The sequence below is a fragment of the Thamnophis elegans genome, chromosome 5 (assembly GCF_009769535.1).
Source record: "Thamnophis elegans isolate rThaEle1 chromosome 5, rThaEle1.pri, whole genome shotgun sequence".
In the NCBI taxonomy this organism is placed as follows: Eukaryota; Metazoa; Chordata; class Lepidosauria; order Squamata; family Colubridae; genus Thamnophis; species Thamnophis elegans.
The window spans coordinates 27,257,925-27,541,462 of NC_045545.1; the positions used below are offsets into that span (position 1 = coordinate 27,257,925).

The window sequence follows — 283,538 nt, forward strand, 5'->3', positions numbered from 1 at the left end:
CAAGTTGCTTCTTTTAATTTTCTTTTTGGGGTTTTAAAAAAGGTCCTTAGAGGATGGTCCCTGCAGTTGTTTTAAAAAGATTTCATAAGTGGGGACTGAGAGAGAGTAACTGACCTAAGGTCACCCCACTGGCTTTGTGCCTAAGGCAAAACCAGAACTCACACTCTCCCAATTTCTAACCTGGTGCCTTAACCAGTACAGTACATCTAACTGGCTCTAGTAAGACTCTCTTATTCTACCCTCTTAATAAAAGGAGAATTCTCACTAATGAGAATTTCACTAACCAATTTCGTTGTGTTTAAGTACAATGACAATAAAGATTATACTTTAACGGCTTTGGCCTACTAATATTGCCTATTTGGGTAGGATGATAGGCATAATCATTTTTGGCATTTAAATCCAAAGGTACTGACTTTTTAGCATCTCATGCCCTATTAACTACAAGAGAGCAGCAGGATATACAGGTAGTCCTCAACTTATGACTTGTTGCTTAGCAACTGTTCAAAGTTATGATGGACCCTAAAAAGGGGACTCAGATCAGAAGTTCCTACTGCTTTGAACCAGTAGTAGCTTGGCGGCCTGTGTTGCTAGAACTGGCAGCGACCCAGGCCTGCCATGCCCCCAAACTGGTTCTCCCAGTGGAGCTGTAGGTGCCACCATCTTGTTTTTTGCTGCTGCGCATGCACAGAGCAATTTTTGTTGTACTGCGCATGCATACACGACGCATCCTGAGTAAAACGGCAGTAGAGGCTACCAGCACCCCTGCCCCTCCCCCCATATTTTGAGTGCTTGGCCATCAGCCTGAATTTACATGCCCTGTGGTCATGTGACCGGGATTTACATTTTTTTCTGTTTAATTCTGGTCTCCGTCATAAAAACATCGCAGAGTGAACAATAATAATGCTTAACAACTACAGCATTTGCTTAATGACCATAGTGTTCACTTTACAGTCGCAGTTTTCAGTTAACGACCCCTGCAAAACAAAGACATAAAATTGGGTCCAGTCCAGAGGTGGTATTCAGTCAGTTCGGACCAGTGGACCCGAACTGATAGCGGAAATCCCGGTTGGGCCTAGGCACCCGCCTCGGCTCTATGCCGTCCTATTTAGGCACGTTTTGGAGGCCAGGCTCATGCTCGGAAGCAAGAGAGTGCAGGTAGGCAGCAAACCAGTGGTAACAAAATGTGAAACCCACCACTGGTCCATTCACATGGAGACCTGCTTTCCAAATAACATGACATGCTGAATTTGCGGGCTCAATTATAGTTATAAGTCGAAGCCTACCTGTAAACAGAGTGTTCAGGCTTCATTTTGTGTCTCAGTGTGTCACTGGGCCTATTTGTCCAAAATTGCTCTATGTGGAGCCACTTTTCTTACAGCTACTTCCACTTTTTGATGGAAGGAGCTGTATTTTTTTATAAAGAAAACACCTTCCTGTGATAGTTATAATTCTCTGATGTTTGCTCAGGTTAAATATCCAAATCATGATTGCATGGACACACAGCATGCTCTAACCTCCAGTTATTTTACTGAAATTACAGAATAATGTATAGAAGGAAAAAATTGTTATGAAGCCTGCATTGGTCATCGCTTGTACTCTTCTGTGACAGAAGAGTAACAGTAATTCAATTAATTAATCAAAATGGAACGGTTACAGGTGGTTCGTGACTTACAACCATTCATTTAGTTACAATGGCACTAAAAAAAGTAACTTATGATCATTTTTTACTCTTATGATCATTGTAGCATCCCTGTGATCATGTGGTCTGTTGAATATTGAATATGCAAATACCAGCTGCGACCTGATTGGCTGGTCATTTTGACAGTTGGTCTGAGTGCTAGTATAAATACCCTGACCGTTCAGGGAAAGTTCGAATCGCTGTCATCTCTGTATTAATAAAGGTCTGTCTTGCATCCATGGCTCCTGCGTGTCTTTCCCTCACAAACACAAGTTACAATACTGGCGACGAGGATGGGATATGCGATTCCCACAGAGCCTAAGACAGAAGCGAGGGAACAACATCAGCCAACGTGAACGCAGGAAAAAAAATTTCTGTTCTTTACTCCATTGAGGGCCTGTCAGAGCCGCCGCCTTGGCCAGCAAGCGTCAGCAGCAGTAACCACCGCCGTGGGCCTCCGGTTTTAGCCAACCTGAGTAAGCAATCAGGCGCGGCCTCCATCCGTCCGAGGGACGGGCTTCCTACGCTTAACCTCGACTGGAGCCGCCTCCGCTACTCAGGGACGAGCTATGGACCGCGATGGCTAAACCGCGCATGGGGCTGCTGCCTGCCTGCCAGCTGTTCCTACGGCACTCTCAGCATTACATGGCCGTCGAGAGGCCCAAGGAACCAACCGACGCGTTCAGAAAACCGCCTCGTTCTCCAAGCTGCCACCTAGCATGCACCGGCTACGCTCTCTCAGCCTGTCTAAATTTGAAGGGGCTCAGCCTGCATAAATTTGAAGAGCCGAAGCTTTCATCAGTAACTGAAGTTTCCACCAGTAACCGCTTTTAGCGCCTCGGAAGTCTGCCCTCTGGTAGCAGCCGCTCGACCGATCCCTGCTAACAATCACACAGCCTCTCCAACACTAGCACACTCACTACATACACCAGACTGTCCTACTCCTCTGGCCACTCCTCGTTACACTATCAGACCTGAGTTATTCTCTGGATTCGGCCGCCTTAACTTTAAAGCCGCTCGCACGCCTCTACACCATGAGCACGCCCTACACCTGTGCAAGCCTCTTCAAAAGCCTAGTTCCGCGCCGCTTATTCAAAAGAGCACTCGAGGAGCCCAGGACGACTGAAGCTCTCTCTACGCGGCCACCGCTTGCCTCTCGACCCAGCAAGAGCCGTCCGAGACTCTAAAAACCAACGAGAGCCTTCCTAAAACTAAAAAAAAAAAAAAAAAAACAACGACAAACCAACGAGAGCCTTCCTAAAACACAACGAGAGCCTTCCCCGCCGCAAAGACCCCAAAGGACCTGCTTTCTATCCTGGTTCCAAATTTTCGCTACGAAGGACTCACCAGCATCTTGCAACAGCGAGGCCGAGTATGCGCAGAACTGGGGGGAAGGAGAGAGTCTGAGTTTGAATATGCAAATAGTCTTTAGAACTGGGGGGAAGGAGTGTTGAATATTGAATATGCAAATACCAGCTGCGACCTGATTGGCTGGTCATTTTGACAGTTGGTCTGAGTGCTAGTATAAATACCCTGACCGTTCAGGGAAAGTTCGAATCACTTGTCACCTACTAATAAACATCTTACCCTCTGATCCATGGCTCCTGCTTCTATCCCTCACACAACACAAACATATACAAAACTGCAGCATCCCTGTGATCATGTGGTCAAAATTCAGATGCTTAGCAACTGGCATCTGTTTAAGATGGTGGCAGTATCCCGGGGTCATGTGATCATCTTTTGTGACTTTCTGTCAAGCAAAATCAATGGGTAAGCCAATTTCACTTAACAGTCATGTGATTAACAATGCAGTGATCCATTTAACAATTGTGGCAACAAAGGTCATAAAATGAGGCAACAATTAGCAATGGAAATTTGGGGCTCAATTGTGGTTTTAAGTCGAGGATTACCTGTATTTATCAGGCCAAGTTAAGCACACAATTTGACTGGAGATAGGGGAGAGTGTAATGTAGTGGGCCCCAATCTTATGGGCACCAGGAGCCAGTTCTGTAGAGAGAGCTTCCTGCATTCTGTGGATGGGGGTTCGCTTGTTTGCATGGCCCTGTTTCTGGCATGGCCAGTCCAGAAACTGGGCTGACACTGATCCACAGACCAGGGGTTGTGTTCCTGTTTAGAAAATAAAACAATACTTCCCCCCACCAAAAAAAATTCTAACAGATCATTGTGTAGGTGTATTTTAATCTCTTCATTACACTGCCTACACTTGAGATATCATTTGCCAAGTAGTAAATATTGAACTCGGAAATGTTTCATTGCTAGCACAGCCCACTTCCAACTACTCTTTTCCAGAGCAAGCAGCAGGCAATAGGTATCAATAGCATCTGGGTTTAATTTCCATTTGTGTGATTGGTTTGCATATTATGAAACCACCCATCTGATCTATAATGGCAGGGCTGCTGACACCGACTGACCCAGTTTGACAATCTGGATAGAAATGGTGGGGCTGTCTGTTCAATGCCTGTGACTTTAACAGCGCGGCTTTGGGCCTGGAATCAATTCTCTCTGTTTACAGACCATTTCACAGCCCTTTACTTGCAACATCATTTGTGTCAGTCCCATAAATACTTCAGTGTATATAATGCTTGAATTAGCATAATGGTTTAGGCACAGGGCTTTAAGCACCAAAAAGGACATGTCAACATGTGCTCTTCACTTAAGCAATTAAGAGTCATTATGCTGCTTCAGTGGAATATCATCAAGGTTAAAGACAATCCTGAGCCCCTGCTAACCTTTTTATTCTAAGTCTAATAAATGAGGCATAGAAATTGAAATGTTAGTAAACAGTGCTACCTGCAAGCTCTTTTTGGATCATGTTTAATCAGACTTATCATTCTGCTGCTTCCAAAGTATAAGGAAAGGGGTAGGTTGCAAATGGTCCCCTGCATTGTCAAGGATTGAAGTCATTTCTTAGACCACAAATGAATTTCTGGGTGGATTTTTTTTTCTTCCTTAACAAAGCAAATTATTCATATTTGTGAACCTTGTCCCTGTTTCTGCTTTGATTTGTTTTTTATGCCTTCTAAGTCAAGGCAAGGCAAGGTGGCTAAGACACTGAGCTTGTCAATCAGAAAGCTCAGCAGTTCAGGGGTTCAAATCTGTAGCGTCGCGTAACAGAGTGAGCTCCCATTACTTGTCCCAGCTTCTGCCAACCTAGCAGTTTGAAAGCATGCAAAAATACAAGTAGAAAAAATAGAAACCACCTTTGGTGGGAAGGTAACAGCGTTCTGTGCGGCTTTGGTATCACGAAACATCACGTGATGGCAACGTGATGCCACACGTTTGACACATGTGGCCTAGTGGGTAAGAGACCAGGCTAGATACCAAGTCTTCAGTTATAGCCCTAAGTTAGCTGAGTGACTTTAGGCCAGTCAATCTCTTTCAGCCCAACCCACCTCACGGGGTTGTTCTACATATACATACAATATACATACATATATATATAAACCTTGTGAGGATATATAAATAAAATAAATGCATGGAATAACCAATACCCACCAGGTGAGGCAGCCATTGTATGTATTTTAAAAGTGACTCTGCCTACCTGCCTGCCTGCCTGCCTGCCTATCTACCTACCTACCTACCTATCTATCTACCTACCTACCTACCTACCTACCTATCTATCTATCTATCTTCTATCTATCTATCTATCCATCCATCCATCCATCCATCCATCCATCCATCCATCCATCCATTCAACCAACCAACCATCCAACCATCCATCCTATCTATGAGTAGCACCAAGTTATAACTAATTAAAATGTCTGCAATTATGTGTACACACTGGTGGGATTCAAATTTTTTTCCTACTGGTTCTGTGGGCATGGCTTGGTGAGCATGGCGTGGCTTGGTGGGAATGGCATGGCTTGCTGGGCGTGGCTTGGTGGGCATGGCAGGAGAAGGATACTGTAAAATCTCCATTCCCACCACACTCCAGGGAAGGTGTCTGAAAAATCCCCATTTCCTCCAGATCATCTGGGACTCGGGACAGAGAATAGATGGGGGCGGGCCAGTCAGCAGTGGTATTTACCGGTTCTCCAAACTACTCAAAATTTCCACTACAGGTTCTCCAGAACTGGTCAGAACCTGCTGAATACCACCTCTGGTGTATGTACATGCATAAACAAATATATCTATTCTGAAACTCCTTGTCCAAAGGAAAAAAATATGATTGTCCATAGCTTTATTGGATAATCCAGTTTCCTAATTTCTTCATTAAATTAAATTAGATTCCTAATTTTTCCTAGCAAGGATCATGCAGCAAGGCCCCAACGAACCTTCTCCTCTTCACTGGACTTCCACAGTATGTATTTACTGTAAATTTGAGATGGTCGAAATTGAGACAATCCCTTATTCAGCATTATAGCATTATTAAGAGATGGCAACTGAGGGAGAGGAAAAGAATAAACGGAAAACTCAGATGAATATAAATTTTGTGTTTGAAAATAAATAAATTTGGGACAGATTTGGGCAGGAGGCCTAAAAGGTGAAATACTCATCCTAACAGTGGTGGGTTGCTGCATGTAAGGCCATACCAGTAGTGGCCGGGAGCAGCTAAGAGCATAGGTGGGTGGGTGACTCGTTTGGCCCACCGGCGCTCTATAGGCTGTTTTTATGGCAAAAAGCACACTGCGCACCTGCGCACAGCATGCCTACGCACTCCCCAACAAGCAGCTGGGTCTTGCGCAGGCATGCGCAGCACACGTCACAGAGCACGTCAGGCTTGTGCCCGGACAGACTGCGATCAGCGAACTAGTAGCAACGGTAAGAGCAACCCACCACTGCACCATAAGTATATAATCTAAGCACTGCACTGTATTGCACTACACTAACATTGCACATCTTGCTCCCCGGTTTTGTGATCTTTTCCAAAATAGGCTTATGAAAAAAATCCAGTTTGAAATGGTTGCCGAAAGCCCCCATTCCCAATGCCTCAGGTGCCTAGTTTCTTGAGGATTGGCTTAAATAATTATTTAATTACACTTCTGAACTGTTCTTCAGCTATTCTTAGCTGACATTTTGTATGGCCATTATTCAGCTAGGGTTACTTCATCCAGAAAGCATTATTTGGATCCAGATGAAAGGCAAAAAACAGCCCATGATGCAGTAGATTACAAACTTAAAAAATGAATGTTGGTGTGATTGCATATGATTACAACTGAATAGTGATCTTGAATTGTCTTTCGAAATACCCTCAATTACTTTTGGGCCATAACATGAAACTTGCTATATCTTAAATTTTATAACCCTGGCATCAGATGTCTGTTCAACAGTTTCTCTTGGCAGCCCAAGAGACTATACCACATTTATAGGGTGAACAAAGACATGGACTACTTATTATCAAGAACCAGGACACCCAATTTATATTTCATAAAAGTTTGATCATTTAACATTCAAGAGATAAAGAGCTAGAGAAAACTCCTGCCCATCATAGTTTATCCACTTCATATACGTCTATAAAATGGTGTCCTTGCTGTTGATTGGGTGGGAAGGGCAATGTTTACCTAAGTAGGAAAAGAAAGATGTAATTCAGTTCATATAGACAGTTTTGAACATCACTATACAAAATAGAAGATCTCCTTCTTCTATATCCGTGATGGCGAACCTATGGCATTGGTGCCATAGCTGGCACGCAGAGCCATTTGTTAGGGGACGTGAGGCATTGCCCTGTCAGCTCCAGCATGCATGCGCTGGCCAGCTGGCTTCGGCCTTCATTTTCGGCTGTTTTTTTTGCCCTCAGGGAAGCTTTCGGAGGGCGAAAAACAACATAAAGCGCAAACCAGAAATTCAGGAATGGAACATTTGCACATTGGGCAGTTTTTTGCCCTCCGGAGATTTCAGGAGGCTTCCCTGAAGTCTCCTGGGGGAGAAAAATGTCCCTATGGGCAACCCGGAAGTTCAGGGACATCTTTCCGGGTTTCCCGTAGGGCTGTTTTTCTACACACATAGAATTATGGATGTGGGCAGGCCCACGCACGACACCCCCCCTGTGCTCCCCTTGCTTTTGGCATGTGGTGGGAAAAAGGTTATCCATCACTGTTCTATACAATTACATTTTATTCTAAAATGAAATTAATTTTCAAGATCATCATTTTATTGACAAATATCATGCATATTCAAGTAAAAGGACATTATGTCATGGTAGTTATACCAAAAATTGTGTAGTTTGGCTAAAAAGGCTGTTCATATAGCTACTAAGATTTAGAATCGAAAAACTGGCATTGGAACATCTATCTTTAAAGACAATATATTGGGTGATGTCATACTGACTATCAGTGGCATGATTCCATTTTTTTTACTACCAGTTCTGTGGGGGTGTCTTGGTGGGGGTGGCGTGTCTTGGTGGGGGTGTGGTGTCTTGGTGGGTGTGCCTTGGTGGGCGTGGCAGGGGAAGGATACTGTAAAATCCACATTCCCTCTTGATCAGCTGGGAGGCAGAGAATAGATGGGGGCGGGGCCAGTCAGAGGAAGTATTTACCAGTTCTCTGAACTACTCAAAATTTCCACTACCGGTTCTCCAGAACTGGTCAGAACCTGCTGAATTCCACCTCTGCTCACTACCCTAAGAACTATGAGTGGGCTACAAATTGCATAATTAAGTAAGGAACGAAGACTAAGTTCGTTGGTTGTTGAGGTATCTATGTCAATTAAGTAGTCTCTGTTTTCAAAGAAACACAAACTCAACTGAAATTGAGATAATTGTTACAGTCACATATTTATAAATCCTAGAATGTGGTTCAAAGTCTTAAAATCTTTTTACTGCTTATTATCCTAAATTGCCCCAAAGCTTTGGAGTTGGGGAAAAAGGAAAGAGGGGGGGAGGACAAGGGAGGGAGGGAGAGGGAGGGAGGGAGGGAAGGAAGGAAGGAAGGAAGGAAGGAGGAAGGAAAGAAATTATGGAACTCTAATCCATTAAAACAATCTCTAAAGGCATGAAATATAATGTATTGAAATAAGAGGCCATGCTCTAAGAAAATGCTGAATTGACTTTATAAAATGAGAAAATTATTAATGAAGAATGGTAAAATCTTTTCCCTAAATAGGCAAAATTATAAGTTCTGTTTGTTTGTTTGTTTTTCAGAGTATCTGCTGATGATAGACATAAAAAATAACTGAGACAACCTAAAGTATTATAGATGGGTACAGAGTATTTTAGGTCTGAAGGAAAAGACTCAAAGATATACGTTTTGAAAAGCAGAAAAACAGAAAAATACTAAATTGGATTTAACTCACATCAAATAACATCAATATGACTGTTTCATGTATATATTTCATATCCAAATAAACAGTATAACAAATGTTGTTCCTACTGTTATGAATGATGGATCTGTTGTTACAATTGGTTAGGGAAAAACATGGGTAGTAAATGCTGGGGGGAAATAAAATTAAAAACATGTTATTGAACTTAAAGGATTGTAAAAACTGATCCACTTCATTCCCTCCCTCTTGCTATCCGTTTGTTAAATGTTAATGTTGAAAATCTAGAAGATTTAATCACCTGGCTGTACTACTCGTATAAAAGAGAGTGGCAGGACTTTCTGGAGAACGTAACAATTTATATTTTTAAGTTTTATATCTGAAACCTGCCTATTTCCATAGACAAAGGAACCTTAACCCATTGAATAGAAAACCACCAATAAATTTAAAGTAGCTTGTACATGTTTGGCCCTAATGAAAATCATCTTCTGTTTTGTCATGAAAAAAAGATCTTTCTGCTGCTAAAAGAGACTGATTTAGATTATGAATAGCAGTCGTGATTTGCAAAAATGGCTCCAGAGAGAGAGTCAGCGGTTCCATAGGCTTGTGGCACTTGAGGTTTCTGCCCTTTTTGTTGAAAATTAATTCGTCCTGTGGGTTATTGGATTTCAGCTCAGCCAATGTGGATTGCTCAGTCATCACAAATTTACTTAAAATTTAGTGTAGTTGAAATTCATTCAACAAGACAAAAGTCGGTACCTGAAAATGTCTAAAAGAATTCCTACTAAGTATATACAGAAAAGTGCCGAGTGCCTGACCAGATTAATTTTACTGCTCATCCTCTCCATCCAATCAGCATTTGACATAAATAGGCTTTAATATGGCCCATGAAAGTGCACAATAAACATTGGTATAAGATATTTATGGACTGACATCCTTCTTGTGTGTATTCTTCAAATCTCAAGATTGCAATTTCTATTGCATAGTGCCCCAAATTCAATCCCAAACATACATGCTACAGGTAAAGATAAAACTAATATTTATCTGACTAGATATACAGCAATAGCAATACAATTAGATTTATATACCACTTTGTGATGCTTTACAGCCCTCTCTAAGCAGTTTACAGTCAGCTTATTGCCCCCAACAATCTTGAGTCTTTATTTTATCGACCTCGAGAAGATGGAAGGCTGAGTCAACCTTGAGCCTGGTGAGATTCGAACTGCCAAATTGCAGGCAGCAGGCAGGCAGTCATAATCCAGTGGGCGGAACCAAATCCTATAACAAAGAGGATCTATGAATAACAATAGATTGAGAAAGGTTCCTCCTTTATATACTCTCTGTGTGAAGAATTAAATACATTTGGTTGAATTCCCTCCTTCTGCCACCCAGCAAGGTTCTCTGACTTATGGAAAGAGTTGCAAAGATGACCTCGGAGAGACTAGACAAAGGTTGGACAAACAGGGAAAGCTTGACAAAGAAGGTCTGAGTAACTGGTGGGACAGAGGACAAACCTCAGGCTTTCAAAATTATACCAATATAGCTATAACGTCTATCAATGTGGTACAGTTCCAGTCCAATTTGTGGCATGTTATTATTTTCAGAGCTGACATCAGTCTTAAAATCCTTAAACCACACTGAGGTTTCCCCTCCCTTCATTAATGGCCCTTGAACCTAATGTTTCTCCATGTCTACTTTCTTCATTCCACAAATGATTTGATCCCATTACTTGCTAAGCTTATTTCCCAGACTAAAGAATCCCAAATGTTCAAACCTTTTCTCATAAGGGTAATATTCAAGTTCCCTCTTCTGCAGCTCTCTTCTTCTATTTTCATAAATATTACACATTCCAGACATGGACATAGACATTGAGTTGTATAAGTCTTGAATGCCAAGCAATAAGAGTTAGGAAAATAGCTTATATAGTAAACAACAAAAAAATTATTTCTAGCTGGTCATTTGCAGTAATCTATGGGTTCTGTTTCTAGGAGAGATTTTAGTCAGCTTTCAAGTTAATATCCCACAGTCAGTCAAGAAGACTGAATCCCCCCAAAAAGGTTAAGTATTGCATGAGACAATGATCTCAAACCTTCTCCCAAAGTGACCATTGAAGAACTTGGTAACTTTGGAGATAAAAGTATTGAAATAATCTTTATAGTTGCTAGAATTCAGTACAGGTAGTCCTCAACAGTGGTGGGGTTCAAATTTTTTTACTACCGGTTCTGTGGGTGTGGTTTTGTAGGCGTGGCAGGGGAAGTATACTGCAAAATCCCCATTCCCTCCCAACCCACTAACCTGCTTTCCAGCTCCGTTCTCCTGTTCAGGGCAACAAAAGATCATCAGCTGGCAGGCTGGGAGGAAGCGGTGGCGGGGCCACCCTATTTGCCAATTCTCCGAACTACTCAAAATTTCCGCTACACGTTCTCCAGAACCTGTCAGAACTGGCTGAATACCACCTCTGGTCCTCAACTTACAACAGTTTGTTTAAGTGATTGTTCAAAGTTATGATGACACTGAAAGAAGTGACTTATTAACGTTTTTCACACTTATGACCTTTGCAGCATCCCCATGATCACATGATCTAAATTCAGATGCTTGGTAACTGGCATGTATTTCTGACAGTTGCAATGTCCCGGGGTCATGAAATGACCTTTAACAAACTTCTGACAAAGTCAGTACAGAAGCTAGATGGACTTAACCACTGTATGACGAACTTAACAACTGCAATGACTCCAGTGGTGAGATATGACCGGTGCCTGCTGGGAGCACCAGGTACATTCTGGTACGGTGTTCTGGAGGGCCCACCTGCCTGCCCGCCCTCCTTACCTGTATTTGAGCCGATCGGTGCTTTCGCGCATGTGCATGGAGTGTACGGTGCCTGCGCAACACTTTGCCGAACAACTGGAGCATCGCAGGCAGTAAGAGTGCATGCACTTGCTGTGCATGCAGAGCGCGTACAGCGTGCATGCATGTGGTGGATGCCATGCTCTGTTGCAGTGTACTGGTTGCAACAGGATCCAGAACTCACCACTGAGTGACTCACTTAACAAATGCGACAAGAAAAGTCATAAAATGGGGCAAAACTCACTTAACAATTGTCTCTCAGCAACAGAAATTTTTGGGCTCAATTGCGGTCGTAAGCCAAGGACTATCTGTGTTACTGAAAGTCTGCAAGGCGATCTGAAAGATGCAGTCCTGAATGCAAGGGGACGTAAGAATATTTCTGAGCATGAAGAGTTCTTCAATAAAGTGGGGGGGGGGAATCCCTGGAGATAAAACAGACTCTTAACTAACTACAATTGTACACAAATGTTTAGGCAAACTGGTCAAATTGAAACATACGATATGACTAGGATCGCCTAAACATTTGCATAGAAACATATGTTGCTGCAGAGGTACCATAATGCTCTTTATACAGTGAATTTGATTCAGCATTCAATAGCTAATTTAAAATAATAGAACTGTGAAATTGTAACCTTTTAAAATACCATACACAGCTCAGATAAGGTGAAACGGGAAAACCTAAACCAGTTCTTGTAACACTGGCATGGTATTATTTTTGGGTCAAAACATTACATTTAAAACTGTGTTTGGCAATTGTAACAACAATGATTCAAAACTAGCATTAGATGCCACAACTTTTTAAATGATGTCATTTGAAAGGTGAGAATTAATACATTTCCCACCCTTGCTTCTGTGGTGCTTCGGTCTCAGCTTTGAGGCTATTCCCTTTGTGCTTAAGGTACAACCTTTACCGCAATTGTAAGAAATGAAATATTGTATGAAAACCAAATCATGGCACGATGGACTGGAAATTTTAGATTAATAAACCTCTTCCTGTGGAGAACTAAATAACTTTTACAGTTATCTGGGGCTATCTGCTTCTCTGAAGATTTATGGCTCTCTCTACAAATATGCATCTTATGTCTCACTTCTTTAGGTTAGAGAAAGATGGTTTTAAACATGTTTCTGAATGACATAATCTGGAATCAGCCGTGATAGAGAGAGGGGGGGAGAGGATGAGGGGGAGGGAGCGGAAGAGGGAGGGAGAGGGAGGGAGAATCCAACTTGTAATTTAAATAGGATCTTGAAGGCTCACATCATAATGACCTGAAGAAAATCTGAATAAGTCTAGTAAAACACTATGCCCATTGCTTTTATTCACCCAGTTGCAGGAAGGTATCCTTTAGAAAGAATTAAAGGTCGTTTCCCTTTAAGGCTGCTTTAATTGATTGATCCTCAAAGTTTGGAAACTTAAAAACCCATCTAGCCATTACAGAGCTGCTTTAACCAAGCCTTTTCCTCTGAAAGCAGGAGGCTCAATTGAAACTGGCAGCCCACAATGTTAGGTTTCAGGCAGCTCTGTCATTCTGCAAGGAATGTACCTGCCACTTCACACGATAGGTTGAACTGAAAGACAAGGACTTTGAATCAAGGAATCAATAGAACACTTAATGGACAATTAGGGGAACAGCTGTAGGACTGTCAGAGTCCCATCTGTACATTGCTCAAACAGACTCAGCCTGGACAGGCCACTGCAAACAAAGTACGCCGCTGCAGGGCATTCACTTCCATTACCAAACCTCCTTTCCCTTCCCCGTTGAATCTTAGTATAGTGCTCCCCGTCCCTCCCCTTTCCCCCCCCATTACAAATTTTAACACGTGTCGAAAATTATGGAAATTGCTCGGGCCCTTTGTCAACTTATATCATGTGAATTGATCAATAAATTTTACCGTTTTGTTGTTAATGTAGATAAATTTTGGCATTTAATTAAGCAATCGCAAAAAAGTGGCCACTTTCAATTTCGGCAGATGCTGCCTCTTGCTCTCGAAGGCAGGCGCAGCTCAGACAAATGTACGCCATTGCTAAATATTTATAGACAACATGACAATAAGAAAAGAGTTATTGGAGATGTTTTTTTTTCTGAGACAATTAATATGAGCATAGCGAAAAGCCATGCGTGATAATGAAGTGAAATTATTTTTCTAAGGAATATATGATTGGGAGATCTGTTCACAAAAAATGAAATGCATATGTAAAGGCACTTTACATATAAAGGTGAAGTCTTTAATTTCTTACTGCCTCAAGATTTCAGAAAATAAAATGGATGGAAAGAAATTGAAGTTCCTGTCTTTCTATGGCACATAAAAAGCTATAATTGTTGTCCCATTTTGATAAATAAGAATTTTAAATTAAAAAATATATGTTAATTGGGTGCATTGAAAAAGCTTGTCCGGGGGCACTGATGACATTTTGGATCTTTTCCTAATGGTTCAGTCAAGCAATCTCCATGCCATATTTCAGTCTATTTTTTATAATTTATTATTTATCTGTCTCTATCTGTCTGGGGGTTAATCTAATAGGGATGTATAGGGAAAGCGGCAAAAGATTGTTCAAATAATGTTCTAACATTCCCTTTGGGTGGAAATGATTGTTCTGCTCTTTGAAGTCAAAATAGTCAATCTATATGGGGATCAAGATTGCAGTCAGTATTACTTTCTTTTCTACAGGGTTTTATAATTTCTCTTCCTTGATAAGGAAAACACTATCTTATTATGAAACTTTTAAAAATCTTTTCTTATTTAAATAAAACTTGACGTTTCTTATGAAAAACATGCCAACAAAAAAAGCTGGGATCTAAAGGGTAGCAACTTTAATATGGCCAGAGAGATTTTGGTACATACTTGTGATGCACAGTTCTCAATAGGATATGACTATTGTCTTTAGAAATCAATCAGTTTCTAAGACTGGTTTGAAACAAGTCTGGGTAAGCTGATGAAAGAAAAAAAAATCTGCTGGTCAACTCCAAGCTATAGGTAGTCCTTGACATATGACCACAATTGAGCCCAACATTTCTGTTGTTAAGTGAGACATTTGCAAAGTGAGTTTTTATCCATTTTAATATGTTTCTTGCCACAGTTGTTAAGTAAATCACTGCAGTTGATATGTTAGTAATTTGGTTGTTAAGTGAATCTGACTTCCACATTGACTTGGCTTGTCAGAAGGTGGTAAAAGGTGATCACGTGACCCTGGGACACAACAAAGGTCATAAATATGAACCAGTCGCTAAATGAAAAATAGTCACTTTTTTCAGTGCCGTTGTAACTTTGAACAGTCACTAAATGAACTAAATGAACAGTCAAGGACTGACTGCACTGAGCCTGAAAGAGCAGAGTCATTCTGTGATTTCACACATATCAAAGTGGAATATTATTTTTACTACTAAATTTATTTGCCATCTATCTCACTACAGGGCTACTGTAGGCAGCTTACAACAATATGTAAAGAAACTAGTTACTTTCCAAATTGTGATGAGGGTTTGCCTTCTATGGAATAGTGCAAATAAATCATGGATCAGATTTGAGCACATAGGTACATAAAAATACACCCAACTGCACACATCAATATGCTATACTATTACGGTAGAAATATCTGTTTCACAATGAGATATTTTGATAGTCGATCTTTAAAATTATCTCACAACATTGTAATATTTATAACAGCTTTGAGAACCAGAGGCTAAACCGAAAACTAAAGACTCCGTTGCCCCAATTCTGTATCATTTGGAGAAGTCACAATTACTGTAAAAGAAATAAATAAGGGATTAACTAAAAGCAACAATTAAAACAACTCCTTTGTGATTAAATGCTGCTTGAACTTCATGGGTGGGGGTGGGGTGATGGATATATGTGCGTGCAATTGTCCACGTATTGAAGGTCAACTTTGGAAACTTAAAAGTATGCACAGATGTGGTCTGACAATAGGCAGCATAACTGAACATGTTCAGTTTCCAAGATGGCCTTAGGGACTACAAAATGAAATCCTGCCTTTGACAGCCAGAGGCTCCAAACACAGCATTCAGCAGCCGGGCTTGACATGATTAACTGCTGTAACTCATTGGAGTGAGTAGGAGGTTGACTGCCTTGTGGTGCTATTGCTGCTGCCTTGAGATTAGGAAAGAGTTTGAAATCACACTGTTGTTTTAATCATAATTACCCAGAACAAGCAGATTCTACACTGGATCTTTATTCTTCCCAAATAGCTTTTGCCAGGTAGAGGGGTAAGAAAATAGAAAGAATCGGTGCCTGAGGGAAGAGCAGAAATATTCTCAGTCAAAGAAATCCTGCTGATCTTCATTCATAAATTCATCCAGGATCTCTCCATATCTTAGGCTGCTGTAATCTGATATTCTTAGATGTGCTGTGACTACACCCAAAGCAATTAGAAATTATCTTACCAAATAATATGCAATGGTTTTTGGAGAATACAGATCCTCCTTGGCTAAAGCATATCAAGCAAAGCTAGAATCACTTCTTCTCAAACCAATTCAATTCTTCAAAGGCATAGACAAATTTAATATATCCCCATATTCTTTCCATTAAATTAGCATGATAGCCCTTGATAAAATTGAAACATATAATGCTGCCTTATGTCAGTTGGACCAGAGGTCCACTCCATGCCATTCAGCACAAGACTTGTGCTTAGCAGCTGCTCTCTAAGGTCTCCAGTGGGGCTGTTTCTAATACTTGTTATTTCACAGCCTCAGTGACAAGTGACAAGAAGGAGCAACCAATTTAGCATCCGTTGAATGATGGCTGTTGAATAGATACACACAGTTCTGCTCTGATCATTCCTACTGAGAAAAATAGTGGGGGAGAAATGGATGGCACCATAATGAGATTATGAGATTGCACAATTATGGGGAAAATTGATAGGAGGAAACAACAATATTATGATATCTGGAGATAAAATAATACAATAACTATTTTGGAAGCTTTTTGAAAGGTATTTTAGAAAGCTGCAATTCAAATTTTAATCTGTTAAATCAAGATCACCAGGTATGGTAAAAAGAAAAGAAAAAAAATCCTGATCTGCTTAGATGAATTTTTTGTTCAGTCCAGAAACTAGTCACTCTATATCAAGGGTGTCAAACTCAAGGCCCACAAGCCAGATCCAGACTGCGGAGTGCTTAGATCTAGCCCACGGTGCTGCCCTGGAAACAGTGAAGGACTGGCCCACTTTATCTCTGTCAGAGAAAACAGAGCTCAGGAGGGCCGCGGGTGACCCTCCGAGCCCAGTTTTCGCTAGCAGAGGGTTGCAGAAGGTTGAGAGTTCATTTTTGCTGACAGAGCATTCGGGCCACCACAGGCGCCCCTGACACAAGTGATGTCAGCTGGCCAGGCCCACCCTGGCCATTCCCCCTCCCCAAGGACAAACACAACTCTGATGTGGCCCTCAATGAAATAAAGTTTTACACCCCTGCTCTATACCAACAAATGGCCGCCAAGAAATTGTGGCTTGCTATCTCCTAGCAAATATAACATCATGTGAAGGATGCTATATTTTTTTCCCTTGGACTGGGCCTGTGAAGTCGAGGTGCAGCCTCGACCAGGGAGCATGGGGCATTTCCAATTTCCTAGGAGGCACTGCAGGCGGAACCAGACAAGAAGCCTGGCAGATTTCACATTTTCCTACCCAGTGGCTTATGGCTTCATCTAACTTGGGCCACCAAACTGTGCTGCGTCCCAAAGCCTTCATATGCCCAATGCCTGGGTGATTTTCATGCAGTCTAGCTAATATTTTGGTTCTGAGATTGAAGGTACTATCACGTGGCAACCCCGTAAAAGATCGCTCAAACTGCTATTTTTTATACGGTAAGAACTCCTCCCCCACCAGTCCTGCTGGCCAACCCCATATTACCCACTCCAAAACCTGGACTAGGATTTTATCTGATTTTGTACAGTGCGCTCCCCTGTGCAGGCACCTGGGCTGAAGCGGCACTGCTGGCAGCGCTCACTTTGGACATCTGTCAGAGCCAAGGCTGATCTGCCACCCAGAAGAACCTGTCTCTCCCCCTTCAGTGCCTCAGCCTCAGCGTGAAGATCGGGTGGGGTGGCGTCTGGGTTGCGCCTGGATCAGGGAGGAGGCTGCTTCGCCACCTGGCGCTCTTCATGCACCTGCCGCTTCAAGACACGCTCCTGAGCATGGGCGATGCTGGTGGAGGTGGATGGTCTTAGGCAACCCCTATGAAAGGGTCATTCGATCCACAAAGGGGTTGCAACCCACAAGTTGAGAACCACTGTTTTAGATGAATGGGACCGATATTGGGGTCTAAACTGAGAGAAATGGGAGTTCCTTTATATTTACCCAATGAATTGTCGAATATATCGGGGAATTCCAAGGCTAGGTTTTCTTGGATGTCAGACTCGGAACAGGCATTGATACCAGCAATGGAAAGCCCAAACGCCTCGAACCAATCAATGCCCAATAGACTGGCTAAAGGCTTGGCCACAACAATTAAAGGCAAATGTCCCGAAAATGAGTTGTACTCGATGAGGACTGGCGCCTTGCCCAAGATTTGAATCTGGTTGCCTTGATAATCTCTTAATAGGCTTTTGAAACTTGACAACTGACTTGGTGAGAGTAGGAACTAATTTCTTCAGGGTAGACCAGGAAACAATCGATTTGGCAGAGCCAGTATCGATCTCCATTCTACATGGAGGATCTTCAATTAGAATTGTCAGAATTTTTTTTTAATTTCTTTGTTGAGAATGATGCATTACTGACTTCCTCTGCCTCGCATTGATCATTTTCAACTTCAAAACATGTATTTCTGTGCCACCCAGCAGGGCTGCCAAACTTTTTATTTGGTTTTTTATCTTTGGGGTATTAGCAGGCAATATGCCTGACTGGCAATATGCCCCTTTTTTCCACAATGCCGACAGGTGGCTTTTTTAAAATGGCAGTTGGACCTGAGGTGATTTCCCCCACATCCTATGCAGCCATTTTGGGGCAATCTAGCCTGCCAGTCACTATGAGGCAACTTGGCTACTTGTTGTCCTCTATTAATTAAATTTGATTTGAGGTGGCTAATGTCCTCATCTTCCTCATTTTCCCCCTCATCAAATTCAAATTGCTAATTTACTATCCCATGTTTAGGGCCAGTTTAAACCCCAATTATATATTGCTGAATTTCAGCAGTTGAATTTTCAGCTAATTTTGTCTCCCTTGCCTCATCAACAGCCTCTTGTAATGTTAATTCTTGTCAAGCTAGCAACCTGCGTTGGAGTTGCAGATCTCCGACTCCACACACTAACTGTTCTAGCAGGGCTTCCTCCAAATTACCAAATTCACATTGTATAGCGGAGGACCTGAGAGAAACCATATATTGGTTTATAGTCTCTCCTTCTTTTTGAGTACATTTTCGGAAGGCATGCCTCCTTGCAATCTTGGAAGGAGCTGGAGAATAATGGATTTTTAATTTGGACAAAAGTGTTTCCCATGGCAGCTCATAAACTGGCATTGGGGCAGAAAGGGCTCTAACAGGGCCAAACATATCAGGCCCACAGGCATTCAAAAAAAAAATCCTCTTTCTGTCATCTGACACCTCAGCCAAATCATTGGCAATTAAGAAACATTGAAGTCTGATGAGGAAAGACTCCCAAGATTCCTTATCAGCATTGAATGCAGCAAAGGAAGACACAGCTGCCATTATTAAGCTTGTTTTCTTAATAGCAACTCTGAGGTACATCTGACAGCACTTAAGTAGTGGGATTATGGTGTAGCTAGTATTGTTCCCTAAGATCTTCTGAGAGGATAATCACAGGAGTCAAGATCCCACCTTTGTCGCCAATTTTGTAGTGGATTCTGCGAGTAATAATGACTGAGGCGACTGGTGCAAGCAACTAACTTTATTGTTAACAACTCCAAAAGAGAACAGGCAAAATGGAACAACGCGACCCCTTTTGACAGCTATTTATACCATAGCTGTCAGGGAACCAATCAACAAACACTGTTTTTCCCACCGGGGCTTGCTGCATCTTGACCAATCAGGAATCTCTTGCTGCAAGCTGACATTCCGCGGCCGTAGCAGCCGTGGGGATGTAACACAAATGGTGATCACATGACCCTGGAAAAGTGCAACCATCATAAATACATGCTAATTGCGAAATGCCTGAATTATGACACACCTGAGGTGGGACGTGGAGATGCTGCAATGGTTGTAAGTGTGAAAGCTGCTCATAAATCACTTTTGTAACTTTGAACAGACACTAAACAAATGGTTGTAAGTCAAGGACTTACTTGTGTTGCATTGTATTGGTAATTCTAGAACTTACAACCATTTGAAAACTGGCTTATGACTGATACTTGCACTTACGACCATGGCAGCATTCCCACAGTAATGTGAAGTTTGGGCACTTGGCATCTGCAGGCATTTATGAAAGATGCAGCACAAGTAGCCGACTTCCAACAAGTAGAGTCAATGAGAGAATCCAGATTTCCTACACGACCATTTGATTCACTTAAGAACTTCACTGGCTCACTTAACAACCTTGGCAGAAAAGGTCATAACATCAGGAATGACTTAATTAAGAACTGCCTTGCTTAGCAATGCAAATTCTGGTCCCAATTATAGCTGCATATTGACGACTATTTGTAATGAGATATGAATGCCACTGTCAAGTCATAAACACCTCTGTAGGAAACGAAAGGTACATCAGATTAATAAAATACACACACTCATCTGAACTAATTATAGGTTTAAGCCTGTAACATTTCTCATTTTAATTCTCATCTCAAAGAGTTATCTGAAAGGGGCTTTGTGTCTCTGAATTTGAAGAATGAGAAGGTTGTAAAAATATCTATTAAGAAATTGGTCTAATCATAAACCAGACAGATTGCGTTTGGAGATTCTAAATAACTGTTCATTGGCTGCCAAAAATGAGGCATATGACTTTGACTACTGGATATATAAAGTGCCTTTATACCCATTTCTATTGAACAGCATCTTTAAAAAAGAATCCATATAAAATACGTTGGTCAATAACCATTGGAAACCTATTTTTCTGAAGGGCAATAAAAATACCCATTTGGTAAGGTTCAAATGTGTTATCAAAAAGGTTCACTAACATAGAGAACCCTAATGGGCACTTTCAAGCATGCAAACCTTATACCTGAAAATAATTTTTTTTAAAGAAAAATGAGCTTGGGGTCCTCATCTAAAATCTGGTCCCTTAACAATTAACAGGATTGGAGAATTAAACACACAGTTGCTTAAACAAAGGTTACTAGGCTGAAAATACTTAAAAGATATATTCAGAAGGTTAACCATTATAGATAGAAAGATTTATCTTCAAAACCACAAGCATCTGCGTATCATTAAAATGTAATCTTAAAAAAAATTACTGCTTATCAGGCCTCGGGGAGATTCCTTATAAACACAGGCTTAGCATTCTTTTGAAAGAGCACTAGAGATATACTACAAAGATTTATTTAAACAGGGGGAAAGAGCTAGATTCAGTAAGGGGATATTGATAGTTTTGTGACTACAGAGTGCTTTTCAAACTTTCCATGTGACGCAAGATTTTATGTTATCAAGGAAAATGCAAAAATGAGTTTAGTCACACATGGACCTTGGGTTATTGCATAGGTGTCTTTAATAAATACAGAACAATGTTTAAAACAATTCCATAATGGGAAAAAAGAAAAGGAAAAACAAAAATAGGGATCAGGATGAATGGTTAATTTCAGAGGTGGGTTGCTCCTGGTTTTACTACTGGTTCGCTCCGCGCGCATGTGCACATTTCAATGCAAATTGTTCTTAGTGCAGGCGCAGAACAATTTACAGAGAACTGCACATGTGCACGCACTACTAAACAACATGCCAGCAATGGCAGCGGCGACCGGGGAACTGGTTCAGGGGCATGGCCAGCCTGGGTCGCTGCCAGTTCTGCGACTCAGGCCAAACTACCACTATTGGGAGCAACCTACCTCTGGTTAATTTGAAATTTTAGAAAAGATCATGAAGTATTTGTAAACAGTTTGAACCAATGCAGTAATTATAGGGATCATGAAGTGTTTGTCAGGAATAAATCCATCAAGCTGGACTTATCTCACTGTGAAATACATTTTCTTATTAGATCATGGAAATGCTTTGTATATGATAAAGTTTGACTTCAACAAAGTGCTGCATAATTTGCTGATTAGTAAAGTAGATCACTGTGATGGCGCTATTATTTGATGACCTCACAATTGACCCCTGAACAGCATTCAGAAGCGCTTGTCAATGTTTAGACAACCAATTAGAAAAAGGTGTCAAGAAGAAGGCACAGAAACTGGAGACAATGCAGATTATAAATCTGCAGGTGACACAAAATTGAACTGAGTGGGAATAATTGCATAGAGAATGATAAAAAGAAACTGAACCAAACTAAATAGTAATAGAAGCTATTCCGGATGCTTTTTCCATTTCTCGTCACCACATTTAACATACATTGGTAATTTGGTACTTATCGTTAACTGGGTCTGGGAGGCAATTGGAGTACCAAAAATGATGAGTACCGAACAAATTTTTCTTGTAAGAAACAATCTAGTGAGTCACAAGGCAGCTGACACGAACAGGTTCTAGTTGTTCATTGTGTACCAAATCAACAAAGAGTAATGGGTCACAATTTTCTTGTCAAAATGCATTGAGTGCCAAATTTGATGAGTTTCAAAGCAAACGAGTACCACGTTATCACTGTAAATGCAAATGCCTTAAGGAAAAGTTGTCTTTCCCTCCCCCCAAAAAACTCTTCAGGACATTAGTAAATGAATCCTTCAGGAATGACATATAAAAGAAAACTACGGTGGTCCTTTTATCACCTAGGTGTAGTAACGGGTTTAAGTTACAGGGAGGCACATTTCATTTGAGCATCATGAAAAAAATTCTAGGAACAAGACTGGCTTGATAAATTAATCAATTAATCAGGACAAGTGTTGATTTTTCAATCATACAATACATTAAAGCAGAAGCTGAACACACCCTTGCTGTACAGGTAGTCTTCAACTTACAACAGTTCATTTAGTGACCGTACAAAGTTACAAGTGACTTATAACCATTTTTCATACTTACGGCCATTGCAGCATCCCCATGGTCAGGAGATCAAAATTCAAATGCTTGCTTTGTATTTAGGATGGTTGCAGTGCCCTGGGACCATGTGATGCCCTTTTGCAACTTTCTGACAAACAAAGTCAACAGTGAAGCCAGATTCGTCTCACAACAGTGTTGCTAACTTAATAACTCAATGATTCATTTAACAACTATCTCAGTTAGGAATGGAAATTTTGGACTCAATTATGGTCAGAGGTCAAGGACTACCTGTATTGAGGATTCTTCCATTGAAGAGTTGATTGCATGCCTCGACCTATGTCATCCCTTCTAGTTTGGATTCTGTGCACGTACATTTGTTGAAAACAGAACTAACAACGCTTATTATTTCCCTATAACCCAATAACACAGTTCTCTGAGAAGAGTTTGGACAGCCATTTGCTCAAACAGGTGGCATGCAGAGCCCTCTCTCCAGGCAAGCGAACCATCACCTCAGTTCAGCTCCATTGCGCATGCATGCGTTCCTCCCGTTGGCCAGCTGATTTTTGAGTCTCTGCAGGGAGCAGGGACATGTGGAAGACACATATGCATGTGGAGGGGTCCATGTGTGCAGGGGTGTGGGGTCACGTGCACATGTACACGGGGCGGGGGAGAGCATGGGGGTGCAGTGTGCCCCCTGAGCCTGTTTCTGGTTCCAGGAGGTTTCATGGAGGCCTGCTAGGCCCAAAACGGGGCATGACAACAAAAAGGTTAAGCTATCACTGATATAGGTTCTTCTGTTTGAGCAGGGAGTTGAACTAGAAGACCTCCAAGGTTCCTTCCAACTTATTCTGTTATTGCCACTGAACTTTTCCACTCTGTTTCCCATTGGTTAAACATTGAGAGGGTTTACTTATACCGTTACATAGCACATTATGTGATATGATAACTCATCATGTAACCCACAGTTAATTTCATTGCTAGCTTTGCATATCACAAAGAAATTGAATTGCAGCAAGACAAAAGTGCTGCTTATCTAGAAACCGTCTGGACCTCATAAGTTCCAGTTATCATGATGGAGGGGCATGTTCCCCATGAAAGACCAGGTCCATAACTTGGGGAGGGGGTCACTCTAGGACTGTTCCTACATAGGCAGTGGAAACCATGTCTGCATCTGAAATGGAAACGTCTGGCAACAATTGCCACCACAGGGCTGGATGATTGCAGTACATTCTATGTGGGTTGCTTGTAGAAATACTCAGAATTTGCAAATGGTAGAGATTTTATTCTGGTATGATGAGTCACTAAACTTAAATGAGGTTGCATTGCATTTGTTGTGACGAGGCTTCTTAATAGAGTACTCAGAGAGCAGTTCCCTAAGGATGGGCTCCAGCACGAGTCCAAAAGTTCGGAAGACAAAACCTCTTGTCCCAGTGACCAACCCTGATTGGATCCTGCAACATTATCCTGGGACATGTATGTTCACTTTCATTCATAATTCAAAGTATCGAACATTGTAAAACCCTAGATGACTTTGATGCTCAATACCTGCAGGACCACTTTCTCCATCCAGAATGAACCCATCCAGTTTCGGTTTTCCAGGTGAGATTCAAGGAAGAGAACAAAGAAGCAACTGTATGGGTTTTTTTCCAGTTTAAGACTCATCCTATAGAATACTTTATCTCGCAAAATTTGAATCACCCTCCATAATGGCTATTAGCAGGACTCGCTAGTTGCCTAATTATTCTAGAGCAGGGGTGTCAAACTCAAGGCCCGAGGGCCAGATCTGGCCCACGGGGTACTTAGATCTGGCCCACGGGGCTGCACTGGAAACAGCCAAGGAGAGGCCTGGCAGAGTGTTCGGGCCATCACAGGCGCCCTGACAGGAGTTATGCTGAGCTGGCCATCCCTGCCCCACCCCCGAGGTCAAACACAACCCTGATAACTGATGTCGTTGAATGTACACAGTTTTATTGTTATTAGTTATATGTGTGATAGATTTCATATATAAAATGTGGACTTTTGCATAAACTGTCAAAGGGTCCATATAAAGTTAGTGATATACAGCAGAGGTTCCCAACCTTTGTAGCTTGGCAGCCCAGCTGGGGGTGAGGAGAGGGGAATTGGGCCATGTGAGTCGACTTTTGTAACTGGCAGGCCGGGCTGCACAGCTGCGAGTGCCCGCCAGCCTGCCTCTTGCACAAATTTAGCTGCCCATGTGCACATGCGTGCTTCAGTCAGCCACTCCCATGGTCCAATTTCGAATACGCCATGGCCTGGTAGTGGGCCAAGACCTGGTGGTTGGGGACCTCTGGTATACAAGTACTCCTCGACTTACAATAGTTTGTTTAGTGACCATTCAGTGTTACAACACAATTGAAAAATGTGACTTATGACTGTTTTTCACACTTACAACTGTTGTGACATTTCCATGGCCATGGATGCTTGCCATCTGACTCATATTTATGACCATTGCAGTGTCCTGGAGTCATGTGATCAACTGTTGTGGTTTTTTGACAAGAAACGTCAATGGGCAAGTCAGATTCAGTTAACAACTGTGTTACTAATGTAACAACTGCAGTGATTCCCTTAACAACTGTGGCAAAAAGTCATAAAACAAGAAATGTGGGGCTTGAGTGTGGTCTTAAGTTGAGGACTACCTATAATGATATGTTGGAGAAAGAAACACAGAGAGAGAGATTTTGCATGGTTTCTTTAAACAGGTCAAGAAATTCGTGTTCTTTATCAAGCTACTAAATTACATTTCTCTTCCTAGGGACTGAATCCTGCTCATTTCAGGAGCATTTACTTCTGAGAATATCTAAAATAGTAATACAAGAAAATTAGAATGAGGCCAGATGCATAATTTTATGGCTGCAAGCTTTACATGCATTCTTCTGATAGTAGCCAAGGAAAGGATTTGCATCACAGATCTAAAGTTGAAAAAATCCACTTAATATAGGAACAAATTGTCTATGTTTCAGTGCTAGGTTGAAAAATAACTGTTATTGAAATCATCTGTGTATATGCAATATATGCTTGCAAGTGTGTCTGTGTGTTTGCGTGTGTAAAAGCACATGAATTGCATTCCATCTCAACCGATTTAATTCTTAAATGTTACATATACTTGCTTAAACTCCCAATTTATAAAATAGAAAAGGTTAGATTATAACATTGGTTTAGCTCTCTTTGAAGCTGGTAATAATTAAGTTGATTCACTGTTACAATTACTGTCAAATCCCCCTTAATTACCAGAGATTTTATAGCAGCTTCATTACACGGCTGCTGTAATGCAGTGTGGCCCTAAGGAAAAGGTTGCAAGAAATTCTGCAGAGCAGCCGTAATTCTAAATTGCACTTAAAGCTGCTGCACTGGATTTTATTCTTTCTCTCTTTTCAAAAAGCAGCCTTCCCATTGCTTCAAGTAGTTTCACTGAAGCAATACCCCTAAACTCTCTAATAAATATTCGAAGGAAGAATTGATCTTTTTATAGATGTGAGAAATAAAAATGGAAAAGGAACAAATGGGTAGGAAATTGTTTCCTGTGTGAAGCTTAATAGCAAATAGCAGGGCAACAGTAATTTGAAAATACAAAGTTGGCAGATAGTAGCTTTGATCACAGCTATAGGACATTTTTGAGTTTTCTTGTCCTAAACATTATTTACTATTCTAAAATAGAAAGGTATTAACATACAAATATATGCTTAAAGAATGACTTATGTGTAACTATTAAAATGGAAAATAAAATGAGGAAAAGGAAATTTAAAATTGTGATGTAAACATAAAACCGGGTTTGCTCGAACGCCATCCTGAAAAAGAGGGAATGGAGAGAGGAGTAGAGAGAAAGGTAGGAAGAAGAGAATAGAGGAAAGGAGAAGGAAAGAAGAAAGGGAAAAAGAGAGGAAGAAAAGGGAAGAAGATGTAGGGTTGTTGTAAAACAAGATGGATGTATGGGATGGCAGGAAAGCAATCTCGATTATATTTTTAATTTTAGGAGGAGAAATGAATTGTTATAAATGTTAAAAGTTAACACATACTATTAATAATAGCTATGAGACTATATATTTGTGAATGTATGTATGAGAAATAAAAATAAAAAACTTTGGAAAAACAACTTTTTTTACTATTCTGCCAATGAATGAGAATTGCCTCCAGTTTGCACATGAAACATACTGGAACCTAAATATAAATATTGATTTCTTCATAGTTGAAGACATATTAGAGCTCATATTTATGATGGTTGCAGTGTCCCGGAGTCATGTGATCACCTTTTACGACCTTCTGACAAACAAAGTTGATGGGGAAACCAGATTCACTTAACAACTGTGTTATCAACTGAACAACTGCAGTGATTCAGTTAACAACTGTGGCAAAAAAGGTCATAAAATGGGGCAAAAGTCATTTAACTCACTTAGCAACATAAATTTTGGGCTCAATTGTGGTTGCAAGTCGAGAACTACCTGCATTTCAAACATACTGTATTGTCACTGCATATCACCAAGAAGCAAACTTTCTCTCTTTCTCTCTCTCTCTCTCTCTCTCATACACCAGAGGTGGGTTCCTACCAGTTCGCACCTATTCAGTAGAACCGGTTCGTCAAATCTACCGAACCGGTTAGAAGAGGTTCCACCAGTGGACCCGGAAAGCAGGCCACACCTACAGAAGAGGTTCCAAATTTTTTTGAAACCCACCATTGGTCCTTGGATATGATTATTCTACAAATATCATGCTCATATTTATAAAACTCAGTGCCTCTGTGAAAGGTAAGGATGACTACTGCATTTGTGGTGCAATCAGAACATTGCATGTGTTGAATTTGTTTTAACGCAAACCAAAGATGCCTTTTAAAAAACAAGTTTACATCATATTCTTATGCATGCCAGTGCTGTGTGTGAGGTAATTTAAGGTGGTTCTGACAAGTGTCGTTGGCATCTTCATATCCGGTTACATGAGCGGCAAGCCACTCCCATCCGGTCACATGGGTGGCAAGCCACTCCCACAAAGGAGGCCACACCCACAGAGTAGGTTCAAACAATTTTTGAAACCCACCACTGTCATACACACACGTTACACAAAACCAAAGGGCAAATCTGATCATCTCAACTGAATGCAACTCAACTCAATATTTCACTCAATCTGAGTGAAAGATTGAAAATAAGAGCAAATAAGACCAAAGGATACAGGAAAATAGCTTCACCTTTATAAGAAATAAAGTAGCAGAAAGGATAATCTTCAAAATTATACATTTATTAAAATGTAAACAAAAAATCCAGCAGATTTGAGACTTTCAAAAGGGGAATTAGTCGCTATCCAAAGAAAGAGAAGTTCTAATACTTCTTAGCAAGTGTATGTAAAAATACATTGGGACTAAAAGAGGGAAATGAATGACTAGGCTTTGGTGTCTAAGGGAAAACTTGAAACTGGGTCTTCCCCAGGTGTGGGTTCCGGTTGCTGCTACTGGCGGTTTGCTCAGGGACGCGCTTGATGTGCACTATGCGCGCATGCACAGTACTAAAAAATGCTTTTGCACATGCGTAGAAGCAAAAAACAAGATGGCGGTGCCTATGTCGGCGTCAAGAGAACTGGTTTGGGGGCATGGCAGGCTAAGTTACTATCTACTCTGTTGAACTGGTCCAAATCAGTAGGAACCCATCTCTGGTCTTCCCCTTCTTAGACCAGTGCCTTCTTAACCACCATACCACAAAGCTTATTTAACCTAGGATGAAGCTAAATTCAGCTTAATGGGATTCAATGTTTAGCAAACATGTGGATTTTTTTCCCCTCAGATGTTACCAAATCCAAAGGATGGAAAGAAGAATGGGATGTAGTCTAAAAGCCAGCTTCATCTTACCTCAAGAGGGTCTTACCTCTTACTACAGTGCTCTATGCAGTCAGGAATCCGTGATAATCGTTTTATCTTAAACTGTCTTGTGAACATAGGGAAATTAGATTTGCAAGGGAAGGATCATAGTACTTATATTTGCCCCTTGGCATTTTAAGAAACATGATGAAGGCTACAGATAGACCATTGCAACTTGAGTGCTGCAGATGTTACTCAGTGAGGCAAGCAAATAGCCAAGGTGAAGACCAACAATACCCTAGATGAAGACCAACAATTCCACAGACTTCTCCAATTTGGCCATACTCAAAAGGTGTTTGTGTCAATTCTCAGAATTCTCAGTAAAGCTCTAATAGCCGGAGAATTGGGGGAATAGAAATCTGCCACTTAGAAGATGCCCAAAATGGAGAAAAGTGTATCAAGCTACATTATAAATACATTATTCTACTGAACTCCTATACATTAAAAGACCTAGTTTTAGACTATTCTATATGCTGCATCGGATAAGAGTCATCTCTTTTTACACTATGCATTCATCTAAAAGATTAGTCATTTATGACATAATTATTAAAAGGAGTGGACTGGAAGGAGCTTCTTTTTCCCTCTAAGTTGTTGAAGGAAAAGATGTTGATTTCCTGGCATTCCTATCAAATGCATGCAAACACAGAGGCTTTTTACAGCTTGCATGTCCAAGATGGTTTCCACAGGAAAAATCTTTACAAATTAGAGCCAGCAAAGTGAGCTTGCAAAAGTTCAAAATTGGGGAGTGTATCACAATCTTCTCTTGTGTTGAAAGGAATTCACTTCCTAGCATACATTTAGATTCAGAAAGGGCTTCAGTGTCACAAACACCCTTAGCAGCTGTGTTAACAGTGAAGGAGCTTGCTTTGTAAAGCAGTACAGTTATTAAATTTCTCCAGAGACTATGACTCATTAATCAAATATTCATACATCTTTGTAAATACACACAAAACAGAGAACGGCTTCAGAGTGGACCATCTCAACACAAGGTCTCTTTCTTGTAGGACTGACAAAAATCCTGAGAACAAGAGGTCATGTTGTCCATTTCTGATGCCCTATGTACCCCAATTCCTAAAACAGAACAGAAGAAATCTTACCACTGGCAAAGGCTATGGAGTTACAATTAAAATTACTTTGCTATTGCTTCATACTATCTTGCTTGCTGGAAAAAAAATAGAGTCATTCTACTGTTCTTTGTTTTCCACGCGGCGACTCACTTTCCCCCTTAGGAGGATGGAAAAAACCAAAGATGAGTTTGTATGATTTGTCCCCATGCATTTGTATTAGCCTGCACAAAAACAACTTTACCACTTGGGAGTACGGATCCTAGAGAAAGCAGTCCTTTGAACTGAAGCTTAGCTACTTTGACAGCCCAGCTTTACAATCTGCAAAGGGATTAAACTTGCTGTCTTTTATAAACCATTTGTCTTGCTTTTTATCCATAGATATAAGTTGCAGTTTACTTGCTAATATTTTGAGACTGGGTCCTGAACTAACTAGAATGTATTTTTCCTACCAAAGTTTTTCAAGTGAAGCAACAAAAGTCCAACATGCAGACTCACTTAAAACAAGCTGTTAGGTTTTGCTTGTACTGAGAAAGAGAGTAGGCTGCTCAGAAAATGACCAGCACCTGTGCTGCTATTCTGCCTCTTTAAGCCTTCCCCAGCTAGCAAGCAAGGTTGGTTATAAAAGCTGAGCTGAGAGGTATCTGGGTGTGGTTGATAGGGAATGAATCATGTGTGTTTGTGTAGGGAAACGCAGCAGTCTAAAGCAGCTAGAAAGCATTTTCTCTAGTAGTTGGTGTATCAGGAGTAGTAGTAACAGTGGGGAAAAGTGGAGTGGTGATTAGCTCATGAGTGTGTGTGTTTTCTAGGGACTTATGCTACTGTTGGCTCCTTTGTGTCTTCAGTCCACCAAATTGAGTGTAGTAAAGAGAACCTATGACACTAACCCATCAGAATGCTTCTTTAGAGAGTATCTAACTTGTTCCCTTAATTTTTTTTTGGGGGGGGGGATTCTGAGTATACCCATAGTTGTTTTGCAACACAGATAACTGAGATTTGCTCACTCAGATTCAAAATAGGTATTTCTGCAGCTTTCTCCAAATCTAATCCCTGCAGTTTAGAGAGTTGTAGAAGGTCACCATTACACAAAGCAGAACATATTCCACAATGTAATATTTAGAGCTTATCTTCAGAACAAACCATGGAAGGGCATTGATATCTAGTCTTTAGCAAGTTCATACTTTCAAGATACAGGAAACCTTTAAGACAACTTGAGTCCAGCAGAACTAGTTTATTAGAATTTCTAAAATGAGAATATGGATGAATGGATACCATTACAATCAATAGATAAATGGCATTTGTAGGCAACTTCTTTGTGACACCACAAAATTTATCTGTTGCTATTGTGTTACTGTATGAGTATATATTACAACTAAAAACTAGAGGAGCAGTTATTTTTAGCTCAAAGAACTGGTTTAGGACCACACATATATTGGTTTGATATTCTTAGCATGCTATAAGAGCAGCTGCCTTCTCAGTGGCAAAGAAAAGCAGGGGAGAAAGTAAATCTGCATGGTGAAATTAATGAATTCCACAAGACTGGAAGGCTGACATTGATTGGCAAGTTTTTGCAGGATGTAACGGATTACAAGGTATTTCCTCAGGCTTAAATTATATAAAAGGTGTGCCTTTATCTATCTGAAGATAATTCAAAGCATGATCTTTTTTTCATGCAAATCATGGATGGGGAATCAAATGTTTGCAAAAATTAGCAGATGGTAAAATTACTTACTCTAAAAGTTGTTCTTTTTGCCTCAAATGCATGGCAAAAATGAAAGGGATGTCATTACAAGATCTGGCACATTTTTTAATTGGATACATAGTAGACCAAACAAAACTGGCCAGTTCTAAAGATAGAACTGCAGACTGGGTTTATAATCTAGCAATAGTTTTTCCCATCCTAGTTGTTTAAAGCACATCTTAAACCTTCACTCTATGTGTCTTAAGTAACTAAAGCCAGGTTTGGATTTACAAAGATATCTTAAAGATACCAGCTGGGTATGTGATAACGAATTCTAGTATGGTTTGTTTGAAAGCAGCAGCAACAATAATGACACAAATTAATTGCAGAGATTTGAGAGAGAGAATGCAAGAGAGGTAACAAGAAATCCCCATGTAATTAACATGGTTTCAAATTAAAGACCCCTGTAGTTACTAAAAAACAATTTATGGTAACTTGGTAATTTAACTTTTCACCACTGCACCACAGACCTCTAGGGATGAGTTTAGGAATGAATCTAACATGAAATTGGTCCCCAATGCAGATGAAACTACTAATTTTATATATTAGCTTTTGCTAATGAAATGATGCTTTCAAGCTTCAAAACTGAATTGATAAAGTGTTATTTTGCAAAGTAACTTATGATGGTAACAGTGCCTGAAGTAGTTGAGTTCAGGGTAATGTCATCTTCTGGGCTGCTATGGAATTGTTACAATAATCCAATAGTTTTAAACCTCCCATAAGCAAAATGGAAAGGATGTGTATTAATTCCTTATCTCATGTTTGATTGGAATCGTTCTGTGGATGTAATTATATAATTTAAAAAGTGAAGGTTTGAAATGGCCCTTATAACAGGGACTAAACATTTGTCACTGGTTGAAATACTCTAAAATGTCTGTATGGGCCCTGCCTTTGAAGAGTTTGCCATTCAGAAACTATAGTTTGTCCAAAATGCAAATGACAAATCATCACTACAGCATCATAATCCCTGTTTTAAAGAGACTAGACTGATTAGTAGTACGTAGGTTTCCAGGAACAGTTTGAACCAGTATTTTAATCTATAAAACATGTGTGATTTAGGACCTAGAGAATTAAAGGACTTCTTTTTTCTTTCTTCTTGTAACTAGCATTGGTTACAAGAGCATTTTGCAATGCTTATTTCTTTAGAAAGTGGAGTGAAATAATCTTTAAAAAAATCTGAATTTTAAATCCTTAAATTTAAATGAAATGAAACCTTGTTTATATAAGGGATCAGTTCTTCCAGAGATGCAAAGATCTATAAAATTTCATAAAATCATATTGTAATATACCTGTATGTCCGCTGCTGGTGTCTCACTCTACCATTTTAGATTTATATTTAAGACTTTTGATGTTAAGAGCATTGTTTGTATCCAATATCATAGGCTGTAGTTTAACAGTAACAAAATGAGAGGAGGGAGCCAATATTATATTAAAATTTCTTGTTAGATTTCAATTACAACTATGAGTAGTTATTATAAGATCATATTGTTAAATAATAACCTTTACTCATTCTTTAGTTTGCATCACTGGTAAAAAGTAAAAATACATTAGACCACAATACTCTGCCTGAAATTTCATTACACCATTAAACATTATAGGGATTGACACAAAATAACACTAATATTTTGATTCCCTGGTTCTTTATGCACATTAAGCCTAGGTTTTTAACAATATATTCTAAGTATTGGTTTCTAACAAACTCTACGCTCTTGCAAACTAGCCAATTTCTTGGTCTTAAATTAGGTAAGTGAGGATCAGTTGAAGCATGTCATGGTCCTTGGAATACTTCAATCCTAGGGTGTCTTATCAAGTTATCAAAATATTTTTAAAATACGCAGTGTACCTTAGTAGAAAGATAATCACATTGCCACGAATCCTTTTACAGTCAAGAATTGATTTGAATTCAAAATAGAAATTGTTGAAAAGCTAAAAATATGAGAAAACTAGCCTAACGCATCACTATTTAACCATATATCAATAAGCTTCCTTTTATCGCCTGCCATTACATTCATCTATTAATAAAATAAGTTGTTATATACATTTTAAAATGTTTTAAAAGACCTACTCTTGATTCTGTGAGAACATAAATATTCAATAGATTTGACGGATACTGAAGGAGACATCACTTCTCTTCAAATGCTACCATTTCCCTGAATTTGTTGGGAGCCAGGTGGATACAGTACCACAGTGATCAATACATTTAAATGCTACCTGTTAGCTAATATGATCATCCTAGAAGGTTTTTTTTCCTTTGTTTTTTTTGTTTTTTGTTTTTTTTTACAAAAGTGCATTTTTAGGACAGATGGTCCCCAAAATGTCACCTGCCGGTATAGTGCTTTAAGGAAGTTTGTGCAGCTCAATGCAGTTCTGCAAAGCAACACTATATAATGGTTATATCAGTGTATTTACCAATAATTGCAGACTATAGGATTAGAGATATACTACAATAGGTCAGGCAGTTTAGAACTGACAACTAGTCCTAAGCCACTTGGCCTAATAGGTGTCAGAAGCTCTTGACACCCTTCTTGACTTTCTAATACCCATGGGCCAGGAGGCATACTTGTTGCTATACACATAAGGTATATCTTTTTCCCCCGGCTAAGTGATGGATCTGGTCAAGGGCTTCTCTATAGAAGCCTAATGTACGGAAGGTGCTCTACAATTTATGAAGTGCGTTTAGAATGGGCCAAACTTGACTATTATGATGAGCAAATTGTTAAGATGTTCCTGAGCACATCTTCAACACTGAGCATTGTAGGCCTTCAACATAGATGGTCTTTTATCATCTTTCACAAGTTTAATTAGCCTTTCACAGTACAGGTTCTGGGTTCCCTTTAGTTTATTTCTTTAAACCATCAGGAAAAGAACTACTGATTCCTAAGCTTTTTGACATATTAACTACAAGTCTGTTTTTACTAATTTTATGCCAACAGATACTTTGTTTGGTAAACCTTATATTTTTATCAATTAAAGTGAATATTTAAACATTCCATATGATATTGCTTTATGTTGTTCATATGAGGAATTTCTCCTTTTCTTTTTTACCTAAACTAACAGACTTCAGATCGTTTGGGCTTAATATCTCCTGCACTTGGAATTCACTGCTGGAAAGATTGATGATTCTAATCTTGTAGGCTGGACTTGAGTCACCACTGAGTGTCCATTCTGTCACTTCGCAATTGAAGTGTTGTGCATGGTTATGCAAAGCAAAAATTACTGGGCAGTGGTGCCTAGTCTAGGATCTCCTTGGCTGGAAGTCAAACAAGTTTTCGACAACTGATTAGTGATGACAATTCTTGGTAGTCTACTGCTTATTGCCACAAGTTTTTATTACTTTTAATTTATGTTGCTTGCAGCTTTTAGTTAAGCCATTTTGTAGCATCTGTGAAGACTGAGCATAAAAATACTTAAATGAATAAATAAAAATGTCCTCATAGCAAGACAAAGTCTTCATTATTAAAACACGCCAACTTTTTGTGTTCATCTTCAGAGAACATTGTCTTCTCTTCCTGGACTGGACTCGCCACAAAATCATAGTCTCTGGAATGTCCGCTTACAAAAGTAAACAAAGGATATTTCTCTTTAGATGAGGATTTTAGAATCTACAGTGAAATGTATTGGGAAAAAAGAACATGAATTAGAAGATCAATGCCAAGAGTATAAGCATACTCAGTTTGAAGCAAAATGCACAATCATTTAAATCATCCCCCTTTCATTTTTTTTGTTTCTTCTCATATTCTTTCTTAGCAAAGCGCACGCTGTAAACCATATTTATAATGACAACACAGTCAACAAATATTTACCATTAAAGGTAACATTTAATCACTTCTTGGGCAAGGCAAAATTGAACTAACAATATTCTGACTTCTATTTAGTATTCTGCATCGGCTTTGGGGGCTTTTACAATTTGAATCATTTAAATTGCATAAATGGTTTTAATACCATGTTATGAAACTGTACTGGTCTACAGATAAAGTGCGTAAGGGACTGGCCAAATCTATATCTGAAAAATATGCATAGCAATATTAATCTGACCTATTGAGGGGAAAAAGTAAACTATTCAAATGGGATAGTGTTTTAGAAGCTCCTGGAAAATTGTCTGAAGTAAAATCGGATTCTATGAATTTTATCGTGCTCTGTAGTTTTAGACTTTATTCTACTCTTCTTGAATTGTATCCTCCAGATAATCCAGAAAAGAAGTACGAATGAGAATCAGAAAGGGACATTTTTAAGGTGGCAGTTCATGACAAAGCATCTCAAGGGACATGATAATTAGGTAGATACTTTTTATTGTTTGGCTACTAGATCAATTCAGCTCCCATCAATAACAAAAGTTCATGGCATTCTGATGCCTGCTTGGTAGCCTGTGAAATTAGCTGGCGAGCTAACCCCTCCTATTAATTGACAGGTGTCTTATAACCTGACAGCCACCACCAAGTAAGAATCTCACTACTACTTTGCTCTTTGATCAGGATAGCTGCCACATTACAGATCACTTAGCCAGACAATGTAAATTGAGCTTAATCTAGCAATACAGTATTACATGCTGTCTGAGTCACAAGACGAGGCTTCTACTTTCTGCAGTTAATTACTCCATCCCATAAATTAAAGTTTAAAGAAAATGTGTGGCAACTTACCACAGCGCAATATTACAGTAGCTATTTTTATGGAAATAATTTTAGTAATATTTTGTTCTCCCTATACTGATGACTCTTTATGATATGTGACAGCTGTATAAACCACCGTTGATCTGAAATCATTTACCCAACAAAAACCACCTTAATGGCCTCTTTTTGACATTCTCCAAACATTTGGTATATACTTTTCTCTTGATTAAAAATATCCCGGCTAGAACTTGGCTTTCAACAATGAAGCAAAGAATGTGTCCCCAGAAGATGACCACGGCACTAACTCTGGCTTTTAAAATAAACCCAAATCTGATATTTTTCCCCACATGTAGAATGGTTTTCCTTTTATTAAGGCAACTCCTTAATAAAATTGGAGCTTTCTATATTCCTGATCAACGGCTGATTTCTAATACAAGTGTTTTTCTCACACAGAGATGATTTTGGAATGAATTGTATGTAAAATGTTACCCTCCAACCAGAAAATTAGAAATAACAGGAAGATTTTTTTCCCCGAGGAAAAGTAATTTTAAAAGTTGCTCCCTTCCAGAGAGAGATGGAGAGACAGAGAGAAATCTCATATCTGAAAGCTACTGGGAATTTGACTGCCAGTGCAAACTATAAGGTTTAAAGTCTCTAATTCAAATGTCATCTCACTCGTGAACTTTCCAGCCGTTTCCAGAGAAAGAAGTGCCCTTTCTCTACCTTCCTACACACCAAGAAGTTATTTTACATAAAGTTAAAAATAACACAAGATAAAGCATACATTTTACTTCCCCCCCCGATTTGACAAAAGATTAATCTGAATTATCAAATAATTTTAAAAAGCAAGTCTGAATCAGCCTGCGATACTAAAAAGTATTTGTGGTATATTATTTTGACCTACGCAGTTTAGCTTCCTAATCCTTACATCTAATAAATAAGTAAAGATAATAGCTCTGAATTTTATAGAGGGGATACCATATAAGCTGAAAGAAGAAAATAAAAGTACAATATAAAAGTCCATTTAATCATCCCAATAAAGTGACATATAAAAGTATCTAATTGGACAAAATCATATATGAAAGCTTGAGGAAAATGAAGGGATTAGTAGATAGGAGCAAGCATGGATAAATTGAAAATGAAATATTTTATTGCAAGGATATAGTAGCTTTCTTTTCATGTCTTAATAAGCATAACTATTTTAATTTTTTTCAAATGCACTAAAACAAATGCTCTGGGAAATACTTACCTTTGTTTAACGTGGTGCTAAAACACCATAATATTTAAAGTATAAATGTAACGAACATACTTCAGCTAATGAAGAAATAATCTACAATTTATTTGATTTAATATTTCCATTTAAAATCCTCCCCTAGAAATTGATTGTCACAATATACTTCCTCAGGCTAATGACTGGAAAAGGGATTTTCTGTAGATATATTTTTGTTTAAATGCTGCCACCTGGTGGAATAAACCTCTACTTGACTGGAGAAGGATTGAATTACACCAGTTTTACTCTATTTGGAAATTGCTAATTTGCTAGAACCAGAACATTCAGAATTCAGAGATTTGCAGCCCCAGGACATTTAGAGGGTTACCATGTTAGGAAAGACTGTCTTACAGTATCAGAAATAATTTAACTTGGATAGAACCCTTATGTCCATATCTTCTACATTCATATTCTGTCACTTCAAAATGCACTTTAAAATGCAGTGAAATCTCAATAAGAAAAAGAGATAATGTTCTGCAAATATATTAAATCTTGCTACAATTACTCTGCTTGTTACTGAATCCTTTCTTTGAGACGTTTCTAAATCTTTTGCAGGTTTTAATGGCATAGATTAAATAGGATCACAACAAGCCATTGAGACAGGGTTATTTTGGGGAATGGTTTGGCCAAACTATGACAGTAATTTAAATTCTATTGGTAATACTGGTAATTAAAATGATAGCATAAAATAGAACCAAGCAAATGGGAATTACATTTGGTTTCTTCATCTAAAAATTTACCTTAGTTATTTCTTCAGCAGTCCTTTCAAAACCCTGCACGTCACGACAATACAGTCCTATGGTGCAACTTGGATCCATTTTTTTAAACGACATCTTCTTTGGAGAAGAACAGTGGAAAGACTGCAAGTGATATATAATATTTTTAAATGGTTAATAAGCATCAGAGAAAAGACCTATGATGCAAATGTCCCTGGGTAGTTACCAGCTGTGGGATTCCAAATCTTTTCCTTCCTGCCTAAGGCTTTGCGTGCCTAACGTGCACTTTGCATGTGCAGCACTCAAAGACCGCCCTTGGTGTCAGCGTTGGTGAGCTGAGCTGTTATTTAGCTCAGCTGAGGTGCAGCAATCCACTCTGCCACGCTAATCAGCTGAGCTAAAAAAACAAGGGAATATAGGACAGGGAGGGCGGGGCCAACCAGAAGTGGTATTTGCCAGCTCTCCGAACTACTCAAAATTTCTGCTACCAGTTTGCCAGAACCGGGCTGAACTGGCTGAATACCACCTCTGGTAGTTAGCAAATAGGTATATGCAACAGATGAAGGTTAGACTTTCAACAGAAACAAAAATTTATGCTATCCTAACTCTCTGTTCACTTATATTTCGGCCGCCTATAATGTAGCATAACATTGAGGTGGGGGAGCAGATATGTTGGCAGAATTATTCAGAGAGTGTATCTTGCTTCCTTTTTTCCATTTTTCTTCTATTATTCAATCCCCATTTGAATGTGCAAACTTTATTTTAATGCTCACTATGAATGATGTTTCTAGTACAAGATACCCACCCACCCCATATTCTCTCTATAGAAAGAGGGAATGGACTTTGGAGATCTTTCTGCCTTCTGAATGAAACCAACAAGCAAAAAGCTGATAGCTAGTGGTGGTAGATGTGGAAGACTTCTATCTGAAATCCCAGAGAGATTCAGCCAATCAGTAAAGGCAGCATTGAATTAGAATACTAAACTTTGAACTAGAATACTAAACAGCAGCCAGCAAAGATTTCCTAACCGAGTGGCAGACTTCCTAATGGATATTTTGGGATATATTTTTTTTGGAAGATATTAATTACCTTGAATTGGAAAATAGAAGTTCAAGAAACAAAGTCATACAATAAGAGAAATGCTGTACATACAGACATAAATTTAGTTTCTCAATGTGCATTTATTAATATGTAATAATAATTGATAGTAATTGATAAGCTTTTTGGATCAACCACTTAACATAGTGGGTAAACAACTAAAAATTATATTAACCTATACTTTCTGCACAATCTTCAGTTGCACAAAGTACTACAAGTCGGCAATACAGAAAACTAAAAAAACATAGCAAATTAGAAAGATATTTGAATATTTTAGCTGCTTTATAATTTGCTTCACCATGTCATAAAATGTCTTTTTCTGAGAAACCTTTTGCACTGAAAAACAAATTAAATTATCATTTTGTTTTCATATCTCAAAAGTTCAGATAGATTAATAACTGGGGCATAGAAAAAACTGAGATGATTGCAAAAAGATCTGAACAACTCAACAATAAGCAAATTGGATACATCTGATTATTACATTCAAGTTAAAAGGTAATTGTGCAATTTAATTCAATGAAGTTTTCTAGGAGAAATATGTAAGCTTGAAAAGCTACCAATAACTGAAGAACAAACTTCAGTTGATCAAATGAGATGGGTGTCCCTGTCTAAGTTTCAAAGAGGGAAGCAGGATTGCCCTAGAACTTCACTGCAAATTCACTGCAAAGAGTATTTAGAACAGCTGGCAACATAATCAGGGACAATTCTCTGAGGAATAGTATCAACGAGATACATCAGCAACACCAGTAAGTCTAAATGAAGTTCCATGCTGGATCTGAAAAAGTAGCATTAAAAGCCGACCAGAGTCAATTGTTCTCTATGCAAACACTGCGAATTGAAATCAGGAGTCATATATTTTCCTGTACAATCTTCCCTGTACAAATACACGCACACACACACATTTTTCGAAGAACACACTATATATACAAGACACTGAGTTTCATCTGTTCATGGTCTGCTCCCATAAGTCAAAGATCTCCACATAACAGAGGCCTGAAAATTTAATGTATAATAGATAACCTCAACAATTTAGATTAGCCTGGGGGCAATGAATGGAAGCAACATATAAAATCTAGCAATTAATTAATCAATGCATATCTATAGGTTTGACTGGAGACTGAGAGAAAGAAATAGCTTTTCTATTAGAGTAGTGTCAGCACCTGAAGCATTTGACTTTGGGTTAAACATTTATGAACATAATTGTGGCAAACAACCTCTGGAAGACTCTCCTTCCTACAGCAGTGAAATTGGATACCCAACATTTGAAACTCTTCTAACTGCAGCACAGGACAAACTAGCCTGAGGGAGAAAAGTCACAGGACAGAGATCGTGCTAACACAACGGAGTCCTTTTAAGAAATGGAATTCTCTCAAGTTAAAAATGTGATCCAGGCAACCTCCCAAAAACCACGGCAGTGAATTTGATATTATATATAAAAGATCAACATTTGACAGAAGGTTTTTTTGTTTACTCTAGATCTAAAAGAAAGAGAAGAATGAAGGGATGATTTAATAATTAGTGTTTGATTCATCCACGAAGCAAACAGTGCTGTTCTTTATCCATCCTACCTCAAGGGGGAAATCCTTTACGCTGACATCTACGAAAGACTGGCAATAATGAGGATCCATGTAAATCAAGCTGTCATCTACAAGGACAAAACAAAAGACAAGTAATTCAAAAAACACCATATTATTACACTGCTTACAATCCAATTTCTATGCAGAACAGGAGGGGTGGGGAGGGAGTAAGAGTCCCCTCAGCAAGTCACTGTCTGCCAGCATATATTCATTGAGGTTTTTGCAGGACGGATTAACTTCTGCATAATCAAAGATGCTTGTAGAAGCAGAATTTTGATAAAGCGATAAGACTGTCATTTAATTTTTGGAGATAAAATTACTTTTACAAACACACAATTATATACCTTGAGTTTGCATATGAAAAATGCATCGTATTTCCTCATTGTGACAGGAAGAACATATTTGCTTGTCATTTGATCATCAACTTGCACCATTTAAACTACTAAAGCATACGTACATAACTAGGATCTGCCAGGTAGTAGGCAAGGAAAGGCTCAGGGAGTTTGATGCAAGAGATAAATTATGCCTTGTTTGTGCAACAAGGAAATCAAATATACGTTTTTACAGAATCTAATTAGAAGATGGAGCAAGTGACAAATGACTGGACTTTTGTGGGTCTGATAAATTAATAAATAAATCTCTGCTGTTTTAATCATTTTTTCTTTCCGTGGGTCTTATAATAACTCCAAAGCTCTTGGAATTGAGATCGAGGGGGAGAGACATGCCATGTTAAAAAGAAAAAGAAAAAAAAGGATATATTATGTTAAAACACTAACCTTGAAAACCAGCGAAGTAATATGACTGCTTAGGTTTGCCACCAATAATGCCAATGCAGTAGTCGAGACTCAAAATTCCCTGTTTTATAAGAGTAGATAAACTGAAATTTAGATTTGTATGACAGGAGGTTGCAATGTAAAAGTTTAGACCTGTGGCCGTTGATTTTAGAACAATGCAAGCTATTTGCAAATCCCTCAGTGTGCAAACATGAACTCTTTTATTTTTAGCTGATAAAAAATAATAAAGCATTCAATATGCAAATGCTTATGTATAAATAGAATATTTTACAAATGGGAACAGTAAAATCCTACATGCACAAGCTCTGGATTGCAGCTTTTCAAATGCAACAGGAAATCATAGAAAACATCCTAAGGTAAGACCATAAAATAGAGATTTGTTAGCCCAAGAATCAGTGGAGTTCTGGCCCTTGTACCAGCTATTAATCAAAAAAGGAGGAAGTTACGGTCCATTTTATCTTTGTAGGCTATAGATGAGAAAAAACTAGCAGCTGTTAAATCTGTCTCCACCCTGTCCTCCCATTCTCCTCTTCACCATCTTCATTTCCTTGACTGTTACCCTACGGAATACTAATAAAAAAGACTATGGCATTGTTGTAACATCTGTCTGCCTTATCCTTCTTTTCATTCCAGAAACCAGGAATGAACCAGACTTCTGGTTCCTAAAGAGCCAAAAGATTCTTTAGATACGTGCTGTCTGTCTTTCCTTTAACAGAATACGTCCACATTTTATTTATTTTTAAAAAAGACTTAAAATCCAAATATTTCAGCTGGCAATTGATTTCTTTCAACTAACTTGACCCTTTGGAACATGATTTATTAGAATATTAGATTTTGCTGGTGCTTATACCTATCAAGCAAAATATCAGCATATGCAAAATATGCTGTAATTGTGTAAGTGTCACAGCTCTCCTTGTCTTACATGATAATTACAGAATGATAGAAAATACTATAATTTCTTAGATTCATCCAAATGGCTCCTTTTGTATTTTTCCTGTTGCGTCTTCAAACAACATATAAGGCCCTCAATAATGACATGGCTTCGTCTTATAGGAGAACGAAAGTGAAGACTGGGCTTTTTTCTTTCTTCTCTGTTTATTTGTTTATTCACAATATTTAAAGCACATCCAAGGATTTCAGACAATGTACAAAAGTCATTTCCCAATATTAAACGCTTCCAAGGAGATTCAAAAACCAAATGCCTGCTAGAAATTCATTTTTAGATGTCTTTTTTCAAAGGATATTGGGGTGCGGCGGGAGGGTTTTCAGGAGAAATAGGAAAGTCTGGCAAATAAATTGACAGAAGGATGTGAACTAATAAAGGACAATTTTTGTAGCTCAGGGTTGAAAAGGGTCCTTGGGTGCTCTCTGTGCTTGCTTTTTTCTTACAGACATTTTACTACCCTATCTAGGTAATATCAGTGCTGGTAAGGAGTGCTGGTTGCTGTCAGTTTATATTCTTGTGTCTTGCCTATCTCTGTGGGTGGGGGGCGGTCTTAGAGATTCTTTGGTTGGGCTATTTACTGATGGCTCTTTGGCAGTTTCTTGATTGGGATATTGCTTACTTGATTGTTGGGCTGAAGTTAACTTTAGAGTTAAGCTATGCTGACCTGACTGCTGATTACTAGTGGAGAGGAGCTAGAGCAGGGTTCCTCAAACGTTTTAAACGGGGCCGATTCATAGTACTGGTTGGGGGCCCAGAGCAGTTGGGTGGGCGTGGCTAGATGGTCATGTGACTGGGTGGGCATGGCCAATTTAGCAATCCATTTTGCTTTTGTCCTTGCTGTTCTTGCTCCTCCCCTACTCACCCACTGGCCCTGGATCAAATGGCTGTGAAAAACATCCTGAAAGAATGTTTTTAAAGACCTTTAAAGCACTACTTTACAGCTGGCAGCAGAGCTGCTTTTCAAACCAGCAGTAGCCCCTCTCATCCCACTGGCCTGGATCACGTGGCTGTACTGGGGAGATCACCCCTCAGTCAGCTAGTCCTCCCCTGCAGCCTTCGACCGGAGCGGTGTGATCAGAACTGCAGCTCAACCGGTGAAATAACCTACCAGAAGTGCAGCTGGAGTGGATGCTCACTGGAAGATAAGGCCTATGGTGAGGGGCGGAGTGAGGGGCGGGGCTGAATCCCACCACTCTGTGGGCCAGATACTTTGCATTGGCAGGTTGTATCCAGGCCGTAGTTTGAGGATTGGTGTGCTAGAGTCTTTTTCTCTTTTGGGCTTGAAACTATTGAAACCATTGAACTATGGTTAAATCGGTCTCTATATTGTGAAATTAAAGAATTTTCATCAGTCTTCTGACTGGCCAGTTTGGTGTTCATGGATGCGTTCTACCAGTTTTTGTGCCTGTTTGTCCTACATAGTGGTAGTTCAGCTCTTACATTGTATGTTGCAGAGGCTCATGTTTTTTTTCCTTCTGGTGCGTACTAGGGTCTTTTGGTTTGCTTAGGATGCTTATGATGTGTTTGGGCTTTAGTTGGCTTGTCTGCTACACAGGATATGAACTACCTGCATCGTAAAGAACTAGACTTCTAGTTAGCCTAAGGCAAATAATTAAGAAGACCAGATGCACTGGAAGAAGGGTACAAGCCCATATTATTTTTTCACTACCAATAGTTTCTAACCTAATTTTGCCTCTCTATTCCCAAATCAAAGAAGCAAAATACTTTGCGGAACCCCTAATAAGAATCTGTGTACCTACTAAATCAACACAGTGGTCCTTATCCTTCAATAGGAAAACCAATTTCAGAGATGGCCTTACTGGGATTAATAATCTTTACATTTATGGAAAAAAAGTTGAAGCTCCCTGAAGGAATCGCCAAAAGTGTGAAACAAGTTCAGTCCTTCATACAGGTAGCAGGAAGATAAGCTATTTAGAGTCTGGAATAGCTGTACTAGATTACTTTTAATACTTAGGATTTTCAATCACAGCTGCATACTGAAATTTCAATTATTAATAGGTTAATTACCATTTTCAACCTTCATGCCATTGAGTGTCCCATTCTGAAAAGTGATTGACTCATTTCATACCTTCACAAACTCAAAGTATTCCATATTAGTGCGTTCACCACCAAGCCTGACAGGAATTAATATAATCACAGATTTGGCACCTGTCTTTTCAGAATCCGTGAAAGGGCAGAGAGCATCAATAACATCGGACTTGTAAACTTGGAAGAGAAACAGAAAGAAAGCTTTGTTTAAATGCATTTTAAACACAAACTGTCAAGTACATCAAAACATTTATAAGGATAAGCATAAAAACCATCTTGTCATTTCATTTTATTGGGGTGCATTGATGTATGAAAATTCAACAAATGCCACCAACCAACAACGGCTGTACCATGCATACGTGTGTGAAAACTGACAAAATTGCAAATGAATGTTGCTATACAAGCCCATCCCTTTTGTACTTACAACACCAACCCACAAATAAGAGACGGGGTTGTTTGGACTACAACAAAATATCGTGTTGACTTGGACCCCCAACCCACATTCTTTGCAGATACTGCTGGGATTCTGCATTAAACATTTCTCCTCCAAGACCAGTAGCGCAATTATTGTATGTAGGCAAGGGACAAGAGGTGGGGAAGAAAACCACCTATCCTATTACAAGAAAAAAGAATGAGTCCAAAACACAGACAATGAGTTCAGAAGACCATTTTATGGCAGGTTTTACAGGAATTGGGGACATGCACAGCCTGCTAGGCAAGTCAGAATATGCATTCACATTCTTTCAGTCACATTTAAATATTACTTAAACATTTTGAAGTCCATGCAGCAATTATCAAGGTTTAGGACTCTTAAGCCTTGCAACATGCTGTCTTTTTCCAGATGCTGGGCTAACCCAATGGTCTGCTCCCACTCCAGAAGGCAAAAAAGAAATTAAATTCCAGAAATGCAGATCCTGAATTTATCCCCATGCATTTCTACCCCCTTTCATAGATATCATAAAGCAGTGTTTTTCAACCTTGGCAACTTGAAGATGTCCGGACTTCAACTCCCAGAATTCCCCAGCCAGCATTTGCTGGCTGGGAAATTCTGGGAGTTGAAGTCCGGACATCTTCAAGTTGCCAAGGTTGAAAAACACTGTCATAAAGGATAGTTAATACTCCATAAGGAGTGTAGGTGGCATGGGGGAAGTTTGTTCATTAGGAGAAATTCAGGCATAGCTATGTTTTGAGTCCACGTTAGTGCCCTCAGGGTTTAGTGGATTAATAAACTCACTGTTGGTGTTCAGACAACACCCCACATTCCACCCAGTGCCCCAGTTAAGTGGCTCATGTGATCCTAATGCACTTTACTTTCCTAAGTAAAATACCAACATTTGCTTGCTTTTTCAGTCAAACATTGAATCAACCATACATTCCTGCTATACTTATTTAAAACGTGTTAATATGTTTTGAATAGAAAATTCTGTCAGATGTACTTTCTAATGGCTTTATATCTAAAATTGTAAATAATTTAATAACACATTTTTTCCTTTTGTAGGTTAGGCATATATAAGTCTTCAAGACTATGAGTCTGTAAATGCAAGAATATAATTCTTTAAGAATTATATAAGATGGAACACTCCCGGTCTGATTTTAAAAGACAACCTTACACTATGAGAAACTATTCATCTAAGAACCTTTTACTCTAATATTACACTTTCAGGCTGTCAATAAATGTTGGGAAATATTTTGAAGGATAATCAAGCATATAATACACTTCCTCATACCTGTACAGTCTTGAGCAACATAGATGGTTATTCCTTGTAACTCAGGGTCTCTTGCTTTTTCAACTGCTTTCCTAAAAGTATACACGACAGACACATTTCAAGTAAGCCAAAAAAAGAATTAAAGCTACACAGTCCTCAGGAAATGTTTTCTAGAAAAAGTCATAAAAATTTGAAAAACCAGCTTTAAAAGATTACAAATGTAAATACATGCAATTTATACTGTAAAATATGATATTTGCTTTTTTTAAAGGCCAATACATTATTAGATTTATCATACTGTATCCACATAGGTACAAAGAAACAAAAAGTGGACAGGGTCATAAGATTCACAACTAGTATTAGACTGTTTGAATGAAATGCACAAGAATAGGTACTGCTTAGAGTTCCATCTCAAGTGAGATGACTTAAAAGCTTGCTTTCCCATGATAATCCTGATGCTTTGGAGCATCCTTCTTGGCCTTCTTTGAGGCCATCAAAATTATTTGGGGGGGCATGTGATCTAAGCTGCCATTGAGGGAGAGTGGCATTTTGGTTAGTAGTGTGACTGGAGAAGTGTATGTATACTATAGACATAAGAGCAAAGGTAGTCAATCAATGAAACAATTCCAAGACAAAAATCTAAACATTCCACCTGTTTCTGTAAATGGATTTATGATTTTAATGGCTTTCATGTCACAATGCCTAGATTTGTTATACTATTTGATATAACAAACAATTCCAAACAAGCACAATTTTTTACTTTTAACTCTACTCCTGAAGAGGGAAATTTTTAACTCTCAACTTGAACAGACCTTCAATGAAAAAATGGCCAATGAAATTGTTTTCAGAAATGCCAAGTGAGTATGTAAGAGTTCAACTAAAACTATGAGGAAAACGTTAACAAATTTCTGTGCTAATTTAATTAGTTACTTTTACAAATATAATAGGCTACCTAAATAACTTCAACTCTTAGACAACTACATTATTTTAAGTTTCATTCAAGGAGACTGTTCTTGCTACAAAAACCATGTGCACCCTGAATTTTCAGAGATATATTACACCTTGATTTTAGATTCTTCTCATTAGAAGACTGTGTAAAATTGCAAAACATAAAACTATAAAAATAGTTTCAATCAATGGCATATAATCATAATCTATATTTAGAAATTTGACTTTCATATAAAAAGACTAGGCTGAATGTCAGACACTTTACTTTTATTTAGATGTAATTATTACTAAACTTATACATTGAACATCTCACAAAAATTTGATATATTTAAAAAAACACTGAAAGCATCAGTTTTAATCTCTGACAGCTCATTACATCATCAGTATAGTAAAACAGGAATTCTATGGTTCTAGTTTTTATAACACATCATTAAAGATATTGTAGTTAAAGGCTAAATTTGTAATGCATCTGGCCTCTTGTCTCGAGGCCCCATGAGAACATTTCAGAAATCAGAAATTGGACAGAAGTTCTTCAATATTGTTTTCATGATTCTGCAACATTTTTTCGTACCTGAATTATAAATAATCAGGACCCATTTTTAAATGTATACCATTTTTAACCAAGTTTGCTGTTAAGAATTTTGTTTTTACCTCAAAAGGTGTGCTACCACTGCTGGCCCATACCAATCTCCAGCTGTTTTCCCAGATTTACTTCCATATTCTATCAGCCGATGCAAGCCAAAATTGGCAAGGGGTGAATCACCAAACCAAGATATAATTCTTCGGTGATACTGCTCCTCCACGCTTTCTTCGCTTTCTCGGATGTGCATTGGACTTTTAGGATGATTTGACTGGTTCCTGAATTCTCTTTCTCCTATAAGGGATGTTTCAAGAGATGCTGTGAGCTTTTTTACTGTCTGAGTTGTCCATGATTCAGACTCTGGATTCTCGAAAACAAAGGCATTGGCCCAAGTCCAATCTGTGATAGGGTTAAAAACATATTATATTAGAGGTTACTGAAGGTTCCAATATGACAGGAACTTGTTTAAGAAGATTTCTACTCTCTGTTATCCTATTTCATATTAAAGTTAGATATTCCATAAGAAAATGCTGCAATTTATCAACTTTACAATAAGTGTTTCAATTAAACTAAATGCATAAATGTACAATAATATGGAGCTTAAGTCAGCAATGTAAGAACAGCCACAAAACACCCATTCAAGAGAGAAAAAAGTATGGCAATTATTGTAAAATATTTTGTCCTTATAATTTCACATTAACTAAAAAAGTTAGCATATCTATGAGATTGTACTAAGATTTAACTGAAATTAAATGGTTTATATTTAAATTCTTTCAGAGTAAACTGTCTGTGCTGGTTAGAAACTCTTGATATGAGAAGCCTCCTCAAATTTAGGATTTCTCAAGCATAAAAACTTTCGTCCACACAACTCTTGATAGCTTACCTCTACCAAGAAAGTGGAGAATAAGTCCTTGAGCCAGAAGCATTTGTCCAGTCCTCAAGGTACAGCCCCAGCCACAGTCTGTGGTTAAAACTGAACCCTTGATTTGGGGAAATTCTTCTCTGTAAGTCAACCATATCCTAGAAATAAAGTCTTTACGGAACTCTTCAATGTTTCTGGAAAACCTTTCTTCTGTCATGTCATCACAGGAACCATTTGGTGACTGGTCACTGGGTTCTGTAAGAGACATATCACGCGTACATGTTGTAAAAGAAGTAAAAACATGAACACATTATCCCCAGTTTATTAATATCGTACATCCTATTGTAAGAAAAGGTCATTTTGTACAGCTATAAATAGCATTTACAGATGCAGCCACTGGAAGAAAGATAAAACTAAAGGCAAACAGCAAGTAAACAGCAAGGACATGTTCTCTTAGTAGAGTTCAAGGACCTTGTTAAAAGTTTCTATACTCTTCTCTTCAGAAGGTAAATCCAAACAAAAGCTCTGCTTTGAGTTGATTATAAAAGCAGTCTTAACCCTAAAATCCTTTCATGGGAAAGAGCTGTCAAAACAGAAACAGTCTTTTTCTCCAGCTCAGAGATCACCTTAAGGACTTGTGTATGTTTCCAACTTCTTTTGCAGTACTTTTTTATCCTTCAGGAGGTGAGCCCATATATCTGAACTGATCTAATACTCAAGTATTTTCAGAAGCTCCCGCAAAAGTAAAATTCAAGGTTTTGTTACGTAAATATAAGAGAAAAAAAACCAATAGCCACTCTGATGTAAAATTAGGTACACATACCATCGCTCTTGAAATGGTAGCATTTTCCCAGCAAAAAGACAGGAGAATTTCTGCTAAAGTAAGTTTTGGTTTTCAGTACCCAGCCTACAAACAAAGACAAACATAGATTTTTTAAAAAAAAGCTGCTCCATCTAGATTGGGTAAAAAAAACTAATCAAGGAAATTAAAATAGTAACTTTCCATTTTAATCTGAAACACATTCTAGCGTCTTTTAAAGATGGGAGCAAAATGAAGGTGTGGCTTAGTTTTCAAAATATCACAAACCAACTTAATCCTCTAAACAAGCATTTTTCTTTCATTCCTTAAATCATTGTTTCTCTTTTTTTTAAAAAATTAAGTTTTAAAAAGTTACAATTAACATTTCTTAAAATGCATTATATATCAAAGCAACATTACACAAAAATCCATACAAGTATCTAATAAAAAGACAACCCCCTATGCTCACTGTCAAAATAATAGCCACAGAATTAAAACTCAGCCCGTTTTTACATGCTATCATCGAAGTAGGGTGTTGACTGCATGAGTACAGGCACCATCGTGATTTTTTGACCCTGTGCCCATCTCACTTACCCGAAAGGTGGTTAAAGCACCAGGGTAGAAACTAGGTATTGTTTATTATTAGATAGGTCAAGGATATAGGAGAAGAATCAGGAGTTTGTAACAAACCACCCCTCCCTCCACAAGTCAACCCTCTAAGGCAGAGATGGCGAACCTTTTTTGCCTCGGGTGCCAAAAGCACACGTGTGTATGCTATTGCATGCGTTCACATGTCCACCCCCATAATTTAATGCCTCTCAGTGACCGCTGTGAATGCACACGTGACCACCACCACCACCACCCCTGCTGCCCCATGCATGCACACATGGCTTTCTTGGAGCCTGGGGAGGGAGAAAAAGCACATTTTCCAACTTCTGGTGGACCCAGTAAGTCTGTTTTTCACCTTCCCCAGGCTCCAGAGGCTTCCCTGAAGCCTGGGAGGGCGAAAAAACGGCCCAACACGCAAAGCAGAATTTTGGGGGCAGACTTCTGGATTGCCCAATGGGCCACTTCTCTCTCTCTGGAGGCTTCAGGAAAGCCTCCGGGGGATGAAAAACTGCCGAAAATCAAGGCCGAAAATCAGCTGGCCAGTGCACAGTGCTGGAGCTGACAGGGCAACGCCTCGCGTGCCTTCAGAAATGGCTTTGCGTGCCACCTGTGGCACACGTGCCATAGGTTCGCCATCATGGCTCTAAGGTGACAAATTGCTATTTTAGAGTCCGGCAACAAGAATTGCTGCACAGCAGGTCGTAATCTTACCAGTTTGAGATTGTTCATAAAAATATCAAATACAGCCAATATATACATTGTAGCATTTGATGTTACAATGGTTAGTAAATAAAGATCCATGATATCCCCAATGCCCAAAGACAATCCCGATGGATCAATCCCTGGTTAGAAATGATGCCTGGCAGGTGGTACACCTGAGCAGAAGAGCCCGCCCAGCTCAGAAGATCTTTATCATGATTAGCATGACCGTACTTAGCAATGTTAAAGTCCCAGGATTCCATCCATCTATAACCAGAAACTTCAGAAACATTCGAAACCCACAGTAGTTGACACCTCTCCACGACTAAATCTGATTTGATGAATGAGGCACTAGATGGTATAATAGGTTCACAACCCAGGAGCAGACGCTGTCCTGTCGCAAAAGTTGTTCTGAGTGACAGAAAACATGATTGTGATGCGCGCATCTTGCATCATGGGTAGTTTCACAGATTTGCAGTATGTGGCTCCAAGTTTCAGGAGCACCGCAGGTAATTCTGCAGCACTTAATCGACCACCTGATGTCAGGTGCCATGCACATTCCTTGGCCTGATGGCGAGTAGACTGCCCCTCATTTGGATGCCCCGTAAATATAAGTGAGGGAACGCTCAGGAGCATTCAGGGGCGCAACAACCACTTGTGACTGGCTCTGTAAATGTCAGTGATGCCCAACTCTTGGTCGTCAATAGGACTGGGCAACAGCATTTCTCCACTCAGTCCACATTTTTGCTTTAGAGGTGTTGGCGACAGAGTCACCTTCTCCTTCCACCTTACTTGGATTTATTTGGCTCTCAAGGGAGCAGAATGCATCTTGTCACTAGACAACTCGAGTAGTGTGGTGGAACTTGATGCAATTTTCTCAAGCTGGGCCTACTGTAGAAGGAAGATAGAGGTGCAGAAACAGGGAACCACTTAACTGTGTCCTTGACATTGGAACTGAGGTATCCCAAGTGAATGGCCTTCAGTACTCGCAGCCAGTGTCTCACAGCGGAATGGACCAAACAGTCCAGCTTCTTTGACATGCTATGGTGTGCTTGATCAAGAAAAAACCTCGTGAATACATTTTGGCACCAAATAAGATTGCAGCAGCCTAAATTGTTAGTGCAGCTTAAGGGATGCCTCAAAAATTTCTTGCAACATGGTATGTTGGATGTTGGTATGTTTGGGGATGATACATCCCTTCTAGTTAAACTGGAGGCCTAGGTATCACATCAAGTGAACGGGGGCCTAGGAGGCAAATGGTGGTGCCGCAAAGTAGGAGGAGGTTGGTGTAATAGGGGCATTATATTTCCACTTCCTGCCTTTGGTGATGATGAGGCCAAAGGACGTCTTCTCATTCAATGACATACTGGCTGAGTGGATACCTTTAGATACACAGTCAAACTTTTTCTGCAGTCTGGTGGATGTCTCCTGCCAGAAGAAGCAGGTCATTGGCCTAAGATAGAGAGTTGATCCTCTAGTTATCAAAGTTGAACCCAATATAAGACAATGAAGCTCGAAAGATACCATTGATTACCATCATGAGTAGGAGCACCCAAACAGGAAGTCAAAATCCACAAATCCAGTGCCGAGTTGCAAAACAAGATCCATAAGTCACAATCCAGAGTCAGTCTGCAAAGCAGGGTATGCAAATCCAGAGGCTGAAAACAGGAGTCAAGGTTTCCAAAAGTCAGAGGAGTGTGTGCCACGACAAATTGTTCCTAATGAATGCACCCTCCCCCAGCACTTGAGCCAATTGTTTCTTGTGAAGAGGGATGGAACAGCCTCCTTGTGAGCAGCCTTGCAGGCCTCCTCTGAGATTCCCTTTGCTCCACTCTCAGCATCCGCTTATCGGGTGGGGGAGGCTGCAAGGATTTGGCATCACAGCTGCCTGTCTGCAGCCAAACCTCCCCTGCATTCATGAAGACAGGCAACTCCCCATCTGATTAACCACTTTCTTGGACCCTCCAGAAGTTCTAGAGGATATGTGCAATCCCTGTTGGATGGTCCCAGTTCCGATTCTTCCTCTTCCTCTGAACCGGGATCTGATAGGGCCATGACAGTGATACAAAAGTGCGTCTGATGGCACATGGTGTTAAACGCCTTGGTGACATCCAAAAATAACATTGCACAAAGAACCTGGTTGGTATGGACCCTCCAAAAACATAGAATGAAGCAAGGTCATTGCCTTGAGGCAGCTGTCCCTCTTTAAGAAAGCAGATGGGAAAGAGGAGAACTGAAGCTTGTCACAGCTTGTAATCAAGAATCTTGTGAAGAGCGCAAAGAAAGATGGAAGCCATCAAGAGGAGTTGATAATCTCCTGGAGTTAATGGGTTTTACGTTTTTGGCAGAAAAACCACCTGAGAGCAAGCCAAATGAGCAGGCAGACCACCAACTGCCAATATCAAGTTGAAATAAACTGCTAGTAAAGGCTGGTGTGTTGTCAGATCAGAAGCAGAAATACAGTTCAGGCTGGGTGTACTGGACTTCCTAGACTGCAAGGCCATTATGACTTCCAACAGAGAAATAACTTCCAGGAGGGACCACAAAAATGCAGATGGTTGTGCTGATTGTATATCATTGATTGTTCTAGGCAACTCGAAAACTGCTGATCAATGTTTGTTCATCTCGGATGGTAGAAATGAAGGACTGCAACTATGCAATAATGTTCTTCCAGCTATCTGGAGAACATAGCAGCAGCATCTTTTCTTTGGAGCTTGTAGATGTGCTGGAGGATAGCATAATTTTCCCTACAGGCATCATCTTGATTTTTTTTTACCCCTATCTACTCCTGCTTCAATTACAGTAAAGAAGTGACTAAGGCATCAGACTAGAAACTAGGAGACTGAATTCTATTCCTGCCTTAGGTATGAAAAACTGGGTGACTTTGGGCCATCAGCCTCTCTCAGCCCAACTCACCTCACATTGTTGTTGTGGGGAAAATAGAAGGAAGGAGCATAAGATATGTTTGCTGCCTTGAGTCCTTTACAAAAATAATAAAAGCAGGATAAAAAGAGATAAATAACATGCAACATGGGGGGGAACCACGGGGCGGGGGCACTTTAAAAAGCTAAAAAGAGAGAGAGAAGGAGAAAAAAGTGAATAGATTCACAAAGCCTGTTGGAGGAAAACCTTTTAAGTAAGCAACTAAACAAAAACAATCAACCCACACAAAAACGCCATTAACAAATACATCAAACAGTTGGAGAATCAAGGTTAGGTTTCATTGTTTTTATTTTGTTGTTACGATTCAATTTTTAAACAATGTAGTCAAACTAAAACATAGAGAATTATACTGTCTGGTCTCATCTGTTCTTCAATACAAAGCTAATTCAAAGGCCAAATTTCATTACAACACCATTTATAGTTTGGCACACAATATTTATTTCAGGAGTAAATGGTCACCTTTTTCTAATAGTCCAATATATCAAAAGTTCTTTCTGAATCAAGATGTTCCACATTTCTAGTGCATAATTTACTATTTTACTAATACTTTTGTCTTGTAAATGCCTGCCAAGTTCCTGGTTCATTATAATAACATCTAGTAAAGAATTCCAAATAGACACACCTATAACATGGCTAGCAAACTTCCTTGAAATTTATTGCATCTTTGGTATAGAAAACATGACAGTTATCCTTTAAAAACATTCTTGGATAACATTCTTGGATTAGTTATTTATTAAATTTGTATGTTGCCCATCTCACCATCAAGCAGCTTTTAATGTCCAATAAACCCAGAAATATATATATTGCTAAAGTCATTCATTACCCAAAGTAGGATTATTTTTGTAATATTTTAAATTTATGCCACTAATAAATTGTTGGTTTAATCCAAATAAAGAAATTCTCTACTACCTTCGTGCCTTTAGAATTTCAGAAACTAACTCCTAGCATTAATTTCAATGCAATACTAAACTGTAATTCCTTTTTCTTCTCTTATTACTTGAACCAGCAATAATAACAAGAGTTAGCATATTTCAGTCATTTGAGTAAATATATTAATAGTCAGCAAGAGCTAGCTTGCATTATTTTGCTAGCTTAAAGTAAGGCTTAAAAATTCTTGGGGACATGGTGGCTCAGTGGCTAAGATGCTGAGCTTGTCAATCAGAAGGTCAGTAGTTCAGCAATTCAAATCCCTAGTGCCGCATTACAGAGTGAGCTCCCGTTATCTGTCCCAGCTTCTGCCAACCTAGCAGTTCAAAAGCATGTAAAAATGCAAGTAGAAAAATGGGAACCAAATTTGGTGGGAAGGTTACTAGCTTCTGCCAACCTAGCAGTTCGAAAGCATGTAAAAATGCAAGTAGAAAAATGGGAACCACATTTGGTGGGAAGGTAACAACGTTCCATGCACCTTCCGCATTTAGTCATGCCGGCCACATGACCACAGAGACGTCTTAGGGCAGCACTGGCTCTTCGGCTTTGAAACAGAAATGAGCACCGCCCCCTAAAGTCAGGAACGACTAGCACATATATGCAAGGGGAACCTTTACCTTAAAAAGTCTATTACATTTCACTTACTATATTTCATATTATTCCATGCAGATACAAACTTTGATTTTATTTTCTCTACTTCATCTGTCCCACTGGCCTCCATATTCAGATTCATGAGGAATAGCCATCACTATCTCAAGGACCTTGATGACTTTGTTCCTGCAAAAGGAAAGGAGTAAGCACAGCCATTGTTACTCAGGACAGAACTCGATGCTTGTATTACTAGGTACTTACATCCTTTATGACCAGGAAGAGAAATAAAATCTCTAGAACATCCATTTGCATAGAGAAAAGCAATTGTAAGTTCTATGAATAAATAATAAAAAACATTTGATTCCAAATATACAACGGTAAAATTATCCTGCAAAGCTAAATAAAACATAATGTCCTCCAACTGCTTTCTACTTCTCAATAAACTATCCGGCAAGCATGTATGTGAGGTTGTGCAACTGAGATCACCGAAAGGCTAATTGGAAGGCAGAGAAAAATATATGAATTGCTGTACAAGGGACACCGTTTTATATTATGCCTATTCAGTTCGCAGCAAAACTCAAGGCTTATCAATATTAATGCTCTATTTTAAAAAGCTGGGTTCTTTCCTAATCCAAATTCCCCAAAGCAGAAGAGGTTGAGATAGAAATAAAAAGAAGAACGTGCTTAAAGGAAGTAAGAAATACAAAGAGAAAGAGACAGAAACATAAATTTTGTTGGGCAAGACTAACCCAAAACAGCTATAAGAGAATGAATAAATAATAAAAAAAACATTTGATTCCAAATATCCAACGGTAAAATTACCCTGCAAAGTTAAATAAAACATAACAGCTTTAAGAGAATGAAAATTACCACACATCCAGATATGTTATTTAATGTATCAGGATTATCCTTTCTACTTTGCTAAATTATCTTTCATTCCAAATATTTATCCAACTGATATGACTTTTTCTAAAGACTGGTCCACTTGCTAAGGCACAGGAATTGTCTCTTTCTCAAACCATGCTGCATGAAAACTGAAGCACATCAGCACCTTTTAAAAAACACCGTATCACAAGTTGTGTTTACATAGCTGGGGGGGGGGGGGATTGACTTTTGCATACACAGTATCAGATTCCACAGCCAAGTGGTTTTGTTGTGCTAGTAGCAGACAAACACTTATCTCTCTGCTGAAGTTCTTTTATTGCCTTTCTCAGATCTGTGAAGGACATCTCGCTGGTCAGCAACCTGGTCAGCAACCTGGGAAACTTCCTGTTTATTTTCAGGAATGTCACGTAGCCTTAAGTGATCTTGTGTAGAAACTTTCCTTTTCCCTACCAATTTAAATATGTTTTCTGTTCCATTAACTTTATTGTAGAAAATGTTGCAAAATGAATACCTGATTTCACCATTCCTTAGATGGGTTCAAGCCTAATGTCTCCAGTTGTCCAAAACATGTCTGGAGAACTGTTAATAAGCCTTGATTAATATGCCAAACAAAACTCCTCAATTCTGGTATTTGCAGGAGCAGATTCCTCAGCTAAACTGTCCAATATTCAAACCTGGAATTGGAGAAAGTAATCTAAGATGACCTTTCATCATGTTTTACTTATTTGATTACTAGATTTTTATCCTGATTTGCTAATAAATGGTATTTGCCATTTATAAAATAACAATCCAATTAAAATTAGAAATAGAATAATTAACATGCTTTAATAGTACATAATGCAGTATTAAAATCAGGTGATCCAAACCATAATTCAAGTAATTCAAAGATTATGTTAAAAAGAAAGGAAATGAATTCTGCAATTTTGGAATGAAACACAAAAAGACCATTTCTAGCATGCCCCAGTAACCCATATCTTTAGAAAAATCTTATCTGCAAAATTGTATATCTAGACTTGTTCACAATGATCTAGATGGTCTATTAAGTAATCTGGCAAGCATTTAGGACTGTAAAAATTCAAAGTGAAAATCATGAGTTGATTCAAAGGGCATTGAAGACCTGTCCCTCCCCACCCCCCACCCCCAGGCATTGAGTCTAGTAGGGATACAACCCTCTGGATGAACCTATGTTTTGTATGCTGCTCCTTTGGATTTTTGAGTATTTTGTGGTTTTTACTGATTATTTTGTTATTAATGATATACAATGCCCTGAGTAATTTACTGAAGAGGGCAGCTATATACTGCAGATTAGATAACAGAAAGCATTTGTAACTCTTTAATTTAAACAAACAGTTTACTCATTGTGATTAGTTCTTATATACTCTTTAAGTATAATTTGCTTTATGTCTCACAGAATTCTGCAACCAACAATTTTAGACTTGGCTATTAAGAGCAACAAAAATTCCATATAACCAAACTGATGGTAAAAATCCAGTGATTAAAAAAAACTAGCTAGTGTGTGTAACCCGCATTGCTTTATTCAGGAACTTATCAACTGATAATGCCTTCCAATTTTCCACTTAAAGCAATATGCATTATGTATGTGATCTGTAATATACAAGCAATAGTTTGGGAGTTAAGCAGTTCATAAATAAGGTTGATCTATATGGAAACTCAACAGAAGTGTGTTTGAAAGTGACTCTGTATTTTGACACCAAATGTAATTAATTCAATTTGATTTTGATGGAGGGCTGCATCCTTTTTATTAAAAAAAAATTAAGATGGGCATCTTCAAAAAGTAGAAAGAGCACTTAGTATAAAAGAAGACAAGACTTGAATTATAACTTATTAGCCTATAATCTTATATACATTTCCTTGGAAATTAAGTACTGTTGGATTCAGTAAAGTTATCTTGGAAAAAACAAGCATACAGCGTTTATCATTACCTTAATCACTGCAGTGCATCTTTTTATCTTAAGAGTAGCCATTACTAATGCTCTGAAGTTTCATAATTAATTTTAACATTCTCTTGGCATGTTAGACTCATAATAAGCACATTTTGTCCAATGAATATAATAATCATCACATTTAAGACAATATATGAATGTAGAGTGTAATACAGAAAACAATTTGAAATGTTCATTCACTTTTGGGTTCAAATAATGGAAGGATTTAAGGGAAATATATAGTAGGGACTGAATCTGGACTTGTCCGACCTGTTTCGTTTTCTTTCAAAATGCTGCAATGAAAGTCAATAGAGCAAGGACAAACACATCTAATACATAATCAACAGGAATTAATGTTGAAAAACTCAACCAATCTTATATTCATTGCCCTTTGTTTTGTTCCTATTAATATAAGTTCTTGTTAATTCACTGTGAAGGTCCAGAGAAGATGAAAATTGCAAACTATTATAAAATATGTCTCGTTGGCTTCACTTTTCCAAAACATTGTAGGAAAGTTTATGGGGATATTTTTTACACATTCAAACATACACACGCTGAGCTTTTACAACTAAACCGTTCTGTGTAAATCCATTTATCAGGGAAGAAAGAAGACAGTACAAGGCATATATAGATCCAAAAATTGGGAGGTTTATCCAATGCCAGGATTTAAAAAAACCAAAGTAATCTCCTATTTCAATTTCAACTGAATTCAATTTCAATCAAATTTAATTCATACACACAAACACCTCCAAGTTAAACCCACGCCACTTCTGTCCATATTTATAGAATGCTGTCAAAAAGATTTTAGAAGATGAAGGATTCATGGGAACCATTGCATTAAAACAGCACTTGCTTTTTGCTGTTGCTTTGATTTCTTTGAGGGCTAGATGTTCATGCCTAAAGGCAATAAATTCATAGCATTTAACAGAATATGAAGGGGGAAAAAACTACTGTACCCTACTAGAGTCTTGCCAAACAATCATTCTAAATGAGATTGAGACACTTCCCATTTTCAAAACGCATTTCAAAACAAACCCACACCAAATGGATTTTTCCCCACTTTCAGATTGAAATTCATTCATGGAATTGTTGCTCTGTAATTTCCAAATCCTATCATCTTTTGCAGCAAAATCAGAGTAATCTCCTATTTCAATTCCAACTGAATTCAATTTCAATTGAATTTAATTCATACACACAAACACCTCTGAGTTCAGCCCGTTCACACACGCACTCCTTCGCCTTTGCTCCATTGCTACACGTTGTCCCCAAACCAAGTCTCCAGATGATCAAAACTTCTATTTCTAACCCCTTTATAAAATAAAAGCGGGTGGCTTTTTACTATTTTAAACGACTCTCGGCATCCTTTTTAAAAAGCCAATCTTTCAGACCTTTCCTAATTAAGGAAAACTTTTCCCCTGCTTTTTTTCCCCTGCAGAAATTTCAGAGATCCACTCTCTCCCGCGCTCCATCCGATCTCAGATTAGTATTATTATTCACCCTTTGCAAAAGAGTCTTCCACGCACCGGTGCCTCGCTCGGGGTTCGGAATCGATTGTTTCCTCTCCGAAGAGAACTCAGAAGAATCGAAGGGTTCGAATCCCGCCCCGGTCGCCTTCATCCAAGACACCAGAGCTAGATTAAAGCGAAAAAGATACCTCCCGCCCACCAAAAGGGGGGAAAAAAATCTTGTTTCGACTTACCAACGATTCTTTTGACCCACTCCAGTTCCCGTCACTTTTCCCACCAGAGGCGTCGCTTCCGGAAGGGGAAACGAAATTTGCATGCCCAAATAGTACAGTACACTGTTACCATCATCTGGGGGAATCCGACATTGCGGCCGTCTCATTTGATACCGAGGCAAGGACTGCATGTCCCAGAAAGCATTGCTCTTTAGGCGGAAGTGGATCCTCGGGGAAGAACTGCTGTTTGGGAAATGTAGGCTTCCAGTTTAGAAAGGTTGTCATGTTGGAAATTCGAAGAAATGGCAGTTGAGAAATCTAATTTTTCATAGTTTAGGCAACCCGCTGGGTTTTACGGATTAGGGGTTTCTAGTCAATTATGCATTGCTATCAATTAAACAAATTCTAACCTTCTCTTTTAATAGGTTGAAGATGAGCATTTTCATGATAAATCAAAGAACATTTCTATGCAGCATTAGTTTGTATAATTAGTTACAATATAAGTATGGATGATTTAGTTGAACAGATATACACACTTGGCTAGAAATTATGTTCTTGATCTTACAATTAAACTTAATAAAGCATGCAAAAAACCTGCAGTGGTAGTTTATAACTTATCAGTAGCACGATTTAGCGGACAATATACAATATCTTAAACACAGGTGAGTGTGGTTTCTCTGCATTGACTTAAATAATCTTGAATATAAACTTTTCAGAGTAATACATTTAGCACATTTTTAATAGTTGCCAGTACATGGCTCTGTTAATGTAATGGCTGTATAATTTACTTATGGCTGTATTTCTTTCTTGCCATAATGTATTATTTACCTTTTACCTTTTTCTGTACAGCATTCAAGGTGACATATGCAGTACTTCTTTCTACTATTTTTTGTCACAACAATTATCCTATGAGGTACTTTCTAAAGTAAAAGTAATGTCAGCTTCATCTGCATTATTTGAAAACCATGGCCCAGATATAGTGCACATAACCTATAATGTACATAGTTATTGTTACTACCAGCCTATTTACATGCATATAAATGCCCTAATGTAGTCCCAGGATAAGCCACGTCTATTTTTACTGTTGTCCAAATTGTCATTCTGTTATTCTCTTAATGTATGTATTAATTTTGTGTTACTGTCTCTGCATTCCATTTTGTATTGTGAGCTGTCCAAGGTTATTTTGGAGTCGAGTGCAGTCAAAATCAAATTAAATAAATAAAGTAATGATGAACGGAGCTTTACATCCACTATTTATCTTGTATTAGTTGCACATTAAATAAATATTGTTAATCTGCTCTAAACTAAAAAATTCATATGCACACAGAGCCAGTATATCAACCAAATTCTAATAGGAATTCTTTGATTTTGATTTATCATGTTACCATTAAATGGCTTATTGGTGAACTTAATCAGAACATAATGCATACTGATTTCATGTTTGAGTTTATGTAAATAATTGTATAAAATCATAAGGGATCACTTAGTTTAGTTTAGTTTATCACTTTGCACCATACAATAACCAAAAATAAAGTATCCTCAGCTGGTTCAATACAGCCAGTGAAGGGGATGCATTATTCTTTTGTTAGATTTTTTTCATATCATTTGACTAAATATGATGTCCTATAATTTGCATTCATTGTTTTTTGTTCTGTAAATATGGGCAACAGACTTGTAATTGTCTGTTCAGGTATTTGAAGAGTGGCATTGTGTATCTTCTCTTTTTAGACTAGCCATGCCTAATTCTATGAATATCTTTTATAGCATTGCATTTAGTTCCTAGTTACTGGTCATCATTTATCTTCTCTAAATCTGATATAATTTGTCTAAATTATTAAAGTATGTCCTTGAAACTGAACATATAATATTCAATATGGAGTCTAACAGTGGTGGGTTGCAAATATTTTTACTACCAGTTCAGGTGCGCTTGCTCGCTCGCTCGCTCGCACATGTGTACAACATTTCTGCATAGAAGCATCAGGGTGGGTGGGCGGGGCATCCCGCCACCGCTACTACCAATTTGGCCGAACCGAGAGTAACCTACCACTGGAGTCTACTATCCATCACACAATGAAATGGAATTATGTCCTGTAATGTGAAAAACATACCTCTATTAATAAACCTAAATACTACTCTTAGCAAAGCTAGTATCCCTCATTCCATTTTGTGTCTATTCATTTGATTTCTGTATCCCAAATAAATGGCTTTGGATTTGTTCCTCTTAAATGTAATATATTCTTTTCAGCCCATTCTACCACCTCAAAGAGTCTTTTGAAGTTTTTATTCTTGCCTCTCAAATATTACAAATTCATTTTTGTGACCTTTGCATATTGGCTATGTATTTCTTCTATATCTTCATCCAAGTCATCATTTTCAAGGAAAAGAAAAGTGGGGCAGCATTCAAGCCCAGCACTGAAACTAGTTTGCACTCCACTTGATACCACTGTCTGGTTTAACGTTCTTTGATTATAATGGTCAAGCCAATTTGTTTCAGTTCTCTAGGCAACCTACTTCAGAGTCATATATTTCCCAACCTATTTACTACATTAAAGAGATACCAAACACTGAAGAACATTGTGCTATATATTCTTAATTCCTTACAGTAAGTCACTTCATTTTTCATAGTGGGCAAGATTTTTATTTCTGACACACCAAAAGTACTTAACGTGCCTCCAATATTCTCATGTAGCTACTGTTGTGAAGAATTCAGTCTTATTTTGAGAACTGAAGTTTCTTGGATGAGAAACGAAACATTTTCAAGGGGAAAAAAATGAAGTCCAGTTGCCCTTTTGAACAATACCTTTGAGACACACTTATTTTGAAGAATGAAATGCCTGAGTTTTTAAATTCAGCGCATTTTACTCGGTTGCCATTTATTCTGAGCTAAGAATTACATTTTTAATGTGTCCTATAATGCCTCCATGCCAATTATGCATAGCCTAGTAATTTGTTTAAATAGCTTTGTTACAGCCATCTACCAAAAGGCACCTTAGGGAGACATCCAATCACACATATATTTAAAATGCAGTAATAACAGTAGCATGACCAGAAGAAAAACACTCCAGAGCTATAACAGAACAAGGAAATTTATCCACCAGAAGAAGATCTACATCTCATGCACTTACTGTATAAATTAATATTAGCATTGACATACACTGCATGCATAAGTGCTGTGTATATAAGATGCATCTGATTGAGTCAACAATTTAGATGTTGAAATAAGTATTTGTTCCTACTGATGTGCAGTTACAAAATATTTTCATGGGTCAGACAAATAAATATTTGCATATTATTTCCCAACCAGTCACAACCTAAATTTCCTCTTTCTGAAATATAGTCTACTACAGCTGCTTTCATATGTATTTTATTGGAAAGTCTATCAGGGCTTGCTGTATCTAATAAAAATTTGCATGCTTTCACCTCCACGCATGACCACATACCCCCCATCCCCTTGGTATTATGTCATGTGATACCGGTAGTAACGTCGTCTCAAGGGAAGTACACAAATGTTGATCATTAGCTGCAAGCCATTTCCTCAATCTCTGGACAATGACAGATGAAAGGTGTTAATACTAATAACTGTAGTCATAGGAAATGAATGGCTAGGAGTCGATTGTTCAGAAACTTCCTGTACATGAGGTAAAATAGCTCAGAGTAACCATCTGTTATCTTCTGCACAAAATAGTTATACTGTACACAAGAGCCATAGTGGCATAGTGATTAGAACACAGTATTGCAGGTTACCTCTGCCAGCTGCCACAGTTTGATTCTGACCAGCTCAATGTTGGCTCGGCCTTCTATCCTTCCGAGGTCAGTAAAATGAGGACTCAGATTGTTGGGGGCAATATGCTAACTCTGTAAATTGGTTAGAAAGGGCTGTAAAGCACTTTATCAAGCGGTATATAAAGCTAAGTGGTATTGCTATGGCTGTACACATAGTTAAGCACAATTCTTTTTAACTAACCTTCCCTTCATATAAACCAGTTACCCATCCTATACTACAAGATTGTTAGATTGAACAGCCCTGGCATAATCAATAAATTATTATTTATTAGAAATATGTTGATTCATATAGCAGAAGAAATCTCCCATCAGGACATGTGAATTTTGGCAGAAGACTGACCTTTGATTCCACATCTACACTCTCACAAGTCTTTCCTTGTGTTAATCGGCTTAGCGTTCCTTGGAACATGTCCAGGTTCTCTTTATATCATAAATCTTTTGTAAGTTTCAGGAAATTTAATTTACAAACAACACAGTGTTCTATTAGAGACTTCATTGTTGCTGTTATTTCCTTCTTGACAGCTTATAGTCTTATTATCAGCTCTATTTTCAGCTTCCCATCCCATTTATCCTGCACACAGTTCTTTTGTTTGCAATGTTGTGACATCACCATTGCCCATACTTCTGCCTGCTGTAAATTTTCCCACTTATGTCCCATAATGCTTACACGCCATTAAATTAGAATAGGTGAATATGGACATTATGGTAATAGCAATCAGTGGCTCTGATACAAAACTAGCAATACAAATACAAGTATATATTATGCAGATGATTCGTGCCATTATTTCAATATTACTCATAGTCTTTGGCCAAAATGCAACTCGCATATCCTTGAACTATCTGCAGCAGTGAGTTTTATTATGACTATACTCAGGTCTGTTGGATATACCTTTGGCTATTTTATCATGTACACAGCAAAATAATTGGTGCATTGTCACACACAAACCTAAAATATCCACTTCTTATTCATTCCCAAAGTCAAAAGATTCTCCCTTGTTTCACTTCAGGACCAATCCATTGCTCTTATGATCATCAACATTGTTTGGGGAGCCTGCCAGTTCCCACTTCATATACTCAAATGCGTATATTTAGTTACTATTTATTTATTTTTTATGCCTGCCATTCCCCTACAAGGTGACTCTGGGTGGCTTTATGAATCATAAAACAAGTTTTTTAAAAGTAAATAAATAAATAAAATATGAAAACATTAAAACTGCACATATTAAAACATTAATAAAATATTTATTAAAAATGGTACTAAGCTAACGCCTGGAGCCAAAACTCTATTCACGTTATAGCTAAACAGAATCTGTCTGAGTAAGTCTGAGTAAGCTTACAAAAAAATCATTTGAACCATTCATTTGAAGGTGAATGCAATGCAACTAAAAGAGAAACCTAGATTAATTTAGGCCTAAACAGGGGTTTGGACTAGAAGACCTCCAAGGTCCCTTCCAACTCTGTTATTCTGTTCTGTTCTGTTCTGTTCTATTAACATGACATACAAGAATTCTGTGATAAATTTAATAAGTCTATACATGTGTAGGGATTTGTTTTTACAGTGAAGAGAGAATACAATCTCATGCAAAGGAACCTGAAAGCAAGACAGCATAATTAACAAGGGATAGCACTGAGATTCTGCAATCTTATATAACATAGAACTAGTGTTCATATGAATATTTTATTTCAGAAGGAGAGGCAGAGACTGCATTGCATCTTTTTAGACTTGATCAGTTTTTCCTTCAGTTGGTTTGGTTAATGTTCCATGCATTGAGAAAATTTGAGTCAGACTTCAATAGTTGGTTTGCCTTACAAGGTCATGCATACTGTTAGCTATTTCCTATCTGTTCTGATTTAAGGTCACTGGCACTAGTAGAGTTGCTTATAACACAGCTGTATGGGTCATAGAAAAAGCATTCCTTTCCACAGTGTGTAAAATAATTAAATAAAACTATGCAAAAAAGTGTCGTATAACTTTCTTCGATAAAATCCTAAAAATCAATTACTGTTTGAACTAGAATAAACCATACTGAACACTATATATAATACTATATATATAAACCATGCTGAACACTATATAACCACACTGAACAGAATTTTGCTTTTTCCTTATCTCTCTTTCTGGTTAATTCTTTTTTATTTGATTTTCTAGGGTTTTTTTGGGGGAAGTTAAAAATGTTTTGAAAAAAGACTCTTTCCTTAATTAACTTCTTGAAAGTTACTAAAGTGAAAGTACTCTGCATTGATTTTATAGACAAAATGTAGTGAATCTGTAATGTGTAACTTTGCAGAAATAAGTGGTATAATTGTATAATACCTTGCAAACTTTTATTACTGAAGACGCTTGTGGGTGGCTAATTTATAGGTTTACAGTTAGACCTTATGCAAAAAAAATAACATTGGGACTCTAAATGAGTCAGAATTTATCCTATTAAATAGTAACAAAGAATAGTAAGGTGGGCGGTACATTTTGATTATATACCAGTACTTCATATAATATATACTACATACTTTACTTTGTGTTTTCATTTTTATTAAGTTTATCAGGATATAAAATACAAAAGAAAATAAAAAGGAGGAAAAGGTGGAGGAAAAAGGGAAGAGAAAGAAGTATAGGGTAAAGGGGAAGAAAGAAAGAAAAGCATTGACCTGATTCTTTTTAGTGCAGTAGAATAAGAAAATAACATTATAGACTCAACCTTTTACTTTTACATGCTACTATATACTACTATATACTGTACTAGCAATTTCTATAACAGTTCTTCAATTTTTCCAACCGATCATCCATTGTGAGAATGAAGGTATCCTTCCATATTTGTGCAAAAAAACATTTTTGCTGCTGTGAACATATATAATAATGTTTCAATTATTTTTCAAGTTCTTTTTCCATTAAACCTAAAAAAAATCTGGTTTTATTTTTATATTCACTTTGAGAATCTGCTTTAAATATGAAACTTATCCAAGGTTTTGTTCTTGTTGAGCTTGATTGCTTTGAAGGGTCTTCTCCACAATGGGAAGGTCTGCACATTGTTCTACTGGTGTTGGAATTTCGTCTCTTTTGAAAAAAGCTTAGACACAACTCCCCCCCCCCCCTTTTTAATTTGGATGTTCCCTCATGTTTTGCTGATACTATACTAATTTGACATTTGGCAAATTGTAGTATTTCTTATAGTTTTCAAAGGAGCTCTTACTGGCTATAATCTTGCTAGAGACTCTGTGTTGTCCCGCTCTCTCACACATGCATACAAATAAACACACACCACAGGGAGTCTTTATTAAGGCTTCCAAGTCTGAATTAATATTGCCCAGCAATTCCATTTGCAAGTCCAAGGCAAGTCCACAAGGCAAATCCAGAGTTCAAGAGGCATGATCTGAAGGCAAGAATCACAATGGCTGAAGAACAAGTAAGGAAACACATATGTTGTTCCCAGCATCGTTTTACTCTCCTTGCTGAGCTAAATAACTGCTTCCTGGTACAGCCCATTAAGAGGGATGAGAGTGCCACTTCCGCAAGTAGCCTGGATGACCTTCATTGTGCCTGTCTCCTTTCAGCTCTATGTGCTCTCGGACTGGGATGAGGAAACAGTTCTTCAGCTCCACTGACCAGGTTCAGCTGTGTGCTCTCTCCACCCAAAGCCTCTAGGCTTCCCAGCTGCAGCTGTGCCTCTCCAGTCTCTAGCTCAGCCGGTTGCTCCCCTGTGCTGGGCACCCCCATTCCTGGCTCATAGGCCTCAGCTGCTCCTCACCTGCCAGGGACCAGCTCATCCTCCTCCAAACTAGAGAGGGAGAGGTATATGGGGAAGTGTCCAGAGGAATCATCACAATTATCCTTTCCTGCAATGGCCAGAAAACATTCATAGAGCTTTTTAGTTTTATTCATTTTAAAAAAAATCATGCTCATAGGAATTTTATTTATTTTTTTATTAAATCAGGATGCTGAGAGTTCGATCCTAGGCAGAGGCAGTTATTTCTCTCTCTGGGCACACTGAGAATATATATGCTGAACAAAACTCCACATTGGCAACAAGAAGGACATCCAACCATTAAAACTCTCTCTGCTAGGTCCATTCAGTTGCCCAAACTCCAACCTGCAAGGGATTATGGGATCATTATCAGGAGAAGATGATGATTTGTTTATTACATTTCTTTGCCACCTATCTCACCATGAGACTATTATGGCTCTGATCCTCCATCCACACAGTAATGCCTGCTCCATCTTCTCTTCTTTCGGAAATGCCAAGAGTGATTGCCAGCATTCTGAAGAAGCTGGAGAGGGGTAGGGAGCTCCAGCCCTTTAAAGCAGCTGGGAGGCAGAGGCTTGTATTGCTGGCTTAGCCTTAACATAGACTCACTTTGTGCCAAGATTCTGTGCTTGAATAAAGGTGTTGACAATCTGTGGAATGTGTGGTATCCTACTTCATTGGCTCGGAGCTCGAAATGTGACCAGAAGCTAATGATCCCAAACCTCTTTTACAGCTACATTTCTATGGTGCTCCCTGGGGACAGCTGGAAGGGGAGTGTCATGATTATGGCAGAAGGGATAGCGAAAGAGACCGACCCTGGAGCATCAGTGAAACCCATCCCCACAGCAGTCCTCATGCCGGAGCAGGTTGGGGGAGATGCCCAGCCGGACATGCTCCCCAAGGAGTGCGAGGGGGCAGCTGATGGGAGCAGGGCAGAAGTTGGGACCTGAAGGGGACTGGTGGTGCAGCTGGTCAGTGGAGGCTAGATATGAGGCCCCACTACCGACCCCAAGCTTCTCTGTTGCTCATTTGACATGGTGGTGGGAAAGGAGACTTGACTTCCTTGAGGAAGGGAGTGGAGCTGCTCAATTACTCCAGGCACCCAGACAATGGAACAGTTGTGGGACCATTTTGGAGAGGCCAGCTTCTGCAATGCTGGCTCCTGGCAGTTTTGGAAGCTGGGGGAGGGGAAGCAGCCATCTGACAAGTGAGCCAGCAGTTTAGCCAACTGATGGTGGTCCCGCCCACCTGGTTCTGTTTCACCAGCCTGGATGTAGGCTATAGCTGGTCACAAGAGCCTTAGCTGGTAAGGGGAGCAGTACAGGGGTCCTTTCTAATGGAGCAAGGAGACAAAACAGGACCGGTTCCAGAAGAGACCATAAGGTTGGTGGACAGTAGGACCCTGTGGCCAAGACTGAGAAGCGGGCTTGCAAGTAGAACCCTGTTGGGTCCTGGTTGGCCTATGGGGTTTTGGCAACCCTACCCTATGCTCTTGGAGCCACTAATTTTGAGAGCCATCTTCGATGGGAACCCTGACAGATTGGTTCTATTCCTGAGCCAGGTGATCAATCATCTGGACTACTACTTCCATCTTTATCCCACCCAATGGGCCATAGTTTGGCGGTGACAGCAGCATTGGAGGGAGAGGCTGCCGACTGGGTGGTGGACCTCTACACTGAGCATGCCCAAGAGTTTGGGGATGTCGTCCTGTTCCTAGAGGCACTGCGGGGCCATTTCAAGGATGTGACCCGAACTCAGTTGGTCGAAAGGGAGATCCTGGCACTAAAAAAGAGGGGCAGATTGGTGGTAGATTATGTGCAAGAGTTTTGCCGCATCACCAGTAAGTTGCGGCCATGGCTGGAATGGCTCCTGATCCACCATTTAAAGGCAGCTCTGGACCATACGTTACACCAGGCCTGTGCCTACCGAGGCTTCCTCCACCAGCTCAATGAGCGGTAACAGGTGGCTAGTGAGATGGATGCTGAATTGTGGGAGTGCCTCCCCAAGACGAGGTGGGTCCCAGGTTGTGGAGACTCCTTGAGTGACAACTGATTATCAACCAGATGGACCCTCCTCCATGTTGGTCCCACTGGAGACACTTGTGAGGCCACCTATCCATTGTTTCTGATGTGGCCAACTGGGTCACCATGTAGCCGAGTGCCTGGCCCCTAGCTTGCAATTTAAAGTTGGGTTTCCTGGGACAGGGAAGCCTAGGAAGTCATCCAGGAAATCCCCCAAGAAATCCAGGGTGGCACACAGATGGTGGAGGTCCCAGCATCACCGGCAGATGAAGGGAGAGCAACAGCAGAAAGGGAATACCACCTGACCCCTTATGACAGTGAGGACGAGGGGGGAAGGAGATCCAACGGTGAGTGAGTCATCCATCAGAGTGAGACTGCAAAGAATATAATTCCTTCCATTTCCTACTATTCACTTAGAACTGAAGTTCAGTTGGCGCTGGGACTTCGGTCAGGTCAGACGGACTTGTTGACTCTCTGGCTTTGCTTGATGGAAGCTCATGGAAACTTTCCCGGGGTGTGGCTGCAGTTCTGGCTGCTAGTTGTGACACTTGGTGTGATGTGTTGGACAAGGAGGAATTGGTCTACCAGGTTTGCCAATCTTCCGACCCCATCCTGGATAGAGCTTCTTTTGCAGATCGCACAATTCCCTCTGCCTGACCATGGATTGGATGGAATGGGGTGACCAGGGCATGTCTGATTCCCTGCTCTGCTAAATAGGTCACAAATTGGATGGCCGAAAATTGGGGTCCATTGTCTGAGACCAGAACATCGGGCAAGCCGTGTGTGGAGAAAAGTCTTCGTACCACCTTAATGACTGCCTCTGCCGTGGTAGTGGTCATTAAGACTACCTCTAACCACTTTGAATAGGCATCCACAACTACAAGGAAAGTTTGCCGGTGCACGGCCCTGCAAAGTCAATGTGCACCCTTTCCCATTTGTGTGCGGGTGCCTCTGGAGGAGCTGGTCGAGATTCCTGGTATGGTGTGCAGGTTGCTACCCACTCTGCAATTTCCCCATCCATGTTAGGCCACCACACATAACTCCTTGCCAAAGTTTACATCGGGACAATCCCCGGATGCCCTACATGCAAGGCCTCTAAACTGCAATTCGCAGTTTGGGTGGAACAATTACCCGGTCCCCCCCACAGGAGACATCCCCATTTGGGCCTCAATATAGTAAATGCTGTATAATGGGCACCGGGTAAGCACTCTGTTGGAGATCCTTATTTAGGGTGCAGAAAGACCCATCAGGTTTGACAGCGGTCACAATAGGGGTTTCCCAACGTGCATGGTCGACCGGCTCCAGAATCCCCTGGCCAATTAGTTTGTCCAATTCTTGGTCAATTTTAGGTCAGAGGGCAAAAGGCACCCTCCAGGGCTTTAACCAAATGCGGGCGATGTTGGAGTCAAGGTTAAATGCTATAGGAGTCCCCACATACTTGCCAAGGTATGTGAAGATGTCCTCGAACTCCCGCAGTTCTTCAGTGCTGTCATCTTGGATAGCGTTGATGCCGGTTACCCCATGCCCAGAGATTCGAACCAGTCCAAGCTGGTGAGGAAGGGAGCTACTGACTACTGTCAATGGGAGTAGTTCATTCTTGAATTGGATACGGAATGTGCCCCTACCGAGGACGGTAATGCGATTCCCCTGATAGTTGCTGAGCCCCAATTCTTGGTGCTTCAGCTTGTGTTTCTTTATACTTGAGATGGCCTTTTTGAGAGTGGCTCAGGATACGATGGTCAGGGATGATCCAGTATCGATCTCCATACTGCATAGTGACCCATTGATGTGTATGGTGACTCACAGCTTCTTGTTCCTTGGTATGCTGGGCTTGCCAGATTTTTGGAACGTGTCGGTGGATTTTTGGAACGTGTCGGTGGATTCTGCTCTCTCTTGCTTCCCCCAGGGCTTCCAAAACTCTCATCTGGGTGGTCTTGATTTTCCTGGCTGGCTGGGAGAGCTTTTTGGTTGTTGAGTGAATGGGAACTCTCATCTGCAGACTCGGGCAAGATGTCTTCTGCGGTCACAACAATGACAGATTGTGTCTCTGAAATGGCAAGCAGATCTCTGATGGGTTTCCCTGCAGCTGGTACAAGGCAGGAAATGACTTTCAAAATCACACGCCATTTTTTTCTTCTCAAATCGTATGTGGCAGACCTCGTCCTGGCTGTCAGACGAGAGTTCTCGGTCAATGTTCTCGTGATGGACTTCTGCAGCTCTGTGCGTGCTTTTGGTACTGCTGTGTTTCTGTAGCATCTTGTGGATTCTGTTGAGGATTCTGTAGCTCTTGCTTCATCTAAAGTGATTTGCAGGGTGTGGTTTGTTTTGGCTAATAGCCTCTGCTGCAGGTTAATGTCTCTTACCCCACTAATTATTATGTCAAGCAGCAGTTCATCTAGGTCACGAAATTCACAATACGCTGCAGCTTTACAGAGCATGGCAACATATTGATTGATGCTCTCCCCTTCTCTCTGGTTGCGGAGATTGAATTTGTACTGCCACACGAATTTTGAAGGCTTCGACTCATTGTGCGTTTTAAGTGTATTTGGTAATGCTGACCAAATCATTACAGCATTGTAATATCTGGACCAGTGTTGGTTTGAAGACCTCTGGCCCACAGTAGCTCAGAAACATAGCTCTTTTCCGGTTGTCCGAGAGCCCGAGAAGTTCATTGGCTTCCATGAAGTACTCGAACCTCATCATATAGGAATCCCAGTGCTCAGTAGCTGGGTCAAAAGGAGCTGGAGGGGCGTGCGTCGTCATTTTGTTCAGTTGAGGCAATTTTGAAATTTCCACTCAAAATGGCTGCTTGATGCCCACGATCGCTGGATTGTCCTGCTGGATTGTATTGTCAGCTCTTTCTGCCCAGTTGTCTTCCGATACCACCTTCGTCGCCAGTGTTAGATTGAGTGAATGGATGAGACAGACTCAGGCTTCAGTGACAAGCAACAGTTCTTTATTAGACAACTATTTACAAATCCAGCACTGGTCCGTTTGACACCTAGCTCTTTTATAGGGAGCTGTCAAACGGCTCGGCCAATCAGCTTGGAGTATTTTCCCACTGGATTGGGATTGGAGGACCTTGGTGGAGCCTACCATTTGATGTCAGTATGTAACAGAGTATGGTTTTGCCCCATAAAACAGTGCTGCATTAGTGATGACCTATTCTGCTCAGCAAATTAGAAATCAGTTTTCTTAAGAATTCTTGGAATAATGGGGAGAGCAATATGCTTTTCTTTATACCTTTTTAATCTTGTGCAAATGAGTTTACCTTAATTTTAGTGGGACAATTTGGGGAAACAAATGTTGAAGACCACCTACTTAGGCCTGTCAGCAAGAGAGGTCAATATATCCAGATACTTTCGGATCTGTTGTGTTATGGTAATATTAAGAGGTTTCACACTAGGGCCTCATACCGGGACTGTGGTATTCACATCTTGTCTATGATGGTTTATGACTGTAATAAAGATTTGATTTGATCTGATTCACCTTATATGATTGAATCTTGCTTGTGGTCGATCTGGGACGAAGAAACAATACCTGACATTTGCCTAGATTCTAGCATTCTTGAATTAAGAATGAATTAAGAACTGAATATTCTAAGCCTTGGTGTGATTTGATTAGCCTCCCTTTGAGAAAGATGGAGAGTTTAGAAGTATAAAATTTAAATTATTTGACTAGTCAAGTAGAACATGATGTAAGTCTGTCCACTTTAAAAAGGGAATGCCATTTACTTAGTGTCAATGGGAAAAATGAATGCATTTAGATTAAAACACAGAACTAGAAGGTCTTTTTTAAAAAAAAAAAAAAAAAACAAAACAGAAGGAGCTAAATTAATTAATAGTGGTTATTCTGAATACTTCCCACTTTACTAATAATAGCTTCCTTTTAGGAAAACAATTGTTTGCAGGGTGTTTGTTAAGCTTGGTTTTATGATTATATTGCACATAATTAATTTTGTAATTATATGTTTCTGACTACACCAAAAGGGACTACGTATGTATTCTTATTTAATTATGAATTTACAATAGAGGAGTTATATAGCAACTTAGATATAAAGACAGATTACAATTCTGGCTTGTAGTCTTACATACATTTACTTCAGATCTATAGCTCTTAAATCTTACATGCATTACATGTTAGTCCTTTGAGATAGTCCATGTAAAAAGCACAAGAGAAATGTTAGCTCTATCTTTATTTCAAGTTTGCATTAATAGAATATTTCAAGACTGACTGTGTTTCCTCTCTTCTTTCCTTTTACTTCCTGGAAAAATAGAGAGGTTTCCTCTGAAATGTTTGCCACACCTTCCCTGCCTGATTAGCCTAACTAAATATAATAAAAACAGAAATACGTTCCCTTGTCAATGTTCTTGACTATTTGATCATGTTGTACAGTGAGATGTAGACTGTCTTCCAACAGAGTTAGCATAGGAAAACAAGCTTTCAAATATAACGTTTGTTTTACTTTAAAACTATTTTATTGTGGTCTCTTTTAGCCTTTATTTTTAATTTGGATGCAATGATTGGCATAAAATTGTGACAGGCCCAAGAGAGGCCATAACTTGCCTCAACTGCTTGAGCAATGCTATCTATTTGTGCATGAGGACAGATAAGAGAAATGAAAGCTATTTTTGATTACAATAACGGGAGGGCTACTATCTTGCCCAAGCAGAAAAATATCTTGGAGTTTTGGCCTTCCTCATAGGCTATAATTTGAAGTGTCTGTAATTATACTTCTTCATGTGTAGGTGCATCATTTGCTATGATACACTTACTTGAAGTTAAGGTAGCTATAGTGAAACTCTGAAGTGAGTTGCATGGTTCATTCAACATGCTAGTTTGTGCCTCATGTTCAGGATGAACAGAGAAAGTGTAATTAGATTTTGTACTAAACATCTGTGTTTTTTTCAAACATACTCGAACAGTTTAAGATAGAACTTAATATTAGAACATAGATTAACATATAAAGTTTGATCTCCTATCGTCACTTTTGGATCTGAATCCATATGGTTATTGATAGTCTTTATGCCAATTACTGTGTGTTTAAAATTCACTTTTTTGTAGTTGCATCAGTATTTGGAATCCCATCAAGATCACCAAGAGTAGAATTCTACTTAAGGAAGCGTATATATAGCCCATGAGAAGGAAGGAAGGAAGGAAGGAAGGAAGGTAGGAAGGAAGGAAGGAAGGCAGGCAATAGCACGTTCCTACTTATGCTTCACAGCAATTGGATTTGAGGCATATTAATAAGTAATAGTAGCATTGATAGTCTAGTTTTTCATGAAATGACAGACTCAGAAATCCCTTCCAGTTGCTACAGTACAGATAGCAGGGTGTTGGTTTTTAGTACCATTCTCCTAAATCCTTCTGAATGGGGCCTGAAATAGTACCATGCCCCCAACTTTCTCTTTTTGTTATACATTATGGGATCTCAGAACTGTTTCTTGTCCCTTTCTTCTGCATCGTGTGAAGTATCTATTTTGGAATGAACATAATCCAAAGGCACATCAAACAGCACATTCTGTAACAGTATTGGTCTGAGTTTGATTTTTTCTGAATTTTCCAGTCAGAATGTCAGTTGATTTTACCTGAACTGCATGTCTTGAAGATGGCGTGGGAGTAGTCACAAATGGTATTAACACAGCCCTTTTGCCCTGGAGACTGAGGTAAATCTTGAGGTCACACCTCCGTTCCTCCTTCTGACCTCCCAGATTAACCAATGGGTCGTTGCAGAGAAACCTGGGAAGGAAGGGACAGAGAAATCGCACACACACATCCTTCCTGCTCGGTCCCTGACTGACCATAACTGAACTAGCTCAGGCCCCTAGCATGGGGCGCCCTAACGGGTGGGAAGTGACTACTCCCACGCCATCTTTGAGACATGTAGTTCAGGTAAGACCAACTGACAGTCTCCGAAGTGAGGCATGGGAGGAGTCACGAATGGGACATACCAAAGCTAGATGTCCTTGGGAGGGAATCACTGGGCCTGAGCCTCCCGAGAGTCCAGGACTCCCTGAAGAACCCTCCTCCCGAAGGCCACCTCCGCGGAGGTGTATGCATCCAGCCGGTAGTGTCTGATGAAAGGCGAGGGAGAGGACCAGGTGGCGACCCTGCAGATCTCCTTGATGGGAGCCTGGGTGGCCCAAGCCACTGAGGTGGCAGCTCTTCTGGTGGAATGCGCGGTGATGCCCTCTTGGATCTGGAGTCCTCATGCCTTGTAGGCCTTGGAAATGTCCAATCTGATCCACCTGCTGATGGTGGCCAGGGAGACCTTGGCACCCAGGGTGGAAGTCTGAAAAAAGACGAAGAGTGCCTCTGAGCGCCTGAAGGGCACCGTGCGCTTCAGATAGATGCGCACGGCTCTTCTGATGTCCAGATGATGCCAGGACCTTTCTCTATCCCTGGAGGGCTTCGGACAGAAATCCAGAAGAACTATTTCTAGTGCCCTGTGGAAGGGAGAGTTGATCTTGGGCATGAAAGTGGGGTCCAGTCTGAGGACAACCCGATTGTCTAGGAAAGTGCAGAGATCCTCACTGCTGGAGAGAGCGTTAAGCTTGGATCCCTCCTGGCTGGGGTGATGGCAACCAGGAATACCACCTTGAGAATCAGGAATTGGAGAGACACCACCTTCAAGGGTTCGAAGGGGACCTCCGTCAGGGACTGGAGTACCGTGGGCAGGTCCCAAGTTGGGAAAGGATGGACCACGGGGGGGGGGGTATAAGATTCATCGCCCCATTGAGGAAACGCCTTAGAACCGGATGCTGGAATAAGGGCGGGGAGTCCACCCCCCTCAGGACCGTGGAAAGGACAGAGATCTGTCTTCTGAGGGTGCTGGGGGGGGACAAACCTTTTTCCAGACCTTCCTGTAGGAAGTCCAGGGCACGGATGCCGAGGATGGGTCGAGGCCCCTTGCTCGGCACCAATCCGCGAAGGCGACCCAGGAGGCATTATAGATGCGTGTGGTGAATGCCTCCTGGAAGCCTCAATGGTCCCAATGACCTTCGTGGAGAATGGGCCCACCTTAGTTGTTCCCGCTCAAGGGCCAGGCAGTCAGATGGAGCCACTCCGGGTCTGGATGATCCAGAGACCCATGGAGTCACCTCCCCCTGCAGCATTCTCCAATGGGGAGCTGTGGACAGGTCCACCAGGTCTGCCAGCCAGGGGCGACGTGGCCAGAAGGGGGCCACTAGAACCATCTCTGCTCTCTCTGTCACTAGCTTCCTCAGAACCCCGGGGATGAGGGGAAGGGGAGGAAAGGCATAGAGAAGACCGGACGGCCATCTGCAGCAAATCGCATCTGTATCCATGGCTCCTCTGGACGGGAACCTCGATATGAAGCTTGGCAGCTGGGTGTTCCCTGGAGTTGCGAAGAGATCCATTGTCGGGCAGCCGAACCTCCTGCAGATCTGCTGGAAGATGCTGGGATGGAGTTGCCACTCTTTGTTGTCGACTGTCTCCCTGCTGAGCCAGTCCGCCTGCTAGTTCTCTATCCCGGAGATGTGCTCCACTCTGATCGATCGGACATTACTTTCCACCCAGTTCCCCAGCCTGAGGGCCTCATTGCGCAGGGCCTTGGAATACGTGCCCCCCTGCTTGTTCAAATAAGCCTTGGCTGCCACGTTGTCTGTCAGGACCAGGACATGGTGGTCAGACATTGTAGTCTTGAAGTGACGCTGAGCCAGGTGGATGGCTCTGAGCTCCAGCCAGTTGATGTTGTTGCGCAGGTCTGTTGGAGTCCAGCAGCCCTGGGCTATTTGGGACTCCAGGTGCGCTCCCAAGCCGAACAGGCTTGCGTCTGTCGTGAGCACCCTCCTTGCTGGCTCCCTGAACAGTGATCCCTTGCCTAGAGCCAGAGACAGCCACCAAGGGAGCAAGAGGAGCACCTGGGGTGTCACGAGAACCTTGAAGCTTGCGTCGCTCATCCTGCCTCTCTAATGCGGGAACAGGAACCACTGGACTTCTCTGGCATGGAGACGAGCCCAGGGCACGATCCCTATGCATGAGATGAATTTCCTGAGAAGCCTGGAAAGAAGAACTACAGGGGCAGAACGTGACTTACGGATCTCCTGAACCAGCTGAACAATGCTTTCCCTACGCTCCCGGGAGAGGAAAACCTCTCCAAACACGGAATCTATGATGGTCCCTAGGTGTTGGAGCCTGGTAGAAGGGACTAGGTGGCTCTTCTCGAGGTTAATCAAGCACCCCAGGGACCTCTGAGTGTTGATGGTGAGGCCCAGGTCCTGCTCAGCACTAGCTGGGGACCTGGCTAGTACGAGAATGTCATAAAGGTAACAATGAAGCCGGACCGGGATAGAACGAAGGTAACCCACGGCCGCAGCCAGTACCTTGGTAAAGGTTCTGGGAGCTGATGCCAGCCCGAAGGGAAGGGCCCTATACTGGAAGTGGCTGCCTTCGTGGGAAAACCTGAGGAACCTACGATGCTCAGGGGCGATTCTGATGTGTAAATAGGTCTCCGTGAGATCAATAGAGGCCAGGAAATACCCTTGTCAGATACCCTCTAGGATGGACTTAAGAGAGGCCATCTTAAACCTATGGTAAACCAATCTGGAATTGAGTAATTTAAGGTCCAAGATGGGTCTCCACCCCCCTGAATTCTTGGGAACTAGGAACAGGTTAGAATAAAATCCTGAACCCCTCTCCCCCTCAGGTACTATCTCTACTGCCCTGATGGCCAGCAGGTGTTGGATGGCCTTGCCCAGGAGGGCCCGCTTGGCCAGGTTCCTAGAGGAGGCGAAGGTTCAGAACCTATTCGGGGGCTGCGAGCGGAACTCCAGCTGAAGCCCGAGACTACGCCCTCTGCCCGAGCCCCTTGGGGAACCTGGGGATTCAACCTGGGCCTCCTCCAGTGTGGGAAGCCTGCGGGGAAGCGAGATCTGGAGTGGATGGGCTGATGGTGTCCCTGATCCTCCTCTTGGAGGCCCTGGTCACTGCACCTCTTTGCCGGAGGTCTCCTTCCACTCGGGCCTGGGGGTGCTTCTCTTGGTGGGGGACCTCCATCTGGTGACTGGGGGAACTCCCCTAGAGGTCACCTCGCCCGGGTCTGAATTGCTTGGGGATCTAGGCCCCGCTGCACCCCCATTCCTCACCGCCTCCGCCATACTACTCACGGTTACGCTGTTCACCACCTCCTCCTTCCTGCCAGCTTCGGCTCGGCTGCGCGTCCTGCCTCTTTAAGGCTCCGCACCCTTCTGAGCTTGCCGCCGACCCGCGGCCCGAATGCCGGCCCACCGCCAAACTCTGGGCCCTCCCCAGATTGCTGGCGGAGTTTAGGCCCCTGCAGCCTTCTTCTGGTTCTGGCGGTGCCTTCTGAGCGCTTGCGGCATCCGTAGTCAGACATGCCGACCATGCCCTCCACTCACATGCTCCAAAATGGCCACGATCCAAGATGGCGACTGCCAAGCCTGCAGACCGATCTCTCCTCTCGGAACCTCGGGAACAATGGAAGATGACCTCTGCTGGGCTCCTTGTTCCCTCGATGCCTGGATCTCCTGCAGCCATCTCAAGCGGAGCTTGTGGGGAGGTGAGCCTCCTCCCCCTTTTTGTGGCCATCCAGCTGCCTGGGGCTTGCGCTAGCAAAGCGGCAAGGCTTTAGTGCTAGTAGCAATTGAGCACGAGTGAGGAGGGGTGATCCAATCCGGAAAGAAAAAACTTAGAAAAACTTAGAAAAAATCTTCGAAGTGAAGGAGAGTCAGGAAAACACTCCTTCTGGGCCAAAGACTGAAGTTAATCTGGGAGGTCAGAAGGAGGAACGGAGGTGTGGCTTCAAGATTTATCTCAGTCTCCAGGGCAAAAGGGCTGTGTTAATACCATTCGTGACTCCTCCCATGCCTCACTTCGGAGAATCAAACAGACTGTGCTCTTTCATGGAAAGAAAATCAAACCTCACTATAATTCCTATAACCAGTAATTGTTTCTACCAAAGATTCAGTTTTACATAGGTAAAAAGCCAGTTAGATGCTCCTGGACAAAAACAAGGTGGTTTATGCAACCGTTCAACCACAGTGAAAGTAATCAACCTATCAAGTGATTCTGGGTGACGTGAAAGGCATAATTTAACTATAAATAATTTAAATAATTTATTTAAAGTTGTACATAGTTCGGAGATGCTTATATGAGATATACTTTAAATGAATATACATTAAATGCTAAATCATTGTTATAAATATTGTGTCTGTTACAGCTAGGCAAGGGGGGGGATGTCTGGAATTTGAATTGTCTTGTGCTAAAATAGTTTGGCAGCTGGCCCTGGGTTATGCTTATGAAGGGTATTAATGGATGCTCTGCTTTAGATGATCAAATAAGTTCTGTGGAACAAAACACAGGTATTTGTTTTCCAAATTGTTACCTGTGTTTGCTCCTGGCTGGTGAGGGATCTGGTGATCCCCCACAAAGTTTGTGTTTGTGTGCTTTTGAGTCAGTTTTTAACTCTGCTGACTTCCTGCACAACTCCTTGCAGTTTTTTTGGCCAGGTTTTTCCAGAAGTGGCTTAACATAGTCTCCTTCCTAGAGGTGAGAGCCAGTGAATGGCCCAAGGTCGGCCAGCTGATTTTGTGGCAACAGTGGGCCAATAATTCATAATCTCTGAATTTCTAAAAAGATGCCTTGGCTTAACCATTACGTTACTTTCTCTCTCTCTCAGCCCTGAGAAGTTCATGCTCTCAAAAAACACTCCACCAGGAAACAATCTGATCATTCAAATACATGGTGAAAGTAGCAAAATTCGATAGAACTGGTAGGAATCAATTCTATCCAGGAGACTCAGGGAGGACAGAAACGAATCTCTCTTTTCGCCTCGAGAGCTTTTTCGGTTTTGGCGTGATCCCCGCCCCCCCTTAGAAGAAGAGATCTTCTGGATCTCTTGCACTTGTTCTCAATGGAAACCTCCGCCAAGGATTCCAGGAAAACAGACTTGCATCCTTGCATTTTTAAGCGAAATCGGTGCCATTCTCTTTCGGGGCAGGGGTATTGGAGGGACTTGGGAAGGACGTTCCTGCTTTCTCCATAGTTCCGCGGTTAGCCAGAGCCGCCAACTCAACTCCGGGTGCAGCTCCAACGCAGCCACACATCCCTTAAAAAAATTGGAGGCAAATGCTCCGCTCCCTCCTCCGTAGCCCACACCCACCGATTCCCGTGTAGCGAGCCCGTGACGGAGCATATGTCTGCTAGGAGAGGCGCATAAGCTTTCTCCTCCACTTCTCACTGGAAACGGGAATGGATAAACGCCACGACTTTGGGATGCGCGTCGTTCAGGTGCATTACGGCACCCATTCCTGGTTCCTTTGACTGCTCTCCAGCAGCGGCGGCGGCGAAGAGCCGAGGAGCGTTTTGGGTCGCTGGAAGCCGAAGCGGCCATGGCCGAGCGCCGCGCCTTTGCTCAGAAGATCAGCAGGTAAAAGAGCCGGTGCGCGGTGAGGAGGGAGAGCAAGGGAGCCGCATCCTAAGCTCCTGGGAGATCGCATGGGGACTGCGCGAGGGGCCTAACAGGGAGATGCATTCCCGTCCCCCCCACTAGGGGAGATGATCTTGCTGGCGTGGGGGATTCCGGGGACTTGGCTGGGGGAAGAAGGGAAGGGGAGGGCCGGGAATTGCGCCTATTGTGTGGATTGCTTTGTGTGGTCGGCCGTGCAAAAGGCCGTCGCTTGCGCGCGCGGGGGGGCGGCGTCGTTTTCCGGGGCGCGTGGCGTTGCGACCGGACGGTCGCTACCCCGGGGTGTTTTTTTTTTCCTGCTCCGGAGCCCGATCCGGTAGGCGTGGATATGATTTATGCAGCAGCAGCAGCAGCAGCAAAAGGCAGGCCGTCGTGTGGGCGGCCGGATGCATTTTGCGCGCAGCCTGATGCCGAAGCACGCCTCCCTTCCTAGGGTTAATTGTAGCGAGCTTGCTTGCTTTGCCTATATGTACGTGTGTATGTGCTCTCCAGGGCTCTTCTCATTGAAGGGGCGCTAGCTTTGGGATTTGCAGGATTGCGTGTTGATGTGCTCCCCCCCCCCCCCCCGCCACCTCCTTCCTCCCCCTTTGTCCTTTTGCTTTATACGTAGATGTTCCTCCCTGGGATTTGCGTCTGTTTCGCTGCCCACAAGTCAGTTCTGTTAGGACGGTCCTTTAAGGACAGGGTGAGCTGTGGTTTTGCATTGATGGATGGATGGATGTGGGTGGGGTGGTCTTTGGCCTTGAAATTAGAGAAGCTGCCTATCTTGGGTTATAAGGAGGAATTGGAAACAGATTTCTTGTTAATTTTTAAAAGACACAATCACGGGGTTTTTTATAGCAAGCAGCTCCCTCTAATTGTGTTAGACATCCCCTTCACAATTTTTTTTTTGCTGCCTTGCTTGATGCTGGACTTGTCTTGCCCTCTCTAGTCTGGTTGCATTATCCATTCCCTGAAGTTCTTTCTCTGCAGCGTTTTTTCAGTGAAAAATTTCACCCATGCACATCAGTGGGGTGGGGGAAATCCAGACTTTTAAGTTTCAGATTCTGTGGTATGTATAATCTGGCTTCCAAACTTAGATAGATAGATAGATAGATAGATAGATAGATAGATAGAGAGATAGATGATAGAGAGATAGATAGAGAGATAGAGATAGATGATAGGCGGGCGGTTTCAAAGTATTATTTTATCCATATTTTCTTTTATTTTAGTTTGACTTTTTTCACTTTTATTTCTATTCGATCCTTCAGAGTTTATTTTATATTCCATTCTTAAATGTGAATGTTGATGGAAAGAAATTGTGCTGTCTTTCAATATACCCTCTGTAAATAGCCACCGACACATTAATAAAGTACCTTCAAAGGTACTGCCTTTGAAACTCTATAGAGTTTTTCATCTGCTTTTTAGAAAGTTTTGGTATAAGAATAAGAACTTAAGTGTGTATTCATACTGTAGATATTGTTGGAAAAGAACCCTACTAGTCTGTAGATATTGTAGATACTGTAGATATTGTTGGGAAAAAACCCGGAAAAGAACCCAGAAATCCGGTAGCTCCTCTTCAAAACAACAACATCCTTTATCAGTTTAGCTACTTCATCAGTCGGATGAAAGCTTAATGCCTTTAAACTGAAATGGGGCTAATAGATTCTTACTGTAGAGGTAATCCTTGACTTATGCCATAATTGAGCCCAAAGTTTCTGTTGTTAAGCAAGACAATTGATAAGTGAGTTTTGCTCCATTTTATGACCACAGTTGTTAAGTGAATCACTGCAGTCGTTCAGTTAGTAACACACTTGTTAGGTGAATCATTGACTTTCCTGCCAAAAGGACAGAGAAAGTGATCAACTGTCATAAATACATCCCAGTTTTCAAGAGTTGAATTTTAAACACATGGCAGTGGGGATGCTACAATGGTCATAAGTGTGAAAGATGGTCATAAGCCAATTTTTTCATTGTTGATCTAACTTTGAATGATCATTAAACAAATGGTTGCAAGTCAAGGATTACTTGTAGTCTATGTCAGTTTATTCCTGCTGTGTTCTGTAAAACTTGTTATTTAGCTAGTAAATGTGTTAGGTTTAAGGAGATTGGTTAGCAACTAGCAAATATTCCAGCTTTGCTTACATGAAGAAATCTGCCTATAACTTTACATCCATGAGTCTGGTTTTAAGATTGTGATCATATAAAATAATTCAAAATTAAATTTTTATTTATAAAATGCTGTCTCATCTCTCTTCATCTTGGCCCATCTTGATATTGCATATGGGATCTGCAGCAAAAAGAAGGCTGGGGAATCTTGGAGGTTGAAGTCCATTCAGATAGTCCTCAATTTAATTACCATTTCTTCCACCCTCTGTTCCCAATCTCCATTTCATTAGGTCAATAACTTTATTCTGGAAATTACATATTCAGAAGAAAGCCAAATCCAGTAAGCCCCTTGAAATTAACAGGATTAACGTCTGTATATACAGGTAGTCCTCAATTTACAACAGTTCATTTAGCAACTGTTCAAAGTTACAAGAGCCGTGGTGGTGCAATGGTTAGAATACAGTATTGCAGGCTAATTCTGCTGATTGCCAGCAATTTGGCAGTTTGATCCTGACCAGTTCAAGGCTGACTCAGCCTTCAATCTTTCTGAGGTCAGTAAAATGAGGACTCAGATTGTGAATGTTTTTCACATTTATGATAGTTGCGGCACCCCTAAGGTCACATGATTAGAATTCAGATGCTTGGCAGCTGACTCGTGTGCGACATTTGCAGTGACGGGGTCATGTGATCCCCTTTTATGACAGTCAAGCAAAGTCAATGGGGAAAACAGATCCACTTAACATCTGTGGCAAGAAATGTGGTAAACTGAGACAAAACTCTCTTAACAAATGTCCCATTTAGAAATGTTGGGCTCAATTGTGGTTGTAAGTCGAGGACTACCTGTATTTAAAAAAGATATGGGGATGGTTTTTCCACTCTCTGCCAATCAACAGTGGTATTGAAACAGATTCAACACAAACTTTTCTACATTTTGTCAGAGTAGTGTCTGATCAAGACATTTTATTTATACACTTCCTGCTTCTCTCAGCTACTGGCTTCTCCAGATTGGTCAAATATTGCTTTAATTATAGCTGTTCAAAAGAAAGAATGTTATTTTGCTTCTCCTGAATGACAAGTGCTAATAGCATTGACAGAATCTATTTACAGCAAATGAAAAATGAGGAAATCTTTCCTAAGAAGTGTTGTGAAATAAGAGAAGGGATGTATTTAATTACTATTATTTATTTTCTTTTTTTTAAATTGCTCTAGCACCAAATATAGCAATTAAATAAGACAAATATTCATCACAATAGAGATGTGAATTCAGGAAGAGATCCTCCAGTCATTTTCCGACCTTACAACTATGTTTACCAAGTGAATGATTTTCATAAGATATAGCAGATTAGAATGATATTTCTTTGGTAAATCAAAGTGAATGTTATTGGATGTGATTTTATCTATGAAGCAGATTTCTTTTTGTCATGTGATATATACATTTTGAAAGTAGTATTCAATTTTTTCAAATTGAATTCCATAGAATCTTAAAGTTCCTCAAGAATCTCAGAGATTTAAATAGAGAAAAGAGAAAAAGATATAGGTTACTCAAATAAAAACAAAGTTTGAAAAGTCCTGATTTAGTAAATTCTTTATTGTCATTGTAGGAAAGATACTTTTCAGAAATTGAAAGTTAACCAAATTACCATGGAAAAGGCTTAGCAGATAACTTACACGATTGCCAGTAGGTTTTGCTTTAATTTTAAACCAGGTATAATGATCAGAAAGCCTTGGTTTGTTTAGGAATAAAGAGAGAATTGAAATAATGACTTTATCCTGGTTTAAGTTAATAGGGGATAAACTAAGGATAGGCAACTTTTTGTTCTGATAAGCACATTTGCAATTATAGCATTATAAATTATTATTTATGTATGCATGCATTTAATATAGCTATGAATAAAATCTAAGAAACAAGAAAATAAAATATAGCTATGAATAAAAGCAAATAAACAAAAAAATAAAAACCCAGCTACTTTTTCCACGCCAATCCTTTCAGAAATGTTTCCATTGCATGGATTTATCTGTGTCTCTTTTTCTGGATTATATAGGCACATTTACTAAAGAAGCACTGGATTGGAGCCATGTATCATTTATGTTTCCAAAATGTTGTCAAGATGCATTCTTGATATTAAAAATTGTGGTGGCTATAATAACAATGGTTGCTTGTAACATGTTACCATGGTAGTATTATTAGTTTTAATTAAAAGGATTTAAAACAAATGGAGTCTGATGAAGTAAGAGTCAGCCACCGAGGGAGGCACCTATGTTCCTTTGCTACCAATCATCACCATCAGTATCATTTTGTCTACCACTAATCAGGGTGGATAAAAAGCGATGATTTTATTTTAAAAAAATAAAATCAGATATTTAAAATTTAAATCTGATTTTTTTTATCAGTGATCCAGTGACAACCATTTGAATTCTGGGTTTTTAATTAGACCTTTTGAAATAATTGTGTTAATAATTTTATAATCATATTTCCTTACAATAAGATGGCTCTCTTCATGGAATTCTGAGAATCTTAAATAGTAAAATGGCTTACAATAGACTACAGTTGCAAAGTTCTTTAGAAACAATAATTACATTCTCATGCATCTTATTTATTATGATTTCAGAGGAACACTACAAAGATGGTTTACACATACAGGTAGTCTTTGACTTATAGTGACCATTTGAAGTTACAATGGCATTGTGATGGCTCTTTTTCAACTTACAGTCATCGCAGCATCTTCATGGTCAGGGGTCTCCAACCGTGGCAACTTTAAGCCTGGAGGACTTCAACTCCCAGCATTCCCCAGCCAGCAAAGGTTGGAGATCCCTGCTCATGGTCACATGATCAAAATTCAGATGCTTGGCAACTGGTTCATATTTATGACAGTTGCACTGTCTTGGGGTCATGTGATCCTTTTGCAACCTTCTGACAAGCAGAGACAAAGGGGAAGCCAGTTTCACTTAACAACTGTGTTATTAACCTTAACAACTGCAGTGATTCACATACCAACTGTGGCAGAAAACTGTTACAATTGTGATTGTAAGTCAAGGTCTACCTCTATTGGGGAGGGAAAAAAAGATCAGAAGATGATCTTTGTAATTCTCCTTTCTCTGAAGTTAAAAAAGGTTGCTCTGCTAATTGGGAAATCTTTCAGAACAGGCTGTATTATGACACAGGGGCTTTAATAGTAAATGGAAGATTAGTTTGGAATTTGGTATTTAACTTTTATGAACAGAAAAACAAATATAGTGTCCCAGTTTGATCCAACCCCGTGAGTTTCTTTTCAGTCGTTCCTTAGAATTATACTCTGTCAGCACTATTCTTACGTTTTTATAACAAAATGGTTAAATTTGGCAATGAGTATTTTCTTTTGCCTTAATTGTAGGTATGGCACACATTCTGGAAAGTTTTATGTGAGCTTATGTTTAAATGTAATTATGATTCAGTGCATTTTTTCCCCTTCAGAAGACTAGATTGACCATGAGGTTTGTAAACCTTGTTTAGGAATCACATGCAAAATCCACAGAGGGAATTAGATTAGTTTCCACCCAACCATGTTGGTGGAACATTTTGAAAGCTATAATCTTCTGCACTTGGAGTGCACCATTTGAGCTGTTCTAGAATAATATTTTCTATATTATTGCTGTAGTTGATACAAGTCTGTATCTAAGTATGCAAACACAATTCAAATTAGCATATTTATTCCAATATACATGTAGTCTACACACAGGTAATTGGCAACATTACTTGATGTGAAAAAAAATTACGACTACCTTTTTATCAAGTTTAAACTCTGCATTCAAGAAAAAAGCTTTGATATGTGGAGAAAAATTATTATATTGTAAACAATGTTGGGCAACAGAGAGAATAGATTAAAAGATATGAAATTGCCAAAATTGCCTGAAGTAGAATATTGTCTGTGGAAAATTTTGATCTCAAAATTTTTTCCAGCCCACATCTGTGTCAAGTCATAAACATCAGCATTTTTTCAGTGCTGTTTTACCTTCAAATTGTCACTAAATGAACTGTTGTAAGTCAAAGATTACCTGTAATGGGCTGAAGTGAATGGCATGGAATATGAAAAAAAAATTAACATTATGCATATGGAAAGGTTAAATGAAAGGTGTAAATTGGGAATGAGCTGTCTTGGTTTTAATACAAGCAAAAGAGATTAAATTTCCTTTCAGCCAGTTCAGTTAAATATGAGTTAGCAGTGGAATTAAGCTGTTTAAAAAAGAAAAGGCTATCTCGGGAGTATATTAAGAGGAACACAAAGTCAATATTGTAAGAAATTACAATATTACTCCATTCTACTCCAAGATTACTCCATTCTACTCCATTCTACTTTTCTCTGGTCAGACTGTTTGAAATACTGCCATCAATTCTGGGCCTCACAGTTCAGGAGTCGGCCAGTTTTCTTTTATATTTTTAAATATTTATTTCTGTAGTTTAACTCATTTTTTCTCAACATCATTCAATAATAAGTAGAATTCTGCAACAAAATGTTGCAACGCGGCTCCTTGAGGGTTACAGACACTTTTCTATTTCCTGACTCAGCTATTTTCCCCCTTCTCAAACCAGATTCCTTTCTCATCCCATCCCACTCCCTCTTTAGAGCATTTTTTTCTAGAGCATTTTTTCCAGAGCATTTTTGTTTTGCTTGCTTTTGTTTTGTAGTTTGCAAATGTTGAGCTGCCCTGAAATCTGCTAGTATGCCCTTCTTGTACATGGGTGGTACTTTTTTGAGCTCCTTAAGGAATGTTCCTCAGAAATTTTTATGTTGTTATGTAAGCATACATTCTCTTGATTATTGTGTGGTTCAGTGCAAACTGGAACTAAATGCAGTCTTTTGGAATATTCCTGTTCACTTTATCATTCAACGGAGCCATGCGTATTCTCAACTTCTTTATTCCATTCTAACTCTTCCCTTTTTTGTTTTTATTTTTCCTTTGTGCATTTACAGAAGCATTGTAATCAGAATTTACAGAATACAAGAAGCAATACTTCCATTATTCTTCATGTTAAATAAAGCATACTTGGTTTCTTGGGTCCTGTTCTTGACATTAGAACTGAGAGGGGTCATGGTGAAGATGGAGCAGGTTCAGAGAAGGGCTGTCAAAATGATGAGGTGTCTAGAAACTGAATCCTGAAAAGAAGTAGGATCTTGATATATTTAGCCTATAAAAGACATTTATGGTAGCAGTCTTTAAATATCTGAAGGTTATCATATGGAAAAGAACTAAAATGACAAAGCGGTAGGTTCAGGCTAGTTAACAGGAGAAATTATTAATATCTAAAGACAGTATGAACTGTTAGCTCATGTGACGTAGCATGGCATTTTTTGCCTTTGCGGAGCCATGACATGAGCGTGGCATGCGCATGACACATCTGGCCTGTGGGCTGCCAATTTGGCAGGCCTGAGATAGATGATGGTGATCATCTCTTGGACATGCTGAAGTAGATCATGTAATGAGCTCAATGTTGGAGTCCTTTTGAACTGTAGAATTATTTTATTTGTGAGCGTAGCCACTTTTGCTAATTTGACAATTCATGACTAACAAACCATGACTTGGTTTGACATTTGAACCAACGGAACATATTATTCAAGTACTCCTTGACTTACAACCATAATTGAGCCCAGCCTAATTAAGTCATGATGGTTGTTAAGCGGCCCACTATGTGAATGTGCCGAGTTTTATGACATTTTTAGCAGCTGTCGTTAAGTAGTCATTGGCCATCAGAACTTTGAAACTGCATGGTAAGTAGCTCGGGGGTGGATAGGTTCCATCATAACTTTGAATGATTGCTAAACAACCAGTTGTAAATCAGGGATTGTATGTATTCATAGACCTGAGATTAGAACTACTATTTTCTGATTCTGAGTTAATTCTCATAACTATTCTACAGCAGTTGTAATTTATAAAATCATCCCTTAATACCATAGACAGTAAATTAAAAGCCATCAACCTCTCTTGTGGAAGTGATGTTCGTAAGGGTATATATTGTGTGGTATGAGGAAGTATTTTTATCTTTTGAATCTTCTGTCAATCAGTTTTAAGGGGAGACATCACGCTTTAGGACAGTGATGGCGACCTTTTTGGGCTCCCGTGCCAAAAGCGGGGGGAGTGCAAGGGGATCATACATGGGCGTGTCATACCGATAATGCTATGAGCGCGACCCCCTTGTGCATGTGCGCATGCACACCTTGCGCATGCACGCATGACCCCTCCCTTTTGGCCTGCGATAGACCGGTTCGCTGACATGGGAGCAACTGCGGTGACTTCCTGGTTGCTCCTGCCCTTCTCCCTGTGGCTGCAACTGCTGCTCTTCTGGGGCTCCCAAGCCAGCCAGGCACTCCAGACCATGGATCTTCATCAGAGCCATGGGCTGGAGCTGTGCAAGTAGCCCGCTCAGGTGGGGAGGGAGGAAAGCCCGTCCTTGCCGCTGCCGCCCCCTCACCCCCGGCGGCTGTCACAGTGCTGCTTTTGGCTGGTGTGGGAGTGGCTTCAGGGGCCAGCCAGCCGCTCCTGCCTTTCACCTTGTGGCTGTCGCAGCTTTTCTGGGGCGCCCAAGCCAGCCAGGCACTTCGGACCACAGATAAGCCATAGGCTGGAGGGCTGGGGCTATGCAAGAAGGCCGCTCAGGCGGGGAGGGAGGGAAGTCCCGATCACAGCTCTACTAAAAAGCGATGGCCGGGAACCCCTCTCCGCGTCTTTTGCTACACGCGGCTGTTGCTCCTCCTGTTGCTGTTTTTTGTGTGTGCATGCGCGCCAGGTACCAGATCTCCAAATGGCTGATGTGCATGTGCACCCTGGAAACAAAAAGACCATTTTCCTAGCGTGCACGTGCACACCGGGCGGATCCACTTCTGCTTTCTGGCATGCCAATGCGCGTCAAGACCAGCTGGCTGCTGTGCCTGAACCCAGAAGAGGAACTGGTGATGGGTCCGCATGCCAGAGAAATGGCTCTGCGTGCCACTTCTGGCACGTGTGCCATAGGTTCACCATCACGGTTCTAGGGTTATGAATATATTTCTTCCTCTTATAGTTTGTCTTCTAAATTCATTATTCTTGGCAATTAGTCATCTTCATTGCTAGCTATTTGTCCTCTCCCTAGCTTGATTATTTCAATGATGAAAAGTATTGCCAATTTCATGTTTTAATGCAGGGATTCCCAACCTTTTTTTCTACCCCGCAGCCCTAGAATGCTTCTGATATATTCTCACACCCCTTTCAAAAGTAAATAATTTTATACATGTAATTATGCATACTACACTATAATTTAGAAACTTTTAAACCCAAGTTTTTGCACCCTGGTAGAACAGGGGTCGGCAATCTTATACACTCAAAGGGCCACAAATGTCCTAACTGGAAGCCCCCATTCAATTATGGACCCGACTGAAAGTCCAGTTCCCCCATCATAGTTTCCTCTTAGTGTGACATCCTTTTTCCTCTACCTGTCCTAACAGAAAGCCCTATCAATTGTGGAGCCAACCAGCGATAGGGAGCCACAGCAAAGGGATGAAAGAGCTATGGGTTGCTGACCCCTGCCCTAGAATATCATCTCATACCCCCAGGGAGTGCGAGCACTCTCAGTTGGGAACCCCTGTTTTAAAGGCTTTAAAATCTCCTTTCAAAGGAGATTTTAGACTCTGAAAAGGCTACTCACTTCTGGCGCTCTGAATATTGATTATTAAGATATAAAAGAATTAGTTTTAAAATGCATTACTTGAATTTTTGGCTGATGCATTGTACATTATTTTTTAACACTATTTTAATTATCTTTATGACCTTGTATTTATATTTGCATATTGAATTTTAGGACTTTGTCCTGGTTCATATATAACACCGACCAAGAGTTTTTAAATCGTAGCATGCTAACCAACTTATTTAGGATGTTACTAAGTTACAGTAGTTAAATTTGCATGAAATAAAAAATGGCAATTTGTGTGAGTTCTAATTCAACCTTAGGTATGAAAGCTGACTGGGTCACTCTCCCTCAGCCTAACCCACCTCATAGGATAGTTGTTATGGGAAATTAGAGGCAGGAATATTAAGTATGTTCACCACCATGAGTTATTTATAAAACTAATGGATAAAAAATCTAAGGAATAATAAAAATAAATATATTGTAGCTTAGAACTAGCTGGAATGAAAATCAAGAAATTTTGGCAAATTTACCCTAGAACCCATGTAATATTTTGGCCCTCTAACTTAGAAGCATTAAGGTGGATTGGACTTCAACACATGCCTTAGTGACAATGGATATCTGCTGAATTGCTGATCCTTTAATACAAAAGTTTGAATAATATACTAATCCATTAATCACATACATTCAAAGAGAAGATGTGGAGGATTTGTTTCATATTACCCTGGGTAAGATGAAACCCATTGCCACTGTTGTAAGTTTTATAGGTATTAATCATTATGTGGTATATACAAAATTAGTGATAAAAATACATGTTAAGTAAGTTAAAATAACATATGACCACTCTTTCATTTATTATGAAATGAAACCCTAATTTTATAAATATAAATGCAGAATTTTAGAATAGGTCTCTTTTAAGTGTCATTATTTTATCAGCTTTCTTTTGTTTCTAATAGTTGACTTTTATATAATGTTTAGAGTGTATGATTGTAGCATCACTAACTTTAACAATGCCACAGAGTTTGTTCTGCATGTTGGATTAGTTGATCCAGTTGTGGATCAATAGAATTAAATGCTTTAATGGACTAATTACAGGTTGGGGTGCCCATTAGTAACAAAGGTCAATAAACTGAAGAGCATATCCCTCTTACAATTTGATATCATTTGTATAATGACATTATCCAATGTGACACAATTTATATTATTTACATCCTTTATATTGTTAAGGTAATGATTCAGTAAAAGATATTTGCAAAATTACATCATCATATAAATAATATAATACAGATGGTGTCATGTGATATGGATGCAATGACATTATACAAAGGGTGTTATTTTCACAGTGGGGAAATTGTGTAAAATAATGAATCTAATGGTGGAATTTGGTTCCTTGCATGCAAAGTCTGTTGTTTCAAGGTTTCACTATATTGTTATAACTTTCTAATATACTGAATATGCTATTGTTTCCTGTAAAGTTTGTATATTTTATTTCCTTGATGAAAGTAATGAATTCTATAGTTTTAAGTACCATCGCTTCTCTTGTTCTAGAACTGTGGCAGCTGAAGTACGGAAACAGATTTCAGGGCAATATGGAGGATCCCCACAACTTCTCAAGAACCTTAATATTGGGGGCACAATTTCTCACCATACAAGTGTAAGTAATTTCTTAGCTTTATAAGCAGCAAGCCCACTGTATATTATCATCAGATCAAGTTTATCTTTTCAAATTTAAGAATAATTATGTTTTTGTGGTTCATGAATTTCACTGGAATTTGTAGGATTCCAAGTACAAAAGGTATTTTAATCTATTATTTGCGTAACAGCAAAAGTTGAAGCCGGCGGGAAATTTTCTGGATTCATTTAGTCTATTTACTGATTCTTGGAATGTGCAAGATTACACAGCATTGTTTGTTGTTTGAGTTTGGGTTTTTTATCTCTGTCCTGTAATTTGCAATTTGTTTATTGTTAACAATAGGCTTGTTGAGCAAGGGGGGCATACCAATGCATATTAGAACTTTGATTTGGTGTGTGGGTTCTTATGTCCAAATTTTCCCTAATCAAGTTAGATAGTGAATCTAATTCCTAAACCCTAAAAATCAGGGGGGTTACATTGAATGTGGGTATAGGAATGTTACCTATCTAATCTCTATTCTAATTTAATATAAGTTGGTATGCTTATGGAGTCACTTAGCAGACATGAAGACTTCTAGGCAGTGGTGGGATTCAACCGGTGTAACAACTGGTTTGCTTCACGTGCACTTTGCACATGTGCACATTGCATTAAAATCGGTTCTAAATCTTACCTTTTCCTGCAGCCCCGGTGAGTAAAACAACTGAAACGAGGAAATCCACTTAGCTGCGCTGATCAGCTGGGCTTCAAACAAAGGAAATATAGAACGGAATAGAGCAGGGGCTGGTGGGTGGGGCCAACTGATTGCCGGAACAACTGGTTCGCCCGAACCAGTGTGTACCAGCTTAATCCCACTCCTGCTTCTAGGATACAATGTTAGCCAGTTATTTAGAATTTTATTTAGGAAGATGCTTAAAGTTAAATTAGTGACATTTGAATGTAGCCCCCTAGAAAGAAAAAGGTAGCAGTGTGTGTTTGTGTGTGTACAGTGACTACAGTACTACTTTCTACAATAAAATCTTCTACAGGTTTGCCACTTTATTGGAATCCTAAATCATTTGTACAGTTTCTATACATTTCCAGCAAATGAATAGAGGGAGCTAGCAATCCTGACTTTGCTTGCTAATAAACTTAGCAGTTCCCGTTGTTATAAATCAGGTTTTATATTCCGAATGTTCCTTTTTAAAAGAATTCCTACTCAGAATGAGAATAAGGATATGCATAGCCAGTTTCTTAATCCCACTGAATTCTTTAATTGCTAGCAGTTGGGTTATGTGTGTTCATGCTTAGTTCATGCAATCTGTGACAGGACAGTAAATTTAATGAATGGCCTACTCATATACTATTATATGGTAGACCACAAATCACCTGACAGATAATGTAAAAGTCAGATTGAAATTAAATAAAAGGCAGTGCATTTGTTAAATCTTGTTTTATTGAAATATGAAAAGGTCAACGACTCTTACTCTTTTCTTTCATTTCTGAGACATTTCTTTGAACATTTGCCATTGCCCAGTGGGGTACTAGAATTAGAGCAAGATTTATCAAGAGGACTGAAATCTTTGGCATCCCTGTTGTGAGTCTACCAACCAGAAAGTTAACTTAATTTTTCTAAAGTAGGAGATTACTCCCTTGTTTTAGTAACTATGGTTACCAAAAGTATGGTTTAATATGCTGTTTTGGCTTCAGTGTGGTAATCATAGTTTCCAGATTTTGATGGAATCAGAAACAAAGGTTAATTAAAGGTTTCCTCATTGAATTGGAGCTTGCACAAAAGAATTAGATTTCTAGCAGAAGGCTTTTTCTAAGAAGCAAACTAACAAATCTCTTCAGCTATGAGGCTTAACTTTTTGTGAAGTATTTAAGTACCTCCTATGTTCGGAATGCTCCTGATGAGTTGGAACTACGGCACCAAAAAAGGGAAAAATGTATACTAAGAGGAAATGCTTTCTGAAATGTTAGTTTTTCCATATATTGATTAAGATTTTTTTGGAGGTTGGCATTCCATCCTATGAGTTTGTAGCCTGTATGTCTACAGATAGTCCTCGACTTACAACCATTCATTTAATGACCGTTCAAAGTTACAATGCCACTGAAAAAGTGACTTATTTTTCACACAACCATTGCAGCATCCCCATAGTCACATGATCAAAATCTGGATACTTGACAATTGGCCTGCATTTATGATGGTGTCCCAGGGTCATGTGATCACCTTTTGTGACTTTCTGACAAGCAAAGTCATTGGGGAAGCTAGATTCACTTAACAAACACATTACTAACATAATAGCTGCAGTGATTCACTTAACAACTGTGACAAGAAAAGTCCTAAAGTGGGGCAAAACTCAATTTACAACTGTCTTACTTTGCAATGGAAATTTTGGGCTCAATTGTGGTTGTAATTTAAGACTACCTATATTAAAAGAGGTTTATTAGATTTCCATATGCCTCCACCTGTCTATGCACAAAACATTTAGCTATTTAGTTCAGTTCAAATAATACCTTGTTAATGTAATGGCATCCTTGGCAACTTTCTGGCCAGGAATAGCAATAGAAATAGCACTTAGACTTATATAATGTTTCATAGTGCTTTACAGCCCTCTCTAAACAGTTTACAGATTCAGCATATTGCCCCCAACAATTTGGGTCCTCATTTTACCCACCACAGAAGGATGGAAGGCTGAGTCAACCTTGAGCCGATGAGATTTGAACTGCTGAACTGCAGCTAGCAGTCAGCTAAAATAGCCTGCACACTCTAACCACTGCGCCACCTTGGCTATATGATTGGGTGATGGGAGCAATACCACAAAATATCTGGAAGACTTTAGCCACTGTGCACATTCAGTTAAATAGAAAGATGGGCTATAAAGCGAGGAAGCGTGTAAATAAATAATGCATTGGGGAAAGATTATAAAAGCTCAATGGACCTCTGGTCTATTCAGTGCTAAAGTCCCCCTTGAGTAAAACTTGACTCCCAATAATTCCTGCATCTTGTATGACTTCCTTCTGAGTTGTACTGTGATATTGCTTTTAAGTACAAATTAGATTTAACCTGTTTTAGATTTTTTTATTTTTAAGTTTAACTTTAAAATTAATTTAATGTTTTTTAAAACTTAGCCAAGGTAGCTATAATGCAGTTCCAAATATTTGATGATATATACCAGCGGTTCCCAACCTTTCTGGCTTGGTGGCCCAGCTGGGGGTGGGGAGGGGATGGTTCTGTGCAAGTGGTAGGTGTACGCTTTCACATGCACAGCTCAGGCAAATGGAGTTGCACACGTGAGCAAACACTGCTTGCGCTAGTGGATCTGCACACATGCACTTTCCCATAACATGGTTTCAAAAAGGCCGCAGCACACTAGTGGGCCGCAGTCTGGGAGTTGTGGACCCCTGATATATATAATTTATTAACATGAGATTATATGAGGTATTTTAATTTTGTAATTCTTGGAAAATAAATTCCAGTATAAAAATGTTATTTAGACTTCACAACATCTTTATAAATACTTATATTTGGGAGAATCAAACGTTTGGTTGGGGAATATAACAACAGTAACAATTATAATGATGTGTACATGTGAATTTGAATTGAATTTAAAGAATTCAAAGATGGGCTTCCATCCTTCCAAGGTCAGTAAAATGAGGACACAGATTGTTGGTGACAATTTGTTGACATTTGTAAACTGCTCAGAGAGTGATGCAAAGTAGTATGGAGTGGTATATAAGTCTAAGTGCTATTGCTATGTGATTGCTTTATGTTATAAAATTGTATTTTGTTGGACTTACACTTGGTTTCATTAACTTCTTACAAATTAATAACCATTACACAAGTATTCCTTAATCTTAACAATTAGTTAAAATTATATTAAAAGAAGAGAAGAACATTTACATCATACTAAGATAAGGGCAACTGAGATTCTCTCATACAGGCTATATAGATTATGCTAGCGACGTTGATCCATCTGCAACACTGTGAGCTTGTTTTGACAAAACAGCTTATGTATCAAATTCCTTGACAGTTTTAAAAATGAAAACAGCTGTAGGAAATATAACAGTGCTGTATAGGTGGAATAATGGATAGATACGCTTAGCTAACACATTCCTCATGTGATATTATAGGCAGGCAGGTAAGAGACCAAACAGAAACAAGTAATGGCTGATTGGGAAAAGCATTAAAATACATCAAAATACTGTGTTTGACATCCAGGGAAGGACAAAGTTGATAAGCAGAGTTTTATTTTCAATCTTGCAAGGTACTATAGCAGTGAAGACTAACAGAGCCTTAAAGGCAAAAAGCTTCAACGTCCTTGTAATCGTCCAGTAATAAACATTTGAGACAGGATTTTGTAATGTAAGCATTGGCAGCGGTAACTCTTCCTCCGCATTCTCAAAGAATAGGCTAGGAAGATGATAGTGTATATAAACCTTATCTAATAAACTTGTATCTCATTTTTTGTGAAAGGCCATTTGCACATTTATACTGATTTAAGATTGCTTTAAAATGACTTTCAATGTAGTATTGGGAGTTTTTCATGCATACATTTACATATGAAATCAAGTCTTTGCAGGCCTGTAAAGGGAAGAAATAGTTGTAGTGCCTACTAAGAACACAACATTCTCTATGTGCCAGATTCTACTGCACATAATGTAGCATATGAAACAGCACAATGGATAAGCCTTGACGCCAGAAAAGGAGAAATATAACACATTGAATCAATTTGACTTTCCATGAAAAACCGTGAAAGAAAATTAACTTGGAATATCCTTGCCAGTTGCAAGTTAGTTTTCATTTTCTGGATTGTGTGAACTACTTATCTTTAAAACTAAAGAAATGACCTTTTCTGTGGAATTCTATTGAACAAAGAATAAGAGAGATTCTCACCAAACGACAATCAGTTATGAAAGAAAAGGTCTGACTATTATTTTTAATAGAATCTGGATATCAACAAATCTCTTATAACAGTAGTTCTTAAACTGGAGGGGGGCTTAATTATTTTTAAGGAGCATCTGTGGGTATATACTGGCACTAATTTGTACTTGTATGTAAGTAGAAGTTTCAGTTTGGGACAGTCACTGCAAAGGTGCTTGCGTAAGATAAAATCTTGGTGTGTGTATGTGTAATTATTGTACATGCATTATTCAAGACCTGGAAAATTACCATTGGGTGAAACAATTTCAAAACCACCTCCCTTTACCGTTGGTTTCAGCCAGAAAAGAGATAGGCTGTTTTCCAAATCTCTCTCTACCTTTCTTCCAATAAGCTAATACAAACTACCAGTAAATCCTCTTTGGTGCTATGACTTTGTGTTATACAGTTAATTCATCTGATTGCCAGGTTGGTGAGATTAATATTGGTTTCTTAGTTTGATATTTATGTTGTTTTATGTCTTCAAGCTATGTTTGTCATTTGAAGAAACACAGGAGCAAAAATGAGACATTTTACAAAATTCTGAGCTTTGCTGTCTCAGGATGGAGTTTTTGTTCTGGGGCAAAAACGGTTTATGGCAGAGTGTTGAACTAGATGACCCTGAACCCTGCTTCCTACCCTACAATTCAATGATTCAGTGACCGGCACCCTCTTCCTAGTCAGTAAAGGTTATACAGTCCTTGAAGAGAATATTGGCACATTGTCTGAATCTAAAATAAAAATCTTATTGTCCTGTGTACATTTCATACTTCCCTGTTGGAAAAGATTTTGTACATATTATCTTTACATCCTTTTACCGTAGTCTATGATTCATTCATCCTTCCTCTGAACAGGCACACAAATCTGAAAGGAATTCAAAGCTGCGGGATTAATTGAATACAATATTTACATGCATAGCTGATTCATGTAGTCCTCTGTTAAAAATCTACATGCTTAACCATCAGCTATTTTTATGAATGTGTAAATAGAATGTGTGCAATGCTGCCTTTGGATCATTTGTCTGATCAGCCCAATAACCTGCAGATAAGTATATGTGCACAATATATATATTGGGATTAATCTTTCTTTCATTACACAGTTGTACTAATGGGTAATATATTGATTTATATAAAGAGAAAAATAATTTATCTTTTTCCAGCATCTTTCACATTAGGTTCGAATAAATAAAACAGAGCTACACATAGGGATAATCATGCCATTTAGGCCTTGGTTTAAGCCCTGATTCAATACAGCAAGCTTTATATATTATTCCATTTCTGCTTTCTAATTCTCCTTAGCAGTCTGAGCTTAAGGACACTCATCTGCCACCTTGCAGCTTTTATGTAATGTAATGGTCTGTATTCTTCATACAAAAGTCCTCCCTTGGGTTATGTTTTCCCAAACTTGTATAAAGCGAAGTTGCATATAGTAAGACACAGACCCATTGGGGGGGGGGGGGGGGAGATGGTGCCAAATGTACTGATGAATATATTCATAATTTTTTATTCTTACGCACCCTTGTCACGCAGGCCCGAATTCCAAGCTCACAATGGGTAACTGATTGTCCAGGAAAGCAGTCCAGGAGTTGAACAGGCCAGGATACACTGCAAGAGCACACAAGGCACAGATCTAGGCATGTTGCTCCAGCAACACTCAAGTTCTCAGGGTTAAGAAGGCAACGCTGGTGCAGCACTTTAGGAGAAGCAAGATTGTCTCCTCATGCGTAATCTAGCTGACTAGCATTGAGCCAATCAGTCTCCTCTCTGCTCTAAGTGTCCCTTGGATGAGAAGGAGGTATGGACTCCACCGCCTCCTCGTTGCTAATGGGCTGCAGGTGTCCCCTGTCCTTGCCTGGAGCCGGTTTCTGGTCAGATTGACCTACCTGAGGCTGCTCCATCAGCTAGCGTTCTCTGAGTCTTGATCCTGACCAATACCTGGCTCCACAGTTTTCCTTTGCAGATTCAAACTCACTCTCCTCCTCTGAACTCCCATCTAGAAAGAGGTTCCAGGAGCAGATCTATGACAGTTTTGTGTACAATGAAGATAGTTTTCTCCATTTTTTTCTCCAGCTGCATTTCTAACACACATGGTTATCGAGGCAGGCAAAGAGGAGTGTGCATCATGGCACTACGAATTATAATATCTGGCATGATATAGCAAGCATTTAGGATTATATACCACTTCATAGTACTTTACAACACTTTCTGGGCGGTTTACAATGTAAGTATTATGTGCCCCCAACAATCTAGGTTCTTTTTTTACCGACCTTGGAAAGATGCAAGGCTGAGTCAACTATGAGCTCAGTCAGGATCGAACTCCAGGCTATGGTTAAGAGTTTGCCTACAATACTGCACTTTACCTACTGCACAATCAGGGCTCTTAATATGTCCAACTTTATTTCTCTATTTGAACAGTCCTTTTTCTTTTGGGAAAAGGGTTGGGCAAGTCTTTGAAGGCTCTTTTGGAGCAACAATAATAGTAGGAAAGGGAACGAGAGAGTGCAAACACACAATTACACAACGGGATGCTAAATGTGTGAATGAAGGCCAAGAAGGGGTTTGGTGGGAAAATGTTCAGGTGGTTTTGATGGGAAACATTTTAGACCTCTGGTGCAAAGTGACTGTGCTGATATAAATTGCATAAAAGCAGATTCCCCCCCCCCCCCACTTAAAACAAATTCTAGGATGAAAATATTCATTAGCACAAATACAAATTTGCATAAGGTTGGGGGGGGGATCTGAAATATGACAGGCCAGACAAGACTTTTTGGAGCTTTGCAGTAACTGTTCATACTTCCCTTGTTGATCTGAAAAAAAACTTGCTTGAAGGTTTTTCACCAGAAGAAAAGTCAGATCTGAGGCTTTGTTTTGCATCTGTAATTAGTTTTAAATAGTAGAGGGGCTGCCTCAGAGGCCTGTCTTTAACCTGACATTGCAGCTAAGCACTTCTCAGATTTCATGACTTGGTTTGCTTCAGGGTGGAAACATCTGTCTTCAGAGTCACCTTGATGCCTAAGCTTGTAGTGTAATAGAAAGTGATATAGCTCAGGAATAAGAGCATCCATATAAATCATCTTATACTACTCTGCTACCTTCCAGATGTATTGGACTTCTGCACCTTAAAAATCTTCAACTAAATGATGTGAGGGATTTGGGGAGTTCATGCTGGATGCATTGATTGAGCACCAGGTTGGGAAACCTGAACTAGCATTATGTTGGCACTTTGGCATGAAACTTCATATGGTTGACATGGAATTGTTAAGAGACTTTCCATCCAGATATTGAGACATTTTCAACAAGGTTTCTGCATTATGTCTCTTCAGAATAGGTTGTTAACAATTTGATCGGATCTATTGATCATGCCTTTAAAATAGTATTTAATTTTATTTCTCTTCCTGCAGGCAGTTCTCGACTTACAACCACAATTGAGATCACAATTTATATTGTTAAGTGAGACATTTGTTAAGTGAGTTTTGCCCCACTTTATGATTTTTCTTGCCACAGTTGTTAAGAGAATCACTGTGGTCGATAAGTTAGTTAACCTGGTTAAGTGAATTTGGCTTCCCCATTGACTGCTTGTCAAAAGGTTGAAAATGTGATCATATGGCCTTGAAACACACAATGGTCATAATATGAATCCGTTGCCAAGCAACTGAATTTTGATCATATGAGCTTCAAAGCTCATAACTCTGAAAAAGGGTCATAAATCACTTTTTTTCAATGCCATTGTAACTTTGAATGGTCACTAAGTGAACTCTTATATGTTGAGGACTACCAGTACTTAAAGAACATTCCAACCCAATATCTGGGAGACAACGACTAAAGTTTGCAAGGATTAAGTTTTCTGGAAGTGTGGGGTGTTAAATGTGCTACATTACAAATTTGTTTTTTTTCTGTCTCCCAATAATCTAGCAGGTTCAAATATAGTATAAAAATATTCATATTTAATGGCCATTCTGCATCATGCTTAGATGCAGGAAAAGACCCAATAAGCAATAGGGGAAAAACGAATGTGTATTTAAAACCTGGACATTTACTTTTCTTTTCCCCCCCATCTCTTTCATTTTTAATAGGTACCTCTTACTGAGCCTGTGGATCCAGTGGATTTGGAAGATTACCTTCTTACACATCCACTTGCAGTGGATTCTGGCCCTATGAGAGACTTGTTTGAATTTCCTTCTGATGATATTGAAGTCATCTACAGCCCTCGAGAATGCAGAACATTGGTGTCAGCTGTACCAGAGGAAAGGTAAGAAACAGAGAGGAAAATGTACCCAGATCGCACACGGATACCCATGTACTGTATGTATATTTGAGATTTATGTATACAATAGTACCCTAGTATTAGAACTTGTTGATGTCAATTCCCTTGTGACTTACTACATTATTCCTTATGGGAAAAAATTGCTTGGTACTCATTGCTTTTGGAACTCATCACGCCTCCCAGAACCAATTAATGATGAGTACCAAAGTACCACTGTATTATGCACTTCCTTCCTTCTTTCTTCCTCATTGGATTTTTTTTGGGAAAATTCTCTTTCAATGTCAAGTTCTTGAAGAATTCATGACATGTCAATGTCAGTTTTATTGACAATCATTTACCATTACTTTGCCCTTCTTTTCTGTTGTTATACTTTAGTAAATTTCAAATTAAGGAAAGGGAGGCATTGAAATTAATAGTAGTATTTTGTTTATTTAAATTTATTTTGGTTAACTATCCTGAATATTCAATGTATTTGGGGGGGAACATGAATTGAAAAGAAAAGATAAATATTTGTATGGTGGAGACTACTTAGATTTGTTTTTGTTAGCTGCAAAGTTTTGTCCAACCCATTGCGACACCGATGGACAATGTTTCTCCAGGCCTACCCATCCTCTACCATCCTCTGGAGTCCATTTAAGCTCACGGCTACTGCTTCGGTGACTTCACCCAGCCACCTCATTCTCTGTCGTCTCCTTTTACCCTCAATCCTTCCCAGCATTAGGCTCTACTTCATTGAGTCCTTCCTTCTCATTAGGTGGCCAAAGTAGATTTGTTGGCCAATAAGAAATAAGATTTTTGGAATCTTTGTGGTCTAAAAAAAATAGTGATACCTCTTTCTTGTTTCATCTCTTTCATTTGCAGTGAAATGGACCCACATGTGAGAGACTGTGTAAGAAGTTATACAGAAGACTGGGCTATTGTGAATAGAAAGTAAGTGTTTATATTTAAATAAACACAATTGTGCAAGGGGACATAAACAGTGGCCATTATCTATAAAAATGGAGTGCTGCTTTCTGAACACTGTCAAGCAGCCATCACTAACTTTCACTAATAAAAATGAACTCTTTGTAAGTATTGGTTTGCTCCTAGGCAGCAGTTTGGTTTTGCAGGAAGAGTGGGCCATTGCCCTCATGGGAAGCTTCTTTCAAGCCTTGATGCAGTATTAGAAAAAGAAGCCTGGATTTGATTTGATTTCTAGCTTGCATGAAATACACCACACACCTCTGTGTGCTATAGAGGAGGTTCATAAAAACTTAACTTTGACATCTCAAACAGTATTCCCGTTGTTCTGGTTGCTCATTTTGGACTAGGTATGCAGCATAGTGTAGATAACTTGACACCAGCAGGTCTATTCAAATGCCATTTATGCCTGAGTCAAAAATATATATTAGTAACATAACTCCTGTTTTTCCTGTTGTCTTTGGAATTTTTAAAAATAGAAATTGAAAGAAAGAGTGGATAAAAGACATATGGAAGGGAAAAGATGACCCAAAGAAAGAAGTGGGAGAAAAATAAATGGGAGGACGCTTTTAGTTTATGCTCAATGGCAGTCTGTCTGAAGTTGCCAAAGATTGCCCCCTTTGAAGTATGGCTGCTAATATTTCAAATTACATGAAATAAATTCTATTTCTAAATAGCAATTTTAATCTCTTGGGGGATTGATGGAAACACTCTTCCATAGAGAGATACTTTTGGGGTGAAATTAGAAATGAACAATGGTGTTTCTTTCAAAACAATTCAGCAAATTACAAGCTGAATTCTGTCTCCCTTCATCCTGAAGCAATTACTGTATTTTTTTGGAGTATAAGACACCCCCCCCCTAGAAGAGGCTAAAAATTTTGCTGCGTCTTATACTCTGAATGTAGCCCTGCCCACCTGCCGGCCCCCATCCTTCGGTCTCCATGAGTCCTTTTCCTGGCTGCAGAGATTGCCACAGACAATGGCTTGCGCTTTTGGGCTCTGTGCTTTGCGTTTTCAGCCTCCAAACACTCCGTTTGAGACCCGTTCAAGGCTGTTGGGATCACCAGAACACATCACCACCAATTGCTGCCTCCTTGCAGCGTGTTTTCAGCCTCTGCACATTATGTTTTAGGCCTCCACACGCACCGTTTTTGGCCTCTGCACATCATGTTTTTGGGCACTCACATGCTCACAACCAGTGAAATGTGCTGAAGCTGATCAGGCTGAGGACACTAGCCAGATGAATACCTAGTAGGCAGAATTCCCCCCCCCCCCCTATTTTCCTCCTTAGTTTTTTCCCAAAAACTAAGATGTGTCTTAAGCTCTGGAGCGTCGTATACTCTGAAAAATACGCTAAACTGGGCATTTCAGATTTTTTGACCCTGGCAGTAATAAACCTTGCCTGATGGTCATGTTTACCATGCTCAGAGGAACAGGAATTCAGAACTGTGGGAAAACTTCAAGGTACACCCCCCCCCCCCAACCGTACAATACAGAACTACATTTTATGTTATGAGATTATTTCTACTGATCAGTAGTCATGAAGGCTCATGATAGAATAGAAATAAATGTATAGGATCATGTTGCCATGTTACATGTTTCCTAACAACACTTTATAGCCAGTAAAGAGTCCTGAGTTATTTGGGATGTAGTTCTGTTTCTCCTTTATATAGAATGTGAATTCTTTTTATTGTATACCTTCAGTGTTCCCCAGAGAGAGTGGCCAGAATGAACTCTTAAGAGCTTAAAATGTAAAAGTAAAATGATCAAATACAATCTTAATCATGTGGATATATTGGCATTTTCAACCTATCTATTCCATTTGACAGTTCTCCTTGTTAAGGGTGTTGCGTTTGATTTCACCTTCAATATATTTAGTGTTCTTTATGCATTCGCATTTAGAATGGAGATGCTAGGGATATTTTTTTCTTTTTTTTTCTTTAAAAAAAAAAAGGAATTTTAGGCATTGAAATACCAAGACAGATGGAGGAAGATAAATAGAACCAAAAAAGAAACAGTAAAAAGTATGCGTTTGGAACTAAAACAGCAAAATGGAATTTTTTATGAGCATATATTATTTCTTCAGCTGAATTGTGCTGAAGAAATTTGTATTTTTATGATAATTGCACTCTAGCTGAATATACTCGATATGACCCTTAAGGACATATTTCCAATATTTCAAGGGAAATATTAACTTCTAGATTCTGTATTACGATGGAAGTATCATCTGCTTGTAGAAGAGAATATGAGAGGCTATCTTTCTATTAAAATCAGAATGTACAATGTAAAACAATTCAGAATATCAAATTGCTATAGCAGTCAAAAACACCTAAAAGCTGCAATAAATTACTTGTCCCCTCCTCTCAGCTTATTTTTGTATCATAATTTATTGGAACTAATTGGTGAGCATTCATATATATTATGTAATACAGATGTGATTATACTTGTTAGCAGTGACTGCTTATTGGAACAAAGGAACTATACAAATTGAGGATTATAATAGAACTGAGATGGCACAGTGGTTAGAGTGCAATACTGCAGGCTACTTCAGCTGACTGTTAGCTGCAGTTCGGTAGTTCAAATGTCACCAAGCTCAAGGTTGACTCAACCTTCCGAGGTGGTAAAATGAGAACCCAGATTGTTGGGGGCAATATGCTGACTCTGTAAACTGCTTAGAGAGGCTGTGACAGCACTATGAAGTGGTATATAAGTCTAAGTGCTATTCTTAAATGTACTTTAGCGAAAACAGTTGAACTTTCTTAGACCCAAAACAGCTTCTTCTAGAATATCCTACTATGAATATTATTTTGACTATTAAAAATTATTTTTGATGATTGATGATTTGAAGCTTTTAAGAGTCAATAACTTGGGCGTTTTTTTTACTTTTTGAAGCGAGGCAGAGCTGCAATTTAATTTGCTTTTCTTTGCTTTTGAATAGGTATCACAAACTGGGGACAGGATTCAATCCCAACACCTTGGACAAGCAAAAAGAAAGGCAAAAGGGCTTGCCCAAACAGATGTTTGAGTCTGATGAAGCTCCAGATGGCAACAGTTACCAGGATGAACAAGTAATATTGCTCGGTTTACTTCATTAAAATTATTTGCTATGGTTTTTATGGCTGTGATTCCTTTACAAATTGTGTTGGATTTGTGGTTCTTTCTGAATTTGGTCATTTTCTTGTAAAGGACAACCAAGCTCAGAGAGCACCAAGAACTCAAGAATTCAATATTCATATACATTCTCTTCTATTTGATTTATCATTAGGATGATCTGAAAAGACGGTCCATGTCAATAGATGATACTCCACGAGGTAGCTGGGCCTGCAGTATTTTTGACTTGAAAAATTCCCTTCCCGATGCTTTGCTCTCTAATCTTCTGGATCGGACCCCAAATGAAGAAATTGATCACCAAAATGATGAACAAAGGAAATCCAACAGACACAAGGAGCTTTTTGCCTTGCATCCAGCACCTGACGAGGTACTGGTTTGGATACTTGATGTTTGGCTTTAATTTATGTTTTAATTCTATATGTATAGACATATTTTTATGACTGTAAACCACCCAGGGTTACCCTATTGTAAGATGGACAGCCAATAAATTAAAACAATAAAACAAACAAATAAATAATAACTAATAAACTAAACTAAACTAAGTGAAAAAATATTTTGTGTTAATTCATACCAGGGTGGATTTGATTTAAATCAAGTTGATTTAAATCACGATATAAATCATGATTTAAGTCTCTAGTAAAAAGGCTTGATTTAAATTAATTCGATTTAAATCATAATTTAAGGTGAGCCAAGGTGGCACAGTGGTTAGAGTGCAGTACTGCAGTCTATTTCAGCTGATTGCTAGCTGTAGTTCGACAGTTCAGATTTCACCGGCTCAAGGTTGACTCAGCCTTCCATCCTTCTGAGGTGGGTAAAATGAGACCCAGATTGTTGGGGGCAATATGTTAACTTTATAAACTGATTAGAGAGGACTGTAAAAGCACTATGAAGTGGTATATAAGTCTTAAGTGCTATTGCTATAATTTTTAAAGAGCAACTATCATCTGTGTCCTGCAGCAGCTCCTCCTCTGACCCGCTGTTGACTCAATGACAGGCCCAATATTGCAGAATATACAGCCTCATGCTACATAACTAAGCTCCATTTCATACTGAATAAACTAAATTATTAATGTATCTTAAATAGAAAACCATCTTTAGATAGATTTTTACTCCAAAAGCATTTTATTAAAATAAATGTAATTAAAAAAATGATTTAAATCAAAAAAATTGATTGAAATTTTAAAAAATGTTTTTTTTTTCCTAAAAGAAATCATCGATTTTTATCCACCCTGATTCATACTAGTTCATGCTATGGACACAATTCCTGTTTATATGTTTGGCATTTTCGTAGAAAGATAGTGTTGTGGTCCCAGCGGCTGGCTGAGCTGTTACTGGAATCTGACAGCAATGAACACTATGGGACTGCCCTGGCAGCTGAGGAAGACTGGGGGGTGTTTGGAGTCAGAGCAGGGACTAGAGAGGCCTGTTGGCCACCAGATGGCGTCTGAGTCAGGAAGCAGTGAGGAAGAACAGAGGGAGGCTGTCCCTGACATACGTATGCGTAGGGCTGAGAGGAGGAGGGAGCAGCTTTGGGAAAAGGCTCACAGAAGGAAATAGGAACAGGTGGCTACTGATTGGCCCCTCCCAGAGAGCTTATAGGTGAGGTGACAGGAGGGAAATTTTGCAGGAAACAACAGTTTACTAATCCAAGCGTAGTGAAAGAATTTCGTGGGTTCAAGCCTTGTTTTCATAGAGATAATTTTCTGGGCTCCTAGCCAAGGGGTTGCTTATTTTCCTCCTTAGTTGTGGCAGATAGCCAAGTCTGCATCAGTATATATTAGAGGCTTGGGACAGAACAGATACTAAGCGTTTGCTTTTTACTAGTAGATATATGCACAGCTGTGAATTTCATAAATAACTAAAAAAATAATAATAATTAAAAATCTACCCAAGGGAAAGATGTCATATAAAGATATTAATATGACTTTTCCTGTCTGAGAATAAATTCTCTATAAATAAGTCAGATGGAGTTATTTCTAAGTTGACAAACATAGTCCTATAGTGTGAATTGCCCATATGTTCCTTTCCCCTCTTCCACAGCCCTGAAGCTCTGACCTGTGCTCTAAAACAAATGCTAATGTTTGCTTGTTCAACCACATTCCATCACAATGCAGGTTTTGGTGTGGTAGTTCTTGGCCAATAATCAGCAACCTTTGCCAAGTATAAAAGAACAAGTGTTTAGCCACATACCATCTTGATTTGTTTTATGGGATTATTACCAATTTTGCTTGAAGAAACAGTAATGAAAATATAATCCTTTTAGATATTGCTTCCCAGGGCACTTTTAAAGGTTTTTAGGTTGACCATGTTCCTATTGAAGGTCCTAAGTAGAGCAAAGCAACTCTTGCTTGGCAGAGAGGTGAAGCAGCCATGTTGCTTTAATCATACTGCTTCACTTTCCTCCTCTGCAATTTCATCTGGCATGAAAAGTACCCGGAGCAGGATTTTCCAGTGGTGCTCCACTCATGCCAACTTCTCTGCTACCTTCTGTGTGCATGATGCAGAGAAGACCCAAAGATGGTGGTGGTGGTAGTGGGGGAATGACATTCCTGTTTGGCTTAAGGAGACAGATAGTGGTACTTTCACAGCGTGAAGGCTTTCATTAAGGTTAAGCCAGATTGCCTTGTATACATAGGCAGATCTACAGAGAACTGAAGAAGCTTCTTGGATTAGAAGCAAAATGTCTCCAAGGAAAAACAAAGTCCAGTTGCCTTTTGAAAAAACACCTTTGGGACAATCATGACCTGGATAAGTGAGAATTTCCATAGACGGGCAGATCTACATTTACAGTCCTCCGAGCTGTAATCCGAAATTAAGCCCTTCTATGTACTATTAGTTTTTAGTTGCTAGCAGTTGATCAATTTTTAATGCATTCCTTCCTTACTGGGTTTGCACCCAATTTTAGGAGGAGCCCATAGAAAGGCTTGGCATTCCAGAAATCCCCAAAGAACACTTTGGTCAAAGGCTTCTTGTCAAGTGTTTGTCTCTAAAGTAAGTATTAACTTAGCCAGTTTGATTTTTCATTTTTGGAAATGCTGTTGTATTTTCTTCTCTATCAGAAGTGATTCGGAATTTAAGATAATTGCAGAGTCGGGAGGGGAGAAAGGACAGTCACATGGACACACATATACACAGACACACACATACATGTACATAATACTTATCTTGTCAAACTAAGGTTGCCAACTCCAGTGTTTTCCCACAAACATACGATTTCCACATTCTCCAAATAGCATTTAAATAGTGGAGGCACTATTAAATAGCAATTGAGTGTAGCTGAAGCGAATGACCTGTCTGAATGTTTCATATTCACAACTATGAATAATATGCCCCTTAGTTGCAAATTACTTCTATCTCTTCCCGCCTCTTCCCAAAAAAGAGTAGCTGAGGTAAATTTCTTCTGAATAAAATGTAAACTGAAATATAAAGGCTTTTTAATTTGATGGAATGTAAGAATACAAGATGGAGATTTATAATGCCATGCGCGGAGAAAATAGAAAAAGAGAACTTTCATTTCATTTTCATTTCATTTTATTTTTATTTGGTTTGTATGCTGCCCTATTCCCGAGAGACTCAGGGTGGCTAACAATAAAAAGGGGAGGGGATACAAAAATAAAATAAAAAACAGCAATTTAAAATTCAACAACATTATTTTCCCATAACGTTAAACTCAAACCGTGCAATGAAGATTCAGTTTTTTGGCCTAGTGGTGAAGGCACCAGGCTAGAAAGCTGGAGGCCATGAGTTCAAATTGTCTCACCTTAGCTAGGAAAGCCAGCTTAGTGATTTTGGTCCAATCACTCTCTCTCAGTCCAACCCACCTCACAGGATGGTTGTTGTGGAGAAAATAGGAGGAGGAAGGTGTGTTGGGTATATTCGCCACCTTGAGTTATTTGTAAAAATAATAAAGGCAGGATACAAATTAAATGAATAAAAATAAGGAAAAAACCCAAGAAAGAGATTAGGAATAGTGAACAGAATCCTAGAATATGTAACTAATGCATAGAATTTGCTGGTTGGGGTAGAACACCTTCTCCAATACAATAGTGACCCAATGGATTAAACATGAGCTAACCTAATACTCATGCAACAACACTAATTTCCATGCTGGTTGGGAATTCTGCAAGTTGCAATCCATTGCTTCTAAAAGGCACCACTTTAAGGCAAACCGAGGCTCAGAAATCCAAGATCTCTTTAAACCTTGAGGCAGCCAGCAAAGCATTTGCAGGGGAGCCAGGAAACTTGTTAAACAAGTTTAATGAAGTGGAGCTCCAGAATAGAGGGTTACCTGTAGTTGGTTCATTGCCTATAACTCTTCTCTAATAACAGGAGGTAAAAATTTTACTGCTATTCCCTTAGAGAAATAAAGCACAAAACTGATTTTCCACATGACTTTATTCATCTTGTCTGTCCTTAGTTCTGTCAACATTTCTTGTCGGAGCGCCAGTTACTAGAGCTTTTGAAACTGAGATGTAAGTGGGACTTACCGTAACTCCTAGTGCAGGGTTGCACATCTCTGCCCCCTTTACGAGCTGTGGACTTCAACTCCAAGAATTCCTGAGTCAGCTGGGAGTTTAAGGCCACAAGTCATAAAGGGGCCAGAGTTGCCCACCCCATTCTAGAGGGAAACAAAAGTCCTGGCATTAATTCAGCTAATTCTGAGCATTTTTCTGTTACAGTGTTCCATAAGACCCTACAACATAAAGTCGTACACATGCAACAAAGTAGTATATCAATAGGCCCTTTACTGAGCACTACCGTATATACTCGAGTATAGGCCGACCCGAATATAAGCCGAGGCACCTAATTTTACCACAAAAAACTGGAAAAGTTATTGACTTGAGTATAAGCCTAGGGTGGGAAATGCAGCAGCTACCGATAAATTTCAAAAATAAAAATAGATACCAATAATGCCATTGCCCATTGAATAACATATACAGCCTGCCTGTGCCCATTAAATATACAGTAGCCATTGTAAAAATTTGCTCTGCATAACAAATTATTATCACACAATACCGGTGTATTCAATGAAATACTTCACTCACCTCATGATGCTGATGTCCCGCTGTGATGATGATGTCCCACCTCCTATGACACACGGCACAGTGATTCCTATCATTGGATCACTGTACCAGAGGAGGTGGGACATCGCTATGTGGCTGCTTGCCATAACAAGGAGGAGGTGGGACATCGTTGCAGAGCGGCAGGAGGGGGAGGAAGGGGAGTCGTAAGATAGCCCTGCATTACATTAGAACGTGAGGAGGGGGGATGGTGCGGTGCACGCTGCGTGGCAAACTGACACAGAGGGAGGGGAAACTCAGGGGCGCTGGGCCATTCACGAGCGTCACCCAGCGGCATGGCCCCGCCCCTTTTTCTCCTCCATTTCGGGCAAATTTTTCACTGACTCGAGTATAAGCCGAGGCGGCTTTTTCAGCTCAAAAAGTGGGCTGAAAAACTAGGCTTATACTTGAGTATATACAGTATTTCTGTTAGATCCCAGAAAGGATATTTAACATAAAGAGATCCTGAGTATTTTGTACGGATGTTCAGAAGCAGTCAGAACTTTGTCAAGTTTCCCAAAAGGAGACTTGTGCTTTGGTGGACTGAATGATGGGAGTTAAGATATGGAAGGCCGAGATCCACTAGGTTGGAGCTCTGTGTGCCAAGAATAAAAACTTCAAAATTGACTCCGTCAGCCCAGTACAAATGCAAAGAGAAAAATCTATAAATCTATTTTGCTAAATGTGTGGATAGCTGGGGAACTTCCACTTTAAATATATTAATTCTGCAGATAATGAAAGTCTGGAAGTTTTTAACATATATGTCAGCCTGGTGTATTGTTGTTAGGTTGCGCAAAGTCAGAAGAAATCTCAATTTATCATTTACAAGAATGGGGGACACAGATGATGAGCAGAATCACTAATACGTTTTGTTTTGTAAATGAATACGGCTGTTGTCAAGTATCTACTTAGATTCATGGTCTGGGAAACCAATAGCGCTTTTCATCTCTGTTAAGTGGACTGTAGGATAAATAGAATCAGGAAATAAGAAAGAAAATATTCAAGAAAACAAAGGCTTAAAACACTGCTAGTAATTTAGAACAGTAGGGTATTCTCATGTTGCGACTGAGCTGTGTGCTGAAATAGATGCCTTTGTTCCTTCTACAAGTGCTCAGTTTCCTCCTCTGAGTTTCTTGGGTCACAAATGTTGCCCCCCTCCCGCCCAGTTTCAATAACTGCCATTGAGCTTTATCATGGCTAAAGGGAGAAATTATTAAATATATGGGGAAATGATGCCAATTGCAGTTATATTGATCATATGTTTTTCTCAGTATGGGCCTGGGCATGCTATATGAGTGTTGAACAAAATCACCACGTTAATAAAAAAATTAAATTTTAACATGATGTCCTGAGCTGTGGAGCCTTGTTATTTTTCCAAGTTATAATTGCAAACCATTTTTTTAATGATTCCTGGTTTATTTTGTAGAAATCAGAGAAGGGCTTCAGTTCCACTTAGTTTAATCCTTAGTTAAAAGTATTTCTGAAGAAGATGGCTATATGCAAGCACACAGTTTATACTATCTACACAAAAGTAACAATATCAAAAAGCTTTACTTTTTGTTTTGGTCAAAAATCTTTACAGTAGAACCTTTCTATGCCAACTTGGGTAGGCAAATTATTATGCTTTTTTTGAAACTTCAGAAGATGAAGCTTTGGTTTTGTACATGTGAAAATGTTTTTGGAATTTATAGAGATCAGTCATTTATGTTTGTAACATTTATAGGCTGTGTTAGGTAAATGTAAAGGTTCCCCCCGCATAGTTGTTTCTGGCTCTAGGGACGGTGTTCATCTCCATTTCTAAGTCGAGGAGCCATCTCTGTCCAAAGACATCTCCGTGGTCATGTGGCTGGCATGACTAATGCTGAAGGTGCATGGAGCACTGTTACCTTCCCATCAAAGTGATCCCTATTTTTCTACTTTCATTTTTTACGTGCTTTGGAACAGCTAGGTTGGCAGAAGCTGGGACAAGTAATGGAAGCTCAGTCTGTTACGTGGCTCTAGGGATTCGAATCGCTGAACTGCCAACCTTCTGATCAACAAGCTCAGTGTCTTAGCCTGAGCCACCGCGTCCCTTAGCCTGTGTTAGGATTATATAAATGGATAGAAAGTTTATTAATTTGTTAGTAATTCAACCATATAAAAAACAAACTAAAATATACAGGCTCTAATCATAGATAACAGAAAATACAATATGAAAGATCTATTCTTTCTCAGCCTTTTAGCTGAGATTAAATGAAGTATGTAGAAGTTGGTTGAATCCAATGTTAAAAACAGTGTGGAAAAATGTGCAGTTGCACAACCAGTGGAATATTTTGCCCTTGCACACCTCATTCTTTTTATTGAGTTGACATATTGAGGTAACTTTATGTATATAAAACAGCATTCAGAGAGACTTGATTTTTTAATACCTGTATTATAATATCTTACTATCCTTGCAGTTGTGCTCAAAGCTTTTATTTGGTTGCTATTGTATGCATCTTGGTGAAATAACTTGAGGTACTTGAATGCTTAAACCAATGGCCCCCAACCTTTTGGGCACCAGGGACTGGTTCCATGGAGAGAGATTTTTCCATGCACCAGCGGGGGCCTGGTTTTACTTGTTGACTGCATCCCGTGGATGGGGCTTCACTTGTTTGTGCGGCTCAGTTTCTGTCATGCCGTGGCCCAGTGCTGGTCCCTGGACTGGGGATTGGGGACCCCTGGCTTAAGCAATGCTTATTAGTGTTAGATTCTTAAAGTCATAGAATAGAATCATTGTAGTCAGTCATAATCCTAATTAAATATCTCTCTGTGTGCCTGTGGAGTACATATAGTTGAAGTGAAATGAAGGTGGTTGTGTGTAATGATGGTTGTAATTAATCTTTTTCTTTTCTCGGAAGATTTGAAATTGAAATAGAGCCCATTTTTGCAAGTTTGGCATTATACGATGTTAAAGAAAAGAAGAAGGTGAGTTGAGGCTTTCTTGCTCCGGATGGAACTTGAATGCAGTATACTATATGAGATATTAGTGCTTCTATGCTCAGCACTTGTAATGTTGCCTTTATTTTGTTTACCATTGTGATATAAGAATTACATCAACAAATTCAAAATGGAAAGGCAGTCCATTTGAGGAATAACAGAAAAGTCACTGTACTGTAGGCCAAACTGTGTCACAAGTGACTCTAGCAAATGTATGAACAGCAGGTGTTCAGACACAATTATAGCTTTAATCCAAAAGACCATGTTTGCCCAGCCTCAATTAATCCATGCTTGGTTTAAAGTGTGCTTGACAGGTATGCATACATATGCACATTCCAAATCACATTTTGCCCTCCTAATCTGAGCCTTGTGCAGTCCTAAATGGCATAAAACTATGTTAAAATATAAAAAGTATCTTAAGTTATCTCTAGTGGTTATAAGAGTAGCTATATTATGAACTGGTATGAAATTTTAAAATTCTGTATTTGGTGAAGAATATTTATTTATTTGTCTGTATGACTAGTTAATAACCTGTAATTAGCTAGCTTCTTGTTTTAGATTTCAGAGAACTTTTTCTTTGATTTAAACTCCGAACAAATGAAAAGCATGCTGCGACCTCATGTTCCCCCTGCGGCCATAACCACTTTGGCTCGTTCAGCCATCTTTTCTATTACATACCCTTCCCAAGATGTCTTTCTGGTAATAAAGGTAAGATTTTTCTTCTCTTGTTCAAAAAGTGAATATTTTATGTGATGATAAAGGTTGGGAATGTAGCTGTCCAATATATGAGTATTTAAAAATTAGAGATGAAAGTCATTTAAAAGTCTGCTGGAATATATAATTTCATAAGACTTGAATATTGTTCGTAGGTAATCATCTCTCTTTATATAGGTAGGGAGAAATATACAAGGTGTAGATGAAGAAATTGTTTTTAAGAGAAATAGCAGAGGCAAATAACAAAGCACTAAATGCATACATATACACACCATTCTTAAAGGAATGCATACATATACACACCATTCTTAAAGGAAATAAATCCTGACTGTTCTTTGGAAGGACAGCTACTGAAGCTGAAGTTCAAATAGTTTGGTCACCTAAAGAGAAGTGAGGATTCATTGGAAAAGCCCTCATGTTGGAAAAGATGGAAGGCAAAAGAAGAAGGGGATAGCAGAGTATGAGATGGTTAGATAGTGTTAACAACGCAATGAACATGAACTTGGGCAAACCCTATGAGACAATGGAGGACAGGGAGGAACCTGACATTCTGTGATGTGTGAAGAGTTGGACATGACTTAGTGACTGAACAACCACAAAATACACAACATAAAATGCATTATCAAGAAATGAAAGAAGTTTGGCAGAGGTCAATTCCTTCCCCTTTCTCAAAAAATGTAAGTGATGGCACAGGTGATAGCCCTGACCCTGTGTTTAGATGTTGTGTTCCATTATTGGAAATTACACATGCTTTCTTGGACATATTTTTATATACAACAGGGAGTATGCCTGCAGATTATACATGTATAGCTACTACCTAAATGCTGCTTTTTGTCCTTCCTCTCCTCCTGTGGTTACCCTACATTTGTAAGTGTTCCTTGATCATTCCAGGCCTTACATACGTAAGAAACACCTGTTAATGGGCAAGGGCATAAGCTTTGCTAAATGAACAAATGAAAACAAGATGTATAATTAGGCTGGTCTCCCAGTAGGGAATTTTAGAGAATTTTCATATTGATGAAGACTTGAGTCCATAACAAGCAAATCTAAAAAGATGGGACTTCTTATTCTCTTAGTCAGAAATTTCAAATTGGCAATTGGGAGATAAGGAATTGGCCTGTTCTCCTTTGTACAGATGTGACTGCACCTGCTTTTTACCTTTATGACTGTGGCTTATATAACTAGTCACAAAAAAATTATCTCTCTTCCTAACTGTAGAATTGAGTAATTGATTGGAAAGTTCAACTTCAATCACATATTGTATATACGAAACATGTTTCCTAAATCATACCAATCCTCCTTTCTGCCTCCTTTTCTTTGAGTAGTTGGAAAAGGTACTACAACAAGGAGACATTGGGGAATGTGCTGAGCCATATATGATTATGAAAGAAGCAGATGCTGCAAAGGTAAGCACTTTTTAAATTTTTCATCCAAAAGTAGATTGTGCCCTGCACTTAACAGTAGATTGTTATATTCATTAAAGAAAGGGGAGCAGTTCACATATAAGAGATACAAATCATGAATTGCAAGTCATTCTACTGACAAATAGTGCAAAATGAAGCAATTTGCAGTAATTCCCATTCCCCTTGTATTTTAGCCTTTTGGAGATGCCAAAGTTGCTAAAGTTTCTATCTATTCTGTTCTGCTTCTGAAACCCATTCTCATAAGTAATTTGCTTGAGTAAATTTTGGGGAGGATTTAGACATATTGCTCAATTAGATTTGCCACTATGTGACTAAGCCAAAATCTTGTATCTTGACTCTTGCCTCTTTGCATCATGTCCCCATTCTTCCTCTTTAAATGAAAATTTGTGGTTTACTGTTGCCCCATAACATAATTATGTGCTATAATAAATGGAAAGCTACCAAGATAATGGTTTGAAATTCTGCTCTGTAAAAAAATAGAAGAAGCCCTCCACAATTGAGCCCAAAATTTCTTTTTCTCAGTGACACGGTTGTTAAATGAGTTTTGTCCCATTTTATGACTTTTCTTGCCACAATGTTGTTGTTAAGTGCAGTTGTTCAGTTAGTATCACGGTTGTTCAAGTGAATATGGCTTCCCCATCGACTTTGTTTGTCAAAAGGTCACAAAAGATAATCACATGACCCCAAGACACCGCAGCTGATATAACTATGATTCAGTTGCCAAGCATCCAAATCCAAATTTCACACTTATAACCACTGTAGCATCCCCATGGTTGTAAGTGTGAAAAACAGCCATAGGTCACTATTTTCAGTGCTGTTGTAACTTCAAAAAGTCACTAACTGAATGGTTTTAAATCGAGGACTACCCATATTTAACTATAAAATATTGTTAATACTTTAGAGGTATTGGCATAAATCTAGAAAGAATTCTGAATAAATAATAGCTCTGTTTGAGCTGCTTTTTTATAATCTTGCATCAGTCTCCTTTTGTTTGGTTGCAACAGATATTTCCTCTTGTAAATACAGTGTAACTTGTAATTGTTTAGAGATATATTGTGAGAATTCTTTTGGGTTCTATTAGTGACTTAATTGTAAATTCTGTGATTTTCACTTTCAACTAGAGGCAAGTCCTTTCATTTGACCATGCATATTTAAACCACATTTAAAGGTTAATTGCATTACTTAACATAATATTAGGAAAAAATCTTTAATTCATGTGAGGAATATATACAATCAAATGCTTCAATTAAACAAATCCTTATTTCCAACAGTATATTAAAAATAATTCTTAGAAATATGCCAAGTTTCAGCTTTTAAACATGAACTGACATGTTATAATTAGCAGAGAACTATTAATGTTTTAGAAATATTTCAGTTGTGTGAACAGGTTTATTTGCTTGTTTTTATTTTTGCAGAACAAGGAAAAACTAGACAAACTGAAAAGCCAATCAGAACAATTTTGCCAAAGACTTGGCAAATATCGCATGCCTTTTGCGTGGACTGCTATTCATTTAATGAATATAGTCAGTAGTGCTGGAAGTTTGGAAAGAGATTCTGCAGAAGTAGAAATTGCCACTGGAGGTAGATATCTAAACATTACAAAAATTGAAAATAAGTCTTAGCAAAAAAACAATATGTGAAATTGTTTGCTTTTTTAAAACTACTTACTTACTAGCCGCAATATTTGTTTTGAGTTATGTACTATCTATTACTTTAAAAAACAGCATTTCATTACTAGTGGAAATAAATGCACATATAGTATATATTTAGAATATAGAATATGCTGCTGAAAACAAGCAAATGGATTAGAGATGTAAAGGACTGCAGATTTTGCTGCCAAAAAGCTAGGTTACCTAGTGGGTTTTAGTGTCTGGTGAATTTTAATATTTTTGGAATGTGGAGTCCTTGGTGCTCTCTGAGCTTGGTTGCTTTCTTGCAGATGTTTCATTACCCAAGTAGGTAACATCTTCAAGGCTAGAAGGGAATGTGGTTTGTAATGCCTGAACAGAACTTACCTTCCCTTTTTTTCTTTTCATCTGGTTCAGATAATTCTTCCCCTTACCTTATCTTAATCCAAGTTTATTCTATTTTGTTGCCTCTTTCTTTCTTTCTTTCTTTCTTTCTTTCTTTCTTTCTTTCTTTCTTTCTTTCTTTCTCTCTCTCTCTCTCTCCCTCCTTCCCTCCATTTCTGCAGCTGCCCATTTCAGTCAATGATACTGGTGTCAACTCATAAAGCTAAGTTAGCTGAGTTAATTAGGCCATCTTACGGAAACCTGACAACCGGATGGCTTACAATTCAAAAAGGAAAAAAAACATAATTATTAAAAATACTAAAAACATTTTAAACCAATAAAAAACATAAAGCATTCAGATTAAATATACATAGGAGCAAGCTACTTGGCCAGATAGCAATATAGCCAATTGGGTCCTTAATATATTCAGCATCAGAGGCACGGGAACACAGCCAAGTTTTTAAGCCTTTATGAAAGGCTTAGAGATTTAGAGCGAAGTACAAACAACTGTTGGGGGAGACTTAAAGGGGAAGTTGACAAAAAGGGCAAATATTGCTGGATATCAACCTCTTCCAGAAATAGATTAGTTCTTCCTTTCATAAAACAGAGAGCTAAGTTTGGTAGTGGTTAAGGTGCTGACCTAGAAACCGGAAATGGTTAGTTCCAGTCCTGCCTTAGGCAAGAAAGCTGGCTGGGTGACTTTGAGCTAGTCATACTTTCTCATCTCATCTCATCTCACTGGTTTCTTGTTGTAGAGAAAATAGACAGAAGTATTAGGTATGTTGCTATACATACACATATAATAAAAATATAATGTAGAACTGTCCAGGCCTGCTCTAATTATTTTTCTGCAAAATGTAGGTTACTGCTGTATTTCTTTTGACCATCACAGAGTTTGGATTGAGTCAGTGGTGGGTTCCGGATCTCATCACAACCGGTACACTGTGACGAGGCCGGGCATCCACCACATGCATGTGCGCTGTGCACACATGCACACCCACTGCCCAGCGATGCTCCAGCTGCTCGGTGGAGCGTTGAGCAGGCGCAGTATGCTGCGTGCGCATGCGCAAATGGCCCAGTTGGCTCAAATACAGGTAAGGAACGCGGGTGGGCCCTCCAAAGCACCATTCCAGTACAGTGCCCCTTACTGGGGCGTACCTGCCATGCCAGAACCCACCACTGGATTGAGTATGCTACACAATACATATTTATTAACTTCCATTTCATTTTTTTCATTTTTACTAAATCCGTCCGTCCTCCCTCCCTCCCTCCCATAAAGCTGCCTCAACTCAGAGGCAAACTGGCTGGATAGTATTTTATTTATTTATTCAGTTTATATTGCCTTCCATCTCACATACGTACATGGTATTGGATGGCTTATGAAGTTAAAAACACACCAAAAGTACAAAAATAATCAGATACATGAAATCATTCAGCATTACAAACAATAAAAAACTGTAATAACCATAAAAAACATAATCAGCATGCAATTAAAATCAACACAAGCCAGACATTTCAAATATTCATACCACCAACTTATCTTATGGGAATCAATGGGAAAAGCCAGTTTGTAAAGAAATGCTTAAACGCTTGAAGCCACTCCCAAAGGGCAGGAACAGAGAAGACTCCATGATGCTGCCCAGTGAATGAGATTTGAAGTTCAGGATGAGCAGAAGTAATGAATGAGAGGCAGTCTCTGAGCCACATTCAATGTCATAAAGGAGTTTACAGTTGGTGACCGCCATTTTGTGACTGGAAGCTCAGTTGCAAAGTTCACATAGCAGAGATATTTCAAGGACTTACCAAGATGTATCCATAGCTTTTTCCGCTGCTCATTCTGCATGAGCTGTAGATCTAAAGTGGTCTTCAGAGGTAGCTTTATGTAGAGCACATTGCAGTAATCCATATTTGAAGTGACCAAATATGAGTGACCATGAGGAGAGATGAGCAATTGGTCATTAGATGATTCTGTGCAAAGAACCAACCACTGCTATTTGTTCCTTGAACAGGCAGATCGTGTGAGTTCTGGATAAGTACACATCAGCTCTGTGTAACTCCATTCAGAGCCAAAGATCAAAAATCAACAGGACCAGACAATTTATGCACCCATAAGTATTTGGTCTTTTCAGGAGTAAACTTTAGCTTGTTACTCCCATCCAGGCCCAGGAAACTTCCAGACACAGACATGAATTGACATAGCATAACTAGTACACTGGAGATACTTGATCTCATGTTGCTGAATAGCAGCCAGTAATTTCATGTAAATGATTAATAAGAGAGATGAGAATATCAAGCCCTGAGGTACTCTGCAAACCATGTGGTTGGATAGACCTCCCTCCACTTGGCAACATAAACTGGAACTGGTCACAGAGAAGAAAAACTACTTCAATAACATGCTTACTACTTCATGGATCCAAGTTCACATTCTTTTCCAGGAAGACTCTAGCCACTAGGAATTGGCATTAAGAGAAGAATTGCTATGTTTTCCTGCTCTTAGCACCAAGTGTAATTTCTTATACGGTTTCTTACATATGCTTGGTCTGATTCTACTCTTGTCTTTTTTTCAGTAGCATCTAGGCATTCCTTCTACTAGGCATTCCTTCTACTATTCCACCTCTCACAACCCTTTGGAATACCAAGGAGTACTGCAGGACTCACACACAGAAAAGTGCATTGATATAATTGGACACAAGATCCTCAGTGCACATCTATTTCAGATGGAGACCAAGACCATCAGATCCCCAGGAAAAGAAATCCCAACCTTTCTAAAATCCGTCTGGGTCTATTAGTCACTTGGGACAGACTAATTACATAGCTTCTGACTTTTCTGTGGACAGAGGGCAGCACTAGGAAGCCAAAAGCAAAGTGATTTGTCCTTGGTAAAGAAATGATGGTAATGTAATCCATCTTCAGTTCACAACTGCCCAGAGACAAAAAAATAGTAGATCCAGTATGTGATCCTTGATACATATTGGACCAGTGGTGGGATATGCCCGGTTCATGCTGGGAGCACCAGGTACCGTTTTGATATGGTGCTCCGGAGGGACCACCCGCCCGCCAGTCCTTCTTACTTGTATTTGAGCCGATCGGGGCTTTGGCACACAGGCATGGAGCATATGGCACCTGTGCAATGCTCCGCCAAAAAGCTGGAGCATCGCGGGCAGTAAGTATGCATGTGCACATTGTGCATGTGCTGGACTCCTGGACCCATTGCAGTGTACCGGTTGCAATGGGATCCAGAACCCACCACTGTATTGGACCCTCAAAAATTTGATTCCGATCACAATGGCCATAATTACTGTGGCACACCAGCTTTATGACACACAAGGGCAAGTTAATGTTTCCACAAATTAACAGTTTTGCAGAGTCTGCTGCAGACTTGATAATCAAAGCAAGCTTTAGTGGCCAGTACAACATTTGCAAATCAACCTGCTTCCTAGGGACCGCCTAGGACAGTGATGGTGAACCTTTTCAGCACCAAGTGTCCAAACCGGAACGCGTGTGCATGTGCGCGCATGCATGTGCCGGAGTGCCAAAAATCCGAAGGCCTGCTGGCCAGCATGTGCACACCTGTTTTTGGCCATTTGTCCAGCTGTTTAGGGCCGTTTTCCAGGCCATTTTCCAGGCTGTTTTCAGGCCGTTTTCCAGCACTCCAGCCCCCACAGAGACCAGCTGGCCGGCACGCATGAAACCAGAAGAGCAACTGGCAACGGCACGTGTGTCCACAGAGAAGGCTCTGTGTGCCACCTCTGGCACGCGTGCCACACAGGTTCACCCTCACAGACCTAGGATCTCACAACATGTTATCTATGGCATAAATCCTCCAAATTTGTTAAGGCATTTGGATGATTGCTGTTACTCCAAACTTCGGGGTTGCAATTGCTGCCAAAGCCAAAACTCAGATGAGTCTATCTGCAAGAGGTGATCACCCAGTCTGAGTGATTCATATCAAATTAGTTGTCTCATCCATTATAAGATCATGGGTCTTGTCACTGCTTTATTATATATCTTCCTGGCATTTACCAGGCCCTCTGAGAATCCTTGTGTACAGCTCATGAAATAAAATGGATAATCCTGCAATAAAAAATAGAATGATCTTTTAGAGATTTCATTCCTAGTCCATCTGCTGTTTTCTAAAACTATTCTGCTAAATCTTATGAAAATGTTACTGACTGGTGAACTCACAAGAGTGATTTTATTATTGCAAAGCATCATGGAGTATTTTATTGTTGGATACTAGTATTCAGTGTATTCAGAATTTTGCTTATTTATATTTCCTGTTTCTAAACCACCCATATTTTTCATAATGACTAACTTCATCATTTTTTTGAGAAATAAAGACATAAATTGCCATGTGATTTATAATAAGCAGAAGCCACTTGGTATGGTTGTTGTGAAGGAAGTAAGTAAGGATAATGACTGCTTTGTGCATTTTTGATGCCTCAGGAGTAAAATTGTGTTAGCATAACTGTCTCTTTATCTTGTTTTTCCCACAGTTCATACAGCTAACTTTCAAAAGTAATTATGAAAGTTTTATTTCTCTTACTTTTTTTTTTAAAGAACGCAAAGGATCTTGGTCTGAAAGAAGAAATTCTAGCATTGTTGGTAGGCGTTCTCTAGAAAGAACCACTAGTGGGGATGAGGCCTGTAACCTGACTAATTTTAGACCAGCTACTTTGACAGTGACAAACTTCTTTAAACAGGTATTCCACCAATCTTGATATATTTACTCTTGCCGCAACTAGTCATATGTTGTTATTGTTATTATTTTAGAATATGTTATCCTAACTAGTTAAAGTTTCATTAGGCCTTCAAGAACTTCCCCATTGACTTTGCTTGTCAGAAGGTAGCAAAAGGTGATCCCATGACCCCAGGACACTGCAACTGTTATAAATATGAGCCAATTGCTAAGCATCCAAATTTTGATCATGTGACTATAGGGAAGCTGCAACAGTCATAAGTGTGAAAAATGGTCAAGTAACTTTTTTCAGTGCTGTTGTACATTCAAATGGTCACTAAATGAATGGTTGTAAGTCAAGGGCTACTGTATAGAGGAGGACAACGTGAAATAGTGGTGGAGACTTGTTATATGGCTGGAAATGATTGCTTCCTTTATTTATCAATTATAGGAAGGTGACCGGTTGAGTGATGAAGATTTATACAAATTCCTTGCGGATATGAAGAGGCCTTCTTCTGTTCTAAGACGCCTGAGACCTATCACAGGTAACATATCACTGCTGAAAAACATTGAAGGTCAGTTTTTGTTTTCTAGGCAAATGGTTATTTTAAAGTTTGATTATACTATAATTTGTCATTCCATAGCTCAGTTGAAGATTGATATTTCTCCAGCCCCAGAGAACCCACACTATTGTCTAACTCCAGAGCTGTTGCAAGTAAAACTTTACCCAGATAGTAGAGTTCGACCAACAAGAGAGATCTTGGAATTTCCTGCAAGAGATGTTTATATTCCAAATACAACTTATAGGTAAGAAAAAAATAATAATTTTAGCACATTCAAGTTTTGCAAACTTATTTTATATTCTGTTATTCTTCATGCAAACATAATTGGCTGAGGCAAATTGTATAGAGGTTGTGGAACACATTGAGACAAATTACTTTTTCAGTAATTGACTAATTATTGCTATAGATGATAGATTTTACGTTCCTCATTGAACCTAAACCACATTCACCTTATGCTGTTGTTTTTGAATTGTATCAGTTAATTTGTATCACTGGTTTTCAGTTTAACTTATATTCAGAAGATCACTTATGACACCAAAAGGTTAATTACCAGAATTTATTTTTTGTGTTCATTTAATTTGAATAGTTGAAAGTTGAGTAGAAAAGAATCTTTTCTCTTTGGTCTTTACGAGATATAACCTAAATGTTGAATTAACCTTGTTTTGCTTGAATTCCCTCTATTCTTTACCCGTGTAATATCACCACTAGATCAAAACAAAAAATATCATTGCTAAGGGAATATGTGTGAATAGAATGGAATATTTAAATATGATTATAATTTAAATATTCTATTTAAATTATAATAAAGGTACTAGGACTGCTACATACTTTAGTGTGCTACTCCACTAAGATCTGGATAAAGGAAATACAACAATGGGGGAAATTGTGTGCTCCTATTGTTAATGAAACTAGTTCAAGAATGGATTACATTTTTCATGGTATTTTAATTAAAAAAATGTAGGGTCACCTTACCTAAAGAAAGCATATATAGTACAGTACTATATTGGGTCTAGAAAAATGCAGACAAACCTTTAGATAAGTGGTTCCCAACCTTTTTTTGGCCATGCCCCACCTAAGCATTTCTAAAATCCTGACCCCCCCCCCCAGGTGACATATAATTCTTACTTTACTCAAAAAGTGAACTCTAGTCATGTGGAGGAAGCCTAAAAGGCCATTAACTTGGTTTAAGCAAGGTTCAGATTTCCCCCATTAAAAATCAAATTGCCCCACATTGGGAACCACTGCTCTAGATGGTGCAAAGATATAATAAATGAACTCTCTTTCATCTGTTGGTCATCCAGGTGTTTGCTACCAACTTTGATAGCTATAACTGTCCTTTAGTTCTTTTCCACTGCAAATAATATGGACATTTATCATGCTTAAGTAACCTAGTTCTATATTATGAAAGTGGCAGCTAGAGAGGCATACTGCCTGTCTCACAATGCTGAAAACAGGGTCATTTAAACAAAGACGAAGAGCATTATTTTGTAAACAGAAGGTATTGGGCTCTGGTTGCTGGTGTAGGTATTGGCTGCTTGCTAGATGTTTTGTCACCACTTGCTTAGCACAGCTTCCTGCAGCCTCAGCTAACTTCTGTTTTAGGGAAGTAAAAGAGCTTTCCCATCTCTTTTCTTTGCTCCCACAGCAACCAACCAATTCCTTTGATATTAATCAATTGATATTCAAAAACTGTCAACCTGGTCTCTGAGGTGGGGTGTGGGAGGAGTCACTGAATGGGTATTGTTACGGCCCAATTGCCTGGAGACTGAGGTAAATCTGAGGACACGCCCTCTGTTCCTCCTGGTGACTCCCCAGATTAACCTCAGTCTTCAGCCTAACAGGAGCTATTCAGTGACTCTCCAGTAATTAGCATTTAGTTTAGTATTTTTTTGTAGTATTTTTCCCTTTTTTTGCTAGATCTGCAGGAATTGTTTGCAGCTTTTTATTTTTTGCCTCTCCTACCTCGGTTTGCGTGCCCTTTTCCTGCCTGCCTAAGCGCAATCTGCGTTCGTTGCAGTTTTGCAGGCCCCGCAACACTGGCACCTGGTGGAAGGGGGGGGGGGGGGCAAAAGCCGAGCCTCAAATGCCGCTGCCGTCCGGAGAAGAGGAAGCCAACCGAATCCACGAAGACTCCGGAGGCAGCGAGATGAGGAAGGAGCGGTTCACCCGGAACCGCTCTAGGCATCGGACTGCGTGGTCGGCGGTCGCCATTTTGGAAAGCAGGGCGCACGCGCAGAGCACCAAGGTGACTGTTCTCAGTTGCTGCAGCTCCCCAGCATCTCAGGACACAGGATCGTCGGGCCCAAGCTCCGTCCGGCCATCCGGGGAGGGCCAGCGCAAGGCGGCGCAGCATTCTCTGTTCGACCCACAGGTCGGTGGGTGGCTAGGAAGACTGCAGATCTGAAGGAGCACCGGATCCATGAAGTCCAGGAGACCAGGCCTAGTGGAGGGAGAGAGAGAGAAGGAGAGAGAAGGATTCACAACACTGAATACTGCGATGGTGGATGCCATGAGGAGCAAGGGAGCAGTGGCTCCCAGCTCTCCAGGGCCTTCTGACCCGGGTGAGGGAACCTCTAGGGGGGTAGGCCCAAGGCCCAGGGGGAGATCACTTCCTAGGAAGTGTTCCGCCAAATCTTCCAGAAGGGAAGGAGGCCCCTTCTACCAGGGTGACCAGTAGGAGGGCTAGGGATTGCATCAGCCCCTCCCCAGCTAGGTCATGCTCTTCCTGCAGGCCCCCTTCTCTATTACAGGAACTTGGCTCTCCAGGTCCAGAGAGGCGTTCGAGGGAATGTAGTCCCCTGTCCCCCCCCTCTATCTCCCTCTCATTCACCGGGGGCGAGGGGGGACCTCTTTGGACGTAGGGCAGTGGGTTCTCCCAGGCAGCGCTTGGTCCCTCAGGCCCCTGAACTCAGAGACAGGACAACAGGGGACCTCCTATCCTTTCCCCTGCCTACCCAGAACTGCCTGAAAGTTTCCAGAAAGTGCTGGCCAGGGCCATTGCAGATGGCATCGCCTCGGGCATGCAGCACCAGTTTCAGGGAGCCAGGCCCCGGTCTACCCATGGTGCTCCACGGGATCACACAGCAGGCCAGAATCTCCAGCCCCCAGGGACTCCCAAGCCTCATCACCTTCCACTGCCAGCGAGGGCTCGGAGTCGGGGGGGGGGGGGAAACAGAAGGATTTGGGGTTTTCAGAGGATGAGGACCCCTCAGCTCCAGAGACCCCCTCCATTGCAGGGTTATTCCCCCCCGCATTGTTCAGTTCCCTTCTGCGCAAGGCCAAGGCCACAGCAGATCTGGATCCTCTTCTGGCTCCTAGCCAGAACCCCACCCCTAGCACTAGTGGTGGGAAGAAGAAGCAGGGCGCCTTTCATAGGCCCCAGGTTGAGAAGGAGGAGATCCCCACCCCGGACCTCTTCCTGGAGGTTCTCAAGTCCCAGTGAACCAAGCCGGTTCTTTCCCCACTCCTGGGAGTAATGATCGTAGGTTCTAAACCTAAATGCATCCTTTACCCAAGCATTGCAGGTGCCTTCCGTGGACGCTCCAGTGGCAGCCTTGGCCTCCGCTTCCTCCGTAGTAACAGGAGATATCTCCAGCTGTCTAAAGGCAGAGGACAGGAGAGCGGAGCTGGTCATGCGTAAGACCTTCCAGGCTGTCTCATGGGCTATCAAGGCGGCGGCCGCCACATCTTTCTTTAATAGATCCACCATCTTGTGGCTGGAGCAGATTTGGGATAGGACACCCGCTTCAGATGTAAGGCTCCAACAGGACATCACAAAGCTGCTGACAGCGACCCAGTTCTCGGCCGACGCAACCCTGGATGTGGTAAAGTATTCCTCCAGGGACCTATCATCTTCGGTGGCATCCAGATGCCTTTTATGGCTTCGTCACTGGCAGGCTGAGGTCCAGGCAAAGTGGCCCCTGGCAGAGGTGGAGTACACAGGAGACAAGCTCTTTGGACCTGCTTTGGACCCCATCCTCGTCGAGAATAAAAACAAAAGGAAGGTCTTCCCATCCACCACCAGACGCGCAGATCACCGAGCGGCGCCCTACGCCAGGAGAGCCTCATACCGACCACCGGAGCAGGACAACCAGACACAAAGATACTCTGCTCCCAGGTACTCCAGACAGGGGGACAGGCAGTTCTCCAGGGAGAGGTTTAGACCCCAGCAGGCCGGCAAGCAGCCCTTTCAAGGGGAGGGTGCTCTTTCCGCAGGGGTAAGTGATTCGGGATCGAATCTACCCATCAGCAGTCGCCTCTCTTTCTTCACAGACCACTGGGAGGGCATCACCTTGGATGCCTGGGTCCTCCAAACCATCAGAATGGGGACTCCATCTGGAGTTCCATTCCCATCCAACCAGTAGATTCCGCACCTTTCCCTCCTCCAAGAACCCGGCTGAGTGCGCCCTCATGCATGAAGCTATTTGCCATCTTCTGGACATTAGTGCCATAGAACCGGTTACGGAGGAGGAGAAGGGATCAGGGTTCTATTCGCACCTTTTCCTAGTCCCCAAGAGTTCAGTGGGGTAGAGGCCATCCTAGATCTCAAACTCCAGAATAGTCTACCAGAAGTTCAAGATGGCTTCCCTCAAGTCCCTCTTAGAAGGGGTCAGGCAGGGGGATTTCCTAGCCTCCATCGACCTCACAGAGGCCTACCTTCACATTATGATCGCCCCTGACCATTGCAGGTTCCTCAGGTTCTCATACCGGGGAGACCATTACCAGTATAGGGCCCTTCCCTTCAGTCTGGCCTCTGCCCCCAGGACCTTCACCAAGGTAATGGCCCACCTCCGTTCCTTCCTGGTTCGCCTCCACTGTTATTTAGATGACATCCTCGTCCTAGGCCCCTCAGCTCCCCACGCAGAGAGGGATCTCAGTATGACCATCAGTACTTTGTCCTCCCTGGGGTTCTCGATTAACTTCGAGAAGAGCCACCTGACTCCCTTCACCAGGCTCCAACATCTGGGAACCATTATCAATTCAGTGGAGGGTAGGGTCTTCCTATCCCAGGAGCGCAGGGACAGCATTGTGGAATTGGTTCAGGAGATTCGCAGGCTTCGATCTGTTCCCATAGATCTTCTCTCCAGGCTCCTCGGGAAGCTCATATCCTGCATCGGGATCATCCCCTGGGCTGGCCTTTCTGCCAGAGATCTGCAGTGGTTCCTCCTCCCCCACCAGAGGAATGGGACAACCGACACAAGCTTCAAGGTCCTAGTGACCCCTCAGGTACTGCTCTCCCTCCGCTGGTGGAGGTCCCCCTCCCTGGCGAAGGGGTCTCTTTTCAGGGAACCGGACAGGCTGGTCCTCACCACGGATGAAGTCTGTTCGGCTGAGGGGCCCACCTGCAGTCCCAGTTGGCCCAGGGCCGGTGGACGCCCACAGACCTGCGGAAGAACATCAATTGGATGCTCAGGGCAATCCACTTAGCCCTTCGCTGGTTCAAACAGATGGTCGCCAGGAATCACATCTTGGTCCTGACGGACAATGTGGTGGCAAAGGCTCACGTAAACAAGCAGGGAGGCACTCACTCCGTGGCTCTTCGCGACGAGGCAAAGCGCCTGGGGTGCTGGGCGGAGCAGAACCTCCTGTCGATTCGAGCGGAGCACATCTCTGGAGTGGAGAACCAACAGGCGGACTGGCTCAGCAGGGAGACGGTGGACCACGGAGAGTGGCAACTTCATTCCAGCATCTTCGCACAGATCAGCCAGAGGTTTGGTCATCCGACGGTGGACCTCTTCGCCTCTCCATCGAACACTCAGGTTCTGAATTTCATATCCCGGTTCCCCACCCGGGGGGCTATGGACACCGACTCCCTATGCTGCAGGTGGCCGGCAGGCCTTCTGTACGCCTTCCCTCTACTTCCTCTTATTCCAGGGGTTGTGAGGAAGCTAGTGGCAGAGAGGGCAGAGATCATTCTAGTAACCCCTCACTGGCCACGACAACCCTGGTTCGCGGACCTGGTGGAATTGTTGGTCCGCCCTCCCTGGCATATTCCACAGGGGAGGGTGGAGCTGCGCCAGGGGAATCTGATCCACCCAGACCTGGAGTGGCTCAATCTGACTCGCCTGGCACTTGAGCGGGAGCAATTGAGGGTGTCCCAGATCTCTTCCAGATCATCAGCACCTTAGAAGCTTCTAGAAGGAGATCCACCACCCGCATTTACGACGCAACATGGACTGCCTTCGCCAACTGGTGCCAACCCAGGCAGGTAGAGCCTTCATCAGCCTCCGTCTCTCAGGTACTGGACTTCCCCCAGGAGGGCCTGGACAAAGGTTTTGCTCACAACACCCTACGCAGACAGGTATTGGCTCTAGCCACTATCCTTCAAGGGGGAGGGCTCCAAGTCCCTCTCCCAGGTCCCAGTCATCAAAAGATTCATCAAGGGGGCGGCCAACCTCCAGCTTCTGGTGGTCCACCAGTTCCCCTCCTGCGATTTGCCCACAGTCCTCCAGGCACTCCTGGAGCCGCCCTTCAAACCCCTTAGAGAGGTTAGCCTTCAACTCCTCACCCTCAAGGTGATCTTCCTCGTGGCAGTCACCTCGGCCAGGAGGATTTCCCAGCTTAACGCTTTGTCCTCTAGGGCCGACCTCTCCACCTTTCACAACAACAGAGTCGTACTCAGGCTTGACCCAGCCTTCATGCCCAAGGTCAATTCCCCCTTTCACAGGGGGCAGGAGGTCATTCTCCCGGACTTCTGCCCTCATCCTTCTTCTGAGAAGGAAAGGTCCTGGCATCACTTAGACGTGAGAAGGGCCCTGCGCATTTATCTCAAGTGCACAGCCCCCTTCAGACGGTCGGAGGCCCTCTTTGTCTCCTTCCACACCTCTTCCAAGGGCGCCAAGGTCTCGCCTACCACCGTCAGCAGGTGGATTAGATTGGCCATTCTCCAAGGCCTACGAGGCCTGAGGGCTGCCCATGCCACAGGACATTACTGCGCACTCCATGAGGAGCGTGGCCACCTCAGCGGCCAGGGCCACCCAGGCTCCCATCGAGGACATCTGCAGAGCTGCAGCCTGGTCCTCTCCTTCACCCTTCATCAGGTATTACCGGTTAGATATGTATGCCTCAGCCGAGGCATCCTTCGGGAGGCAGGTTCTTCAGGGTGTCCTGGACACTCGGGGGACTCAGGCCCAATAATCCCTCTCATGGACATCTAGCTTTGGTAAGTCCCATTCAGTGACTCCTTCCACAGCCCACCTCGGAGACTGTCAGTTGGTCCTACCTGAACTGCATGTGTCGAGGGTGGTGTGGGAGCAGTCACTTCTCACCCTTCAAGGGCCAGCGCCAGGCCTGAGTAGGCAACCACAGACCACCCAGGGTTCAGGAAGGGAAGCTGCCGTTGGTTTTTTCTTCTCTTCCCTTCCAGGTTCTTCTTCCGAATCATCGGTTAATCTGGGGAGTCACCAGGAGGAACAGAGGTAGTGTCCTCAGATTTACCTCAGTCTCCAGGCACTTGGGCCGTAACAATACCCATTCAATGACTGCTCCCACACCACCCTCGAGACATGCAGTTCAGATAAGACCAACTGACAATCTTTCTTCTAAAAACTGTGGGCCCAAAAAGAATAGTTTTTCTAATGAACTTTCTAGTTTATCTGAATTTGTTGAACTCTTAGCTAATCAAATTTGTGCATTGTTATTACCATTTTTGATGCGCCTTTTACCCAAAGGAAGAACAATATCATGTGCCTAGAATGGTATGTCAAAATTAAATCTTTGGTCTTCTCATTATAATCTTACTGAAAAACCACTTCAGTTTCGGTGTATCTATGTGTTGTGTATGCGTAAATACATGCACGCATGCCCCTTTGAGCAGCAGTGGGATGGTTCAAGGTCACCCACCTGGCTTTGCGCTTATGTTAAGACTAGAACTCACATTTTCCCAATTGCTAGCTCGAAGTCCTCACCACTACATCAAACTGTTTTTTTCCCTCTAGCTTAGCGCCTTGTCCATTAACATACAAATTATCAAAAAATGCAATAGTTCTTCAAGAAACATTTTGCTAGGGAAGCTTGTGGAACAACCTTCTTGAAAACTTGAGAGTTCTTGGAGGGAGCAAGCCAAATTTCTAATTTCTGAAGGAGAAATTTAATCATCTTCAATGCCATATCAGGAAGAACGTTTGGGAGGCAATTTTATCTCTTACAACTATATATGTTTTAGAGATTAGGGAAGAGGGATAATAGTTGCAGTCAACCAACCATTAGGTAGTGTGTAATAAATCAATGCTAGTAAAAGTCCTAGCAAGGACAGAATGGTACCGAATAATATATCTATAATAAAATCATGAAAACTTTATGCCAGATTTTTTTTCTATTGAGGTTAAGGTTTACAACTGAATTATCTGTCACCTTTCAAAGAGAAGGAATAAACCACCAGTTACTTCGCGTACTGTATTCATTTAGTTGCAGATTAAAACTTCCTTCTCCTTTATATTTTCCAGATTGTTGCATAGTAATATAATGTGTTTACTCAAATAAGATTCTGGGGAGTAGACTTATATAGGAAAATATCCTATCCTCCAGATAAAGTTCCCCAATACCTGATATTTTAGGATACAACATTTGAATCAGAAAACCTAATTGCTAAAAGACGTTTCCTTGATTTAAAAGCACTGATTTCTAAATTTAAAACTGTTACATATTTTTGATTTAGGATTCTGCATTGTATGGGCATTTCATGTTGACTTTTAAAATCCTTCATTATAGATATAATATTTTAGTATCATATTGTGATGTAATTACCACCAAAGTTAGTTATTATTGTAAACTGAAAGATGGTATAAATGAAATATAGCTCTATAGTCTTTTTATTGAACTATTAAAATGATTCAGATGGGTACAGATTTTTAATTAGATAATACACACTTTTATAATGTAATTGCCCAGATAGAACGCTAATAATTCAGCCTAAAAAATAAAATTCACATTCAAAAGGCACTTCTGTGAAGATCTGAACTGCAAGCATGAAACATATTTTCTATGCATTGTCTATTAACATACCATAGTTTTTCTTTTAGCAATGTGCATATTATCATAGCATATAATCTATGTTGTTGGCATGTATTAGAAAAAATATTTAGATGGGATGTATTGTTTACATCTATCTGAAATCCCTCTGAAAGCCCACTGATTAAAATAAAATTGCTGATGTAAATCTAAAGGTTGTTTTCCCACTTTAGCAAGTAATTTTCATGGTTTTATAAACCATCAGTTTGTTTTCAAAATACATTGCAGTTTATTTGTTCATCAAAAACACCAGTAATATTTTTTGCTTGATAGCTTTTTTTGCTTGATGTCATGAGACAATTTCTTACAGAACTATTTAAATTCAATTTGTCACAGGCCTAAATGTTTAACACTATTGTCGATATGAATTAGATACCGGTACATTGATAAGGTTATGCCTATTTTATAGGAATATATATAGATAATGACATCAAAATACTGTAATTTATGATACTCTGATTCAAATTTGTATACTTCCAGTGATGTATAATTGGATTTGTTCTCACATTCAGGAGGAACTTTAGAAATGTATATATTTTTTAATTTAACAGCAAGCCTGCTTATTTATTCCTTCATTCACTCCACTTGTTTACCTCCAATTCATTTACAGATTTGTGGTGGTTTACCAAACAATCAACAAAAAAATTCATAAAGCAAGTTAACCATTTTCCGGTAGACTCGAGGGAGGGGAGACTCTTGGGATATTCTCACAGCCTGATTGATCCAAAGACTGAGGAAAATTTCTTTTAACTTCCTCCTTTCCCTGTTGGCTCCCAGTTCCTTTCAGTCTTTTGGTCCAAGCACTGCTTTTCGTTCCCAGAGAGAGTGAGTAAATTCTACTATTTAATTTGATTCGGTCTATTGGCTACTTTAAATTCCAAACCATTGAGCCGCGATCTTGCTGAGACAAGGTCCTCCGTCTCACAGCAAGCCGAGGGAGAGCTAATTGACGTTCCGCTCTCTCATTGTGGATACCGGGAGCTCTGACCAGTCCCTGGAACTGCGGGGGTGTCAGACTCCGTTACGGCAGCTCTGCGGGAAGGGCTGCAGGCTAGAGGCGCCAATTGGACTGTGGGCGGCTTTAATTAAAACAAGAAGCTGCGCCTGAACGCCATGGCATGCAAATTCAAGCTGTGGCTGAAGAAACAAAGCCCTTTTTGGCGCGCAGAGACCTCTGGTGGCCATTTTGAAAGCACGCACGTGGAGACGGCCATTTTCTGGCCCTGGGCCATCTGCTTGCATCGCGGTTGGAGTCGGGCCGGCAAGGTTCAGCCTCGGCAGCCCAATACTTCCCGCAAGGCCCTTGCACCAGCTGGTGGCTTCTGGGCAGAATAGCCTTTCCGGACACGTGAGTGGCACCAATGGCAGATAGCAGGCTGGCCACTTCACAGGCCCCGGGGAGTGCCCTCAACAAGGCCGAGGAGAGAGAGATAGTTGGGCCCAGAATCAGGGCAGCAGCAGCTAAGCCTTCAGCATTCCAGCGCCCCTCTTGAGCAACCCAGAGGGATGAAAACCAGCATCAGCAGGCCCTGGAAAGGAGGATTGCTAGGGCAGAACACCAAACCCAAGCCAACAAGCCCTCTTCTCCTATCAGATCCAGATCTCCCTTAATGCCGGGATCTAATCATTCGGCCTCTCCTCCCAGGAGGTTTAGCTCTTCTTCCCCTTCTGTCTCTCCCACTGGGGCACGCAGACAATCTGGTCTGGAAATTTCTCCATCCCCTCCTGTCTCTCCTCAAGGGCCCAGGGAGGTGGTTAGGGACCCCTTGGAGGGTTCATTTTGGGATTTCCTCCCTCCCTACACCCTAGCTCTGCAGGGTCCTGCCCCAGGACACTCTGAGGATGAGTTTGAGGATCTGGAGTTGCTCCTTGAGAGCATTAAGAGACTTATTTCCTCTGCCTCTGCAGTTTCCTTAAGGGAACAACAGTCTTCTAGGGAGCCTAGGCCCCAGGTTTCTCAACAGGCCAGGAGCTCTTCTGAACATAGATATCAATCTGCAAGACCCCCTTCTCTCTCAGTGGTTAGTGAGGGCTCAGTGTTAGGGGATGACCCTCGCCAGGACATGGGGCTTTCGGAAGACGAAGAGACGATTCTCCCGGACCCTCCAGCCTTTCCCAATCTCTTTGCTCCCCCCATGTTTAAACCTTTGTTACACAAAGCTAGGAAGACCATTAAGGTCGGAACAGGGGACCCTGCCATTCCTCCACCCAGAGACCCTAACATGGTCATGTTCTCTAATACAGCGACCAATAAGGTTCCTGCTCCTCTCCTTTTTCTAGAGGTGGTAAAGAATCAGTGGTCTCGCCCTTCCACCTTTCCCAATCCGTTTCTTCAACATGGAGCAGGCTTTTCCCCAGGCACTTCAATTGCCTAATGTGGACACCCCAGTAGCCACCCTTGCTAATCCCTTGTCTGTAGTGACAGGAGATGTGGCTGATAAGTTGAAACTGGAGGACAAATGGGCAGAACTTACGTTACGTAAGAATTTCAATGCCTCTGCGTGGGCCATAAAATCCGCTGCAGCTGCCTCCTATTTCAACCGATCAGCTGTCATGTGGCTTCACCAGTTCCAAGATCGCATTCCGGTTCAGGATGAGGGACTTCACCAAGATATTACAAAAATCATTGCTGCCACGCAGTTTTCTGCCGATGCCACCCTAGATGTCGTAAATACTCGTTCTGAGCCTCAGTGACCTCTAGGCGGTTATTATGATTACACAATTGGCAAATGGACAATAAGTCCAAGTGGAGCTTGGCAGCTGCCCCTCCCTCTCGTCTACCAAAAAGAAATGTTCAGGTAAGGACCAACGTTCTTTCTGTACTATAATGTAGTAATCTATATTGTGATCTCAATAATTTATAATTTACAATTTTGAAATAACAAGGAACTACTTGAAGTTATCTTCTTAGTCGAAGCCAATTTTAAGAAGCCATTATGATACAAAGGCATTTATATTATTAGAAAAGTGAGGAGGAATATTAGGTACACAGTGAGAGGTTTCACTTACCTCAGAACTAGATAGTTACGTGCGCCACGGTGATATTTTTGACATTTCTCCTAAAGGGTGAATGTTGGGAGTGTCAGAGCAATACTCCAGGATTCCTAACTAGTTGGTTTATGTAAATACATGAACCCAATATATATAGACACCACAGAGAGGGAACACAAAGCTAGGAAAGGCTGCTGTATATAGAAAAAAATGAATAAAGGGGTTCACTTTGCAGTGTTGTACAATCCCAATGGGATGGAATCAGTGTTCAGGTTCCAGCTGAACATTTTGAACATGAGGGCCATTTGTTTTATGTAATTCATTACAGTGGAAGGTCTTGCTTGGATTGGGGGGGATATAGGCATATTATGAATAGAGCTGTATAGCTCGGAGCAACATAACTTGCACATTCCCCCTTAAATCACTTCTGCTTTTACGTGTCTCCATTGTTTCCTAATTAAGAGCTGGAAAATCCGGGGTCTATATTCCATATATAGTCAACCTCAGTCTCGGTAATCCTTTAATAGTTTCATTTAAAAAAAAAAATAAGAGAAGAAAATAGGTATGTTAAGCCTCTATTAAACTTCACAGTCCTATTTTCTTTTGTTAAACAACTCAAAGGATACATTCCCTCTGTGGCTCCCAGATACAAAAAAGTTGCCCACATTTTGCTTTAGAGAACTGAAATAAAGCATTAAACTAAATAGAGGAGAAAAACAGCTTCCCCTGTGCCTAAAGCATTAAGATTGCTGCTGGCAATTCATTCCCCCCCCCCCCCAACAACTTCTGTTTGAAAATACACTGCTTGATCTCTGCCAAAGAAGTGAATAGAGACCGCTTCTATCCTTGGCAAAAATGAAAATAGTGACTCCTTGTCTGATTATTAGACTTTCTGTCTAATCCTGTGAGATAAAATATTTTTTTCCTATCACACACTTCACAGAAATGAAGCAGTGGCGATTCCCCTTCCCTTCCTAAGGCAAAATCTTGTGCCAAGGAAGGTGTGAGACATTTCAATTTGTCTTGCATTTCTTGAGGTAGCATTGATATTAAGAAATATTCTACTAAAATGGCCCTCAAAGAAAATAGTCCTTGTCTAACAACCTCTGCTTATTTTTTGAGCATATGGAGCAGGACAAACCACACTGAGGTATATAAGGAATAATATTATTATGGTTTGATTACATCCTTTATATGATTTTCTTTGAACACCAAAAAGGGCTGTCGCTGGATCCTGACTGAAGTAGTTTGCAGTTTCTTAGGTAAACTTTGATAAAGTTCAGTCAAATGTTTCAAAGTCTGTAGTATATATCATCAGTTTGGTTGACTTGAGGAGATAAGGTTTTCCTTTCTGAGGCTTCCAATACAATCCTTGTTTCCTCCTCTCTAATTTTCCTTTTGAGCTCGACCTGATGTATCTTCCATTCAGGTTTGTTTCTTCACATACATTGTACCACCAACCACCTGAAGGTGATAATAGAAACATCATTGAATTGATATACCAATATATTAATCACATGGTTAATAAATGAAACCTTTTAAGATAACTAGAAGTTGTTCCTGTAGGTCTGGGATTCCCACAAATGTCCTGCTTTAATAGTAGTTTATTTAACATGGTTTGGGATGAGTTCGGGGTTACAATTCTCATAGACCCAACTAATATGGCCTTTGGTCATAGTGGTGGCAGTGATGACAACAACTGTATTTTGAAGAAAACCTTTTCTAACCAGGTTATCTGGAGACAATGACATGTTCAGGAGAACTTCAGGATAATGCTTTCTGTGCTGATAGAGAGTGTAACGTAATATAATTGGATATTTTTTTAAAAATTATCTCAATTTGTGGAAAGCTATAATGTGAAACAGAGGATATAACATTGGGTTGTCTATTATGTACTAGATTTTTGCATGCAATAAACTTTTTTTTAATTGAAGGGACATTTAGTCCTCTTTCATATATACTCTTTGATTTTTTTCCTTCATTTGTTTCCTGTCTCCTTCCTTCTTTCCTTCCTCTCTCTCTCTCTCTTTCTATTTTATAATACTATATTAGTATTTTATTCTTAGCATAGTAAATTTATGAAAATCTTACCCTTTGCCATTTTTTCACAGATTATAAGAAAACTTAAAACACTGGCATATACAGAAAATATCTACCTGAGTCACTTTCTGTGCAGTTAAGCTTTCTTTCAGTGCTGTTGCTATGATCTTTAGTAGAAAATTTAATTTCTTTCTGTTCAGGTAGAGCATTTGGAATATTCCCAGTAATCCTAGAGAGAAAGAGCGCGTAATCTCTGTCTGGACCTCCCATTTTGAATGTATACTCAATATAACGTTTGTTAGCTCTCCAATCTTCAAGCTCAATACGCAAAATGTAGTCAGCTTGATCTACAATGGAATAGATCTTTTGAAGGCCCAGCCAAAATTCTCCTGAAAATACAAGTGGACAAACAGAATGATTAAGGCAGATCTGAGAGGAAGATGCAAACTTTAGTGCTATATTTGAGAATTTGATGAATTCAGTGGTGGGTTTCAAAATTTTTTAGAACCTCTTCTGTAAATGTGGCCTGCTTTGTGGGAGTGGCTTGCTGGCCATGTGATTGGGTGGGAGTGGCTTGCCAGCCATGTGACTGAGTGGGAGTGGCTTGCCAGCCATGTGACTGGGTGGGTATGGCCAACTTGTAAAATGTGGTGAAACTCACTTAGCAACACTCTTGCTTAGCAACCAAAATGTTGGCTCAGAAACTCATTTGAAGCACACAAGTCTTAAAGCTGTCAAGTTACAAGACCCTTGCATCCCTAACCCTTTAGAAAAAAAACCCCAGGGGTGTTCAAACTTGACAGCTTTAAGACTTGTGGACTTCAACTCCCAGAATTCCTCCTCCAGTCACGTTGGCTCAGGAACTGTGGCATTGAAATGTGCAAGTCTTAAAGTTGTCGTTACAAGACCCTTGCACCCCTAATCCTTTAGAAAAAAAACCAAACTTGACAGCTTTAAGACTTGTGGACTTCAACTCCCAGAATTCCTCTTCTTGCTCTTCATCTTGATGATGTGCGGATGGGCGGGGGCAGGCAGCTGGAACCAGTTCTAAACGGCACTGTAGATTTGTGGAACCTCTTCTATAGAAGAGGTTAGAACTGGCCGGAACCCACCCCTGGATGAATTGTATATATGAATATATACTATAATCCTTGAGGGGAGGAAATACCTTTAATGGATATTGGGTAGTTTCATTTATAACATTACGCCACACATAAATTTAGCATTTTAAGTGGACGGAGAATAGCATAAACTTGAGGAGTAAATCTCCTTGAACAAGCATGTTTAAGAGAAACAGAGAAAAACATTTCTTAACAAAATAGTTTTGAACCGAATAGCTGCATGAATCTGCTACAGCAAAAACAACAGTTTTGCAACTTTTAAAAACCATATAAGGAATTTCAGTGAATCAAGTTATTCTTCATTAATTTATTGTTATATGTTGCAAATTAGCCATTAATATTATAATGTATGGCTTTGATCTTGCTCATGTAGGCGTTGCAGACCTTTCTAATTTGAAATTTGTTTTTGATTACTCAGGTTCCAGAATCGTTTTCCTTATTTCTGTTCTATACTATTTCCATGAAAAGAAAATTTAAACCTTAACATTCCATTTCTTTCTCACTAAAAATCTTAGAAAGTACGGTAACTGAACATATTGCACGGATGCCTCTTTCAGAAATCTTTGTAGCATATGCATTAATAGAATCCATTCAAATCTACATTTGTGACTAACTAGATCTGGTCTTGTTTAAATCAAAATTATTTAAATGTGCTTGTAATAATTTATATGACTGCTGCCCTAGGCTTAGAAATTTAAATAGACAAGGTTGAAGGGAGGAAAAACAGTAAACAATTCTAACCACTGCGACCAAATAAGGAATCTCATTTACCAATGTCCAAGGTTTTTCTCCCCCTCTCAAAATCTATAGTCAACAAACATGTTACTTTGAGTAAACTGGAAAATATATTTACCATCAAGATTACCAAACCCATCTATGTAGCTCTCCCAAGTTTGGTTGAAATCTACTGATCCATCGGATCGCTTCTGAATAATTGTCCATGGGTTTTCTGTGGATGAAGATGATAAATTATTAATACAACCATTTGGTTGTTTAAAATCATTTTTAGAGCTTGCAAAGTATATATTATATCTCTGTATGAATGCTGTACATCAGATCATATGCAGAAGAGAACTGGAATACACTTTAACAAAACAATATTGGCACAATGTTGACTGACTTTGCATTTCTGCATAAACGTCAATCTATCCAATTTAGTCTCTATTCAGAGACAATTATAATATGCATTCGTCTAAACCAATTAAACGATGACAGTGATTTACCTATTTTCTAAAATAAACAGCAACCAAGGGTAGTTAAAAATCCAAATACCTCATTGCTAACTATTATTTGATTAAAATTGCATTCTCAGCAAATAAGAATAGTGACAGCAAGTTTGTTTAATAAATATATGAAGAAGTCAGCAGTTTGCAAAAGGTAAGAATTAGTTTTTTAAAAAGAATACTGCTAATGTAATGGGCCATACCTCCTTCCATTTCACAATAAACATTAAATGCTTTGGATCCATTGGGCTTAATAGAATAAATGCCATTAGATCTTTCCCCTGTGTTGTAAATCCAAGTACAATCAGTAGCATTACCTATAAGAGACAGAAATTTAGGGAAATCTATGCAATTTTTCAGAATGTATATTACTTTTTTGAGCTGTCATTTAAACAAAAATTGAATTTATTTAAGATTTTTTAAATTTGGAAATATAGGCTTATGAAAACAACATTTACATATACTCTTGAGATAGAAATTTCAAAGGTGGAAGTGATGGAAGAATATAAATACTAAAGTCTTGGGTAGAATATTTGTATCCATTCTTTTTAACATCAGGTTTGGTTAATTAGTTCTTTATTAAGGTCACTGACCAAAATTCTGCAAATTAACCAAGGAAATAAACATTTTTTTCCAGTTAATAAAATCTAAGCATAAAATTTTAACAAGTTCATTAAGGTAATCAACATAAGTTGAGTTTTATATAGTGTAAAAATTTGCTACATTTAAGGAAATTGAATTATACTGTTCTGTACCTAAAATAAATCAGAATTATCTGGGTTCTTTGTCAGATAAGGGAGTTATGAAAGAGGTTCTTGCATCCATATAAAGGGAGCTATGAGAATATGGGCAATGTATTCTGTAGAGTATTCTTCACAAAGGCACCGTCTTACCTTTCCATGGGAACAATTATTAGGAAATATTACACATGCTAATATTAGCCCTCTGGAGTTTGGGAACAGTTACATGATTGAAATATCTTGTGGAATAAAAAAAGGACAACAAGTGGTCCTCACTGAATGTTCATTCAGTGACCATTCAAAGGTATGACAGTGTTGAAAAATGAGATTACAACTAGTCCTCAAACTTTCAGTATCTTCAAAGTCATTCACATGGTCCTAATTTGGAAATTTGGCAATCAGTATGGATTCACTGTAGTCACAGTGTCTCATGGTCATTATTTGTGATCTTCTCCACCGGCTTCCAACAAGCAAAGTAAATGGGGAAGCCGACAGGAAGTTGCTTGTCATGACCACATAACACTGCACTTAATTTCCCACAGTGAGTTGCTTAATGACTGCAGCCAAAACTAATGGCTTAAGTTGGGTGCAGTCATGTGATATATAGCAGTGATTAAAAACATAATAATTACAAGCAATTTTGATAAAAGCAGCATCAGGAAATCACAGGATGGCTATTCTAAAGCAAAGAGAACTCTCCCCCCCCACCTACCGCCCTAACTTCCAAAAGGTTTTAGTGAGGAAGTAAGACAGGTCTGTCTGATAGCATGAAGGAGATCAAGGTTCTCTGGAATTGTAGAGACAAACAAGGAGTCCTCTGATTTTAGTGGATTTACAGTTTGATATGGAATAGACAGCCTTTCAAATGTCCTGACTCCAAGCCATTCCTATTTGTGGTCAAAACTATGGTTTTCTGGTTTTATCCTGTGGCTAAAAATTAGACAATCAGAAAGTCTGGATTAATTAAAACGAATGCCTTTGAATTATGGTGGTGGAGAAAATTGTTGAAAATTCCTCTTTGTAAAAAGAAAAATAATTCAGTTCTAGATGAAATGAAACCAGATTGCTTTCTGGAAGTCCTGAAAGAGCTAAACCTTCAGTATTTTGGTCACATAATATGAAGATAAAGAGTCATTGAAGAAAATCCAGATTACTCGTAAAAATCAAAGGCATTTGAAAAAGGACCAGAGAGAAGATAATGTGCTACTGTAACAGAAGTACAAGCTTTAAAAAAAATCCAAAGAAGCCATTACTGGCAGACAAAATAATGTTCAAGTCATGAATAGAAAACAACAAACCATTCAGGACTTTGAAGATCTTTGCCAAAACTTCGAATTGTACCCAGAAAATAGCAGATGCTAGCATTGCTGTTTCAATAAGAGAATCATGGAAGATTGAATAGAATGCCTTGTTTTAGAGGAAAGGACTAACAAGAACACAAACTTATTTTAGGAGATAGGCAAGACACAACATTTTATTTCAGATCTCACTTTTATTCTTAAGTAAATGCTTTTTAGTGTTGTTGAAAGAATAATAAGCAAAATCGAATCTGTTTCTTACATACATACTATCACTATCAAAGCATACACCAGAACAGTATTCTAAAATAGTGCTGTATTCCAAACATTAGAATTACTTTAAAAAAATCCATAAGCACATTACCTCTAGAATTGCTATTTTTAGCTGTTTTTTTCAGTTTAGGATGTCTGTCATCTTCCATTGCAGAAAATAATTGCGAGTCCTCTTGAAAATTGGGGCTGTTTATCTGAAAATAGAAAGAAATTACATCTTCATCTGTACTTCATTAGGTTACCTGTTCACAGAACAGTTTGAAGTTCAAATGAACGCACTAGGGTTGGACTGGGGAGGGCAGAATAAGAGTCCCTTTATCTTCATTGGCCACGAAAAAATTTGGGGACAAAAATTCTTGCATGTGTCTGTTCTGACCACCTATGTTACCTATAGAGTTGTAATATAAAATTATGAAGCTACTTATGAATGATGAAAGCTATGTCTTCTGCCAAAGAAAAGTTACCAGAAAGATCAAACACCATGGAAAAAATTATCTTTGACTAGAGACAGCAGTATCAACCGTGTCATGTGAAGAAGTTAAACATAGTCATTTTAGGACAAAAAAATCTGGAGAAAAGTAACTCCCTGCTCCCATCTAGTAGTTATTCAAATATTTGCAGCATCTAGTAGTTATTCAAATATTTGCAGATTTGGATCTAGTAGATTAAGATAGCTTCCTTCAACCAATACAATGAGTAGTGAATTCTTTCATTTAGAAAACACTAGACTTTTTTCAAGAGCTGCATGGATGATACACATGCTAATACATAAATCATAATTTATTTAGACCAGAGGTCAGCAACCCGCAGTTCTGGAACCTCATGTGGCTCTTTCATCCCTCTGCTGCGGCTCCCTGTCACAGTCGGCTCCACAATAGTTAGGGTTTTCGGTTAGGACAGGTGGAGGAAAAAGGATGCTGCGCTAGGAGGAGACTCTGGTGGGGGAACCGGATTTCCAGTCGGCTCCAGAACTAAACGGGGAGCTTCCAGTTAGGACTTTTGTGCTCTTTGAGTGTTTAAGCCAACCCCTGACCTAGACAATGACTGAATTCACATAATTTGTTGACCAAACAAACCAAATAATAACTTGCATGATGTATGAACCCCGTCACTGAATCCTCTTGTGTTACACACAAAATGAAATCTGTAATCCTAAACATACCTTCTGGTGAAGCTCGTTTGAACACAGTAAGACTTAAACACGCATAAGAATCTTTTGAATTCTCACATTAAATATGGCAAACTCAAGTATGGTTAGAGTTCTCAATCCTGGCTCCCTAAATAGTTGTACCTTGGTTTTTTGACTGTTGGTAAACTTGATCTTTCATCTGAAATTATGATACATTTTAGAAGTTTATGTATAAAAACTTTCTGGAAGCTGCAGTTTTCTTTCTTTCTTATAAGTCAGCTAGCCCATTGAAATTGCCCCTAGATTACAGATGCCCATTAATATTCAACAAATTTACCTTTTCTTCCAGGTCCTGTATTTGCCCTTGCTGTTTTGTGAGTTGATCATGTTGTAGTTGAACAATTTTGAGAAGGTGTTTGAGCTGGCCATCTTGCTGTTCAACAAAATTCTATAGGAAAAGTGAAAACAATAGCTTAGACCTAAAGGATCGTAATCTGAAGCATAAAATGTCTCCATATTACTTTTTGCAGTAGTGTATGTAATTTCTATCATATCTTGGCCAGTATGTCTTTAAGTCATCTCAACACATGTTGAAAATAATCATCCTCAAATATATAGGGAAGGCATCAACTTTAAGAAATTAGCATAGGCTAGCATAGCAAGCTTTCCCTAAAATGCAGTCTTCTGAAGTTAATGGATGAAAAATGAGGATAGTATGTGTTGTATTGATAGATTATGTGTCATCATTTTGCTGTCATTTAGTGATCACTTAGGTAACTCTTCAGAATCATTAGTCCCCATCTGGCCTTTCAAGCCTTCAAATAACACTATCCATTATCTCTGTAATCAAGTCTATGTTATTGCTGTCATTCTTGTCTCTTTCCTTCCCCTTTCCTAGTATTGTAGTCTTTCAAGAATCCTAATGTTCCAAGACATGATACTTTGAACCTGATCATCTTCTATTCCATGTTGGCCTGCAATCTGCAGTGAATAATTCTAAGCATTGTGAAGAACGTAAATATATATTGTGTGACAGTGTGCACATTCAGCTAAGTTTCCTTTTGACTGACTTCTTTCTAATCTTAGCATCCAATTTGAGGCAGAAACCTCCTTCTGAGTTTAGAGATCTTTTGGAAGATTTTTGTTTATTTATGCCCATCTTCCTTTATGTTCTTGCCAGTTTCCATCATTTCTTCTGACATCCAGTTTGCTTTCTTCTGATTCTCGGCCTTGGCAATCTCTTTTCAAATTCATCCTTAAAAAATTATTTTGATTAGATTCCTTATTCTTCTGGTTCTTTCTCAGTGAGGTTCAGGACTTCAAAGCAGTTCCTCATGCTGTCCTTGCTAATGGTGCTGAAGATTATATCATGGAAATGGATTGGCTTATTTGTTCCATTTTAATTTGACTTGGACATGAGCAGTTTGTGATCTATTCCACAATCAGCCTTAGTCGTGTCATTATAATTGAGCTTTTCCATCTTCTTGTACTAATAATGTAATCAATTTGATTTCGGTGTGCATCTTCAAGTAATATCCATGTACATACAGATCATTTTGATTGAAGACTGATGATGAAGAACTCATTGGATTGCCAGAAATAGGTACATTGGTCTCCTGCTTCATTTCTCTTTCCTAGGCCATTCAGTTCAATTATATTTTTCTCTTCAGTATTTCCAACTTCGGCATTCAAGGCTCCAGCCTGTTGCTTAAATATTCTATTGTTTAGGTTGAACTTTATCACAAAACCCATCAGCCTCCTCTTCCTCTGCTTCAGTGGTTAGTATCTGAATTTGATAATCATATTAAAAAGTTGTCCATAAAGTCCAGAAGATGTTATTCAATTGTCGACTGCATTGTACCCAAGTGCTATCTTTGATATATCTTTCCTGACAATAAAAGCATTGTTTTTAGATATTTATATGTTCAGTTTTCGGCAGCTTTTTCACATTTCAGAGCAGTAAACAGTATGATTTGGTAATTGAAACTGTACACTTCTAGTCCATTTCAGCTGATGGCTAAAATATCAGTAGATGTACCTTAATTACGCTGTATCTCAGAAATGTATTCTTAATGCTTGCTGTAGAGGTAAGCAAATGTTATATTCTTATTTTTAAAATGATCTTTCAAACCAACTTCAGTATATAAAATCAGATTAACAACTTTAAGATGCAATTTTTATGCCTGGAATAGAGCTGTAGGTTTGTATTTGAATTTGAATTGAATTTGTAAAAGTGAAGGAATGCCAATTTCTTCCTTATGAACCATACAAATGAATGATTGAAAAAGCATATAACTATAAACATTATGGGGTGAAAGAAAAGGCAGTTTGCTAACTATTCATTTTCTTTTTGACATAAAATTATCATTTGTTAATTACTTGTTTTAGTCTAAATCTTCACAGTTAAGCCAAGCTCTCAAAATAAAAGTAATAACTTGTACATATGTTAAAAAGGAAAACCATCAAAGCAAATTTATTTCAAGAAACAGTCATTACTTTGAAGATTATTATTTTAAAGACTTTTTACATGCTACACATTCCTTTAATGGCTATGGGTAGCATTCAAAGCACAATAAAGCAGCATTAAGGAAAAAGCCGAGGTGGTGCAGTGTTAAATGCAGCACAGCAGGCTACTTCAGCTGACTGCAGTTCAGCAGTTCGGCTGTTCAAATCTCACCGGCTCAGGGTTGACTCAGCCTTCCATCCTTCCGAGGTGGGTAAAATGAGGACCCGGATTGTTGTTGGGGGCAATATGCTGACTCTGTAAACCGCTTAGAGAGGGCTGAAAGCCCTATGAAGCGGTATATAAGTCTAACTGCTATTGCTATTGCTATTCCTTAAAATGCAGCACATTAGTCCAGCAGCAACAGAAATGACTAAATCTATTTGAATTATCATTGCACAAAATACAATTTACTTTGGCAACACTCAGTATGTTTCATTTCTACTTACTTTAAGTGAGGCAATTTCTCTTGGCTCATGGCTATCAAGCTGGGTCTGTACAAGTTCAGTTATTTTTTCTTCTAGTTTCCCTACTTTATTCTTCAGTTGAATCTTCTCGATGGCAAGGACGTCTATTTTGGAATTAAGCTGCAAAGATACATTTCTCATCTCTTCTTCAGTTGATTGCAATTTAGTTGTGGCTTTTTTTAACTGCTGCTCTTCTTCTTTCATTTCATTGGTTTGTTGCAAGATATCAGAAAAAGATCGGTCAAAAATGTTAAGCCTTTGAAAGATGTCATCCATTTGGGTTTTGGTTTTGATCACAAAGTCCTGAAGGCCACGCCCAAGCTGGAGTAGTCCAGTGGCCAGCAAATGTACATCATCAGACATAGCAAATCTTGACTTAGGCTCAGCAATTGCTGATTCCAAGTGATCGTCTAGTCTACCTGAAATTACTAGAGAAATCATAAAGACCAATACTAGAATAATTTTCATGTTCTTTCTGCTTAGAAAAGAAATGTCTCCCTTTGCTATTTGTCTTTCTCTGGGAGAGTTCTAGTATGCCTATAAATACACATAGCATGTTCAGTCCTAAAAAAAAAAAATCAAGTTGAGGTAGTTGATAATTAAACCTGAATGAATGTAACCTGTGTCCTGTTTAGGCTCTTTGAGCCCATCTGATGAACTTTTCCTGATAGCAAATGTTATGCTAAGTGTAAATAAGGTTTACCTTTAAAGATGACTTGGAACATTCAATTGATGTAGAACTTGGCAACTTGAGCGTGGCTGTCAGTTTACATGGCACACATATTATGCCAGCTGTGCTATTTTAACTTTGAAAGCTTTGAGCAATTTGGAATAACTGATACAGACCATGCCATGTCCACGCATTTATTGTCACACATGTGGTTCCAGATGTACAACAGAGGTCTTTCTTTTTACCCTTGTAAAAAGTGTACAGGGATCAGCAACCTTAAACACTCAAAGTGCCACAAATGTCCTAACCGGAAGCCCGCCATTCACTTCTGCAGCTGACCAGAAGTCCAGTTCCCCCACCGTAGAGTCTCCTCCTGTCCTAACCAAAAGCCCAATCAAGTATGGAGCCAACCAGAAAACGAACCCCTTGCCAAAGAGTCTCATCCTGGCACACTGTGCTTTTTCTCCCCTTAACCAGAATCACCTCTCAAAATTGTGGTGGTGATAGGGAGCTGCAGCAGAGTGATGAAAGAGCCACATGTGGCTCCAGAGCTGCGGGTTGCTGACCCATGGTCTAACCTAAGCGTATAAGATGGTCGTCATGAAGGACAGGAGATGTGACCCACATCTTTGGGATATATAATTAGAGTTTTCAAACCCTATTTTTGCTTCAAATATGGATATAATTGTTGCTTTATTATTTTGACTGTCCCAGATCACCTATTATCCAGCAAATGAGTGTTAATAAAACTATCTAGCACATTTGAAAAAACACTGAGATCTGGCTTTTGTTAGTAATATGAGAAATGTGTACTTCAAACAACAGAATTGGCAATTTTTTCAAGAAAGATGAAAACTTCACAAGGAGGTTTTTTTAAAGTATAAATTTTGCCATCTGATTTGAAATTCTAGGAGATTTCCAATAGGCTCCATACCATTCCCTCCCAGAAACCCGAATATTCACTGTAACATTCTATCTGTAGTTTTTTAAGCCAATGCATGAATATTGAATATAAAGATTACTAAACTTCCAGCCTAATTTAGGAAGAGCAAATTTACTATGTTTTGATATGAAGTAGCCACTATGTTTATGGCTAGTTGATTTGTATAACTGTACGTATTGTGGAATAAAATAATTCACAGAAAAGGCATGAATCAAAAGCTTAACTATGGAGAAAATATTATTATAATAAATAGATGTTTATAATGGAAATAACGAGAGAGCTGTGTCATTTTTGTTGTAGATTTAAATTTGAGTGTTAATTTAAGGGAATCATAGGTTCATAAAATGAGTGTAATTCTATCACTTCCAGCTTTTATCAAGAGCGGTCAATTTTTATTCTTCTCTCCCCATTTAGCAGATACCTGGAAACAGAACCAAAGAATAAATCAAAGTTAACTATGCTTAGTTCACATTGAAATCAATAAGAATTAAGTTGTCCCTAATTTACCCCATTGATTTCATGGGGTTCTAATCAGTTAACATTACAGGCTTATTATGTCAGCTAACTTTTATTTATCCCTGCAGCTTTTTCTTATTTCTGGCTTAGTAGTTTCCATTTACTATTATTTGATGCATTGTTTTATAATTCATCAGCCACAGATAACTCAGATAACCTCGTCACTATGTAATTTTTGTACTTTTCTCTCTTTTTTGTAGAAATCTTCTATATGTTTATCCACAAAGCCTTAACTTTGCCAATCGCCAAGGATCTGCTCGGAATATTACTGTAAAAGTGCAGTTTATGTTTGGAGAGGATCCAAGCAATGCAATGCCGGTATGGTGTGTGTGTGTGTGTGTGTGTGTGTGTGTGTGTATGTGTGTTCCATTTTGATTGTACATTAGATGCACATCAAAATGTTGTGCTATACAGGCTGCACTCCTGCTGGGACAGAATCAGACTGGACCACTGGTTTCTCAGACTTTTTGAGCCAGCAAATGGCTCAAAAAGAATTTGAGAATTTGTTTCTTAACTTTGTTTTATTTTTAACCCTTCATATTATTTTAACATCTGCTCAGTTCTGCTTGTAATTTAACAGGGTTAACTTGCTGAAATGTTTGTGATCCAAGCTTTATCTGATTTCGGTTTTGCTATTTATGGCATCTGAACCCCTTGTAAGTCACTGACTCACTTGGTGATTAAATGAATAATAATTACATACCTCTGCACACAGCACACACCACGAAATATGCAGCAGATATTAAAAAATCTATTTTCTTTTGAAATATCAATAACTATTTCTGCAGTCAAATATTTTTATTTTTAACAAGTCAGTATTTAAACTAAATCATATTTATAAAGGTTATAAATATATGCCACATAAATAGGTATCTTGATATTCATTTTTGACTTAGTAAAATTTCCAGTTCTGAAGAATAAAGAATGTTTTTTTGAAAATACATTTATTCATTTATTTTTATAGGTAATCTTTGGAAAATCTAGCTGTGCTGAATTTTCAAAAGAAGCTTATACAGCTGTTGTTTACCATAACAGGTAAAAAGCAGAAACTTTCTGAAAAGCAACCTTTTATTTTACTCGACACTATATAATATTGTGAAATCAGAAACAAAACATCTTACACTCATATGTTACAAAGATGATCTCGGGATAACAAGAATTTCATACTTTTGATTAGAATGAAATAGAGATTCTGCAGTTGTCTAGCCATGACCATGCAAATTCAGATAGTCCTTGCGTTACAATGGCAATTAGGACTGGAATTTCTGTCACTAAGGGAAGCAGTTGTAAAGCCTGATGCCACGAGACTACCTCACTTAATGACTGCAATCCCAGTAATCCCGATTGTCATTGTTAGCCATATCCCACTGGTCATTAGCTAAGGTCCCATCCCAAGCCATTCCTGAATTGTTTCCTCCCAACCCTAAATCTTGGTAAGGTAAGGGACTACCTCCTCTTCAATTCCTCCACCCTTCTATTTCCCCCAGATCTGTGCCGTTTTGGCTGCCTTGCATTCTGCCATCTTTACTGGCCTTGCCACCTTCTGTTCTGTGGCTCTTTCTCCTTGCCAATCTTGCTATCCGTATTTGATCTTCCTCCAGATATTGATAAGGCACGCTCAGCCTGGTCTTTGCAAAACAGCTGCTGGCTGCTCCAGGCCTCCATCCAGAAGTTGTGCCCATCTCATATCCAAATTGCGTTTGACAATGCACGGCACAGGCATGGAAAAAGCTCCTAGATGTACCGGTATGAAAGAAGGGCTCAGCTACGTCTTTGGCATTGATGCTGCTAGAGTCTTCTTATGTGCACTTGCCTACCAAAACCTGTTGAGAAGGCCACATGTGATAAGGCCACGTGGGATTCGGATAAGGGAAGAAGGTGTAGCATAGCCAGCAGCTGTCTTGCAAAAGGCCAGTCAAGGCACACCTCATCCAAAGTGACTGAAAAAGATAATGAAAGTCAGTTGGAGGCAGCGAGGATAGCAGGGCATGGAGGACCAGCAAGTGAAGGCTGGCAAAGTCAACAGAGTACAGGGTGGCCAAAAGAGCAGAGATGTGGAAGAGCTAGGCAGATGGAGGCAACTGAGATGCCCCTGGAGAGGCACCTCACTACCAAAAGCCCTAATTTTGATCACATGACCATGGGGATGATGCAATGGTTGTAATTTTGAGGACCAAGCAGAGCTACCCTGTAACTTTGAATAGTTGCTGAAGAAATGGTTGTAATTTGAGGACTATCTACATCTATCTGATCCCTAGCATCTTGTTCATACCCTTTTGCCTTTCATAATCCCGTAATCATGATTGTCTGAATTGCTGAAATTATGGTTTATGAACCCAGAGAGGTCACATCTTCTGCATATGTGATATTGTATGAAAAGGAATAGAAGCCTTTTTGTCCCTTTGCACATGATTACGAGGCTGAAGAAAGGAGAACATTTATTTGTAGAACAAATCAATGAAATATTTATTTATGTGAGCAAGAGCTGGAGAATAATCTAGGAGTGAACCTATCTTGTAGTATTGAGTACATCTAAAAGCCTGATAGTATCTTCTGAGATAGGGAATGTTAACTAACTAAACAGAAATGTAGATGAATGTAGAGGAAATGTATCATCCTATAGAAAAAAAATAAAATCTTAAAATAGAAAATTATCCCAGAAAATCTTTTTTTTTGACATTTTATCTGAAACGTTTTTCTTTAACTAAATGCAATACAATAATTGAAAACTGGGGGAAGGAGCCTAAGCAATTAAAAATACAATTCGTAGCTCTTTGAAATGGTCTTCCAGGAACCACAAGATTTTCTGGATTTCCCTCCTAGGTCAGAGAGAGCAGTTCATCCTCAGAGAGGGAGAACTGCCAAGATTAGGTTTGTTTCACGGGAAAGTTTTTGTTTGGAAAGAATCCCAAAGAGGCCATATGATCTACCAGGAAGAGCTTTGGCTCGGAAGCTGTTGTAAATAATCTCTAAAACTGCCTTCAGTGAGAGGATATCACTGGTGATTGGAGGATTGCAGAATGCCTCGTGTAACTTTATGATCTCTTGCCAGCATGACTTTGGCATTGTTGGCAATTTGTCTGCTGCAGTCTCAAAGGTTCTTTTTCGAAAGGCAGCTGGACTTTGCTTTTCCTTGAAGACGTTTTGCTTCTCATCCAAGAAGTTTCTTCAGTTCTGTTCAGTCAGAATGGAAGAAGCTTCTTGGTTGGGAAGCAAAATGTCTTCAAGGAAAAACAAAGTCCAGTTGCCTTTCGAAAAAGAACCTTTGGGGCAACCATGACCCAAAGGATGACAGAGAATCTCTATAGACATTTGTCTGCTGCAGATGTCTTCCAAAGAGGATATAGGGCTGCTTTTTTAAAATAAAAATTTTATATGCTTTATAAGCCAATCATACTTAAGCATTTTGTTTACAGAAAAAATCTCTATTTACCTCAAAACAGATCTCCTGATTTCCATGAAGAAATCAAAATCAAGCTTCCTGCTACTCTAACGGACCACCATCATTTGCTTTTCACTTTTTACCATGTCAGTTGCCAACAGAAACAAAACACCCCACTTGAGACTCCTGTTGGCTATACGGTAAACGACTGCCACAAAATGTCTTCTATTCCTTCCTGCCTTCATTCTGACTTTCAGCGTTGCAGAAATCATTTTGCTTGATATTATTTCTGTACATGTTAATTTTGAATAACTCTTAAGTCGGTTTTGAAACATTTCTGGTTAATTGTTTGAATTCTTTGACATGGCTTTGTTTGGTTTATTTTAACTTGCGCGGCCCAGAGTGATGGACATGAGATAGGTAGCTGTAAAAATTAAACTACAGTAAGTGATTCTCCCCCCCTCACATTTTGTAAATATTTAAGTATATCTTTTCAAGTGACAACACTGAAGAAATGACACTTGGCTACAATGTAAAGTAGTGAGTATGCAGCTTGTATAACTGTAAATGTGCTGTCCCCTCAAAATAACGCAACAGATTAGCCATTAATGTCTAAACTGCTGGCAAAAAAAGTGAATTCACCCCTAAGTAATAATATCCAAGTAGGGCCCAAGTAGCCATTTTCCCTCCCTGGTGTCATGTGATTCGTTAGTGCACAAGGTTTCAGGTGTGAAGGGGGAGCAGGTGTTTTGAATTTGGTGTTATCATTCTTACTCTCTCATACTGGTTACTGGAAGTTCAACATGGCACCTCATGGCTATGAACTCTCTGAGGATCTGAAAAAACAAATTGTTGCTCTACATAAAGATGGCATGAAAAGATATACTTAAATATTTGCAAAATGTGAGCGGGGGGGGGTTAGTAACTTTTGTATTGTGTAGGTAAGTGAATAAGCAAAGACTTTCAATGTATTTGATAGGTGCTTAATGATGCTTTGGTTCTTTTTTCCCATTCAAGTGGATACCGATGCTACAAAATGGACGATTAAAAACAGGCCAGTTCTGCCTCCCTGTTTCTTTGGAGAAGCCACCACAAGCTTATTCTGTACTCTCTCCAGAGGTTAGCAACTTCCTATAGTGGGTGTGACTCAGTAAAGTGGGTTAAGTAACAAATACCCCAAATATTAAGAACGTCTATTTTGAAAGTAAATTCTAGAAACATTTTAACTACATTTGTTGATTGAAATGTCTATTTTTACTAACTATTCTTTCACCATAATGAAAGTCATAACTGATTATATGTCGAATATGGAAAAATCAGAAGACCAGGCAGTTCAAATGAATATATGGGTTTATTGCAAGCTTATGCTCTCTATAAGAATCTGACCTACTCTACTAACGTTCAAAGCAAATTGGCGGTAGATAAGAGTCAGTGGAATTCAAAATCACTTGTGGGAGTGAAGGGATTTGAGACCAATGATGTGTTTGACCCCTCCCTGGGTCTCAGCCTATACACTTTATTGTGTTTTGCTTTTTGTCAGGTGCCTTTGCCTGGAATGAAGTGGGTTGACAACCATAAAGGAGTTTTTAATGTAGAAATAATTGCTGTGTCAACCATTCATACACAGGTATGTATTAAGAGGGATCCCTCTAACACAGGGAAAGTAACAGTAAATAAAGTTGCTCTAATGTTATAACAAAATTTCTTAATGGAATGTAGAGGTAATCCTTGACTTATGACCAGTCACTTAATATCTGTTTGAAATGTTGATGGCATGGAAAGAGTGATTTATAGGTCATCATAAATTGTCATATCCCTGCCCATCATGTGATTGCAGCCTGGGGACTTGACAACCCATTCATACTTATGAACAGTTGTCAAGTGCTTAACAATCACGTGGATGCTATTTTCATCTTCCATGCCAGCTTCCCTGGAAAGTCCATGCTTTCTGCTATGTTTCAATAAGATGGCGTTTCAGTGCCAAAGCAGAAAGACACTCATGGCTGGCCTTCTCTGTGCCTCCTTTTTCTGCCTGAAGCAGCCCACACGCCTTACTGCCTCTCCACTCTGGCACTCTGCCAAAATCCAAGCATGCTAAGCCTCCATGCAGTTGACTGCATAGGAGTAGAGGAAATTTGCAGAGGAGCTTTATTTCCCAGCAAAGAAACCGTTGAGGAGGGTTGCTTTTTTCCAAAAGTCCTGCTGTGGGGGTGCCTGGTGCCAACCTCTCCCCCCAGGAAGAGGGATCCAAGCAGTGTGGCCTTTTGTAAGTGTCGGATGGAAATTAGGACCATCACAACCAATTTATACCAAAATCTTTCAGTTTTGATTCTCAGCTATTGATACTTTGCAATATTCTCCAATTTCTTGTTTTCTATTTTTCTATCCCCTGGTCTTGCCACATCAGCCATACTTTTCTCTTTTCAGACACTGGCATGTTATAAGCCAAAAGTTTATCAGTTTATATTCAGAAATGCCATTCTTGATTACTTTTTCAAATCTATGTCTCAACCAATTTTTTCATTACTAGTATCTGATAATTTTTAGAGATGTTCCATTTTGGTCACTATATTATGCTATTGTTTATAATTGGTGCAATCTTCTTGCAATTCTGGTCTTGATTGCATTAGTTTGAATAGCTAAAAATTAAAATTTATTATTATTATTATTATTTGTTTATTTAGGACCCTTATCTTGACAAATTCTTTGCCCTTGTTCATGCTCTGGATGAACATATGTTCCCTGTACGGATAGGTGACATGAGAATTATGGAGAACAACTTGGAAAACGAATTAAAGAGCAGCATTTTAGCTTTGAACTCATCTCAGTTGGAGCCTGTGGTGCGGTTTCTCCATCTTCTGCTTGACAAATTAATTCTTTTGGTTGTAAGACCACCTATTATTGCAGGCCAAATAGGTATTTCATTTAAGCTTATGTTTTTAAGTGAAAATATGATATGAATTCACTTTGCTGTAATATAAATTCTCTTTGTTATAATTATTCCACTATAATTTAACATGCTATAGCTGCATTTAGAATTATAAGTATTTTCATTTTAGTCACTTCAGAAATTATCTCTAATATCTTAAAGCTATTAGAGCTCTTCAGAGCAAGTCTGAAAAGCTTTCATTTGGTAGATTTGCCCTCAGCTCTGAACAAAATAAAAATGAACTACCAGCTTAAGAACTTAAAAGAATTTGAAATAAGCAGCAAGATGAGGAGCAAACAATTTTGATAAATAAATAAATAGATAAATAAATAAGTGCTAAATAAGATCTCAATCTAAGAAATATATAAATGGATTAAGGATCTAGATAAATTTTGAATATTTACTTTTATTATAAGATTTTAGAGTTAACTATAAAAGAACACACTTTCTGTGATGAAAGTTATTTTGGCTATCATGACAACTACAAGTCATAACTAAAGATAAGTGATAATTTTAGAACTGGTAATCTTCAAGTCATCACCATTGCCCAGTGACCTTATGAAGTTATGTCAGTGCTAAATGAATTCATTTGCCATCTCCATTGATATTCAAGCTTAACACATATTTTAAGATATTGTCAGATTACTTTAATGTGATGACTATTCTTTCTCCCTCCCTCCTTTAGACAGTTTGTCAGTAGAAACAAACAACTTGATATCTAACTCTTTATATTCTTTCTAGTCAATCTAGGTCAAGCATCTTTTGAAGCCATGGCCTCTATTGTAAACAGACTTCACAAAAACCTTGAAGGAAACCAAGATCAGCATGGAAGAAATAATCTTCTTACTTCATATATTTATTATGTTTTTCGTTTACCAAATATGTCTCCCAATTCTCCATGCCCAGGTAAATTCACTTTTAAAATGTAATTGCATTGGATTCAGATGGAAAAAGCATGATATCAGGATCTTAGTTTCTGAATCTTACCTTGGTGATCAAACATGTAGCATAATTAATAGTTAATTACTAACAGCCCCCTGCCCTCAAATTATGCCAAATTTTAATTTCTTTTACATCTACTTACGTCATATTCTATAGCACCATATGGATCCATTATCTCCAGGCACAGTTTTTCAGGGGTATGGAGAGAGTATAGAGAAAGGACTGTCATTGGTTGTATTCAAGGTCATATATACAAGGTCCCTCTGTCATGACTAAACAGATAATATGATTACGGAAAGGAAATCTATACAGGTAGTCCTTGCTTTAATGACCATTTGCTTAGCAACCATTCAAAGTTAGGATGAACTTCCTACTTACAGCCTGTTTTTGAAGTTCCAGCAATTGCATCGTTGTCACCCTCTCACAATTGTGTAATCACATTTTCAGTGCTCAGCAGTTATGGCTGCTTGCAGCGTCCTAGGTCACGTGATTGCTCTTTTCGATGTTTTTTTTTTGCCAGTGATTGGTTTGCTTCTGGTTTCTAGAAAAAAAAACCTATTACTGAGAACAAGCTTGCTTAACAATGATGGTGTTTGTTTAACAACCGCAGAATTCATTTAATGACTGCAAAAAATGTTGTAAAATTGAGCACAATCATGGTGATCCGGCCATTATGATCATAACTCCATATGACTACCTATAATGAATGCTGCTATATAACTTCCAGGCAAACTTGAATTTTTCTTCCGAATTGACCTAGAGAATGGAATTTGTAACTGTCACTGAGCAAAATTAGCTGGGACTACCTTTCAAAGTGATACTAGTTACATTAGTACTTTAGGTATACTCCCGTCTCTTTGCTATCTTAGCTGCTGTTTTAATACAGTTTTTAATAATAGTTTATGATTTGTGTCATTTTAATCTTTTAACTACCATATTTTTCAGAGAATAGTACGCACCTTCCTCCCCCCCCCCTCCAAAAAAAAGAGGGTGAAAATTTGGGTGCATCTTATACACTGAATGTAGCTCCACCCACCCACCGGCCCCAACCTTTGGCCTCTACCAGCCAGCAATTTACCTCTTTGCAGCAAACGGGGGATTACGAGGCTTCAATAGGCTATAGCAACTCCTGCAGCCTGAAACAGCTGATGATCGGAAGAAATTGAAAGTGAAACATGCTGTTTGCTCCATGAGGCAAATTGCTGGGAGGCAGATATTTTTCTCTTGTTTTGCTCCCAAAAGGTTGGTGCGTCTTATACTTCGGAACGCCTTATACTCCGAAAAATATGGTATTTTTTATTTGTTTTATAACTTGTAAGCCACCCAGAGTCGCCTGGTAGTGGAGATGGGTGGCATAAAAATTTAATAAACAAAATAGTTTCTGACTCCTGCTGTGCATTTCTTTAGCTCCCAGTGGTTTAGGAGGATCAGTGCACTATGCTACCATGGCTCGTTCAGCTGTCAGACCTGCAAGCCTAAACTTGAATCGTTCCAGGAGCCTTAGTAACAGCAACCCTGACATATCAGGGACTCCAACCTCACCCGATGATGAAGTACGATCAATCATTGGAAGTAAGGTAAGATGGCTAATAATAACATCCCACTGTTAATAATTATTAAGTGTCAAATCCTGAATCCTGTTGGGTTCCAGATTTGATTTGTTTGCTTCAAATTGGACAAATTGTGAGCATAGGATTCCTATTAGTTTTAGAGATATTCATGTTAGATTCTTCCACTGTTAGTAGATTGCATTTCCAGATGCCTTTTTCAGCGAGGGTAACGACACCAAAGAACAGATTCTTATCATAAGTAATTTCATTTTTCTTCCTGGCAAAGAATATTTTATAAGTCACTTTAAAAGCTTTTAGGAGGCATTTTAAAAGCATTTTTACACCCCCAAACTTATTCACCCAAAATCAAGAGTCTTCTGAGTTTTTACATTAGCAGCCTACTTGCATACCAAGGGCAAGACAAGAACATAAGCACCACAGAAAAGAATCCTTTTATTTAATTAATGAAAAGGAAGGGGAAAAAGCTTCACCCCCCCAAAAAAAAAGTTTACCTGTTGTTCTTATTAAACATTTAAACATTGGACTGAAAGAGCTCGGAGTCTTTTAGTATTCATTTGATAGTCTTGCTTAATTAAACCACCTTGACCTTTTTTGTGAAATGCCGGAGGGACAAATGTGCACATGAAATTTACCTAGGAGATGATAAGTTTTGCATGAGCTGCCTGGCCTGAATAATTTGGCAATAAAATAGATAGAAGCTTTCTGAAGCATACCCACTCTTTAATAAACTGGAAGGGCTAATGTTTCTGTCTGATAGGATTCCATAAAACTCTCAAGACATTGAATTTCAAGGCAAATCTAATTTTTCCCCCCTTTAAAATGGAATGATGCTACTTACCAAAATTTGATGTGCTCATTGTTATATCTCACTTAAAATTGATATTAGGATAAATAATTGATTTCAAAAGTGCATTACAGGTAGTCCTTGTCTTGCAATATTTTCTATAGTAATCATTCAAAGTGATAACAGCATTGAAAAATGTGACTTATGACTGTTTTTCACATGACCTTTGCAGCATCCCCATGATTATGTGATCAAAATTCAGATGCTTGGCAACTGGTTCAGATTTATGACCATTGCTGTGTTCCACGATCATGTTGTCAACTTTTGTGATCTTCTGATAAGCAAAGTCAATGAGGAAGCCAGTTTCACTTAACAACTGGGTTACTAACTTATCAACTGCAGTGATTCACTTAACAACTATGGCAAGAAAGGTAGTAAAATAAAGCAAAACTCACTTAGCAAATTTCTCACTTAACATAAATTTTGGACTCAGTTGTGGTTGTAAGTTGAGGACTGTCTATGGTACATACATTTGTATATATAGCAGACCATCTCATCCTCCTCCAGATCCAGACTAACATATCAAGGGATCCTTGTAACGAGTGTGAACTATGGCACAGAAACTGCAGCTTTTCCAAATTGGAAGAGGGAGTTGTTTAACATGAAAAGCCAAATCACATCAATGGCCTTCAGGCAGTTGTTTTAATAACCATGTATGGTATAGAAAATCAATCATAGGACATTCCTTAGTGAGATTTAGTTTCGAAGACTGATATTTTTATTTATTATATGTTCATGAACTCCTGCAAATTCAAGTGTTTATGGTTTGTATATAATGGTGTACAATTGTTTCTTCAGAGGTCTGGGTTTTTTATTATTTGACAACCAATTTTTAATTCAGATATTTATGGTATGCCTATATGCCAATAGATGATTGCAGCAAGATACAGAAGCATAGAAATCTATGAAACAAAACCGATTCCCAGAAATACATATGAATTATCTTTTATACTATGTAATAATGATGGAAAATAAAACACATGTATTGTAAAATAAATGGTTTTTGAAGTGGTAAAATATACTCAGAGATCCAAATCCTGAGAAATTTGGTTTAACTTTATTCTAGCTAAAATCAGTAGAGGACGATCCAGTTAATTTATGTCCTGATATTCAGTGACTTTGCAGCCTGACTGGATTTCTTTAGAATTGGGACTACTGTATATGAATTAATATTTACAAGCTTACTAAATATGGCACCTAAATGATTTAAGTAAAGTCATAAATAAACAGGAACTGGAATAAGATTAAAAGTAACCAGAAATGGAGAAGGTGCCACTTATTAGATATGCCTATATAAGGTGCTGCAAAATATATTTGGTCTGATAACATTTTAGCATGTACCTGGGGGGAAAATACAAATAATTGTAGAGTCCTTGGTGCTGACGATGTTATCTAGTTTGATAATCAAATATCTGCAATAAAACAAGCAAGCTCAAAGAAAACCAATGATCCCACAAATCCACTCCAAGCTACAAATATTCTCTTCTGTCGATACAAATAATTGTTTGGACTAAGCAAAGTATTTAACAGTACTAATTGGTGATGCGTTTGTGCTGTATACCTTCTGAGTTTCTTTGAAGAAATTAATCTCCTCCAATTTCCAATGCAAATGTGGCATGTAACATGTAACATTTCTTTCCTTTCCTTGCTGCTTTCTGTTATGTGCCCAGGGCTTAGATCGCTCCAATTCTTGGGTAAACACTGGTGCTGCAAAAGCTGCCCCATGGGGATCCAACCCCAGTCCGAATGCAGAGACTTCACAGGTGGTGACTCCCTTAGAGCTTCCTTACTTTCCTCTTAATATATTTGGTTGATATCACCGTTCAGAAATCTTTCTCCCTCGAGTCATCACTGTGATCCCTTTCATATACTTTTACCTGTTTTGAAGAATTCTCTTGTATCCACCAGCCTGCATGAGAAATCATCCATCCCTAATTTTTTTCTTTTCTCAAGCATGTTCAGAACTGGTTTTTTTCCTTCTCTATAATTAATTTGTACACTTGTTTTATAAAATTTCATTGCATGTAATATAGTCCAGATAGAAATATGTTACATGCAAATGTAACATTTCTAAATATTACATTGTTAATCATATATAAAATTGGCTTACTGAAATACTGTATTAGGACTTACATTAGCCATATCTAATTAATAGGTCTCATTAATTTCCTTTTATTTTAAGGAGGCCAATCTTATATTTTGTATCATCATCATCATCATCATCATCATCTATATCTGTTATGATTTTGATAATGCATTTTCTTCCTCATTCACCACCTTGTTTTTATTACATTATGTGTGAATCTCAGTTCATAACGATTTATTTTTCTTGATGAAAACTGAATGTTGAAAAATGTGTCAAGTAAAATACACTGCAAAATACAAAATGTTAGAATCATGATAATTTTAACCTTAGCTGCTTGCTTCTTAACACAGTGTGATTATTTAAATGAAGTCCTAGTTAAATTCAATTGACCATGCTTTCAGCTTTTAATCAGTTTAATTATTTTTTTAAAAAATATTTTTTTAAAAAAAAAGGTTGTTAAAAGCAAATGTGTAAATAGAATGCCATTTGATTGTATACAGGTAGTCCTCGACTTATAATTCATTTTGTGACCATTCAAATTTTTTCAACATCATTGAAAAAAAATGACTTACAACCATTTTTCATATTTATAACCGTTGCAGCATTCCCATGATCATGTGATCAAAATTCAGCTGCTTGGCAACTGATTCATTCTTACGAAGGTTGCAGGGTCCTGGGGTCATGTGATCACCTTTTGTAACCTTCCAAGAAGCAAAGTTAAGATTCACTTAACAAACATAACTTAACAACTGCAGTGATTCACTTAACTGTGGCAAAAAAGATTGTAAAATGGGGGCAAAACTCACTTAACAAATGTCTCATTAAGCAACAGAAATTTGGGGCTCAATGGTGGCCATAAGTCGAGGATTATGTGTAATTCTATACAATAAATATTGATATTTTGAGCAATAGCTGACTATTTTTTAAGCTGGGGTGAATGACACAGAAGTTAGAATATGTTGTTTTCTTGTATGTCAGCTAAATGCAAAGTTGTTACAAACTAGTTTCATACTTTTGCAACACTTCATGTCTTTAAGTGAAAACATTGCATAATGTTTAATCTCCGTTTGAACCTTAGAAACCTTTTTTTAAACAAACAGCTTTATTGTCTATTAATAAGTTTCAAAATCTCCATAAGATTCAGTACTGCTTGTCCTTTTAGAGGTTGAAATCTAAAATGTTTCTGTTAATTTTTTAAAATGTCCATTGTCTCGAACTGGGGGTGTCATCCATGGCATATTTTAATGTGCTGTCACCATTTTATTTTGCAGGCTGCGGATCGAAGCTGTAATCGTATGTCTTCCCATACAGAGACACCAAGTTTCTTACAAACATTAACAGGGCGATTGCCAACTAAAAAGGTAGATATAGCAAAGATGATTTCATGCTGTTGTGCAAGGCAAGGAGTGATAAACAGTTCAGTCACTGTTTAATGTGTCCTGAATTTGAAGAGTGCTGAGTCCACTAGAGTGGCAGTGGCTTGATTCTAGTTCCACACATATAAAATACCTTGGATGTTAATCCAGATGAATTACTTCATTTTTTGTAAAAATATTAATTCCTTTCAATCACACACTTGAGAGCAATTTAAAGATTGAGCAAATGCTCCGTGTGCTTCAGTATAGCTTACAGGGGGCTTCCACTTACCATCTTTCATGGAGGTAGGAAGAAGTTATTGTAGATTACTGATATTCTGCTTTTGCTTGAGGGCATCCAGGACTGAGCAGCTGGGAATCTATATGGGTGTCTTTTGCCCACCGGTTTGTTTTTCCAAGAGATGGATAAAAAGTAATACATTTTTCTTATTAGTTTTCCAACAGATCAGAACTTTTTCTCCCTTATCTTCTCTTCGGTAAAACTGGAGAAAAGAGTGGAACTCTTTCATCCTGAGCTTCATTTTTCTTCCTCTTCTAGCAATAATAATAAGACAATTTCAGGAGAAACTAAATTATAACTTTATCAGAAATTACAATTTGTCTTTAGTTCTGCCTGGCATAGATTGGATTTACACTTCCCATTATGCAATATTTCCTTTTTAAAAGGTTGTTAAAGAACTGTTAACCATTGCTATAATGTTGATATTATTTTACTAATTACAGCAAAAACTTCCGGTTTTGTGGACCATTGGCAAGGGAGGGGAAAGGGGATAGTTCCACGCGAGCGACAGGTGAATGTGCCCAATGCTCTATTTGTGCAAGGGCGGGCATGCACGTACGCCGCTTGCAAAAAAGGAGCTTCCTGCATACGCTCGCTCACCTGTCACTCTCCCAAGTGGAACAGGGCATGTGCATGTGTACTTGACTGCTGTTTGCGCAGCCTGGTTTCCAATAGACCACAAACTACCAGGCCATAGTTCAGGAGTTGGGGAATCTCTGAATTACGATTAAATGCTGGAAGAGTAAACATGAATTTTAATCTTGCTAGCTTTTTCATGAAGAACTGGCTTTACAGTGGGTTGTCTGCAGTGGAAGTGTCCGTGAAGCAGCTCTTCAGCAAGCATGGTTCTTCTTTGAACTTATGGTAAGAGAATGAGAAAAACTGTTCAGTTTTCAGGGATGAGCAACCTTCATGTGTCCCAGCCTAAAGTCACAACCCTTACGCAAGAGATCAGTTCAGATCTCTGGTAAGACCTGCCTATTCCTTTCCTGTATTGGAGGGAAAAATGATCAGAAAATAAGTCAGCCAACTTATCTTTGGTTGTTGTTATTGCCTCTGGATTTCTTTCCTGATCCCTATCATAGATTAACTTTCGTGGAAAATGGCTAGTCATTATCCAGATAACATCTACTTGTGTAGAAGATAAAATGCCTCTGAAAGTTACTCTCCAAATAGCAGTAGACTTATATACCGCTTCATAGGGCTTTCAGCCCTCTCTAAGCGGTTTACAGAGAGTCAGCATATTGCCCCCAACAATCTGGGTCCTCATTTTACCCACCTCGGAAGGATGGAAGGCTGAGTCAACCCTGAGCCGGTGGGATTTGAACCGCTGAACTGCTGATCTAGCAGTAGCCTGCAGTGCTGCATTTAACCACTGCGCCACCTTGGCTCAATGGTAGATAGAGTTAGACCATGCGAAAAGAAGGCAACCTGAAGCCTCTCACAACTGTTATAATGATTAAATCTGGTTTTCAGAATAGTATCAAATCATACTGCTACCCATAGTTGATCTTTTTCTTGCAAGTGATGGCGAGTGGTAATATATGTTTCCTCCAGGTAAAAAGTATTGTGCATCATTTGTATTTTGCTGACAAACTCGACGCCTCGAGGAAGAATCGTTTTCCAGAGCGCTTCATGGATGACATAGGCGCGCTGGTCAGCACAATCGCCAGTGATATAGTCTCCCGTTTTCAGAAGGTAATGGAAGCAATTCAGCTGTGTTCTCATCTCTCTGTGCGCATGCCCAAGATGGTGTCCTGTCTCGTTTGAGGAGAACTGAGGGGAGATGATTGTCCTTCTCGGGGCTTGCAGGGGGCACCCTATCCCATCGTTGGTTCCAGGTCTAGCTATGAGAACTTTATGGGACCTCTGGGATACCCTTGAGCTGCGTTTCATTGCTTCGTAGCCGGAACATCGTGAGGGTTTGTTTGGGATATTCTATTTATTCTTTTAAACTTTTGTAATATGTGGGTTTTTTTAATGTTGTACGCCGCCCTGAGTCCTTGGGAGAAGGGCGGCATATAAATTCAATAAACCAAACCAAACCAAACCAAATCAAATGTACACCTCGAGATGGAGAGATAATTTCTAAATAGTGGACAAGTGCTTAGATAAGAGTCTCATGGTGAAACTTCTGTTTTGAAACATTCTGTCCTTTTCCTTTTTTTCCCCCTTCCTTTTTGCCTCTCATGCAGGATACAGAAATGATTGAAAGACTCAACACTAGTTTAGCATTTTTTCTCAACGATCTGTTATCTGTCATGGACAGAGGATTTGTCTTTAGTCTTGTTAAGACATACTACAAACAGGTATGGTGGCAAGATTGAGATAAAAGGAGGGCATCTAAGATAGACCTGGGCTTGGTGTAGAGAATCCTCGGTGTTGGGTACATCCAAGGAGAAGGAAAGAAAAGAGGGGACAAGGGGTAAAATACATTGTGGTATCTGACTAGAAGGATGTTTTCCAAAGGAGCCAAATTCTATCCCTTCTCTCTTCCTCCTCCTAATTTGATGAACAACTACTGGGGATGCTATCACTATTGCAGTCAGTTAGTAGACTCCAAAGCATCTTTTTTACTCTAGAAGTTGGAAAGAAACATTGGATTAGCAGTGACGTGCGGTGAGGTTTATGGCCGGTGAGGCAAGCGGGCAAAAGCTGCCGTATGTCTGTCGCCCTATGTCTGCCTTCGGCGGGGCTTTCGGAAAGCCGCACCAATGCCCCGGCGTGGCTTTCCGAAAGCCACCCCCAAAGCCCCGGCACGTCTGCCATAAAGCGGCATGCATCAGGGCTTCGGGGGCGGCTTTTGGAAAGCCCTAGCGAAGCCCCGAAGCCCCAGACTTTCACTTTCCGACTGCTTCTCACCGCTGCCGTGCTCCACCACCTCGTCCCCCCCCGCCTCCTCCGACAAACAATCCTCCGCTTTCTTCAGCTCAGACAGAGCCGGGACACCCAGGCTGCTGGCGGCAGCGGCGGGGACCACCTGAGCACCCATGATCCCCCCTCCCCAGCCAGCCAGCCCACCCAGCCCATTCCTCCCCCAGCGCGGCGAGCTCCAGCGGACTGGACGCGGCTGGGAAGGGCCTGGCAAAATAAAGAAAGTGCCAGCCCACCAGCAGAGGCGGGTAAAAGTCCCGCCTCTGCTTGTGGGCTGCCCCTCTCTTCTCATACAAGCTGCCCTCCCTGCCTCTCCCCCTTTCCTCTCTTCTCAAACAAACTCTTTCTCAAATTGAAATGAAACAAACACACACACGCACACACAAATTACTTACAATAAAAAATTACTTACAAAATTACAATAATTTTGAATTCCTCCCCCCTCCCTCCGACTCACATACCTTTTCCAGCTGTGTCACAGAGGATTTCAACTCTGCTCTTGTCTGCCATGATGAAAATGTAAAAATGTAAAAAGAAAAAGGCAAGAGCTGCTGAAGGCAGGCTGGGTTAACTGCTGCCAGCGTCCCCAATGGATGACTCTGCTTAACTGTTTTAAAAAAGCCTCTAAAAAAAGTGCCCTCTACAGGAGGAGGCAAGAGAACCAAGTGCCTCATCTACATAAGGAATTTTTCAGCTTTTAACCCTTGCTTAACTCTGCTCAAGTGATCATAAAGATAGACTAAATGAGGCACGTGGTTCTCTTGCCTCTTCCTGTAGACTTTACTGTGACTCTGGCAGCAACTACCTCAGCCTTTTTCCTTTTAATTTTTTTTCTTTTCATGATGACAGTGGTGAGGCCCTGCCTCCCCTGACTACGTCCCTGTGGATTAGATAGAACATATTCTGGGCCAGCAGTGTGGTTGTATTCAGCAAGGATTTAGACCAGTGGTAGGTTTCAATTTTTTTTAGAACCTCTTCTGTAGGTGTGGCCTGCTTTGTGGGAGTGGCTTGCCGGCCATGTCACCGGATGGAAGTGTCTTGCCAGCCATATGACTGGGTGGGTGTGGCGAAACTTAACTTAAAGCTGTAAAGCTGTAAAGTTACAAGATCCTTGCACCCCTAACCCTTTAGAAAAAACCCCCAGAGATGTTCAAATTTGACAGCTTTAAGACTTGTGGATTTCAACTCCCAGAATTCCTCCTCTCGTTCTTCATCTTGATGATGTGTGGACGTGCAGGGGGAGGGAGCTGGAACCGGTTCTAAATGGCACTGTAGATTTGTGGAACCTCTTCTATAGAAGAGGTTAGAACTGGCAGGAACCCACCCCTGATATAGACTGAGCGGCATGGAAATGCTTTAAAATGATTTAAATCTCAAATTGAAAGTAACAATGTCGTGTTCATTTTTTATGAATCACAAATTTAATGTGCCTGTCCTTTGTTCTCTATTTTTGTAGTCTAGAGGAACATGGATACATTTACTTTTGTAGGGACTCAGCTTCCTTGTCACTTTTTAACTTTGCTTTTCCTGTTTCACAAGGTGTCCTCCAAGCTTTATTCTTTACCAATCCCCAGCACGCTAGTGTCCTTGAGGCTGGATTTCCTTCGGATTGTCTGTAGCCATGAGCATTATGTTACTCTGAATTTACCATGTAGTTTGCTAACACCGCCTGCCTCTCCTTCTCCTTCGGTGTCATCAGCAACATCACAGGTGGGTAATATACCAAAAGTATAGTGTAGTGTTAGAAGGCAAATAATAATCCAATGGACTGTAGCATTTCATATAGAATTAGATTCTTCTTTAGCTCTGTTCTCCTTTAAATGCAGACTTTTAAAAATAAGTTGTGCTGGGTTAAACCAAACTGTTACTTGATTGATTTTGACTTGATGTGATAAATGCAAATATAAACCAGTTACTCCATTGATTTTGACAATATATAAATATACCTATTATAACTTATCAACATGGTTATTGCAAACCATGTCTTAACATGAATTGTTATCTTTGTTAAACTATCTAATGTCTAAAATTTGTAACTTGAATGCCCAAGTATGCTAAATGCATAAAAATGGAAACCGAAGAATACACATCAATAATATTAATAATGTGATCCCCATTCCTACATTCCATCTAGATATATCAGGAATTCCTTTTAATTTGCAATAAACATATATTATTGTTATATTTAGCTAATAAAAAAGCAGATAAATTCTTTTGCCGAACTAAGGTTGAACATATTTCTTTGTTGTTGTTGTTTTCTTCTTTCATGCTGTTGTCTTATTATGAAGTTTATTCTATAAATAAATAATGGGATGAGGTTGTGGAGGCCACTAGGACTAATACATATTAAAAAACCTACGAGAAGTTGTGTTTTTGTGTTACAGAGTTCTGGCTTCTCAACAAATGTCCAGGATCAGAAGATCGCAAATATGTTTGAGTTTTCCGTTCCTTTTCGTCAACAGCATTATTTGGCAGGACTGGTGCTTACTGAACTAGCTGTCATTCTAGATCCTGAAGCAGATAGGTAAATTTTAAAATTGGTTCCAATCGACTATAATAATTTTTTTAAAAAAATCCTCTCATATTAGCCTTCAAATGTATTGTCACAGGATTGTGAAAGAATGTATTTCTTCTCAAGTCCTTGTTCCTTTCACACTCAACCACTCTTTAAATTTGCTTAGATAGTTGTACAGGTAGTCCTCAATTTACATCGGTTCATTTAGTGACTGTTCAAAGTTACAACGGCACTGAAAAAAGTGACATGATTATTTTTCTCACTTACAACCGTGGCAGCATACCCGTGGTCACATGATCAAAATTCAGATACTTGGCAACTGACTCATATTTATGCTGATTGCAGTGTCCCAAGGTCCTTCTGATAAGCAAAGCCAATAGAAAATGCAAATGACCAGCTGTCTGCAAGGAATCCTTCCATTCCCCATCATCCAGTGAGAACTGAACTTGGATAAGAGGCGAAACATCTTCAAAGAAAAAACACAGAAGTCCAGTTGCCTCTTGAAAAAGCACTTTTGGGTCAATGGGAAAGCCATATTCACTTAACAGCCATGTTATTAACTTAACAACTGCAATGATTCACTTAACAATTCTGGCAAGAAAGGTCATAACATGGGACAGAATTCACTTAGCAACAGAAATTTTAGGTTCAGTTGTAGTCATAAGTCAAGGACTATCAGAACAGTTTACTCTCTGTAAACCGCTTAGAGAGGCCTGAAAGGCCTATGAAGCGGTATATAAGTCTACTACTGCTATTTTCAGATCAGGATAATTAAAAAGAGGAAGTAAGTAAAACAGCCACATATTTCTTAAAAGATTGAAGGGCCTTCAGCAGGGGCAACCTAGCATGATATCCTAATTACAGAAGTAAAAAATGGAATCACACCTAATGCATGGTAGTAAAGTTTGATTGCAAGACAATGTTTTCTATTCTTCCCTGTATTGTGTGGTCTATTGTCAGAAAAAATTAACTATTACTCAAGTATGAGAACCCACAGGCATCAAGAAAATCATACAAATGGAAAATACGATAAAATATGGCATCATTAGAAAGGGGTTGTTTTGTTTTAAACCAAGCTTTTATTTTCCATTAGAATAGTCTGTGGTTGAATAGTATAGTCTCATATGAAGTAATTGGGGTCAATAACTACTAACAATGAAACATGTATGTAATGGAAGAAGTGGTAGATAAATTTTAACTGACTCCATCACTCATTAATGAATAAAGCATGTAAAGCCAAAATACAGCAATTATTTCATTTCATCACTGCAAGACATGATATGTATTATTGATGCTTTTCTCCCATATATTTTTTTCCAACTGCAAAGATGACATTTCCCATTTATATTAGGGTCAGTTTTGATGAGTTATGCCCATTCATGGTTCACTTCTCTTAATATTCCTAGCAACCTTTGTCTGTAGGTTGTGATCAGTTCTAGGTCCCCATTTTCTAGAGAGAATTATCATTGGGATGCTTCATAACTAGACAAAATACCGTCGTTTATATATGTGTGATAAACCACTCAAGGAACACGTTGTGATATGGCATGGCATAAATGTTGCTTATGAATAAAGCACTGAAAAGAATAGGCAGAGACCAAGTAGTGATTTGACTGTATTTGTCACTAGAGCTTGCTCCACCTTTAGCCATTGAAGGAAGATTGGTTGCGGTAGTTTTATTCATACATAACTCACAAGTATCAAATGGTTTTGAAAATCAAAAATGCACCTATTCATACCTCTAAAATTCATGGCAAAGAACTCCAGTTTTTATTAATTCCATATTAAATTTCCATTTTGAATAGGGCTTGTTAATGAATTATCATTTAATTCTTGACTTAGATTTCAAGCTACTCAACTCAAAAGAGATATTACTTTTATAAGTACAGGTACTCCTCAGACTTATGACCACAATTTAACCCAACATATTTGGTGTTCAGTGAGTTTTGCCTCACTTTTATCATCTTTCTTGCCACAGTTGTTAAGTGAATCTCTGCAGTAGGTAAATTAGTAACCCAGTTGTTTAGTGAATCCGGCTTCCCCATTACTTGGCTTGTCAGAAGGTTCCAAAAGGTGTTCACATGATCCTGGGAGACTGCAACTGTCATAAATATGACTCAGTTGCCAAGCATCTGAATTTGAATCACATGATTATGGGGATGCTGCAAAGATCATAATTGTGAAAAAGGGTCATAAGTCACATTTTTCAGTGCCGTTGTAACTTTGAATGGTCACTAATTAAATTGTAAGTCAAGGACTACCTGTAATAAAGTTGAATGTACCAACATAAGTTAGATTTTTTTTTTCTTTCGTTATGTATGTATTCTTATCAATGTATTTTTTTTCTTGTATAACCGTGGGCCACTACAGTGGAAGGCAAGTGATGAGAATGCAACATAATAAATGAAATAGATACCAAATTGTACATATGTTTGTCCAATATTAGGAGAGAAATACAGTATATAAGAAGAAATTTGCACCATGATGTTACCATACATGTTTTTGTTTTCTTATTAACATGGGGTTGCTTTGACATCACTACTTCTTAAATAATTTGTGTTGTGCTCCAGTCTTGGTTTGTGATATTTGATAACTAAAATAAAGATAGATTACATCTGTTACTTTGGGGCTATCTCTGGTTCTGAGAGTTAACCTTTGGGAACTCTTGCTGTAGCCATCAATGGGAAAAAGTAAAAATGGGGAAGAATAGGAAGAAGCAAAGTAGTTAAAATGATCAATCATCTAAAACTGAAAGTACCAAGCACCACAAAACTCTCAGAATGACTAAATCTTATATTCTTACAAAGTATGTTGAATTAGTTTTATTTGTGGAAACTGCTGCAAGAGTAGTCCTTTTGGAAACTACCGTAGTTTCCGAAGTGAGGCATGGGAGGAGTCACACATGGGTATTAACACAGCCCTTTTGCCCTGGAGAATGAGGTAAATCTTGAGGCCACACCTCCATTCCTCCACTGACTTCCCAGATTTACTTCAGTCTCCGGCCCAGAAGGAGTGTTTTACCTGACTCTCCCTCACTTTGAAGATTTAGGATTTTTTTACAGGAATTCTTTCTAGCCTTTTACCTTAAAGAGTATTTCCTTGGATTGCTGCATCCCTTCTCGTTGTGCTCCTCGCTGCTAGCTTTTTAAGCCTCACTGCTTGCTAGCGCGTGCCCCAAGCGGCCAGATGGCCACGTAAGAGGGGCAGCAGCCTCCGAGCTGCGTGGGCTACCGGAACGGTCGAAGGATCGCTAGGAGGCCTTCGCAAGCATCGTAGATCAGAAATTTCAGCAGGATTGTCGACCAGCGTCCACAAGCCTCTCAGGAACTCGGACAACAGAGAGGCAGCCACCATCTTTGTTTCCGCCATCTTGGAGCACATGAGTGAGCGCGTGGCCGGTGTGCCTCCTACAGTCGCCGAGAGCGCTCAAAAAGCACGGACAAAGCCGGAAGAGGCTTGGAGCGGCCTATCTCCGCTGGCAATCCGGGTGGGAGCCGTAGTTTCCAGTGCTTGCCGGTATTTGGGCCATGGATTGATGGCAAGGAAGGAGCACGGAGCCTGATGAGCTTCACACACATTGAATCAAGCCGGTAGAAGAGTGAGGAGGGGGTGATCGTCTGAATCGTGAGTAACATGGCGGAGGTAGCGAGGAGAGGGGGTACTGGGCCCAGATCCCCAGGGGACTCGGACCCAGGCGAGGGGACCTCTAGGGGGGGCTCACCAGAGGGAGGTCCCCCACCAAGAGAAGCACCCTCTTCCTAGAGAAGCCTCTAGGAAGAAGACCTCCTTCTAGATAACCTTCTAGATCATGCTCCCCCCGCAGGCTCCCTATGCTGGTAGAGGCCCAGGTGGCACCTTCTGGCTCCCCTAGGAGTTCAGGCAGAGGGCACAGTTCCATATCGCCCCCTCTTTCACCTGCCCACCCATCTGAGACTAGGGGAGATCCCTTTGGGTGCAGGGCTCCCAGCACTGCAAGGCACAGGCTGGCACCACAATCTCCAGAGCCAAGGGACTTCTTACAGCCCCCAGAGCTCCATCCCTCTCTCCCAGAGCTCCCTGATAGCTTTCAGGAGGTTTTAGCCAGGGCCATAGCCCAAGGGATTGCTTTTGGGATGAAACATCAGTCCCAGGGTTCTAAACATAGGTCTTCCTGGGCCCAGCCCAGGGGTCACCAGAATCGCTCCAGGGTCTCTGCTACCAGAGAGCCCAGGTCTTCCTCCCCCTCCACTGCCAGTGAAGCTTCGGATTTAGAGGCGGGGGAGTTGAAGGAAGTGGGGTTTTCTGAAGAGGAGGACGCCCAGGTCCCTGAGGCCCCCATCATCACTGGCCTCTTTCCCCCCTCCTTGTTTAGCTCCTTACTTCGTAAGGCCAGGGCCACAACAGACCTGGATACCCCTTCAGATCCCAGGCCTATGACTACTACGCCAAGCACTAGCAGGGGCAACAAGAAGGGGCCCTTCCATAGATCACCGGTGGAGAAGGAGGAGATCCCCACTCCAGAGATGTTCCTAGAAGTGCTTAAATCCCAGTGGGTTAAGCTAGGATCCTTTCCCAACCCGGGGGGCAATGAACGGAAGTTCTATAATCTCAATTCCACCTTTGCCCAAGGTCTGCAAGTTTTCGAGGTGGACACCCCAGTCGCCACCCTAGCTTCAGCTTCGGCCGCGGTGACTGGAGACATCACCAACTGTCTTAAGGCATAAGACAAGAAGGCGGAGATCATTTTGCATAAGTCATTCCAAGCAAAAACCTGGGCCATTAGGGCAGCTGCTTCTGCATCCTTTTTCAATAGGTCTACAGCGCTGTGGCTGGAACAGCTGAAAGACAGGACCCCGGCCACGGAGGTACGACTGCTGCAGGACATCTCTAAGGTGCTGGCAGCCACGCAATTCTCAGCAGACGCCACATTGGATGCAGTTCAGTATGCTTCTCGAGCCTTGTCATCCTCTGTAGCGACCAGGCGCCTGTTGTGGTTGTGCCACTGGCAGGTGGAGTAAGTGGCTCCTGGCAGGAGCGGACTACGCCGGGGACAAGCTTTTCGGTGCCTCGCTGGATCCTATCTTGGTGGAGGACAAAAATAAATGGAAGGTCTTCGTGGCTGCGACCAGACGGTCAGATCACCGACATGCTCCTTACCCCAGGAGAATATCTTACCGCTCTCCTGACATGGATGCCCAGAATCAGAGGTACCAGACTCCCAGGTTTCATAGACAAGGGGATAGACAGTTTCCAAGAGACAGATTTAGGGGCCACCAGCAGATCAAGCGGCCCTTTCGAGGAGGGGCGGTCACCTATTCTGCAGGTTCAAGTGATCCGTTCACAAATCACCCCATCGGCGGTCGCCTCTCCCTTTTTGTGGATGCCTGGGAGCGCGTCACTTAGGATGAGTGGGTCCTCCAGACTGTTAAGCTTGGGTTACAGCTGGAGTTCCGCTTGCAGCCCCCGAATAGGTTCCGTACCTTCACCTCCTCTGCAGATCCAGCCAAATGGGTCCTTAAGGCTAAGGCCATCAGGCACCTGTTAGATATCAGGGCCATAGAGAGGGTCCCAGAAGGAGAGAGGGGTTCTGGATTCTATTCGAACCTATTCCTGGTCCCCAAGAGCTGAGGGGGGTGGAGAGCCAACTTCTCAACTCCAGAGTTGTCTACCATAGATTCAAGATGGCTTCTCTGAAATCCATCTTAGATAGCATCCGACAGGGTGATTTCCTGGCCTCCATTGACCTTACGGAGGCCTATCTTCACATCAGAATCGCTCCTGAAAATCGCAGGTTCCTTAGATTTTCCCACGATGGCAGTCATTTTCAATATAGAGCCCTTTCCTTCGGGCTGGCCTCGGCCCCCAGGACATTTACCAAGGTGCTGGCCGCGGCAGCGAGCCACCTTCCTACCTTCCCAGTCCGACTTCATTGCTACCTGGATGACATCCTTGTCCTAGCCAGGTCCCCAGACACTGCCAGGCAGGATCTGGGCCTCACCATCGACACTCAGGTCCCTGGGCTTCTCGATCAATCTCGAGAAGAGCCACCTAGTCCCATCTACCAGACTCCAACACCTAGGGTCCATTATTGATTCAGTGGCTGGGGAGGTCTTACTGTCCCAGGAACGTTGGAACAGTATCATACAGCTGGTTCATGAAATACGCAAATTACCCTCTGTCCCTGTAGTTCTCCTCTCCAGGCTCCTTGGGAAATTCATTTCTTGTATAGGGATCATGCCTTGGGCTCGCCTACACGCCAGGGAGCTTCAGTGGTTCCTGCTTCCATACCAGAGAGCCAGGACGAGCGATGCCAACTTCAAGCTTCGAGTGTCACCCCAGGTGCTGCTCTCGCTCCGTTGGTGGCTGACCCCAGCACTGGACAAGGGATCCCTCTTCAAGGAACCAGCGAGGAAAGTATTCACAACGGACGCGAGCCTGTTCGGTTGGGGAGCACACCTGGAAGCTCAGATAGCCCAGGGCTGCTGGACTCCAACAGACCTACGCAACAACATAAACTGGTTGGAGCTCAGGGCCATCCATCTGGCGCTACGTCATTTCAAGTCCACGATGACCAGTCATCATGTCCTGGTCCTGATGGACAACGTGGCAGCCAAGGCCCACGTGAACAGGTAAGGGGGCACTCATTCCAAGGCCCTTCGCGATGAGGCCCTCCAATTGGGGAACTGGGCAGAGAGGCATCTCCAGTCCATCAGAGTGGAACACATCTCCGGGACAGAGAACCAGCAAGCGGATTGGCTCAGCAGGGAGACGGTTGACAACAGAGAGTGGCAGCTCCATCCCAGCATCTTCCGGCAGATCTGCGAAAGGTTCGGGCGCCCGACGGTGGATCTCTTCACAACCCCAGCGAACGCCCAGCTACCAAGCTTTGTATCGAGGTTCCCGTCCAGGGGAGCCATGGACATGGACACCCTTCGCTGCAAATGGCCACCAGGTCTTCTCTACGCTTTTCCTCCCCTTCCACTCATCCCTGGGATTCTGAGGAAGCTAGTGTCAGAGGGAGCAGAGATGATACTAATGGCTCTCTTCTGGCCACGTCATCCCTGGCTAGCAGACCTGGTGGAGCTGTCCTCAGCTCCCCACTGGAGGATCCCCCCAGGGAGGTGTCCCTGCACCAGAGGTTTCTGGAGCATCCAGACCCGGAGTGGATCCATCTGACCACCTGGCGATTCATCGGGAACAACTAAGAGAGGCCCATTTCTCCGCAAAGGTCATTAAGACCATCGAGGTGTCCAGGAGGCAGTCCACCACTCGCATCTACAACGCCCCCTGGGTCACTTTCGTGGATTGGTGTCAAGCTAGGGACATTGTTCCAGCTGCGGCTTCTGTACCCCAAGTTCTGGACTTCCTACAGGAAGGTCTGGAGAAAGGTCTGGCCCCAGCACCCTTAGGAGACAAGTCTCTGCTCTCTCCATGGTCCTGGGTGGTCTCAACATCTGGTCCTAAGGAGCTTCCTTAAGGGAGCGGCAAATCTGAAATCCCCAGTGGTCCATTGATTCCTTACCTGGGACCTGCCCACGATCCTCCAGGCATTGATGGGGTCATGTTTCGAACCGTTCTGTCCGCAGCCCTCCAGGGATAGGGAAAGATCTTTGCACCGGTTGGACGTTAGAAGAGCCCTGCGCATCTATCTGAAGCGCTCACTGCCCTTTAGGCGTTCAGAGGCCCTCTTCGTTTTCTTTCAGGTGTCTACCCGGGGAGCCAAGGTTTCATCGACCACCATTAGCAGGTGGATCAGAGCGGCCATTTCAAAGGCGTACGAGGCACGGGGACTGCAGGTCCCAGAGGGCATCACAGCGCACTCCACAAGAAGTGCAGCCACCTCAGCAGCCTGGGCCACCCAGGCTCCCATAGAAGAGATTTGCAGGGCTGCCACCTGGTCCTCTCCCTCGCCTTTCATCAGACATTACCAGCTAGACGCTTACACCTCAGCGGAAGCGGCCTTTGGGAGGAGGGTTCTTCAGGGAGTCTTAGACTCTCGAGGGGCTCAGGCCCATTGATCCCTCCCAAGGACATCTAGCTTTGGTATGTCCCATGTGTGACTCCTCCCACGCCTCACTTTGGAAACTGTCAGTTGGTCTTACCTGAACTGCATGTTTCGAAGTTGGCGTGGGAGTAGTCACTTCCCCCCGTTAGGGTGCACCGCGCCAGGGGCCTGAGTTAGTTCAGTGGTCAGGGCCAGGCAGGAAGGATGTGTGCGTGTGCTGTCTCTGTCTCTTCCTTCCAGGTGCTCTGCTACGAACCATTGATTAATCTGGGAGGTCAGTGGAGGAATGGAAATGTGGCCTCAATATTTACCTCAGTCTCCAGGGCAAAAGGGCTGTGTTAATACCCATGTGTGACTACTCCCACGCCAACTTCGAAACATGCAGTTCAAGTAAGACCAACTGACGTTTTGCGGAATGTAAGAAGAAAAAAATTCTGCCTCTGCCTACCAGCATCCATACGTATTCATCTGGCTAGCGTCCTTAGCAAACAACCTGGTCAGCTTTAGCACATTATCCTGATTTAGCAAGAGCAGCTGATTGGCAGGTGGATCGGCCTCCTAAAATACCCCCAATCAACTGTTCCCAGTGGTGAACTTTAGCAACAGGTTCGCTAGTTGTGAGGCTGAAAATGCGATGTATGGAGGTGGCGATTGGTGGCGATGTGCTCTGATGATACCCGCAGCCTTGAACAGGTTTGATATAGAGAGTTTGGAGGCTGAAAACGCGAGGTGCAGAGGCCAAAAACACAAGGCACTGGGGGAGGAGGAATCTGTGGCAATCCCTGCAGCCTAGAACAAATCTAAAACGCAACGCGCAGAGGCTGAAGGGTGGAGGCCAACGGGTGGGCAGGGCTACATTCAGTGTATAAGACACACCTAATTTTTTACCCTCTTTTAGAGGGGAAAGAAGTGTGTCTTACACTCTAAAAAATACAGTATACTCATTTAATCTGCAGAAGAATGTCTAATTAAGTTCTTGGTGTATGCCTTGGTGTCTGAAATAACTTTGTATTTCAAAAATAAATCTGAAACAGAATGTAATCAACTTAGAAATATTTTTAATTATAATTCCATATATGGGCTTGCTCCATGTCTGAGATGTGAGTTTCTCTTAGTATAAAGTCTTAAATGCTTAGATAGAAATTCCTGTAATTCTTAATCTTATTTTATGACTTATATACCATGTTGACTGTTGCATTTAATATTTGTATAATATTTTAGTAATGATTAGTACTTTTAAAATGATGGAGTGCATTTGGTTATTTAAATTAAGGAAACATTGAAAATTTTTAAAAAATTCTAATGATGTTTATAAATTATTTGTACATTTTCTGCTCCTCCCCTCTTTCCCCTTTTTTTCATTTTTGGTTTGTGTATCTTCTTTTTCTCTCCTTTTTCATAAATGTGCATCATAAAATTAATAATTTATCTGCAGATCAGTTTATATATTAACCACTGTCTACATTTTGTGTCTGGAGCTAAAGACGCAGAATCAGGTGGCTAATATTAGCTTATTTTGCATATTCTAACAGGTTAATTCTAATTCTGCAATATTTTTGCAACTTTGTTTCAGATTAGCTAAATAAAGGGTAAGGTGAAATTGAAAAAAATCATAAAATAAGGGATATAATTGAAAGTCAAATTTGTGAGTGTGCATATATGTGTGTTTACTATCCATAGCTTCTCTAAAACTATTAACTCATCCTACTGTCTCTTTTTTTTAAAAAATAGTTTGTTTGGATTGCATAAGAAAGTCATCAACATGGTACACAATTTGCTATCTAGCCATGACTCCGACCCACGGTACTCTGACCCACAAGTAAAGGCCAGGGTGGCTACTCTATACTTGCCTCTGATTGGAGTGATCATGGAGAGTGTGCCCCAGCTGTATGATTTCACAGGTATTTGGTATGCTAACCCATTAACTGCACTGCTACCTGAATATTGCATTTAGTTAAAGCAGCAAATTGTGTTTTTTTTAAAGAGTTTCTAAACTGCATCCAAAAGCTTGAATGTGTGCTTGAAATGTCTATTTGCCTTTGCAATTCCACATCAAACACACAGTGAATCATTGCAGTAAGTAAGTTAGTAACCGAGTTATTAAGTGAATTTGGGTTCCCCATTGACTACTTGTCAGAAGGTTTCAAAAGGGGATCACATAACCTTGGGACCCTGCAAGGCTCATAAGTATGATTCAGTTGCCAAGCGTCTGAATTTTGATCATGTGACCATGAGAATGCTGGTCATAAGCATGAAATACGATCATGAAACACCTTTTTTCAGCGCCGTTGTAATTTTGAACAGTCACTAAACGAACTATTGTAAATCAAGGATTACCTGCAGAATAGGAAATGAATGTATGGTGTATAGGTAGTCCTTGACTTATACGCCCTTGTTTAGTGACTGTTCAAAGTTACAAAGATACTGGAAAAAAAGTGACATGATCAGTTTTTCATACTCATGAACTTGCAACATCCTCAGGATGATCAAAATACAGACGCTTGGCAGCTGGCATGTATTTATGACTATTGCAGTTTTCCAGGATCATGTGATCACCTTTTGTGATCTTCTGACAAGCAAAGACCTACTAGAGTCACTTGTGTGATGGGGAGTTACATAAATTGGACAAAAAAAAAAAAGTGACATCATTCTTTCATCCATTTAAAAATGATTACTTAAACATTCTAGAATCCCCAAATACCTGAAAGGATGTGTCACCAAAGGCTAATACCTATTGCTGCCCTCCCAGAGTGCAGGTCCCTCCCTACTGCTTTTAAGTACAAATTCTGCTGTAATGTTAGAAATAATTAGGATGGGTTTATTTTAATTTGAATTAGACTAGATGGCTAAAATGAACCTTTCTGATTGGGATCCTGAGGGTTATTTATATGCCATCTAATGCAAAAACTTTTCTGTGTTTTGCTATTAAGTGTCTGTGCTTTGCTATTAAGTGTATTAAAGCAACCGCATTAATGTTTCATTTCATTGAAATTGGGCTGTTTTGCTACAGAAAGTCATAACCAGCGTGGAAGACCAAGCTGTGTCGCAGTGGAGGATTGTGAAAGTGAGGGTGGGAACATGATCAGTCAGACAGTTGCTATGGCCATTGCAGGAACCCCTGTCCCACAGCTCACGCGGCCTACCAGTTTTCTCCTCACATCAACGGTACAAAAACATCATCCTTCAATAGACCTATGTACAAATAAATATTTGGGAATCTGCATTCATGAAACAACAAGACTGGGTGAAAGCCATGTCATGAAATGATGCCAATATTCTTACATATTTCATGGAAACTAAAGAATGACTAGGGGAAGATGATAATACTGGAATATGATTGTTTTGGTTCTTTGGGAAAGTATAGCACAATAATGCGATACTATGGTGCTTTAAGACAGTGCATCAAAATATAACTATCTATGGAGATTTTCAATCATCCAGGTTATGACTCTCCCAAATGTACTTTTTTCAAAAGGCAACTGGACTTAATTTTCTTTGTTTTTCCTTGAAAACGTTTCACTTCAGAACTAAAGAAGCTTCTTGGATGAGAAGCGAAATATCTTCAGGGAAAAACAAAGTCCAGTTGCCTTTTGAAAAAAGCACCTTTGGGGTGATCAAGATATAACATTTTTCTTCCCATTTTGAAACTTGTCAAAACACTTATCCATGGATTAGCAGCATATATTAAAATTTCACCTAGATTAGTAAAACATAATATAATATAAATGTTAAAAACATCTATGTTCAGACACCAATGTCTAGGCTATCCAAGCATTGAATCTCAGCATCATTTAGTCATGAGCCAAGGTGGCGCAGTGGTTAAATGCAGCACTGCAGGCTACTGCTAGATCAGCAGTTCAGCGGTTCAAATCTCACCGGCTCAGGGTTGACTCAGCCTTCCATCCTTCCGAGGTGGGTAAAATGAGGACCCAGATTGTTGGGGGCAATATGCTGACTCTCTGTAAACCGCTTAGAGAGGCCTGAAAGGCCTATGAAGCGGTATATAAGTCTACTGCTAAAATTTATATTTTTAAAAAAGAAATCAGTTATCGCTTATCGCTGGCCACAATGTGATGTATAGTTTGACATGGGACCCCACAGTCACACTGAGGATGGATACTGTGACCCATTTATACAGAGTCTAGTAGATTCTCTACACCTTATAAGTTAATACTAAGCAGGATGGCATTAGGTCTATCTGAATAGCTTGCATCCCTTTTTTTGATATCTGCAAAAGCACATAACAATGTTCTTTGGTTAGACTAGATTTATTTCAGGACCAAGCTGGTAACCATAGTTTTGATCTGTTCTATCTTTGAATCCAGGGCAGCAGGCAACATTCAACATTTTCAGCTGATTCCAGTCGAAACCTTTTGATCTGCCTCCTATGGGTCCTGAAGAATGCTGACGAAAGTGTTCTGCAGAAATGGTTCACAGATCTCTCTGTGTTGCAGCTCAATCGCTTGTTGGATTTGCTTTATCTTTGCATTTCCTGCTTTGAATATAAGGTAAATCAACACTGCCTACTGTGTTTTCCCCAAAATAAGACCCTTGCCACCAAAAAGGCACCAAGTCTTACTTTTGGGGGGGGAGTTGTCCACTGACTCACCTCACTTAGGCTCATTGCCCCCAGCCTTTTTTTTTTTTTTTTTTGCTATCAGAGGCCTTCAGGAACTTCTGCATTGGGCAAGGCAAGCAAGGCTTTCCTGAAGGCCTCTGTAGCCGATAACAGAGCTCCTCTCAGTGGAGTGGAGCGCAGGCGCTGTATGCGCCGTGCGCGAAAGCGCCAAAGACTTACAATCAGATAAGGAGCTCGGGCGGGTGGGCCCTCCGGAGTACCATACTGGAATGGTATCCGGTGTTCCAGGCAGGCTCCGGTATGCCCGTACTGGGGCATACTGCCTGCAACCCACCACTGCTCTGGATGAAACAAGGCCAACTCTGCTTTCTCCTCTAACATTGCTTGCATTTTACAGGCCCTCCCATCTTTTTAATATTTATTTTTAGAAAGAACCTCTAATCTTTAGAAAGACAATGTTCTGCTTTTATATTCTTATCCTTTTGTGAACCATCTAGGGAAAGAAAGTGTTTGAAAGAATGAATAGTCTGACTTTTAAGAAGTCAAAAGATATGCGGGCCAAACTTGAAGAAGCTATACTTGGGAGCATTGGGGCCAGGCAAGAAATGGTACGAAGAAGCAGAGGACAATTGGGTGAGTGGACTAGTTCTTTTATAGTTTAAAGAAGAAGTGTTCCTATTCATGCATTATCTCTTACAACCAGGCGTGGGCAATTAATTTTCCAAAGGGGGCACGTGAAAAACTGGGACTGTTGTGCTGGGCTGAACCACTAGGGCTGTGAAGATATGTAGGTCTGCATGCATGTATATACATAAATTGAAAGAAAAAGTTGCCTTCAAAATAAAAGCAATTCACATGGGCCAGACAGGGACAGCCAAAGGGTTGGATGTCGGCCTGGGAGCCATAAAATGCTGAAGTCCATTTGTTAATATCTACACATGATCAAAACATGCACGCAAATACACACACAATAGATGGATGGATGGATGGATGGATGGATGGATGGATAATCCTTTCCCTATGTCATGGAGGAAGTCCTCGTCATTGTACTAAGTTATACCTGGGAAACTGAACAGTAATATTTACCAGAATTAATTATTGGTTGGCAAAGGTAAAGATTTCTCCTGTCCAGTCTGTCTGACTCTCAAGGGACAATGCTCCTCTCTGTTTCTTAGCCCAGGGAGCTTCAGCTTTGTCTGAAGACATTCTGTGGCCATGTGACCAGCAAAGCATTACCTTCCCACCAAAGTGGTACCTACTTATCTACTCACACTTGCATGCTTTCGAACTGCTAGTGACAGGAATTGCATGGGGTCAGTTGTCCTATTTTGAATTGCTTTGTAGCCCCATATTAAATATTACAATTCCCTGCAGAAAGAAGTCCTTCTGGAAGTGCTTTTGGAAGTCAAGAGAACCTGAGGTGGCGAAAGGACATGACACATTGGAGGCAGAACACTGAAAAACTGGACAAGTAATGCCATCTTTTCCTAATAGGTTAATAGATTGAGCACCTGGCCTAGAGTACATGGAGACTTTGTTGTCTCTTTTGAAGTTTAGCGGGCTACAATATGGACAGATTTAGATACTGATTAAGCAAGGATTTCTCACATTATGGCTTTGAAAGGGGTTAGATGCCTATGCAAGCTACGTCTAAAGCAATTTTATTCCCATGTATCTGGGAATAAGATGTTGAATTCAGTGAGACTTCTGAATAGATTATATTCAGTTGGATTATATTAAGTTACACTATTACAAGTAGTCCTTGACTTATGACCACAATTGAGCCCAAAATTGTTGCTAAGTAAGACATCTGTTAAGTGAATTTTGCCCCATTTTATGACCTTTCCTGCCACAATTGTTAAGTGAATCATTCTGGTTGTTAAGGTAGTAACCTGGTTGTTAAGTGAATCTGGCTTCCCCATTGACTTTGCTTGTCAGAAGGTCGCAAAAGGGGATCACGTGACTCTGGGACAGTGTGACCATCATAAATATGTAAATATGAGTCAGTTGACATTGTCTGAATTTTGATCAAATGACCGTGGGGATATTGCAAAGATCATAACTGTGAATAACAGTCATAAGTCATTTTTTTTCAATGTTGTAACTTCAAGTGCTCAATAAATAAACTGTTGCAAGTTGAGGACTACCAGTATAAGAAAGTAATCTTTGCTGTAGTAAAAACTGATATTACATCCTATTACAGTGATGCCAAAAGCGGGGGGAGCACAGAGGGGTCGTTCGTGGGCATGCCACATCCATAATGCTATACGCATGACCCTAGTGCGCATGTGTGCACATCCAGCGCTCCCTCCCATTTTTGGCGTGCTTTTTTGGCCCTCCCCAGGCTCTAGAGGCTTTATAGGAGCCAGGGGAGGGTGAAAAGGGCCTCCCTCATCCCCTCCGGAGGCCCTCCAGGGGCTTCAGGAGTTTATCTGAAGCCTTTGGAGCACAAAAAACTGGCCCCACAGGCAAACCAGAAGTTCAGAAACAGACTTCTGGTTTGCTTGTAGGGTCGGTTTTAGCCCTACGGAGCTTCAGGGGCCTTCAGGAAGCTTCCCTGAAGGCTCCGGAGGGCAAAAAACGACCCTATGAGGAAACCGGAAGTGACTTCAAGGAAGCCTCCGGAGGGCGAAAAATGGCATCAAAAGAAGGCCAAAGTCAGCTGGCCAGCACACACATGCACGCTGGCCAGCTGACAGGGCAACGCCTTGGGTTCCCTGACAAATGGCTCCGCGTGCCACAGGTTCGCCATCATGGTCCTATTAGATACAGCCAAGAGCCATAAATTGTACATGCAGGAAATATATATGTCATCGATCACTTAGTCCATTAGTGTATTCTGGAGTTTAAAAGTTGCTTCTTTCCTACCCTAATCCATGACTTTAATTATTTTTCTACATGTGCTGTATTTTTAGAAGCCACAAACCAATCAGGTATTGTAGCATTGGTATCCTGCTATGGGTTTTATTTTGTTTTGTTTTTCAGTTGTCACTTTGTACCTTTGCCTATTTTGTTATTGCAGCTGTGTTTTTTGATGCTTTGCAGAGGTTTTATATGCCTGTGTGTTACTGCAGTAATTGTTATATCAGGAATTGTTGGAATTTGAAACCTTGGGGTTAATTAGCTGTAAAATGTATAGCTTTGCCTGGCTGGCTGGCTGGCATGCTTTATATCCCCAGATCCTGGTAGACTGAGATGCTTTGCAGAAGTTATTTTGTGAAATAATTTGGCTATAAAAAGAGAGTGTGTACATCCTGCTTCAAAAAAATTTCCTGTTTTGTAGCACGAGGCATGTCTGTATTCTTATGTGATTATTGCACATCTAGCATATGGTCTCGCAATCCCTTAACACCTCTGATAAGGGTCATAAACAGCTCTGTATGCCAAATGAATTGTAACTTTAATACTTTGTAATTTGCTGTAGATGAGATTCTGGAAAAAATTGACAAGAGAGCCCAGGGGCCCTGCCATAGACCACTACCAGTGGGGGAATCTACTACTGTGCCAAGGGCTAAATTAGCTCTGAGGATATTCCACAAGGATTGTATGATGTCATAGGACATATTTATTTATAAGAAATGTATTTTTCTGCTGGAACAATATTTATGCTATAGACTACATAATTAATAAATCTGTTGCCATGATCTGGGTAAATCTTGCAGCAGTTAAAAGTGGTAGATGGAGATTAAAACAATCTGTTATGCATGAAAACTCGAGAAAGACACAGTGGGTAAGGAAATCAGCTCTTCTTTCTCTGCCCCAGAATAATTGAGTTAAAGGAGATTTTAAAAGTGAGTGATCACAATATATTTAGAACCCGAGTTACTAACTAATTTCTGAAAACAATTTTCTTGACCACAGAAACATTAATTTTAAAGCCAAACACACAAAAAAGTATTGCAGAGCCACTCAAAAGGAATGCTGTAATATCTGAACACCAGGTTCATGTCGATGTGGATTTGAGCCAGTCTTGATAGTTTCCAGATATGTGATCTTCAACTTCCAGAATTCTCAGCAATGGCTGTAGTTTCATAAGACCAATAGAAGGCAGTCTCCACTTTACCCTGCTTTTCTTCTGAGCTATTTAGCATTGACATTCCACAGACAACAGTATATCACACTGCTCCAAACGAGTTGCAATTCGTTTGGAGCAGTGTGATATACTATTTGTGAGGAATCATTATCAGATTTTTAAAAACAGGCATCATTTAAGAATAGGATAGCAAAACAAAGATACCTGCCAGATGTACATTTCCATTTTTACTACCCAGATGTTTTAGAAAGACACTTATTCACACAGCACCACCCTGTGTTCACAATATGAAATATGGAAAACCATTTTCACTGTTACAAATAACTTGTTGGGGGTTTTGTTGATCTTTAAAGAGACTTAAAATTGTATTGACATAATGGTTACACTTTTAAACATTCTTTTCAGATAAAGAAACAGTGGATACCATTTAGTCTTTTGACGTAGTAGGAAAACTAAAAGAAAAACATCACTATATAAGGCATGGTGGGATGAGGAATATAAAATAATCATCCTTGTGCTTTAAAAACAAAGTCTGGGAATGTTTTAACAGTCCCAATAACATCAGAAGCGGTTGCAAAAACAATTCCGTGAAGCTATAACTGGGTTGTTTCCAAAGCAACATTTGAAAGAATAGTGGATTAATGAAAACCTAAATTATACTGTAATTATGTAAAAACCTATTAACAGATGCAGCAAAAAGATTGCTTCCACTGTGGAAACACGTCAGCTTTCTGGTTCCATTTCAGTTAAAATATTATCCCATTTAGGTTGGCCATTATCCATTTAAGCCAATAATTTGTATTTTTTCATCTCTGTGCGTACACATTTGCCTGTATTTTATTTGTATTTGCCAGAAAAAAATGTTTCTTCAAAATAGCTAGGTTATTGGTCCATCTAGCCCAATTTTACTCCTTGGAGATGCAGTTCTACAGCATCTTGAAATACCATGCACGATTTAAAAACTGCATAAAGACAACAAGAAATAGATTAGTTGTTTTATTTTCTCCTTTTTTGAACTATTTTTATATTTTAGGAGGCATGCTATTTTCCAAGCAGATTGACATTTGCTTTCCTTTATTTTTTGTCTTGAAGGAACATAGATTTTTAGTGTTTGTTTTATTTCTACCAGGTCCCGGGCAGAGATTGAACATGAAGCACTTATTGATGGTAACTTGGCAACAGAAGCCAATCTCATCATATTGGATACTTTAGAGATAATTGTGCAGGTGAGGATGCTAAGGAATATTTGACATAATTTCTAATGACCTGAATGCAACATGTATTGTTTTTCTGTACTGTACAAAAAATAATATTTCAGAATACCTCCTACAAAAGCATATTGCAAATCGATCAACATCACAGCTAGCTTTGTAGATAAGCCAATCATTGATACTAACTTGCTACTAGGAAAGCTACGTTTCTTAAGCAACCACAGAAATATGAGAGTTTCATCTTCCATGCAAAACTAAAGAGTAAAGAGGACTACCTTGGTGGCAAAGGGGAAGATCTGTTACATAAGCAACTAAGAGGGAAACATTACTTGGGTCCAATTGATGGGAGTAAATTTTTTGTCCTGGTTTATGAAGGTTCAGACTTATGGGGCATCTTGCCAAGGCCAGTGAGACAGTCTTCTGTCACATAGATTCATGAAGACCTTATGCTCCACCATGTTCATTATACCAGTAGGTAAAAGTCCCTTCCTTTATCTGCAACCAATATAGAAACTGAGTGAAATATAATTTCCACGTGTGCATGCGTGGAGGCGGGGCGTTTGGGGTGCATGCACAGGAGGCTCACAAATTGTATTTTGGGGGTACTCACTCCAGAAAAGGTTAGCCATCACTGCCATAGGTTAATATTATTCAAGGATACAAGAGACCCATGGTGTGGATTAGTAAATTTGTGCAACAGTGCACGGGTATGTGGAAGAGGCACAGCATAGGTTAAGGAGAGAGCAAGAGAGTGATGTGTCATGAGTTGGGTGCGAGGGGATATGTGGATAGCTGGTGCAAAACAAGTGTAGAAGAACTGGTGTGGGAGACTTACCCCAGTGCCTTGTGGGGTTCCCTGCCAGTTTTCCCACTGAATTTCTGGAGAAGTCAACAGAGAAGATGGCAAATATCAATTATTATTGCGAAGCACTGTAACTGGTTGCAAGTGTGCCAAGCTCCCAGACTGCAGTCACTTGATCGGGATATGTGTAATGTGCTGGGACAATGGGAACTCTGAGGACTCTGAGGACCATTCATTCAGTGCCATCATAACTTTGAATGAATAGTGATAGGTCAATTATTGTTTTATATAATCCTTCCAATCTGGCAGGATTGCAACGGTTCTCATGTATGAGAGTCGCAGGCCCAACAGGCTAAGAAATGTTTGAACATAAATTGAAAGGAAGTTTGATGAAATTTCCTCTGTTTTTATTATTCATTTGTTTTATCAGTTTGCTTCCTTGTAAATAACAATTCCCGCAATTTATATTTATTAGCCAAATATTTCCATATTGTTGGGAATTCTTCTCAAGAAAATACACATAAGATTAAAAACGTATCAATGTTCTCTCCCTCCTTGCTGTAGAATATAATCTTTTGAGTTTTTAATCATCAAGCTTCTCAGTTTTTTAGCCTCTGGGGCAGTGTTTTCTCAAACTCGGCAAGTTTAAGATGCATGGACTGCAACTCCCAGAATTCCTCAATTAGTCTAACACTGCTCTGGGGGATAGGTTTGCGTGTTGTTGAAGATCTGCTTCAGTCCTCTTCAGCATATGCTTCAGAATGCATAGGGCTAGTTTTATTGAGTATGCTTGGTATTTCTCATAACGGCTCTTTGAGAATGATAGGCCCATTTCAGCCCTTGTGACTGGGCTACAGACGCCTCAGAATGAGGATTAGCTTTTCATTGTGCATTTACCGCACTTCACTTTAAAATGATTTTTTGACTGCTTCTGATGCCCTGTTGTCTTTGGCTACAGACTGTTTCGGTGACTGAATCCAAGGAAAGTATTCTTGGTGGGGTACTGAAGGCTCTTCTACATAGCATGGCCTGCAATCAAAGTGCTCTTTATCTCCAGCATTGCTTTGCTACTCAAAGAGCTTTAGTCTCAAAGGTGAGTGTTTTGAAAATAGAGTACCGAGTGAGGAGGTTTTATTTAATTTTGGAACTGAGACTGACTAATCTAAATTCAATAGCTCAAAGTAAGTTACTATTTCATGTCACTCTTGAATGAATTTACTTTGCACCCGGGACAGCTTTGGTTCCATAGTTTCTGCTAGCAAAACACAACTGAAGGCTTGCTTTACTTGGACTGGTGAGCAGGTGATCCCAGGAGGGATGAGAGCAGATAATTAGCATTATAGTGCAAATAAAGTAGAATCATCCTGACATTTGCAGCGCTCATTGTTTCTAGCTTTTTTTGAACGATGTGCCTCTTATCCTGCCATTTTAGTTCCCAGAACTGCTGTTTGAAGAAGAGACTGAGCAATGTGCCGATCTATGCCTTCGACTCCTGCGCCACTGCAGCAGTAGCATTAGCACGATTCGATCCCACGCCAGTGCCTCTTTGTATCTCCTCATGAGGCAAAACTTTGAGATTGGGAATGTAAGTACATTATTTCTGAAAGCACACAGATTATCTAAATCAGCGGTCCCCAATCTTTGCGGCTTGGCCGCCTGGCTGTGTGGGGGGAGAGGGGAACCGGGCTGCGCAAGTGGTGGACCAATGTGCATGTCTGCAGCTCAAATTACACAAGTTGCATTGCGGGTGCATGTGAGTGGCCCACCACTCACTGGCCCAGCATTCGTGGCCTGGTTCTGAATAGGGGACCCCTGATCTAAATTGTGGGATGTTTGGAATTATGGAAGGAGGAACATCTCCTCTAAAATGAGAATTTCGGTAGCCTTGTGCTGATCAAAAGGCTTGTATCAGAGTTAATGAATATCAAGTACCGTATGTTTCGGAGTATAAGATGCACTAGAGTATAAGACACACCTTAGTTTTTGGTGAGGAAAATAGGAAAAAAAAATTACCTACCAGGTATTCATCTGGCTAGCTTCCTTAGTCTGGTCAGCTTCAGCACATACTGTAGGTTTCCTGGTTTTGAGCACATGTGCGTGTACTTTTTATCCCCTGGTTGGGGATAAAAACAGCTTCTAAAGCACAGCTGATCATCAGAGAGAGAAGCAATGAGAGAAGCAGGCAAAGCACAGAAGATCGCTTCACTCGTTAGCGCCTCGTTAGGGCTGAAAAACAGCTTCGAAAGCACCGCTGATTGGAGAGAGTAGCAATGAGAAAAGCAGGCAAAGCACAGAAGATCGCTTTACCTGGTAAGCTTCAAAAAAGCTACATCGGGAGTATAAGAAGCACCCAAATTTTCAGCCTCTTTTTTGTGGGGGCGGGAGAGTGCATCTTATACTCTGAAAAATCTCTTGCCTTCTCTGTCACAGTGCCTCCTCTCTGAAATATCATCCCCCTGTCTATATAGCTCCCACCCTGATGATATTCCAAATCCCAGCTATTCTCCCCAGCCATGGGATAGGGAGGTTTTGAAGCTAGCTTCAAGGCTGGCTCAGGCCTTAATGGCCCATTGACACAAGTGGGGAGCAGAATTTTTGCCTCTCTTGAGTTTCTATTTCTTCTTTTAGGGGAAATATTCTGCTTTTTTAATATTTCCTAAAATATTTCATTTTTCTAGGAGAGGGCTGGGTTTTAACTTCCTACACTTTCATTTGCCTACTGTCACCAAATTTAATAGTTCAGTCTTAGAGAACATGGGGTACTAGGAGAAAGAGTGTTGGGGGGCTTTGGTTCAGACAAGGCCTCTAACAGGAATATTTTCTTTTTTGGGTTTACGAAATTTATGAAGCTTTTGTTTTTGAGAAACTATTCTTATTAACAGATTAATGACTTAGCAGTAATTTGTCTGTTTCAGAACTTTGCTAGAGTGAAAATGCAGGTAACTATGTCACTCTCATCTCTGGTGGGAACATCTCAAAATTTTAATGAAGAGTTTCTGAGACGTTCTCTGAAGACCATTTTGACTTATGCTGAAGAGGATCTGGAATTGAAGGAGACAACCTTCCCTGATCAGGTTAGAGAAAATGATCACTCAGCAGGGAAAAGTAGAAGTCACCTTTGCTTAATGACCATTCAAAATTATGACCGACTCCCAAAAAATTACTTAATAACATCCTCAAAGTTGTGTGTGCTACACAGACCCCACCCCTGTGGCCATGTGATTGCATTGGTGGACTTGGCAGCCAGCTTGCATTTATGACCAATCGCAGCATCCTGCAGTCATATCACAGCTACTTGGGATGTTTCTTGCTGGTTTTCAGTCAAAATATGCCCATCAGGGTGAATGGATTCACTTAACGATCATCTGGTTCACTTAACAACCATATGAGTCATTGAACAAACACAGTAATTCAGTTTATGACCTTAGTAAAATCAATCATAAAATTGAGCCATTAACAATCACAACAACTGAAGACCAAAATATCAGAGTCAATTGTGATTATTTGTTTCATTTATTAAATTTATTTGCCACCCATCTCACTCTTGAAATGACTGTTATTAAGTGAGGACTATCTATAAGTGTATTTAATTCCTTAGAGACATCTTGTATCAATATTTAAGAGCTTGGTGCTTTGACAAAATTGTAAGTAAAGAACCGTAAAGCTACTTCATGCTTGCTTTAAATCACAATGTAGCTCACTCCAATACCAGTTCTACAGGCCCTCTGATACATACAACAGTTAGAATAAGTACTTTCTGTGCATGTGCAGGCATTTTTTTAAGCTTTTGCAATTGCTGGGCTGTAGGAAATTATGCAAAGCAGCTTATTAATGGTAATCAGATTGTCTGTTTGCTTTGATAAGGTAAACGCACTATGAAGCAACTTGTTCAGACAAATCAAAGCTGCCCTTCACATATGGAAATGCTCAATTTTCAGTCTACGTGCTTTTAGATTTGGTGAAAAAAACAAGTATTTTCTCCAGTGCGCTGCTTGGAGAGTCCAAGCGTGACTGAGTGAGTTTTTTCTCTTGGCCACGCCTCCCTTTGCCTCCATTCTTCAGTTTAAAAAACTCAGTCCGCCCGTTAGGACTGTTCTGGGGAGTGCTCCAGTCCTAGAGTAGATAACTGGACTCCCCAGATTTATTTTTTGTTTGTATTCGTTTTTCTTAGTTTGCCTTAGTTTGAATTTGTATGCCTAGTTTTTTCCGTTTGGTACTCTTATGATTCAAGGTAAATTTCTCCTGCTGAAGGGGCTCGGGGTCATTCTCTGCCCGCTGGTCACACGCGGGGGGAGCGTGAGTCACCTGTCCGGCGGTGTCCGGCAGGTGAGGGGACGGTGGGAGGCTTCCCGTCGGTGCCGTTCCCCACCAGTCCATCACAAAAGTCGTGCGGCGTGCCTGAGAGTTCCGGCGAGGGCGGTGGTGCTCTTCTAGCCCGGCAGAGGCGATGGCCATTTTGGTAGTTTCACGTGCTTTTCTTTTGGCTGCGCGCGCAGCGGGCGCCATTTTTGTGGAGCCTCATGGACGAAAAGCGCACTTGAGCGTCGTTGGAGCGAAGAGTGGATCATCCTTTAGCCCTTCAGCTTCAGACCACCGCCTAGGATCGCAGGCCTTGTCTGGGGCGCCGCCAGTCCTGCTTCCTACTGCCCATCTCTTGGAAGCCTCCGAGGGCAGCTGAAGGAGGGAATCTGGCCCTCGGGTGGCCCTCTCCTTCCCTTTGGTCTGCGGGCATGCTTCAGCCGGCTGGCTAAGTGCCCGATGCCCAGCTGCTGCACCGTTTCGTCAAGACTGCCCAGGAAACCATGGCAGAAGGCGGCAGGGAGGCACAGGAGGAGCAGGCAGGGACCTCCACCAAGCACAGCAGGCTAGGCCCTCCATCTAAGGGAAGTAAAGGAGGGAAGGGCACCAATAAGAAGGCCTCCCCTGGTACTGTAGATAGGACCAGGGAGGATTCCCGCCATTTGGGTCCCATTGAAGCCAAGGCCCCGCGATCTCACGGGTTGCCCTAGCCTGTGGGCCAAGAGTTGGACTCGCCCATGTGTCATGGGGGAGGTCGGGACACCCGTTCCTCCCAGGGCAGCAGATCCCCATCCCTGATAGAAGGAAGGTCTGGGGGTGACTCACCTGATGCTCCTGGGGTTACCCTGACTCCCCTAGTTCATCTCTCAGGGAGGAGCTGGGATCATTCCAGGGCCTCCTTCCAGCGGAGGAGGGGCCCAGTTCGGGGAGACATAGGAGTGAGCCTGGTCTACCCAGGCAACGACTCAGGGACATCAAGGGCCAGGCCTTGTCAGCTGAGATGAGGGAGGTCATCTCCATTGCCATCTCCCAAGGGATTGCAGAAGGCATTAAGCACAGGGAGGCAGGGAAGTCTGGGGTCCCCAGATCTAAACGAGCCTCTGGCCCCACTCAGGATCAGGCTCCGGCCTCTCCTGGCACCTCAGTGGCCATGGAGGAGTCAATGTGGGAGGAAGAGGAGGGGGCTGGGAGCTTTGAGTTGTCGGAGGATGAAGATCTACCCCCTGACAAGCCAGCCTTTACAGGCCTGTTTAAGCCAACCTTATTTAAATCTATTTTGCATAAGGCCATAGTGGCTACTGAGCTAGGTTCCACCCCCAAAGGTACAACCGCTGCTTCCTCTTCTTCAAAGGATCTCAAGGAAGGTCTGTTCAAAGAGACCGCTCCTTCCCAGGAGTTGATTCCAGTCCCAGATCTGTTTATGGACATGGTCCAGAGACAGTGGGCCCAGCCTGGTACATTGACCAATCCTAGCGGAGGGGATAAGACTCTTTATTCCGTTGAGGGTAAGATGGAGGATGTGTTGAAACTGCCCAAGGTGGATGCTCCGGTGGTCTCCTTGACATAAAATTCGAACCTGCTAGCGGACCTCCTGGAAGGCCTCAAGGCTGAGAATAAACAATCTGAGAAGGCATGCCACAAGACACACCAGGTGGCCTCCTGGGCTATCAGGGCATCCACCTCGGCCTCTTTCTTCATTTGTGCGTCCCTCCTTTGGCTCAGATATCTCAGGGCTAAGCCTCCCGCCAGGGGATCCTAATGGAGGCATGATTTCAGTAAGATTATTACAGCGGTAGAATACTCAGCGGATGCCTCATTGAATGCCGCCAAATTTGCCTCTTGAGCGTTGGCATCCAACGTTACTTTGTGCCGGCTGTTATGGCTCCGCCACTGGCAAGCCAACATGAAGACGAAATGGAAGCTGGCTTCCGCCCCATTTAAGGGGGGGCAGCTTTTTGGGGATGCCCTGGACAAGTTTGTCATTGAAACGAAGGACAAGCGCAAGGTTCTTCCAGCCACCTTGATGAAGAACAAGGGCAAGAGCTCTGGTTCCTTTCGGAAGCAATCCTTTTGTGCTCAGGACATCAACCAGCCATTCACTTCCTCCGCCTATCATAGACCCTACTCCCAGGGCGGGGATAGGGGTCAGGACAGGGGTTCCTTTGGGTCACGTGGCAGGCAGCAGCAACAGCACTCCTTTCGGAAGCCGTACCGTGGTGGGAACAATTCCCACCAGTTCTGTAGGGGCAAGTGACCATCACAAGATCTCCCATCAGGGGTCGGCTGCAGCTGTACGCCGACATGTGAGAGGGGATCACCATGGACTCCTGGGTCCTCAACACGATCAGGAGGGGCCTGGTGCTAGAGTTTCTGTCCTTTCCCCAAAGGACCTTTATTCGGTGCCCGACTCCCAGAAACCCCATAAAGAGGTCCCTTATGCAGGCGGAGATCTCCCACCTTCTCCAGATCAGGGCCGTAGAACCAGTGCCCCAGGAACAGGAAGGGCAGGGCTTCTATTCCATACTCTTCCTGGTTCCCAAGAGCTCGGGGGGGTGGGGTGGAGGGCCATCTTAGATCTAAAGCGCCTAAATCAACATCTGGCTTACAAAAGGTTCAAGATGCAGTCCCTCCACTCCATTCTGGACTGTGTCAGGAGGGGAGATTTCCTCACCTCAGTAGACTTGAAGGAAGCCTACCTGCATGTACCTGCACATGCTGATCTATGCTGCGCACAGACGGTTCCTGAGGTTCTTCTACGACGGGAAGCACTACCAGTACCAGGCCCTCCCGTTCGGTCTCTCGTCTGCACCCAGGACCTTCACGAAGATCCTGGCGATGGTGGCAGCCCATCTCAGGAGCCACTCAGTTCATCTAGAATGTTACCTGGACGATATCATCATCCACTCCGTAAGCCGGGAGCTAGCTAGGCGGGACGTCCAGCTGACCATTCACATGTTGCAGCAGCACGGCTTCTCAGTGAACCTGGAGAAGAGCCATCTGGAGCCGACCACGCGCATCCAACATCTAGGTGCCGTCATAGACACTCTCACTTGTCAGGTTTTTCTCTCTCCAGACCGCCTGCAAAACCTCAGACGCAGAGTGCAGCAGTGTCGGAAGTCCAGATCAGTGGCAATCGTCACACTGTCGCAGGTCCTCGGGATCATGATCTCCTGCCTGAAGGTGGTTCCTTGGGCGTGCCTCCATGCCAGGGAGCTGCAATGGTTTCTCCTGCCGATGCAGAGGGCCAAGACCAGCAATTCTTTGAGAAGGGTGAGCCCCCCCCTCAAAGTCATTCGGTCCATTGCCTGGTGGGGGATGGCGGTGGTCGAGAAGGGGTGCCTCTTCAAGGAGCCCCAGAGGATTGTCATAACCTTGGACGCCAGTCTTCTCGGGTGGGGGGCTCACTGTCAGGGCCAACTCACTCAAGGACAGTGGACCCAGAGGGAGGCCTCCCAAAGCATAAACTGGCTGGAGTTGAGGGCCGCCCGCCTCGCCCTAAGAAGATTCACGAACCTGGTTGTGGGCCAACACGTACTGTTGCTGACGGACAACGTGGCCACAAAGGCCCACATAAACAGGCAGGGCGGTACCCACTCCAGGAAACTCATGGCGGAGGCGGAGTCTCTGGGCAGGGGGGCAGAACGCCACCTGGCCTCCATCAAAGCAGATCACATCTCAGGGACCAGCAATCAGGAAGCGGATTGGCTGAGCTGACAGCAGATCGACCATTCCGAATGGCAGCTGCATCCGGACCTGTTCCAGCAGATTGTGAGGAGGTTCGGCAAACCACAGGTAGCTCTCTTTGCCATACACGCCAACACACATCTGTCACGATTCTTCTCCCGATACCGATCTCCGTGGGCGGAAGGGACAGATGCACTGAGGTGCAAGTTGCCCCCGGGACTATTGTACGCGTTCCCTCCTCTGCCCCTCATTCCGCAGGTGGTGTCCAAGCTGCTGGCGGAGGGTGCGGAGATCCTCCTGGTTGCTCCCCATTAGCCCAGGAGGTCCTGGTATGCGGATCTAGTGGGTCTCTTGGTGCAGAGGCCATGGAGGATTCCTCAGGAGGACATCTCCCTCTGCCATGGGGCGGTTTGCCACCCGGATCCCCAGTGGCTGCAACTAGCCGTCTGGCACTTGAGGGGGAGCACCTGAGGAAGCAGAAACTATCAGACAAAGTTATTCATACCATCCAGGCATCTAGGAGGCCTTCGACCACCAGAATATACGACGCGACCAGGGTTGCCTTCTCTTCATTGTGCCGGAGTAAGGGCATAGGGGATGTGTCTGCCTCGGTCCCTCAATTGCTGGACTTTCTGCAAGATGGCTTGGACAGGGGGTTGGCCCCCAGCACCCTTCGCTGCCAGGTCGCGGCACTGTCCACAATCCTAGTCAAAGGGTCTTCCTGTCCTTTGAGTCAGCGCCCGCAGGTCAAGAGCTTCCTGAAGGGCGCAACGAACATCAGCCCCCGCGTGGTCCACCGCTACCTGTCCTGGGACCTGCCGCTTGTTCTCTGGGCCTTGACGGGGGCGCCTTTTGAGTTGCTTCGACAGGCGAGTCTTCATCACCTGACACTCAAAACGACGTTCCTCGTAGCTATCAACTCCGCGCGACGGGTGTCCGAATTGGCGGCTTTTTCCATCAGGTCAGATCTGTGCATCATTCACACTGACAGAGTCATTTTGAGACTTGACCCTACATTCGTTCCGAAGGTCAACACCATGTTTCATCAGACTCAGGAGGTGATCCTTCCTGATTTTTGTCCCAAGCCGGCGCATCCTAAAGAGCGTGACTGGCACATATTGGACGGGAGACGTGTGGTCAAGATTTACATCAAGAGAACCAAGGAGTTTCAGCGGTCCGAATCCTTCTTCGTGTCATTTCATCCAGGGTCGCTTGGTCGCAAGGAGTCCTCCCACTTCGTTGGGCGATGGTTGCGGGCCTGCATCAAACTTGCTTACAAACATCAGGGCAAGTCAGCTCCTAGCCGGGTGACTGCGCATTTGACGAGGAGTTCCGCCACTTCTGCGGCATGGGCGACCCAAGTATCAATTGTACACATTTGCAGAGCGGCCACGTGGGCTTCTCCCACTGCATTTATCAGGAACTATAAGATTGACACCTTTGCCTCAGCTGAAGCCTCTTTTGGAAGGAGAATTCTACAGAAGGTCACAGAGGCTCCGGAGACTCAGGTCTCTACCCACCCGGGGACACAATAGCTTGGGCATGTCCCACGCTTGGACTCTCCAAGCAGCGCACTGGAGAACGACCATTGGCTTACCTGAACGGTCGTTCTCAAGGCACTGCAAGGAGAGTCCAATCCTGCCCGGGGTTCCTACAGTCTCGAGGATGATGACTGGCTATGACTGTTGAACAGGCTTCCTGCTCAATGCAAATTTCATTTTTTTAAACTGCAGAATGGAGGCAAAGGGAGGCGTGGCCAAGAGAAAAAACTCCCTCAATCCTAGGGCAGATAGATTGTGTTAATCCACTCTTGGACTCTCCTCGCAGCACCCTGAGAACGACCGTTCGGGTAAGCCAACGGTCTTTTTCTGTGAACATAATAAGTGTTCATTCTCAGAAGGTCTAATCGACGCAGAATCTTAGAAGAGTTATTGATGCAAAAATGTGAAGTGAATATTTGGAGGTGGCAGAAAATGTAAAATAAAATTCCTGGAAGTCAGCACAGATAGTTGAAGTTAAAATTAAATGGGTGTATTGACCCAGGTTGTGGTTTGAATATAAACATCACTTTCAAAATTGGTTGAAATTCAAATTCACTTTTTAATTTATATTGCAAATGTGATTTGCAAAATGTTGATGTCCCCCCCCCCCAGCATTAGTAGTTTATACGGGGCAGGGGGAATGATGATTTTGGGCTCAGTAGAAACCTGATACAATGAATGACAATACAAAAATTGAATAAGACAAGTAATTCTAAACCAGACTAAACTGGTTGATGAATCTTTTTAGTTCTGTCAAAGTTTGTTACCAGGCTTTGAGCAATAAGTGAATGATACATTAACAGATTAATATATGTATATAAACAAATGTATATTTATTTTTTTCGTGTTGCATATTTTCAGGTGCAAGATCTTGTGTTCAATCTCCATATGATCCTCTCGGATACAGTTAAAATGAAGGAACACCAGGAAGATCCAGAAATGCTAATTGACTTGATGTACAGGTAGGATTTATGGAGTTTGCCTCTCTTTCAGAAAATACAGGCAAAGAAATACACATTAACATGAACCTTCTGGCTTTTCAAAAACTAGAATTGCAAAAGGATATCAGAATTCCCCAGATCTACGACTGACCTGGCTGCAGAACATGGCTGGAAAACACTCCGCCAGAAATAACCACGCCGAATCAGCACAGTGTTTGGTTCACTCTGCAGCTCTGGTGGCTGAATATCTAAGCATGCTGGAGGATCGGAAATATCTCCCTGTGGGATGTGTTACATTTCAGGTACTTTGTTTTTTTTAATTTCCCAGATTATAAAACTAGATTGTACAGGTAGTCCTCGTCTAACAACAGTTCGTTTAGTGACCATTTGAAGTTGCAACAGCACTGAATAAACTGACTTATGACCATTTTTTACACTTACGATCGTTGCAGCATCCCCATGTCATGTGACCAAAATCCAGACGCTTGCCAACGGACTCATATTTATGACGGTTGCAGTGTCCCACATCATGTGATCACTTTTTGTGACCTGACAAGCAAAGTCGACGAAAGCAGATTCACTTAACAATCGTGTGACTAACTTAACAACCACAATGATTCACTTAACTGTGGCAAGAAAGGTCGTAAATGAGGCAGGACTCATTTAACAAATGTCTCACTTAGCGATAGAAATTTTGGGCTCAATTGTGGCCGTAAGTCAAGGACTACATCGTACCAAGTTCCAGAAAGCATAGCTTGGTAGAGTTCTGAAACTACTATATTAAGAAAGTAATCTTAAATGGAAAAGAAGACTCCCTCAGATTGCTATTTCCTATGAATTGTGCTAAGAGGTGGAAAGAAAAATCTTGTGCGTTACAAGAATTGAACAGAACACAGGTACTTCTTGACTTACAGCCATTCATTTAGTGACCATTTGAAGTTAAAGCCGTGAAAAAAGTTACTTATGACCATTTTTCAATCTTACGATCGTTGCAGCATTCCCCACGGTCACATGATCAAAATTCTGACGCTTTGCAACTGCCATGTGATCGCCTTTTGCAACCTTCTGACAAGCAAAGTCAATGAGGGAGTCAGATTCACTTGACAGCCATGTCACTAACTTAACAATCGTGGCAAGAAAGGTAGTAAAATGGGGCAAAACTCATTTAGCAACTGCCCTGCTTAGCAACAAACAGTTTGGGTTCAATTGTGGTTGTAAGTCAAAGACAAGTTGTATTCCTAGCCTAGCTTCAGGAAGTATGGGCTTTTCCCCTTGGGAAATCTGTTTGATTTAAATCCAGTGATCTCTTAGTGCAGGGGTGTCAAACTCAATTTCACTGAGGGCCAGAACAGGGTTGTGTTTGACCTTAGGGGTCCAGGGTGGGCGTGGCCAGCTCGATATCACTTGTGTTGGGGGCGCCTGTGGCAACCTGAACACTGCCAGTGAAAACAGACCTCAGGAGGGCCGCCTGCAGCCCTCATGACCTCCATTTTTGATGGCAGAGGCACCACGGACCGGTCCTTTGCTTTTTCCAGGGCAAACCTGTGGGCCAGATCTAAGCACCCCATAGGCTACATTTGGCCCACGGGCCTGGAGTTTGACACCCCTGTCTTAGCTGACTGTCCCATAATACATAATAAAGTGGAGATTTTAAGAGCGTTCCCTTGATATTACTGGTAGAAAAGGTACTTGTATATTTTTCCATTTGGAGGGTCTTCCCAGTGGAATGTATATTATGCACACTGTGTATATTAAAACTACCACCTCCCAAAACATCTATCTTGATTATGAACTGACTGGTTATCTTAAAAGCTGTGATTCTCATTTTTACAGTGGGTGTTAGGTTGGGGAAGGTTCATCTGTAGCAAACTGTGTGGCTTGGCTCTTTTACTGACTATTTTGACAAAATTCAAAGAACCTCCAATACAGAAAGATAAACTATTGGAATTGTAGCTGTTGTGCCAGTAATGAAAAATACCAGGAAATGCTGGTACTATGTTAAATGAAGCCCACAGAATGATTGCATCAGTCCCAAAGGAAGTTACAGCAAGTAGGAGAAAGTTCAGAGATTCAAGGTTTGGGTAAAGTTATGTAAGAATTATCACAAATTGTGTGTTGCCACAATCTGTATATATTTAACTCTATGCCCGCCATGAATGAGTATTAATCTACATTGATCTAAGCTAATTGCTTTACAAAACAGAATAATCTGGCTATCATTGTAATATTTTTTCTTAATTTTCACTGTCTATGGAGACTTTCTCTGATAAACCAGAAAAGGGAATATGGTTTTTATTACCGGAATAGTCCCATTATACCAGAATATAATTGCACACCAAAGAAAAGATTTAGTGCTTTGGTCAGGAGATTTGCATATTGGCATTAATAGAAGTAATTGTTTTATATTTCCTCAGAATGTTTCTTCAAATGTTCTAGAAGAATCTGCAGTTTCTGATGATGTGGTATCTCCAGATGAAGAAGGGATATGTTCTGGAAAGTATTTTACAGAAGCAGGTCTGGTTGGACTACTGGAGCAAGCTGCAGCCTGTTTTTCCATGGTAGAAAAATTTCATACTTTCTGTATTTTGTCTGATAATTCCTGTTAGCTACCTAGAATAGATCAGAGTTCCCCGATGTTTCTGGCTCTGCAGACCAGCGGGGTAGGGGAGAAGGGATGGTCCCACAGAAGCAGCTGGCAAGCGTGCATGCTTGCAGCTCCATTTGCACAAGCAGAGTGCATGCGTGCCTGCTGCTCACACAAATGGAGCACACATGCTTGCCCACTGCTCATGCAAGTGAGGATGCATGTGTGTGTGCATGTGCTCGCCAGCCATTTCCGTGGCCCTATTACAGTCCCCTCACGGCCCACTAGTGGGCCATAGCCCACAAGTTGGGGACCCCTGGTATGTGATATAAATATTTGAAAGCACTGAGCATTCAGAGGTAAACATGAACATAAAACATCTCTAACAGTGGGTTTACATTTCAGTTGCTTAACTGAACTGAAATGGAATAGGACTGAAAGGAATATTGACTGGATTGTATGTGGATAAGATGACATGTTTTGTGCTATTGAGAGAGTAACCAAAGTTAGTTTTCAAACACTTTTAGTTAGCCAAGATGCAACTGTAACATGTGCTCAAAATTTGCTATTAAGCCTTTTAGCCTTTTAGTTCAGCAACGGGATTCCTTTGAAGTCTTCTTTAGATTGAAAGTGAAAGAAATTTGGAAGACAAGGAGGGCATTTACGTTTTGTTTATGCAAATAATGGGGCTATTTTTTCAATCCTCCAAAAGGCAGTGGACAGAGGGAAATGGCTGATAGATACCTAGATGCCTTTTCATAGAATGTATAAAAAGGAACGCTCAGAATTATTCTGTGCTCTAGATTACATTCTCTTATAGTAATGAAAGTATAGCAAATGATCTTTTCAGTTTCTTTGTCCTAATGAAGCATTTTTATCATGTGCTGCACTTAGGATGTTTATTTTCTTGATGAAGCAGTAGATCCAACTGACATGCAGTCTTTTGTAGGCTGGTATGTACGAAGCGGTCAACGAGGTTTACAAAATCCTTATTCCAATTCATGAAGCTAACAGAGACGCCAACAAACTGGCCACAATTCATGGTAAACTCCAGGATGCATTCAGCAAGATAGTTCATCAGGTAATGCCTTTGGGATCTATGACAAGAAAGTGGCAAAATATATCAGCCCGATTTTCTATTGGACCAATGCACTTTGTGAGAACAGATGTCCATGGGTTGTATTACAAAGTGTGCAATCAGCTTGGGTGGCAAAACAATGGCTAAATAGTTCTTCTAATAGTACTGTCTTCTATTTTTTTTTCTAGAGCCACCTACTTAAGTCAGGTGGTAATTATTGTGTCCATTGGTACATTCTATTCTGTGCCTATTGTACAAACAGAAAGCTGACTCCACAAAACATGAAAGAATTGAGTGCAATTATTAGGTGGGCCATTTTCCCCATTAGGTTTTAGTCATGTATTTATTTATTTGTCCAGTTTATTAACCCAACTATCCAAGAAACTCTGGATGGTGAACAAACAAAAACAAAGAATGACATTAAAACAAAAAACAACTGAAAGTTTATCAACTGTCAGGAAAAACACAAACCACTACACACTTGCAACTATGCTGGAGCTCCCAAACTCAGTAAATTGAGTGCTCATTGCACTTGATTGGCAAGTAGCTAGTTTTAGGTCCTGCAGCTGATGCCTTGTTTATCCAAACTGTGTCCTGCATTGTACAGATGGTGGGAATGTAGATGGCTGTATCCTTGGATGTAGAGAACTGGATGGCATCCTGTTGCTAAAAACTATAGCAATAGCTAGTAAGCGTTTTATGACATGGCCAAAGCAAAGAGAAATTTGCATCATAAAATCAGCAGACTATGATAAGACCTGGTTTGTAACCATGTTTCCCGAAAATAGGACATGTCCTGATACTAAGCCCAATTGGACGTTTCAGGGCATGGGCTAAAATAAGCCCACCCCCAAATTAGCCCACCCCCAAAAATGCAGCAAGAAGAGCATCTCCAGCAAAAAGAGCACCCGCCACGCTTTGCGCCCCCTCTGCCACCCTCCAAATTGCAACCCAGCACAAGACGCGCATCTTCTCGACACTGACAGCTTCATCACATCTTCTCTTCGCTGGTCTGTGCAGGGAAACACATGGTTAAAAAAAACAACTTCTCATGAGTTTGAGAAGTTCTTAATTGTTTGCACTGATGAGAAGTTTTTCTTTACCGTACAAGATGTTTCCCTGTACAAACCGGCCGAGAGACATGACAGCTGCCAGTGTCCGGTAAGACGCGCATCTCCCGGCCTGCCATGCCCCATCCCCTGCCCCACCTGCTACTACCCAAATTGTGTCCCAGCGCGAGACACATGTCTTACCGGACACTGGCAGTTCTGTCACATTCCTCGCCGTTGAGTCCAGGGAAACAGGTAAAAAAACCTCACGAGTTCGAGAAGTTTGAACTCGCAAGAAGTTTTTTTTACAACAGGTTAGAGAGTAAACTCTGATTGCGGGCTACTTGAAAAATTTGCTGGTTTCTTGGTTACGAGACATATAACACTCCCCTAGTGCCTTTCTGGCCCAGAGTCAACTCCAATGCTGTGTTTCCTTCTGATTTGGTTTTGCATTGGCACTAATTTTAACCTTGGATGACATGAGTAAGTTTGTTCAAGGCTTACCTTTTTACATGCATTTGGAACAAGACTTGAAGTAAAAGAAATAACTATAACCATAATAATCAAGAGGTTTGGATTTGAAAATAGCAAGAACTATTGAGACTGTCAAGCTGAGAAGGTTTTGGAAAATGAATGGGTTGAGATTTTATGGGACTTTAAAATCCAAACAGAAAAGCACATTGGTTGTAATATCCTGATTTATTGAAATGAAGGGAGTCTGGGTCATTGATGTTGCTATTCTGGGTGATGCTAGGATTGAAGAAAATCAATCTGAAAAAATTATGAAATATATGACTTGCAGATTAAATACTAATGAAAACATTATATAATGAAAACGTGACTGGACTGCCTGGAGCAATACCTAAAGGATTCTCCCAATATTTGGAAAATTTGAATTTATTGGACTTGAACACCTGAATTTTACTAAAAAAGAAAAACCCACCTTGCTTGGTACTGCCTATATTTTTAGATGCCACTTTGCTATTTCTTAGGTCTTTGGTCCATATAGATAATATACAGTATTGTAAATAGCATTTATATAATTTGAAGAAAATTTGTGATGATTAAGAAATTTTTTAAAAACGAGCATGTGTAGAAAATAAACTTTATTTTGATTCATGTATTAATATTCTCTGAAACTTGAATCTCATAGGTAGCCCTCAATTCGGCCATTCATTTAGTGATGATTCAAAGTTACGACAATGGTAAAAAAATGTGACTTATAACCCCTTGTGATCATTGCAGCATCCCGGCAGATATGTGACCACAATTCTGGCCCATGGCAGTTAGTTCCCACTTAAGACAGTTGCTGCATCCTCCAGGCATATGTTCGACCTTTGTGACTTTCCTATCCAAGCTCCCACAAGCAAAATCAATGGGGAAGCCAGCAGGAGGTTGCAAGTCACAGTCACACAGTGCCTCACTTAATCGATTATGGGTGATTCGCTTAATGACCATGGCAAAAAGTCATAAAATCAGGTGATGCCTCTTTTAATGACTGCACTGCTTAACAACAAATTTTTATAGTCCTGGTTGTGGTCATAAGCGGAGGACTAGATAATCCTCCGCTTACTATTGCATTTGGGCCCAGAATCTCGGTTGTTGAGCAAAGTGTTTGTTAACCACCGCAATCCCAGATCTTTCAGTTGCTGTCATTAAGTGGAGTGCCCTTTGGGTGCGATGGGGCGGTGAGGGGACTGGGGTATCCCTCCACACTCATGGGAGACTTGGGTCCTTTCCCTTCCTGACCAGGTCCAGATCCACTTACCTTAGTATTATTCTGCAGCTCCTGATTTTCAAGGCCCCCAATTCCATCTTTCAAGTCAGTCCCATTCTCAAAATGATACAGAAGGCTCCTTCTCCAAATCAGACATTTTGAAGAAAGGGTCTTCTGAATGATCGCTTTCACTAAAACATTGGCCAGATATGAAGTCTGCTTCAGCCTTCTAGAAGGCTGGGATTCATTGGTGTTTTTCCTTCCCTTAATGCTGCTAGCAAAGGCCAACCTTCTGAGCCTGGTGTTCGCCCCTCCCCAAATGGTAGTAGGCATTTAGTAGTTATTTTGCCAGATTCAAGATCTGTCTCTCCAGTGAGGAATCCTCCCTCCAGTGGAGGATTTTTCTTCCTTGCCAGGAGAAGAGGGGAAATCCCTCAGTGCACTGGGGAAACAAACCTCAAATCCTCCATCCTCTCTGCTTGCAATCTTCTCTGCTGTCTTCTTCTGACTTCACCATTCACTTTCTGGGGAAGCCAACAGAGAATATTGCAAATGACGATCACATGATTGCAGGCCACTTGACAACAGATGACAAATGTGAACAGGTTGCTAAGCACCTGAAATGCAATCCTGTAGCCGGGGGGGGGGGGGGGGGGGATGAGGGCCCCACCATTTACAATGACTTGGAGGCGTTTTACAGGTTGTAAATCATCGGTTCTGAGGCCATCGTAAATACAAATGGTTGTAAAATGATCGGTTATAAGTCAAGAATTACCTGTACCAGCATTGCAAAACAAACACTGCATAAAAATTATTGCATCACTCATGTACAAAGTTTGGATTTCTCTAATTTGACATTTGACTCCCAGGCTGAAATGGTGAATATGTTGCAGTGGTAAGAGAGGTTTCATATTCTCATTTGATTCTCAGATCTTTATTATAAAATAAAAAAAGAAGAATTGGGCACACACACATACAAACACATTGTGTATATGTATGGGCCAGGAGTTTGTGTATAATTGCCAATGCAATGGAATCCAGGGATGTAATCCCTGTACTCCTTCCATTAAACCTTTTAAACCCCTTTATATTGGGTATTTTCTTTATCATATTCCCCTTCAAATTTCACAATAAAGAGAAAGGAACAGATAGTTAGAATAGAACATCTATGTAGTAGGCAGACATGGATGGTCACATCCTCTATAGAGTTAGCCTTCAATGCACTCAGCAGAAATATCTTATTCCCATAGGTTCTTCTTTCCCATATGAGGTTTCTTCTGGTGAAATGAAAAAAAAACCACTGCAAATGTAAATATGTGGCCCATAAAAATCATTAAACCATTGTAGATGTATACTGCTTTATTGTTGCTGGCATGTCAAGAAAGTTCTGCATTTGTTTCTATTACATACTTTTTTTACTTTTTTTATTATACAGAGTACTGGCTGGGAGGTAGGTAATGTTTTAGCTAGTAAAAAAGACTAATAGATTGGATTGATGCCTCTTGCCAATGCTTTGCCCGCATATGCTAGTTGTGGGTATCTGTTGCTGTCTGCTATTGATTGACCTGAATTAATTAACCAAAAAGTATTAGTAAAACTGTTGTGGTCATTTTAGACAATTTAGGTAGTGCATGGATTATGACACTAATGAGGTCCTTTGGGGAATGAACCATTTTTACCATTGTCAGTTTGTTATTTGTGTTAATTTTATTTCTCATCTATATTGACTTAGAATATCATTTCTTCCTACCATGTTCTTACCCCCAACACAGGGGTCGATTTAAGTTACAATGTTCAAGGAGTTTGAATGCAAAAATGCAAAAGTTTACTCATATCATAACACATAACAAGTATTTATTTATGAATTGTATATACTTGTCTCTTGTACAAAACTGAAACAAAAACCAAATTAATTCAGATTAACACTTAACTCCCAAATGCCCAGTAAGAGTACGGGTTTCAAGTACCCCATTGAGTAAATGTATTTGCTTTGATTATGTGGTGCATAATTTCAATGTCTCTAGTACTTTTCAAATTACATTATGATCCAATACAAAAATTGGCAACTTCTAAAAAGTAGCTGTGACTTCAGCAACCACAAATCTAAATCTAACCTACCAACTTTATCTCATTCGTATAACACTATTCAGTCTTATTTTTCTGCTAAGGGCCACAGTAAAATATTTAAGATGTATGTTTAATAAATTAATACAGTCATTCATTTAGGTCAAAACTGGGAAGTTATGGTTAATAGTTTCAAACCAATCAGCATATTTGCTTACACAAAGGGCAAGCAAAATAACAGTTAGCAACACACTTTTGAATTTTGTAATTTGAGTTCTTGATCTGGTACAAAGTTTTAGGTAGAAGTGTGATTTAATGGTAGAAATGAAAAATTAAATAATTTTAAATAACCCAAATCAATAGATGTCATATCAGTTTTATTTCTCTTTTTTATCATCAGTGGCCTTTTTTTTGTTGAAGCCCAAAACTATTCCTGATATTGCCTTAAATTTAAATCAAATCAGTGTTAATAGGATAAAACAAGCTTCTTCGGGCTTTTGCCTCCCTGAGTTTTCTATTGACCATTATTTGGAATTCTGAATGCTGAAGTCTGGTGTATCTAATAGATAACTGTGAGGGGTGGCTAGTTTAAAAGAACAACCAAGATTGTCACATTCATTTCTACAACAGATTTTTTGTACACGTAGTCCTCGACTTACAATAGTTCATTTAGTGTTCAAAGTTACAACAGCACTGAAAAGGTGACTTATCATCATTTTTCACATGACCGTTGCAGCATCGCCATGGTTGTGTGATCAAAATTCAGATGCTTGGCAACTGGTTCATATTTATGACGGTTGCGGTATCTCAAAGCCATGTGATCACCTTTTGTGACCTTCTGACGAGGAAAGTCAATGGGGAAGGCAGATTCATGTTAGTAACTTAACAAATCCAGTGATTCACTTAACAGCTGTTCCAGGAAAGATCGTAAAATGGGGCAAAATTCACTGAACAACTGTCTCACTTAGCAACAGAAATGTTGGGCTCAATTGTGGTTGTAAGTCGAGGACTACCTGTATTTCATGATTTCAGGGATATCCATGCATGTATACACTTCAAATAGAACAGAGAGAAATTCAGCAGATGTAACTTTCCACATGAAACTTTCAGCCAGATAAGGTGGAAACTTCCAGAAGGCTACACACTTTTTTCATTAGTTTTTCATTAAGAATTTTGCAGGTTTAAGTGCAACATGTCCATTTGATTACAGTTTACCATACATCAGTGTTTCTCAACCGGGGCCCCTTTAAGATGTGTGAACTCCCAGAATTCTCGAGCTAGAGATCCTGGCTGAGGAATTCTGGGAATTGAAATCCACACATCTTAAAGGGGCCCAGGTTGAAAAACACTGCCATAAACTACATCCATGAAAGTGATATGAAAAATTGTACTGATTAAATTACTAGTTAAGTAAAAATATAATATTTTTTAAAAAAAATATTTTAATTTTGTTTTTGTGGAAAAGCCCCTCCCTTTGGCGCAGGTGTTGCCCTCTGTTCCTTTGGTGTTTTGCCTCTTTAATTCCTGATTGCATTGTGTTCCCAAGGAATCCACTGAATTTAAGCATGTAGGTCCTGAATTAATATCAGTGGAAACTCATTGCATGTGGCATCCTTATAATTGTGTGGAATATGTGCTAACAAAATGTTGATCGTCCTCTGAAAATAATGCCAGCATATTGTATCCAAATACTTATTATTCATGTGGAAAAATTTTAAATGAGATTTTTTTAAATCTGCACCTTCGTTTGGTGTTGCAATAGTTACATATATTAGTTAGTTGTTTTAATCAGTCCCCTATACCCATAAAATGTACTGTGAAAATAATGTTTTCTGCTTTTTCCTGGCCCATGCTCCTTTGTTTTGACCATTCCCACTGCAGAACTGGGATCTTTAGAACTTTTGCTTAGGAAGGCACTTAGCAAATAGAGCCAAAGATACTCAGAGCACATGAGGTCAGACTTCCTGGACCTATGGCCATTCAGCGTCAAGAAAGACCCTCATGGATTCAGATTTTGTTTTGAAACCCAATGTGCAACTTGGCGGCACATGAAAGTTTTCTCACAGAAGAAAATCCAAGTATGGCCACACGTCTATAGGTAGTCTATAGGTAACTACTATAGGTAGTTCTCAACTTATGGCCATAATAGTCCTAAATTTCCATTGCTAAGTGAGGCAGTTGTTAAGTGACTTTTGCCCCATTTTACCATCTTTTGTGCCTCAGTTGTTAAGCAAATCACTGTTAAGTGAATCATGCAGTCATTAAGCGAATCTGGCTTCTTTTATTGACTGCTTGTTGGAAGCCTGCTGGGAAGGTTACACAGATGGTGAGCAAATGACACCAGGACAATAAATACATGCCAGTTGAATTTTTGGTCATATGGCCATGAGGATGCTTCGATGGTCATAGGTGTGGAAACTGCTCACAAGTCACATTTTTCAGTACTGTTTTAAACTTGAAGGGACACTAAATGAATGGTTGTAAGTGGAGACCCCCTATAATTACAAATCCACAACTTGATCAGACTTTATGACAGCTTAGAAAGAAATGATAAATAGTTCCCATTTATCATTTCCGCTACAAACCCTGGCTACTTTGGGGAAGATAGGGCCTAAGCCAATTCACTCTTTCAGTTTTCTCACTTTTGACATCACAAGAAATCAAAAGCATCTCCTGCCTTAGTAGCAATACTTATCCCTAGAAGTTATATCTCTCTTATAAGGAAGGGTTTCCCATTGAGGTTAATGCAGGTAGTCCTCAACTTACAACAGGTCTCTTAGTGACCGTTCAAGCACTGAAAAAGATGACATTACTTTTCATACTTATGACTGTAGCAGTATCCCCATAGTCACATGATTTACATTTGGATGCTTGACAACTGACTCCCATTTATGACGGCTGCAGTGTCCCAGGTTCATCTTTTGTGAACTTCTGGCAAGCAAATTCACTGGGGAAGCCAGATTCATTTAACCACCATGTTACTCATTTAACAACTGCAGTGATTCGACAATTAACAAATAGAAAAGTCATAAAATTAACAAATTTCTCGGCAACATAAATGTTGGGCTTGATTGTAGCTGTACGTTGAGGACTACCTGTAGTTGGCACAAATCTGTTGCAAGAGACAAACAGATACAAAGGGACAGATGAGACACTCCCTGTTATATGGCTGTTTGGTGACCAGTTAATGGAGGACAGCTTAAGGGGAGACTTTTCAATGTGTGTGATGCTAAATCGACCCCTGAAATACATCCTCTCCTCAGTTACAGTTTTAACGTAGTCAAAGAATGTTTTACTGCATGATAAAACACACCCATGGTTTATGTTCTTGTTCACCGCTTTGCACTTGACATCTCCTCTTGCTGGACATTTCCCCCAATGTGGCCTTTAATCCCCTATTGCATGCTTTTTAGCCAGTTCTTATTTTGTAGAATGTTTGTTTGCCTTTATTTGCTGCCAAATGCTGCTTATTTGTTTTTTGATTTTCCTTAATTAAAATACTTTCTGTTTTCTCCTCTATTGCCCTGGTTGCTGATTCTCCTCCCCACTTTTACTATTGTCTGTTGTGGTAAGTTCCTACTAAGTTGTTGATGATTCTTAACACCATGGCATCCCTCAATAATTTCTTTTTTAAAAAAATCAAAGACTTATGCCAGCTCAGGGGTTTATGAAATGCCATATAAATTCTCCTCAGTTGGGCTGGTGGGAAGGAAGGAAATTACCTCAGAGACTGATTGGGTCGCCATTGATAAGTGAGTAGTTTTTTCCTCAAGTAAACAGTTTGGATGGCCTGCAGAATTTGGGCTATAAATTCAAAAGCTGGATTAGATAGGAAATTGCTGGAACAAAACTTTTTGGCATTAATCTTTCTATTTCAGATTATATTATTGTAGTCTAGAATTAGATATTTGGGGATATTTTCATCTATCTGTTGGAAACAACAGAAGCAAGATGAACAGTGATTTTAGTCATTTTTTGGTGAAGTAAACCCAGTTGGCAAAGCTTTTGGTCTATATGCAGAAGAAAAAAAAATAAAACTTTACACCTAGCAGGTATTTACCATGCATAGTAACATATTATGAACCCTTCATAAATCATGATGGCTGTATACCCGCTCTGCCAGATCTGTAATGACTCTACAGCGTTTACCTTCATTCTCTTTGCCTCCCAAGGACTATTATTTTTCTCAAAATAATAGACATAAATGCTTGTATAATATCTTCCTTACTCATAACTGCATTTTGCATCTCTCAGAAACAAAGACCATGGAGTATTAATGTGTTTTATGGCTTGAAAGCAAGAGTTTGATTTTCATGAATACCTTTGGTCAATATCAGAGTTTCCATATAGATAATGTGCCACATTCTGAACAATAACATGTTCAGAATGTGGCAAGCCCTATGATGTTATGGCCCTCTCCATTTTCTGCCTGTTTATGCTTCATTTCATTCCAGCATGTTTTGTATTCACTCCATTCTAAAAAAATTTCCCACGAACTGACCCATCAATGCATTCCCATCTCCCTAAATAAATGGAAGCTAAATGGAAAGAGACTGTCTTTCATACACCAGTTCCTAATTTGTCTTAGGTGACCATTGTTTTAGAATTATGGTAATCTGTTTGAAACTCATTATCATAGAATACTTCTAATTAATTACATGGCAGCAAGCATTTTCTTAACTCTTTCATGTAGATTGTAAGTAGGATAATTAGGAAACGAAGTTTGAAGAATCTAAAGCCCAGAAATTCAGCAACATTTGGAGCATCAGCAGATTCACTGTTCCAAATTGTTAGGGAATGTTGCCTTAGAAATCTGATAAAGAAAGATATACATTAGGTACAGTAACCAAGCAGATAGCTTACACGTATAAAATAAGAACAGTCTTAGGGTTTGTACAGTGGGCTGGTACATTAGAGCAGTGTTTTTCAACCTTTTTTGTGCAAAGGCACACTTTTTTCATGAAAAAAAATCACGAGGCACACCACCATTAGAAAATGTTAAACATTTTTAACTCTGTGCCTATAGTGACTATATATAAAGTAATTCTCCCACGGCACACCTTACACTATGTCACGGCACACTAGTGTGCCGCGGCACAGTGGTTGAAAAACACTGCATTAGAGGCCATTTTGTTTTTAAAGACCAAACTAGCTAGGCAACATTATGATTAGCTTAGAGCAGACTTGAGCATTTTATGGCCCCCAGGCCACATCTCGTTCTTTGACTGTCCCTGCCCAGCCTGCGTGGATTGCTTTTATTTTGAAAGCGGCTGCTCTCCCCCCCCCCCCCAAAATATACTTTTATGCATGCATGCCTATGCACCTTCATGGCCTTATTGGTTCTGCACTCCGCAATACTCCTAGTTTCTGATGTGGCCCTTTGTGAAAATTAATTGTCCACTCCTGGCTTAGAGGAATAAATGAATTGTAAAATTGCTTCTGTGATAAGCCTGTTTCAGGGTAGGAGTAAGTAATGCCATCTATAAAATTGCCTAACACTGACTAACTTTCTCACTCTAGAGAACATAAGGTTAATATTTTTCCTTCCATAGAGGAAAAAAAAGCAATTACAATACATACACATATTAAAATTGTAGGGCTATATATACATACTTTCTTTATATAATAATATACAGACTTTTTGCCTCTATATGTAAACAATATTGCTTGTGGAAGAAGCTTTAATAATAATACCATTTTACTTCTACTGTATGCTTGTGCATTGACCAATATCTTAGACTTAATGTGTTCCTCAAAACAGCTAGCAGTTTGAAGTTATGAAAACTGATATTTTTAACAAAGACTACTTGTCTGCTCATGCAAATGTCATTTAGATTTAGAAAATACAAAACATCTAAATCTTTGTTTTTAAGAAGTCCATGCTGTTGGAATCAGATAACATTGTAAAATGCATCTTCTTTAACAATTTGCTTATAAGGACATCCATCCAGTGTGTACCCACACCCAGGCAGTGTGTAGAGGTATTCTTTCAGAACTAAATACTCAAGACTGCACACATCTTGAGGCAACCCCAACACGTCCCCCCCATTATTCTCCCTTTCTTGGCCACTCCCCTGTTTTTTTTTTAGTTTTTTTTTTTTTTTACTTCTACCTGCTTCTCTCATTCTTGCATTTGTTTTTTGACCATATCCATCCAGCTGTCAGTGGAGACATCTAAACTGCAAACTCAAAGCTAGACCAAAGTCACATGCAGCCTTAAACTCTGTGAATAGCCTTTTGCTGAAAGCAGTAGCCAAACACCCAGCATACTCTTCACAGAGCTCAGTTGTACTTTTACTTTACTTTTGTTTGCGCAATATGGCTGACTATCTGCCATTTTCCCATGGTAAATTATTTCTTTGATGATCCTGGACAGATGATCAAAGAAATCTGAGGTGGCCCTTATTATATCAGCTAGCACACTGTTTGGAAATGAAAAGCATATAGCTTTTTAGTTTAACAGATTTAAATAATAATCATTAGAAGGCGGGAAGGGGGGGGGGAATTGCTCTGTCTGTATTTTATCACCTCATGAGTCTTTGGGCAGAATGAAAAGTAAAACTATAGAACACATCCTCATTGTAGCAAGACAGCTCTTAAATCCTGTTTGTAGAATATAATCTTATATTGTAAAATTCATCATTTTTATAAAACAACCTTGGGGATATATGAGGACTGAGCCTGATTTGAGAGTGACCAAGTTTTTGCATTTCCACAAGTAATTACACTTTAAAATGATCCAATTAAATTTATTATTAAAAATCTTCATTTAAGCCATACAAATGTTTGGTTTATGGTCTTAGAACCACACAAAATAGAAATGATATTAATGTTCTTTGTTTGTTTGGCCAATTTTTTAATTAACAAACAAGTCTAAAAGTTGCATCTGTGTTCACACTTGCAACCCTGAGGTTCACTTAACCGTAGATTCACTTAATGTCCAGGATGATTTGCTTAATTACCTTCATAAAAATGGTCATAAAATCAGATCCAATTCAACTTATGACCGCAATGATTTCTGACAGAAATTCTCATCCCAGTTGTGGTTATAAGTTGAGGAGTAGCTGCTTGACAATTCTTTTTTTTTAAAGATTTTTGAGAGACCGCCTTCTGCCGATTACCTCCCTCCGACCGATTAGATCGCACAGACTGGGCCTCCTCCGAATCCCATCCGCCAGTCAATGTCGACTGGCGACTACACGGAGGAGAGCCTTTTCTGTTGCAGCTCCGACCCTGTGGAACGATCTCCTCGTCGAGATCCGCACCCTCACCACCATCCAGACCTTTCGCGCAGCCCTCAAGACCTGGCTCTCCCATCAGGCCTGGGGATAGGTTCCCAATTTACCCGCCCGAGTGTTGACTGTGGAATGAAAGTTGTGTTTTTATTATTTTTCTTTTGTTCACATTTTGTTTGTTTTTTGATATTGCACCCCCTTCCCCGTGATTGTAAGCCGCCCTGAGTCCCCTCAGGGAAAAGGGCGGCCTATAAATCTTAAAATAAATAAATAAATAAATAATTTTTTATTAACAAACATGTAAAATACACACACACAAAATTTAGACATACACCACATTTATGCAATACAATACGAACAGGAACTTCCTGTTCTTTATAATAGCAATTATCAATCGATACCGCTCATCTTATATTATTTCCCCTTCTATTGTATTTCATTTGGATTTCACCATTCTTAACCCTCTTATTTTACTCATAACTATTATTTTTTGAGTTTGGTTATATTCTTTCATTGATTTTTGTTTCTTTCCTCCATCCACCTATACCATTTATCCCATATCTGGTAGAATTCTGATTCTTCTTTTCCCTAGATTTCTTTAGTTAGTTTGTCCATTTCGGCACAGTCCATAACCTTTCTTATTATTTCATCTTCGCTTAGAATTAGTTTGTTTTTCCATTTCTGGGCAAAGGCAATCCTTGCCGCTGTAATTATATGTAGTAAAATACTGGATTTCTTTTTTGTATTTCGCAGACATTATTCCTAATAAAAAAAACTTCAAGTTTCCATTCTATTTTAACCCCCGTTATTGCCTCCAGCCAATTTTTGATCCTTTTCCAAAAAAATTTAGCTTCCTCACAGCTCCACCATAAATGGTAATATGTTCTGTGTATTGATTCACATTTCCAACATTTTGGGGAGGTATTTGTTAAGATTTTAGCTAACCTTGTTGGTGCCGGGTGCCATCTGTAAAACATTTTGTACTGGTTTTCCTTGTATGCAACTGATAGTGTCATTTTTAAATTTATTCCCCAAAATTTTTCCCATTTGTCTAATTCAATATTATAGCCAAAGTTCTGCACCCATTTTATCATTTGTTCTTTCACAATTTCCTCTTCCATTTTATACTTCAGGAGGAATTTATATATTCTCCCTATCATCTTTCTATCTGAGCTTTGAATAATTTTATCCAATTCATGTGGTTCTGTTTCGATGTCATATAATTTAGTATCTTTATTGTATTTAGTTTTGATTTGGAGGTAAGTTAGCCAGTCAGCTTTCATGTTCTGATCTGCCAATTCTTCAATTGTTTTTAAATTTCCCTGTCTATCAATTAAGTCTCTGTATCTTAGGATTTTGTTCAAATCTATAAAATTTGGGTGAGTCGTCCTTTCTGTCGGCGATAGCCAATTCGGGATTTTTACATAGTGGATTTTTTTGATTTTGAGCCATTTTTGCAATAACGCTCTTCTTATTAAATGATTTTGAAAGTATTTGTGCGTTTTATTTTTATCATCCCATAGGAATGTATGCCAGCCAGCCTTCTTGCAGATCATGGCCTTCTAAGGTCAAAATTCTTTTATTCTTTAGCTCTATCCAGTCCTTCACCAATGTTATTGTTACTGCTGATGCATATAAATCCCAATTTGGTAATGCTAAGCCTCCCCTCTCCTTGCTGTCTTGCATTGACTTTAGTTTAATCCTCGGTTTTCGTCCCTGCCAAATGAACCTAGCGGTTATTTTATTTAATTCTTGAAAGAATTTTTTACCTGGATTAATAGGTGCGGCTTGCAACAGGAATAGGATTCTTGGTAAGATATTCATTTTAATTGTTGCTATATGTCCCATGAGTGATAACTGAATATTTTTCCAATTTTCTAAATCTTTCTTTATTTATATTACTAATTTATTATGATTATCATCTTTAATTGTGGAACATTTTGCCGACACCCAGATCCCCAAGTATTTCACTTTCTTAGTTCTTTGCATTCTGGTTGCTATACTTCCAGTTCCTCTTCTTACTTTTTTGTCATGTTTTTGATTATCATTTTTGTTTTGTCTTTATTAATCTTTAGTCCTGCTACTTCGCCATGTTCTTCTAATTTTTTAATTAATTTCAGGCTGGATTCTAATGGGACCTCTAGAACAAATTCTAAGTCATCGGCATAGGCTTGGGCTTGACAGTTGCTTGACAATTCTGACCTATAAAAAGTGAAAGTTTAGCACCTTTTTTCAAATTATTCCACATTATAGACTGGTGGGCTTTTTCATAACTGCTGTGCCATGGTATACAAATCCAATCAACCTATTGGTTCGAAACAGCCAGAATTAGCCACATAGGCTTGTTTTAAAATATATATATCTGGAAGTATGTAAAGAGTAGCCTCTATCAGTAAATGCAAATCACTTGATACTTGTTACTCCTGAAGTAGTGTTAGAAGAAATGAAAGCTGGCCTCCTCCTCTAAGGCTCAAGGCTGAATTAAAAGATGCCAGTTTAAAATTATATGGCTAAAACTGTTCATATCATACTTCCATCAATGCAAGACAGAAAATTATTTTTTCTATTTATGTAATAAGCAAATGTGGCATTGATTCTATGTTGTATTGCCCATTTCCCTCCCTTTACCACAGAGGTGGTATTCAGCAGGTTCTGACCAATTCTGGAGAACTGGTACCGGAACTTTTGAGTAGTTCAGAGAACTGGCAAATACCACCTCTGACTGGCCCTGCCCCCATCTATTCTCTGCCTCCCAAGGGAATGGGGATTTTGCAGTGACCTTCCCCTGGAGTGGGGAGAGAATGGAGATTTTACAGTATCCTTCCTCTGCCATGCCCACCAAGCCATTCCTACCAAGCCACCCACAAAACCGGTAGTAAAAAAAATTGAATCCCACCACTGCCTCACCAAGGCAAATTACCTTATTTTCACTGACCATCTGTCCTAGGAAGGCTTAGCATATATAGTATCCTACACAATAAATTTTTGTGCTGCAGGTATTGTTACTGAACTTATTTGACTTCAGAGGGGTGACCTTCACCCCTGCTGCCCACATGATGAGTTTTTTGCCTTTTAAGAACTGGACCTGGTTGCATTTGTTGATGATGGAACCCTATTTTCTAAAACAAGGGTTTCCAAACCTGGCAACTTTCAGACTTGTGGATTTTAATTGCCAGAGTCCCTCAGCCAGCATGCTGGCAGAGGAATTCTGGGAATTGAGGTCCACAAGTTTGAAAGTTGCCAAGTTTGGAGAGTCCTGTTCTAAAAGGAGGAAAGACACCAATAAGTATTGGAAGAATAGGCCTGGCTCCAATCTTGAATAGTAATTTAATTAATAATTAATAGTTAAAGTTTTAATTGCTTAAATGATCAGGTTCTGTACAAAACCACAATAAGCAGCTCTTTTCCCTCGAAGCTTTTTGCAAATTGCAATCTGAGCCTCTTCCTGAAAGTTTCTCTGTTCAGGCTAAAGCTGGAAACTAAGTTGGACGCTTGGTTTAACTCTTTCCTCCTCTATTAATCATACTTTGAAACATAGTAATGGGACACATAGTTCAAAATATCTCACTGTGGTTGGGGTTTTTTTTTAAGAAAAAGGAGAAAGGTAATGCACAGAATATAATTGTGCCATGAGAGTCAAGGTGAACATTTGGAGTCCTTTTTCCAGCTATATTTGTTCAAGCAGTGTGATCTTTTTGTGGGGGGGGTGTAACCTTAATTTCAAACTCTCTGCTGCTTTGTGCCTTTCAGTTTCTTGTTGTCTTTATAAAAGAGTGCACTTTTCAGTTTTGCTGCTATAAATCAGGGATAAGTATTCTGGTGCTTTCCAGATGGCTCCTATTCCAGATGGCTCCCATAATCCATGATTAGTATGTTAGTAGTCATGGATTCTGGGTATTGTAATCTCTGGAAAACTTCAGTTGCTATCCTTGGCATTAGTGTTGCTTTGATTATGCCCAAGTGAAAGGAACTGCATGGGAACCTATAAAGAATAAACAGGATATTTCCCTTCCCTTCTGCACCCCATGACCCAACTCCCACTAGACGTGCAAATGGTTTTCATGGCACAGAGAGAGAAGTGACAGGCAAAATTTCCTTAAGCCAAAACCATTTTTCCTATACTGCATAGAGGATAGAGTGATGACCCGTATCCCTTGCAGTGTTGGGATGCAAATTTTATTACTACAAATAAAAGAATTTTAACTGTCAACTAAAGTTTGGTGACAGTGTAACTAAAATCATCTTCCTAAATTGTTTTCATTTCTTCTAGAAGATAAAATTATACTCGACAACAACTCTTGTGTTACCATTGCATTCTCCACTCTACATTACATATAGAGCCAAGCATTACATATGACATATTGGGGCAATGTCATGTTCATTGCATAGCAAGGTGTAACTTCTTTAAACCAAGGTTGCTGTTTCAATCTTTGGCCATTCTTTTAAGAGAAGTTACAAATAACAATCATTACACACTCACAGTGCCTCAGTATTATTTTTTTTAGTGCAGCAAACCACAATTGTGCTAAAATGGAAACACACATAATGGCATCATACAAAATGCAACCATTATGTACTCATGTCTGCAAGATACAGTTAGGTAAATTTGTTTGATGGCATCTTTATGTAAATTTTGTCATCTGCCTCCCTGTCCTCCAGGTGTCCATGTTGAGTTGAACTATGTAGAACATAGTTCATATTAATGCTTAGACTGTAATGTGCAGATTCATTCTGAAGTTATTCAAACTTGTAGAATTTAGAAATGTACCTTCCAATAAGAGTAGAAATAATAGTTAAAGAAACTTACCCATTCTAAGCAAGCCTCTTCAACTGATACACCTATTATCATCTAAATTCAGGCCATTAAACCTTATTACATTCTTCCTATGCAGAGCTGAGCCACTGGGTTTTTTCTCCCAATAATGCATGAGATTCCCATAGATCTCATAAGTGTAAAATTTAATTTTGAATTTTGCCTTTGTGCTGTAACTTGTATAAATTATCACTAGTACTTTTGGTTAGTTGATTGTTGTTGTTTTATCCTGGCATGAGGTTGTATTTTAGATTTAAAAAAATAATAATAACATACCATTAAATATCACATAACTTTATATACCTTAGGATGGTAAGCGAATGTTTGGTACATACTTCCGTGTTGGCTTTTATGGAACTAAATTTGGAGATTTGGATGAACAGGAGTTCATGTACAAGGAGCCTGCTATTACAAAACTTGCTGAAATTTCTCATAGATTAGAGGTAAGATTTCTTGGTCAAGCTTAGAATATTTGCCTTTTAAACTGTTTTGCTTTATTTTAAACTGTTTTGCTTTATTTCTTTTACTGTATTTAAAAGAAGTTTTAACTGTACCAGTTTTAGTAACTTTGGTTTACATTGTTTTGTGAGTCACTTTCATGATCTAGTTGCATTGAAATTTGGGGTATGTATATCAACCAATATTTTTTATTTTAAAAATTCTCTTTATTTGTACGCAATAATAAGTCATGCTTTCCCCCATGCTGATACTTGCTATAGATAATTCTATTTTGTCTATATGAGGATTAACAGTGGGAAAATGAACTTCCTAAAAACATATAAAATGCAGAGTCCCTATCTGAAGGAGTTGTGAAAAATAAATACAATTTCAAAATGTATTTAAGCTTTTCATTTACAACTTTAATGTTGTATACACACAGCATTTCATTCTGGTTTTCCCGACATCAGCAATACTGTAGGTAGCTTAAGCAGAGAGTGCGTGAATTAGGATCATGTCATGGAAGCCCCAGATTCAAATCTATCACCAGCTGTGGTAAGATGATTTTGGGCTTATCATATTCAGCCCAACATGTCACAAATGTGTTATGGGGATAAAATTTGAGGAAAGAATGCTGTGTATGAACACCTTGAATCTCTGATGAAAACACAGGACATAAATTAGACAACTATATTATTCAGAATGTGATAAGCAGAAAGCATGGTAGGAATGAATAATGGTTGAAGCTATAGAGATAAAAAAACAATGCTTTCAGATCAGATAAAATCACTGGGTTTATAGCAGGTGCTGTATATTCCAGTTACACAGCTGGGAAAAAGAAGTCAATTATGATATTCTGTTCAATTCAATGTCATGTTTATCTTTTTCAGGGATTTTATGGAGAAAGGTTTGGTGAAGATGCTGTTGAGGTTATTAAAGATTCTAACCCTGTTGACAAGTGCAAATTAGATGCCAATAAAGTAAGATATTGATTTCTGATCAAACATTGGATTTTGGGCTTTGTCTCAATGAATATTTTGGTGTTAGAAATGGCCTAGATCTACCTAACTACTTCTCTCAAGAAAATAAGGATAACAAATTGTTTTTACACTTTCCCTCTCAATCTAGATATGAATTGCATGTTTCAGGAATGAACTTGACCTTAAAGCTGCTCTCTTGTTATAACTGCTTCTGTCTGTCAACATGTGTACAGGTAGTCCTCAACATATGACCACAATTGAGCCCAAAATTTATTTTGCTAAGTGAGAAATTTGTTAAGTGAGTTTTGCCCCATTTTATGACTTTTCTTGCCGCATCTATTAAGTGAATCTCTGCAGTTGTTAAGTTAATAACATGGTTCTTAAGTGAATCTGGATTTCCCATTGAAGCCAGAAGGTAAGGTGATCATATGACTTTGGGGTACTGTAACTGTCATAAATATGAAACATTGCCAAGTATCTGAATTTTGATCATGTGTCCATGGGGATACTGCAATGGTCATAAGTGTGAAAAATTGTCATAAACCATTTTTTTCAATGCCTTTGTAACGTTGAACGGTCATTAAATGAATTGTTGTACATCAAGGACTACCTCCATTAGATACATCACAAGACCCTGAAAGCCCATCCTGAGGAACCTGGACTGGATATGTCCCAGAGCGATAATATGCAGTTGTGGAGGATTCTGGTATGGTTGTGTGAAAATATGTTGCTCATTTTTGGTTCTCTGAATGTTTGTATATTTTTGTTCTTGATTCAAACATTTCATGTGAATCTTCCTAATACAGGAAAAGAATCTGATTGAACAAATGACTCCATTTGGCACCTATTTCATTTATTTCATAAAACAAAGTTATTGTTGTGGCCTGCTGGCAGCTGGCTCCTCCAGGAGCCGAATCAGATAAGGAGGTGGCATGGGAGTCAGAGCCAGCGTCAAGGCAATCTGAGAGCTCCAAGGGGGAAGAGGGAATGGGCCTGTCAAGAGATAGAGACAGAGGATGAGCCTTGGCCCTCAGATGGGAGAGTCAACAGCCCCCAGGTCTGTAGGTGGCTGATGATAAAGAGGAGGAACAGCTGGGTTAAGTGCCTGACATGTGGATGCTCACAAGACAGAGAAGAGGAGAGCAGTGGAAAAATATAGGCCAGTCCTTGGGACAGAAGAGCCATCGCTGCTAGCGAAGCCCCACCCTAGCTCTGGAGATAAAAAGCAGGGGGAGAAGATGAATAGGTGTAGCAGACAGCTATTCATCTCCCTACTGGATAGACTTGTTAGCCTGCTGTGTGTGAGAGAGAGACTTTTTGCCGATGCTGATGGAGCTCCTACCGTGTTTCCCTGAAAATAAGACAGGGTCTTATTTTCTTTTTACCCACAAAATAAGCACTTGGCCTTATTTTCGGGGAGGTCTTATTATTTTTGAGGTGCCAGAGGCAGTGACTGTGGTCACTTCATGGCTGCTGCTGCGTTGCAGTATTTTTGGGGAGGGCTTATTATCTGGGGAGGTCTTATTTTCAGGGAAACAGGGTAATAAAGGAAACATTTACTTAACTACAGAGGGTTTGTCGTGTTTGGGAGCCGTGTCAGAACAGTTATCTAACCTGGGCCAGTGTGAAAAAAATAATCATTCCATTAGATTCCGTAACTGTTTGCAACTTCTTTAAATATCTATACAGATACTCATCAATTTATAACCTTTCATTTAGTGACTGTTTAAAGTTATAGTGGTACTGGAAAAAATTGAATTATGACCATTTTTCACGCTTACAACCACTGCAGCATCCCCATGGTCACATAATCAAAATTTGGTCACTTAGCAACTGGCTCATGTTTATGGCAAGAATCATGTGATTATCCTCTGCAACCTTCTATCAAGCAAAGTGAGTGGGGAAACCAGATTCACATAACCGTGTGTTACTAATTGAACAACTGCAATGATTCATTTAACAACTATGCCAAGGAAAGGTCATAAAATGGAGCAAAACTAACTTAACAAATGTTTTGCTTAGTATCAGAGATTTTGGACTCAATTGTGATTGTAAGTTGAAGACTACCTATAACTATAAGCAATGAAAGACTTTGTATTATTGTCTCATCAATTTCTTTTGTCATTGTATGGAAATTTTGTCCTGTGCCTCCATGACAAACCATTTCAGTGTAGGAAGCCTTTAAAAACCAGCATGAACTGCTTGAAGTCTATGTAGATTCTCAGTCATCCAGGTCACGGTTGTCCCAAAGGTGCTTTTTCCAGAGGCAACTGAAATTTTCTTGCTTTTTCTTTGAAGATGTTTTGCTTCTCATTCAAGAAGCTTCTTCAGCTCTTGACTGGATGGTGGGGAATGGATGGATTTATATTCCTTGCAGGCAGCTGGACATTTGCATCCTTTTAAATGACTCTCTAAAATGAGAGACGCCTTTAAATAAAAAACAGGAAAAGTCCAATTGCCTCCTGAAAAAGTACCTTTGGAACACGAACTGCTTGTTTCAGAATCTGCATGTGGGAAAGGACTTGTTCCAGCATTAATAAAATCTCTAATTTCTATAATCAGTTATGTTTTAACATTCTGCTGTTAATAATCTGTTTTCCTTCCTCAGGCTTATATACAAATCACTTACGTTGAGCCCTACTTTGATACTTATGAAATGAAGGACAGGATAACTTATTTTGACAAAAATTACAATTTGCGGCGGTTCATGTATTGTACCCCATTCACATTGGATGGCAGAGCTCATGGGGAGTTGCACGAACAGTTCAAAAGGAAGACTATCTTGACAACATCCCATGCTTTTCCCTACATTAAGACAAGGATAAATGTTATTCACAAGGAAGAAGTAAGTTTTGTATTTCCATTATACCCTGCCTTGAAGAGAGATGAAAGAGCTAGTTGATGAAGGAATTGATGGACAATGTACTTAGGGCAATATTTTCACACAGCTCAGTTTTCAAAAACATTCAACAAGTTATTTTTAATTTTGCAGCATCTTCACAAGCCTTTGAGAAAACAGCTTCTGCTTTGCTCGTCAAAAAATTCTGCTGCTGCTGCTGCTATGTGACTGTTGAATAAACAAGGATCCTGAATTTATAGACGCTTATAATTTAATATATGGTGAAGGGGATTAAGTAGGGGAAAAAAGTAAAGTGAAAAAATGCATTGTATCTATTTCAGTCTGAAATTAAATTAATGGCCCATAGTCCCTTTTCATTCCTTAAAAAACATAATTGAAAGTTGCATGAAGGACTAATGCCATACCATGTAAACGATATTTTCCACAAAGCAATGGTGTTTCACCTGCAGTGGGAATCTCTTACCATTTTGCCTTGTAGTTCTCAGGATTAAAAAATATAACTCCACAAATCAAAGTATCTTTCTCAAAATACTAATTCATGTATTGACATACATAGTAGCCATCTTTCACAAATAAAATATTTTTTTTTGCTTTATGACCATTATCATCATCCCTGAGTTGTGAATTGATTAGATCCACAGATCATACTAAGTAATGATTATGTTTAGTTTTGGCTTTTGATTTGTACTATATGTGGATCCATATACTCTGTGCTTTATAAACCATGATTTAGATTTTGTGCATGAACCTAGATAACTATGGCAGTCCTCAACTTACAACCACAATTGAGCCCAACATTTCTGTCATTTAGTGAGACATTTGTTAAGTGAGTTTTGTCCCATTTTACAACTCTTCTTGCCACAGTTGTTAAGTGAATCACTGCAGTTGATGTTAGTAAGTTGGTTGTTAAGTGAATCTGGCTTCCCCATTGACTTTGCTTGTCAGAATGTCGCAAAAGGTGATCACATGACCCTGGGACACTGCAACTGTCATAAATATGAACCAGTTGCCAAGCATCCGAATTTTGATCACATGATCATAGGGATGCTGCAAAGGTTGTAACTATGAAAAAAGGGACATAAGTCACATTTTTCAGTGCCATTGTAACTTTGAACAGTCACTAAACGAAGTGTTGTACGTCGAGGACTACCTGTAATCTGCAAACTCTGCTTAAAATAAACCACAATCAAACATAGTGTGCGAATCTTGTCATAATCGATTAGTAATTAGTCCCTAGCCTACTAAATTGCCCTGAAATTTTTACAGGATATTTTTCAGATTGTTCATGTTTTCTACTGTAAAAAGCTAGTATAGGATATTAGAAAATTAGCTGAAACATGTATTGGAAGAAATGTTCTTCTGGGTTCAGTTTCAAGTGCGGAAAAGGACACTGGAAACATGGATGCTGCTTGGAAAGATGGTTTAATGGACAGGATCACATGGTTTGAGGTCCTGAACAGAAAAGGTGGATCACATGCTTCCAGATGTTGGGTGAAGAAGAAAGAGAGTGAAGAAGTTTGCTAGGTTGTTTTATACTCTGTTTGGCCCCACCTCTCTGTTTCCTGTTCCTGTGTAAGAAGTGTATTCTGATTGGTTATCAGACTCCCATGGGGCCATGTAGGGGCAACTCTGCAGGCTGTCTTGAGTCCAAGTTTGGTTGAGTTCCCAGATGTCATGTGGTGAGTTGGGTAAAGGGCTATTACTATCATGCCTTAATCCCATTACCCTGGAGCTGAAGGGGGAAAACTCTTTGTTATGTAGAATAGACTGGCTTGGGCATTTTAATGGCCCATTAAAGAAAGTGGTGGCTATTAAGAGTGAGTCTGTTTCCTGCCTAAAAAACATGTTTCTCCATTTCTGATCCAGGGAAATATAATATTCTGCCTTTTCAATATTTCCTTGGAGATTTCATTTTTCTAGGAGGGGGCGGGGTGCTAACTTCCTACACATGAGATGGGCTCCTGGGACATTTGGCAATAGTGACCACCTGATTAGGTACAATTGCTTGGTATCCTTCTGTCCTAATTTTTTAGAAATACTCTGCACTGAGTAAATGGGGGGAGGAGGGAGTCCAAATGTTTTCTTCTCCTTATTTAGAAAATAAAACCCCTGTCAATGTCTTAATCTTTTTGCACATCTCTTGGATCTTTATTTTGTTAGATAATTTTGACACCAATTGAAGTTGCCATTGAGGACATGCAGAAAAAAACCCAAGAATTGGCTTTTGCAACCCATCAAGATCCAGCAGATCCAAAGATGCTCCAGATGGTGCTTCAGGGTTCAGTGGGCACAACTGTAAATCAGGTAAGAATATTGAGTGTCATAATGGGTTCTTAAGCACAGTGATTTGGATATTTGAAAGTTAGAGTACACTGTTAAATACAGCTGTATTTTGATGGCTGTGTGGTAGACTTTAAAAGGCATGCAGTATTAGATCACTAGAATAATAGAACAAGGTATAAAATGGATGATTGGACCATCATTTAGATCTGTCAAATGCATTATATCAAATAGATCTGTCAAATGCATTATGTAGAAAAACCATAACTGTGGGACAGAATCTGTAGGACAGAAATGAGTGGAAACTGCTATTGAATATGGTTTTTTTTCCATATATTTTTATTATTTTTACATTTAGAACAATGCAGTACCGCGAAGTCAGTATACAGCTAGTCACAACTATTGACAATTAGCCTACTTAATACATTATCAATCCTTCTGTCCAATCACAGTATATACAGTTTGTTCCAGTCTTGTCACCTTATCTTATACCAGTCATAAAATCTATTCCAGACTTCAAAATATTCTGATTCCCCTTTATTTTTAGGTTCAAGAGTGAGCCTATCTGCTTCCGCACAGGCCAACACTTGGCCAACACTTTTCTGATTATATCTAGCTCTGATGGTGTATTTTCTTTTTTCCAATATTGTGCATAAGTTATGCGCGCCGCAGTTAGTACATGAATAATTAAATAAAGTGTATCTTTCTTAAACCCCTCTGGTATTATACCTAGGAGAAAAATTTCCGGTTTAAACAAGATTTGGTCTCCCACTATTTGTTCTAACCATTATTGAATCATTTTCCAATAATTCTTTGCCTCATTGCACGTCCACCACATATAATAAAAAGTGCCTGGTGTTTTTTTACACTTCCAACAATTTGGGGCCAGATTTTTAAATATTTTGGAGAGCCGTGCTGGAGGGAGATGCCATCTATAGAACATCTTATATAGGTTTTCTTTATACGCCGTAGCGATTCTTAGTTTCTGATTAAGTATCCAAAGTTTTTCCCACTTAGTCAATTCCACATTGTAACTGAAATTTTTTGCCCAGGTGACCATCGTTTCTTTAGCATGCTCCTCCTCTAGCTTGTATTCCAACAAAAATCTATAAAACACTTTAATCAGCCTGTTTTCTGTCTGTATCAAAAGTTTATCTAATGTTGTGTAGTCTTTGGCAATACCTTCCTTCTTCCTATCCTGTGCAAACCCTGACTGTATCTGTAAATAAGACCACCATTCTACTTGTACCCCTTGTGATGTCAATTCTAATCTAGTTTTAATCTCCCCTGTCTGTTCAATAACTCTTTATATGTAACTATATTTTCCATATTGATTAAATTTGGATGTATGTATGCTTCCATTGTAGATAGCCAAATGCGTATTTTGGTGTAGTGGTCGTGTTTGATTTTGTTCCATATTAATAACAGGGACTGTCTGATATAATGTCTACTGAAATATTAATGTGCAGGTCCTTTTTCATACCAAAGGAAGGCATGCCATCCTACTTGGAGGTTATGACCTTCCAATTTGAGTAATCTTTTATTTCCCAACATTATCCATTCTCTTACCCATGTTAGAGTGGCCGCAGTATAATAAAGTTCCCAATCTGATACTCCAAATCCTCCATTTTCTTTAGTGTCTTGCATAGTTTTGAGTTTTATTCTAGGTTTTCTTCCCTGCCAAATAAATTTCGAAACCAGTTGATTCAAATCCTTAAAAAAACCTTTTTCTAATTTGATGGGAATATTCTGAAATAGGAACAGGAATTCTGGTAATACGTTCATTTTTATAACTGCGATCCTACCCAGCAGGGACAGTTGTAGGTTTTTCCACCTTTCTAAGTCTTTCTTAGTTTTATTAATCAAATTAGTATAGTTATCTTCTTTGATGATCATACACCTCGCAGATAAATGTATGCCAAGATATTTGACTTTTTTGACAATTTGGATATTCAATTTCTTCTTTAACTCTTTCGCTTTTGAGGTCATATTTTTAACCAACATTTTGGTCTTAGTCATATTTATCTTTAAACCCGCTATTTTCCCATACTCTGTCAATTTCTCGATACATTTTGTATCAGACTTTATAGGATCATCTAACACAAACACTAGATCGTCCACACAGGCCTGTAATTTAAATTGTTCCTTTTTGATTTCTAGTCCCTTTATTTCTTCCTCTTTATGTACATTCCTGGCTAAAACTTCTAAGGTTAATATAAACAACAGCAGAGATAGAGGACAGCCTTGTCTTGTACCTTTCTGGATTGCTATACTTTGCGTTAATTCACCATTAATTATTACTTTGGCTTTTTGTTTTGTGTATATTGCTCTAATCGTGTTTATAAATTTATCCCCAAATTCCATGTGTTCCAATTGTTGATGTAAAAATTCCCAGTTCATGTTATCGAATGCCTTTTGGGCATCGAGAAAAAATAGTGCAACCTGTTTTTCATTATGCACTTCATAATATTCAAGGATGTTCAGGATAATTCTCATATTGTTTTTAATTTCTCTTCTGGGGAGGATGCTATTGAGTATGTTTGAGCACAAACTAGAAATTGGAATTTATGCACCCATAATCATTTGCAGATGTAATACATTACCAGACAATCTTAGCACAGTTCAGATTTCTTCCTGTTAGCATATATGGAGGTAAAAAGAGTGGGTAAATTTCTATTTTAGGATGGTTTACATTCTGGCCCCTGATGATAGCAAACAGTTATTATGCTTGGCAAAAGGGGAGGTAAAATTTCAACTCCCTAAAGAGCCACAATTATCCAAGATCCAGAGGGCCTCCACTGGGAAGACCTGGTCCTTTGCCCAGGTTTTTGGCAAGGGAGAGTGAGACCCTCACTTCATCATGCTTGCAATTTTTTATTTGATTGTAATTTGATTGTTGTGACCCACCCAGCATCTTTGAGAGTTGGGCAATATACCCAGATCAACTGAAAAATGAAGTCAATGTTGTAGGCTGAGGAACTCTGGGAGTTGCAATCTACAGATCATAAAGGAGCCATTGCCCTGTCCTGCCAGTAATATAACTAAGAAGTGACTTTATTAATTAGTCTGTTGGTTTTATATTCTGAAGTTTTATTGATTTTTGCAATATTGTAGATAGTTCAAGGTTGTAGCTTTGTGTTGCTTAGCATCGTACAACTGAAGTAGCATAATTTGAAATAAACACCAACACCTCAAATTAGTCCAAAAATACTCTCTCTCCAATATATTAAAGGCAATTTACTCCTTTCACTGTAATGCAGTTTGTGTTGTCTTTCTAAGGGCTTTTGATATATAATGTTTAAAAAAATCTTACATTTTATTAAACATTTTGTGTCTATAAAATTATTGTGTTCTCTTTTCTGTTAAGGGGCCACTGGAGGTTGCACAAGTATTTTTATCTGAAATACCCAATGATCCTAAACTCTTCCGCCACCATAACAAACTACGGCTTTGTTTCAAAGACTTTACAAAAAGGTATTGTGTCATTTCTTGTAAACACTTGTACTTTTTTCTCCTGAATTAGCCAAAGGGGGGAAAAACATCTTTTGGGTGGTCATTGCTTATCTTACGTTATTCGAGTCCCTTTCCACTTTTCAGTCTAATGAATAGGAGATACTTTCTTAATACAATGCAATACAACTTTGAGAAATCACTGAAATGTCAGTCTTTTGTTTTAATGAAAAAGCAGAATCATCCTTATATTTGAGTCAATTGCTACCTATTTATATTTGTAAAATGCTGTGGAGGCCAAACATATAGCATAGACAGTACACTGGTTTCATTCCCGCCCCCGCCCCCCAAAAAAGCTCTCTATATTAGAAAAAGACAATGTCCAGATTATTTGGTAGCAACTGTGCCAAAATATAGAGAAACTATGGTGTTGAAAAACTAGCTTCAGCAGTACAGTATAACTACCACAAAAAAGCAACCTGCATTGATTTTATGTGAAATTGACTTTCAAGCAGACGGATATAGCATTATCTGGGAAGCTTAAGGATGAATGAAGATAAATTGACAAAATGTTTAATTCTCATCTAATATATTTATTATCATTTGCTGACTTAAAATGCATTGTAATGTGTTCTAGGTGTGAGGACGCACTACGCAAAAACAAAAGCTTGATTGGTCCCGATCAAAAAGAGTACCAGCGGGAACTTGAAAGAAATTATCATCGTCTCAAGGAAGCTCTTCAGCCCTTGATAAATAGAAAAATACCCCAATTATACAAGGCTGTTCTACCTGCTGCTTGTCACAGGTCATTCTAATATAACATTTCACATTTTTACCCAAAGACTGCCTGAATGGAAAAAAAACCCACCATAACTATACCTACTGTAACCTACTGGGTAAGATGGTGCCATTTTCCATATAGGTAGTCCTTGACTAACGACCACAATTTCCATTGCTAAGCAAAACAGTTGAGTCATACCCAATTTTGCAATCTTTTAAGTGAATCACACGTTAAATCACACATTGTTAAGTGAGCCATGTGATTGTTAAACTTTGGTTCTCCCTGCTAGGAAGGTCACAATAGCAATAGCAATAGCAGTTAGACTTATATACCGCTTCATAGGGCTTTCAGCCCTCTCTAGGGGGTTTACAGAGTCAGCATATCGCCCCCACAGTCTGGGTCCTCATTTCACCCACCTCGGAAGGATGGAAGGCTGAGTCAACCTTGAGCCGGTGAGATTAGAACCGCTGAACTGCAGATAACAGTCAGCTGAAGTGGCCTGCAGTACTGCACCCTAACCACTGCGCCACCTCGGATCACAAAAGGTGATCACATGACCACATAAATATATGCCAGTTGCCAAGCACCCAAATTTTGATCACATGACTATGAGGACTATGAGGGTGGAGTTCATAAGTGTGAGGAGCAATTGTAAGCTACTTTTTTCAGTTCCGTTGTGACTTTGAATAGTCACTGAACGAATGATTATTAAATGTAGGACTATCTATTACATTTTGCCTGGCTAACTTTTCCCATCTATTCTGGGTAAAGGGTAAGCGATTCTACAAATTGACAAAATGAGGACCTCCTCACAACTTCCTGCTGAAATCCAACAATCAAACTTAGTGAGAAAGTTGGCTGGAAGTTACAAGTCCCCGGTGGCTCACCAATAGACCAGACCAGCAGAGAGATAAGTTGCTGCCTCCAGGTGGGAGAGGAAAGATGGGAGTGTGCAGATGGCTGAAGGGATGCAAGTTCAGCATGCACTTGAGAAGAGTATGTTTGGGAAGGGTGCCAAGGGTGTCGGAGTAGCCAGGGAGGTGCAGCATGAGCATAGAGCGGCTAGGGTAGGGTACAAGGATGAGAGAGACATTCAACCTTCCCTGTCAACTTCTCAGTTGACTTTGCATGTGGAAGCTGGCAGAGAAGGTGGGAAGATGAAGATGGGAATCACATGATGTGGGACACTGCAATAGTCATTAAGTGTGAGCCAGTTGCAAGGAACCCAGATTGTGATCATGTGACCTCAGGTGGTGAAACAGTTGGCACTTCAAGTACTGGTCCTAACTACTACTTATTCAGTGCCACTGGAACTTCCAAATGTTGTTGAACATTTGATCCTTAATCAAGGGCTACTTGTATTGTATTAGTTGGGAGTAATTGTTCTACAGAAGAAACACATGCAACAGATTTTTATTCAGTTGGCAAGAAATAAACTTGATTCTGTTGTTTAAGTTGTAGTAGCTCATTTCATGTTTTTTTCCACCCTCCAGAGATTCCTTCAGCAGAATGAGCCTTCGCAAAATGGACATATAAGCACCTCAGAAGGCACTTAAAGAGTTTTAAGGTACTGAAAAAGCAGGTTCAGTGTTATCGACACCAGAAAATGTGTGGAATTTGCTCTGGGCAGCTAACACATGTTCTTTTGACTTGCATGGGAGCATTAAGTGGCCAAATCTTTTCTCCTGGAAAATGTAGTTTTAAAAGTCCGCTTTTGTAAAATCTATTGCCAACAGTATGAAAGTATTTTTAAAACTTTTTCTTTTTTAAATATTCAAAGGTACTCTTGAATTCATCAACCTTATTTATAGCATTCTGTAATGTGATTTTTTTTTAGTTTGTATATTTAATTTATAATAGCATTTGAAAAAGCAAACAATTTTTAATAGTGTTTGTTTATATTAATGGTACTATTAAATATTTGAAAGTTTCCACTTTATTTCATGCTTTTCCTATTTATTGCCATGTGCATACAGTGTTTTTTTTAAAAAAAATATGGACAGGTATTTCTGAAAGGAATGCTTTCTATAATAAATTTATTCTTGATTTATATATGCAGGATTATTACATGTGAGTTAAAAATTATTAGGGTAGCTTGGAACATTAAATGTTTTTAGTATAAATTTGTACTTTCTAATATTGTTTGGGGCCACTATAAATAAAACAGAAGGTCTGACTAATAGGTAACACACAATTTACAAATACATCTTATCCCCCTTCTCTGCTAGAGTGTTTATGCTAGGACACCAGATTGAATGGATGAATTATAAAGTAACATTTAAGATATAATCATATCTGTCATACCATATCCATGATTTTATTTACACATTTAAATTTTCATGTTCTGGCTAATTTGTTTTTCTTCACTGTAAAGTTATCCACTTTTATTTGTAATGATTGGACAACTTTCTTGGCTACTTTCCAAGGGTGTTTTCTACATAGGGAGGAAATTATCTGGAATATTTGTCATCAGTTTCTGGCCTGATCTAGCACATTTTAAGTTTTCTTTTGCCAGTGTTTTTCCTTAGCATCAAATGTGGTATCATTCCTCTGCTCCTGGTGGCCTCCGCCATCGCAGTACTCACGGTTCATAGCTTCTCTCTACCTCCTTTCCAATAGCCTCCGGTCTCTCTTCTATTGCACGGATTCGGCACTCCTTCGAATCTGCGCTCTTCGCAGCCACCCGCTAATCTGCGGGTCGAAAGGAGACCGGTGCACCGCTGGTGAAAGGGTCCTCCCCGGATTACCGGCGGAGCACAGGCCCAACGAGCCCTGTGACCAGCATACCTCTCTATGCTTCGTGCATGTGCTCTCGATTTAAAATGGCGACCACCGACCACGCATTCTGAATGCTCAAGGCGGCTCCGATTGAGCTGCTCTTCCCGTGCCGCGATGCCTCATGTGGGAGTCAACGCTGTCCTTGCTGGATTGCTGCTTCTGTGAGGTTGGTGGTGGCATGTGAGCTCTGCCAGTGGCTCAGGGCCCGCAAATCTACAGCGAGCGTAGCTCGTGCGCAGGCAGGAAGAGAGCGCAGGAGGGAGAGGTAGGATAGGAAGAAAGGTAGTGACTTTAGAAATTTAAAGAAATCCAGAGTCACAAAATAGCTCCTTTTAGGCCGAAGACGGAGGTTAATCTGGGGAGTCAGGAGGAGGAGCAGAGGGAGTGTCCTCAGATTTATCTCAGTCTCCAGGCAATTGGGCCGTAACAATATTCTATCAGTGACTCCTCCCACGCCCCACCTCGGAGACTAATGGAAATTCTCACCCTCTTTTAGATAAATTGTCTCCAACATTCTGTTGAATTGGAAAAGAACAAAAAGGCAAATATAATTATCTCCATCAAGTTTTACAATAAGAGTTCTATTACCAACATGATCTACCACTGGAATTTGATGACAAATTCTCATCAAATTCAAAAAGTGGTTCAGAAACCCAAATCACAGGTTTGGCAACTTTTAACAGCCTCATCTATTGGGGCATGTCTTTGCCCACTGTTTTGAATGCAAAGCCCTTTATTTTTGCCATACAAACGCATTCCATAAAACAAAAAAGAAAAATTGTTCCCTAATATCAATAGGGACATGGTGGCTCAGTGGCTAAGATGCTGAGCTTATCGATCAGAAAAGTCGGCAGTTCTGCTGTTCGAATCCCTAGCGCCAGATAACAGAGTGAGCTCCTGTTACTTGTCCCAGTTTCTGCCAACCTAGCAGTTCAAAAGCATGTAAAAATGCAAGTAGAAAAATAGGAACCATCTTTGTGGAAAGGTAACAGCTTTCCTTGGCCTTTGGTGTTTAGTCATGCCATCCATGACCTGAGACATCTTCAGACAGCGCTGGCTCTTTGGCTTTATAACGGAGATGAGCACCGCCTCCTAGAGTCAGGAACGACTAGCACATATGTGCAAGCGGAACCTTTACCTTAATATCAATAACTGCGGATGCGGACATGGTTAGAACATTGGGTTGACAATTTGAGTGCTGCTGTGTTACGGGTGAGCTCCTGTCATTCATTCCAGGTCCTCCTGACCTAGCTGTTTGAAAGTGTGAATATGGGTAAATAAATAGTTATCACTTAAATGGGCTCATTAATGGGGACATAAAAGGAACCCCCAACTGGGCATCACCCCAAGCAATGGTAATTTCACTGTCTGATCCTTTCACCTCAGTGCTTCCAACCCACTGACGTATAGTACCATTTGCGGGAGAAGCTCACATATAATGTAGCAGAATTTTGTTACTTTTAGAGAAATTGGTTTCTCTAATCTTGGTTGTTTAGGTAATCAACCAGTGAATGTCTTTATAAAACTGACAATACAAAAGAAGCTAGTCTGTGGTTTCTATAGCATCTGAATCAAAGGGGCAATATCGGGTTTCCTATGGCATTTTCCTATATTTCCCTTCCAAAACAGCTGTGGAGAGAACATTAAATAATAAAATCAATTTAAAGCATGCCATCACTAACCATTAACTATGATCAAATAACTCACTTAAAATCACTGAAACAGAAATATTGTAATATCCATAATATACATTAGCTGTAGTGAAAAAGATATGAGCATCTTGTTTCAACCTTAATTAGAACACTTATAAAATGTTCATGGGATAGAGCAAGAACATGTTAAGAGGTTTTTAAATGTGGAATGAAATCTCAAATCATACAGTTTCCTTTTTTTTAATAAAAAGCATGTTTCTTTTATCATCAGCTACAAATTTTTGCAAGATTGTGAATACATGCAACTTTATTTTAAAAAAATAATATATTTACTGTACAAGTAGTGCGATGAAGCTGGAATCATTGTTATATAGTGCTTGCTCTTAAGACATTTCTTATTCAACAGAATATATACAGACTTGTATTCTAAAGCAATTTGTATAACATCTACAAATTGAATTATTCTCTTTAAAAACACATCTGCCCATTTTTATAGAATGAAAATAATTGTAACATGTATCTACAAAATTCCCATTGTATGGTTTTCAAAAACTATCATTTGCATATCAAAATACAATGTCACTCTACAATTTTCTTATAAAACAGCAGATAAGGAGTAGATGTAGATGATGAAATTGGAGACAACAAATTAAGAAAATCTCTTTCCTCTATAAGTTTAACCTCTGAATCATCAAAAAGTAGCCACTTGTCTTTATACTGTTTTAGGGAATGCATTACATGTGCTGCTTCATTGTCTAGTCCAGTGGACATAGTGCCGGTTTGTTCACACTCTTCAAATGCCATGATTGCTTTAGGACAGTTACATTTGGCATTTCTTGCTTCATCCATCATATGAGCGATTTTCTCAGAATGGGCTACTTTGTTATTTGGCAAATCACAGTTGGACTTGCTTTTCTGTCCGCCCAGAAGACCCACAGCTTCCATGTTCTTTTTGTTCAGTCCTTTGTTAGGTTGAGTGATTTCTCCAACTGTAAAAGAGACCTCACCATCATCATAGTCCTCAGTGACAGCTTCTTGTTCATTTAGTGGCTCTGGGCAAAATTTACAAAGAACATCACTGCTGAAATTATCACTGTCTATTTGCAAGCTGTCAAGATCTGTGAGTTTCACTGAGGCTGTGTAGTGGCCGCTGCTGATAGTAATACCACTGTGCATTACTATGGCAAATAATCCATAGATTTCATTGGCTGGGTTTATGCTCCAGTCATCCAAGGACAGTTTGAGAGGTGTCTGTAAAGGTGTATTTATTTTGGAGAGTCCACCGTAAGAATCAAACCTTTTGGAGAAGATGATAACATGTAAAGTTAATTCAATTATTTTTAAGATGTAAACAAATATTTTGATTATATTTTAAAATTAACCTCATACTATATTTTATGCTTTTTCTCTATGATTGTCAGCCAAAAGGATGGCAAGAATTTTTTCGCAACAGATAGACTCACTGTTGCTGACTTTGAGATCTATCAAATCAAATCCATGATTAAGAACTTCTTGGTTTTAATTGCTTTATCTTTGTATGCTACTATGTAAGGCATTCTTCTGGCTATGTCTTAAAAAGTCCACTAGACTGGTATCACCTTTACAAAAGGTTGGCCTTAAGGATTTGTGAACTTTTTTTCGCCAGATACGAATAGTACAAAAGAGCAGAGCCCAATTATCTTATGTCTTACAGCCACATAGATCTTTCAAGCATTCATAATAAGCAATCAAAGGTAAGAATCTTATTTGATCAACCATATTTCAAATATACTCATTAAAGATGCTACATATATTCAAGTAAGTAATCTTTAAATTCTACTTAATTTTTCCAGCATACTGCTGAAATTATGTACTCAAGAATATACCACTACAAATGGACAAATGTTCTTCACCTGTAAAGCGCAATCTGATCTATTTGTAGAAGCTAAAAAACTATTTTTAGATGTCTTTCTAATTACATAATTTGGGGAAAGTTATGAGCATGTGGATATTCCATGATCACAGATTTCCCACTGAATAAAGAACATAATCAAATACAGGTTTACAGGTAAACATGCATGACTACTAGGAGCAAATGGCCTTTTATTTTTATTTATTTTCAAAGGGAGGTGTGTGTCTCTGTGTGCAAGCATACTCATTCAGGTTGTACTATTCATTTAATTTATATGGCTGCCCATTTAACATCATGATGCACAACTTTAGCTAGCACTTTTCTGCTAAGCCATCAAGGGTGATGAGTAAGAGTAAAATAGGATAGAGAGAAAGAAAATTCATTTGAATAATTGTACCAAACTTTTAAATCATACTATCAAACAAAGATGTACTTATATGCAGAATTATCTTAAAATAAAAATCAGAGAGCAGAGCTTACATATAGAATAAAACCTTAAAATTTATCCCTCCATAAAATAATTTATGGAACTCTATTTTTCATTCAGTGTTTATTAAACATAAATACTAATTAACATCTGAATAACGTTTCATAAAAAACTATTTTCATTTTATCATTTGTCTACATTTTCATTGGCTTCTAGTAATTCAGATTTTTTTCCCCTTTATTTATGCCCTATACTCACTCTAAGCCATTTGCAGCAAAGCACTTCAGGTGAATTGTTATAACTTCTGGCATTTTATCAAATAAAAGACTGCGTTCTGCTTCTGTGTAATGGAGACAATTTTCACAAAAATATTTATCTTCTCCCACAATCCTTTCTATGGAAGCAAACTGTGAAATTGCCCATTTCAAAGTCTTTACTTCCGTTTTGGGCTCTGGGGAAACTGTAAAAGATAATATTAATTCAATATTTAATACTGTTCTGCAAGCATAAAGAAATTGCTATTAATTACAGTAGTAGTAAAAATTGTAAAAACAAATTACTTGTAAGAGCATAAGAATAATGTTAAGTACAAACATTGGGTCTTATATTTTGGTCTTATCTCAGAATTTCCAGGTCAAGTTTCTGTCCTCACCTTATTAATATTGAATCAAAGAATGCCATAATTTAATAATTTACCATTATGTATTACACCCTCACTGCATTGGCAGCATTAATATAGACACTTTAACTACATATATAGACAGATTTTTAAAAAATATGAGAGGGCAAAAAAGAGGAAAACATTTTGCTACTGAGAAACTGTCATACATTTGGGTCAAATCCTATTCAGATTTCCCCTCTCCTAGTGTACTGGGGGGGGGGGGGGTGTTTCCTAAAAATTCTCTCCTGAACTGAGCAATGCATACAACATTCCAGTAATATGTGTTTGTCATAAGCATAAAAGATAGAATTATGTATCTTCCTTTATGGTGTAATACAATAGAATAGGATATTTAAAAGTAAAGACAAAACTCAAATTGAACAAAGACTCAGATTGCTTAAATACATTATCTCATAGACAATGAGCATGACCAAAATATTTAGGACAAAACAATAGAAGTAGTTCTAGAACTTATGACATCAATGCCATTTATTGAATTTTCCTCCCAAAAGGTGCAAAGTAATCCCATAACAATCATTGTGCTTCACTGAAGAAAGCAAGATAATCTAAACTACTTTTCATTCAGTGTCCATTGAATACTCTTTAGTAACACTTGCTATCCAATAAGGTTCTACTATAAATTATGAACATGTAGCTATCTTTACTTTGGAGGTTCTACTTACTTTCAGCATTTTCCTCTACTTTTAAGATCTCATCTTTTTGAACAGGTACACTGATATCTTGAAAATCTTCTCTTCTCTCAGTAAAGCACTCACACTCTAAACATCGGGTTCGTAAGACCAATTGACCTTGGAAGAGTCTCTCCACTAAATTGAAGATAGCCAATTCTGTAAAAACAAAAAGAAAAAAAAATCCAGATTCAGTGAAATACTTCGTGGATTGTTTACAAAACAGATCCTGATTATGTTTTTTTAATAAATTCCTTAATATTTTATCAATGAGTTAGAGTAACTGAAGTAAAAAGGAGAATGATTGAAGCAGAACAGTTGGAAGTTCTATTTATGTTGGTGGAGCATACACATGGAAAGATTAACCATGTTTGAGATACTCATAGGAAAACTGCATCTCACTTGGAGGTACATGTGCAGAGATAAGAAAACTAGATACATGGTTTACCATATTTTTCAGAATATAAGATGCACAAGATTTTGAAGAGGATTTTTTTTTAATAAAAGTTTTTGTACTTTACAAACCTCCCAAAAAAGGCCCAGTTCCCCCCTCCCCCCAAAAAGGGCATGAATAGCCCTTAGGCAGCTTGTAGAGTGCTCCGGAGGGGGGGGGGGGCAAAAATGAGCAAAAAAAAGGGCATTGATATCTTTTAGGAGGCTTATAGAATGCTCCTAAGTGCTGGGGGGGGGCAAAACAGCCCATTTTTCACTCATTTCTGCCCTCCCCAGCCCCCAGGAGCTCTCTGAAAGCCTCCTACAAGCTATGCATGGCCATTTTGATGAAGGGGGGCGGAGTTTCAGGAGGCAAAAAATGCTGTATCCAGTGTATAAGATTTTCACCCTCTTTTGAGGGAAAAAGGTGCATCTTATAAGCCGAAAAATATGGTACTTTGCATTTTCTTATAGCCAATAATCAGTACAAACTTTTACTATTAAATTTGATGGCACAGGATATTCAGATCATTAGGAACAGCAAAGTTGGTAAAATTCCCACTCTCCCATGTAATGGGTATAGGCTAACCTTGACTAAAGCATTCAATTCTTCCTCCAACTGTAGTTTTCATAGGTGAGGAATCACAACATTCTCCACTTGATTTGCTATCGTTTTCATACTTGAGGGAACTGTCTGTAAATTCACAGTTGTTAATGTCTTTAACTGGATCTTTGGACACTAAATTAGTTTTCAGTTTTCCCAGACTACAAAATTTAGATAAAATGCTAGGCTGGTCATTGGAAGATTTTAACCAATTTAATCTAAGTCTTGATTTTTTATGTACTGGTTTTGTATTTTCATTTTCAACAGACTGTTTAATGATAGCTTCAGTTTGATTTTCTACTTTTTCTTCTAAAGCTTTTCTTTTTGACCGAGTCTGTCTCAAATTTTCTTCTATTCCGTTTTTCTCTTTGGAGACTTTAGATTTTTTCTTTTCATTGCCATCTTCCATAACATTTTTCCTCTTTGCATTTTCTTTTGTTTTGTTTTCATAATTCTTTATAGTTTGGCTTTGGAGCACACTGTTATCTTCCTCAAAGTTAGTGCCATTGGCATCCAAATTAGACTTTTTTTTCAGTTGAATTGTAGGCTCCTCCAGTGATTTCTGTCGTAGTTCCTCCTTTAAGAGCTGACAAGTTCCTTGAATATGTCCTAATATACATTGTAATACTTCTTGAGCATCATGCTGCAAATATCCTTCATACATGGGATTTAGCTCCCTATAAGTGCATGAGAAAAAAAATACATTCAATTAACTTAAATCTAACAGCAATTATAAAACCTGTACAAGGATATATATGAGCCTAAGCAAGCTTAGTAATCATTTTCCAAGGCATACAAGAACTGTAATTTAATTATAATAATATAGAGATTGTAGCTCAAACTAAGTTTCATTTAGAATTATAATTATACGTGCATTTATAAAAACCCTGCCTAAACCAACTTACTATTAATTTTAATCATTAATATTTATACCATTGAGATCACACAAAGAGCAAATTCTAAACTGATCATTGAGTTACATTATTATTAAAACTAATAATTTGCCAGAAATTTTCTATACCCTTAATATAAATAATATAACATTGTATGTCCTTAATACAAATAATACAGTACTGCTTACAGAAGGCTATTTCAATATAGGCAGTTTCTTATATTTGGAAACATTCTAAAAACATCATTTACCTAAGTGTATTTAGTAGTCTTCTTGGTTGAGTAGCAAGTTCATCTGTGTATTTATCTGGATTTAAGAGAAAGCTTGCCTGAAGCTGTTCAACTGAAACAATCAAAGTGTGTAAGCTGCATACCAATTCATAACTTCCAAAAGAATGTTCTTTAGTTGTTTCCTATAAAGACAGAAAATTGTTTGCTTTACAAACTTATTTTACTCTAGTTTGTTATTTGACAATGTGGTCTTTTTGTAGGTGTAACTTTTGTTACTGTAACATTCATGTAACCAAAAGTTACTTTTTGCACAAAAAATACAGTACAGCAGATTTAAGACATAAATCTCTGAGAGGGGGGAAGGTATTTAAAAAATGGAGTAAATCAGCCTTTCAATCAATGTTAAATGCACATTTATATAAGCAGGGCTACTTGCAGGCCTGTATCTAGAGTCAGGCCAGCCGCTTTGATCCTGCCAGGAGAAGCACCTGGCTATCCACCATTTTCTGGATGAGAGGGGACTGAACATGTTTCAGATTAAACATCTGGAATGGTCTGCAAAAATATGCATTTGGCTGCAAAACTACTGCCTTCCAGAAGCTTCTGAACAGAGTTTTCCATTTGGGGACTGATGCCAGTATGTATGGTTTTCAATTTTTCAATTAATTTTTATGGTTATGCATTTTTTTTCATGAGATGAGCCACAAAGAACCTGCATATTATTGCATCAGGATAAGTGACAAATTATCCTGATAATAAACTCATTCTTTTAAAAACCTGTTTCAACATCATTCTGAATTCTCTAAAGGCAGTTTATGATATATGTAATAGTGGATCTCACCTTATCGATTTCATCTTTTAAACTTTCCTTCCTTTTTGAAATTATATTAAACAATTGTTTCACTCCTGTTTTAAAGCCAGGACAAAAATAGAGCACCTAAAATTAGAATTAAAAAACACATTATATGAAAAATAAATGTAATATGCATTTTAGTTAAACATGGGGCCAGAAATTGTATTTAAACTCACAATCACCAAATGACCCTGAATTACATGCTACTTTTTACCTAATATCTTAAAGGTGTAAACTGACATTACCAATACATATACACTGTGCAAAGGTTTTAGGCAGGCGTGAAAAAATGCTGTAAACAAAGAATGCTTTCAGACATATAAATAATTGTTTATTTTTGTCAATTTTCAAAATGCAAAGTGAGCGAACAAAAGAAAAATCTAAATCAAATCAATATTTGGCGTGACCACCCTTTGCCTTCAAAACAGCATCAGTTCTCATAGGTACACTTGCACAAAGTCAGGGATTTTGCAGGATTATAGTTAGGTGTACGATCAACCAATTATACCAAACAGGTGCTAATGATCATCAATGGGTTGAAACCCAGTCATGAACTGAAACAGAAACAGCTGTGTAGGAGGCTTAAAACTGGGTGAGGAACAGCCAAACTCTGCTACCAAGGTGAGGTTGTGAAAGAGAGTTTCATGTCATGGCAAGATTGAGCACAGCAACAAGACACAAGGTAGTTATACTGCATCAACAAGGTCTCTCCCAGACAAAGATTTCAAAGCAGACTGGAGTTTCAAAATGTGCTGTTCAAGCTCTTTTGAAGAAGCATAAAGAAATGGGCAACGTTAAGGATTGTAGACGCAGTGGTTGGCCAAGAAACCTTAGTGCAGCAGATGAAAGACACATCAAGCTTATTACCATCCGAAATCTGAAGATGTCCAGCAATGCCATCAGCTCAGAACTGGCAGAAACCAGTGGGACGTACACCCATCTACTGTCCGGAGAATTCTGGCCAATAGTGGTCTTCATGGAAGAGTTGCAGCCAAAAAGCCATACCTCCAACTTGGGAACAAGGCCAAGTGACTAAAGTATGCATGAGAACATAGGGAACTGAGGTGCAGAAAAATGGCAGCAGGTGCTCTGGACTGATGAGTCAAAATTTGAAATATTTAGCTGTAGCAGAAGGCAGTTTGTTCGTTGAAGGGCTGGAGAGCGGTACAATAATGAGTGTCTGCAGGCAACAGTGAAGCATAGTGGAGGTTCCTTGAACGTTTGGGGCTGCATTTCTGCAAATGGAGTTGGAGATTTGGTCAAGATTAATGATGTTCTCAATGCTGAAAAATACAGGCAGATACTTATTCATCATGCAATACCATCAGGGAGGCGTATTTATTCTGCAGCAGGACAACGACCCCAAGCATACAGCCAAAGTCATTAAGAACTATCTTCAGTGTAAAGATGAACAAGTACTGGAAGTGATGGAATGGTCCCCACAGAGTCCTGATCTCAACATCATCGAGTGTGTCTGGGATTACATGAAGAGACAGAAGGATGTGAGAAAGCCTACATCCACAGAAGATCTGTGGTTAGTTCTCCAAGAGGTTTGGAACAACCTACCAGCTGAGTTCCTTCAAAAACTGTGTGCAAGTGTACCTAGAAGAATTGCTGCTGTTTTGAAGGCAAAGGGTGGTCACTCCAAATATTGATTTGATTTAGATTTTTCTTTTGTTCGCTCACTTTGCATTTTGAAAATTGATAAAAATAAACAATCATTATTTATATTTCTGAAAGCATTCTTTGTTTACAGCATTTTTTCACACCTGCCTACAACTTTTGCACAGTATTTATGTCTCTGATGACATAGCTTCATTCTGTTACTGAACTTTTTTATAACACTGAATAAAGATGTGTGATCAGCTACTTATTTTTTAAAAAAAACAGACAAGATAGTACTTATATAATTATTTGTATAGCATGAACAGGAAAGTCATATTCAACCAAGAAGCTGAAAATGCTGTTTCTGTGTTTTGGAGTGATGAGGTTTTGATTTCAAATCTGGGGAGGATATGCATATCTGCATATTTGGGAAGAAGAGGTATGGTTGTTTTCTTTTTTATATTTATTTAGGGGTTTCTTAAACTGAGTATGCTTTACTTTTTTTGGTATGGTATTTTTATTGGATAATCTTTAGTTTTCTTTAAAATTGTGCTTATGCGTTGCTCTAATGTGTAGGAGGGTTTCAGCTTCTTCACATTTACATTGGGGGAAAGGAGTTATATAATTATCTATGTTTAATATGTCAAGTTCAAGTCTGTGAAACAGATAAGATATGTGGGTTTTGTATTTAGAGGTCAGATATCTAAGCTAAGAGGGAGAGGCGTTGGAAGAGAATTTAGAGTTAGTAAAAAGTGAATGAGTACTTCCTTTTCCTTGTGCAAAAGGAAAAGAACAGTAATGTGGTTACAAAAAAGTTTGAATGAGGACAGCCCAGAAAGTATTTATATGCAAATTATGGGTGATCAGCATGGAAAATATTCAGTTTGCTTTATAATTGTTTTAATATTTCTACTTGTAAGAGATAAAGCACATTAAACTTTGAAATAGCTAAATGTCTCTAGGACATATACATTACAAAGCATTTTTTCTGGGTAAAAATCAAGCTCTAAAAAGATACTTTAAAAAGACAGTTTATCAGTATTAGTATCATGACAATGGATGTTTACAAGAAAACAAAGTTTAAATAAAAATACAGAAATATTAACTTCATGTGTGCTTTTTAAAAACCAATCTGCTTCATCCAATAAGGTACAAAAACAAAAAACATTAAATTTCTAAAACCTAAAAACCTAATCTAAAATTTACCTGAAGTATACTGTTAAGATAACAAGTGTTTCCAAGATTGTTCAAGCCCACAAAAGGTAGCATTTTGTCTTTTTTATCACAACAGGCAGGTGAAAGAGGTTGTGCTGCAGGAACTATTTGATCACTAGTATATACAAAAAAAAATCAATTTCAAAATACATATGAAAAATGTAGCATGCATTTTAATAATATTATCCTATATATAACATTCCAGAAGACACACAAACTTTAATGAATGCCAAAATAACTACATGGATGTTTACAACAGTTATATGAGTTTAGATTCTAAACAATTATGAGTTGTATTCAAGGTAAAGTTACAGTACAGCAATTATGATTTAAAAAATTAATATACTCTTTTCATATTGGAATTTTCTTGGGATTTGCATGTGCTGAGCATATTTATAGCTTTCACTGGCTTTTTTTAGTACTTCTCACCTCAAAACACCAGGAAAACTGTATTTGTTTATAGCAACTGAAGTCATGGGGCCTTTGGAAGCCATAAAAAGGAAACACTGGGACCACAAATTATCTATCCTGCTGTAAGGGAAATAAATATTCAAGAAGCTAATATCTTTCAAGAAATCCAAAAATACCAGCTTAGTGGTATTTTTCATGAATTTCATATTTTTCATGAATGACACTGTCTTGTTCCAACTCCTCCTTGCATGGTATCATAAATTGATTGCTCCTGTCCAGATCGGAAAAACCTACATTTGTATGCTTAAAATCCTCTTCTGTATACTCTCACTGTCATTTAAGTATGCAATGAAGTAACTTTTTTACAAAATGCTTTCCAACTTTTTTGCTCTATTGTTAAACTGAAAAGCTTACATTTCAGAAGACTCATATTCTGAAGCCTTTTGTTCATTTTCTGCCGATTCTACAAAATCCAGTGCTCGTTTTGTTTCCCTTTTCTGGAAAAACTTCAATGACAGCCGGCTTTTTGTTGTGGCTGGCGGATCTCTTGAAAGTCCGTGGCTGTCACTGGGCAGCACGCCAGGCATTTTTCCCCCTCCCTCAGCAAAGCGTTGAGGAACTCATGAAAGGGAACTGTAACCTGTTGAAGTTACTCCTGTTGAAGCACACAAAAGACGTTTGTTGCATTTTGTTAAGTGGTACCCCGTAGGGCAAGCAGGCTGATAAATACAGTAGCAGCTGCACTTTTATCAAGGCGTCATAGATCAAGACGGCTTTAGGGGCATTGTGGGAGTTCGAGTCCTCACATTTTATATCATAAGAATAGGAATAGAATTCCTTATTGGCCAAGGGCAATTGGACACACAAGGAATTTGTTTTTTGTGCCTATGCTCTCAATGTACATAAAAAGACAAGATACATTCCTCAAGAATAAGGACACTTAATGATAATCATAGGGTACAAATAAGCAATCACGAAATAATCAATATCAACATAAATCGTAAGGATACAAGCAACAAAGTTACAGTTCTGCAGTGATAAGATGATGGGTGATAGGAACTATGAGAAGAACATTTTATAGTCGTTAATCTAGAGAAACGCATCTCGGGCCCTACTTTTTTTGGGGAAATCAGCTCAAGGACGCGCTTTGAAATCGGTGCAATTAATAGTTGCTCCCAACTCACCAACGGGGCAATGTTGCCACCCCCGCCGCCTCAAGACCGCTTCAGCCGGACTCTACCCAGTTCCCTCCACCACCACGCCTGACGCCTGCTTCCCACACACGAACAGGGCGCAAACCCGAAAGTCAACCCCCTTCGTCTTCGGCAGGGCTTCACCCAACGACCACCCAGACCAGCGGATCCCCACCGCATCCTTTCCAAGGACGGCCACCCCGCCGCTCTCATCGGTGGGAGAAGACCGTTCCTCTCAGCCTAGCGAGCATCAACGTCCTCCGAAAGCAGGAGGATCCCCCCCCTTCATCGCTCCAAGGTATTAAAGTTCAGCCCTTGGAGGGGAGGAAGGACGACGAGGTTAAGTTTCTAGCCCTCAAGGATGGCGGTTTACATAGCCCCAGGCCGGGTTTCTGCCCAGCCGGCGGCGCTAACTCCCGCGCTTCCTCCTTTCGCTCATCTGGCCGCGGCCGCATTTCCTCACCCGCTACATCTTGCCGTTCTGCGCGCTCCCAAAAGGGTAAAACGTGCGGGGTGGTGGTGGAGGGGGAAGAGATAAGAGAGAAACGGAGGTCACCAATATTTGGATCAATCCAAACTCAGTCGCCCCCCGCACCGAGAAACTTGGCGCGTTTTGACTCTCTTCCAGGACCCCTTCTTTCGCCCGCGTTTCTCGCGCCGGGGGCCTCCGCCCCTCCTCGCGAATGCCTGTTTAAAAATGACGTTTCCTCAAACCTCCGAGGTGGAAGGCGGTGAAAACGGGAGCGAACGACCTCCTTCGCTTATTTAGGGATGGGCTCCGTTTCTGACCGAGCGCGGGGGAGTAATAAAAAAGCACCCCTTTCCGGTCTGTCCGGTCAGGCACATAGCCTGGAAGCCTAAAAGGGGTCCTAGGTGAAGCGCGCGTGCGGCTGTAGAGGCCTGGTTGGAAAGGCTCAAATCCAACGACGTAGAAGGTGGGTGTAAGCGAGCGTAAGTAGATGCGAATAATTCCGCTCAGGCCCCGCCCACATTGGATTGCTCGGGGGGGGGGGGGGAGGCTGCCGCGCATTTGAACACGGCCATCTAACGGTTGATGGAAGGAGGAGGCCCCGCGAAGGGATGGTTTTAAAAGGGAAGGGAGAGGGGGGGATTATTGGCGCACTTGACCTCGCTATTAAAATCCAGAAGAACCGACCAGTTTCTCTTTCCGCTGAGTTGCAAACGGTGTTTGAGGAAGGACGGTTAATGTAAACGCGTTGGGCTCGAAGGGAAAGAGAAGAGAGAAATAAAGTCACTTGTAGTAATCGCCTGATTTTTCCCCTCAGCGAGAGACTAGAAAGGCAGTTTGTGCCTCTCAAGTATCTCCTGCCTCGACTTACAAAAAGTGACCGTTCAAAGTTACAACGGCACTAAAAAATATGATCTGACCATTTTTCACAGTTAGATCCTTGCAGCATCCCCATAATGCTGTGATTAAAATTCAGATGCCTGGCAAGTGGTTCATGCTGTGTCCCAAGGTGACCTGATCACCTTTTGCAACCTTCCGACAAACAAAAGCCAAAGGCGAAACCAGATTCACTTAACAGCTGGGTTACTAACTTATCAACTGCTGTGATTCACTTAACTGCAGCAAGAAAGCTCATAAAATGGGGTAAAATTCATTTAACAAAAGTCTCACTTAACAAATGTTGGGATCAGTTGGGATTGTAAATCAAGGATTACCTATAACTCAAGGCGGGGAAAATAATTTAACACACCTTCCTCCTGTTTTCCTCACAACAACAATCCTGTGGTTGGGCTAAAAGAGAGTGACTGGCCCAGGTCAAATAGGTTTTTTAAAAATTTTATTTCTTTTTAGTAGGACTTGGAAATATAAAAATATCGATGTGGGTGGCAAAGACAATACACTAAGGAGACAAGATGCCCGTAGGCCTTTGCTAGATTTAGATTTTATTTGTTCCTGTGACAAAGCGAAGGAAAATTATAATCATCGGTAAAATCCCTTGATAAAAGTCAGCTATAGCAGTTTGTCAGGAGTCAGGCTGAACAACCTGGCACAGATTAAGCCAAATGTAATCAATTTAAGTTCTGTGAAGATACCGTAGTAGTTAAATAAGTAAATATTAGAAAATCAATAATAAATGGTGGGCTATATAATAAAACTGTTTCCTTCTGCTTGGTCTTTTCTACTGAATGACTGCTTATTAAGTATAAGTATAATCTTAATTGTCATTGTGTTTAAATAACAACGAAATTGGTTATTCCAAACCTTCCTAGTGCATTACGGTAGGTAGCATGCTGCAGTGGGAAGGGAAAGTGGCTGCCAAATCTATTATAAACTTTAGCAATCTTTAGTGCTAAAAGGATTAAAGTTTTACAGATTCTTGGGAGGTTGCAGCTACTATTGTATGGAACACCCTTGTCAAGAGGTGGTTGAGATTGTTTGCTTATTTCCTCTATATATTTGCTTATGCATCCTATCTGTGTGACAAGTGGGATGATCTGTTCCAAGAAAGTAAGCAAGCAAAAACCAAATGTAAACAATTATTTTTATTGCCATCTAGTGATAGCCCATTATTGGAAGCCCTATACATCACTAAGATCCTTTATCTTCACATTAATAGGACACTGTTACACATCTTTCAAATGCATGTTTATATGGTCAACTTGTTTATTTTGCTGCAAGAGGTAAAGGCAGACAGCATCTTTGTGCGAAGATCATGAACACTTGTGTTCTAATCTAACCAACTAAATTACTATAAATCCAAACCAGTTATTAATAAAAAGTAACATTATAATAGATACATAGGTAATAAATTTTGAAACAATATTTAGCTGCCTGAGGGTCATCTTGATCTTTCTTCGCTTTTTAATGTGAACATGGAGAGAAAGGTTACAAAGTTAATCTAGTATCAACATGAGAAAAAGGGCTTATATGTTAAATTATATTCAGTGTACTTTTTAAGTTACTTTTTCTAGAAGCGGGAAGGGAGACATTGGGGAATCTTACCAAGACATATATGCAGCTAGAAGTGTAAGTTTGATTTTAAAATGTGCCTGCAAAGCAACTAACCAATCTTCTGGTGATATTGCTGTATTAATATATTAATAGTATTATTAATATTAAGGAGCAATATATTAATGCTCATGTTAATTTTTTCTTTGGGAAGAGAATTTTTTAAATAATATACCCTGATCTTTGCCTGTTTGAAAAGTTAACTTTTTAAAGCTTCCCTAAAGGAAGCAGGACCAAGGCCAAGTACCCTTGGAAGCAGAGGGTGATGATAAAAAATTAAGAACCTTCTTACTAACATTTTATCGAAGGGCAACAAAGAAGGCATGCTCTGAGTCCCATAGCATGGGCCTTTTTAGTTGATAAGGTCCAGATCATGCCTACCCTGACCCTATATGACAGACAAAGGTAATTGGAACAAGTTTTATAGATAGCTCAGGTCCTAACCCAGATAAGGGAGAGGAAAAAAAGTTATGTTTTATTTAGGGAAGAAAAGGAAATGTGCGTGTTAATTCCTTATTAGCAGAACTCTGAAATTGCATTAGGATTGCAGTGGTAGCCCTGTTCTTCCTTCTTGCTGCAGCCTGAAAATAAGAAATGTCTTACTGAGCTTTCCTGAATTATATTACAAATTTCTTAACATTAATCACTTTCCCACATGAAGAAAGCCCATTGGCTAGTCAGTTTCAATTATCCAGTTCTCCATGATCCAGCTAGCACAATAGCGGAGAGTCTGTATCTGTTTTCTTAGAGCTATTTCTTTCCTTGTGTCTCCCTCAGTGTATACAATCATATCTGCTTGAATTAGAATTAACTCAGTTAATTTTAAAATGGTCAAAGGCACACACATTTATAATTGGCAGCCATTGTATATTCATTTCTACATCTCATGTATTTAATATGTGAGATACTTAAATGATGTTTGTGAGGAAAGGTAGGTTAAACCAATCTCCAGACATTCAAGCGAATCCCCAAATTGCAGAATGAAGTTATGCCTCATTTGTGCTACAGTGTCCACATTTGTAGATACTACATCTTTCCATTAGCTAATGTTCCAAAAGAAACAACAGTAAAGCAGAGAAAAACGAGCAATAGGCCTATACAAACCAGCAACAAATCCACAAATTTGGCTGCACAACAGAGACAGATTATAACTCAAGATCCAGACCACTAATTTTGTAGATGTATTTTATGCTGATATACTGGGTGGGTAGCACTTTACACAGGTAATGGTTAAATCAGCGGCCCCAACCTTTTGGACACCAAGGACCAGTTCCCTGGAGAGGTATTCTGCAGACTGGAGGGGATGTGGTTTTATGTGCTGCCTGCATCTCGTGGGTGGGACTTCACTTGCTTGCACAGCCCGGTTTCTGGCATGCTGCAGTCCAGTGGCGATCCACAGAACGGGGATTGGGGACCCCTGGCCTAAGTAATTCATCGATTACTGGTAATCCTTGACTTACAATCACAATTGAGCCGAACATTTCTGTTGCTAAACAAGGCAGTTTTTACATGAGTTTTGCCCCATTTTACAGTCTTTTTTTGCCACAGTTTGGTAAATCACTGCAGTAGTTAAGTGAATCATGGTCATTAAGCAAATCTAACTTCTCTCATTGTCTTTGCTTGCTGGGAGCTGGCTGGAAAATTTACAAATGGTGATCACATGACTCCAGGACACTGCAACTCTCATGCCAGTTGCCTAACACCCAGATTTTGATCACTTGACCATGGGGATGCTGCAATTGTTGTAAGCGTGAAAACTGGTCATAAATCACTTTTTTTCAGTGCTGTTTAACTTTGAATGAATGGTTTCCCTGAAAATAAGACCTCCCCAGATAATAAGCCAGAGGTGGGTTGCTCCTGGTTCAGCCTGGATCGGGTGAACCGGTAGTGGCGGCAGCAGGAGGCTCCGCCCACCTCCCCAAAAATAAGACCTCCCCAAAAATATTGCAACATAGCAGCAACCACGAGGTGACCAAATTCACTGCCTCCTGTACCTCAAAAATAATACCTTCCCCAAAATAAGGCCAAGCGCTTATTTTGGGGGTCAAAAGAAAATAAGACCCTGTCTTATTTTTGATGAAACATGGTACTTAACTGCTAGGACAACATGCAACTTCCTTGTGGCAAATACTCTTCAATTCCTTGATGTTATTCCAGCTGTAAAGAAATGGAAACTTGTCAACACATGAGGTGGCAACATTAGAAAGATAGTTAGCATTACTGTGACGTAGGTAAGAAAGTCAACTTAATAGAGAGGTTGGTCAATAAGGGGTGGGGTAATAACTGATAAAAGCAATGCATGTGAATATTTACTTTAAATGTTAGTATAAAATTGTCCAAGGCAGGATTACTAGATAGTTCAGACATTGACTTGTACTTTGCCATGTCAGAAAATGGAAGGGATGTCTTATAACAATAAAACACTGGCTGTGTTTGTACAGCATATTTCACTCATGGATAATTTAATCATGATTTATTATATCTATTTTTAAGCCTCACATGACAAACAGAACCATAATGTACTTACCTAATAATTGAATTTGCCCAGCATGCTGGCTACAATGTGGCTTCCTAATTCTGCATTTTGGAGATTTTTCTCAAATGAACAGTGGATGCTTTGGGCCAAATTTAGAGAATAGCACCCTTCTAAGTGGGACAGACAAATTATTGTGTTAAATTTTAAAAACACTTTCCTTTTATTTACCAGTCATTTCTGACTAAATTTACACTAAGAAAGATCATCCAGAAAATATTTTTTTATTTTTTGATAGAAACGTATTGAAGAGATAAAGATTGTGTTAGACTGGTGTACAGAACCACAAATTCACTGGCCAGATGTCAGTATAGTATCTTGTACAAACTAGTCCACATTGGTTAATAAATTAGCAATGATACATATATGATCACAGCCAGATGAGAGACTAAACTGTTGATGCCAAATCTCCACTAGGTGGTGCTCAGCTTGTATTTCAAATCAAACAAAAACGTATTGTTTATAGATGTCCCACTGTGTTTCATTTATTGTATTTTTTCTTCTAAATCCAGGATGGATATCCTAAACAATAACTACTGAAGTATACTGGTTCAGTAAATATATCTGGGTTTGTAGGCTTAGTGATGCGGTTTTAAAGCAATAAAGTCAGTAAAAAATGCTGTGAAATAGAATTTAAACTCAACTTTTTTGAAAGACCAAATTCAATTACCATTCTTTCTTGGAATTAACTATTTAGATATTTATTTAATTTATATTTAGCTCTGTCCTACTTGCATCTGCCAAAACTACTTAGCAATTAATAAAAATACAAACGTCTGTAAAGCCACAATAATCCATAAAATGTAATAATTATACTGAAAATGATTTTCCCCTTCAACACATTAAAATTACAATTTCATGACAGTATTTTAAGGGAGAACCCTGGAATTTCAGAGATCCACTTTAGATCTATGTAGATTTATGGTTTCTAAGAGAACCCCCAAACACTAGGTAGGCTGTTTTCAAGTAGTAGTTTGAGTAGGTCAGGAGTATCAATAATAATATTAATATGTGCCTAAGAAAATTTTGGCCCCTATCAAGAAAATGGTTAATGCAGTGTTTTCAACAATTGAACCAGGATCCATCTTGGAAACAAACCAGTTAATGTACAGCGCAGCTGTAATAGTCACTAATGAACTAAGCATTAAAATTAAAGTACCTAGTCACACAACAGAAAAAGCATCAAAGCCAAAGTGGAAAATCCGTTTAGAACAAAAAATCAAAAAATTAAGGGCAGATGCTAGTAAGAACATGCATGAGCAACGGCTTAAAAACAACAAAATCATAGATTGCCTAATCAGAAGATATAGATTGGATACAAGAAACATCAATGAAGCTGTAGAGATTGTAAAACAGCAGATAACAGCAACAGCTAGAAAAATTGAAAGATATGAGGCACGAATCATCCAATATAAACAAAATCAGCAATTTCGATCAGACCAACGGCGTTTTTATCAAAGTCTTAATGTGAATGGTGACACCAAAAGTGAAAAACCAGAAAAGCAGGCCACAGTTGAATTCTGGAAAGAATTGTGGGAAAATGCAAAGGACTACAATAAGGAAGCAAAGTGGAAACATGACTTTGAGAAAAGCATTGGCAACAAACAAATGCAAGCATTAGAAATAACAACTGAGATGGTCAAAAATCGAGTAAAAAAGGTAAAGAATTGGACATCACCTGGAAAGGACCAATTACATGGTTTCTGGCTCAAATATCTGACCAGTTTACATGCAATATTGGCCAGGCAACTGAATGAAATTTTACAAAGTGGCCAAATTGATGAATGGTTGACAACTGGAAAAACATACTTGATTCAGAAAGATGCAACTAAAGGAACAACACCTGAAAACTACAGACCAATAACATGCTTGCCAACAACCTTCAAATTACTCACAGGTATTATTGCAGATAACATGATGGATTATTTGGAAACAAACAACATCTTGCCAGTAGAGCAAAAAGGCAACAAAAGAAGGAGCAGGAGCACAAAAGATCAGCTCCTAATTGATAAAATGATATTAGAAAATTGTAAGAACAGAAAAACGAACTTGAATATGGTCTGGATTGATTACAAAAAGGCATTTGACTCACTGCCACATAGTTGGATCATAAAATGCTTAGAAACAACTGGCATTAGCAAAAATATTACATCCTTTACTGAAAAGGCGATGAAACAATGGAGAACTGAGTTGGCAGTAGGGAATGAGATCTACGGAATGGTTAATATCAAGCGAGGAATTTTCCAGGGTGATTCACTTTCACCTCTTCTCTTCATCATCGCAATGATCCCACTATCAGTAATCTTTAAAAAAATGAAATTAGGCTACCAAACAGCCAAAGAAGCTGAAAAAAATTCGCATTTACTATATATGGATGATTTGAAACTCTATGGAAAGTCAGAAATAGAAATCCAATCATTGACAAACACAGTCCGAGTATTCAGCACCGATATTTCAATGCAGTTTGGCATGGAAAAATGCGCCACTGTATCTATAAAAAGGGGCAAAATCACTGCATGTGAGGGAATTGAAATGCCCAATGGCCAATTAATTAAATGGAAAGAAAATGAAGCCTACAAATACTTAGGCATTCTGCAGTTGGATAACATCAAGCATGGAGAAGTAAAAACTATTGTCAGGCGAGAGTACACCAACAGAGCTAGGAAAATTTTGAAATCTAAATTGAATGGTGGAAATACAATCAAGGCCATAAATACCTGGGCAATACCAGTTATAAGATACACAGCTGGTATAGTTAACTGGACACAAGCTGATTTGGACCTTTTGGACCGAAAAAACAGGAAACTAATGACAATGCACTACAGTTTACATCCACGTGGTGATACTGATAGACTGTACCTGCCCCGAAAATCAGGTGGCAGAGGATTATTACAAGTGAAGCAAACAGTTGAAGAAGAAAAACATGCACTGGCTGATTATTTAAAAGAAAGTCAAGAACATCTATTAATTGAAGTAAAGAACAAAAATCTACTGAAGGCCCAACAGACGAAACAAGAATACAGAAAAGATGTGATAAAATCAAGAATGGAGAGTTGGCAGAACAAAGCACTGCATGGCCAATTTCTGGAAAAAATAAAAGATAAAGTAGACAGTGAACAAACTTGGTTATGGTTAACAACAGGTACATTAAAGAAAGAAACAGAGTCACTAATCCTGGCTGCGCAAGAACAAGCTATCCGCACAAATGCCATTAAGGCCAAAATCGAAAAATCCTCTGATTATGCCAAATGCAGACTTTGCAAAGAAGCTGATGAAACTGTTGATCACATACTCAGCTGCTGTAAAAAAATCGCGCAGACTGATTATAAATTGCAGCACAATTCAGTAGCGCAAATGATCCATTGGAATTTGTGCAAAAATTATAATATTAAAACAGCAACAAACTGGTGGGAACATCAGCCTGAAAAAGTCACCAAAAATCAGATGGTCAAGATCTTGTGGGATTTCCGTATACAAACGGACAAAATACTGGCGCATAATACACCAGACATCACACTGGTTGACAAAAATAAGGTCACAATCATAGACATCGCAATACCAGGTGATAGCAGGGTCGCCGAGAAGGAACATGAAAAAATCGCAAAATACCAGGACTTAAAAATCGAAATTCAACGACTATGGCACAAACCAGCAGTGGTAATTCCAGTGGTAATTGGCACACTGGGTGCTATTCCAAAAGCACTGGAATTACATTTAAAACTGTTAAAAATTGACAAAATCACCATCAGTCAAATGCAAAAAGCCGCACTGCTTGGATCTGCACGCATATTACAAAAATACGTTACAACATCCTAGGCCCCTGGGTGGGGCCCGACTAGTAACCAATGCCAAATCCGGCGAAACAACTGGCCGCTGTGATACAATTGTATAATAATAATAATAATAATAATAATAATAATAATAATAATAATAATAGTTTAATAATTATTTATTTGTCAGCGCACAATGTATCTACAATGAGATTGGTTGAGCTCCGTCAGTGCACCCCCCCAACACAATGCAACTCACAGTTAAGACCCAATAAATCATATTAACAAACACCCAGTATTGCACCAGTGTGAACATGTTACATGTTGAGCTGGCCCTGCAAGTCCACCATACTACGTAATTATGATGTTATTTCGCATTCAGGAGTCTTAATAGCCCACGGATAAAATCTGTTCTTCAAACCCAACAGTGTCACGTCCTTACATGAGAGATTGTGACTTTCCCCTCCTTTGCTACACGGGGGGACGAGTTTAAATGCCTCTAGCTGTATTTTCCCAAGATCTGTGCAGGCAAAGGGAGAGCAAGGATTGTCAGGTGGCTGAATTCACATTCACCCAGATAAAAAGAGACCATGGATTTAACCATTTAAATTTGCTATCCCTTGGTCCCTGAAAGCCTGCTAACTGAGCTCCTGTGTTATTGATGGGACATGAAGACTAAAACATCTACCAATTAGACTTAACAATAAGCATGCAGTGGTGAAGAACCAGATACTGCATACCACAGATACCCATTGAAGATGCTTGCTAAACGTTCCCCCTTTACTAATCTGAAGGGCTATATCTTTCACATATATGACAGGGGTGGCAAGTATGATGCTCATTGAAAAGAATATGTCCATCCATACACATCCCTTGGTGCCTATCAGGCTCCTTGACTCACCCATCTTTATATATATATATGTTATATTTATGCTGATAAATAAATAAAGGGAGACTAGTATAGATCTATACCTTCGCACAGGTTCGAATCCCAATAAGGGTATGGCTAGCTGATGAGAGCTAAATAGCTTGAAATAGATCTATACTAGTCTCCCTTTATTTATTTATCAGCACAAATAAAACACACAGATATATATATATAGATAGATAGATAGATAGATAGATAGAGATAGAGATATATAGATACACACACACACACACACACACACACACACACACACACACACACACACATATATATATATATATATATATATATATATATATATATATAAAAATAGAAAGCTGACATGCTACAAAGCACACTATATTTATTGGCAGCAGTGCATGGTGATGATAGAGAGCATCATAGGAAGTTGGTTTATCTTCTGGCAAATGGGTGTTTTGTGATCAGCTATGGTTAGCATGGCAGCTCTTTTGTGAATAGTTTCCTGTGATAACCATTTTCTGATATAAGCCCTACAACCTCAAAATGCCCCTTAGTTCCCAAAATGTTGCCTGTTCCTATAAACCACATTTCTTCAAAGAATGTGCCCAAGAAATAGCAGATTGGCCTTAAGGTAAGGTGACCAGACGTCCCGCTTTTGGCGGGACACCCCCGCTTTCCAATGCATTTTCCCGCGTCCCGCACGCTTTTTTAAAGAGCACGCTTTTTTTGGCGCTCGCAGCTCCCGCCCATCAGCTGCTAGCTTGCTGGGCTGGCTCATCGTTCTGTTCTCTATCCTACCAGATGAGCCAGGCCAGCAAGCTAGCAGCTGATGGGCGGGAGCGGCGAGCGCCAAAAAAAGCGTGCTTTTAGCCTTTTACCTACTACAAATTTAAGCCAGCCCAGCCTGCCGCTCACTGATTGGATTGGCCTGGACTCCAGCCAATCAGTGAGCTGGCTGGGATGGAAAATTTTCAGCACGCCACGTGCTGAAAATTTTCCATCCCAACCAGCTCACTGATTGGCTGGACTCCTTAGCTGAGCACGCCTGCGCAAGTCTCCCATTTCATTTCGTCTTTGTTTTGAGGTTGCAGCTGCGCTTACTCACTGGTGAGTAAATCATGTTCATGTTATGATTTGGTACCGGTGGGAATCGGGAGGCGCTGGGGGGAGGAGACAGCCCTCGTCTCCTCCTTCTCCCCCTTTGCGGAGTTCACAGCCAGCCCCTGTGCTGCGCTGGCATGGGCAGCAAAGCTCTGGAACCAAGTGGAAGTTCTCGGGGGGCTGCTCCCTTGCTCTCCTGCCGTGGAGTCCGTTTGGAGTCCGTTTCAGTCGTCAAGATAACTTCTACTCGCTTCCCGGGCTTGTGCCGCCCGGCAGAAGCCCCGGGACCCAGTGGAAATTCGCTGCGCGAGGTGAAACGGCCGGCAGCAGCCTCACTCTCCTGCCGCGGCTTCTGTTTCAGTCGCGCAGAAAACTTCCATTCGCTTCCCGGGCTTGTGCCGCCCGGCAGAAGCCCCGGGACCCAGTGGAAATTCTCTGCGCGAGGTGAAACGGCCGGCAGCAGCCTCGCTCTCCTGCTGCGGCTTCTGTTTCAGTAGGGAAGAAAACTTCCATTCGCTTCCTGGGCTTGTGCCGCCCGGCAGAAGCCCCGGGACCCAGTGCAAATTCGCTGCGAGAGGTGAAACGGCTGGCAGCAGCCTCGCTCTCCTGCGGCCAGCGTCCGTTTCAGTCGCTTCCCTTGTCCGTCTTGATTGCTGGAAGCAGTAACAAACGGCGCGTCCGCTCCGCAGCGCCCTGACAACCACCCCAGCCGGCGGCTACCGGGCCTCGCTGGAGTCAATTGCAAAACTGTGTTCAGCGCTTTGAGGACCTGAGGCATCTTGGGAAATGTAGTTCCCTATCAGAAAGAATGGAGTAGCTGCGAATTTGTAACAACATAATATAACTTGGTGCTTCGCAGGTTACAAAAATCTCGTTTGATTTGCACACTGTTTTTTAAAAGTTAGATAAAGAAATTATGCTGTGAAAGCGACTAGATAGCCCCCCCTCCCCTTCCTGTGTGCGAGAAAGGGAAGGAGAGGAAGGAAGGAGGGAGGGGGGAGGAAAAGAAGAAGGGAGGGGGGGAGAAGATGGAAGGAGAAAAGATGGATGGAAGGAGAAAGAATGGAAGGAGAAGGAGGAAGATGGAAGAAGAAAGGAAGAAAAAGAAGAAGGGAGGGAGAAGGAAGGAGGTAGGAAGAAAAGGGGAAGAGAGGGAAAGAGCAGAAAGACAAAGAGGATGAAGTTGATAGGCAAGAGGAAGGGGGAAGGAAGGGAAAAAAAGAGGGAGAGAGGAAAGAAGAAAGGATGGAACTAGAAAGGAAAGAAGGGAAGGAGGGAGGAAAGGGGAAGACAGGGAAAGAGCAGAAAGACAGAGAAGGTGAAGGTAGATAGGCAGAAGGAAGGAAGAAGCAAGAAATAGGAAAGGAGGGAAGGAGAAAGGAACAGAAGCGAAGAGGAAGGGAGAAATGGAAAGAGCAGAAAGACAGAGAAGGTAGATAGGCAAAAGAAATGAAGCTGAAAGAATGGAAGGAGGAAGGAAGAGAAAAAAGGAGGAAGGGAGTGAGTGAGGAAAGGAGATGATGGAAGGAGAAAGGAAGGAAGAGAGGGAAAGAGCAGAAGATGGATATGTTGGCATGAAAGGGATCCGGGCACAATCTCACCTGTTCCAAGTAAAGTTGCCTTTTGCAATTGGCTACCGGTAATCCTCGACTTACGACCAGGATTGATCCCCCAATTTCTGTTGCTAAGGGAGACGTTTGTTAAATGATTTTTGCCTCATTTTGCGACCTTTTATTGCCACGTTAAGTGAATCATGGTGGTTGTTAAGTCAGGAACATGGCTGTTTAGTGACCAAAATTACAATGGCATTGAAAAAAGTGACTGATGACCATTTTTCACACTTAGCGACCATTTTCACACTTAGCGACCGTTGTGGCATCCTCATGGTTACGCGATCAAAATGTTGATGTTTGGCAACAGATTCGTATTTCTGATGATAGTTTGAAATGGTGACAGTATAAATTATTGCTGGTGTAATACTTAACAATGGTTTTTAAGGATTTCTTTTATTTATAGAATACCTTTTTTATTATTTTGGGGGGATTTTTACTTTTAAATTGTTTATAAAATGTATTTACTACAAGAAATGTTCCTTTTTGCAAATGTGATCTTTGCAAATCTTTGTGATGCAATATGTTCAGACCAGGTTTATGTGTCTCAAAGTGGCTGCTATTCTATGGGCAGGCCAGGTTGGTGCAAGGCAGCTTTGCCAGATTTTGTGTGTTTCACCCTCATTGAATTTTATATCGTATAAAGAATGGAAGGAGGAAGGAAGAGAAAAAAGGAGGAAGGGAGTGAGTGAGGAAAGAAGAGGATGGAAGGAGGGAGGAAGGAAGGAAGAGAGGGAAAGAGCAGAAGACAGATAAGGTGAAGGTAGATAAACAAGAGGAATGAAGGAAGAAGTGAGGAGTCTTGAGGAGGGGGAAAACATTTAGTGACCAAAGTTACAATGGCATTGAAAAAAGTGACTGATGACCATTTTTCACACTTAGCGACTGTTGCGACCATTTTTCACACTTAGCGACCGTTGCAGCATCCTCATGGTCACGTGATCAAAATTTTGTTTGGCAATAGATTCGTATTTATTCTGGTTTCAGTGTCCTGGGGTGACCTTTTGACAAAAAAAATTTTTTTAATCAAGCCCCCCCCCCTCCCCCCCCCCCCCCCGTCAAGGGTGTCCCTCTTTTCCAATCTGAAAATCTGGTCACCTTACCTTAAGGGTTACTGAAAATATCAGAAATCCTTTTCAAAATAGGCTTTGCTGAAAAATCTTTCTGCCATCCCTAATAGAAAGTGAGTGCTACAAAGGGTTGGCTGTTACTTCAGGGTGATGAATTGTATCTTTTATTTTCAATGCAAGAAGCCTAAAATATTATTATGTATCTGTCAAAAAATAAGAAAGTAAACATCTGGGGAAAAGAACTTGCATATTCCCATTTAAGTTGGAAAGTATTACCTTTCACTTGCAACATCAGTAACCATGGATTACATTTTTTAGAAAATGGCTGTTACATTGTACAGACCTGTGAAGACATACACTGACTTCATTGCCAAGATTTATATAGATGAAACCTCCCTATAACATGAAGATTTATCTTTTTAAATATTCCAGATTATCTGGGAAGCAAATTTCAGTGCCATAAGAGCCACATTCCATTTTAAACTAATCCTGAATATCACTTTTAAAAAAAACAAGCAAGCTATAGAAGTTGAGCAACTGAAATACTGCCATTGGATGAGCTTTATAGAAAAGATAAGTATCTTCTATACTATTAAACTCTCATGCCTGAAATCTTTAACTGGGTGGGTGCGTCATAGGTAAAAAAAATTAACCAAAGTACCTCAAAAAGGCTAACTTACAAAATGTGTCCAAAATCCAGAGCCTATGACTTCTCTGGTATAAAACATTTTATGACAAAATTATCAAAGTATTTTATTATATAATACAAAATATCCTAAAATATTTGCAACAACTTACACAGTTCAACACAACTACTTTCAAGGCAGCTACATCTGTTAATATGTTCCTGAATTAAAAAAAAAAAACTTTTCCAGTACATTAGATGCTCTACCATTTTGAAAACACTGATGAATCTGGTAAGGAGCTATTTCTTAAACAATAACCCAATATTTTAAATATAAAAATACATCAGGGGAGGTATGGATCTTATATTTGCTGCTCATTTGCATATTTCAAAAGAGTTCAGTATAAAAACTGAAAAGCTGTTCCAAGTAATAGTTAAATATACTAAGAATATTTCAACAAAATATCTATTATTGGTAAAATAGAGAGAGATTGTATGTAAGGGTGTTTAAGAACTAAATAGAAGGTCAGGGAGAAATAAATTTAAATAACATGGTTTCAAAGCCGAAGAGTCAGCACTGTCCAAAGACGTCTCTGTGGTCATGGGGCTGGCATGACTAAACACCAAAGGTGCATGGAGTGCTGTTATCTTCCCACCAAAGCTATTCCTATTTTTCTACTTGCATTTTTACATGCTTTCAAACTGCTAGGTTGGCAGAAGCTGGGACAAGTAATGGGAGCTCATTCTGTTACGTGGCACTAGGGATTCGAACCACTGAACTGCCAGCCTTTCTGATCAACGAGCTCAGCGTCTTAGCCACTGAGCCACTGAGCCAACCCCAGTGCCAGCAGGCCTGGGGTTGACGAGTTCCCTTCCCCCCCTCGAATTGTGTGACTGTTGATTGTCATTTTAAATTCTCTTTGTATTTCGTTTGTTGTATTACCTTCTTGTTTTAACCCCCCCCCCCCCTTTTGGGTTTGTTAGCCACCCTGAGTCCCTCAGGGAATAGGGCGGCATATAAATGCAATAAACTTTAAACCTTAAACCTTCTTCTACAGTATAGATTCCTGGAAATGTTTTATGATGGGGAAGCTCAAATAATTTATCATCATGGGACTATCTGAACCAGATTTATTTTTGCACATTGCCCTGCTGCTGCTTTTGAAAAGAGAAATATCTGCCATTTGCATCTCTGCATTTTCATGTGTACACATTCAGCTTTAAAGTAACATTTGGCACAGTCCCCAGCTACTCAGGAGAAGTTAGGCTATCTCCTATTTGAAACTTTTCAATTGTTTTCTATAACAGCATGGGTTCATGACTCTAATTTCTTGACAAAGCCAAGCTTTATATTGCAGTTATTTTGAAAGTTTGAATAAAAAACTAAATTAATACTTATTAAGTTATCACTAAAGGCTGCATTCAACATAAATATTAATTACAGTAGCTTTTTAAAAATATCCTAAGAATAATGGCTAACTGTCCTAGGTCCAGGCCAGTCTATTAATAAACTTCAAATGATGTAGGAACTTGTACATGTCTAGCAAATTTCAACCTTCCCAATGTTTAAACTGCATCCAACTAAGTGTTTTAGCAAAAAGCACTTTGAGGTAATAAATAACACCACTTTTGTTTATGCTGTTTATAATCTGATCGATGATAAAAGAAAAATGAGAGAAACAAATCTCTCCCACTCTCTCCCTCCCTCCCTCCCTCCCTCCCTCTCTCTCTCTCTCTCTCTCTCTCTCTTAATTTAGAAACAAAAATGGTGCAATTTACCTTTTAGATGCTTTAGCAATAAAAATGTGGATGGATATTATTGAATTATTCTTGCATATGAAATAGAATTGTTTCCTTATAGTAAATCTTTGACATTATTTTTGCTTTAATACTACCTTATGTAACATAATTGTTTTAAATGTTAAAATAAAACCTTTTAGAATTTTTTCCTATAGACAGTTTCTGACAAAATGTGAAGGGAATCCATATTTGAATTAAGTGTTAAAATAGTTTGTAGCAACATCATTTTACGATTGCAAAATGGGCCATGCACATTTGACTGAAAATCTGATTGTTTGCACAATTTTTGACCAGGTATAATTAAACTCAAGAATGAAACATTGATCTTCCTGCATAGTTTTTACATGAAATTTATGGAAAATCCATTTATTTTACCAATATTTTGTTTTAGTTCAGTGTGGAAAGTGATTGAAAAAACCTTGTAGATTGCTTATGTGATTTCAGAGCTACTAATATACCGTATTTTTCAGAGTATAAGACGCACCAAGGTGTTGAAGATGCAATTTTTTTAAAAAGTAGGTAGGTAGATAGAGGGATAGAGAGGGAGAGAAAGAGAGAGAAATACAGTAGGTAGGGAGGGAGAGAGAGTAGTTAGGTAGGTAGGTAGGTAGGTAAATAAAGGGAGAAAGAGAAAGAAAGAGAGAAATACAGTAGATAGGTAGGGAGAGAGAGAGTAGGTAAATAGGTAGAGGAAGAGAGAGAGGGTAGGTAGGTAGGGAGAGAGAGAGAGAGAGTAGGTAGGTAGGTAGGTAGACGTTTCTAGGTGTATTTATCCATGTGCTGGAGAAGGAAATTGCTGACAACCTGTAGCACCTAAGACTTGTTTCTGCTGGCACAGCAGTTGATCAATGTAATTCTCATCAATCACTCTAACTAAAGAGCTTTCCGAAAAGAAAAGAAAAAGTTTTTGTACTCTGCAAACCTCCCAAAAATATCCTGTTTTTTGCAAAAACGGGTCCGTTTTTTTTCCAAATAAAAGGCATGAGTAACCTTGGTGGGACTTACAGAGTGCTCCTGGAGGGCCCCCCAAAAACAAGCAAAAAACGGCCCATTTTTCATGAAAACAGGCCCGTTTTTTTGCCAAAAAAATTGCATGCATAGCCTTATAGAGGCTTATAGAGTGCTGCTGGGGGCTGGGGGCAAAAATGGCCCATTCTTCACTCCCCAGCCTCCAGGAGCTCTCTGAAAGTCTCCGTAAGGGTATGCACCTCCATTTTTGTAAGGGAGCAGTGCTTCGGGAGGCAAAAAAAAATGCTGTATTCGATGTATAAGACGGACCCAGATTTTCAGCCTCTTTCTTCTAAGTCTTTTGAAATACTTCTAAAATAATATTGATGCATTGTGAACAACTTCATAGTCTGAATTGCAGTGTTTAGTATGAAATGCAGGAGTGCCTTAAGTTACTATTGTTCAGGCATAGACACATTTCACTTACAATATGGAACTTTAATTTCTTTTGAAATTTTCCTAAACAAAGTTACAATTTTAAACTGTGCACTGAAAGCTTCCAGAAGCATTAAAAGTGGACTTATAGCTAAGTGTTGTATTTCCCTAAGGTCTTATATATGCTTTTATTACAATTAGTTTTATTCTGCGTCTCAGTATAAAACTTCACAAAGAAGCTTATAAACCGTATAAAGTTTCATAAATAAAACACAATAAAATTATTTAAGGATCCAGAAGAAACAAAGCAGTTGGCAATAATGGGCCTATGTAAAGGCCAAGAGACCATGATGAGTTTTACATACCCTCTAAAACTCCATTCTTTTTTGAGGGTTGATTATTTCCATTTCTAGAAAAGTAAGCCTTGCAGTTTGAATGAAGAAATGTTCTACCCAGCACAATTGAAATAGGTTTTTAATCTCTCTCTCTCTCTCTCTCTCTCCATTCTTTCAACAAACAGAAAGGCGCTGCCCAAAAAATAAAGATGGCATTTATAACCTCTTCAAAGCCAAACCCTTTTATGTGCAGATCATATTTTTAAAAGGACCTGAGCTATTATGCAATTAATCAGTTGGAACGATTTGCATCTGGAAGTTGTGGGAGCTCCATCACTGGAGGTTTTCAAGAAGAGACTGGACAGCCATTTGTCCAGAATAGTATACGATCTCCTTCAATGGGCAGGGGGTTGGACTAGAAGACTGCCAAGGTCCATTCCAAACCTATTATTCTATGTTCTATGACCTTTAATTGCATGGTTGTGGTCCCCATTGTGATTTTTTTGGGAGCCATCTCCATAAAGGTGCTACTGTTCATGGTGCTCTTGGTTTCTCCATCCCCTCAACTAATAGTGTTCCACAGCCTTAGAATAGATTCAGTTCTTATTAGGTTGTATTGGCACAACTGCTCCATTTAAACTATTACTTTTTTTCCTGGAAAAAAATGTTTACATTTCCCTGCAGGGATCATCTAAGATTAAATGTATTGATGGCAACTTATTTTGAATGTTATATATTAAAAGAACATAGGACTCGGCTATTTGCCTATCTCCCATTGTTTCTGCATGGCCCACCAGATCTAGCAGAGATGGCCTGTTCTGGGTCTCTCTCATCAAACAGTGTCATCTTGTATGATCCAAAAGTGATTCTTCCTCTCTACATTTCCTGTTGAGGAAAAATAAATTCAGCCAGGATTCCAGTAACTGAACATGTTTAGCCTACATGGTTCTGTTTTGGTTCCCACTTTTTAGAACTTTTGCTCCTGTTTACTTTGAGCAATGCTATTTGGTTATATGCGTGTAAGGCAGTGGTGGGTTTCAAAAATTGTTCGAACCTACTCTGTGGGTGTGGCCTCCTTTGTGGGAGTGGCTTGCTGCCCATGTGACCGGATGGGAGTGGCTTGCCGCCCATGTGACCGGATATGAAGATGCCGACGACACTTGTCAAAACCACCTTAAATTACCTCTCACACAGCACTGGCATGCATAAGAATATGATGTAAACTTGTTTTTTGAAAGGCATATTTGGTTTGCGTTAAAACAACTTCAACACACGCAATGTTCTGATTGCACCACAAACGCAGTAGTCATCCTTACCTTTCACAGACGCACTGAGTTTTATAAATAGGAGCATGATCGTGTAGAATAATCATATCCAAGGACCAGTGGTGGGTTTCAAAAAATTTTGGAACCTCTTCTGTAGGTGTGGCCTGCTTTCCGGGTCCACTGGTGGAACCTCTTCTAACCAGTTTGGTAGATTTGACGAACCGGTTCTACCGAATAGGTGCAAACCGGTAGGAACCCACCTCTGGTGTAAGGCTAAGATTCAGTTTGGGAGAAAAATGAGAGCCCTGCAATAAAACATTGCATGTAATGCTTCTCTTTGGTTAAATCATTCCATTCTTTCAAGATTTTATGTTTCTTTAGTCATCAGCATTGTATCAACACTTATCATGCTCATTTCTTAGTACATGAGTCTTTTTTTAAAAAAATCTCATTTTATTCTCTTTCAGGCTTCTTTGTACTTGCGATTCCCACTAGTCTTGCATTTCATGGATCTGTAGGCCACTTTGCAAACCTTTTCAAATAAAGAACTCAGGGTAACATTATTTGAATACACATTTTCTATTACATCAAATACGCTGCTAACATTATCGTTTAATTGTCTTTTAGATAAATCCACACGGATTTTCATGAACAAACTCTTGTATAGTTTATTCATGAAGATTTTTACCCTCCCTGCCATAATTGATGAAAAGACACTATTATCATTGTTCAATAAAGAAATTGGCCTATAATCTTTAGTACAAGTTAGATCTTGACCTTCTTTTGGTAACTATGCAGTACAGGTAGTCCTCAACCTATGATAGTTCATTGGAAGTTACAATGGCACTGAAAAAAGTGACATTTGATCATTTCTCACACTTAAGACCTTTGCAGCATCCCCATTGTCACGTGATTCACATGCTTGACAACTGGTTCATATTTATGACAGTTGCAGTGTTCCGGGATCATGTGATCATGTTTTGTGACCTTCAAGTCAAGTCAATGGGGAAGCCAGATTCACTTAATAATCATATTACTAACTTAACTACTGCAGTGATTCACTTAACAAATGTGGCAAGAAAAGTTGTAAAGTCACTTAACAAATTTCTCACTTAGCAACATAAATTCTGGGCTCAATTGTGGTTGTAAATTGAGGAGTATGTGTATTGGCATTGGCCTCTTTCTAAGGTTCTGGCATTGCGTCTGTAAGATAGAATCCAACATTTTCTGAAGTGATTGCAAGAACTGATCTTGTAAATGTAAAATAATGTTTTACGTTTAAGAACCTGCTAGTCCATTCAGTCCTGGTGCTTTCCCTGTTTTAATCTTTTGTATATCTAGTATGGAAATATTGGAAGCTATACAAAAGATTAAAACAGGGAAAGCATTATGTAAACTTTATTTTTTAAGATATTCCTAAAAAAAATTTCTAAGGAAATATGTTTTGTACACATTACAATAGTAATCAAAAACAGTTTTCCGTACACTGACATTATCCACTAATACCTTATCGCCTTGAATTTTCAATATCATTTTTGTCTTTATTTTCTCATTTTGCATGCCAACTATTTCCCAGGTTTATTTACAAACTCAAAATTCTTCTGTTTTACAAATTTCATTTTTTCCTATACAAATAATATAAATAGTTATTGAAGAAGTTTAATCTTATATATAACTGTTGCAGTTATCAGTGTCTTTTGTAACTCTTTTAGTTTCTTTGAGTTTAATTTTGGCCAGTCAGTCTTTCTCAGCCCAACTCATCTCATAGGATTGTTGTTGTGGGGAAAATGAAACAAAGAAGAACTGTTATGCATGTTTGCTATCTTTAGTTATAATCTAATAAAAGTGAACTAAAAATCTAATAAATAATTTCATACAAAGTAGCCTGCATTTTTTCTTGAAATTTCTTTTTTCAACTCTTGGTTATGTTGGATTAGAAAGTAACCTCTCATAGAAGCTTTATTAGCACCCCAAATATCTTTAAGCTCATTCCTTTATCTAGGTTGCCAAAAAAAAAAAAATAGTTCCTTCCCACAGTGATCCACCATCAAATATTTCTGTAATAATCCTTCATTTATTTTGCAATTTAAGTGCATCAACCCTTAACCATGAATTGACAGTTTCTGCTCCTATTTGATGGAATTCTGGGAGCCTCTCTTAGCAGTGTGCTGGTTACTTCTGGAAGAAGAGATGAAATGCAGTAATCTAGCATTCAGAGCAAGAAAAGCAACCAAGATTTGTTAATATTCCATCATCCAGTTTTTGCCCCAAATAGGATTTTATTGAAGAGCAAAGAACAAATGTAAATCTCAAAACAAAGTATAAGGGATGGAAAGATATAGATTTGTCTGTGAAAAAGAGTTTGCACTTGTCTACAGACCAGACAGTTTTGCACAGATTGAAAGCAGGCATTGATTGACAAGCAATAATCTGCTCGGCTATTGGCCTGAAAAGGCAAGCACTGATTGGCCGATTATTTTCTATGATCTCTGGACATCCTAACATAAACATGTAGCATTAAATATCTGAGTAGATCTGCAAATCAAAACATCCTGGATTAGACTTTGGGTTAAGAAAGACTGAGATGAAGATGAACAGGGGCAGAGAGAACAAACCTTTCCATGGCATTTGCAATGAGATATGTTTAGGCAGATAAGATTAAACCATGCTTAATTCTATAAACTCTCTAACTGGGGTCTGCAAAAATAACTACCCTCAAAAAAAATAAAAAAAAAAAGTACCTCAAAAGCTCAAAATGCTTTGACAAAAATAACCACATGCCCTATTTGAAAATCACAGCTTTGGAGAGGCAAATTTTCAAAGTACCTTGAGGGATTCTTTATTACAAAGCCTTAGGGCTGCAGGAAAGCATCCTGCGGGCTTTAGTTATTTCTGTACTCTTAAACCATAGAAATCTCATCCAATTTGGAACCCTCCTTCAGCCGCAGGGAATTTTAGTCTTCACCTATAAATCTGAATGGCTTTCGGCACTGTCAAAGTTGTGATGTGAGTTTTGTGGACATTGTGCAGAAAGTACACAGACTACGGTATATATTCATTTATTCTTCTCCTTTCTGAGGGGCCTATCCTAGCACAGACTTCACAGCTGGAAAAATTGCAGCATGCTCTTATTTTTTTAACTACTTGGAGTGACTTATGTTTGATAATGTAAAGTAATTTTGCATCAAAGACTTTCTTATATCCACATATAGTGCCCCATAAATTTTTCAAGTTGGGTTTCAAACAAGGGCAGAACTGATGCCAAAAGAACCAACTGTAAATAGCAAAGACATTTGCCTAATTTGAGATAATAGTATAAAAAGAAGCATTTCTATCTTTGATACTGCAATAGTTTTGTTGCTGTTTTCAGATTAAATAACTTGTACACACAAGGATGCAGATACTTAATTTCATACTAATCTTAATCCAGGGACCAAAACACCTTACAAGAATGTAATAAACAGAAACCCCATCTAATAGTATTATTTAACAGAAAATCCTATTAAACTCTGCAAGGTTCAATTTTGAGTAGCTTTGTATAAGATTACTCAATTAATGGTACATTTACATGTTGTAAGATTTTTTTTAAAAAAATTCTATAGTAATTCTGTAGCTTAAGCACCACTGCTTAAAAAAAGTGCATTTAATTTAATTTACTGAATTTATTATCCAATCATAAAAGGAACCTGAAGAAAATCTTGAAAAAGAGACATATCAGTGGAGGTATTTCTTTGAATATTGTATCTATTTTGCTAAGATGTTAAATATAAGAATCAAACCTACCTGAATTCAGAAAATTGAAAGACAGAAAATATCTTTTGAAACAAATATGTTTATTATAAAATATTATTTATAATAAAATATAATATTTCCAGATGTTCACAGATCTGGTTTTGGAGGGTTTTTTTTAATATATATTTTCCCAGGTATTGATATTAGCCTGATTGGTCTAAATTGGAGCTTTGAAAATCGCTTCTATGCAAGGCATGTAGGGAGTATCTTATTTTATTTATCTTTTGGCCCCCTGATTCTCAAAGGACTCTGGGCAGCTTATAATTAAGATTCAATCTGTATTTGTGTGTGTGTTTGGGGGGGGGGGTTATATAGCATATCATATCTTATATCTGGAAGAGCAAAATAAAGCAGAACAAAACAGCCACAGGACAAACGGAGGGCACAACCACCACACTGTCCAAAGGCCTGAGAAAACAATTATACCTATAGCTTTCTGAACAATGTAAGGCTGAGATCCATATGAATCTTTGGGGAGAGGTCATTCCATTGGCCAGGAATTGCAACAAAGTGGATGCCATTCCTGGGTCCCACAAGGTGACCTTTAATCGACAGGACCTGACAAAAAATAGCCTTAAGAAGAAAATCTTAAATTTGTGAAGGATAAATGAAGATGCATAATTTTTTCAAAGGAAAATATATATTACAATAGAGGAAAGAGCACATCCTCTAATCTAGAGATAGTAGATTACATTGCTCAATATCCTAAAATGGATTTATTTTGATCTTTTCCCTCTAGGCAGAGTAATTCAAAAGGGACCCCATTTCCATAATTTTATTTACAATTGGCAACCAGTTGGCAATCCCAATTCCATGAATTATGGAAAGTTCTCACAGTAACAGTGAAAAGTTAAAGGGCTCCTTTGTAATGGAAAGAAATCTAGGGGGGGGGGGACGAGGACCCAGGTTTACATATTTTTTGGAAAAGAGCCAGTTTTTAAACACACAGCAGAATATGATACATCTAGGAATCTCCACAATGACTCTTTAAAATTAGATTCCATTATTTGCCATTCATCTTTAAGGCCCCACACACATATGGAGGCCCCAGACAAAGCTAGATATAAAACGAATCCCACCCAAACCATGCACTTGTTATCTCAATTATGTGTAGTCTTATCCAAACAGTTCTTATAATGATTTTGAAAACCCAAGAAGAACATAACTCATAGTACCACCATCTTTTCAGTGACAGCTTATTGGCCTTTACCCAAACCACCTAGTTCTTATGCCTTCACAAAGTACCGCACAGAAAAATTAAGAGTTCAGGAAATTGCAATTGATGACCATCAGAAAACAATTTGGCTGTCTGAAGAAAGGTCTACATTGAATGAGTCATTTCCATGATTTTGCCAAATAGCTTTGTAAATATTTCAAGCGTTTTTTTTAAAAAAAGAGTTAAGAGTCTAGCCTGAAAGAAGGGGAGGAAAACCATCATGGCCCTGTATCCTTTGACATGTTCTTAACTTAAGGTGACCAGACATTCCGCTTTTGGCAGGACAGTCCCGTTTTTAAAAAAATTGTCCCACGTCCTGCGGCGTTTCAAAAAAGTCCCAATTTTTCCGTCGGCCACGCACATGGCAAGAAAACACCGTGTGGCAGTTTGCAACTGCCGTGCAGTGATTTCTACTGTCACAGGCTCCGGAACCTGGGGAGGTCCTTTGCAGGCGGCTAGAACTGGCCGCCCACAAAGGATCTCCCCGGACTTCTTTTGATGAGCGCGGGGTGACTGATGGTAGTTTGCGCCGGCCGCGCCCACCCATGGCAGCGGTGCCTCCCCCTCCGCTCGGAGCACCTGAGCTGGGCACCGCGTTACCCCTGCCGCCGCCGCCGCCTCCCCCGCCTTCCTACTGGCTCCTGCGGCCTCATGGCTCCTTAAAAGCATGGCAGAGGAGGAGGCGGCGGCAGGGGTAACGTGGTGCCCAGCTCAGGTGCTCCGAGTGGAGGGGGAGGTGGGGCTGCCGCTGCCACTGGCAGGGGCGCCAGCGGGAGCTTTGGCGGCTTCTTCACCTCAGCCGCAGCAGCAAATGTGCTGGTTCTGTTGGAGGTGGAGGCCGCAGCAGTAACGCAGTGCCCAGCTCAAGTGCTCCAAGGGAGGGGGAGGTGGCGCTGCCGCTGCCATGGGTGGGGTTGCCAGCGGGAGCTTTGGCGGCTTCACCTCAGCCGCAGCAGCAAATGTGGTGGTTCTGTTGGAGGCAGAGGCGGCAGGGGTAACGCAGTGCCCAGCTCAGGTGATCCAAGGGAGGGGGGATGGTGTCGCTGCTGCCATGGATGGGGGCGCCAGTGGGAGCTTTGGTGGCTTCACCTCAGCCGCAGCAGCAAATGTGGTTCTGTTGGAGGCGGCGGCGACATATAGACTACATTTTTAATCAAGGCACCCCCCCCCCCCGGTCAATGGTGTACCGCTTTACCAATGTTAAAATCTGGTCACTTTATCTTAACTGCTGTTAGCAAGTTTGTTTTTCTTTGGAACAGGCAGCTGTAAGCCATTTAGGTTGCCATGGAGTATCCAGACCTCCTCTGAGAAAAGAAATAGTATGATGTGAGAACTGACTTCCTAGTTGAAATATCCTATGAGTGTAACCAGATGTATGGCAGCCCTAGTATCTGCTGATGGCTCTTTAGATAGACAATTCCCATGAGGAATTGGAATTTTACTCTAATGTTCCACAGGGAGTGTGAGACAGCACCACAAATTTCAGCTCGAAGTTAGAGAAGAGACAGCTGGAGTTAGCTAAACTGAGATGTGGCCTTGAAGATTCCACTGCAGCAGCTGTTGTCTGAGAGTCAGGCAGAATTAGCAGCTGTGCTGCCTGCCGAAGACACCTGTTTCCATCCGCTGTTTGTATATTTGTAAGTGAAGCAAATATTACAAAGCGAGCCCTGTTTAAAATGACCTCTTATCTAAAGGAAGCTAATGGGACAGCTTGTTAGTAAAGGAAAAATAATATTGTAATTATTATTGCAATATTATTACTCTTCCTATAGATTTGTTAAAAAGTGGATGTCTCATATATGTTAGTGCTGGTTACTTTTTAATTACGTTCTCTTTGTAGTATTTGCATTTATTTACACTATAGTCTATTGTACTGTTTCTCAACCTTTAAATGTGTGGGATTATGGGAGTTGAAGTCCACACATCTTATAGTTGCCTAGATTGAGAAGCACTGATCTAACAATAAACCATTTACATTTTCTTTCATGAACCATGATGGTGCTGTTGCATTACTTTCATTGAAGTACTGATCAGATGATTATGAATCTCAAATTCTGGCTTCTAACGTAAGAGTTAATATATATGAGCAGAACATTCACCTAGTGTGGCTTACAAATTAGGCCTTTTACTTGAATTTTGAAATTGACTTTTTCATCAAGCATATTACAAGGGGAAAGTGAAGGTGTCAGTCTTTTGCATGAACTATGCAATTTGAACAAATTTGAACAATTTCTCCACATTCTTACCTGAATCGGGAGGCTCTCACAACAGTCACTCGCGCCCTCATGACCTCTAGGCTGGAGTACTGCAACGTGCTCTACATGGGCTGCCCTTGAAGAGCATCCGGCGGCTTCAGCTAGTCCAGAATGCGGCCGCGCGAGTGATTGTGGGTGCACCTCGGTTCGCCCACATAACACCTATCCTCCGCGAGCTGCGCTGGCTACCTGTTGATCTCCGTGTGCGCTTCAAGGTGCTTCTTACCACCCATAAAGCCCTTCATGGTAGTGGATCTGGGTACTTGGGAGACCGCCTCCTGCCAATTACCTCCTCGAGACCCATTAGATTTCACAGATTAGGCCTCCTCCGAGTGCCATCTGCCAGCCAGTGCCGGCTGGCCACTACGCGGAGGAGAGCCTTTTCAGTAGCAGCTCCGACCCTTTGGAACGATCTCCCCGTGGAGATTCGCACCCTCACCACCCTTCAGACCTTCCGTGCAGCCCTCAAGAACTGGCTATCCCGTCAGGCCTGGGGGTAAAGATTTGATGAATGTTGTTTATTCTTTTAATTACGTGTTATGTTATATGTTACTGTATGTATCCCCCTCCCATATAAGTTGTTAGCCGCCCTGAGTCCCCTCAGGGAAAAGGGCGGCCTATAAATAAACTTATTCCTATTCCTATTCCTATATTCTTTGTGTGATAGTCTATATAGCAGGGGTGTTAAACTCGCAGCCCATGGGCCAGATTCATCACATGCTGGCCCCACCCACATTTGTTTTAGCAAACGGAGGGGACAGTCACATCACGTGATGACAACATGACTCTGTGAGTTTGACACCCTATTATCAAGCAAATCACAATATAAATGGAACAAAAAAACCTACTAGGAATAGACCTCTGAAGGTATGATCCACAAAAATGTCTGCAGAAGGTTTGGCCAAACTAATAAGTGATTGCCAATCTTTCCATTTGAGGAAGATACCAAACTGTTCTGACCCCCACCTTGTCCGTTCAAAAACTAAAGCCAAACAACGTGCAAAGGAATGTTTTTATCAGTCCCGGCTCTTGCTGGCTGCAAGCCCAAAATAAACACAGATAAATGCTCTGGCAAAAGTCCTCACTCATAAACTACTACAAAACAGGATTATATAAATCAAGTCACTTATCCAAGTGCTTTTTCTCGATGGTTGCACACAAACGGAGAGCTTGACTAGAACAGAAATGGAATAGAACAGAACGGAACGTTGACTTCTGCAACTAGGGCATGGCACCATCAGTCTTTTAGCCGCAGGAGGAGATCTTAACGAGCCACAACTGCTCGTTATCATCCCCTGTGAGTCCTCAATTGCTCCTTGCGTCGGTCAGCCCTTTTTCTGCATGCATCCCGAAACAACTCATAGTAGGTTTCTGTGTCAGCCTCCCTCACTGATCCAAGGCTCAGTCATTACCTGGGGACCAACTAGTCTCTCTGAGCCCTGCTCAGAGTCAGAACCCTGTCCAAAGCCCTCTGCCTCCTCCAGGCTTGACTCATAGGGCCCCTCGGTGTCACAGTCTGATAGCAGCTCCAAATGCTCCTGCCGAGCCACAACACCAAACTAACTTGCATTCAAGAATGGGCTGTAGGGAATTTGCAATGTCTGCCCAGAAGCTTTTGCAAATGTAGTTAAGATTTTGCAAACTCTAGTTAAATAAGTAAGTAATGAATGAAGGGCATATTTGGCTTTTCCATCGAGAAAATTGTCAGCACCAGATTCCTCAATGGTGCACACTATATAAAATGTTACTCAGTCCATTCAATAATTTAACATTTTTCTCTAGAAAAACTATGGTTTCCACTTAACAGTGCCATCCTGTAGATATTAAAAAAGAGCTCCCTCTGTCTTCAGTGAAATTTATTTCTTAGCAAGTACTTTACAACACATTGCAGTTTTTACAGTTTAATCATGATTGAATTTAACTAAAAATTAATGAATTTAGAATCTGGGGCTGAATTGTAGTGCTCAACAAATGCTAATTGCAATGCATGCATAAAGTAGTTGTATATTACAAATATAAATTTCATCCAATCAGTCTCAGGTTTAACATTCTGGCTTTTAATTTCCCAAGAGTATCTATCAATAACTATGTCTGCAGATTACATATTACTTTTTTTTCATTCTATTTTCATTTCCTTCTATTTTTAGGATGAAAATATGCAGCCATAATAAAAATTTGCCACACAAAGTACAAGACTCTGGAGTGAAAATAAATAGTGAGCAAAGATAAATTAAAAGTCTTGGAGGGAGGGAGAGAAAAAATAAACTCCTGCCTTCTAAAAGCAAATCTAAATGTAGACTCAAAATATTTACTTTAAGATAGATCTACTGAAATGACTGGAACAGTTTGGAGGCTGAAAGATCAAAGATATAACAGAGGGGAGCTTCGCATAAATTTCTCCTGAGTTCTTTTGAGTAAATTGTATTGTTTGTATGCCGCTTATTGTTAATGCTTGCAGAGCTAGAGTGGTTTTTAAAACTAATCAATTTGTTGGGGAAAATATTCCCATAGAAATGTTATAATGTTTTCAAGCCCTCCAACTTTATAAGAAAGCTATCCAAATAAAATTATGAAATGGCTATTGAATCACAGATCAAGTATGTGAATGATAGACATCTAAAAGCTACCTTTATCTATAAAAGTAAAGGTTTACCTCCCATATATGTGCTAGTCGTTCCTGACTCTAGGGGGCGGTGCTCATCTCTGTTTCAAAGCCGAAGAGCCAGCACTGTCCAAAGATGTCTCCATGGTCAGGTGGGAATTTTCCTATTTTTTCTACTTGCATTTTTACAAGCTTTTGAACTGCTAGGTTGGGACAAGTAATGGGAGCTTACTCTGTAATGCAGCAGTAGGGATTCGAACTGCTGGTCTTTCTGATCGACAAGCTCAGCGTCTTAGTCACTGAGCCACCACATCCCTCTATTATGTATACTTATCTAAGTTATCTATACTTATCCATAAACATGGATCCAAGGCTCGGTCTCTCCTAGAACCATTTTATCTGGATTATGGACAATGGAAGCATCCTAATAAATGAATTGGTGCTGACTCCCTTATGCAAAATAAAAAAGTAAAACCCTTAGGATACCAACTTAATTTGACTGAAGTTACCTTCCTTTGTGCAATATCTGAAAACAGTGGATCTGGTCTCTCCCTCCCTTCCCGGATTTAATCTCCTTTGTTTTAAATGCTGATCCAACCCAAGTTTTAAAGAGACATAGATGGGTGTACCCATTTCAGAATGGAAAGATTGACTTTAAGATGTAAATCTGAGGAAAAAATACATTGAATTAGTAATGTTTTTAAAATTAAGCAGGTAATACATTAAACAATTTAAAAACAAAAACAAAATAGCCAAGAAGAAGGGTATTAAGTGGTACTATGGATACAAGATGGTTTGCAGAAACAGACATAAGAAAAGTTGACAGGTATAAGCATTGGGTAAAATGGCAGCCTCAGTTCTTTAGTCAAATCCCCTTCTTTTTTTATGTGCAACATGAAACATGCTACATGTTAGAATAGGCTGAAGCTTCAATTGCAGGGCCACACTCTTTTTTTTGACACTCTCAACATACAGATGCTCATGAGCGGTACATTGTGTAGTGTTGATGTGTAAGCTAAATTTAGCAAAATAGCAGTAATTTGTTTCATTTAATATTTTTAGTCCTTTTTATATCATGGCCCCTACTTTGAAAAAGAATAGTTTGATGAGGATGCATCTATGTAGGGACATTTAAAAATTGACAACCGTATGGTTAACAAATTAGATCAAAAAGTGAGATGCCCACCCAGCCAGGAAAACAGAATAGTTATCCATAGCACTGTTTTTAAGCCATAATAAAACTGGTAACATTCCTCCTTACATTGAAAACTTAATACAAAATCAAATCAATCAAAAAGATAGCCTAGCCCTTGCCAGTGTTAATTGTAATATAATTATTGCTATATCAAGAGTGGATAGTATAGAAATCTTGTCCCTTTCTCCTTCAGAGATTAAAATATCAATTATAGATAAATTTAATAGGTTATTACTCCCAATCCCTCTTTTCAGATATTAATCAGCCTTGGAAGTTGAGGCAAAATAAATCCTTATGGATCAATTACAACTGAGATTATACAACTCATCATGATCTTACTATTAAACAAGATGGACTTATACTTTTTTTAAAAAAAAATCCTAATTTCTAACGCATCTCAACCAGCCCCTAATCTTTGTGTGTGTGAAAAATTGAAAGATTGATTAGGGCCAGTTGTTCTCTCCCAAACAACCCTGCTTATAGGGTTGTTGTGGGAAAAATAGGAGGGGGAAGGTGTGTTGGATATGGGTTGAATTATTCATAAAAATAATAAAGGAGGGATACAAATAAAAAATATTTGTTGCTAGTTGCGAAGTCGTGACTGACCCATCGCGACCCCATGGACAACATTCCTCCAGGCCTTCCTGTCCTCTACCATCCTCTAGAGTCCATTTAAAGCTCACGCCAACTGCTTCAATGACTCTATCCAGCAACCTCATTCTCTGTTGTCCCATTCTTCCTTTGCCCTCAATTATTCCAAGCATTAGGCTCTTCTCCAGTGAGTCCTTCCTTCTCATTAGGTGGCCTAAGTATTTGAGTTTCATCTTCATGATCTGGCCTTCTAAAGACCAGTCAGGGTTGATCTCCTCTAGGACTGACTGGTTTGATCGCTTTGTAGTTCAAGGGACTCGTAGGAGTTTTCTCCAGCACCATAGTTCAAAGGCCTCAATTCTTTGGCGCTCAGCCTTTCTTATGGTCCAACTTTCACAGCCATATATTGCAACTGGGAAAACCATAGCCAATCTTTGCTAATGTTTGTCAATTCCTTGGGTTTACTCATGCTTTCTTCTTGCTTATATTTAGACCTGTTCAATATGTTGGGCTGTCTGGGAATATATTTGGAATTCTGAGAAAATATTATAGGTACTGCTCAGAAAACGGCTGCCATAAGGGCGTACATTCCATCTTGGCTGAGGATGTCACTGAACTCTTTGATTCCTTGACACACAATCTCCTCCAGAGACTAATCTATCTCATCAGAGTGATCTATAGATAATATTAGGAGGAATGCAGAGGCCAGCAGACAGTAGCCATCAAAGCCAAAATAAATAAATCATTGCATAGAAAAGCAACAAAACTTGAATGAACACAGCAAGCCACTGAAGCCACTGCACGGAAAAGGAAGAAAGTCCAAATCAAAATAAATAAATCAAAATTGTATTCTCATGAATTTGCGTGTTGAAATGTCTGGCTTAGCCATCCTGCCAGATGCAAATTACATATATATTTTCATGAAAGATTTACTATGTAATCTCAACATTCTTATCATGGTAATGAATTTTCAGACTAGGCTAAGCTTGCCTGGAAACCAGTAATCTATAGTATTTGACTTCTTCATGCGTTTAACTATACAGTATGTTTCTAATGATACAACAATTTCTATTTACTTATTTGTTTCTTGGGTCTCCAGAATGCAAAAAGTCAGGGGCTGCTTTCAAGTATTTCACATATCACAATATTGACAATTTTAAGAGGGACATATTACTGTAGATGATTGCAAAGTGCTCCTAACCTCTTTATTACCCTAGGGCCTTTAAAAGATATCTCATTAGAGGAAATGAGTTGGAGAATCAATTTTAACTGTTGTCACTCAGTGCACTGCTTAATTAAGCATGGCTTCTTATCTGATGCAGAAATTATTATTCATTGAAGAAACTGCATCTAAAAGTTAATATCATGAGAATATTCATCCATCCTCAGCTTGACATGGACTGTTGGCAAATATTTTGATACATACCTTTCTGACACATTCATTCTCTGCTGGGAAAGAAAATCACCTTGATACTCAAAATTAGATTTAAAAATTAGGTTCTCAAACGTCATGGTGCTGTGATATTCTAAAATAAGAAATTTGTGAGAAACCCCCCCCCCCCCCCAAAAAAACCCCATGAATTTAAATTAATCATTTCATTGGGGCTAGGTTTGGGCAAGAAATGAATATGCCACTTTTAAACCATTCCATTCTAGTATTGTAGGCTAACTGCTCATTGCCAGGAATTCAAACCTGACTGGCTCAAGGTTGATTCAGCCTTCCATCCTTCCATGGTTGGTAAAGTGAGTACCCAGATTGTTGGGAGCAATATGTTGGCTTTGCAAACAACTTAGAGAATGATGTAAAGCACTATGAAGCGGTATTTAAATCGAAGTGCTACTGCTATTGCTATCTATAAACCCAATCTTATAATGGTAGAGCCCCTAAATTGTATAAAAACAGACATTTCCTTTGGAAATAAACAATAACTTAAACAATTGTGAAAGACTTCAATTTTTCATAATTTTTGAAATTTGTATGAATTCAGTTTTCTGCTTTTGCATATTGACCAAATTAACACTCATATTTACAGACAAAAAAGGAAGGGAAGCAATTCCATCTTTCTAGCATGCTTTCTATGAAACATTTTGAATTGTCTATTTTTTTAAACAGTGATTATTGCTTGTCACATACCTCATTTTCTGCTAGCAAGTTCCAAAATTTAATTATGCATTGTGTGAAATGTTCTTCCTTTGGTCTGTCCTGAATCTTTCAGGATTTAATTTCACTTGGCAACCTCTGGTTCTAGTATTTGGAGAAGGAGAAAATAATGTTTCTTTGTATGCTCTATCTACACCATGCATAATTTTGTATAGCGCCTTCTCATTTCTAAAAATGAAAAAGCCGAAATGTCACAAGAAAACTATTCCAGACTCTTGATCCCTTAGTTGCATTCACAAGTCTATGAATGCTTATGTTTCTTAAATTATTTGTGGCTGAGATTAATGAATCATAATATAAGGTGGAATTGTCCTGACACTGATATGTTAGGAATCTCAAGAAATCAAGATAACTTGTGGTTCAGGAATGGCTGTGTAAATTGGAATTCATTAAATACAGAATGGTTTTTTAAATGGGTTTTTAAAAAAGAAAATCTCAGTTGACTTCTTTCCAGTCATTAGCCTTCTCTGCGTGATGTTTTAGCCCTCATAAATGACAGTATTTCTTTCTTTTCATAGAAGGTAATCTGGTTCATATTCCAAACAATAGAACATTCCATGACATCATACTAATTTAGTTAATTATTCTCAAAGGCTGTCAGTACAAGGTAATAACAATTTAGAAATTATTTCTTTGAACATTTTTCCCTAATTAACGTAATGGTTTTATTTATGGTTGCAATCAAAGCAATACTAAATGATCCACCTGAATATTACTCACACAAAAAATAGATATGGGAAGAGAAAGAGTATTTATCTGATATTCTTAAGCAGCATATGAATCTGCAATGTGTCCTGAATAGCCCAATATAGCTTAACTGGTCAATGTTGACAAAATTGAGGCAGAGAAAAAAAAAGTCTATATAGGCTTATAGCAGTAGCACTTAGACATATACCACTTCACAGTGTTTTACAGGCCTCTCTAAGTGGTTTACAGAGTCAGCATATTACAACACAATAGTACAATAATACAATAGCAGAGTTGGAAGGGACCTTGGAGGTCTTCTAATCAAACTCACTGCTTAGGCAGGAAACCTATACTGTTTCAGACAAATGGCTATCCAACATCATCTTAAAGACTTCCAGTGTTGGGGCATTCACAACTTCTGGAGACAAGTTGTTCCACTGATTAATTGTTCTGTCAGGAAATTTCTCCCCAGTTCTAAGTTGCTTCTCTCCTTGATTAGTTTACACCCATTGCTTCTTGTTCTACCCTCAGGTGCCTTAGAAAATGCTCCCCATGCATTTACCTAAAATACATGAAGTAATGGAGAAGCACCTCTGCTCTTCCACCTGTTTCTGCTCTGCTTGTACCCAGCTTCTGTTTGTTGTTTACTCTTTCAAAGCATAAGTGAAATATCAATGGATGGCTTAAGATCAAATTTTCTATGGCTAACTGTTCAATTTTCTTTTTAAAAAATTCCTAATAATTATATGCTGTGGAATTATGCCTATTGCTCTTGTCTTTATTCCCTTGGTTAAAAACAAATGGCTGAAATCCAACTTGTCCATGGAGATTCTCCATCATCCAAGTCATAGTTGTGTCAAAGATGTTTTTTCAGAAAGCAACTGGACTTTTTTTTCCATGAGAAAGAAGAGGAACAAGACCTTTCACTTCTCATCCAAGAAAGCTCCATCATGAAATCCAACTTGTTATTAATTGGGGGGGGGGGGGATAATCCATGCTTAATACCTTAGTATAGCAAAGGAGCAGGACAATCCTGATCCAATAGAAGGGGGTAGATAGATAAATAGAATTTGGGTGCCTGAAATCTGATCTTGCATTAATAAATTGTACTGTGCAACTGCCAAACATATTCCAAGAACAGACAAAAGGCCAAACACAGAGCAGGGTGCATACTTAACTGGCTCATTTGTATGGTTAGAACAACACATTTCTGAGCAAGCCTATGCGTGGTCATGATTTATTGTGTCAGGACGATAGGACAGAGACAGGAAAAGGCCCAGCCAATTTCTTGTTTTTATATCCTGATTCAATTAAATGTGCATAAAAATGTTTACAGAAAAAAAGCTGAACAAACTGCCCATTAAGAATTCAAACATATAAGGGAACTTTGAATGTATGTTGCAAATGTGACCAAGATAGGACTTTTTATCCTGCATAGATAGATAATGTAGATAGATAGATGGATGGATGGATGGATGGATGGACTGACGGATGGAGTTGATAAATAGATAGATAGATGATAGATTAGATAGATAGATAGATAGATAGATAGATAGATAGATAGATAGATAGATAGATGATAGATAGATAGATAGATAGATAGATAGATAGATAGATAGATAGATAGATAGATATTCAGAAGATCAAAAAGAGTAATATACATTTGAAACCAGAGATATTATTTTTGAACAAACAATTTGGGAATAAAAACAAACTGAAATTTTGTTTTTATATATGGCAGGTGAAAAAAACCAGGACTATCCATGAAATTCCAATTAAATTGATTTATTATTACTTGTGCAAAGCACAGGAATCAACCAACGGTTAGCAATATTTTGGCACTAGATAAGGGCTAATAGAATTCAAGGAAGGTTGAACTTAATCCATATAATAATTCTAGGCTGATTCCTCTTTTGATTCTGCCTCCAGATTCTGCCATCCTTCTCCTAAAATAAAGTATATGATGATAGTTGGACTTTTATATGCACAATGGTGGAAAGGTTTAGCATTACCTACAATGGAAGAATGGACGATAAAGTTGATGGAGCTGGCTGATTTCTGAACAGCAAAATTGACAGCTTTAATTGGAGAAAATATATTAATTTTAATGCTGATTGGAAGCTCCTCCTAAACTTTTTTTCATAAATGGAAAAAATATGAATTTATGTTGTATGGATTTTGTTATTAAAAATAGTAGATAACAGAGAAATGAAAGTGACAGTTAAACTTAGAGTAAAATCTTAATGTAAATGTATACTTACATATGTTGCAAAAGAAAATCAGAAGTAATTTCTTGGTATTTTTTCTTTCTTTTTCTTTCTTTCTGAACTTTTGGCTTTCTTTTTTCATTCTTTTTTTTTTTCTTCCTTCTGTCTCAATTATTAGTTGTTAGTTTTTGTCTCTTTATTTTAAAATTTTAACCAAGTTGTTTCAAAAGAAAAAGAAGTTGTAACTGGGCTGATGCTTCACACACACACACACACACACACACACACACACACACACACAAATATATGTGTGTATGTATGTGTATGTGTGTGTATATGCATATATATATGTGTGTGTATGTATATGCATATGCATATACATATACATACACATACATATATATTGTAATGCAGATTTCCTAACTGAGACAAATGAAGTAAAAAGTATATATATATATCTTTAATCTACTTATTATTTATTTATTTATATGTATGGTGATGCAGTGGTTAGAATGCAGCATTGTAGGCTAATTCTGCTAACTGTTGAGGGCAGTATGCTGACTCTGTAAACTGCTTAGAGAGTGCTGTAAAACTCTTTGAAGCGGTATATACGTAAGTCTAACTGCAATTGCCATTTAAAAAAGTATACCTGCAACTTAGATATATGTTTGTAATCTTCCTGTTAAGATTTCAGATGTTTGACAATCACATCTTAAAAATGAAGGACCTTGTGATGGCTAGTGATCCTGGAATCTCCTAGGATCAGGATGCTTCTGACATAGTTACCTCCTTGACAATTTTACGCCCTAAAAGAGTGATTACAGCCATCAACATGATTAAGAGAATTGAAACTAAGTCAACAAGAAGATTGGAGTGACATTTAGAAAGATACTTAAAACCAAATAATAGCTGTTAGTAAGGATAAGCCTTCATCTTTCTTTCATTTTACAATGTTTATTATCAAATGAGGTTTGACTATACAGACACTTTTTTCCTTTTAAAAACCCTGTAATCCCTTTCATCTGAGTGGAGTCCTCTGAGCATTTACTGGCTGGATGCCCTTCCTGATGCCTATGCGGAATTCACAGCAGATAGTTTCTCTTTGCACCCAGAGAGAGAAATATCTGCCACTACCTAGGATCAAACTGACAGCCTCCTGATTGTGAGGTGAGAGCTCCACTTCTAGCCCACCATGCTGCTCTGACTGTATAGACACTAAGACGATCAAACCAATCACACAATGCCATAGCTAAATATAGTATATGGGCACAGTGACGTCTGGCTGAGCTCACCCATTTGAGTTATAGCACCTGGACAATCTAAACTTCCTAAATCACTGTCAAGGTTGGACTGGAATGGCAGCAGCCCATGGAAACTTTTCCATATGGTGAGGTAATTTTTTCTTGGGCACACTTTATCCCCTTCAAATATTTACTTATGACAAGTTCAATTTTCCCTACTGGATTAAGAGCTTTGAAGTTGGAAGCAGCAAGGTTAAGGGAAGATTATTTTAGGAGCAGATGCAGCTGTAAAATATCACTCATGGAGTACACGCAAGCAGGGAAGTTATATTTTTTGAAGTTTTCCATAACATCAAAATGTTGACACTGTGACACTGAGAGTTTGCTTTGCCCCCAAAAGAGACCACATGAGTAGCTTTAATTTCCATTTATGTTTCTATCAATGCAATCTGAAGGTATAGGAGCCCTTGTTAAGCTTGGTTTACAGATTCAAAAAAAAAAAAGATTTCCTATGGATTTACACAGATAGTTTCCAACATGTACAATAGCCACATTAAAAAAAAAAAGCTGTGAACCCATCTCTCCTATGAGAGACAGCTTTGGGATTGCTGGAGATGAAAACACAGCCAAAATATAGGATAAAGCCGACAAAATTACGTCCCTATTTGTACCTAAGCGTTAATATTTGCACAAATTTCAGCAGTTAAGCTATCTGCACACACCTCCTTAAAGGTAAAGGTTCTCCTCGCACATATGTGCTAATCATTCCCGGCTCTAGGGGGCAGTGCTCATCTCCGTTTCAAAGCCGAAGAGCCACCGCTGTCTGAAGACGGCTCCATGGTCTGTGGCCAGCATAACGAAACAGCGAAGGCGCATGGAACACTGTTACCTTCCCACCAAACACCTCCTTAGGAAACTGCAATGTTGAAAAATAAATTTTAGGGCAGCAATCAGTAGATAGCCGAATTGGAACTTGAGAACTATTATGGGGGTACCTCTGGCTTTGCTAAATCAATATGAATCAATATGAATATGAATCAAACGGAAACCTGCCCATGTAGACTTCTTTCTTCCTGGATGCACCATTTTCTAGTCCCAAATGAAATAGGCTTATTTAAGGTGGACATTATGATACCTACCTCGCCTTCTCTGACCTTGGGGTCAAACTGTGTTGGAAGTATTATGAGAAACCCCTCAGCCCTTTAGACATCTATCTAATTTGATTCCAGGCTGGGGAAAACTGGTCTCCGAATGAGGTAAAATGGGAAGATCTCCCAGTCATTCATTCACTCTCCCCCTTCATCCTTCCTACCTGGGAAAGTCCTTGTTTGGCAGGTAAAATCAAGGGAGAACAGAGAACCTCTCTGAAAGCTTTTTGAAAGAATGGCAGTTTAAAATGTATCCGGGAACAGTTTTTTCACGAATGCCATCAACTCTGCTAAACAAATAATCAAACTATTATTGATCATCACTGTCAAACCATTCACTAAGGCTGCATTAGTATTACTATTAGTCTTCTCATCGTTCCTATCACCCATCTCCTCCCACTTATGATGGCAGGACTGTAACTTTGTTGCTTGTATCCTTAAGATTTATATTGATATTGACTGTTTCCTGATTGCTTATTTGTACCCCATGACTATCATTGTGTTGTACCTTATGATTCTTGACAAATGTATGTTGTCTTTTTATGTACACTGAGAGCATACGCACCAAAGACAAATTCCTTGTATGTCCAATCACACTCGGCCATAAATAATTCTATTCTATTACATTACATTACATTACATTACATTACATTACATTCTAGAAAGGCCTGAATACATCAAGTAACATGGAAAGACTCGGGAACAGCTTCCCTAGCAAATTTCAGCACTTTGCTTGGGACTCTGGCTGCCAAATCAATCTAACGTGCAACTCAGGAACGGGAAACGCATATTAATTTCTGGAAAGATTGTCTGAATTACAATCGCTAGAAGGCGGCTCTCGGGCCAAAAAGCTGGAGCCAGGGAGGGGAAGGAGGGAGGGGGAACGTCCCTTTCCTCTTTCCCTTTCCCTTTCTCGACAGAGCATTCTGGGCAGACTTCCCCGCAGCGAGCGAGAGAGCGCCGAGGCGCATTTCCCTCTGCCAGGAGAAGCCCCGGAGCAGCTCGCCGGACTCCAGGGAGCGCTGTGTCGCCGCCCGCCGAGGCGGGGAGCCGCAGGAGGAGAAGGCGGCAGCCCACCAGGCGCATCTGGACACGGGGAATCGAGGCGCAGCCTGCCTCGGGGCGGCTGATGGGCGCGCTCCGGCCAGCAGCCAGACACACAGCCCCAGCTCCGTCCTCCAGGTAAATCAAACTTGCCGGCTTCTTTGTGTGGATCTGCTCGGGCAAAGGCACGGGCCGCCCGATCTCTCGCGAATCAAATCCCCGCGGGACGATCTGGAAGGGCCCCCAGGCTTGACAGTCTCTAAGGAGGAGGACGAGGGGAGAAGACGGGCAGGGAGTGCTAGAGGGATCGGGGAGGTATCCGGGAATCGGGGCAGAAGAACTGGCGGGGCTGAAGCAGCGGGGCCCGAGACACGCAGCTTGTGGGGGGCGACCTTGGAGTAGGCGCCTCTCCGAAGGGTTGCACGGGCTGCCTTCCCCTCGGACGGCACCGGTCCTCGGATCTGCTCGCCCCCATGTACGGGCCGGCTGCCCCCTGCAGGTCAAACCCGAGAGGCTTCCCCACAGCTGCAGCTCTAGCGGGCTGGACTTTTTCTGTAACTGGCGGACTGCAGCCGATCTCCCGATCCGGGACTTAACGGAGATCTAGACGTCTTGCCTGCGATCCCATCTTTGTTTAGTTCGGAGCCCGCGATTCCGGGTCGAAGCCGAGAGCGCCGAGCAACTAACACCCCCTCCCCGTCCCCAGGTTAGTCTGGCCGCCCGGACCCCTTCCCGTTCGGGCGCTACGTATTCCATATGCCTGATGAGGGAGAGACGGGGAAATGGGTCGGCAGCCCCGATTCGGTTCTGTTGTAAAGACCTAGTCCTAACTCGGGGGGGGGGGGGCGAACGGGACGGCGAGGAAGGGTCTCTGGGAAAACGAGTCGCATTGGGTCTTTTCCAGAGTGGGATCAGTTGCAAGCCAGGTCGACCTATTTGACCTCTGCGAAACGACTTTGCCATTCCCCCTCCCTCCTCCCAAGGATTGGGTTTCTCCAATAGTATAGACTGCTGATAAACAGGACCAGTTCTGGGACTGGCCTCCATCTTAGATAGTAGAGTTAAGGTACAGGACTGCTGGAGACCTCAGTTGAACCCACTAATGATTTACTACCCCTGATTTCTTTGAAAATCCATTTCCCTTATTTGGACTGAAGGATGGTTTACCTGGTCTATTGTGATACGTGTGGCATTCAGCTGCTTTTGGGCTCCCTTTGATTCTGGGTATGAACGCAAGGTATTTCAGTTCTCAAACACAGCCTTTCTTTCGTGGTGTCTTCAAGATGCGTGGGCATCAGCTCCAGTCCACCTGCGCAAAGGCCATCTCAACATGCTTCTCCTGCTGAAAGAGAAATTGTGGGCAGGATCCTATTGTATCAAAGTTTTTGAGAAGTATTCCAAGAATTTAGACAGAAGCATGTCTGTCTGTCTGTCATCTATATACATCATCACCATCATCTTCTATCATCTCTCTCTCTCACACACACACACTCTCTCTCACTCTCTCTCTCTTCATCTCTATCCATCTCTTCATCTCTCTCTCTATCCCTCCCTCCCTCCCTCCCTCCAGCCAGCTACTGTCTGTCTGTCTGTCTGTCTGTCTGTCTGTCTGTCTGTCTGTCTGTCTGTCTATCTATCTATCTATCTATCTATCTATCTATCTATCTATCTATCTCTTCCTATCTATCTATCTATCTATCTATCTATCTATCTATCTATCTATCTATCTATCTATCATCTATCTATCTCTTCCTATCT

At 39.9% G+C, this 283,538-nt stretch overlaps 5 protein-coding genes across 15 annotated transcripts in view; 2 read left to right on the forward strand and 3 right to left on the reverse strand.

The window, feature by feature from the left end:
- Positions 1-30,878: 30,878 nt before the first annotated feature.
- On the reverse strand, positions 30,879-60,153 carry ATG4C (autophagy related 4C cysteine peptidase). 6 transcript variants are annotated; one of them, XM_032218071.1, is made up of 12 exons: positions 59,657-60,152; positions 56,526-56,688; positions 55,184-55,315; positions 49,385-49,468; positions 48,583-48,816; positions 47,771-48,098; positions 46,193-46,263; positions 44,506-44,642; positions 41,453-41,531; positions 40,668-40,744; positions 38,026-38,145; positions 30,879-35,010 (listed from the first exon to the last, which is right to left on the reverse strand). In XM_032218071.1, exons 3-12 carry the CDS (start codon positions 55,269-55,271, stop codon positions 34,840-34,842), a joined length of 1,389 nt encoding a protein of 462 aa, XP_032073962.1. In that variant the 5' UTR covers positions 55,272-55,315; positions 56,526-56,688; positions 59,657-60,152; the 3' UTR covers positions 30,879-34,839. The 6 variants fall into 6 exon arrangements, with proteins under 6 accessions (XP_032073962.1, XP_032073963.1, XP_032073960.1 ...); XM_032218072.1 differs by lacking the exon at positions 59,657-60,152 and adding an exon at positions 59,481-59,644; XM_032218069.1 differs by lacking the exon at positions 59,657-60,152 and adding an exon at positions 59,455-59,644.
- A 20,263-nt stretch (positions 60,154-80,416) lies between these two features.
- On the forward strand, positions 80,417-228,346 carry DOCK7 (dedicator of cytokinesis 7). 4 transcript variants are annotated; one of them, XM_032218874.1, is made up of 50 exons: positions 80,423-80,589; positions 91,898-92,003; positions 100,955-101,130; positions 102,007-102,075; positions 105,044-105,173; positions 105,371-105,583; positions 108,122-108,207; positions 113,156-113,222; positions 113,793-113,942; positions 115,274-115,354; positions 116,788-116,953; positions 121,945-122,087; positions 122,514-122,607; positions 122,707-122,869; positions 147,749-147,866; positions 148,513-148,583; positions 150,992-151,130; positions 151,948-152,049; positions 152,471-152,557; positions 153,615-153,846; positions 154,601-154,765; positions 156,209-156,378; positions 158,887-158,979; positions 160,574-160,663; positions 161,727-161,822; positions 162,516-162,656; positions 163,154-163,267; positions 165,372-165,542; positions 166,217-166,356; positions 176,063-176,232; positions 177,342-177,496; positions 178,657-178,839; positions 179,408-179,543; positions 180,285-180,381; positions 184,073-184,169; positions 185,915-186,049; positions 186,389-186,541; positions 187,872-188,030; positions 195,342-195,442; positions 195,531-195,723; positions 197,836-197,979; positions 198,955-199,086; positions 203,285-203,299; positions 216,279-216,404; positions 217,290-217,379; positions 219,988-220,224; positions 222,400-222,543; positions 225,887-225,993; positions 226,607-226,774; positions 228,244-228,346. In XM_032218874.1, exons 1-50 carry the CDS (start codon positions 80,552-80,554, stop codon positions 228,284-228,286), a joined length of 6,396 nt encoding a protein of 2,131 aa, XP_032074765.1. In that variant the 5' UTR covers positions 80,423-80,551; the 3' UTR covers positions 228,287-228,346. The 4 variants fall into 4 exon arrangements, with proteins under 4 accessions (XP_032074764.1, XP_032074765.1, XP_032074762.1 ...); XM_032218871.1 differs by lacking the exon at positions 158,887-158,979 and having other exon boundaries at positions 80,424-80,589; XM_032218872.1 differs by lacking the exons at positions 158,887-158,979; positions 203,285-203,299 and having other exon boundaries at positions 80,425-80,589; positions 216,270-216,404.
- Positions 131,799-145,964, reverse strand: ANGPTL3 (angiopoietin like 3). The gene is made up of 7 exons (XM_032218876.1): positions 145,402-145,964; positions 142,787-142,897; positions 141,412-141,514; positions 139,213-139,326; positions 138,640-138,735; positions 136,782-137,054; positions 131,799-136,089 (listed from the first exon to the last, which is right to left on the reverse strand). The coding sequence occupies exons 1-7, from the start codon at positions 145,885-145,887 to the stop codon at positions 135,905-135,907; spliced, it is 1,368 nt and encodes a 455-aa protein (XP_032074767.1). The 5' UTR covers positions 145,888-145,964; the 3' UTR covers positions 131,799-135,904.
- A 3,058-nt stretch (positions 228,347-231,404) lies between the features above and the next one.
- USP1 (ubiquitin specific peptidase 1) lies at positions 231,405-242,971 on the reverse strand. Of its 2 annotated transcripts, none has more exons than XM_032218932.1 (9): positions 242,747-242,971; positions 241,505-241,745; positions 240,671-240,794; positions 237,848-237,943; positions 237,028-237,188; positions 235,870-236,561; positions 234,843-235,007; positions 233,757-233,958; positions 231,405-232,477 (listed from the first exon to the last, which is right to left on the reverse strand). In XM_032218932.1, the coding sequence occupies exons 2-9, from the start codon at positions 241,675-241,677 to the stop codon at positions 231,760-231,762; spliced, it is 2,331 nt and encodes a 776-aa protein (XP_032074823.1). In that variant the 5' UTR covers positions 241,678-241,745; positions 242,747-242,971; the 3' UTR covers positions 231,405-231,759. The 2 variants fall into 2 exon arrangements, with proteins under 2 accessions (XP_032074823.1, XP_032074824.1); XM_032218933.1 differs by lacking the exon at positions 242,747-242,971 and adding an exon at positions 242,275-242,740.
- Positions 242,972-281,676: 38,705 nt separating this feature from the next.
- The window catches only part of KANK4 (KN motif and ankyrin repeat domains 4), a 62,979-nt gene continuing 61,117 nt past the window's right edge, over positions 281,677-283,538 (forward strand). The window contains exon 1 of one of the 2 annotated variants that reach the window (XM_032217452.1): positions 281,677-281,918. The gene's annotated coding sequence lies outside the window, so the exon portion shown is untranslated. Of the gene's footprint in view, positions 281,919-282,331; positions 282,487-283,538 lie in introns of those variants that run through there. The other variant, XM_032217453.1, reaches the window with a different exon arrangement.

What these genes read in the sequence shown, in the direction of transcription:
- ATG4C (XM_032218074.1), bottom strand. Translation starts at nt 55,271, where the DNA reads ATGAATCTGAATATGGAGGCCAGTGGGACAGATGAAGTAGAGAAAATA. An exon ending in ATGGAATAATATGAAATATA is followed by an intron (nt 49,469 to 55,183) that starts GTAAGTGAAATG and finishes CTTTGTTTGTAG; the next exon opens with GCTGGGTACTGAAAACCAAA. An exon ending in TAAAGGATTTCCCCCTTGAG is followed by an intron (nt 38,146 to 40,667) that starts GTAGGATGGATA and finishes TATCACTTGCAG; the next exon opens with TCTTTCCACTGTTCTTCTCC.
- DOCK7 (XM_032218874.1), top strand. Translation starts at nt 80,552, where the DNA reads ATGGCCGAGCGCCGCGCCTTTGCTCAGAAGATCAGCAG. An exon ending in GCTGTTGTTTACCATAACAG is followed by an intron (nt 148,584 to 150,991) that starts GTAAAAAGCAGA and finishes ACCTCAAAACAG; the next exon opens with ATCTCCTGATTTCCATGAAG. An exon ending in AGACTCCTGTTGGCTATACG is followed by an intron (nt 151,131 to 151,947) that starts GTAAACGACTGC and finishes TTCCCATTCAAG; the next exon opens with TGGATACCGATGCTACAAAA.
- ANGPTL3 (XM_032218876.1), bottom strand. Translation starts at nt 145,887, where the DNA reads ATGAAAATTATTCTAGTATTGGTCTTTATGATTTCTCTAGTAATTTCA. An exon ending in TTATTGTGAAATGGAAGGAG is followed by an intron (nt 138,736 to 139,212) that starts GTATGGCCCATT and finishes CTTCATCCACAG; the next exon opens with AAAACCCATGGACAATTATT. An exon ending in CTGCACAGAAAGTGACTCAG is followed by an intron (nt 136,090 to 136,781) that starts GTAGATATTTTC and finishes TATCACCTTCAG; the next exon opens with GTGGTTGGTGGTACAATGTA.
- USP1 (XM_032218932.1), bottom strand. Translation starts at nt 241,677, where the DNA reads ATGCCTGGCGTGCTGCCCAGTGACAGCCACGGACTTTCAAGAGATCCG. An exon ending in TAAAAGATGAAATCGATAAG is followed by an intron (nt 237,189 to 237,847) that starts GTGAGATCCACT and finishes CTGTCTTTATAG; the next exon opens with GAAACAACTAAAGAACATTC. An exon ending in AATTGAATGCTTTAGTCAAG is followed by an intron (nt 235,008 to 235,869) that starts GTTAGCCTATAC and finishes TTGTTTTTACAG; the next exon opens with AATTGGCTATCTTCAATTTA.